General features: G+C 47.5%; 3 protein-coding genes across 3 annotated transcripts in view; 1 reads left to right on the plus strand and 2 right to left on the minus strand.

Moving 5' to 3' along the window:
* IQCH (IQ motif containing H) overlaps positions 1–33,733 on the minus strand; it is a gene marked incomplete at both ends in the record, with an annotated part of 220,231 nt that extends 186,498 nt beyond the window's left edge. The window contains 4 exon segments of the mRNA XM_080640562.1: positions 4,818–4,935; positions 18,895–18,989; positions 21,096–21,218; positions 33,683–33,733. Coding sequence (XP_080496688.1) covers positions 4,818–4,935; positions 18,895–18,989; positions 21,096–21,218; positions 33,683–33,733 — 387 coding nt within the window.
* Positions 33,734–33,935: 202 nt separating this feature from the next.
* On the plus strand, positions 33,936–80,828 carry AAGAB (alpha and gamma adaptin binding protein). Its single transcript, XM_080644643.1, has 10 exons — positions 33,936–34,065; positions 51,930–52,120; positions 52,260–52,356; positions 52,884–52,973; positions 56,080–56,163; positions 72,097–72,179; positions 73,003–73,099; positions 77,769–77,873; positions 78,337–78,386; positions 79,042–80,828. Exons 1-10 carry the CDS (start codon positions 33,993–33,995, stop codon positions 79,117–79,119), a joined length of 948 nt encoding a protein of 315 aa, XP_080500769.1. The 5' UTR covers positions 33,936–33,992; the 3' UTR covers positions 79,120–80,828.
* A 5,656-nt stretch (positions 80,829–86,484) lies between these two features.
* SMAD3 (SMAD family member 3) lies at positions 86,485–201,430 on the minus strand. Its single transcript, XM_080668608.1, has 9 exons — positions 200,696–201,430; positions 112,523–112,716; positions 112,240–112,371; positions 110,853–110,927; positions 107,911–107,961; positions 98,650–98,862; positions 95,988–96,125; positions 93,241–93,385; positions 86,485–90,728 (listed from the first exon to the last, which is right to left on the minus strand). Exons 1-9 carry the CDS (start codon positions 200,899–200,901, stop codon positions 90,605–90,607), a joined length of 1,278 nt encoding a protein of 425 aa, XP_080524734.1. The 5' UTR covers positions 200,902–201,430; the 3' UTR covers positions 86,485–90,604.
* Between the last annotated feature and the right edge of the window lie 86,928 nt (positions 201,431–288,358).

The raw sequence follows: 288,358 nt of genomic DNA on the forward strand, positions 1-288,358 counted from the left end.
TGGCTGATGCCCAAAATAGTGCCTGGCACATATTAGGTATCTAATAGAGGTTAACCAGTATCCATCAACAAGAAATAAGAATAATTATCACTTACCTTGTGTGGGGCACTGTGATAAGCATTTACATATGTTAATTTATTTATCCTTACACAACCCGATGTGGGTAGATATGTACTATTATTACACTTATTTTATGGGCAAGACACTGAGGCACAGAGAGGTTAGGTGACTTGCCAAGGTATAAGACGTGAATCCATACTTTTAACCATTATGTTGTCATTTATTGCAATCCTATTCCGGGCTGGACACTGTTCAGGCACTGGGTATAGCAGTGAACAAAACACAGTCTCTCTGCTTTAGATTAATAGACTTAAGAAATAAAATAATCAAATGCAAGGAAAATCTTAGCAGATCTGGGTTTGCATAAAAAATCAGTAGAAGCCATTTGGGAGATAATTGAGGAAATCTGAATATGACCTAGGTATTTCTTATATATTTTAGATGTGATAATGGTATTGTGGGTAAGCAGGAATATGCTCATTTTTAAGATGCATGTTTAAGCATTAGGGGTGAAATGTCATTAGGTCTATATTTTACAACACTTCAATAAAAAATAGGTTAACAATTGTTAAATCTAGGTGAAGGAGAAATTGTCTATTAGGTGAAGAATGAAAATCTAGGTGAAGGAGAAATAGTGTATTAATACACTATTCTTGGTTTGCTGGAATATTTTCATAATAAAAAGATTTTTTTAAAGCCATAAAAAATGGGGGAGGGATATGGAGCTTACATTGTAATGAGAAGACAGAGCTCACAGTGGCCGGCTCATTGCACGCCTTCCTTTCTCCCCACTCCATTCTGTAAAATCCAACTCCCTGCTCATCAGCAAAATTATCCACCCTGATGCTGAGTGACATGAACTCACAGGGAAAATCTCTGAAGCAACCCTCACTGGCCCTGGCTTCTGCCTTCTTTGTGGATCATGTCAGAAATCCTCAAAACTTTAGTTTTGATCAGATTTTGAGAATCACTTTCTCAATTAGATCCCAATTCACAAAATTAAAGATTCTTCCCATCTAAGACACAGGTGTTGCACATGGCTGCATCATATTCAGTCACACATTTTTTGTGTGTTTCATTGATAAAGCACCCATTTTATGGAATTAATATAGAGAATAACTCAAGCAGTGAGATGGCTTTATTTCCCTGCTCCACAAACATACCAAGTATATCATGTTTCTAAGCTGGTCCTCTGATCTAAACCCTTTAGAAATGTCTATTTTCAAATTGCCTTCAGACTTAACTTGCCAGACACAACAAGGAAATCAAATACTTTCTTGGCCTATAAGCATTTTTCCTTCTCTCCCTCCTTCTTCCTTATCTTTTGTTTTTATTTCAAACCCTTTCCTTGACTGTTAGGAGTACATGTGCCCAAGGTGCCCATAGAGGGTTTAGGCTGGTGTTGATAGGGAGCTAAATTATACTGTAAAGAAAAGCCATCAGAATATGGCTTTTTCAAATGTAAAAGAAAATTAATAAACAATTCTTAATTATGATGCTTTATTACAATTGAGCAATTCCTAATTGTTTTTCCTTTTAGTGTTTTGGTGTAAAATGGAATTCCAAAAACAGCTATCAACTTTGGAGAACCGGAGCTTAAAGAAGCAACTGGGGTTTACCTGGTTTGAAAGTTTGGCTGTGGGCAATTAAAGGTAGTAATAGCCCAGTTGGATTTCACAACTGCTTAATACTTTAAGCTTTTGAGTTGGTGCAGTAGGCCTGCTGGAGCAGCTGGCAAAACAGCACTGTTTGTCATTGACTTTACAATGCAAAATTAGGGCTTCCTTCGTGTCAGCGGTTATGCATTTTTAAGCAGATGTCACGGATATTAGAAATAAAACAACACTAGGGATCCAGGCGCTCGAGGTAAAATCGGGATGGGAAACCAGTCCCTGCCCCTTTCTAAATGAAGCTCACCCATGCTCACAGCATTTCAAAGAACCCGGGGTTATACCCAGCACTTTAGATTCCTTATCTTTATAATCATTTGTCAGGATTCAGAACTCTTTCGGGAAAGTAAATTTCTGGCCATGGTATTTTTTTTTTTCCTGGAATAATCAAGCGATTATACATTCAACAACAGTCCTAATTTCAGATATTTTATTTTATTGTCTTTGTAAACCAGAGATCTCAAATCTTCCACTTGTGGGCCAACTATGGTCCTCCTGAGATTCTTGGCAAAAAAAATACCAATTTAACTGAAGCAGATACTTAATAGTAAAGAAGTTTAAGCTCCATTTATCACAGCATTCCCTTTTCTTTTCATCAAAGCCTTTATTATTACCTGGTATTTGCTTATCGATGAGCTGTCTCCCCTCCCCCAACTAGAGTAAGGTCTATGAAAGTAGGGATCTAATCCAAGCTGTTCATCCCCGTGTGGCTCTAACAGTCCTTGGCACAGTGTACATATACCACAGGGAGTGGCTGGACAAACCCAGTACAATGACAAAGGTGGGAGCAGGCTGCTTTGGGAGTGTAGCCTGGACTAATATGTTATGGGGATGAGTACACCCTTAGAACCTATTGGGGTGGTTTCATTTATTTATTCAACAAACATTTATTGAGAGTTCCCTAGAATTATAGAGCAATGAACAAACTAACATGGATCCTGCCCTCCTTATAAACTAATGGAAAGACAGACCTTTTAAAAATCCATACAACTTAATATCTAATTACAAATTGTGGTAAGTGTGATGAAAGAAAAATACAGGTTAATATAAACAATTATAAAAAGGATACCATGTGTTGACTGTACAACTCTGTGTATATTCTAAAAACGACCGAATCAAACACTTTTTAAAAGGGTGAATTTTATGGTATATAAATTATCTATCTATATATATAAAAGCTTAAGTGACCGGCCGGTAGGTCTGATGCACAATGACCACCAGGGGGCAGGTGCTCAATGCACAGGCATGGAAATATGGAACAGACTGATGAATCTCAGAGGGAAGGGGGGAGGGCAGGAAGAGATTAACCAAAGATTTTACATGCATACTAGAGGCCTGGTGCATGGATTCGTGCACCGGTGGGGTCCCTTGGCCTGGCCTGTGGGGATCAGGCTGAAACCAGCTCTCTGACATGCCCTGAGGGATCCCGGATTGCAAGAGGGTGCAATTTCTTTAACATTCTGTACCTTGGTTTCTTCATCAATAAAATGAAGGTAATAATAACAACACCTCCTCCTAGGATCATTCTGAAGGTTAAACAAGTTAGTATTCCCAAAGCACTGACAACAGTACCTGGTACTGAAGAGAAGAGAGCTATTATTACCTTGGTGAGTTAGGGAGGAAACAAGAGAAAATTTAAAAGACCACCCAAGGAGGCAAAGTCAGACACCTCTTGAGCTTTATTCTTGCCACCTGGAAACTTTCTTTCTAGGACTCTGTTTAAAAATTTGAAGGCATTCTGTTCTGATTTATTTTGCTTTCTGAAGAAAGCACTTGTCAGAGAAACTGACCATGCCATGAATATATCTGAAAAAACAATGACATGTTTTTTTCATTTAGACACAAATCAAATTTCCTAACTTTACTCTTAACTTTTTTTCTAACCGCTTTTTGAGATACTAGAGCAGGGGTCCTCAAACTACGGCCCGCCGAGGACATTTATCCGGCCCGCCAGGTGCCGCTGCCTGTCCTGCTTAGCAGCCGACTCGTCCCGGGCCCGCAGTGCGCATAGGAATTTGTTCATAGTTTTTTTTTGTTGTTTTTTTTTTAAAAATATATTTTATTGATTTTTTTACAGAGAGGAAGGAAGAGGGATAGATAGTCAGAAACATCGATGAGAGAGAAACATCGATCAGCTGCCTCCTGCACACCTCCTACTGGGGATGTGCCCGCAACCAAGTTACATGCCCTTGACCGGAATCGAACCTGGGACCTTTCAGTCCGCAGGCCGACGCTCTATCCACTGAGCCAAACCGGTTTTGGCCATAGTTTGTTTTTTCTTAAACTATAGTCCGGCCCTCCAATGGTCTGAGGGACAGTGAACTGGTCCCCTGTTTAAAAAGTTTGAGGACCCCTGTACTAGAGGCCTGGTGCACAAAATTCATGAATGGGAGGGGTCCCCTCAGCTCAGACTGCATCCTCTCCAATCTGGGACCCCTCGGACATCCCTCTCATAATCCTAGACCACTGGCTCCTAATCGCTCACCTACCTGCCTGCCTGGTCTCCCCTAACTGCCCTTCCCCCCACCACCCCCCCACCAGCCTGATTGCCCTTCACTGCCTCTGCATGCCAGTCTGGTCACCCCTTACTGCCCCCCACTGCCGGGCAGGTTGCCCCCTCCCTGATGGCCTGGTCGCCCCTAACTGCCCCCTCCTGTCAGCCTGGTTGCCCCCAACTGCCTCCCCTCCCCCACTGGCCTGCTGGCCTGGTCGCCCCCAACTGCCCCCCCTGCCAGCCTTGTTACCCCACGCAGACTGCTTGTTCAGTCATTTGGTCATCCCTCACTAACCCCCCTGCCGGCCTAGTTGTAGGCAGCCATCTTGTGAGGGCGTGAGGGTTAATTTGCATATTACCCCTTTAGTATATAGTATAAATCATATACTTTAAATTCTCCTTTTTAAAGAGTACAACTTGATGGTGTTTAGTACATTCAGAGTCGTGCAACTGTCACCACTATCTAACTCCAGAACATTTTTATCATCCTCAAAGAAACTTGGTACTCATTAGAGTCACTCCCCCAGCCTCCTCCTCCCAGCCTCTAGCAAACCACTAATTTACTCTGTTTCTATAGATTTCTCTATTCCTACCTTTGTTCTTGGAGAGACATGTGGAAATACACTGTACTGTCTTTGGGGTGGCCAAAGTTTACCCTCGGATTCCAAAGGGAAAATAAATAATTTCTGATCAATTACAGTTGGAAGCAACCTACGGAAAAATAATAATTTCAAATCAAATTTGCTATCTTAAAAGCTTCATAAATTATAGTTTAAAAACAATGCATCATAGTTTTGAAAACAGAATATCAATTATATTTTACGGGAAATATTCTATTGGTAATTATAATAAATTAGACCAATTTTTAGCATTTTTATAGGTATAAAACTGCAGTTGTTTATTAAGCATATGAACTTCCAAGTCTGATAAAGACCATTATAGCATTAATAGAAATCTCTATGTCTGGCTGAGTTTAATGGTGCACAAGTGACATAATTACTGAACTATAATACATTTCTTGGTAAAGAAAAACACAATATGCTGTACTTTGTTTAATAAAGTCAAATCACAGGGTAGCCAATGTTAAATATATCCAAAATGCTGGTCCCCCAAAGCAGTTCATACTTACATTCTTTAAACCTCTACCATTTTATGTAATTACAAAGACTTAAGAATCAAAGACAGTTACAGATCCTCCTTATTAAGCAGTGGGCAGTTCCATGAAAGACCAATGTAAAACAAAATAAAGTTGTAAGAATGAGTATAGGTATGTCTTAACATTTTTAATTTAAAAGCAGTTCTTTAAAATGGTCAACATAATTAAGATCAATAAATCTCAATCTCTTGATTCTACTGTGATATCCACTTGTGCCAGATTATCATTAGAAAGTAATTTATGAGCTTCTGGTTTCACCCCAACATGTAGAGAGCTTGGATGTTATCACTCCCAACGTTACAAGAAGAAGAAAAGGTGAACAAATCGAAAAACAGCTCCTCTTGGATCCATGAGAGAATTTAGATCGTGGGGAGAACTGCTGCTGCCCCGCACACTAGAGAGAGGTGGAGAAAGACCAAGAGTGGAAGCCTGCTGCCGAAGCTCGTGCTGGCAAGAGCACTTAAACTCCAGTTGACAGGTCACTGGAAGCTCTATGAATTAGCTTGAAAGTTAAAAACTCCAAGGGGCCAAGTCTTAGAGAGGGCCCTACTTTCATGAGTTTTACCTCCAGGAGCCCCACCGTGGTCTCATGGTAAACAACAGAGAAAAATCCCCTCCTGCTACCAGCAGAGAGAAGGGAAAATAAACCATTTCAAAACACTCCCAGAGAATTCTATTCTTCGTTCTGTTCTCTGTAATAAAGGCAAGCTCTTGAGGAAAACTATTTTACTAAAGCCTTATCTGACCTGAAGAAGGGCAGTTAGCTAACTTCAACCTCCTCTGGTCTTCCTGTCTCAAATAAGGGGTAAAATGCTGAAAAAAACTTGTGAAGGTAACAATCCAGGGACACAGACCTACTAACAGACTGAGACCTAATCACAGGATTATCAAATGTTTCCCTCCAACACACACTGTATCTATAGAGGACTATGCAAGGCGCAGACTCTATTTAGAAAGGAGTTACTAGGGAAACCCAAAGACAACAGGGAAGACAAAATGGACAGAGGGGACATGGAAGCCTCCTACAGTTACAGCAGACAGTAAACACAGCATAACTGACCAGATGAAGGCCTATTTACCTCTATTCCTATTACCTAATACATCAACAAAAAATGACAAGGCATGCTTAAAGGCAAGACAAAATGTTTGGCTTTTGCTGGTGCGGCTCAATTGGCTGGAGTGTCATCTCATACACTAGAAGGCGGTGGGTTTGATTCCTGGTCAGGACACATGTCTGGGTTGCAGGTTCATTCCCCCATTGGGGTGCATGTGGAAGTGATTTCTCTCTCTCTCTCTCTCTCTCTCTCTCTCTCTCTCTCTCTCTCTCTCTCTCTCTCTTCCCCCCCTCCCTCCCTCTCTCTCCTCTCCCTCTCGTTCCCTCTCTCCTTTTCTCCCTTTCCTCCCTCTCTCTGGAATCAATTTTTTTAAAAAGTCTGAAGAGACAAAACAAGTATCAGGCCCTAGCCAGTTTTGCTCAGTGGATAGAGCGTCGGCCTGTGAACTGAAAGGTCCCAGGTTCTATTCCGGTCAAGGGCACATGCCTGGGTTGTGGGCTCGATCCCAGTGGGGGACTTGCAGGAGGCAGCCGATCCATGATTCTCTCTCATCATGGATGTTTCTATCTCTCTCTACCTCTTCCTTCCTCTCTGAAATCAATAAAAATATACATTAAAAAAAACAAGCATCAGATTCAAATATAACATAGATTTTGGAATTTAAAAAAACTAAGATTAATATACTAAGAGCTCTAATAGGAAAAGTGGACAACTTGCAAGAACAGATGGGTAATGTAAGCAGAGAGATAAAAAATCTAAGAAAGAACCAAAAGGAAATGCTAGAAATAAAAAGCACTCTGAGAAATAAATATTGCCTTTGATAGGATTATCAATAAACTGGATACAACCAAAGAATGAATCAGTGAGCTTGAAGAAATGTCAATATAAATTCCAAAACTGACATGCAAGGAGAAAAAGGACTGAACAAACAGAACAGAATATCCAGGAACTGTGAGAAAATTAAATCTAACTTACCTATAGAAGAACAAGGATGAGAATTATATTGAACTTCTATTAATAAACCATGCCAGCAAGGAGAGACTGGAAGTACGGGAAGAAAAAACCCACTAACATGGAATTCTGTCTCTAGTGAAATTATCCTTCAAAAATGAAGGGGAAATAATGATGTTCTCAGATGAACAAAAACTGAAACCTGTCTTGCAAGAAATGTTAAAAGAAATTCTTCAGAGAAAAGGAAAATGATACAGGTCACTTATGGGATATATGAAGCAAAAAGAGAACCCAGGGACCTCACCACCATGTTCTTCCTTGAGTCCCAAGGTTCCTAACTGGTGTACCTCCGCTCCATCCTTCAAAGTCTTCTTAACTTTGTTATACATATAACTAGAGGCCCAATGCACAAAGATTTGTGCAAGAATGGGGCTTCCTTCCCCTGCTGCAGCACCGCCTTCCCTCTGGCCTGGAGCTGCCTTTCTGCCTTTGCTCCAGCCCGGAGCCGCCTTTCCACCTTCCCACACTACCCAGAGGCCCGGAGCTGCTGGGGCAGTGCTGAATGCCTGCGTCCCGCCCCACCCCCGGCCACTTGGCACCTGCATATGCAAATTAACCCGCCATCTTTGTTGGGTTAATTTGCATACTCCTGATTGGCTGGTGGGTGTCGCGAAGGTGCGGTCAATTTGCATCTTCCTCTTTTATTAGTGTAGATGTCCAGGGTTTTTAGCTGTATTTAGAAGAAGGAATACACCATCTTCCTAGAAAAAACTTGTTTTATATATATCTTACCTAATAATAGACAAACATGTAAATTGACTGTACCTCCGCTATGCCCACAGCCAATCAGAGTGAGTATGCAAATTAACCCAACAAAGATGGAAGGTTAATCTGCAGGCGTGGAGCGGCCGGAGGGGCGGGATGCCTGCTATGGGGGGGCGGTGACGGAGGGGGCTACAGGAGTGGTGCTCCGGACAAAAGTGAGGACTTGCCAGCTCCCGGGCGGCTGGGAGTGAAGCCAGGGGAAGGAAGGCCTATTCTTGCACGAATATCGTGCAATGGGCCTCTAGTATCTTATATAAAAGGCCCATGGCTGTCACGCTGTAACACCATCACGACCAAACGAGGAGCGGCTCTCACAGCGGGTAGGGCGGGGCACGAGCTAGGAGCAGCAATGGGTGGGGTGGCCAGCTGAGGCAAGTGGAAGTGAGCTACTCATGTGTGATTTCATGTGCGCTGGGCCTCTAGTATACACACACACACACATATGTATATATATATATATACATATATATATATGACAGTATTACATATGTCTCCCATTTCCCTCCTTTACGCCCCTCTGGCCAGACCCTTCCCACTCTTAGTATATTTCCTATGAAGCCTTTTCCTTCCATGGATTATGTATTTATAAGTGAATTTGCATTGAGATATAACGTTATATCCTGCTTTCCCTTCCCTCAACATATACTGTGAGAGTTTTTCCAGATCATTAAAACTTATTGGACAATATTCATTTTAGTAGATATATAATACACATATAAACATATTATAGATTTAATAATTATTTTACTGTTAACATTTAAGGTATTTTCAAATTTATTGGTATTAGATATAGCACTGTAATAAATTTATAGTTTCCTATATCACTCCTTATTTATTAGGATAAATTCCTAAAGGTATAACTACTAAATTAAAAATAATAATTTTAAAAATCTCACATATTTTGAAAAAAATTTGCCTTTAAGAACTTTATGCCTCCACCAATAATAGAAAAGTATGGCCATCCTGCTCCCCCCTCATGAGCACTAAGTATTAGGGTAGTTTAAGTGATCTGTTTTGCTAAGTTGTAAAGAAAAAGTAATAGTAAGATATTAATTTGCATTTTCCTGGTTTAATATTTTTCACATATATACTGGCTGTTTGCATTTCTCTGTTGATGTCCTTTTGTCTATGTCAAGTATTTTTTGTTTTCAAGAGCTCTTTGTATTTAAAACTATTATTAGTTTTTGTATCATATCTGCTGCAAATGTTTTTCCAGTTGTTGTTTTTAATTTAATGATGCTTTTTAACATTTTATTTTTTGTTTTAAAAAAAATCAAACCCACTGAAAAACTGAAAAAAACAGTGAGCCACCAAATTGTCTTCACCTAGATTACCACGTACTAATACTTGTTACCCATTCTTCATCTCTCTCTATGACTAGAATGTAGTCATATTCACTCTGAGCAGGATTTGTGGACTGCTTTGTAATAACCCAGAAGAGATAGGCTCCAAGGTGTGTGAATAATTGAGCAAAAATGTATCTTCTAACCTACTCCCACCATTTAACAGAAACCTCTTCTTCTCCTCTCATAGTTTCTCACTATTATTTATCTGCTTTGTTCTTGTCCCCCCTCCATCCCCCTCCCCTCAAACACTAGCACAACAGAATGTAAAATGAAGATGTCTGTGCAGTTCTGATAGTGTTGGTACAGATGGTAGTCACCCTCCTGGTGTCAATAAGCAAAGCGTGGTCGTTAAGAACAGTGTGAGCAGACATCACAAGCCATAAAATCTGTGAAAGCTGGTAATGATAAGAGGAAGAACCACACTTTAACACAGAAGAATCATTGACAGAGTGCAGATAACAGTGTAACCTATTTGGAAAACAACGTGAAAGCATTTTGAGCTCTTTGGAGAAAATATGCCACTTTTGATAATGTTCTTATCTTTGTTTTCTGAATGACTGCTAGGAAAATCTTGCATTTGCTGGCATCCATTATTATCACTTTGTGTACCTACTGGTTTTTGTTTCTACTAGACAAAACCACCAGATTTTCCCTGGAGCAAGACTTTCTAAAAAGGAAAACCGTCTTTTGTGAAAATTAGGTTTCCTGTTGTTCAGGCAGTTCTGGTGTAGGAGAAGATAGTAATTGTAGAGATTTGACAGAACTTGAATCTGAGACTCATCATTGACCACCTGTGTGACCTGGGGCTCGTGGGAGCCTCAGTTTTCACATCTTTGAAAGGAGAGGGTAAATATCTACATCATAGGCTTTTAAAGAGTCCTTTGCAAAACTGTCAAATGTCATAAAAATATTGATGGTGATGAAATTCAGGATGATGATGATAATGAGGATGATAATTATTTTATGTCTGTTGTAAGTCGTTGTTAAAAATATACCCAGGGATAGTAGTCATTTGGAATGAACTCTCCAGATTCCCTGGGCTTCCATAGACAGAATGAAGCCCCAAGTATCTGAACAATGTTGATTCTCATTTACTCATAGAACTGTGTGTTCTGCTATCAAAGGAGCAACAGAGATCTACCATCTTTATTATATGCCATTCCTCTCAGGAGCAGCTGCTGCCCTGAACTTTGGCCTCTGATACTCCCAGTTTGAGCAGATATTGACGGTCCTACCAGCCTGACTGCCAAGTCCCACTCCTGGCTCAATCCCAATGCAAGAGGCTTACTCCAACCCTTCATAGCATCAGGCTAGCAGAATTTCCAGGACCAGGCTCTTCATCAGACAGAGGCAAGCCATCTCTGTGGCCAAAAGAATATTGATTCTAGGGAGTCATGCTTGTCCCAGGGATTCCATGCACACATTGTCTACATTAGGAATAAGGAGTGTGTTTGTTGAAATGCAGACTCCAGGGCCCCATCTGGGAGCCAGTGAAAAAGGATTGCAAACCACAGTTTAAGAACCACATGAGTGTGGTTTACTCATGCAGTACATTCATGGGTCATATTATTTCATTTTAACTAAACTAAGCCTAAAAAAAGACCAATGTTTTTAAAAGATTCTTACAAAAAAACACTGTATTTTTTAGTCATAACGATAACAAGCATCAGTGAAAAACAAGAAGATGGCAAAACTGACACTTTCATTCCTAACATGAGCTTTTCCACAGCTACATTTGAAAGTAAAGATGATAATCCCATTGAACGTATGAAAAGTCAGTCCCCCCAAACCTTAAAAATAGTTTTTGAAAGAGTAACTGAAATATGGACTTACATCTAACCAGCATCAATGCTGAATCTTACCGAAGTGTAGAGCAAATTTTGGGATATTAGCTACAGTCAGGATAAAGTCATCATGACTACCAAGATTAAACAACCAGGCCTTTATAATTAGTAAACTTTTTTTAGCAAGAGAAAGAAATATTGTTCTAATAATAAAGCAAAACAACTATTTTATCTTTATCGTTAAAATTTTGATGTAGATATATTTTATAATGTATTCACTCTATATGATAAGTATGCCATATATAAATAAATAAACATACACATATTATGTGCGCATGCCCAAGTTCTCTGACTGATGGCCACATGGGATAAAAGGCCAGATCTGGCATCTGTCACAGCTTAAAACTTGCATGAAGCTAAGTCTCTCCTCTGATCTCATGATCAATGTTGAGACTAAGCAACCTGTTCCTTAGTAAGTCATGCCACTGGTAATTAAAATATACCTTTTCACTTGGGTATTTTAAGGGCTTTGTCATGGAACCTCAGGAGAAACATGTAGTGAATTGGCCAGTCTTACACCTCCCAGGTTTGGGAACTTGAAGGAATTCGGAGTCCTGTAACCTACTTTGCATAGTATCCCAGCAGACTCTAAGCCAAATCTATTCATAACAGTCTCTTGGAGCACCCCTGCAAGGACAGGCCCAGGTGTAACTATCTACCTGGGAGCATGTCAGCTTCCCAGGTCTCCTGTTTTCCATTTCCATCTACTACTGCTGCTTCTCTTCCTCCCTGAGCCACTCCCTGTGCCTCACACTTGGACTCCCAGGACCTGCTTCAAGCCTGTTTACTTTGAAGACCTACTTTGAACTTCACTCCAGTTTGTGACCTTGGCTCATCTCATATCATATTTTCAAATTCATACCACATCAGCACCACACACCCATAGCTATGACTGAGATGCTCCTGCCACCTCTTCCAGACTTGTGGGGCTCATACAAACTTGCCAGGCTTCCCATCTTCATGATAGGAGGGCCACTGATACATTATTGTATTAAATAGGAAAGATAAGATCTGCCCTGCTGGCATGGCTCAGTGGTTGAACCTTGACCTATGAACCAGGAGGTCATGGTTCGATTCCCAGGCAAGGTACATGCCCGACTGATGGGCTCAATCCCCACTGTGGGCGTGCAGAGGGCAGCCGATTCAGTGATTCTCTCTCATCATTGATGTTTCTATCTCCTCCTCTCCCTTCCTCTCTGAGAGCAATAAAAATATATTTTAAAAAAGGAAAGATAGGATCCATTGGACCACTTCTGGGAGACAGCACCATGCCCCAATTAATGTCTTCCTTAACTCCTTCAGAGACCTTCTAATAAAGGCAAAGGACACTCACTGACTAGGGAAAAGAACTGTACAAGAAAATGTCTCACCAGAATCTGTTTGCTGCAGTTGCTCCCTAGTTCATTCTTTTGAGCCGTCATAACCTGCAAATCTATAGCCCAGGCTCTCTGTTCTTTGCCAACATGAGAGCACAAAGGGAAAGCTCAGGGAAGGAGAATTTTCATTAGAGTTGGGGAAGACTCTCCTTCTATTTTTTCCCTCAGCTCCTCCATTTGGAGGCTTTCTACTTGCTGTTTGCATGCCTCATCCTTTGGCCACATACTTCTACAGATCCCCTGGCTGTTTCTAAACCAGCCTTCCACTTTGCCTGTTGGGTATTCTTGATTTTTTGAACTAAGCATCTATATAAATTTGTAAAGTAACCTCCAATATTTGCTTATCCGAGAATCCCTTTTATTATTTTCTGTACAGTTTCCTTGTTTTAAAAGATTATGTATGTTGAGAAACCGAGATGGCGGCATAGGTAAACACCTGAAATTGCTGCCTCACACAACCACTTCAAAACTACAACTAAAAGACAAAACGGACACCATCCAGAACCACAGGAAGGCTGGCTGAGTGGAAATTCTACAACTAGAAGGAAAGAGAAAAGCGCACTGAAACTCAGAGGAGGTGCAGAAGTGAAGTGCAGAGGTACGGAGGTGCGCATGCGGAGAGGGCTGGCAGCGGAGGACGTGGTTGTCTTTTTCAATCAGGAGGGAGACATAAGCTCCCGACTCCTCTGAACTCCAGTTCCAGGTGAGACTCTGGGGACCCAGACTCATATGGGGTCGGGCGGGGGACTGGACTGTCTGGCTTTGGGCGGAACTCGAAGGCAGCTTTCTCTCAGAGGTGCGTGCAGCGATTACCGAGGGACACTAAGACCCAGGGGCCTCTTAGGGCAGGGCTGACAGTCAGCCATTGCTGTTTGCTCCACCCTGAAACCTCACCCCGCCCAAGCTGTGCACAGAGGCTTTTGCATATGAATGGCCTGGCCCTTTGCAACCTAAAATTACCTAACAAACTGAGCTGGGTCAGAGAGCCCCAGAGCCACCAAAAGAAGGCCCAAGGCCCCACAGCAGCTTGCATTGCTTCATAGCTGGGCCTCATCTGGGCACCTCCAAACCCCAAACAAAGAAGAAGAATCTGCAGATCTCTCCGTAGCTCCTGCTGAGTGGCCTCAGGCAAAGGCTAAATTTGCACCTCCTTGGATCTCCCAGTGGTCAGAGTGGGACCATCCAGATTACAACTCCTCAGATCCATAAGGGACACACTCAAGGGGAAGACTCAGTGAACACAAAAACCCCACTGAAGCAAGTCTTGCCCCATAAGGGTGTCTCCAGCACAGAAGTTCTCCCATCGTAGACACAACTGATCCTCACAGCCAATTGGCCTGGAGGTCAATTCCTCCCAGTGATACCAACAACAATCAAGGCTTAACTACAGCAAGACTGTGCACACAGCCCACAAAGGGGTGCATCTGGAGTGTCCACCTCAGGTAACTGGGGAGGCTGAGCCACTGGGCCCTATAGGACACCTAAAACACAAAGCCACTCTATCAACACAGGGAAGCAGCCAAAATGCAGAGACAAAGAAACAGGTCACAAACAAATGACAGAAATGGAGGAAAGCAAACTACTGGATATAGAGTTCAAAACCATGGTTATAAGGTTACTCAAGAATCTTCTAGAAACCGCCGATAAATTTGGTGAGACCCTCGAGGATATAAAAAAGGACCAACTAGAAATTAAGCATACACTGACTGAAATAAAGAATAACATACAGAGATCCAACAGCAGACTAGAGGATCCCAAGAATCAAGGCAAAGATTTGAAATATGAAGAAGCAAAAAACACCCAACTGGAAAAGCAAAAAGAAAAAAGAATCCAAAAATATGAAGATAGTGTAAGGAGCCTCTGGGACAACTTCAAGCGTACCAACATCCAAATTATGAGGGTGCCAGAAGAAGAGAGAGAGCAAGATATTGAAAACCTATTTGAAGAAATAATGACAGAAAACTTCCCCTACCTGGTGAAAGAAATAGACTTACAAGTCCAGGAAGCGCAGAGAACCCCGAACAAAAGGAATCCAAAGAGGACCACACCAAGACACATCATAATTAAAATGCCAAGAGCAAAAGACAAAGAGAGAATATTAAAAGCAGCAAGAGAAAAACAATTACCTACAAGGGAGTACCCATATGATTGTCAGCTGATTTCTCAACAGAAATTATGCAGGCCAGAAGGGAGTGGCAAGAAATATTCAAAGTGATGAATAGCAAGAACCTACAACCAAGCCAAAACCGGTTTGGCTCAGTGGATAGAGCGTCGGCCTGCGGACTGAAGGGTCCCAGGTTCGATTCCGGTCAAGGGCACGTACCTTGGTTGCGGGCACATCCCCAGTAGGAGGTGTGCAGGAGGCAGCTGATCGATGTTTCTCTCTCATCGATGTTTCTAACTCTCTATCCCTCTCTCTTCCTCTCTGTAAAAAATCAATAAAATATATTTAAAAAAAAAAAAGAACCTACAACCAAGATTACTCTACCCAGCAAAGCTATCATTCAGAATTGAAGGGCAGATAAAGAGCTTCACAGATAAGAAAAAGCTAAAGGAGTTCATCACCGCCAAACCAGTATTATATGAAATGCTGAAAGGTATTCTTTAAGAAGAGGAAGAAGAAGAAAAAGGTAAAGATAAAAATTATGAACAACAAAAACATATCTATCAACAAGTGAATATAAAAATCTGATGAACAGAATAAACTGGTGAATATAATAGAATCAGGGGCATAGAAAGGGAGTGGACTGACAATTCTCAGGGGGAAAGGGGTGTGGGGGTTGCGGGAAGAGACTGGACTAAAATCGTACACCTATGGTTGAGGACGGTGCGGGGGGAGTAAGGGCAGAGGGTGGGGTGGGAACCAGGTGGAGGGGAGCTATGGGGGGCAAAAAGAAGAACAGTTGTAATAATCTGAACAATAAAGATTTATTATTTTTTTAAAAAGATTATGTATGTTAACCTACTTGCAGGTCATATTTTTATTCTCAAATTTAAAAAATCAAAGATATAAATGACTAAAAATTACACAGACTAGGGAAAGGTTGCCTCTACCCAGGGATGACGAATGCCTGTGGCACTATCTTTACATGGGGGGAAGGCTGTCAGGTGCAGTGTAACCCAGGGTTCTTCTGAGTGCTGGGACTTGACTATGTCTATAGATATCCAAAATTCTTTGTGCACCTTTTCTGAAACTTGACCTCACTATCTGATATTATTCACTTACTTCATATAGGAGGTCCTAGAATAATGTCATTTTGTTCTACATTATTTCATTATCTATATATATAATAGAGGAATATGCAAATTATCCGGATGCCATCACATCACCACTGTTCACAGGGTGGGTGGGGCTGCAGGGCCATGGGACGGGACTCAGGTCTAGCTCCATTTCGTCCCACCCAGGCAGATTCCCCTGAAGACCCACAGCCAAATCCCGACGCTGACCTGGGGTTTACTAAACTTTACTGGAGCTGCTTCCCACACCCCCACCCCCTGCCCCAGGACTCCCATCGTAGACACAACTGATCCTCACAGCCAATTGGCCTGGAGGTCAATTCCTCCCAGTGATACCAACAACAATCAAGGCTTAACTACAGCAAGACTGTGCACACAGCCCACAAAGGGGTGCATCTGGAGTGTCCACCTCAGGTAACTGGGGAGGCTGAGCCACTGGGCCCTATAGGACACCTAAAACACAAAGCCACTCTATCAGGAGGCACCCTGGCAGCCTCCTGACAGGAGGGCAGCCAGGGAGAGCCAAGTGGGGCGGGGGCTGCAGGGAGCCACAGAGGGGTGGGGTGGCCGGAGCCAAGTTTCCAGGGGTCTGAGAGCACCTGACAGGAGCCCAGACTGCAAAGAGGAAAGAGGAAGCGGCCACGGGAAGCTCTTCCAATCTCCCTGCACGAACACCCTACCCCAGCCCCCGCATCCCCAGCGAGCACAGTGGCAGTGGTGGAGCCTCTCCCGCCTCTGTGGCAATGCTAAGAATGTCTGACTGATGGCTTAGGCCCACTAAGCCATCAGTCGAACATCCCCCCAGGGCTCCTGTACTGCGAGAGGGCACAGGCCAGACTGAGGGATGCCCCCCCACAAGTGCACAAATTTTGTGCACCGGGCCTCTAGTAATGTTGATAAGAAGAAAAAAAATTGATTCCCAGCCAGGGCCACTGTCTGTGTGGAATTTGCACATTCTCCCATGTCTGTATAGGTTTTCTCCAGGGCCTCAGTTTCCTCCAACATTCTAAACATGTGCACATTAGGTGAACTGGCATTTCTAAAATGCCCCAGTCTGAGTGAGTGTGAGTGTGAATGGCCCTGTGATGGAAGGATATCCTGTCCAGGGTGGGTCCTCCCTGGATCCCTGAGTTGCCCAGATAGACTCTGGCCACCTGCACCCTTGAACTGAAATGAACAAATGCAACAATAATTACTTTACTTGTTTTTATTAATCATCCTTAAATGTGTGTATAGCTCACATTTATTTCTGTGTTCAGTATTAGAAGTATTTGGGTCTTTATTTAGAAGTTTGGTGATTTTTTGTGTGACCAGAAATATGCTGTAGGAACTTAACTCTTCTTTATATCAATGGTAATATTGGTTTCATTGCACATGTTTTACTTAAAGTCACAGTTTCTAAGAGCCTATAGACCTTAACTGAGGATTTATTGTGTATATTTACCATGCAAATACGGGCCACAGAGCTTTTAAGCTGAGTGCAAAACCTTAATTTACAAAGAAATTGAGGAGGCAGATGTATAAGGAGGTCCAAGATGAGGCAAGGTCATTTCTCTTTAACTCAATTCTAATTTTAATAAAGCAACTCTTAGTATGTATTTACATAATGAATATTTCAAGCAAGCTTTATTTTTATTTTTTACCCCAGACACCAAAATCATCTTTACAATAAAGCACATACGCTAAAAACTGTAAAGAAAGAGCCATGCAATCCAAATAGCGTAAAAACTGATTTGCATTAAAACATTTCCTTTAGCCCTAGCCCATGTGGCTCAGGGGTAGAGCATCGGCCTGCACACTGAAGGGTCTCGGGTTTAATTCCCAGTCAAGGATGCTACCTGAGTTGCAGGTTTGTAGACAGCGCCTGGGAAGGCACATGGGCATTTCTTTAATTATTGTCAGCTGAACTCAGGGTGATAGGCAGAGCCACGCCCTGGGAACATGCTTCCCCAAAAACGGCTGGACATGTTATCAGCTTGGCCTTCATATCAGCCCAGGTGTTGGCCTAGCAGACTTTGATATGTAAATCCAGGCATGCACCAGGAATGCTAGGGCCTACTCAAGAATGCAAATAAGCTCCTCTGATCCTAAGTTTTGGTGTTACTTCCTGGTATTTGGGGGTATAAAATAAATGTGCTGCGTAGGCTCGTGGTCCCTGCCTCTCCATCAGAGGTGGCAGCGGTTCCACCCAGCTCCCAGCTTTTTAAATCTATCTCTGCGTCTTATTTCTTTCTTTCATTCTTTCTTTTATTTCTCAATCCCTGGCCGCCTCCACTCAGAACTGGTTCGTTCATCTCTCTTTCTGTGCTGGACGCAGAAAAGGGAGATCCCTGCCATATCTGGCCCCAGCTGCATCTGGCGGCCACCCCCCCCCCCCCCACCAGTGCAGGTTCGTTCTCCAGCCTGGCAACCAATCGATGTGTCTCTCTCACATTGATGTTTCTCTCTCTCTCTCTCCCGCCCTCCTTTCCACTCTCTAAAAATAGATGGGAAAACATATCCTTGGGAGAGGAGTAACAAAAAACAAATTTTCCTTCAGGAATTAAATTTTGGGCACATTTTACTGAAAACATAAAAAAGAATTAATTACACCAAAATATGACCCTAAAATCACTGATATGGTGTCAAGCATGAGAACTCAATAAAAGTAACCCAGAATAAACTGCATGAAATTCCAAATTGTGCCATTAACTTTTTTCATATAATAAACATACAATATTTGCAAAACATGATCTTTTCCATTAACTTTTTGTGCAAAACTTATACTGAAATTAGGATACCAAAAAAGCCAATAAAATTTTGTCTTTACAGTCTTTTCACCTGAGTGAGAAAAGTTATTTTTTGTACTTATTTGGATCCATAAATGTCTATTTTACTTACCACTGGGAAGTGTGGGGAGAAAATAACTTATTCTCACTAATGGAAGTCGTTATCACTTGATGGTTTACAACATTTAAATACTTCTCAATGTGAATCTGTTACAGAAAAGTTAAAGTTTAGGCCATTATAGTGGACTTAAGACACTCAGTTAATTTACTTCATTTCATTAGGTTAACACACTGAATTGAGTAATTAAGCCAAAAGACACAACATGCTGTGTATTTATTACATGCCTAAGGTATAATTAGGCACCTCAAGGCCAAATTACTTTATCCCAAAAAGCATAATAAACAACTGAGACTCAAAGCTTGAGTGACCTGTAGCACTCTTCACAAATGAAACTATGCACTATAGTCAGTAAATTGCTTAGCCAGGTAAATTTTCTAGGCAATACAGATATGGAGTAATGTCTTTTTCTTCCAGGATGTCAAGCAAGCACCGAGGAAAGAATTTGGCCTTCAGGTAACATTATTGAAAATGGCCAACCCAAAGACTCCAGCTGGGTCCAGCCCTCTCACCATCAGGGAAATAGGACAATGGTGCGCTAGTCTGCTGGGGCTACAAAATCAAGCACACATCTCACAGCCTCAGGTACTGAGAGATGAAGCTCAGAATATGGTAGCATGAAAGTCTGAGACGAGAGCAAGGGTACTGACAGAGATCTAGAAGATGGAGATGGTACTACATCCTTGCTGTGCTTTATTTTGTTTTTAGTTTTAAAGAAATTGAAATATAACCTTATATTAGTTTCAGGTGTATAACATAATAATTCGATATTTGTATATATTGTGAAATGGCCCCCACAATAAGTCTACTTGCAAATATTTTTCTTTTAAGATCTTTTAAGATGTAATCTCTTAGTAAGTTTCAAATATACAGTACAGTATTTTTAACTATAGTCATCTTGTTGTACATTACATCCCCAGAACTTACTTTTTTATAACTGGAATTTGTACTTTTGACCACCTTTACCCTTTTCACCCACCCCCACTTCTGGCCCAGCAATCTGTTTTCTGTATCAGGTGTTTTTTTGGGGGTGGAGTAGAGTGTTAGAGTCCACATATAAGTAAGATTATACAGATTATGGTAGTTTTTCTGGGGGGGTCCGGCTTATTTCACTTAGCATAATGTCCTTGATGTCTATCCAAGTTGTCTCAAATGGAAAGATTTCTTTTTTATGACTGAATAATATTCCATTGTATATTCCACTTTAGGTGGGAAGTTTTCTAATTCCATTGTATGTGTATATATTTCTCTTTATCCATTCATCCATCAATGAACACTTAGGTTGGTACCATGTCTTGGCTATTGTAAATAATACTGCAGTGAATGTGGGGATGTAGTTTTCAAGTTAGTGTTTTTGTTTCCCTTGGATATACATCCTTGTTTTGTAATTGCATATTATTCTTGTCTGAAGATTGGATTCTCCCCTGCCCTAAGATCTGTCTATAACAGTGATTTTCAACCTGTGTGTGGCAATAACTTTTAAAACATGCACTATCTGACTATTTAGTCAGGGGCACTAACCTCTTTTCCCTGAGCTTGTCAAATTGAAAAATGACAACAGTCAACACAACAATAGTCATTCTGTGTGAATGAATAAAAATGATACCTTTTTGTGTCAGATCGGCAAAAAAATATATTTTTGGTGTGCTGCAGAAATTTAGTAATTAGTTTATGTGTGGGCCATGAGATGAAAAAGATTGAAGATCACTCATCTGTAATAATGAAGTCCTGATATACTTTATTTCTGTTTCAAAATTGGTATATTTCTTTGGTTTTTACCGATTAGGTTACTATATTTTTAAAAATGACTATTCTCAAAATACTTAAGCTATTAGGGGAAAGTCAACTCTTATTTCTCTAGAATCAAAAATCTGATAGAAACTCTCTATGATGTCTTGGCATGAATCCCTTTTGGTCATACATATTGTTGGACTGATAGTGGTTATTTTAAAAATTCTTTTTATCAAACCACATTTTAGAAGTTATCATGGCATAATCTGACATTATCAATATCTTAAATTCTTTGTGGGATGTGACAGGATGTGAATCAGTTAATCATCATTACCATTTAAAAAGAGGATTAGAACAAGCTGAGGATCGCCCTAAATCCCCCTCTGTTACAAGAACCACAATTCTTTTCTTGAGGCATCTTTGTTTCCTCTGGTATTTTATTTAATATCTAAAGTTCTACTTACTCTTAACCCCATTTCAGTCCTTTTGATTGCTGTTTTAAGATTCTGAATGTCTAGAGTCTCTTCTCCTTCTTCAGGTGGGAAGTTTTCTAATTTCTCCTTTAATTGCTGAAGGTCATCATGGACCTGTAGGTGTAAAAATATGAAATAGTAAAAGAATACATACATAGTCCATCTAAAACATTTATTTCAAAGGTTTGCAATTTGCTGGAGTTGCTAGAGACAGTAGGGTTGATTTGACAGTGTTCATTAGAAAGGATTGTCTTATGGTTTTAAGACAGTTTTTGTTAGAATGTTCCATTATTGTTTAGATTTTGAAAAACTAAGTTTTTATACAATTGTCTGTTTTTCCTTTCCCCATTAGAAACAAATCCAAACTAGATCTGCAACACAAATGGTTTCTGCTTTCTCAGATGGTAAAGCAGTCAAATCAGGGACCATAAGAAGTTTATGCCAAACTCCGATTTCTACGAATTGGGTAAAAGGTTAAGAAAACAGAACATTTTGTGGCTCAGTTGGTTGAGCATCATCTTGTGCACTGAAAGGTTGCTGGTTGGATTCCCAGTCAGGGAACATACCTGGGATGTGGGTTTGATCCCCAGTTCTAGTGAGAGCTGTGTCTTTCAAAAGAGAATTGCAAATATGTTGACAGGGCCTGTTGGCTTTCCTGTCTAGCTGGGTCTTCCCACTAACTGTTCTGAAGAACCAGTTCTGTAGAACAGGTGCGTGGCCTTGACTTTGTTCTATGTAGTCAGAATTGAAACTGAACCATGAGGCAAAAGCTACATCTGTTATTACTTTAACATTTTCCTTCAATTTTTATTTTCCTTTGAAATGATGAATCTCTCTCCAGTGTTAAGCACCCTCGGAATAAAATGGGCATTATGAAATTAGCACAAGATTCTCTGAATTCATATTAGAAATCAAACTTCAACAGATAAATACAGATGGCACCTATTATTATATGGGCTGCTGCCACAAGAAAAACATTTTGCTATGCAAATTTATGAACCCAACACCTGTTTCACCAATAGTCCCACCAATAATAATCTGCAGACTGGGTTGCTAAAGGCATTTTGAAACAGTTACCTTTCTCTGTTAATCTAACTGGACTTACTCATTGATCCAGCCTATGTTATCGATTACTCTAGAATATTCCCACTGAGCCAAATATTCAAAAGATCAGAATTTGCGTCTTTTCACTGATGGGCATCACATCTGGTCATTTTGTACTCTGCACAATTGTCATGTAAAGCCTTCAGGGCTCACAGATTGGATTATAAACATACCTACTGCTTGCTTGTAGGCTCTGAGGATACAGATGTACTTCTTTCACTTGTTTTGTCCAAATTACTGCTGCAAGGTGATTTACCACCTATTACCTAAGACATTTGGAAAGTACCAAGAAGTGGTTCAAAGGCAAACACCACTTCCAGACCCCTCTGAGTGCCTGAATTTCCTTCTTGTAGCTCTAATATGTGTGCCTTCATGTGCCATTCTGTAATTATGCCTGGCGAGTGCTGGAGAGAGTGAAAACTGCCCTGGATTACTAACAGGAAACCAAAGGTCTGATTTCTTCATCTGCTTTGTGTGGACAATTACTCTCCTCATAGAGTTATCAGATATGTATAGGTCTGGTACATAGTAAGAATCAGTAAAAGGCAGATGAACATAATTCCTTGTTCTCTCACTGGTCACACGATGTCCTTGTACATCACCCACATATTCTCTAGTTTCTTCACCAAGAAGGAAAAAAAAAAAAAAAAAAAAAAAGAATGCTTCTACTTTACAGAATTGTTGAGTGAAAATGAAGCAATGTGTGTGACAATGAGTGAATATGGGCTTTGGAACCAGACAGACGTAAACTAGAATCTACTTCCTCCTTTACTAAACTGAGCTTGGCAAATTCACCTAGCTTTTTAGAGCCTTAGTGTTCTCATCTATAAAATGGAGGTAAATAGCTACCTCTCGGAATAGTGTAAGAATAAAATGAGTTAAAGCGTGTCGAGTGCTTTGTATAGGGCCAGCCGCATAGGAGAGCACTGGACAAATGCTCCTTCTCCTCTCCTGTGAAACCTATGAAACTCCTTGCACACAACTGGCACCTAGTAAATGTTCACTGATTTGAATTGCTCTCCTAATCTTTCTCAAGAGCTTTCATTTTACCTTTCTTGCAAGATAGTTTCTTCTCCCCTCTTAATAACCACACATCTCTATAATTGCTTTAGAGACAAGTACTGCAGAAAATCTTTCACCACACTTGGGTAGGAAAAGAGATTAAGTTCTACTAGTAAATCTCTGTTCTTTCTTCAAATAGACCCAATCTACCCTATTGAAATTTTACATATCACCCATCATCTCTGTGATCATCAGACCCATTGCTTTCCATACATTTTTATTTATTTATTTATTTTAATATATTTTTTATTGTTGATAGTATTATAGATAGCTCCCATCTTTCCATACATTTTGAAATCTACTTGGAGGAAATTATTATTTTGACAATTTGGGGATAGGGCTGCTTAATAAGAAGGGCTTGAAATATTTAATGCAGTAAAGATTTGCTCTAGATTTAAAAAGCCATTGCAGCCAGACTCCACATTGTCAAAAGTAATCTCATAATTACCATTTTATTCATCTCTGCTAAAGATAGAGTTAGGTGGAGTCATTCTCATCACATTTATCTTGTATGCTTCTGACAAACCAGACAGCAGAATTGGTAAGAAAGACAGAGATAACATCAAGGTTAATTAGCTCCAATGTTTCCAGGGTTGGTGTTAACACACAGCTGTCGCATTTTGGAAATACAATTTCCAGCCTGGCCGGTGTGGCTCAGTGGTTGAGCATCAACCTATTAACCTGAAGATCATGGTTCAATTCCCACTCAGGGCACATGCCTGGGTTGTGGGCTCGATCCCCAATAAGAGGCAGCCCATCAATGATTCTCTCTCATCACTGATGTTTCTATTTCTCTCTCCCTCTCTGAAATCAATAAAAATGTAAAAAAAAAAAAAAGAAAGAAAGAAAGAAAAAAAGAAAGAAATACGATTTCCAAAACTAACTAAAAAGATAATTTAGATAGCAAGACTAGGTAATCCTTGTTGCACAAACATATGTTTAATATTTGGGCCAAGAAAGCATTTATAAAGGTATTTAAAAGGTACCACATTATTGTTAATAAAGCATACAAAGAGAGCTTCTAAGAGTTACTAATGAAAGAAAGCATCTAGGAAACATCCAGGAGTTACCACCACACTTTCACAAGATGGTTTCACAAACGTGCCATCACCTGCTTAAGATTTATTGCTTGGGCAAGCTGTTTATCTCATTGTACATTAGTTTCTTCTACTGTATATTGGGATAAAAATAACACCTTCCTAACAGAATTATTGTTAGGACTTCAGAAAATCTAAAGCTCTCGTCACAGTGTCTGTCTCTCAATAAATGTTGGCTACTATTTTAATTGTAATGATGATTGTTATTGCTATGATAAAAACCTCACTATTCTAATTAGTTGAGGAAAGATTCAGCTAAAATTGTAAATTGCCTGCATTTAGACTTAAAAGTGAAAAAATTTAGTTAAAATAAGCATTTTGAAGTGAAAGAATTTAGTTAACAAAATGCTTTCTAGTAGAACTCTATGTGGAAATAATAATCATATTTTCTGAACCAAAAAGGGAAACATGGACTTCAATATATGATCTGACAGTGGGACGGAATATTCATGATCAGGACTGTGCTGGAAAATCTAAACAACTAAGCACATGCTCACATAATAAGTCACGTGGAGTTTATAATTAGGGCACTGATTAATTGTATGTAAAGATCTTCTCTTAAGTATTTTAGATATTTTATCAAAATATTACCTTTCCTATAAATTTGTACCAATTATTATGTCTTCTAAATAATAATCAATGTTAGTCCAGCTCCATTCACCTTTGAACAGAACATAAATTATTGGAGACTGAATTAATGAGTAGATTTTTTCCAGTCATCCATGATTGATGGACCAATCCTGTATTAGGTAAAATGGGATACCCCAAAAATCGGTTGTAACAGGGAAATAAGGCATACCTTGTTTGCCAAATTGCAATGCCCTTAAAGTTCTCGTTAAGAATGAAGTAGTCCCAGTTAAAAAGACAGGCTAAAATTAACTTTTCTTCTTTTTCCAGCAATTTAAAGAACAAGCTAATCTTAAAAAGACACAGAAATGTACACAAAATTAATATTAAATGATAAGAGACCTAATCAGATAACTGCCATCTATTGAGTGTTATACTTTATGTTATCCTATATTTTAATCCTTCAAGACTTCTAAGAGGGAATTCATATTATTATCTTCATTGTATATTTAATGGAATGTGATGTTTAAGTGGTTAAGTAACCTGTGCAAGGTAACACAGCTGGTTAACTGGTGGAACTATTCAAATCTAGGCAGTCTGAATCCAGACTAAATAATCTTCCTATATAATAAAAGCCTAATATGCAAATCAACCAAACGGCAGAATGACCAGTCGCTGTATCACACATTGACCACCTGTGGGCAGATGCTCAACACAGGAGCTGCCCCCTGGTGGTCAGTGAGCTCCCACAGGGGGAGCACCACTCAGCCTGAAGCCGGGCTCACAGCTGGTGAGTGCAGCAGTGAGGGTGGGAGCCTCTCCCGCCTCTGCTGCAGGCAGGTGGTAAAGAGCGAGGGGTCCCAGACTGTGAGAGCCCCAGAATGCGAGAGGGATGTCTGACTGCTGGCTTAGGCCCAATCCCTGAGGGGTCCTAGACTGCAAGAGGGCACAGGCCAGGCTGAGGAACCCCCTCCCTCAGTGCATGAATGTTGTGCACCAGGCCTCTAGTCTATAATAATAAAAGGGTAATATGCTAATTAGACCGGACGTCATTCCTGATGTCCTTCTGGACAAAGCTGGGGCTGGAGTGAAGCCCGGGTCCCGGGTGCCAGAGGGAAGCCGGTGCTGGCAGCTGGGAGAAGGAAGGCCATGAATTTCATGCATCAGGCCTCTAGTATACTAGTATAATAAAAGCCTAATATGCTAAGTGTCTGGTCGTCCAGTCATCTGTTCAACCAATCAAAGCATAATATGCTAATGACATGCTAAGGCTGCTCAACTGCTCACTGTGACATGCACTGGCCACCAGGGGACAGACGCTCCAACTGGTAGGTTAGCTTGCTGCTGGGGTCTGGCCAATCAGGACTGAGTGAAACAGGCTGAACATGCCCTGGAGCCCTCCCCAGTTGTCCAACCTCCACGTTCCTCCCCAGCCCCGATTGTGCACTGGTGGGGTCCCTCAGCCTGGCCTGCACTTCTTGCAACCCGGGACCCCTTGGGGGGATGTCAGAAAGCTGGTTTCGACCTGATCCTGCAGGCCAGGTCGAGGGACCCCACTGGTGCATGAATTCGTGCACTGGGCCTCTAGTAGTCAATGTTACTCCAGCTCCATTCACAGAGCCTTCACGCCTAACCATTAACCAGTGCATGTAGAATATCTACCAATATGCAAATGTCTGTTTTAAATATATAAAGCTAGAGGTTGGTGAAAATTCAGTAATAAGGGCAGGGTTTAAATATCTAGAGGAGCAAAAAGGGCCAAGGGAAGACTCTATTTTTATGCCAGGGTTGGATTGAAAAGGCTTGAGAAGATTGCTTGCATTTTCCATGTATAAGGGTCAACCCACAGTATTCATCTTTGGTCTGTTTCCTTTCTATAATGTGAAATAATCATAATAATTATCTGGTAGTCTTGTTGGACAGGTTAAATGAGTTAAAATTTATATAGCACTTAGCATCATGCATAATATGCCTGGTAAATACTATGTTGGCTTTGATTATTGTGATTTTTCTTGAAAATAGTATTAGAGTTTATGTTTGCAATATGATCTAAATAGTAGCTCTCAACCTTGAACATGTATCAGAGTTGTCTGAAAGGCTTGTAAAACACAGATCATGCCCTGGCTGGTGTGGTTAGTGGTTAGAGCACCAGCCCGAGCACCAATGGATCACTGGTTTGATCCCCAGTCAAGGGCAGTACCTGGGTTGCAGGCTCCTTCCCAGCCCCTGTTTGGAGTGCATGTGGGAGGCAACTAATCAACGTGTCTCTCACATCAATGTTTCTCTCTCACACTTTCTGTCCCCCTCCTTCCTTCCATTCCACTCTCTCTCTCAAAAAAAAAAAAAAATCAATGGAAAAAATATCCTTGGGTGAGGATTAACAAAAAGCAAACAAACAAAACAGATCGCTAGGGGAGAAACCAAGATGGCGGCATAGGTAAGCACCTAAACTGCTGACTCGCACAACAATTTCAAAACTACAACTAAAAGACAGAACGGACACCATTCAGAACCACAGGAAAGCTGGCTGAGTGAAAATTCTACAACTAGAAGGAAAGAGAAAAGCTCACAGAGAATTGGAGGTACGGCAAAGGGTCTTTGTGCGCGCAGAGAGGAAGGGCGGCTGAGAGCCTGACTTTCTCTGGTGGAAGGAGGAAGGAAGCCCCGACCGCACTGAACCCCAGTTCTGACTGCACTGAACCCCAGTTCCAGGCGAGCCCCTGGGGACCCACGCTCTTGTGGGGGGAATCTGGACTCTCGGGCGGAGACTCGGGAGCCGGGGAAGGCAGAGGTCTGAAGGCGCGCGCGTGCGCGCAAGGGCAAGGCTGATGGGAAGCCAAGACTGTCTGCTCTGCCCTGAGACTCCACCCCTTCCAAGCTGAGCACAGAGGCTATTGCAATTTGGCAAGTCTAATCCTATAAGGCTGTCTCCAGCACCGAACTTCTCCCAGCATAGACGCAGCTGATCCTTACAGCCAACTGGCCCGGAGGTCAATTCCTCCCAGTGATACCAACAACAATCAAGACTTAACTACAACAAGGCTGTACACACGGTCCATAAAGGGGTGCACCAAGAGTGTCCACCTCAGGTTAACTGGGGAGGCAGACCCACTGGGCCATATAGGAAACCTAGCACACAAATCTACCCTACCAACTCAGGGAAGCAGTGAAAATGCGGTGTCAAAGAAACAGATCACAAACAAAAGAAATGGAGGAAAACAAACGACTGGATATAGAATTAAAAACCACGGTTATAAGGCTTTTCAAGAATATCCTAGAAAAGGCCGATAAATATAACGAGACCCTCGAAGATATGAAAAAGGACCAACTAGAAATTAAACATACACTGACTGAAATAAAAAATATTATACAGAGACCCAAAAACAGACTAGAGGAACACAAGAATCAAGTCAAAGAATTGAAATACAAAGAAGCAAAAAACACTCAACCAAAAAAGCAAAAAGCAAAAAAAAAATCCAAAAAGTTGAAGATAGCGTAAGAAGACTCTGGGACAACTTCAAGCGTACCAACATCAGAATTATGGGGGTGCCAGAAAAAGAGAGAGAGCAAGATACTGAAAACCTATTTGAAGAAATAATGACTGGAAACTTCCCCCACCTGGTGAAAGAAATACACTTACAAGTCCAAGAAGCGCACAGAACCCCAAACAAAAGGAATTCAAAGAGGACCACACCAAGACACATCATAATTAAAATGCCAAGAGCAAAAGACAAAGAGAGAGTATTAAAAGCAGCAAGAGAAAAACAGTTACCTACAAGGGAGCACCCATACGACTGTCAGCTGATTTCTCAACAGAAACTATGCAGGCCAGATGGGAGTGGCAAGAAATTTTCAATGTGATGAATAGCAAGAACCTACAACCAAGATTACTCTACCCAGCAAAGCTATCATTCAGAATTGAAGGGCAGATAAAGAGCTTCACAGATAAGAAAAAGCTAAAGGAGTTCATCACCACCAAACCAGTATTATATGAAATGCTGAAAGGTATTCTTAAAGAAGAGGAAGAAGAAAAAAGTAAAGATAAAAATTATGAACAACAAATACATATCTATCAACAAGTGAACCTAAAAATCAAGTGAATTAAAAACCTGAGGAACAGAATAATCTGGTGAATATAATAGAATCAGGGGCATAGAAAGGGAGTGGACTGATAATTCTCAGGGGGAAAGGGGTATGGGGGTTCATGAAGAGACTGGACAAAAATCATACACCTATGGATGAGGACAGTGGGGGGGAGGTAAGGGCAGAAGGTGGGGTGGGAACCGGGTGGAGCGGAGCTATGGGGGGAAAAAGGAGAAACAATTGTAATAATCTGAATAAAGATTTATTAAAATAAAATAAAATAAATAAATTCCTTTAAAAAAAAAACAAAAAAAAAACAGATCGCTAGGCTCCACCCCCAGTGCTTCTGATTTAGTAGATCTGGAAAGGGTTCTGAAAATATGCATTTCTCACAAGTTCCCAGCTGGTGCTGATAATGCTGGTCCTGGGACCACACTTTAAGAACCACTGGTCCAAAGAGTTGCTTAATGTACCTGATTGAGACACAGACCAAACATACCACATCAGGGTGAAGCAAGTGGAGATCTGAAGTTGTTATGCCCAGATTTCGTAATGTTATGCCCAGATTTCGTGATCCCCAAAGACCACCAGGGAGCCGAGTCCGATGCAAAAGCAAAGAGCCTTTAATTGAGCTAGCTCGAGCTCAGTCACACACACACACACACACACACACACACACACACACACACACACACACACCCAGGCGCAGCGGCGAGGTGGAGAGAGAGAGCCCCAGACCCCAAACGTGCTGCTTTATAGGGGGCCTGGGAGAGGTAGGAGGGGTGAGGTAGTGTGCCCTCCACTGATTGGTTGGGGTCAGGTTGCACATGGGGGCAGGGCGCGGCTTACTTTCCTCTTGCATTTCTATTGGCTAATTCAAAAGTGTGGCTTGGGCTCTTGGAGAGGTTCTAGGGCGGGAACCTGACTCCACGAGGTGGAGGACATGGAACAAAGGGAACATGGAGTCGGTCTCTCCCCGCCCTTTCAAAGTAATTCTGCTTTTCTGGCATATATGCCATATATATAATAGGTATATATGTATATATCATATAATACATAATATATACCTATATTACATACAGAAGTGGGCAAAAGTAAGTTAATACAAGAATTAATAAATAATACAAGAATAAACTGTTTTGTGTACTCACAACTATAAACCTACTTTTGCCCACCACAGTATGTGTGTGTGTGTGTGTATGATTTGATTGACTAATGTAGAGAGCCGTCATGGATACTTTTTTAATTCTTATCAGCTGAGCCCAAGGCCACTGGCAGAATCCTGTTATCAGTACTGATTTCTTATCCATGTACTTGGAATGAGGAACAAAAAGGACCTTGACCCACCCAAAATAAGGAGCTTACTCAGATCCTGATGAATAGGATTTGGGCACACCCGAAACTCCTTTTGATCACAAAATCTCTTTTGGAAACCAATAAATATGCTGTGTTGTCTGAGGTGTGTGTGACTGTCTCTCTATCAGAGGACAGGAAGCCACCCGGCACCCAGCTTGAATCTATTTCTGTCTCTTGTCTCTTTCTTTCTCTAATTTCTTAATCCCCAGCTCCTCCCCTCAGGAACCTGTCTTTCTCCCTTTCCGTGCGGGACGCGGAAAAGGAAGAAACACCGCACCACAACTAATTGTAAAGGAACTGGATTTTACAATAAAAAGAAATTATGTAGCTTTGGGGAAATGGAGTCAATTTATTTAGAGCTGTATCTAATCTAAGCTATGTATTGTATAGGAGGGAAGTGAAGTGACTAGCCCAAAGTTGCCCACCTGGAAGAATGTCATGCCTATATCAGACCTTAGGATTCTGCCTCCCAACCAAGTGTTCTTTCCAGCACTGTTTATTGGCAGTCTGTCTGAAGGAAAGAAACCACAGGCCCAGGCAGAAATGACATCCATGTTGCATTTCTGAGAGTGGTACTGTATGCTCACAAATACTCAGGACTCAGTGGGAAAACAGGAAAGGTTTTCCACATTTTCCTAATTATACGTATGCTATACATTACCGGGGAGAATTTTACATTGTATGTATCTAGAGATCAGCCTCAATAATCAGGTTAAAATGTAGGCTCTGTTTCTCTACACAGCCTCTACATAGTGTGTCCCGAATAACCCCTTTACGCAGATGGAGGTGCTGATCAGCATGGATATGACTGTTCTTAACTTTTGTTCCATTTTACAATTTGATGACAACGGACATAGAAACTATAATGTTGTATCCTGGACTGACCAAACAGCTACCTCTGGATCTCACTCAGAAATGAAAAGACTTCTGGCTTTTCAGTCAGTACCTTATCCCACACTCTTCCAAACCACAACCGGGGCGGCCCCTGGGAAGTAGAATTATCTTAAGGGAAAGTGTGAAATTAGGCATTAGAATTCTCCCTGGATTCTGGTCTCTTTTTTTAGAGTTGTCTCAGGTCTGGAGAAGTAGGGGAAAGTATAGAGAAACTTAATGGCTCCTGTAGTCAAAGGAAGTGTACAGTTGGGAAGAACTGGCTTTTTCTAAGTAAGAGTCTCCAGTAGTGTTCTGATTGTTCGGAGTCTGTAAAAATGGGCTCTGAATTTGAAAGGGGGTATGTGTAGTGAATAATTAACCTCACCTAAAGAGAAGTCTGGCCTTTGCCCTTAGACAATGGGAGGTGGTCTGTAGGCCCATAATGTTTCCTGCTTGATAGGAGTGTCTTTGATTTGGAGGCTTTGGCCACCTGACAGTCTAACAATGGGTTTATGATGGGGCTTTGAACCACACTGTATCAGTTCCAAACATCAGGGACTGAAGACTAAAAGCATTAGTCTGATCTCTGGGAAAGGATGGAGATGAAAGGTCTGTCATGTAGGACAGTGTGAGACTGATCCCCAATAAAAACTCTAGGTACCAAAGTCTCCGGTAAGCTTTCCTAGGTGACAATACTCTGCACACTGTCATACACTGTGGCTGGGAAGAGGTAATGCTGTCCGTGATTCCATAGAGAGAGGATGACTGGACACTCTACTGGGACCCCTCTTGGACTCTGCCCTATGCATCTCTTCCCTTGCTGATTTTTAGTTGTATCTTTACCCTATAATAGCACTGTAATTGCAAACATAGCACCTGTGAATTATTTTAGCAAATTAGCCAATGTGAGGGTGGTCAGGCCTCCCAAGTTATAGACAGCTGGTCTGAAGTGAGGGTAGTTCTGGGGACTCCTAAAATTGAGGCTGATGTAGAAGTGAGGGCAGTCTTGTAGAGACTATTCCCACAGACTTTGCAGTTTAGCTAAAATCATTCTAGGGCAGTGGTCAGCAAACTCATTAGGCAACAGAGCCAAATATCAATAGAACAGCGATTGAAATTTCTTTTGAGAGCCAAATTTTTTAAACTTAAACTTCTTCTAACGCCACTTCTTCAAAATAGACTCGCCTAGGCTGTGGTATTTTGTGGAAGAGCCACACTCAAGGAAGAGCCGCATGTGGCTCGCGAGCCGCGGTTTGCCGACCACTGTTCTAGGGTGATGAATAAAAGGATAATAAAAGGTGAGGTAAGAAGATTTGGGTATGATTCATAATGGAGACGTCTATGAAACTGTTAAGTTTAGGGGTTTGTATTTTGGAAAGGTGAGTTTACAGAGGTCTTTCCTAGATAGGAGCTAAGAGATAAAAATCCTGGCAGGAAGAAAAATTAGACCCATTGTAGATCTGAATGAGAGTCCTAATAGTGACTTCAGGAAAGTTACTAAAGTTAGTCAAATGGAACTAAATATAAGCGTTAAAAGTGATGATATATGTGGAAAATATTTTAAAACTATAATGTGTAAATGTTCTTTTACCTGTTCAGAAAAATCTGAGGTATCACAAACTGAGTTATATTGGAGAAGTTAAGACTTCCTTGATATTTACCCTTTCAGAAATAATTACTCCCCTGAGTTTTTAAGCTTGTCACATTTTATATTAAAAACTTTAACTTGATTTGCTGTTATTTTAAATATATTTTTCTATGTGTGCATCCCCAAGCAAGGGACTTTTATTTTATTAAGATATAATTGACATATAACATTATATTAATTTCAGGTTTACACCATAAAGATTTGATAATTGTATATATTGTAAAATGATCACAATTGGTCACATTCATCAGCAGACAGTTGTAATTTTTTTCTTGTGATGAGAACTTTTAAGATTTACACTCTTAGCAACTTTCAAATATTACAATACACTATTATTTACTATAGTTACCAGGTTATATACATTACGTCCCCAGGACTTACTTATTTGCAAGGGACTTTTAGGTCCCCCAAATTTGGGTGCTTAAGAAAAGCAGTTTGCATATTTCGACTTCTCCCCCAAATTTCTTATTACTCTTTAAATGTGTTTGATTTGTATCGTCCCCAATCCCCTACATCATGGATTCAAATTTCTCAGAACAATACATTTTAAAATATTTCACGGAAGTAAAGGTTCTGGGAGAAGTGCGCGGTCTTGGAATTTTTACCAGAGACACCCAGAGGTGAACTAGGCTTATGAGCGAGGTCTGGGTTGGCAAATTTGGGAGCTCTCCGGAGGCAATCTGGGGGCAGCGCTCCCAGTGGGTGTGTGCGAGTGGATCTGCGCTGCCGGGCTCGCTGGGCAGTGTGTTAGCTGGGCCGGGCCGGGCCAGGAGGGGCCCAGTTCCCACCTGGGTTAAGATGGTTCCGATGGGGTCCTGGTTTTCAGTCTCCTGAGCCATTGCTAGGGCCGGGGCAGAATCGGGGGGCTGGAGAACCCGGAAACATTGGTGGAGGGATCTCGTTCCCTTGGCAACAGCACGCTTGGCCCGGCCTGTCCCACGCTGGGAGCGGAAGAGGGGGAGAGGAGGAGTCAGGGCAGCCGGGCCAGTCCGAGAACGCGTCCTCCCAGTCGCGTCCCCCCCCCCCCACGCGCCGGCGGCCGTGGTGCAGCCCAAGGCGGAAGCGGCTCCTGGACACACCGGGTTCCCGAGTGCAGCTATGGCTGCGGGTGTTCCCTGTGCGCTTGTCACAAGCTGCTCCTCCACCTTCTCTGGAGACCGGCTGGTCCAACGTGAGTAGCGAGGCTCCTGGGCCGACCTCGAAGCTCTCCAAGTCCCGGCGGGCAGCCAGCACGCGGCCTCCCTTCGGCCTTTGTCCCCGCCGCGGTCTGGGGCTCCTCCACTCTGCGCCGGCCCGAGGCCCCTTAGACTCTTTCCGTGTGCCCAGTCCCCCTAGGTGTCTGCCCCTCCCTCGTCACTCACTCTTAGGCCTGCCCGGCCCGCTATTGCGTTTCTTCCAGCTTTTCCGGCCAAGTGGGACAAATCCCTGCCCAGCCCACGGGGTGTGGGGATCCTTTCGAGTTACGCGAGTGAAGGGCAGGAATTGTGAGTTTTGTTGCTCTCCCTGCTCCTACGGTAGAGGTAGTTTCCCCTTGGCTACACCTTGAATATAAGATTTGTTAGACTTGCGCTCCCCTCCAACCCCTGTTCTGTAGTTACTGCCTTGCTTTCCTCCTGAGGCTCAGGCTGTTCGCCGACCTTAGTTTTGGGGTATTGCTGGGCCTTATACCTTTGCCTCTGGACCTTCACAGTGGCTGGCAAGCTACGTAACTCTTTAAAGGGACCGTAGGCGAGGAGGCCAGTGTAGTAGAGAGAGCATAGGACGGGGGCACAGGCTCAACTCTTCCACTAAAGGACTCTGGGAAGTTGATTGTAACTCAAAACTCCTGTTTTCAATGAGTGGCCTCGAGTCGGAGCAGTGTTCTCAGCTGTGCACAATTAACCTCTTCCCTTCAGTTTCTTATCTGTAAAATAGTGATAATTTTCGCCAGATTGTTGTGCTTAACCCAACATAGTAAGCATTGATAAATGGCAGGTGTTATCAAAGCAGGTTCTTTCTCCAACCCTCAGTTTCCTGGTCTTTAAAACCGGGCACCTGAACCTATCTCACAGGATTGAGGGACAGGTGATGTGATATGTTGAGCATTTTGTAAACTAAAGCATCTACAACTATAATTTTTTTTTTCTGAACTTGTCAAATGACAGAATTAGGCAGCATGTCCCTCTCGCACAAATATTCTATAACTTATCATTTATGACCACTTAAAGAGTTCCTTGAGAAGGTAAAGTTTAAGTATAGCATTTACTAAATAACTGCTCTAATTATTCCATTTTCTTACCTCTAAGCAGTGCTCCTTCCTATTTATTTCCTTTCTTTTAAAAAAATAGTTTTATAGAAGTAGTGCATACTTCTTAAGTAAGATTTAGCATTTGGAGAAAAATATCACCCATGGTCTCATCACCTAAACACAAATACTGTTCTATGCATTTCATTCCAGACGTTTCCACATTGCATAGATTTTTTTAAAAATTGTAATTACATTTCATTTATAATTTTTAACCTAATATTTTCATTTATTTATTTTTTATTTAATGCATATATTTATTTCTTTATTTTATTTATTTTTTATTTTCAATATAATTTTAAAATATATTTTTATATTTCATATATAAAATTTTAAAATAGTTTATATGTGTTTAAATATATAAAATAACATTTATATAAATATATAAAGTTATGGATTTATAATATATACTTGATATATATGATTTAATAAGTAGATATACTTACATAAAATATATTTTGTATATTTTATAACATTTTATATATAATTTTTATTCACATATTTTACATTTAACATTACATCATAAATTAGTTTTCATTATATATTATATCTAGTGAACATATCAAAATTTGCTTAAGATTCTTGGTGTATTTAATGTTCCAAAAGAATTACAGTTGACCCTTGAGCAACATGGGTTTGAACTGTGTGGATCTACTTATATGCAGATTTTTTTCAATAAATACTGTAAATTTATTTTCTCTTTCTTATGAATTTCTTAGTTTTATTTTATTGTAAGAATACAATATATAATACATATAACATAAAAATATGTGTTAATTGACTGTTTGTTATTGGTAAGGCTTCTGGTCAACAGTAAGCTTTTAGTAGTTAAGTTTTGGGGGAGTCAAAAGTTATATGTGTATTTTTGTCGGTGTGATGGGTGGGGGTCAGTGCCCCTAAGTCCCCCACCCCTGTGTAGTTCAGGGTTCAACTATAAGCATTTGAGTTTCCTTTACTGATACATAAAATTCCTTTAAAACCAACCTCAGAAATATTTGTTAAGTATTCTGATGACTACAGTATTCCCTTCATGTGCTTTAAGGATCAGAATTGGGAAATGTGTTCACTTCTTTGAAAGAGCTGATACCTATAGTTGGTGAATAGTATCACTGTACCTTTAAGTATAATGGCATCATTGGGGGAAATTATATAAAATAACTAGAAGCCCAATGCATGAAGATTTGTGCAAGAATAGGCCTTCCTTCCCCTGGCTGCCGGCACACGGAGCGCTCGCTCTGGCAGTCTGTGCAGCAGTGGCAGCAGTGGCAAGCCCTTCGCGCTCCAGCGCGCTTCCTCCTCACTCTCCTTCTCCAGAGAGTTCCTCTGTGCAGCGCTGGTGCTCCCAGGGAGGCGCGGAGGGGAAGAGGTGGGGGGAGCAGCGAGGCAGGTGGGGAAGACTGGAGAGGTTGGGTGCCCTAGTGTGTTTCACTTTCCCATGGGATGCAACTGGACTCCTTTCTTATCCACTTCCTCCTCCGCCCTCTGCCTCCTGCCCTCCCATCCTCCCTCCATGCCCATCGCCCCTCCCCTCTTGATTTGGCGAGATAGGGAGGAGGGAGATCTGGTAATTTGGGTTACTGTGTAGGTGGCCTCTTTCAGCTATTCAAAACAAAGCTGAGACGCCTGCCACTGCTGCCACGGCCGCTACCATCGCCCCTTGGCTGGCCCGGGGCTCCTGGGGAGCACTAACTGTGCACCGAGCAAGCTCCCACATGTGTCCGCGCCCACGGGACTGCTCCAATGCTAGGGTTTTGTTTACCAGAGCAGCGAGGCAGGGGTGGGGTAGAGGGAGATGCCAGACAACAGGAGCTATGACCTCAGGCACCAGAGGGTTGCCTCTGAGGCCGGGTGCTGGGCCACAGGGAGGCTGCAAGGATGGTTGACAGGTGTGGAGCGTGGCACGGAGGCCCTGAGGAGGGACACTGCCCAGAGGCCTGGAGCAGTTGGGGGGTGGGGCTTGAGGGACTTGTGCAAGCTATATGAGGTGTGAGACCAGGTGTCTGTAGTCCAAGGCCAGACATCTTTCCATCTCACACATATGAACATTTACTTGTATCCTAGAAAAGTGTATTCTAACATTAATCACAGAGCTAGTCTCTGTGCCAGTTACTTAGCTAAAATGACGACTAAGGTACTACTCCTGTCCTCAAGAGGGATGTAGTGAAAGTGTGTGCTCCACCTGTGAAAATATTAAAATATATACCTAAGTTTTGACATCTTACTCTACTTTCATAGAAGGAACTTTTAGAAAAGTCCTTGGAGACTTGTTTGGTTTAAAATATGTAATGCCAATTCAACAACCATAAGCCTCATTTGAACATTTGGAGCAAAATTATTTTTTCAGTGAAGTGTGGGAATTTTGAGATCGTGTAAACATATCAGGCATTTATATGTATGTCAGTACTCTTCCCAAACACGTTTTCACATTGTTTAATTTGTCTCTAGTATCCCTGTGAAGTCATGCAGTCAGGCTCTCTCCATTTTATAAATGAAGAAACCAAGGCTTGGAAATACTAGGTGACTTGCCAAAAGTGCTCAAGTAGTGAGTGCTGGAGCATAAGTTCACATTCATGGTTTGTGTGCATGGAATGTGTGAATGAAATGAGTTGGAATTTCTTAGTGATCAGCACTATTTAAATTTAAGGTAGTGGCATTGTTGTAAGAAATGGCAGAGAAGATTAACCCTAAAAGAAGGTATTGAAATAATTGCACAAGCAAAGCCAGCCATCATTTATGACATCGCTTCTTTGGGAAACCTTCATTCTTCTTCAAGACTGGAAGTTTGTTTCTAGATCTATCAGACTCCTATCTTACAAAAGGATCTTAAAGTAATTTAGTCAGGAGAACATTCTGATTTCAAAGATAAGGGGCTATTGTGTAGCTTAGCCAGCAATTTCTAACAAGAGAATAGGAATAAGAGTTTGGGTCTTCTAATTTGTATTTTTTGTAGCTGCTTAAGGTATTCTGATTGGAACCTTTTGTTTTATTCTGGGAATAATTAATTTTTGCTTAGGCAAAGTTGCTTACTTCGTTGTAGGAGGACACTACCTTTGATTGGATTGGATTTCCAACTCTTTATTTTCTTCAAAGGAAGAAAGATAGGGCCAGCAAGATCTACCATAAGGACCTAGAGTTGTCATCACAGTGATTATGTAGGTGATCAGATTAAAGCAGTGATTTCAGCTGGTAAAGGGGGTGGGTGAACTTTGATTTGTTTTTAACCATGACATATTTAAAATTTTTCAATTAACATTAAAAGAAGGCTTCAGATTTTTATCTTTATTATAGGAAGAATGTTAGATCACCAACATAAGGAGGAGGAAAAGATTAAGTACAAGTTCCTTATCTCCACCCAACAGGACTTAGAAAACACACGATTGTATTATCCTCCAGTGTATGTGTGCAAGCACGTGTTTGTGTGTGTATGAAATTAAAGCTCAAAGTTGTGATTTTCTAAGGTTTTCAGTTCATAAAAGTTGGGAAGCCAAGATTCAATTCCAATTATTTTATATATGCAAAATATGATGACCTTCTTGGCAACCAGAACTGCATATATTCAAAGTGGAGATAGGGATAGGAGAAATTACTGTAGAAAATTTTACTACTAGAATGAGAATTTTTATTGCTCATAATAAGTTTTTACTTTTTCTTGTATGGTAGTTGGAGCCTTAGTAGATGAACTATGATAAATTTAATAATTAATGAAAATGCCTCTATTGGTACCCAATTTGTTTTCCTTACTTGTGGAGCAGGGAATTTGACATTTGTTTGAAGTTTTAGACTAATACTTTAGATTGTTGATGAATGAAATGATTCTAAGGTGTTTATCTTCCTCTTTCCAGTAAATGGGGATGGAGAGTAGGGGGAGAAACACTAGTGGAAAAGTATTACGTATCAGCCCATGTTGCACCAAAATCATTTATGGGTATATCTAGACTCAGACCTTTATTTCAGGGCCATCTAACTGTTTGCTTTTACATAGAAAAAGGTGAAAACATCTATAAAGTATGCAGTGGTCATTTGCTTTAAACAACTTCCTGCCTTTTGATTGTGTAATTCCTCAACAAATAATGACACTCAATAAATAATGAAATCTCATATAAAAACAATTTTTAAAAGGTTAAAGTATGAAAATGGTCTTAAATATGCCTGTCAAGAGTAATAACCTGGACACGATATTATATTCATGTTGGAGCCAGTGCACACAGATACCACAAACACATCTCCAATAATTACTTATCCAGGAAGCAAGATTGACGTAGGTGAAGACAGAGAGGATAGTTGTGAAACTCTTAAAGAGCCTTTATGATGTTTTAGGTTCAGTAACAAATAACCTGTTTAGAGTTTAATTTTCCAGACAGACATGAAGGCTGGTTCTACTCAGAGGTGGGGAAAAGTATCGTGCTTGGATCAAAATCAGTATGCTTAGAGCAGGAAAGTGTGTGATCATTTGGTAATAAACAGTACTGTTGTGCTAACATGAAAAAATTGCCATTCTCTTTCAATTCTGCTGGAATTGTTCAGGATTTTTTGTGGGGGAAAAGTGTGTGAATTGAGCACTGAGTACTACCGTCTTCCTAGCTATCCAACTTTAACTTTTCATTCCACAAATATTTACATGTCTTTTCCTGTGCCATCATTGTTTGAAATATCTCAAACATGTGCCTCAGTCACCTACTTCCTCAACTAAATAAGAGGATTATATTCCAGCTTCCATGATTTTGTTTAGCAGCTTTATTGAGATGTAATTTAAACACCATAAAATCCACCTATTTTACGTGTAGAACATTTCTGTCATCCTAGAAGGAAATCTTGTGCCCATTTGTAGTCATTTCCCATTCCCACCCCGGTAACCACTAATGTGTTTTCCCTCTTTACAGATTTGCCTTTTCTAAATATTTTATAGAAAAGAAATCTATATAAAAAGCTAATGTGTCCTTCCCACCTTCAGACCAGCTGCTATGACACGCACTTACCACCAGTGGGCAGATGCTCAATGCAGGAGCTGTTGTGATGTGGACAGAAAAATGGCACTGCGGACCTGGCACCCACAAAACAACACTTGGCTTCCCCTAAGTGGGACACAGGCCCCACCACCACCCTGGAGCAACAGCCCACCAAATTGCAGCAGACGCTGCCAAGACCCCATGGTGCAAAATGTGGCCCGGAAATGGTCGCTGTGGGGGTCGGGTAATGACATCACATAGCAACGCCCGGCTTCCTCTCCCTAGCAGTGACTAGCCCCCTTGCAGTTTCTTCAACCCAGAAACATTTTACACTTTAACCAAATGTCTGTGAAGCGGTTTCCTGTGCCTCATCTCATTTGATCCTCACAGGAGTCCTGGAGTAGGTAGATAGGAGACTCGGTGGAATCCTATTTTCTTTTCATTAGCCAGAAAATGGAGATTTAGAAAGCTTAGGAACTTGACCCAACTGAAAAGAAGAAATGGTGGACCTTGAAAATGACTTCAGGTTTTCTCACTGTGCAGAATATAGTCAAACACTGCTGCAGTTAAATATTTTACCCTTTGTTCTCCCTGCGTGATCTACAATAATAATCTGCTTTGTGTTGATATTTACTGCTGTGTTGCTGACAATTACCTGAAAGAGAAGTTGGGGTGCTTCACTGGGCTGGGAAAAGTTTAGCTAAATCAGAAAGCAGGTCTAATTAAGCAAGTTTATTCTATATACTAGTATTTACAAGGCTAAGTTGACTCATGCATGCGCGATACATATAAAGCTCTCGCTGGTTCTGACATTGTCAATCGTGAATTTGGTTGACACTTCTATTATAGAGAAAGGGCAAATAGCGATATTAAAATATTTTTTCGAATTAATTTCCTTTCAGTGTGCACAAATTCGTGCACTGGGCCACTAGTTCTATTAATATGTGGCCTCTATGTCTGGCTTCTTAATGTTTTGGAGATTTATCCATGCTGTAGCACGTGCTTTATAGTCCAGTGTATGGATATACCACATTTTATTTATCAGTTCATCAGTTGATAGACATTTGGGTCATTTTCACTTCTTGGCTATTATGAATAACGTTAGGGGAATTCTAAGAACCTATTGTACTATTTTAAGAAACTGCTGCCCAGCCAGTGTGGCTCAGTGGTTGAGTGTTGACCTTTGAACCAGGAAGTCACGGTTCGATTCCCGGTCAGGGCACATGCCCAGATTGCGGGCTCTATCCCCAGTTTGGGCATGTAGGAGGCATCCAATCAGTGATTCTCTCTCATCATTGATACTTCTATCTCTCTCTCCCTCTCCCTTCCTCTCTGAAATCAATAAAAAATATATTAAAACAAACAAAAAAAGAAACTGCCACACTATTTTTCAGAGTGGCTGCAACATTTTACATTCCATCAGCAGTGTATAAGGGTTCCAAGTTCTCCACATTTTTGACAACACTTGTTATTGTCTCTGTTTTTTATTTTAGCCATTCTAGTGGGTGTGAGGTAGTATCTTATTGTGGTTCTTCATGGTCCCAGAAGAGTGTATACCATGAATGTAATGTTTCTTACTAATGTAATGTTTCTTGCATTTCCCTAATAACTAATGACATTGAGAATCTTTTTGTGTACATATAATTATTCATATGTCCTCTTTGATGAAATGTCTGTTCAAATCTTTTGCCCATTTTTAATTTTTTTTGTCTTATTGAGTTGTAAGTACATCATATATAGTATTGTAGGTACAAGTCTCATATATAATTTGCAAATATTTTCTACCATTCTGTGGTTTGTCTTTTGGTTTTCTTGATGGTATCTTTTGAAATGCAAGTTTAATTTATCAATGTTTTCTTTTTCCAAGTTCCTTTGATTATGTGTTGCCCAATCATGGTTTTACCCTTCCTGAAGGATGTTTTGGAAACTGGGATATTGGATATGTTAGCTTTGTAATGTTTTCCAAGCTTATCCTATATAATAAAAGGCTAATATGCAAATCATCCGAATCGCGGAACGATTGGTTACTATGACGTGCATTGACCAATGCAGGAGCTGTCCCCTGGTGGTCAGTGTGCTCCCACAGGGGGAGTGCCGCTCAGCCAGAAGCCGGACTCATGGCTGGTGAGTGCAGTGGTGGTGGCGGGAGCCTGTAAGCCGGCAGGCGCACATCCCCTGAGGGTTCCTGGACTGCGACAGGGCACCGGCCGTGCTGAGGGACCCTCCCCCGCAAGTGCATGAATGTCATGCACCAGGCCTCTAGTTTTCAGTATTAGAATACACAGGCTAAAGAGTAAATGTTCTTCATAAAACTTACTCTCTTTGGGAAATTTATCTTTGACATGTTTACTTTTCTTCACAGTAAATTAGTATCTGCTGCAGATACTATTGTCTTCCAGAGCAGACATTGACATTTTTTGTGAGGTTTTATTACTCGATGCTGATTTGTTTATGAAAAGTTACCATTTGAATATAAAAATTATTTTTATATCATAATTTTCTGTTTAGGCTTTTGTAGTCTTTCTTCCAGAAAACCACCATCATAAATTTTTTCAAAGCATATAATATTAATTGCCAGATAATATTTTTATTTAAATTTTTTATTGTTTAAAGTATCCCATGAGTCTCCTTTTTCCCCCCTTAACCTCTCCCTGGCCACCCCCACCCTTTAGCACAAGCCCTCAATTGCCAGATAATTTTTGTTATTAAGATAATTAAAGAAGACATTTGAGATAGATTTAATCAGAAATAGATTTTATCAGGTACAAATGAAAGACATTTATATATGTGGTGGGAGGTTATGATGCCTGGCTGTAAAGGTTAGTTTCATTTCTTTGAGGAAGGATAAAATGAACTTTGCATTCCAGAACTTTTATTTTGTTTCATGAATATAGCTAAGTTAGTTCCTTTGTTTTAGATCAGGGTTTCTCAATCTTATCTCTGTTGACATTTTGGACTGGGTAATTCATCCTGTGCATTGTAGGATGTACTTGACCTCTGCTCACTAGATACCAGTAGCATCTCTCCATTGTGATAACCCAAAATGTCTCCAGATGTTGAAATATGTCCCCTGGGAAGCAAAATTACCTCCCCATAATGAACCACTGCTTTAGATGTACTAGTATATCTACAACTAGATTTTGAATAAATAAATAATAGTAATAAAATTCAAAGAAGCCTCTCCCCTTCAAATAAACATAGGAATTGTCCATCACTAATGCCACCGGTGTCTGCATGCAGCCCATGAAATTTAGAGGCTGATCGTTCCTCCTTAACCCTCATAAAGCTCTCCTCTATATTCTCTCTCTCCTTCTTGCCAGCTTGATGCTTTTGTGTGCATGTTTGTCTCTGACTGCATTGTGAGGTCTTCTAAGGGCAAGCAGAGACCATGTATCTTCTCCCCCTCTGCTTGGAAGTTGTGGTGTCCAATTCCAGATGGCCTTTGGGAGAAAGTAAACTTGAGCAAATGTAGGAGGACTAAGTTGGATTTCCTCTGCTTCAACTTTTAAAATGTTTCCACTAGGATATAACAAGCCCCAGAGCAATGCGGATATGAGAATTTAGGTGTGACCAGAGAGAAGTAGTGTGTGAGGGAAAGGTAATGAAGTGTTGTAAGCAAACCAGAATTGCTGTACTCTAGTAAAGCAGTGGTACGGTGCTTTAACTCAATCCAGTTTTTCTTCCCTCAGCAACTTAATACTGCTCCAGTGATTGGTCTGTCATATGGACTGAAACAAATATTGCACAGTTGACTCTTGAACAATGTGGAGTTAGGGGTACTGACCCCCTCCCCCGCCAACAGTTGAAAATCCACCTGTAACTTTTGACTCCCCCAAAACTTACCTACTCTATTTGCACCAGGAGGCTGCAGGATGATTACTCAGAGAATCACAGATATGAATTTCCCAACATTTGTTTGTGTAAAGTCCCAACATTAAGGTTGCACTTTCAACCTTTAAATGCCACACAGGCTCCATTATAGCAGTTATCATCTACTCCTAGTACTTGGGGAATAATCTGTTAGCTAATAACTGCTACTAACTATTTGCCCGAGCGGCACCCACCTTGTATGACATCTTCATGAAATTGTGACTATGGAATTATAGTAATTGTAAGTGATTACAACTTATGAAACCATTCTGATTTTTATTTTATTTTATTTATTTTTTAATCCTCATCTGATGAAGATTTTAGAGAAAGAGGAAGGGGGAGAGAGAAAGAGAGAGAGAGACAGACAGACAGACATCCATGTGAGAAACATCAATTGGTTGCCTCCCATTAGCTCCCTGACCCGTGATCAAACCTCAACCTAGGTATGTACCCTGACTGGGAATCGAATCTGCAACCCTTTTGGTATATGGGACAATGCTCCAACCAACTGAGCCATCTGGCCAGGGTTAGAACCATTATGATTTTTAAAAGTCTCTTTGCCCATCCTTGCCAATTAATGAAAACTTTGGCTTCTCTGCCGTCTCTCTCCCCTCCCCCCCATCACATTTTGCTCAATTCTTTGCTTTCATAATGACTACTTTCCCCTTCAACTGACGTCAGATTCTGCTGCCTCCTATAATTTTCCTAAATGCTTTCTCTTCTCAGTTTATGTCTCAACAATGGAAAAGAAAAATATGAGAAGGCATATTTTGGGAAGTGAGGGGCCAGTGTGGTTATTAAAGGAGGCGGTTATTTCCTAATTGTAATATTTCTCACTAACTCTCCACAATGCGTCTGTAACATACCCTCTTGTCAGTCGTGCTGTCACATTGCAAAAAACTGAGCTGGGGAGGAGGAAATGAACATTTACTGAGGACATACTGTATGCCTGTTGTTTTCTTATGTGTTGTTTCCCTTCCTCTTCAAGAAGACATTTGAGAAGTGTTTTTTGTTCCGATTTGCAGGTGAGGAAATGAGACACCTATGAAGTTTAATTTGTCTTTCTCACAGAGGGCCAGTATTCAAATAATGCTCTGTTTCACCCCAGGTCTGTGCTCTGTTTTATGGCCTGGTCTTTTCCGGTCTGGTTAGTACTGTCATGACAAAGGGAAGGCTATGTTGGGTCCCTGAAGAGTGTATACCATGAAAGACACTCATATCTGGGATTGAGGTTATGTTATGAGACCTGTCTGTAAAAGCAGTTTCAGTTCTGTGGGAAAGAATAAAATCAACTGCATTCTCAGAAGAGCGCTGATTTCTGGAAGGATTATCTTGATTTGAGGTGGCAGCTATCACTTCCGTTAGGGCATAGAAAATAAGATTTAACTACTGGACAACTTCTCTTCACAAAGAATGCCATGGCTAATTAAGTGTACATTAATTCTACTGGTATTAAAAGTGACCTTAATTCTACTACTATATACAGAGTGGGGCAAAAGTAGGTGTACAGTTGTGAGTATGCAAAACAGTTTATTCTTGTATTATTATTTATTAATTATTGTAATGTCCATATGAACAACTGTAAACCTACTTTTGTCCCATCCTATATATTTGTGTGTGTGAGAGAGAGGGAAAGCGGATATTTATGGTGATATGGGAATTTACCTTGGAACTTCAGTTGGCTTCCTAATTAATATTAAAGAAAGTATCACCTTTTATTGAGTCTGAACCATAGAAAACTAGCTGCTTCCTTTCCTACCAAATGTACACTTTCTGTGAGGGAAGGAACATTAGAATAGACAGTGCAAAGCAGGGCGGGACAAAGAGGGAGTTGTTGGATTACTGAACTAAAATGCTTCCTTGGCACACAGCTTCCTTCAACTCTCTGAATCTTTCTTTTCATGTGGAACTCTAGGGCAGTGGTCGGCAAACTGCAGCTCGCGAGCCACATGCGGCTCTTTGGCCCCTTGAGTGTGGCTTTTCCACAAAATACCACGGCCTGGGCGAGTCTATTTTGAAGAAGTGGCGTTAGAAGAAGTTTTCAAGTTTAAAAAATTTGGCTCTCAAAAGAAATTTCAATCGTTGTACTGTTGATATTTGGCTCTGTTGACTAATGAGTTTGCCAACCACTGCTCTAGGGGAAATAAGTTCACCAGGGAAGTGAGAAAGCAAATAGGAGTGGCTCGAGAATTGGTGGCTATGTTGAACAGTTTCTCAAACAGGGAAAGAAATTTATACTTGCACTTAAAACTGGGGAAAACGTTTATACTTACTACTGGATCTGGTTCGACATTTAACTTCTCATCTGAAAACGCTGCAAATTAACTATTTAAACCTGTGAAACTAAATTTGTAGTAACAGACCCAGCAGTTAGTCACCTAGTGTTTGTCTCTTAAAAAATGATGTATTACAGCTCCACCAGGTGGCTGCCAACAGTGAGAATGAGACAGGCTGACATCCATCAGGAGGAGCGAGAAGCTGATCTAATTTTATTTGTGCATCATTTGTCTACATCAAATTCAGTTTAGAAGGGCAAAGAAGGGAGACCATTGCAGGTTTTTCTAGGAAGTCTGTCTGGCATCAACCCCCACCCCCACACGCACACACACACAACAAGATCACTGTGACTCACTTTTGACATACAAGTACCCAAAACCCATAGACAGATTCTGATGGGTAATTGGCTGCAGGCTCATGTATTCTGGTGCCCTCGTTCTGACTATTATTTTTGGTTTTCATAAAAGGGCGATAGGTTAATTTTGGCTTCTGACCATTAGATACTTGAGTGTGATGTGGCTCAGATGCTAGCTGTCATGTCATTGTGGTAGGAAAGGATGCTGATGACCTGAATTCCATTTTAGGCTCTGCTCCCATTAGGCAGGTGACTTTTTTGGTTCTCAGTTTTCTCATCTGTGGAATAAGTGAATTGTAATGGCTGATCTCCAGAAACTCTTAGCCATGTGCACAAGCGTTTTAGTGATTTTTGTTTTAATTTGGAAAAGAATAAACTTGTTAAGTATTTAAAATCAAATACAAAAGATGAGGGAGAAAAGCTATATTTAGTATAGGCATTTGCATTTTTTAAATTAAACTCTACATTATGATATTGATGATGAGAACCAGAGTGAAACAATCTTCACTATTCTCTCTTTAGTACAAATGTGGCACAGATGTGATAATAAAGTCCATATGTAGCCTGGCTTGAAAGTATCTGATTAGACATAAAATGTTAAAAATAAGTAAATTGAGCTATCAAGTTGTTTTAGGCAGCACAAAGAATTTTTAAAAAGTCCAGCTACTAAAACAGTGAAAGATGAAATTCATTTTTCCAATTTATTGGTTCTGTTCTCATTTAGGTTTAGTGAAAAGAGAAAGAAGTAGTTTCTTTCTGTGTGTTAAGTAAATATCTTAATCATTTGAAAATGAAAGGTAGTATAAAATTGATATTTTAAGAACATTCTCTGGTTTGTTCTCCTGTATTTATTAATAAAATGAATTATCCTTAATGGATTCAGGTATTCTAAATTGCAGCTGGTAAGTGTGACATTTTAAGTGATTTTATTTTTTCATGTTAGTTGAAGACATTGTCTTGAAAAAAAGCATAACCCAAATTTTATTCCAGTTTTTAACAATACAACCAACTTAGGAGATACCAAGCACTGATTGTGTTGATGGAAGAAATACTAGTCCTGTGCTCCTTGTACTTTCCACTTTAACAAGTGAATTCATTATTTTACTCTTTCTGCTTCCCCCTTAAAAAATAGTTTATTTGTTATTTTAAAAAATTACCCATGAATGAAGACTGATCCATTTGGTGGATCCTCCTACCCTTTCAAAACAATCAGTTTATACGTTTTTTTTGCTACTCTTCTTGGGTTAGTTTGCCTTCTTCCATATGTGCTTTTATTGGCATATTGCTATGCCACCTGCTTGGAGTTTGGAGTATATTAGCTTTGAATGCAACATAGACTTTGGTCTTGGTTTGTTGTTGTTGTTGTTGTTGTCTTGTGAGACATTTAGATGAAAATAGAATCTTTGATTTTAATAACTTATGTATTCTTTCTGTTTATTTCTATGAGGGACATTGCAGCTGGTTGCTATGGAATTGCTTGATAATTCATAAAGATTATGAATTTAGATAGAAATTGAAGAGACAGAGTAAAATGAGATTTTCAAATATTGGCCCAGACCTGTTAATTTAAGAGTAATAATTATGGTTTTGGTGAAAAATTTTAGAAAGTTAGTTTCAAAGTGTGCCTTATGTCAAAGGGAAAGTCTTAATTTCAGTTCCTGCTAATAACCACATGATGAAAGGTTACCAATAGAAAAGAAATGCACATACACAGATACACATATATTCTTTATAATTATTACACATGATTCCTAACAGTCTTTTGGACTAAATAATTTCCCTGTATATTTTTGATGAGAAAAAACGAAGATAATGTTCTAATACATAACCTTAGTTCTGGAATTTTAAATTTAATTTTTAGTTTCAATGTCCATCTAATAGTGAGTTTAAAAAATTCTTTACATGTTCATTAATATTATGCATTGAAAAAGTTTGTGGTCATTTTGTTGTACATTCTTATAATAACTAGATTAGTGGCATGTAATTTTACTTCTCTAAGTTCATTTTCCACATTTGTATATAAAATGGAGGTTGTAGGTATGGGCATAAGAGATGGGAGGGTAGGTTAGGACAATTTCTAATATCTCTTCCATTTCTAAATATTTTATGACATTATGGAAGCAAAATGTGTTGATGGTTCCATGACCACATCTATTTTTGGCTTTTACTGTAAGAATTTCATTAGTTATACGTACCATATTGCACAGGCATTTCTGAAATATTTAATTATATTCTAATTAATTTAATTTGCTTACCTATTAAACATTTAAAATTTGTCAGAAGTGTCTTTGTCAAATAAGAATTTGATTTGACTTTCAAAGAATCTGAACAAGGCTGAATATAAATGGATTGGAGTAATTTATCAGTACCCATTCTTTTATTTTATTAGTTGAATTAATTTGTAAGTATTTGGCCCAGGGAATATGTATAACTCTTCATTTTATTAATGGTTTAGCCTTAATGCTATCTTCCTTTTAGCTTGCAGTAAGTATGAAGTACAGGCAGTCCTTGGGTTACGTCGGAGATCCGTTCCTACGGCACAACGTAACAGGATTTTCGCTGTATGGTGGAACCCACCTACATGAGCACCTACGTCACTCACATGGAACACATACACAGCAGTAATGAAGTGAAACAGTAAAAAAATTTTAAAAGAAAGATAACTACACGTATGTAATACCTTAATCAATAAAGAAATTTAAAAAAAAATAAAAAAAGAAAGATAACTATTCTTGACCTTTACTTGTGGTAAATAAATAATAAAAAACATAAAGCACATATGTACATAGGTCGATATGACGGAACTTTTTTTTTTTATAAATACTGTAAATGGGAGATGGCGACGTAACCACGAAACGACGTAAGTCGAGTCCGACGTAACCTGAGGACTGCCTGTAGTTACAAACTTTTTAGGATTCTTCCATCTATATATATAAAAGGCTAATATGCTAAGTGTCTGTCTGACTTGTCACTATATCATGCACTGACCACCAGAGGCAGATGCTCAACGCAGGAGCTGCTGTGACATGCACTGGCCATTTACAGAGAAACAGCACCGCAGACCTGACACTCACAAAGCAACATTTGGCTTCCCCCAACTGGGACACAGGCCCCGCCACCACCTCGGAGTGACAGCCCACCAAATCACAAGCAGATGCTGCCAAGGCCCCAGGGTGCAAAATGTGGCCCACAGCCCATCCCATCCCAGAAACCGTGGCTGTGGGTGCCGAGTAATGATGTCATGTAGCAACACCCGGCTTCTGTTCCTTAGCAACTAGCCTCCTTGCAGTTTCTTCAGCCCAGGAACACGACTTGCTTTATACCCTGGTGGAAATATATTTACACTTTAACCAAATGTCTGTGAAGTGTTTTCCTGTGCCTCATCTCATTTGATCCTCACAGAAGTCCTGGTGTAGGTAGATAGGAGACTTGGTGGAATCCTATTTTCTTTTCATTAGCTGGAAAACTGAGATTTAGAAAGCTTAGAAACTTGATCCGACTGAAAAGAAGTAAGACATGACCTTGCAAGTGACTTTAGGTTTTCTCCTTAAAGTTCATAAGCAATAAAATAAATACAGCTATCATTCTCTTCTACTTGTTCTTTTCTGGATGTTTGATGAGGTGACTATTTTGTTCTCTACCTAATCTATTTGCAATAGTGTTTGTGTTCTTAAAGAAAAAAAGCCAATGAGTTAAATTATGTTACCATTACTTTTATAATCAAACTAGTGGGCTGGTGCACGAATACGTGCACATTGAAAGGAAATTAATTAGAAGAAATAGTTTAATATCGCTATTCACCCTTTCTCTGTAATAGAAGTGTCAACCAAATTCATGGTTGACAATGACAGATCGAAACACACGCATGCTATTGGCACCAGCTTGAGCTTTATTACACATGCGCGAGTCAACTTAGCCTTTTATAGATATAGAAAACCTTGCTTAATTAGACCTGCTTTCTGATTTAGCTAAACTTTTCCCAGCCCAGTGAAGCACCCCAACTTCTCTTTCAGGTAATTGTCAGCAACACAGCAGTAAATATCAACACAAAGCAGATTATTATTGTAGATCATGCAGGGAGAACAAAGGGTGAAATATTTAACTGCAGCAGTGTTTGACTATATTCTGCACAGTGAGAAAACCTGAAGTCATTTTCAAGGTCCACCATTTCTTACTTCTTTTCAGTTGGGTCAAGTTTCTAAATCTCCATTTTCTGGCTAATGAAAAGAAAATAGGATTCCATCGAGTCTCCTATCTACCTACTCCAGGACTTCTGTGAGGATCAAATGAGATGAGGCACAGGAAAACGCTTCACAGACATTTGGTTAAAGTGTAAATGTTTCCACCTGGGTATAAAGCAAGTTGTGTTCCTGGGCTGGAGAAACTTCAAGGAGGCTAGTTGCTAAGGAACAGAAGCCGGGCGTTGCTACATGACATCGTTACCCGGCACCCACAGTGACCGTTCTGGGCTGGCCATCGTTTGTTTGCAGCATTGGCTGTGATTTGGTGGGCTCTTGCTCCGAGGTGGTGGGGCCTGTGTCCTACTTGGGGGAAGCCGAGTGTTGCTTTGTGGGTGTCAGGTCCATGCTGCTATTTCTCTGTAAATGGCAAGTGTGTGTCATGGCAGCTCCTGCATTGAGCGTCTGCCCCCTGGTGTTCAGTGTGCATCATAGCGACCAGTTGGGCAGTGGGAAGGACGCTTAGCGTATTAGCCTTTTATATATAGACTAGAGGCCCGGTGCACAAAATTTGTGCACAGGGAGGGGGGCGTCCCTCAGCCCGGCCTGCACCCTCTCCATTCCGGGACCTTCAGGGGATAACTGACTGCCGGTTTAAACCCACAGGGATTGGGCCTAAACTGGCAGTCGGACATGCCTCTCGCCCTCCGGGACCCGGGCGGCTTTGCCCAGGCCGCAGCTGCAGCAACAGGCGCCCAGAACTGGGGGCGGGGGTGGCTTCACCTGAGCCATAGGTGCCCGGGACTGGGACCAGGGGCGGGGCAGCTTCGCCTGGGCCGCAGGCGCCTGGGACCGGGACCAGGGGTGGGGCAGCTTCGCCAGGGCATGGCTTTGTCAGGAAGGATGTCCAGAAGGTCGTCCAGAAGATGTCCAGTCTAATTAGCATATTACCCTTTTATTAGTATAGATGACCAGAGGAGAAAATACCCTAATAAGTGTGAGGCCCTTTGAAATCTTTGTGTGAAGCGAAGCAGCCATGTTATTCTGGTATCCTATTGAGTAATGTACATTACCTATGTACATTAGTTTTGCACTTTCCATGGTGATGTTGTGTCATTTATTTAGACATCCTTGGAACAGAAGATCTTCTTGTGGAAGCCACTGCGAATGATGCTGTGAGATTTTATCCTTGGACCATTGATAATAAGTACTATTCAGCCGACATCAATCTATGTGTAGTGCCGAACAAGTTTCTTGTCACTGCAGAGATTGCAGAGTCTGTCCAAGCATTTGTGGTTTACTTTGACAGCACACAAGTAAGATTTTCTTTTCCATGGAATTTTGAATAAAAATTTATCTTGTGCTTTCTTCCCCCCACCCCGCCCCGCTCCTGCTTTTTTTGTGAGTTCTCTTAATGTCTGTGTTTCTGCTTTTGTTTGTTTTTCCTCCCTCTAGAAATCTGGTCTTGATAGTGTCTCCTCATGGCTTCCCCTGGCAGAAGCATGGTTACCTGAGGTGATGATCTTGGTCTGTGACAGAGTGTCTGAGAATGGTAAGCACTTCGATGGGATGGATGGTAGTTTGTACATACATTTGCCATTTCTTGGTAAACAGAGTCTATTTGTTTCCTTAACTTAGAATAGTGTATCTCATGTGACTTTATTACTTTACAAAAATATTTTTAGCTATTTCTCTTTGGAATCTTGGAATATTTACTTTTTTTCTTATTTTTCTAAATGGTGGACACTTTTGAGAAATAATTTTCTTTATAATACTTGTCGTTTCTACAGAATAATATTGACATTAATGGAAACACATTTAAATTTATGAATACTATTGTAGCAATATTCATATTTTATTTTAATTTTAAATTTTTAAGATTTATTTATTTTAGAGAGAGAGAAACATTAATTTTGTTGTTCCACTTATTTATGTATTTATTGGTTGATTCTTGTATGTGCCCTGACCCGGGATCAAACCTGCAACCTTGGTGTATCAGGATGACACTCAATCAACCAGGCTCATATTTTACTTTTATTTATAAATATTTTTTAATAATTTAAAAAATTATTTTTGTAGGTGTAAACCGACAAAAAGCTCAAGAATGGTGTATAAAACATGGCTTTGAACTGGTAGAACTTAGTCCAGAAGAGTTGCCTGAGGAGGATGGTAAGTGTTTATGTTGTGAGAAAACATGACATGTGGGTTGAGATTATTAATAAATATGAGATTATTTAATTCTTGAAAGAATCACAGTGAAATTCAAAAAAACCTTCTTTTTCCCCAGTTGCTTGAAAAGATTTGTGCAAAATCCATCTAAGTGGTCTTATCATTAATCAAATCATTCATTTATCAATTTTAGGACTTCTGAAATGTGTTTGTTTTTCTTATGCATAAAGGTAGAAGATTTCTTCCTTAAATCTTAGTCATTTCCCTAATCTCTTATCCTTTCTCCACATCCAAAAAAGGAGAGTTTGATCTATATTCATAAATAGGTAAAGTTGCCTATTTTGCGTTCCTACTACTCTGAGGCTGAATCCCCAAGAACCATAGGGGGTATGCCAGTCCTATTTGTATGTCTTTTGCACATTTGAAATAAAAAATAGACTCAGAATGCCCTCTAGGGTAGCTTTCTATTTAACTGCTTTCTATTATAGTCTGGACCAGGGGTGGGCAAACTTTTTGACTCGAGGGCCACAATGGGTTCTTAAACTGGACCGGAGGGCCGGAACAAAAGCATGGATGGAGTATTTGTGTGAATTAATATAAATTCAAAGTAAAGGAGCAGAGGGGAGAGCAAGAGAACCCTCCGCTCTTTCGGCTCCGCGGGCCGGATAGAACAGCCGAACGGGCCTGATCCGGCCCGCGGGCCGTAGTTTGCCCACGGCTGGTCTGGACCTTCTTCTGTTTCTTCCTCCACTTCATTTCCCCTCCCCCATTTCTCTTCTCATCTTTGCTCCTTCCAAGTATACCTTTGCTAGCTACTATGGGATCTACCAAGATAAGATGGCTTTTGAGCCATCAAAACCGTGTAATCTGGTACAAGAGATAAGACATGTATGTAAGTAATTAAATTACTAAGTGGGACATCGTAAGTTTGATTTAAAAATATTGGTACTGTGGTATTTCAGAGACAGAAGAGATTATTTTAAAGAATGAATTGGCACCATGAACTCTCACATGTCAACTGGTCCATGGGGGAGATATGGAAAATATACTGGAATTGTATTTAGAGGACTGGTGGGGAAGTGGCATTGAGAAATGCCAGTTGTTCCAAAAGACATTCTAGGCAGGGGCATCCAGTACGAATTAAATTATGTAGATAGGGTATAAGTAACCCTTACATGAAACATACTTTTTAAAGGAGTTAAAAATGTTCTTCTATATTATGGCTTGTTTAGAATTTTTTTTCAAAATCTTACCTTTGGGAATAAAACATTGCTAGGGAAGAAGAGCACAAAAATGAAATAAAAAGGCGGATTTTTCTCCCTGTACATTTTTACGAATATTGAAAATTAACAAGTCCAATTTCTCCTTCCAGGTTTTTCTAGGTCCCCTAAAACTTGTGCCCTATTTTGTGTATGTGAACATGTGTGTAGTCACTTACTTTTGGTACTAGAATTTTCTCCTCTTCTTATTGTCCTTGAGACTCAATATTTGAGTTATTTGTTTACATTTGTTTTCATTTCGGAATCTCTGCTCCTTTATACCACTACACTTCTTGCTTCTTGTCAGAACAATGTTCTTATATTAATTCTGTTTAATCTTAAAATAGATTTTTGACATGTCATCTTTAGGTAATGTAACTAAAACCTTCCTATAAGCTTTAAATGCAAACAGTTTTCAAGCCATATGCCCTCACCCTTTATTTGCATGTATTAATTTGAACATCAATATGAGAGTTTATCCTTGTTTGTATTAAATTTCATCTTATTGGCTCTTCAGGCCTTATTTTTGATTCCTGGTTATTTCATCTAAAGTATTAGTTATTCTTTCAAGAATTGAATCATTCATTCATAATTAAGATAAACGTGTTTTATTTCTTCATTTAAACATCGATGGTGATAAACTCATTTTTGTAGAGTATTTTTGGTTTACTCCTCACCCTATTTCTTTTAGATTGCTAGATTGGTATTCTTTAAATGATTCATCAATCCAGCATTTACTAAGTGCCTGCTGTCATTCAGGCACTGTGTTAGGCAGTGGGAATAATGAATTCAATCAGACATGATTCCTGTCTTTAGTGAGTATCCAGGCTGGAGGAGAAAGTTACACTAGCAAATCACCAGTTCCACTACATCTTTCCTCTAGGAAAGGTGTGCATGGAGTGTGTCATCCCCACTTTTCTGAGAATAGTGTAAGTGATATTTGCCCTTGATCAAATAGCTAATAAGTTGCAGAGCCTGGGTTCAGATTCAGATCTTCTGACTTCTAATTCTGTGCTCTTCCACTGGAGACAGATTCTATGTGGGCTGTGCTCTATACACCCATAGGAGACATTCTTCTTTCAGCCATATGCAGTCTTATAATACTTATTATCTGACGCATCTCCATTTCCTTTATACACATTCATATCTACAATGTAACTAAGAATACCACTTACTATTGGTACGCTGACTTGGATGAGTGCCTTGTTTAGAGTAGTATCAATTAAATTCCAGAAGCAGGTTAATACCAATACTAAATTAACTAACTTGTTGGATATTTTTAATGACACTTTTCCTGTCTCTTACACTCTGGTTATAATAACTTAACTTCTTTCTCTTAAACTATCTCTGATAAAGAATTTGTTCTCTAGATATCTGTTTTAAACAATAATTATTTTATGATATTTAGGAGAAGAAAGGGATTTTTTAGCATAATAAGAGGACCATTCCTGCCTTCAGCAAAATTATTCTTTATAAATTACCAAGATTGGTAGTACTCTCGTACTCTCCCAGGATTGTGTAATTAATGGAAACTAACATTTTCAGGAGAATATAAGTAGGTGCCATTAGTGAGGTAGTGGGGATGATGTTATAATATAAGCCTCTTATACTGTGTGTTTTCTCATTGTTTTAGTTTCTAGAATATTCTTAACGGGAGCTCAGCTCGGTATTTGCTTAAACTTTTTCTCACATAGGTTGCAATGTGAAGAAGTAACAACTAATAAGCAAAATAATTAAGCCACGGTTGTTTAAAAATGTGGCTTATGGTATATATAAATACACATATATGTATGTATGTATGTATAAGTACATGTATAAATATATATGCTCTTTACCTCACTGATTAGATGACTTCCCAGAATCTACAGGAGTAAAGCGAATTGTTCAAGCCTTGAATGCCAATGTCTGGTCCAACGTAGTGATGAAGAATGGTAAGTAACTTAGGACTAAATGTCCTGAGGAGTTTTCCTCCTATTTCTTGTAAGTTTAAAATTATTTGGATATATGTGGAACCACAAGGATTACATGAAACCTGTAGATTTGTTCAGTTTTGTCCCCAGTTGAAGGAAGGGCCCAAAGTAATACTTCTAAGAATTTTAAATATATGTTTAATAGTTAATTCAATAAAAATTTAGGACTTGTCTGTAATATGCTTAGAGTTGTCTTTGATTTGAGAAGTACCCCCAACATTGTAAAACATGAACCCTCTCCTTAGGGAGCTCACAGTCTACCTGTGCAAAATGTTAGCTAATCATGCAAGGCAATTGTAGATGAGTGCGGAATGACTGATACAAGCATAAGTGGCCTTGGCTCTGGGCTTCAATATATAGGGAGAGCTTCAAGGAGAAAGCCATTCTTGGAGTAGGCTTTATAGGGTGGTCAAGATTTGGGTTGGTGAAGAGGGAAGGTGACAAGCAGGGGAGGAAGCATTACATCAGTAACAGTGGTTGTATATTCTAGTGTCACTCGGGGAATCTCACCTAGCAGTGGGACTAGCTTAGAAGATAGAGGCCTGAATGCTAGACAGAAGAATCTGGGCTTTTCCCCATAGGAATTGGTGAGCCACTAGTGATTTTTTAGCAAGAGAGTGATGCAAAGAAGTTGTCATCTTTGAAAGGTTATCATGGTTGAGTGCGGGTGGGTTTGGCAGTTGAAGCAAAGGTAGAGTCCGAAGTCTGAAGTCAGAGAGACTAGGCAGCTGTTACAGCAGCTCGTGAGGGAGGTGTTGGGGCCTGGGCTAATGTGGTGGCTGTAGTCATGGGGTGGAAAGCTGGATCTGGAATGCAGTCTGAAGCAGGTAGGCTAGTGGGTACACATGAGCTTCTTATTGTCTGGGTTGATTTTCTGGGGCTGCAGTAACAAAGTACCACACATAGGAAGGCTTAGAACAATAGGTATTCATTGTCTCATAGGCCAGAATTCTAAAATCAAAGTGTCAGAGGTTCATGCTCCCTCTGATGGTGTTAGAGAAGGACCTGCTCCAGGTTTCTCTTCTAGATTCTGGTAGCTCTGTGGCTTGAGCAGCATAACTCCAATCTTCACACGGCATATTTCCTATGTGCCGCTCTGTGTCCAAATCTCTTCTTTTTATGAGGACAATAGATATATTGATTTAAGGGCCTACCAACTCCAGTAAGACCTCATCTTAGCTAAATACATCTGCAATGACCCTATTTCCAAATAAGGTCACATTCTAAAGGATTGGGGTTAGAACTTAAACATATGAATTTGGTGGGGGATACAGTTCAGCCCATAACATAGTCCTTTAGGAACTGCTGCCTGAATAGTGTTTTTTTCTCTTATGGCCTTTGGCTCCTCAATAAGAATGCTGTGCTAGGTGAAATAGTGCAGATGGGAATGAGAAAAATGATATTTATAGTGAGATTACCCCATCTTCCCTGAGATAAAGGGTCTAGTGGCAGATCAGTTTTACAGAAATAAAATATTTCATCTCAATTTTTGGTCAACACTCGAGTGTTAAGTGAGATTGGGGCTCTTGAGCTTGCTGAGCTCTTGTCTGACCCATGTCATCACTGGAGAAGCTCCTCTGGCCTAGTAAGAGTTCCCTCCTCCCTCTTACCCCTTTCCCTCCTGCTTTATTCTTTCTAGGGGGATCTAGAATTGCAAAGATACAAGGTTATTTTATTGTGATAGCATTCAAAATAAGGTCCTGATCTAGAAAAAAATAAAGAGATTTTACCCTCTGTTGTTATCTCCCTGTTACCAAAACAAACTCAAATTGAGGCTTGGTCCTATTCATTCAGCAAATCCTTGTTGAGCATTTATCATAGGGAGGCATTGCTGTACACTATATCTTCACTATAAAAACATTTTTAAGGTATGGTACATAAACTGGATCAATTTGGAATAAAATTATATTCAATGGTGCTTATTATATTTATGAGAAATATTTTCAGAAAAGCTTATTTGGCCCAACTGTCATGGCTCAGTGCTTTAGCAACAACCTATGTACCAGGAGGTCATGGTTTGATTCCTGGCCAGGGCACATGCCCAGGTTGTAGGCTCAGTCCCCAGTGTGGGGCATGCAGGAGGCAGCCAATCAATGATTCTCTCTCATCATTGATGTTTCTATCTCTTTTTCCCTCTCCCTTCCTCTCTGAAATCAATAAAAATACATTAAAAAAAAAAAAAAGCTTATTTGCCCTGGCCTGGTAGCTTATTTGGTTAGAGCCTTGTCCTGATACACCAAGGTTGCAGGTTTGATCCTGGTCAGGGCACATACAAGAATCAAACAATGAATGCGTGAGTAAGTAGAACTACAAATCCATGTTTCTTCCTCCCTCCCTCTCTCCCTTTCTCCCTTCTCTCTCTCTGCAATTAAATCTATAATAATAAAAGCGTAATATGCTAATTAGACCAGACATCCTTCCAGATGACCTTCTGGATGAAGCCAGGGTTGCGAGGGAAGCCCGGTTCCAGGTGCCTGCCAGTGGCTGGAGGGAAGCTGGGTCCCGGGTGCCTGCCAGCTACCAGAGGGAAGCCCGGGTCCCGGGTGCCAGAGGGAAGCCGGTGCTGGCAGCTGGGGGAAGGAAGGCCTACTCTTGCATGAATTTTGTGCATTAGGCCTCTAGTTAATAATAATAAAATGAAAAGAAAAGCTCATTTGGCTTCAATCATGTTTTGATACATCTTCCCGCTTCCCAAGTTCATACATTAAGGAAGTATTGCCTTGTAATTTATATTTGTGGCTGTAAATTTAGAAGCTGGACTAAACACACTTTAATACTTTGGAATTATGGTCAAAGGTATTTTCTGGGGGGAAAAAGGCATTCTCTCTTGTTTAGACACTAAACAGTATTCTTAAGAGACCTGTAAAGCAACAAGGCACACTGTGGATTTTTCATGGTTCTTTCCCCTGAAGTATCTTTGCTTTCTTCTTTTCTCAACTGCATTGGTACATTGGTTTGTCATTAACTAAAAACCAAAATATTGCCGTAACCTTAATTCCACGTTTAAGAGGATCCCAGGCTATGTGGTATGAAGGAAACTTAACTATCTTCTCTCTAGGAGGAGCCCTAGATATGGAAGTACAGTGACATTTTGGATACGGCCTAGATCCTAGAAAGCATGAAGGACATCCTTGTGTAAACCCCACATCATAGAGACAAAGCCCTGTATGAATATATGGTGGATCATTTTATTCTTCCACGGCAACCTACTCCCTGTGCTCTTGGCAGACCCTTGCTTGCTTGATGGTCTGTCTGAGGGCCTGGTGAACTGTACCTTCCTCTCAGCAGGCTTTTCTTTCTTTTTTTAAAAAATACTCCCCTGAGGATATTTTTTCCATTGATTTTTAGAGTGAAAAGAAGGGAGGGAGGGAGGAAGGGAGGAAGGAAGGGAGAAAGAGAAACATCAATGTGAGAGAGACACATCAATTGGTTGCCTCCTGCATGCACCCTGACTGGGGCAGGGATCAAACCTGCAACCCATGTACTTGACCTTGACCTGGAATGGAATCTGTGACCCTTAGGTGCACTGGCCAACACTAACCACTGAACAACACTGGCCAGGACTCAGCAGGCTTTTCTTGAATGTGTCTGCCAGCAGGTGCTCAGACTGGTTCATTTGTTTTGAGGGTCTCCATCTTCTCTACTTCTTTTTCTCTTTCATTTCCCCTCCTTTTCTTTCTCTCCTTTTCTTTTTCTCGTACTTTAAAAAATTGTGGTTAAATATACATAACATAAAATTTACAATTTTAACCATATTTAAGTGTACAGCTCAGAGGCATTAAGTACATTAACATTTCTGTAAACCCAAAATTTTTTTAAATAAAAAAGCTGGTTGACAGAGTAAAGAAAGATATTAAAGATATACTTTTTTCTTTTAAATGAAAAGTTCAACCAATTATTCAATGAAGGAATACATTTTTACACAAGATTTTTTAGAATAATAAGAGAGGTAGCATACTTAATTCATTCTAAGGGTAGCTTAACAAGACTCATACTCATAAAGATAGTACCAGTAAAGAAAATTAAGAGGCCATCTCCCCCTGGCCAGTGTGGCTCAATTGGTTGGAGCATTGTCCCATCCACTGAAGGTCGTGGGTTTGATTCTCAGTCAGGGCACATACCTAGATTGTGGGTTTGATCCTGAGTAGGAGAAGGTAACCAATCAATGTTTCTCACATCAATGTCTCTCTCCTTTCCTCTCTCTAAGCATGTCCTCAGGTAAAGATTAAAAAACAAAACAAAAAACAGTATACAGTTTCCTCAGAATATTAAAAATGGAACTGCTGTTTGACCCAACAATTGCACTTCTGGGAATATATTCTAAGAATCGCAAAACACCAATCAGAAAGAATATATGCACCCCATATGTTCATAACTGCATTATTTACAACTAGAGGCCCAGTGCATGAAATTCGTGCATGGGTAGGGTCCCTAGTGGCTGCTGGCTGCTGGCCAGGGCCTCCCTTCCCCCAGCTGCCTGCTGCCACCACCAGCTGGGGGAAGGGGCCACAGGCGGTTGGCCGGCTGGCCCCGCCCCCTGGTCAAACTTAAGGTCAAACTCCCAGTCAAGGGGACAATTTGCATATTAGGCTTTTATTATATAGGATAGCTGAGATCTGGAAACAGCCCACATGCCCATCAGTAGGTGAATGGGTAAAAAAGCTGTGGTATATCAACACAGTGGAATGCTATGCAGCTGTAAAAAAGGACCTCTTACCCTTTGCCACAGCATGGATGGACCTGCAGAATATTATGCTAAGCTAAATAAGCCACTCAGAGAAAGACAAATATCACATGAGCTCACTTATATGTGGAATCTAAAGAACAAAATAAACTGACAAATCAAATAGGTCCAGAAACATGGATGCATGGAACAGACTGACAGATCTCAGAGGGAAGGGGGGATAGGAAGAGATTAACCAAAGAACATATCTATTATAATAAAAGCATAATATGCTAATTAGTCCAGACGTCCTTCTGGACATCCTTCTGGATGAACTTCCAGATGAAGCCAGGGCTGCGAGGGAAACCCAGGTCCCGGGTGCTGGAGGGAAACTGGTGCCGACAACCGGGGAAGGAAGGCCTACTCTCGCACTAAATCGTGCATCGAACCTCTGGTATATATATAAAAGCCTAATATGCTAAGTGTCCAACCGATCAGTCGACCATCTGGCCAACCGCTCGACCAGTCGCTATGATGTGCACTGATCACCAGGGGGCAGACGCTCCAACCGGTAGGTTAGCTTGCTACTGGGGTCTGGTCAATCGGGACTGGGTGAGATGAGACGGACACGCCCTAGAGTCCTCCCACAGTCCCTCACTGGCCGGCCAACCTCCTGTGGTCCCCCCCACAGCCGGCTGGCCCCCATTGGCCCCGATCAGGACTGGGCAAGATGGCCCCAATCACTGGCCAGGCCGAGGGACCCCACCCGTGCATGAATTTGTGCCCTGGGCCTCTAGTACGGACAGACAATAGTGTGGTGAGGGCTTGGGGTGGGGCAGGGTCTGGGTGGAGGGGGGTGAAGGAGGGGGAAATAGGGGACATCTGTAATACTTTCAACAATTAAAAAAAAGTTGAGCCCAGCCAGTGTTGCTCAGTGCTTGTCAACTGATTCAATTCTGGGTCAGGGCACATGCCTGGGTTGCGGGCTCAATCTCCAGTAGGGGGCGTGCAGAAGGCAGCTAATGGATGATTCTCTTTCAAATTGATGTTTCTATCTCTCTCTCGCTCTCCCTTCCTTCCTGAAATCAATTAAAAATAATTTTTTTTAATCTTTAAAGAGTTGAAGGTTAGGAGGATATGTGAATATCTCATGAAGGAGGGAGGAAGGAAGTACCACTAATGGTGATAGTAATGGTGGAAGGGAAGGTGGTGGTAGAAGGAAGTGAGGTGGTAATCATATTAATAGTAGCTGCTTACATACATACATACATACATACATAATCTTAATCACAATATCCATATGAGTTGGGTTTAAAGAGGTCAAGTAATTTTCCTAAGGTCATGTAACTCATCAGTTCTCAAACTTGTTTTCACACTGGAATCACCTGGGGAACTTTTAAAAAGTACTGATGCCTAAACCTCACTCCCAGAGATGCTGAATTAATTGGTATGGGGTGAGGCCTGGACATAGGGATGTAAATTATAATTGCGAGACAGCATGAAAGGGCCCGCTTGAAATTTGGTATTATAAATTTAAGGTGAAGCCAGGCAGCAACCTGGGTGTGTGTATGTGTCTGTGTCTTCCCCAGCTATATTCAGCTATGTGGGTGGAATTGTGCTTTTACCAAGCAAGGGTATCACAGCAAGAGAGAGGCAAGGGATTCCAGGGGTGGGCAAACTTTTTGACTCGAGGGCCACAATGGGTTCTTAAACTGGATCGGAGGGCCAGAACAAAAGCATGGACGGAGTGTTTGTGTGAACTAATATAAATTCAAAGTAAAGGAGCGGAGGGGAGAGCAAGAGAACCCTCCGCTCTTTCAGCTCCGCGGGCCAGATAGAACAGCCGAATGGGCAGGATCCAGCCCACGGGCCGTAGTTTGCCCACGGCTGGATTAGACAGTGAATGTCAGAGAGTAATTATAATGACTGACCATGGAATTTAAGCTGGGTAAGAAAGGGAGAGAGAAAATCAGTGGGGAGAGGTTCAGTGAAAAGGTGTTAGTTTCAAGGTCTAGTGGAGTTGAAGGACAGTTGGGTGGAGATACTATAGGGAGGGAGTCAGCTGGAAAGGTGGGTGGTGGTCAGAGTGTAGAATGCATGAAATTGAGATTATGAAGGGGTTGTAGTTATTGGTAATAATAAGGTCTTATGACCATGGGAATACATGGCTGAAGTGGACAAGGAGATGGGAAAAATAGAGATTGTCTAGTGTAGGTTAGGTTAAGTTTAGAAAAACCAAAGCTCAGAAGGGATTTAGTTGGAATCTGTAGTTAGGGTATGAATAGGGTAAATATGGACTTGATTTCTCAAATCCTAGACTGCTATTACTTAGGCACAGTTCCTAAAACTTAAAAATAAAATGAAGGCATTATTGAACATAGCAGGAGGTAATTTATGGAGTACATTACACTAAAAGATGACCAGGCAGAAAATTGATAATGGCTCACAAAGGGGCTACAGTAGTTCTCATGAATGACACTTACATTTAATTCAAGTTAGGAAGATATGTGGCCCAAACTTTAAAGACTTATCTTGGAGAGCAATCTTGTTTTCCTTCCCACTATTTTTCTGTGCAATGTTTTTTCTATTAAGTCTTGTACTGGCTATTCTTTGAATTACATGTTGTTGAATTTTATAGAATTTAATAAGGGGCATTGTTTTGTTTGGTATGCTAGTGTATGTGAACTAGCTAGGTGCAGGCCTTTAGAATGTAGAATCTCCATGCATGCATCTGGTATGACATCTTCCTTTTACAGATGGGAAAATGAGGCCTCAGGAAGGAGAGGTGACTTGCCTGTATTCTCACAGTGAGTCAGTAGCTAAGGTGGGACCCAAGGGCAGGTCTCCTGACCAGGAGTGCTGTGTGTTTTTCCATTACAGTGTGCTGATTTACATTATTGGCTGGTTAGAGGAATGAGCACAGTGGTTAAATAATTTACCCTGGCTGCATGGGAAATTATTGGCAGAGCTAGATGAGTTCATCCCTATAGAACCCCGTTAGTGTAGGTGTTCTGGAATGAGTAAGATTTTTAAAAATATATATTTTATTGATTTTGTACAGAGAGGAAGGGAGAGGGAAAGAGAGTTAGAAACATCGATGAGAGAGAAACATTGATCAGCTGCCTCCTGCACACCTCCCACCGGGGATGTGCCCACAACCAAGGTACATGCCCTTGACTGGAATCGAACCTGGGACCTTTCAGTCTGCAGGCCGACGCTCTATCCACTGAGCCAAACCGGTTAGGGCATGAGTAAGATTTTAATGAAACAGACTATAAGTAATGATCAGAAGTATGGGTGAGAACCTGAGACTTGCAATTGGTGTCTGAAGTGGGGTGGGGGAGAGGGCAGCTTTGTGGGACCTTGCCCTTAACCTAGGGGGCCTGCACTAACTCTGGGCAGTTAGTGACAGAATTGAGTTAAATTGTAGGACACCCAGTTGGTGTCCTCTGAGAACTGGAGAATTGCTTGGTGTGGAAAACCCACACATCTAGTGTCAGAAGTGTTGGTTATGAATAGAGCTGGAAACGGAAGTTTTTTCTTTAGGGATCTGATGAAAATGGTTGAGAAACACTGGAACTGGTTGTATATACTTAGCTCTATCTTAGAGGAAATCCCCAGGTATCATTGTATTGATTGTAAAGGTCAAACTTCTAGGGAAGTCAGAGTTTCCGTTATATGCATTAAAGACATAACAAAATGGTCCAGGAAATGAAGTGGTTAGGAGTGTTTACAATTGGGCTATGCATTCTAATGCCTCCATCCATATCAGTTTGCTCACTGTATAACCTCTCCTATGCTACCTGATACCTGGGCTACTCTCCTGAGAGAGTAGATGGCTAATGCCTATAATATAAATTGTTTTTTAAAAAGAGAGTAAGAAAATTATTAAATAAAAATTTAAATTTAGTGTTACAGAAAATAAAATACCAAATTAGTGAGAGGAAGGATGGTTCATGAAGAGGGTTCTAGTGGGTCTCTCTCTGCTAGGTGATCTTGGGAAGATGGCACCCTGTCTCTGGACCCCAGTTTCCCTAGGATAGGGTAGAGTTATACCAATGCTATATTCTATGGAACTGAGTTCCTGAGTCAGAGTGTGTTGCTCCTCTTTATCCCAACACCTAATATTGGAGAACTGAAAAAATTACTTGAGTAATCTCTGACAGCTGTCTAACTGAGTATTATCGTCAAAACTAAGATAAATAAGACATATAGTGATTTCTCTCTGTGTGTAGAAGGCAAAATTTGGTGGTGGTGGGGGTTGTAAGAGAAAAAGAAGAGGGAATTGTGAAAAATTAGAGAAGCTGGAAGGGAATAAATGTGTGAGTCAAATGGTGAGACTTTGTTTTAGGAAATAATGCCCCAAATTGTCCATAGCAAATGATGGGAAATCTCTTCAGATTAGTCACTGTGGTAGCACTTACAGGCCTCCTTCTGCAGCCACCTTGTAAAACATTTTTGGTAATCTTGCTTTGGAATTATTTTTAGAGCTGGCTATGAACTACACATAAGATAAATCATCTTTTTCTTCACCATAAAGTCTTGTTTCATTGCTCTCATAATTCCCCACCCTTGGCTCTAGATGATATTTTGACTTGATTCTAAACATTTCTTTGAGAATTTTCAAGAGTGTGCTTCAGACTCCGGAGATTGGATTTCACAATGGGAGCATTATTAGAATTAGTGTAAAGCTTTCCTTTATGAGCCTTTGAAAGGACAGTGCTCATTTTGATGTTTAGGTCACTTTATTTAGAATTTGTAGCCTGGGCCTAGCCGGTTTGGCTCAGTGGATAGAGTGTCGGCCTGCAGACTAAAGGGTCCCAGTTTGATTCGGGTTAAGGGCATATGCCCGGGTTACGGGCTTGATTCCCATTGGTGGGTGTGCAGGAGGCAGCCAATCAATGATTCTCTCTCATCATTGATGTTTCTATCTCTTCCCTCTACCGTCCTCTCGGAAATAAATAAAAATATTATAAAAGAACAACACTAGGAGGACACACACACCAAGTATTAATTGGCATCTTTAGTGATTTAAATTTTCTTTATACTTTTTCTATTTCCAAATTTTCTACAATGAAAAAAAATCATTTATAATCAGGAAAAAGAGAAAATACTGTGTAATTACTTTCTGGTTCAGTTCATTATGTGCTCAAGGATTGGCAGAAATAGTTGCTGACTTGTTGAGCAAGCGTCCCCAATGTCATAGGAAGAGCCCAGATCCACGTCTCCAAAATCCAGAACCAAATGCAGTGTTTCAGCCTATTTCTCTAAATAAGTGCTGTTTTTAATAACATATTTCAAAGTTTTATCCTTTTCAAGCAGTAGTTTAGTAAAAGAATAAATCAGTTCTAATTCTTCTTTATTTCAAAAACATTTAAATTTATCAAGCAGAAGTGAAATGTGATATAAAAGTATAGGCTTATTTCCCTGATACCAGTGAAATCATTTCTGATGAAGCACTGCTTAAAGTAAGTTTTTATGTAAATAGTATGGTGTGGTTTAAAAATACCATTCAAAAATAGGTACAGCTTTTCTGTGTAAGTTGAAATATCTTAGCTGTGCTTATGGTAAGTTTGATCATGTTTATCACATGGGTGGAAATGAAAATATTTTGTGGGGAATAAAAGGGGATGTGAAAAACTTTAAAATATGGGGAAAACGAACTTCTTAAGATGATGCCAAATAATTGTGGCTTTAAGGAAATAAAAACTGAAATATGAATACAGAAAATACATAACAGGTCATCTAAGGCATTTTGGGGCTGTGTTTATGGAAATTCTTAATATTGTGATCAGTATATATAAGTTTAAAGTAAAAACTTCTATGTTTAGCTAATGCTTGCACCTCTGTCATTGAGGCTGTCAGCAGATATTTCAGCATCTCTGCTGTATACTTAACACTATGCTGGGAGCTGTATTGTCTGTGTGTACAAGGCATTTATAATATAGTTAAGGATGGCAGATTGACTTCAGACAAGTACCTATGCTAGCATTTCTCTCAAGGCCTAATTGAATAGTAAGGATATAAAAGGCAAATGGCACTGAGGTAGAAGTGATTGTGAGCCAAAATCATCTGGAGAAGTTTTCCAGAGTAGGGGGAAGATATTTATAATGTTAACAGGAGGTAAGATGGAATCTCTTAAATGTTTTTATTCTCTTTTTTCATTGAAAATATTTTCCAGGAATGACTTAAAACCTGAGAATTTTAGCCAAAAATTTCCTGTCCTCCATTAGTAGATCTGTATCAGTGGTTCTTAATTGGAGGTAATTTTGTGCTTTCCCCACCCCCAACTCTGGGACATTTGGCAATGCTAGAGGTATTTAGTGGGTATAGGCAGAGATTCACAGGACTCTCCCTGCCACCCACACACACACACACACACACACAACAAAGCCTCAAATGTCAATAGTGCTGGATTGAGAAACCCTTTCTACGTACATTTGAGGGACAGTGAAAGGATAGTGAGTCTTAACCAGAACGGAAACTCCCCACACTCCGGATATTTTGAATTTAATTGCGTCTATAGATGCTTATGGTGTACAAAGGGTTAACCACCTGTCTGCCACTAGTTTTATGTGACTAATGCCTCCAGGAGTTATGGGACTGGGCTGGAATTAATGAGAAGCATGAAAGTGGTATATGATTAATTATTCAGTCCTGAGCTTAATTTAGTTGAAATCAGTCTAAACCAGGGATATAATGAAGTATTATGGACAAAAGAGAACTACGGGACATGTGAATAAAAAGACATATTTTTGTATTTGACCCAGGTTTGTGTCATATCCAATATTTGTATCTTAAGCATTGACTGTCTCAACATTTATTCTTTACATGTTATCTCTGGGCTTAATGGAAAGAGGAATTTATAATTAGAGAGTTCTGGATTTCATGTTCAGGTTCTAGCTGTGTGTTTTTGGACAAGTTATTTAATCTGAGTTACAGTTTACTCTGTAAAAAAAGAATAAAATAAATCCTCTGTAAAGAAGATAACAAAATAAAGGAGATAAAAGTTGATTTCTATTTGTGTATAGAGGGCATATTTTGTTAATTGTGAGGATTAAAGGAGTATTGCATCTTTAGTACTGAGAATGTTAGCTTACACATTCAGAGTAGGGCAAAAGTAGGTTTACAGTTGTGAGTACATGAAACAGTTTATTCTTGTATAATTATTATTATTTTCCATATGAACAATTGTAAACCTACCTTTGGCCCACTCTGTAGTTAGCACTCAGTAAATGTTAGCTATTATGATTATTAACCCTTATAATAGTTCTGCAAGGTAAGAAATGTTATACCCTCTGCATAAATCTAGAAACTGAGGTACAAGGGCATAACTTGTACAAGACCACGCAGTAAATAGAACTAGGATTCAAATCCATGCCTTTATCTCCAAATTTATGTGCTTATCATATTACCTTGATAAATCAGTGGAGAAGAGCAAAAAAAATTAGAAGGAAAAATACTTCTTTAAAGAATGACTCTGCCCATTCCCCATATTAAAATTTCCCTTTTTGCCTAGGTTTTTAATTCTCTACATGTCTCATGGAATGCATGTCAAAATTTCTATGTGAGATGGATTTTGTTTCTAAAATAACCATGTGCCTTTAGATTTGTAAAGAGATGTGCACGTAATTTCACATATTACAATTTTTTCGAAACTTTCATTAAAAATAAATAATAAAAGCTCCTCCCAAGGTTTAGAATTTCCCATTTCAAATCTTTATTCTAGAGGCTGTGGTTTTGTTTCTGACACTTCCTGGAAGAACTCTATGCTCATGACCAGCACCACTGGATGTTTTTCTTCATAATACTGTCATTTTTATCTATCGTTCCACTGGTGCCAATTTACTAGTCTACTGAAACTGAATGGGATGGTTTCATAACCAGAGTTTAATATACTCACTATGCCTTTCAGAATAATTGACTTAACAACTTCCCCTTTCCGCCGCTCTGAGGTTCCAGAAGAATCATTTGAGTAGGTGAATTAATTTATTCCTTCCTACTCTAGTATTTTGTGGTATCAATAAAACCATAGATACTAAAGCCAGTTTCAACAACTACCTAAAAGAATAAATCCTTCTTAATAGGATGACATTTCCATGCCCTGAATCCGGTGGAGAAAAATCTGGCAAACAAGGGAATATTTGTGTAATCCTTTTCTATAAGAACTAGTAGCCCTGCGCACAAATCCACACGCCAGTAGCTCACCAGTAGCTCGCTGCCCCGCCCTCCTGTAGCTCCCTTTGCGCCCCCTGCCACCCTCCCTCATAGCTTGCTGCCCTGCCCCCTCCTGTAGCTCTCCGCTGCCCCACCCTCCTTCTGATCCATGATCCGGTCGTTATGCAGTCCGTCTTTATGCTTTGCATATTACGTCTTTATTATATAGGATAGTCTTTACAAAGGGTGCACATGGGCAGAATTTTGCTAAACGTTGAACTAACTAAGCAAAACTGAGTTTCTTTAAAATTGTAAATGTGTAAAGTAAAAGCCAAGATTTTTGAGCAATCGGCTTTGGATAAACAAACATGAATTGTTTTAATAATTGTGAAAATTTATGCTTAAAACTTTTTTAAAATATAAGCAGTAAGAACATAGTGAACTCTCTTGTTAGTTAACTAAATCCTCCATTGTTTATAAAAAAATACTGAGCAACATCCTTCCAGCTTATTTTAATTAGCCCAGAACCTGATTATAAACTCAGTCATCTGTGAACCTTAGAAGGATTCTGAAATTTAAGGTTCTTGTTTTTCTCTTAAGTAATTTTTAAAAAATATCTAAGCCCAGCCAACTCAAAGTTACTGTCAAGAGACGATAAAGAATGCCTCTTTACTTTATAAAATCACAAACTTCTAGAGCAAAATGGACTTTATCAATCATGTATAGCAACCCTCTTATTTCACAGGACAGAAATTTAAGGCACAGAAAGATTGATTGCTTTGTCCAAGATCGCACTGGTAGGCAGAGCCAGGAATGAAATCCAGGCTTTCTGACCTATCCCACTTCTCTTCCCACTATTCTGACTTTTTCATAATTTTGAAAAATTGGGACGTTCATTTTTTTATTGTGTAAATACATTTAGCACATAATCATTAAATTAACCACAAATCTCTTTGACTAGTAAACACATGAACATGAAATGAAAAGTTTACGGTATTCAGTGACGAGTCTAGCTCCCTCGCACTCCTGCCTATCCCAGATCCCCTCCTTCAAAGCAGCCATTTGAAAGAAAGGCATTTTAAATAGACTGCTTTGGTCTAATAACATACCCATGCTGACATTATTCTTCTTGGATTGCAGTCTGACCTGCCAAGGTTAGATATTGCCCAACAGTGGAAAAACATAAGCAGTGGAATTGGAATATGGAGAGATTTGTGAATTAGATTTGAAAATTACCCAAATCCAAGTTATTTTCAGTAACAGAAGTATTCTCTTACAGCAGTACTCCATTACTCAGATAATGCCTTTTGTACAAAGAGCCTAAAGTACTTTATAAGAGCCCTTGTGTATCCTCATGACATGTGAAATCCCAGGCTGAGTATTGCATAATTGCATACAACTGCTGTAAAGTCTATAGCACATTGGCCAAAATGAAAGAATGATGTTGCTGTTTGAATAAACCTCCCTAGTTAGTGGAACCGTCAGTGTGGGACACCACATGGAACTGTACTCAGCCTCTTCAGCCTACCTCGATGAAACCTCAGTGCCTGGCCCTGGATGGGGCACACCCAGGCATTTGGCCTGGAGAGTTCCTCACAGAATGAGCAAGCTGGATGAGGACGTGAAAGGGGCTCCAGGGTGCACCTGCACCTGTAGCCCTGCTGCCACAGGTGAGGTTGTGGAGCAGGAAAAGCATCAGGGCAGCAGCAGGCTTTCAGAATTGAAGCCTTCAAAGCCTCTTAGCAGGATCTTGATTCAGATCAGCTAGCCTCCCTACTGCATGGGTTGATAGCCATATGCAGTAGGGAGGCAAGGCAACTCCCCATGTGGTGAGAGGTCAGGTTGGAACAAGCTGCAATCTAGACCCAGGAGGCCACACATTGGCTTTGTCCCTGTTTAAAAGGCAAATCTCCCCCAAGGGAAAGGAAGGAGGGCTGAGATAGATGCACGTGGCTCTCTTCTATACCTATGTGTGACTGAGCCTCTGACAACAGTTTCACCTGGCAGGGGCGAGGACGCAGGAAGTTTGTAGGTGGTTGAAAGAGAGAGGAGAATGGGTGTAGAGCTAGGGAGAGGAAAGGCAAGGTCGGAGGAAGTTGTCTTTTTTTGAGAGAGTTCTTTGGCTTCTCTACTGTTAGACTCTTGAGCTGTGGGTTTCATGTTTTACTCTGCGGCAGTGTTTTGTTTTGTTTTCAGTGTCCCTGATGCTAACACTCTCCTGGAGTACTTGGTAAAAGTTCAGATTTCTTGTCTTCTGTTTCAGAAATTCTGCCTCCATTGGAAGTAGGGAGAATACTGCCTACTGAATACTGGGGTAGTTTTAATAAGTGCCAGGTGGGTTTGGGGGAACACTATCCAATCAGGGCTCGGGCCTTTACTTTTATCAGTTCTAGATGTTCTGCTCTAGATTTGTCCTCCATTGTAAATACAAATATTGAGAGTATCGGGGGCCTTAACTGCAAGTAGCTCATTTATATCAAAATTAGAGCTGTATTTCAAAAAAGGCATGCATGTTCCTCTTCACTTTAAAATACTGGGATATTACTAATTCATAGTGACTATTAAAACATCAGTGCTGTTGCCGAAACCGGTTTGGCTCAGTGGATAGAGCGTCAATCTGCGGACTGAAGGGTCCCGGGTTCAATTCCGGTCAAGGGCATGTACCTGGGTTGCGGGCACATCCCCAGTAGGGGATGTGCAGGAGGCAGCTGATCGATGTTTCTCTCTCATCGATGTTTCTAACTCTCTATCCCTCTCCCTTCCTCTCTGTAAAAAATCAATAAAATATATTTTAAAAAAAAACCACAAAAAACAAACAAACAAAAAACATCAGTGCTGTTAATCTTGACAAACAGAGGATTTGTTATAATGGTTCTGTCATTATATTTGACCTGGACTAATACTCTGATTTTTGAAAATTATTCAGTATTTAGAGAGTATGGTAATTGGTAATAACTATGTTTTACAGTTAGAACTTTTATAATGAGGAAATAGCCATTGTTTTGTCATCACAGTCATTTTAACAACTTAAAATGTAAGTTAAAATTTTCAGTGGTTGTATTTTTTCTTTTCAGATAGGAACCAAGGCTTTGGCCTTCTCAGCTCATTGGCTGGAGCAAACCATAACATTGGATCAGCAGATCCATGTCACTCAGAGGTAAAGATTTTGCCTTTATCTTTTCTCCTCTTTTACTTTAATTCCTCCTTGTCATTATGAATTTTTCCTTTTTCAATTAAGAAGTGGCAGAGAATACTAAAAATATATAAAAGGAGAATCTAAAGAATTCTCTTGTGCCTGGTACCTGTGAGAAAGGCTGGTTCAGCATCAAAGCAGTGAGCCGTTCAAGATGTTTGCAATCTGGGTTGTTTCATGTGTTCTTGTTAGCATGCTTTTTAAAAAGTGCTAGGATTTCCTTGAGGCATAAAGTTGCCTCTTTAAACATAAAATAAAATTGATGTTTCTTTTTCAGTACTTCCCATGTATAAGGCCCTGTACAAATCTGAGGCAAAGTCCTTGTCCCCAGAGAGCTTAATAGGCTGATTTCAACCCTCTGTCCTCAAGGACTTTGGTCCAAGTTTACCTTGGTCGTGATGCTGGAACCAAAGGCACATTAGGGCCACATTGTGCTTCCAGACATCTTTTTCATCAGTCTCTGAGCTGTTTATGATATGCTCATGTTCATTTTCACATTTCGAATAAAGCATGGATCTTAAACAAAACAAACTATGTTTTAATAGTAGCAAAATCATGACACTTTCTAATTTTTTTTTTAAGGAAAATACTCCTAAGTTAGTGAATTTTTAGCCATTTATTTTTTAAAAAATGTGAGGTTGAACCTTCTTCACCTCTCCTTGTCTCTAGCTCCTAATATGGCTTCTCTAAAGACAGCCAATGGGTGGAAGTGTGAGCCTTTTGGATTTAGTTCTCAAGTAGCCTACTATTAAAGTATTGCTTGTGTGTTGTGTGTTTTCCTTAACAGCAGCCCCGTTTGCCAGCAGCAGATAGGACTGAATCCCTCCTGGATCGTCGGAGTGGTGCAGCTAATACAGCAGATGCTCAGGTCGATAGCATTGTGGGTAAGTTCCTCCTTTGGCTGCTAAGAGACAGTTCTGTGGAATTTGGAATAGCCAATGTATCAGGGAATAAATCATCTGGGGAATACTGACTTTATATATGGGCAAGGGAAGAAAGTTGATAGTGTAACCCCAAATGAATGTGAGCCTTGAGATGGCTATTAGAAAAAGGAGGAAGAATAAACACATTGCAAATCTATATCGTTTTTCTCTCTGATTCTCTTAGCAGGATCTTGATTCAGATCATCTAGCTAAAACAGACAGGACCAGATGGTGAAAAAGCTTTATATCTCCTTATTACACAGTTTTTTTCATAGTATTTAACAGTAGTTAGAGTTGACGGTATCAAGAATAATATAACTTTATAAGCCCTTACACTTCCTTTTAAAGTTCTTTTATACCCACTTTCCCACCTGGTAATTAAGTTTGGGAGAGAAGTTATTTTATGGAGATGATGGTGAGGCCCAGAGCAGTTCAATAATTCGTCTAACAGTATCTAATAAGAAGGTCCTGGAACTGAAACCAGAATCTAGTCTGCGGTCCAAAAGCCAGAAAGCCAAGGAGCTTAGTTGAAATAACTATAAATATTCTTTTGTTAGGGAACTACTATATCTCTACTTTCTCTTTATGCCACAGTAATAGTTGTTTGCAGGCCCGATCCACTAATGGATGTTAAAATTAATAGATGAAAATTTTAGAAGAAACATGACATTTGCATAGTCTAAAAGCATTTCTGCTAAGGTATTTATTTATTGCAGAGGGGAAATAGTAACTTTATATTAGAAAAACTTACAGATACTACTTCAAGTGATGAAGATGACCTCACCAGTAATAAGATATACTGACATCATCTCCCCCTGATCTATACCAGACAGGCCCTCACTTTTGTGCTATTTATGCCAAGGTTGCATAAACTCAATCTAATAATAAGAAGACATTAGACAAACCCAAATTGAGGAACATTATGCAAAATAACTGACCAGGGCTCTTTAAAAGTCATAAAAGATGAGGAAAGACTCAGGAACTGTCAGAAATTGGAGAAGTCTAAGGAGATTTGACAGCTCAATTCCGTGTAGGATCCTGGAACAGAGAAAAAAGGCTTTTAGTGGAAAAGCTGATGAAGTTTGAATGAAGTCTGTGGTTTAGTTAATAGCACTACACCATTATTAACTTCTTGACATTTATAATTATAACGTGGTTATATAAGATGTTAACATTGAGGGAAGGTGGGAAGGGCATATACTATTTTTGCAACTTAAAAAAATCCTCACCCAAGCCCTAGCCGGTTTGGTTCAGTGGGTAGAGTGTCAACTTGCGGATCGAAGGGTCCTGGGTTCAATTCTGATAAAGGGCACGTACCTCAGTTGCAGGCTCCTATCGTGCAGGAGGCAACCAATCGATGTGTTTCTCTCACATTGATATTTCTCTCTGTCTTTCTCGTTCTTATCCACTCTCTCTAAAATTCAATGGGAAAATATCCTTAGGTGAAGATTTAAAAAAATAAGAAAAAAAGAATCCTTACCCAAGGATACATGTTTACTAATTATTAGAGGAAGGGGGAGAGGGAAAATGAAGGGAAGGAACAAGGGAGAGAGAGAGAGAAATACTGATGTGAGAGAGAAGCATTGATTGGTTGCCTCCTCTAAGCGCCCAGACTAGGGATTGAAGCTACAAATGTGTCCTGATTGGGAATAAAATCCGCAGCCTTTTTGGTGTACGGGACAATGCTCCAAGCAACTGAACAACCTGGCTGGGGCTTTGTTACGTTTTTGTAAAGCTAAAATTACTTCCAAAAAAATTTTTTAAAAATTTATCTTTATTGTTGAAAGTATTACAAATGTACACTTTCCCCTTCCCTTTGACCCCCCCCTTCACCCCACACTTGCCCTTTGCAAGGCCTACCACACTATTGTCTATGTCCATGGGTTATGTATATAAGCATCTAAGTTCTTTGATTAATTTCTTCCTTTGCCCCCCCCCCCCTTCTTCCCTCTGAGATTCATCAATCTGTTCCATGCTTCCATGTCTTGGATCTCTTTTGTTAGTCAGTATATATATATATATATATATATATATATATATATATATATATATTTTTTTTTTTTTTAAGGCAAAGCTAAACCAACAGACGTAAAACACTTCAACTCCATGTTTCCCTCCTTTCTTTACTAAATTTATTTCCATTCTTCACCTCCCATTTACTCCTCAGTGTGTTCCCATCTAACTTCTGCCTCCATATCCCAATAAATCAGCTCACCAACAAACTCCATGCCACTGAATCTAATAGATGTCTTCCATTTCTCCTCCTGGCCTCTTGGCAGCATTCAATATTAGGGAGCAATCCCTTTTGAAACAATATCTTTTCTTGACTCACCCAACACATCTTAGTTGGGTGATTTTTCCGTCTTTCTGGTTATTCCTTCTCTTTCTTTAGAAATTTACCCTTTTTTTTACCCAGGCTTTAAATATTGCCACTCCTCAGCGCTCCACTTAAACTCCTCTTCCAAATCTGTATCTAAGCGTGAAGTGATTCTATCCATGTCCACAGTTCAATTGTCATGTATACACAGACAAGTCACAATTTTTTATCTCTAGCCCTGTATGCCAATTGCCAGCATGACATGCCCACTGAACTAAAGCAAATTTATTAACCAAAATGCATTTTTAACACCAAATTATCTGTGTGACATTGTAGTAGATGCAAAGGATTATAAGTTATCATCCTTGTCTTCAAGGAGCTTACAGTCTAAAAATGCAGAGGCAGGCCTTGTAATGGTTAAGGTTGTGGGCTTGAGTCCTAAACAACTGGGTTCAAATCTTGGCTCTACCACTAGTAATGAAATGACCTGGAGTAAGTTAGTTAGCTTCCATAGGCATTAGTTTCCTCTTCTGTAAAATAGGGGTTAACAAATCTTTCCTTACAGTGCTGTGGCAAAGGGAAATGGAATGGTGTAAGTTAAAGCACTCGGTGGTGCAGATACAAAGCAAACTCTCTTACTATGGTAGTCTTTATTATAGCAATGTGGCGAGGTGTCAGAATACAAAGTAGCATGTGCCAGTGCCAAGACAGTTCCGTAAACACTGAGTGTGGGATGCATTCAAAGGAAGGAGACAGACCTGTGTGCTGGGATGGTCGGCCTGGAGTGGAGGATGAGTTAAAATTCTCATTAAACTTGGATAATGAGGCAACATACTGAGATGGAAATAGTAGAGGATTGGTACTAGGAGTACAGAAATTTAAATCAGCTTTACTTCTGAATTATTGTAATTTTAGATGAGTTCATTTTTAAACCCAGATTTTTTAATGTGTAAATTGTGGCCAGTGAAATCTGTCCTAGCCACCTTATATGGATGTCAGTAATAGTTGTGAAAATATATGTTATACAGTAAAAGATGGTATAAGTTTTAGGCATTTATTGCTGAATCGGTGTACTTTAGTGGATAGGGTGCGAGTTTGATGGGGGAAAGTCGAAGAAATAGGGGGGAAGGTCTTAAGGGTCTGTGGGGTTGGGGAGGTCGGGCCCGGAGTAGGTTTGGAGTATACTGGGGAAGGAAGAGGAAGATCGGATTGGAAAACGGCTCAGCACAGTACCTTTCTCATTGCGAACCGGGACGGTGCCAGCTGTGGACTGAATGGGCAGTTGTTTCATGAGTGCGCTTGGGACCGACATGTTCATGGCAGCGGCAGTACTCCCAAAACTTCACTGATTCCAAATAGTAAACAGCTATCAACGTCAAAGAACAGAAAAACCCTCTCTAACTAGAGGCCCTGGACGTTGCAACATGACTGAAGTGAACACCACTTGGGGAGCTAGAAAAACCGGAAGTATGCGACCAGAGGATTGTGGGATCGTGGAGGACGCCCTAGGCGCCTACGGCTAGAACGTGAGCCTGTTGTTGCACATGTACATAGTCAGCCCTGTAGTCCTCAGTCTCGCAGTATTTGGACGTGACTTCTGGCGGGAAATTATTTCGATTGAGGTTTGCTGTTCCCTTGTGGTGAGGAAGATCAGAATTAAAGGTTTCGTTTGTTACCTTGGTTTGAAGCAGAGGAAAATGGGATAGCGACGATAAGAAGCTTTGGAGATAGTAAAGGGCAGTTTGTCCAGACTGTTGAGAGCTCAGAATTAGAGTTTAATTGGGATAGAAATCCTGCGAATAGCACCTGATGCCTGAAATCTGAGCACTTTACTTTTAGGTTTTCCAGTTCAAGTTTTTGGAGACTGCCTATTAAAACATTCCTGGTTGGAAAGTGCAGAACACCACAGCCCCTCATCCAGGATGCCCCCCCCCCCACCCCACCCCAGGGAGTGGTTAGGGCCGATGAGGCAGGCAGGGGCGGTTAGAGGGGATGAGGCAGGCAGGCAGAGGCGGTTAGAGGTGATGAGGCAGGCAGGCAGAGGTGGTTGGGGCGATCAGGCAGGCAGGCAGAAGCATTAGGGGTGATCAGGTAGGCAGGTGAGCAGTTAGGAGCCTGTGGTCCCAGATTGTGAGAGGGATGTCTGACTGCCGGTTTAGGCCCAATCCTGAACCAGAAGTTTAACATCCCCTGAAAGCTCCCGGATTGCGAGAGGGTGCAGGCCGGGCTGAGGGTCTCCCCCCACACCGCCCCCCGTGCACGGGCCTCTAGAATATAAATAACGTGTGATAATGTGTTGAATCCTTATTTCAGATCCTATGTTAGATCTGGATATTCAAGAATTAGCCAGTCTTACTACGGGCGGAGGAGATTTGGAAAATTTTGAAAGACTGTTTTCAAAGTTAAAGGAAATGAAAGGTAAGCAGATGAATCCATTGTGCCTAACATGTTCCCATATTGATACTTCCTGGTTTTACATAGTAGGATTTTATTTGGTAACTGCTGATTCAATTCCATTCTCTGGTCTCAGCTATCTTGAGAAACATAGCTACTGAGAGACTGTGCCATCCTCTGGTGGTAAAAATCCCCTGGGGTAAATTTTCCTCTTCCTTTATTCTCTTTCCTCTTATTTTCCCTTCTTCTCTTGCCTCTGTTTCTTTCAGTGTGTCTCATTAATGTGGAATCAGTGACACCCTACCAATTTACTCACATTATTCCCATCTGGAGAATTTGGAAGACTTAAACTTCCTAACAGCTATAATGACTACACCATAAACATGTCTTTGAAACCCATCTCCCATCTCCCAGTGTTAGAACATCCGTACACTCCAGATTCTCTTGTGCTATTCGATGAGTTTCTTAAGATATATTTTCCCCCTAGACAAGGCTGCGACGCTTCCTCACGAGCAGAGAAAGTTGCATGCAGAAAAGGTGAGACAAACAGTCAGGTATTTATTACCTATAAAAGGTCCAGGCTGTTAGAATTATAGCACTTATTGATTAATTATACTTTTCTACTTCTAAAATGTCTTAGTGTGAATTTTTCATTGGATTTTAACTTATAACTAATTGAATGTTTACATAGTAGTAACTTAGTTGCTGCAGTCAAACCAAGATTTTTCAAATGTATGTTGAGTGACATGGAACTTGTATTGAGACTCAGAATGTTTGCCTTTCTAACTATTGGGCTGGAAAACACAGTTATTTTGTTTTAGTTTGTTATTACCATCGTCACACATGTTCCTAGCAGGAAACATACATGGCTTATGGTACTGTGTTGTATGAATGTGTCATAATTTATCCAGTGCACTTTTGGACAGGTCATGTGCAGTTTTTGCTTCTATAAAGAGTGAAGCTCTGCATATCCTTACACATCACCATTGTACACAATTCTGATTATATCCTGAGTGTAAATTTCTAGAAGTGGAAGTCCTGGGTCAGGATATTCAAGGGTTTAGATATATGTTGCCAGAGGGTTGGAGGGCAAGGTATAGAATTTTAGGTCTTAATCAGTTCAAAGTATGACATAAAATGAGCTGAAATTTAGCTGTTGGCTAAAATGTGTTGCATGTTTCTCTCGACACAGGTTGCCAAAGCCTTCTGGATGGCAATTGGGGGAGACAGAGATGAAATTGAAGGCCTTTCATCTGATGAAGAACACTAAATTATTCCTACTAGGGTTTGACCAACAAAGATGCTAACTCTCACGACCTGAGATACTTTCCTATCAATCCCATTATGTGTTGCTGAACTTTCCATCATCTTGTTGGCTGCCTGATTTTTTCATAGGATCCTCTTTAGTTTTTAGTAGAGGGTTAAGGAGAAAGTTTTTCTCCCTCGAGATATTGTAAAGGAGTGAGGAGTATAATGACAGTAAGGACTGATAATTTTTCAAATATGCTTTTTTGTTCTAGGAATGGGAGTGAATGAGAGGCTCAGAGGTTGTGTGTGATTTGCCCAAGTTAACACATTAAGCGCCCAGTCAGTCACCGGTGACTGACACTATACTTTCCGTCTGGAAGACGAAACAGGCTGGGCGCTTAACGTGTTAAAGAAGAAGCCACTCTTAGTCAACTTTTCCGTAGCATGCCCTGTGGTCACGCTTGATTCTGCAGATCAGGAGCTTGTGCCACCTTTCCCGGGTGTTCTCGATTTTCTGCTTCCAAGGAGCTTGCTGCTCTGAGCTTTGATACTTTTGCTGGGAAGAAAGGAAGCAGCTTCATATTCAATTTGTGCTGTAGTATAGGTGGGGCCAGTGGCAATGGCCCTCAGGTTAATATCTAGCTAAAAAGTTGCTCTGGGCATTTCAATTAAAGTATAGTGTCTGAGCTCAATCTAGAAAGTATTGAGGAGCCAGTGTAACATTTTATACTATAATAAATGAGGCAAAGGTTTCCTACTCTGGTAGGGATAAAACAGATCCCTTTACAAAGTTGGGGGGTAGGGGAGTGGGTGCGGTTTGCATGTGTGTAAGAGACAGAGGGGAACTTAAGTAATTCTCTATAATGGGCTGTTGAAACAATCTGTGATCACACACGGAAGTTTTGGCATTGCCTTTATCATGAATAAACTCTTCTTCCTTAGAGTTTTCTTGAGATGTCAGAGCTGTGTTGTCACATTTTACACCCTCCTCTCTGAAAGACAGAACACTGCCAAATAGTAATACTAAGGAGTGAGTGAGGTGGAAAAGGATGTGAAAACATTAGGCAGTGAGTCCCTGAGTACCTTGTGTTACTTCCTGGGCTGAGTGGGTCAGCCCCATGGGAACTGACCACCAAAGGGAAAGTTTCCAAAGGAAGAGTTGGAAATATAGCAAATAACCCAGCACTGTGGTGGCCACTGCATGGCTAAATGGCACAGGGCCCCAGAGCTGGGTGGTGCTGGCACCGGGGCTGAGCACTGCTTCTTGGTCTAGTGTGCTCACTAGCAGAAACAACTTTCAGACCCCTGTGCTCCATCTTCCAAGCACTGGGACTGAGGCAGAAGCAGAAAGAACGGAGGGCTCATGGTGCCAGGCCAGGGCAACCACAGGAGCGAAGGTGGCAGTGATTGGAGCATTCAGGAAGAGCCAACTTCGGTGGCTGTCTTGCTTGGTGACTTTTTATTTATTTATTTACTATTCTGAAGGATTATTCACCATTCCATCAGTGTTTCTTTGAGATGACTAGATCAGCCATTCATTAAGAATATAAGGAAAGTTAGCTCCTTGCTGCAAAATGAAAGGTGGAACATGTTTTTCTTAAAATATGAGAGGTTTTAGAAAATAACATTAGGATCATTGGTTAGAGAAATCAGACTAAAAAAAAAGCTGTGAACTTGATCTTGTGGCTTAAACAAAGCCAGATTATTAAAATGTGATTTGTTTATAAAGTCTGCTAATGTGTATTGTTATGATTTTGTTGTTTAGTAGAGGATGTATATGGGAGAAGCCTTTCTTCCTCCATTGGATTAGGCATAAATAGTGAATAATGTAAGAGTTTGTCAAACTCACTATTCTGGATCCAACATGCATATGTATACTGACAACTCACGTTTTTAAGACCTCAGCTATCAGCCCCTTCTAGGGGAAATGTGAGATAAAAGAATACAGTGGCATCTACTAAAAGCCCAGGTTAAGAAGCGTGATCATGAGCTAATCTACATATATAAAAGCCTAAGTGACCGGTTGCTATGATGCACACTGACCACCAGGGAGCAGACACTCAACGCAGGAGTTGCCCACTGGTGGTCAGTGTGCTCCCACAGCGGGAGCGCCGCTTAGCTGACCGACGGGCGCCAGACGCTGGGCTCACGGCTGGCAAGCGCAGCTGTGGCAGCGTGAGCCTCTCCTGCCTCCATGGCAGCGCTACCGAGGCGGCATGGCACCCGGCCCAGGCTCGGGCTCCTCCTCGGCTGCCTGCTGCTTTGCACACTACTACATCCCTCGGGGGATGTCGGACTGGTGGTTTTGGCCCGATCCCCGGATTGCGAGAGTGCGCAGTCCAGGCTGAAGGTCCCCACCATTGCACGAATCTGTGCAACGGGCCTCTAGTAGTGTAATAAAAATACTTTATCTAAAGTGACCTCCGTAGTTGCCATTCACAAGTTATTATGGACTGTCCATCTGGGATTTAAAATGAGAGAATTATCTAACCCCCTCCTCTTGGAATATTTCTCTATTTGTATAACACACTGTTTGGCACATAGTGGGCCCTTAATTTTGATTTGTAGTTGATAGTTTGATAAGTATTATCACAAAGTTTGAAGGTCCATGAGTGTTGGAAGGTAGGGAGAGACAGTAAGCTTTTTTTCCCCTGAGAAAATCGTGTGTTATGTAATAATTTTATAGTGATGAAGACATAGATATTTTTATAATTTTAAAATATGTTATCCTGCCAGAATATGAGAAGATTGACAGAAGCAGTTTGCTTGCTCTCTATTTATAGAACTTGACCACATCTAATTCAGAGAAGCTGGAGATTCAGAGAAGCTAGACTTAGATGGCTGAGTAATATGGGATGTGGTTCAAGGACCATAGAGCATGTCAGGCCATTATTGCAAACCACTTATAACACATGAGATGTGATAAATGGCTAACGTCAAGTTCTCATCGTGGAGAGGTGGGGATAAACATGTTTGCCATGGCTGATGTTGGATCCCCTCAACCTTGGGCCAGTCTCTCAACAATGGATATAGGGAGAGGACGTGGAGTGCCCCTTACCCTGCCTTGGCCTGCCATAGAAAGACAATCTTAGAAGAATTACTGTCTAAGGGTAAGATGAGAGCTCCATGAACTATTCTGAGCTTGTGTTTGCTGATGCAAAGCTAAATTTAGCAAACATGTGTCTAGTGTGGTCAGAGGTCCTGATTCATTAAATGCTCTGATTGATGGAGACAGACTTCCAGAGAATGTTGTAATGAGTTAGAGTTGTCCCTCACACACACCACACCACCACCCCCCACACACACACCCAAATTTAAAAATAGTGAAGACAATTTAGCTACCACATTCTGTCATTAAATATCAAATTTCATTAAAGGATTGTAGGTGGATAAAATGTCTAATATCTGGTCAAGTGTACCTACTTACTAGGATTGGCTTGAAAACAACACCCTATTAACTTTCCCATCATTTTTATGTCTCATAAAGTAGCATGCTGACTATGCAGGGTAAAGTTCTAATTTTGATTTAGATTCCACTTGGGGGTTAGTTTAGTGATCCATGTTTGTACTTTTGGCATATAAACTTCTGTAGAAAGGGTCTTAGAAGTTCTCTAAGTTTTATATTTTGGGCATGACCTATATGTCTGTTATTAACATCACAGGTCTTAACGCTTAATGTAGGTTTCTTATTCAGAGTGAAGTGTGTGTGTGTGTGTTGCAGTTCTTTAGTAGAGGAAGCATCTTGCTCTGTTCCGAGGTGTTTCTGATTTGCAGAATGAAGAATTAATAGAGGTAATAGCAATGTATGGGCCTTTTGTTGGAGCACCACTGAGCACATTCCAGCTCTTGATGACTTACAGTTCTACTTTGTTTCCCATTGGGAAAGTACTGATTCAAAACCAGGACTTAATGGTTATTACTGCATCTTTGGAATACAGGTTTGGCAAGAAAATAAGTGTTTTTCTCTAGACCCCTTTAATATCTGTGTGTATAGGTTGATAGACTCAAATACTCTCTCCCCGTAACTACAAATTTGGGCGGCACAAAAAGGTCACATACAGCAGTACATGACCAGCCTTCCCGATTCTCTCCTATGAAGGATGTGAACAGTCATTGCCTCTCCCCTTTCTCTTATCAACCAGGTGGCTTTAATGCTAAAACCACATGGGCTAAGTGAGGCCTGGGGTAGGAACGGTAAGAAAACAGCAGCATAATTTAAGAGAGAAAAGATTCTCTTTGTCTGAGCCCAAGGACTTGGTCTGCACCAATCCTGCTGCTCCAGTGAATTCTCAGGAAGTCATATATGGTGAAGTTAGAAGGCCTAAAACATGAGAAAAGGCAACTAACCTATTCCTGATGAAACAAGGATCCAGGGAACTTTCTTGGTGCCAGACTGGGCCAGTTGCAGCAGAGGCTGCAGACTCAGGGTGTATTTTCTCTGCTCTAGGAGCTCATCGTCCAACTCGGGTGGGAGGAGGGGACAAGCAAGATGAGGGCACAAAAGGTGGAATGCTGGGCAGAATGTGTAGAGCACCCTGACCAGCCCTAATTGCTTGTGGGAAGGAGAGCAGTGTTGGGAGGAGCATAAAACGCAGCCGGGAGCAGTGGTTCTCAAACTTGAGCCCACATCAGAATCTCTTGGAGGGCCCCACCCCAGTTTCTGATTCAGTAGGTCCAGGGTTGGGCCTTGGAAGGTGTTTCTACCATGATACTGATGTAACTGGTTAGTGACCACATTTTGAGACCCACTGACTTACAGGAACTGATGCTTGCATTGAGCTGAAAGGATACGAATTTGGGCAGATAGGTGGAAGCTACGGCATGAACAAAAGTGTGGAGATAACGCCAGGAGTTCTGTTGGGAAAACTCCAGTAGTCCAAATAGAGAAGTGGTGATGGGTAAGGATGGATTGATGTTGGAGAGAACCATGAAATCCTACTTTGTGGGGCCTGTGTTTCCTCTGGAGGTAATTGAGGAGTCAAGAAGTTTGGAGCAGAAGAGACATTAACTGTAATTACACTCCAGGGAAATCAGGCAGTAGTATTAGCCAATGCTAATTAATTAGCACTATTTGGAGAGAAGCGTTGAGAAGGATTCTGAGGCTGAGAATGGACCCAGCACTGTGACTAGTGGTTTCACCATGGATAGAGAATGGTGGTAATTTTGCCCCATATTTGCCATCCCTGGACTAGAGGGAGACAGATTAGGAGACTATTGGAATAGCTCTGATAAAAGGTAATCAGGAACTGTTTGGTAGGATTCCTTCGGCTATATATAACAACTTACTATAGAATAGCACATTGGAAATGTATGCAAAGGTATTGCTGAGGTAGAATCTTCTAGATATGGGCTCTGATTCATTTATTTAAAAAAATATGTAGTGGCCAAAAGAAGGTAGGGGGTTTAAGAATAAGATACAAACACTGCTCTCCGGGAACTCGCAGCCTAGAGGAGGAGAAAGCCATGGTGAAGACAGTTGAGAATGTGGTGATGGATGCACAGAGGGCTTCCTGGAGATGTCTGAAGGCAAAGCATTAGTGACAGCCAACAGAGCTAGTGGTACGTGTCAGAAAGGCCAGGGCTGGGGTGTAGCCTGGGGAAGAGGGGTTAACATTCCAAGCAGAGTATAAGGAACAACATGTTGCAGAGTGTAAGGCAGCCAGCTGTGAGAGCTACATGGGGCCCAATGATGAAGGTCAAGTGGTCCATGTTAAAGACCTTAGAATGTGTGTTGTGGCTGAGGGCAGGAGTGGGGGTGGGCATCTAAGGTCAGGTAGGTCACTGGGGGTGGTGTGATTGCTGCATGTACAGGAAAGCAGGCTGGAGACTAGGAGAGTAGTTATGAAGCTGGTGCAGTTGTCCGGGTGCTAGAGGACCTGTGTAGGGCAGTGAGAGTGGGAAACAGGACTGATTGGATGTGGGGAGTGAGGGAGGGTGGATGATTGTGACCTCTGTGGCTATAAGATGGGTGAATGGTGGAGCCAGAAATGGGGCTGAAGGCCAGAGGAGAGGAGGATGATTTAATAAGGGCAGTGGTGAATTTGCTTTTTAAATTAAGAGTTTGAGGTACTTGTGGCATCTCCATGTACCATTAGCCCACAGGCTGTTGGCTACAGATACGGAGCCTGGGATTGACGTCCAGGCTGTAAATACTGATTTGGAAGTCATTAGCACTTCCGTGGCCTGAAATCAGGTGAGTAGATGGAGATCACTTGGGGAGGAACACCAAGAACACATGCAGGGGCTTGGGAACACCAACTGGCGGAAGGAGTAAGTGCAGGTACAGGAAAAAGAGGAGGTCGTGCCAAGGGGAGCCAGGCCATTCAGGGAACAGGGCCTTTCCGAAAGGGAGGTTTGATTGACAGGCAGCAGAGGTGACAGAGAGCAAGGAAGAGATGTGCATCAGGCTGCTCAGGGGTTGGAGAAGGGGAGAGAGGGAGCTAGAGAGGGGCTGCTGATAAAAATGAAGAGTCAGAAAAGGAGGTAGCTCGCCACATATTTTTGTTAAATAGATGATTCAGTTTGTGGGTGTTATGCTTTAAATCACATTTGACAGGCAGCTGGAATTTAAAGTTGTAGCTCAAAGGACAGGTTGAATAGCGGTATGGATTTGAGCCATTTGCTGAGAAATACAGATTAGCTAAAACCTTGGGGAAGTCTTTTAGAGGGCAGGAGGGGAGAATTGGCCAAATAATCATCACAACGGGAGGAATCTGATGTAGTTCCTGTGAACTCTGCCTCCCTCCCGGTATGGAGGGGTCTGAACTCCGGTAAGGTCCTTAGAAGGAAGTCTGCTGTGTAAGCGGCCCAGCTAATGACTGTGCCAGCCCCATTCTGTCTTCCTCCTCCAAATTGTTTTAATCATCCTGTTTTTCAATCCACATCAGCTGGGGTCATTGTAAGATTCAGCCAATAAGAAAACGTTGAAGTGTGTCTTCTTGGGAGTTTAAAATAAATTTTCACAGGAGGCAAACAGAGTCATCTGAGCTGGAAACCTCACGAATCTAAAACTGTCTCCATGCCTAGGGGAAGAGAAGTCTGGTGGCATCTAATCATTTCAAAGGCCTTTTAAGTCCAGGAGAAAAAGACTGCAAAGTGACAATGGAGAGACAGCAGCAGTAGGATCTGTGCGTGCCAAGGCAGATGCAACAGGGGTGGGACTTTTAACCCAGGGGCTCCTGCTGTCACTGAAGGACTGGCTGGCACTACATGTGGCCCTTGGTGAGTGAGGGCCATGGTGTATTACATAAGGCTGTGGCGCATCCTTGGTCAAAGGACATTAGGGCTTAGAGACATTTCTCCCTAGTGCCCCACTGGATTCCCTTGTAAATCCTCTCCCCACCCGGACACGGCAGCAAGAAAGAGACTGAGCTCCAGGTGCAGGAGCTTTTCCAGGAAAAGTTTATTAGGAGGGCACTTAGAGGGGAAGAGAAGGACAGAGGGGACAAATCTTTTAACAATAGTACAATGCTTAACCAGGTGCTCTGCTCTTACGATACAAAAGTTAGAAAAAAAGCTAAAACACTATAAATACGTACATGCTTTTTACAAAGGTATTAAAAGGTCAGGCTGGCTGAGAAGTGAAGGTGATCGACATCATCCATGCTCTATTCCTGTTCCAAGAGTCCCGACCTGAACAGCCTCATTGCAGGAGGGTGAGGAAGGTGTCTCGGAGAAGGGGCTCCAGCCCTCCACGTAAAGTTCTCACCCCCGGGCAGGGAGAGGCTCGGAGCTGCCTGTTGTCACACGCCTTGACATGATTGGCGAGCCTGGGCTGGTGTGTCTGGATGCTGAGCCAAAAAAAGCCTCTGCGCCCTCACCCCACATCAGAACTGGCTGTGCCTCCAGCTCTTCCCAGCCACTGGCTTTGGGAAGAGAGACTTCTCCAATTTTCAAGAAAATTAAATAGTTGTCTTGAATAGTTATTATATAAATATAAAACACCAGGATGCGAGAGTGTACATTACTTGAGCATAAAATCAATTACAGAATCACTGAGAATTTCTCGATCCAGTTTACATGATAGGCAAGTTTGTTTCTGCAGCGTTGCCTTGATGTCCGGTCATTTCCACTGACAGACGCCCTTCCACCAGAGATGCCACATCTTCATTTTTAATCCATGTCCTCTATGTAAATTTTTCTACTTTTCCACCCTCTTGAGAAGTAGCTGATGCTCTTTAAAAGTGTGATATACATTTTGAAGGCAGTTATTTGAAGGGGACATTTATGCCACACAAAGAAAAATGGTACAACTTACAGTCGTGGACGTAGATTTTGGGAAAACGCCCAACTCTGCCACCTCAAGTCACACAGTAAGGCACAGGGTCCGGAACTAAACTCATGCCCTCTCTTGCTACTGGTAACCCCTGGTAAATAGTCCCATGAGCTGTTTGTGGATTCCTCTCCATCTTTTAAGGACTAGAGAGTGGCTTAATGGTGCTCTCCCCCTGCATAGACCTACAGAGAGCCTCAGAAAGGGCAACTAAGGATGAAATCAGATAGCTGCCTTCTCCCCAGACTGCTCATACATGCATGACATGCACACACTACTTAAAGAAAACCTGTTTCTGCGGTCTGAGTAAAAGCATTTAGCCTTGGAATACGTCCACACTCTAGGAAGTCAAGGGGAGATGGAGAAAGAAAAACTAAGCACAAGATGTAGCACTTATGTGCTACAGCTCATTCCAATACATTAACAAGGATTTTAAAAAAATAATCATGGTCAATAAAAAAACACAGCACAGACAACATAAGGACAATGGAAAAGTCTGCCAGCAGCCTTGCCCTCATGTGTGTTCTAAGAGTCAAAGTCCCTGCTCCTGACTCTAGGCTTGTCTCAAAATGTCAGGTCTACAGCCTGCCGGGAAGCTGGCCAACTGAGATGATGTTCCAGCACAGGCCTGTAACCGGAACCGCCGGGCGGCTCCCTACGTGTGCGTGTGCGCTGGAAGGATGGAAGTTACTAAATAAAGTTTGGAAGGGGGAGGAGAGGAAAGGGAATAGAAGTTGGCTCCTGGGGGAGGTGCTGAGGCCCCGCGCCCCAGGGCTGGCTACTCTGGGCTGCAAGGTGAAGGCAACCTGGTGGGAGCCTGGACAACTGCACTTAACTGCTACCTGACAGCTACTGTCACCCTCGAGAACTGCCCTTGTCTCCTCCTGCGCCTTTCAGCTGTCCTTTAAAAAAGTTTTTAAATGTATAAGTGTCTTTCCTACAACAGGACTTTAAAAATATAACTAGTTTTGTGACAAAGGACACTTATTACACATGCCCCAAAGCACCGGTGCAGCCTCTGTGACCGGAGCGGCCAGGTCCTAAGCTCTAGGTAAAACCAGATTGCGCTCAGTCGCTTACCTGCATTTTCCTTATGCTGCCTCCCACAGGAGTCTAGTCTACAAAGAAAAAGGACCAAGTAGCTTTTGGAAAAACAAAGCATTGAGGGTTCTAAGGCACCATTCAAATAATAGCCAAACATGACCGTTCAATCATCAAAAATTGGGCTGTACCTGAAGCTAAGTTGCCAAGTACCTACAGGACAGCCGGGTGCCATAGGAAGCCCTCACAGGATCATGTAGCAGGTGGAGAATGCAGGCCCTCAGGAACCGATGCCCATGGCTTTTAGGAGAGGCCACAGTGGAATAATGCACACAAGTCAGACCTGACCACGAGTATGGCTGCACAACCAGGTGGTTCAGACGGCCTCCTGCACCGGTAAGCAGCGGTCCACAGATCCTTCCACACCAGGCACAGACTTCACAGTGTGTGGCCCTCAGGTGGAATGAGGAGCTTTGCATTGTCTCTGGGTTCTGTCAATAGCCCTGTGAGAAAACTAGCACAGGGCTGGCAAGGTGCTGCTCCCTGTCTGTCTCTTCCTGTGTCCTCAGGAGGCGTGGTGAGCAGCTCCTACTTGGAAACCTCAAGGCTGAAGCTTCAGAGGCGTAGGATCCTGCAGGTGAGGCTCTGGCAAGCCTCCAACATCGCCACGTAGCAACAGAAATGTCATCACATTTGAGGTTGATAACCTGCCAAAGTATATACTTTTTTCCCTTCACCTGGAATTAAGATGGGACTTCCATAGGAAATCCCTTTATTTTTCCTGGTAGAAATTCATGCAAAAATATGGGATAAGTCATTTCATATAAAAACAGCAGCAAAGAATAAAGTACCAATTGCAAGTAGCAATGCTGTCTGCTGTATTCTGCAAAAGGGCTTTTTTTTTTTCCAGTTGAAATAATTCATAATAGTTTTCTCACTAATTGCCACTGGGAGTAGTACTTATTACACAATATAACTGCTAGAGTTGTCACTGATAATCCTCTACCCCAGGGGAAAGATGACAGACCTCTTTACACCAAGCCTGCAATATTCAAATGTGTAAAAAAATGTCAATAGCCCTTTCATTTGCCTATGTTGGCCTGAGATTTTCCCTCCTGGTGAATTTGCTTCTGTTAATTTCAGCTTCCAAAACTGCTGGCAGGTGTCTTGTCAACAAAACCTGCAAAAGCTTCACCTTGGGGGAGATGTCGCTGGGTCCCACTCTGGTTTCCAGTCAATGCGCCAGCCCAGGATTTAAGTATAAAACAAACATTTAAAGAGCACATGATAAAGTTCATTTAATTAACGCAATGGACTACTTAAACCAATAGCCGAATGCACGAGAATATGAAGTAAGCTCTTACGCCTGGGACCCACGCAGTGTAGTGCTGCCTTAGCCGGAACACCATCACTCCACAACACCTCTTGCTTTCTGTGAATACTTCACGTAATTCAAATCTCTCAGATTAATGTGATAAACTGTACATGCCATATGCACTGAGCCTCAGCAGATTCTTCTAACTGCTCAAAGTGATAAAGGACACATGTAAGAGTGTTTTGAAAGCGGTCTCTCACCAGCTTTTCTCACTGCCCCTGCGTGGTCTGAACACTGGCTCACACCAATCCGTTTGCTCTGAGGGGGAGGAGACCACAAGCTCCTCCCAACCCCAAGTCGGCCCAGTTCCCAGTGCAGGGTCCGCTGAGGGAGTGCTGGGGCTCGTGATGTTCAGCTCAAGAGGCATTTGTCAAAAGCGCCAGAGGGTTGGGCACGGGGTTTGCTCACACCCCTGCAGGCTTGTCCCTACCTAGAACACCCAAGGTGAACTCCACACTCCAGTCCTGAACAGAGGGCCTTTGCCTGTTGGACAGTGCCATCCCAGACTGCTGTCATTCAGAAGGAAGGGGGCTGGAGGAAGGGGGCAGGTGGTGACACTACCTGTTTGCTCAAGCCACCAAAGCAGAAGGCATTTCTTGCCCTTCAAAATTGGGCCAGAGGGCAAATGTTCAGAAACAGCTGTTTATAAAATCCATCTCTGGGTTTGCTTTTGTGTTTTGGAGAACAGGTTGGTGCCACTTTGGTTGAGGGAGGAAAATTTCTTCTTCCTTGACAACAGTGATTGAGTAGAGTTCCAATTTTCTCCACCTCCTATGTGGCCATTTTCCCCAAGCCCGCCCTCCCCTTCACCCACTGTCTCTAAGACACACTGGAACAGCGGATGCTTGGGGAGCCCATCTGGGTGAGGACCTTGTCAAGCCACTGCAAAGGCCCATTCAGGTGCAGCTCGATCCAGCAGGGGGTGCTGGTCACTGTCTGTCTCCTACAAGACATAGGGAAAAGGAAAGGGGTGGGAGATATTTAAAACGTCCAGAAGGACACACAAATAAGTACACTTTTTCCTGTTTTGGTGACAGTCTTCTCCCCAGAGTCATAAGTAGATCCTGCCCCGCTAGACCCCGAGCACCCTAGAGGAAGTGCCAATAACTTGCAGAATCTGCCACGCCAAACCCTTCCGACCAAGAAGAGCTCTGAGTGAATCAGGTTCTCCTGTGGGGAAGGAGATGGCCCTTAAAGAGTTAAGTGTGGAAGGCAAATTCCAGGGCACCCCAGAGGCCCACCAGTAGCTGTGAGGGGCCCCTGACAGCCTTCAGCCTGAACAAAGGTCTTCCCGGGTCCCTTCTGTCCTGAATGGGCGCCTCAGTTGCCCACGTCCAGCCCGGGCCCAGCCCCAGCAGGCCGCGATGACGTGTGTCTGTCTGATTGAGGGGTGTTTTTTACAAAGCGCCGACAGAGTCCGCATGCCGTCGGTTCCCAATGTGCTGATATAATTCCCATCTATGGCCTTATTTTGGAAAATCTTACCAGCAGAGCGAGCCATGAAACAATTACTGGAAAAAACCAGGGCACACCACACGTTTCTTTTCCCCAAAGCACTTTGTCTACATTCAGGCTGGTTGGTGACGCAGCCGGCAGGCGCGCTCCCAAAGGCCTCCGCTGAGCAAAGGCTATCTGCTGAGGCGGCGCCGGTGCCAGCTGGAGGTGAGAGGCCTGGGCCCGGGCCTGCTTTCGGCCACCTCACAGAGAGAAGGCATGAAATCTTACTCTCCTTGGCCCAGGAGGCAGAAGGAGGGCAAGGCTGTTCTGGGAAGGGGCCGCACCCACCAGTTAGGCTGTCCTGCGGTGCTGCCAGGTGACAGTGACGTGGTGGGCCGCCCGGGACTGGGTGTGCTGGCACTGCGTCCAGCGCGGTGACACAGTGCCCCCAGAGAATGGCTTCCGCCACCAAGGGGCCTCTTCCCAGCACTTGAAGCTGAGGGCGGTGGTGCCACGCCAGGTCAAGGGCCGCTGGCCTCAGGGCACCGCCCTCCTTGCCTCACCCCAGGGGAGGGCGAGAAAGGAGCTTGCACACTCACCCTGGGTGCCTGCCTGACCTGGGGGCCTGAGGGTGGCCCTCAGGACTGCAGTCTGATGTCAGAAGAGCAAATGGACCTCCTTCTGGTTCTTTTCCATTGGGCCCATCTTTAAACATTTCCCTTCCCCAGTAAAATATATGTATTACTTTTCTAACCTTTCAACTCTTGGTCCCCAAGTGATGTTAGCCAGGGCTAAAAGGTGAGCTAAAATGTCCCTTGGGCTAGGCCTCTGGGCCTGGGCTAATCTCAGGCCATCATAACTGTGTGGAGAGTGCTCCTGAGGTCTGATCCCTTTAATTGCTCAATTGGCCACTCCTGGATTTCAGGGAGACCCCCACAGACCAAGGCGCTGTGTTCCCTGGCACTGTGAGGCATACAGGGAACAGCAGCTAGAATACGGTAAATGGGAGAGGAAGATTTCATGGACCCAAATCCTCTAATGAGAATCTGACTTTCCATAAGTCATGTTCATCTGGATTTCATTATAAACGGTGGCCCAGAGCCAATACTGAAATGGGTTTGGCTTGGGTGCAGAATGACTGCAAAACAAAATGGATTCCAAACATCTGGAAAAATGAAGAAAGTGGGAGAATAACTTGCAAGGCGCTGGCTCCTGCTGATGTGTGGGTACCTCCGGGTCTGCCTCAGGAGCTGGGGGCGGGTGTGGGGGGGGGCGGCTGTGAGCAGGAGGAGTGGCCCACAGCCCTGCCTCTCAGGAGACTCCTGTCCAGGTGTGAAAGAGAAGGGCCTGGATTCTCTGAGCCCAAACCCGAGTGGTCTGAGAGCCTCAGCAGAGCAGACCAGGGCAGCCCTGACCAGTGTTAGGTTAAACCAGTATCTGAAATTCTGAGAGACACCGTTTCTCTTCTGAGCAAGTCAGCTTTGTTCTTCTGTGACTACCCAGATCTCCTCCTCCTCCTCCTCCTCCTGCTTCTTAGTTATTTAATGTTCCAGGTGCTCAGCGTCACCAAGTCAGAGATGGAGCCACAGAGGCTGGAAGGAACGAGGAGATGAAAAGGCGACTCCCTGGAGAGGGCCGTGCTAGACCCATCTGCCCAAAATGAACAAGGAAGCCAAGAGGGTGCCACCTAGGTTCAGCCTTTCCACGAACGATGTGGCTTTGGGCAAGTCACTTTCCGTCCCTGGGCCTCAGCTCCCTCCCCCACATAGCAGGGTGATGCAGTGTCCCGCCCAGGGTAGTGTGAGGTGGCACGGACCACATGTGTCTGAGGCCCTGGACCAGCACTGCTCAGCTCTTAATCAGCCTGCAGGTGGCGGCCTCTCTGATCGCTGCCTCTGTTCTTTGGGCGAGGGCTGGCCTGGCTCGACTCTGAGGGGGCCCTGCTCTGCTGTGCGGATGCCCCTGCTGTCCTTGGGCTCTGGGACACGCCCCCCTCCCCCCCCCCCCACAATGCTGACCTGTACTCTGCTCCCCAGCCTTTGACGAAGCTCATGCGAATGGTGCACATGCGTGTCAGCTGGTAGACGGCCTCGAAGCCCTGGTTGACAGACTGAGCCAGGAGGGCAGCAAACTCCTGGTTGTTAAAGATCTTCAGGTTGCATCCTGCCAACAGAACAAAAACGGTGCTCCTGAGGACGAAGGGCGGGAGTGTCCGGTGCTCCCCTCCTGGCTAAAACCACCGCTGGGTCACCCCGGAAGGTCCTAACTCGAACCTCCTCCACGCTCGGCACCCTGCCCTGAAGCCATGCCACCTCCATGGGGGTACCGCTGGCATAGGTGAGGGGGAGAATTAAACACTGCCTGCAAGCTCCAGCTCCCAGAGCTGTGGGGAACACTGGGGGAGGCAGTACAGGGGGCCACTAAGAACAAGGAAGAGGGTTTGGAGAGGTGGGCCTGCCCTGGGCCAAGGGAACAGAGAGACCCGAGCCAGAATGCCCACGGCTGTGTGGGGTTTGGCCGACCACCTGGGGAAAAATGACTCCTTGTCATTCGACAGAGGGAGTGCCGGCAGAGACAGGCCAGCTGAAAGCTATGCCTGCCATCCCATCACAAAACTCATCCCAGGGCCCCAAGGCGCCTCTCGCCAGCTCCTCTAAGTCCACCTCATGTTGGGGCCAGGAGGGAGGGAGCGATCTGGGCCCCATTTTGGCCTCTGGGCACCAGTCTGGGTTGGGGTGACATTCACAGCAAAGTGAAGGTGTGTGTCTAACTCTGCAGTCAGTAAAACTAGAGACAGGCACAAGTAAAGTTTATAGCAAATCTCTTGTTTGAAGTCCTGCCGCCAGGAATGTGTTCGCCAGAAAAAAAACAAAGACAAAATCACATGTTGGAGGTGCCCAAAAGGTGAGCTGAGGTGACACTGATTAATGGGCCAACAGGAGGCCCCTCATCTTGCTGTGTGACTCTGGGCTGGTCATTTTCTCTTCGTAAGTGGGTGTCTCCTTTATGAAATGAGGGGCTGGCCTCAGAGGACCCTGAGCAAGTGTTGACATTCTGTGAGCGAACAAACACCACCACAGCCAACTCAGCCCTCACCGAACAGATGCGGGGGAGGGCTGGGGAAGGGAGTGGGCCGAATGCCAAGAATGCAACCCCGCTTCCTCTTCTAGCTTTCTCCAAGGGGGAGTGTGGTGAGGTAGGGCCACAGTAGGCTCCAGGCGAGCTGAGCCAAACAGAGGAGCACAAGGCTCGGGAGTCATGCAGTCAGTCCTGGGTTCACCTGGCTCAGCCACTTACTAGCTGTGCATTTTGGGCAGGTGGCTTAACCTCTCTGAACTGGTCTCCTCAATATGCCTCCTCACCTGAAGAGCCAGAACAACTGGGGAAGACTGACAGCAGAGATAGAAATGGACTCTGTAGACACAACCACACAACGCTCTGGGAATGCAGAGCACTTATCGTTTCAGAGTATCTGGGTTCCGACGTTGGCCTTGCCCAGGACCCAGGGTTCCACTCTCATCTGCTCCTCAGTGGGCAGGAAAAGACAAGCCACACCTGCCTCACAGTCTTCGGCCTGACTGGGACCACACACCTGCATCACGGTCTTCGGCCTGACTGGGGCCACACCAGCTGGTCACAGTTCACGCTTTGTGGGCTGTGTGCCCCGTAGCTGCGCTGCACGCCCCGTGAAAAGTGGGCTTTGGCTGGGGCCGTCTGCCTCCGTGTTCTAAGGAGGCCTTAGCTGGGATCAGCCTCCTGCCTGGTCTTTCTCCCCAGGCCCAGCCCTGTCCAAGCCACCCTGTGGGGGACACAGCTTGACACCCCTTCCTGGAGTACAGGTGGGATTCATCAGCCCTGCGCAGAAAACCCTCAACAGGCCCTAGCTGGTTTGGCTTAATGGATAGAGCGTCGGCCTGGGTTTGATTCTGGTCAAGGGCACATGCTCTCGGATCAGACCAGACCAGGTTGCAGGCTCCATCCCCAGTAGGGGGCATGCAGGAGGCAGCCAATCAATGATTCTCATCATCGATGTTTCTATCTCCCCTCTCCCTTCCTCTCTGACACCAATAAAAATACATTTTTTAAAAAAAAAAAAAGAAAGAAAGAAAGAAAACTCTCAGCAGTTCCCCAGAATAAAAGCAAAACTTTTATGTCCTTCCATGGCTGGGTCCCCTCATGCTTTCTAAACATTTCTCCTGTCTTCTACATGGCCTCGCCTCCAGCCAGAGTGCTGCCCCTGCATGCCTGCCCTCCACCCCCTCAGCCTGGAACCCCTCACCGTCTCACCCCTCATCGCCCTGTACCTACGCCTCTCCTCCACGAGGGTGTCCTTGACCCACACCCACAGTTAAATGCTTGTCCTCCTGAATCCAAGAGCACCTTCTGTGTGCTGCTCTTGCACACTCAGCTGGTGTGTAAGGTCTGTGGAGACGGCAGCAGGGCCCTGCACCCCTCCGTCCCCTGTAGCACCACCTGCTGTGCCTGTTGTGGAAGGAAGGAGACTGCCTGAGCATCCACACACACAGGGCACTGAGCAGGTACCCACGGATCCAAGGCAGGTCCGTCCGATGCTGTGGCTGCTCCCTGGAGGGCCAGGGAGAGCAGAAGGTGAGGCTCAGAGAAAACCCAGATGGAGCACCTGCAGGTTAGCAATGCCAACCATGAGGAGGAGAAAACATCAGGAAAACAGCAACCTCCGCAGCAACCCAGGCATGTGCCATGGGGGAGAGGAACTCAGAGGAAGGGCGTGTGGAGGTGTGATTACCTGGTGGGATCTTGCAGACGGTGGCGGGGTGCCAGCCATAGCGCTGGTTACAGTTGGGGGACTGCACAAAGATAGCGCTGTCGCTGAGGCACTCTGCGAAGACCTCCCCTCCGATGTAGTACAGCCGCACGCCTCGCCCTAGAGAGACTCGGGTCAGACCAGACCAGGGTGCCTGGCTCCGCTCGGTGGCCCAGGGCCGGCTGGGCTTGCACAGGGCCAGAGCCCCCTAGGCTCCAAGTGACTGGTTCTTCCCAGCTTCACCAGGCACATGGGACCCAGAGCTCAAACCTAACCCACATGAGGGGGCATGATGGGTGAGGCTGTGTTCCTAAAGCCAGAGGTGGCAGATGACGAGAGGGGCCTGGGGTAAGCCTCATTCAGCCTCTGCCACAGACCAGCCACAGCCTCAGTGACTTACTCCAACCTCTGAGCCTAAGTTCAGATGGGGACAGTCATGACACCCCCCTCACAGGGGTGCTGTGAGCCACAGTAAGTGCCTGCAAAGCGTCATCTGATTTCTGCTACTAGTGCCCTCCCCTCCAAGATTCAGAAATCTGTTCAGTAAACCTACAGAGCTCCCTCCTGAGGCAGCAGACGCCAGGAGCTCTTCACAGCAGGGGTGACTTATTGCCACACTATACCGTTCTCCCCTCAATGCAGTTTTCAAGAACATTCGTAGGTTTATATCATTTACCTCTCCTTCATCTCTTAAATCCACTCCAGATGGACAGAAATTATTTTTAAATTGGCTCTGCAATTCAAGCAGTTACGTAAACACTGACAATGAGTTCCCCATGCAGCCGGAGGGGTGGGGGGTGGGCAGGGGGGGTGCTCCCTTCTCCTGCAGGGAAGGACTCCATTCAGCTCCTAGGGAGGAGGCCCCGAGGCCCCCAGACTACAGGCACAACGTCAAGTGGGATGGAAACCAGACGATGAACTGAGGGGCCATTGGAGGTCCTCCTGTCTCCTCACCCCATTACTGTCCCATCCCCCATCACCACCATTCCTTCTTGGCTCAACATTATAGGACAGACCTGGGGTTCTCAAGGAAGAACCTCTGTGCATGCCCAACAAGAGTGGGAGGCAGTCCTGGTCGGGTAGCTGTCTCGTACACAAAAAGTTGTTAGTTCAATCCCTGGTTGGGACACATACAGGAAGCAACTGATCAATGTTTCTCTCTCCTCTCCCCTCCTCTCTCTCTCTCTCTCTCTCTCTCTCTCTCTCTCTCTCTCTCTCTCTGTCTCTGTCTCTCAAAAATCCATAAAAATATATCCTTGGGCCCAGCCAGTGTGCTCAGTGGTTGAGCGTTGACCTACGAACCAGAAGATCACGGTTCGATTCCCGGTCAGGGCATGCCTGGGTTGCAGGCTCAATCCCCAATGGGGGGGCCTACAGGAGGCAGCTGATCAATGATTCTCTCTCATCATTGATGTTTTTATCTCTCTTTCCCTCTCCTTTCCTCTCGGAAAGGATATATACATGTATCCTTGTGTGAGGATTAAAAAAAAAAAAAGTGAGAGGCAGAAGTGGAGGTGGGGAGCCCGAGACCAAGAGAACAAAAATATTTTGTTATGGCAATTTTTAAAATATTTTTAAAATATAGAAAAATATAAAGAGAAATCAGCCACTCCCAAGATCAGTATCTTTTTTTAAGTAAAGTAGCGGGAGGCCATCTGGGAAGGACGTGGGCTCAGGGGCAGGGGCTGTCGGTCACTGACTGGGTCACACTTGCTGTCTGGCCCCTGCAGGGCTCTGCCCCTTCCAGCAGCAGATTATTCCCTGAAAATGAGCACACGGGTCTACCCATGGCTTCCAAACTTTTCTTCTCTCAACTACAAAATCCTCCCTTCACCTGTTAATGCCCAAGATCTCATACACACAAGCAGCGGTGCTCTGGTCCTCATGGGCCTGACCCTGCTGCCCTGCCCAGTTTCCGGCTTTGCCCTGGAGCCCCTCGACCAACCCTGGGGGCTGCGGATGCTGCCAGAGAATACCCCCCTGCACCCACTACAGTGCCAAGCATGTCCAACTCGCGGCTGGCGGGCCGCATGCCTTCATTTCTACGGCCCTTCTAAGCGACTCTGGGTCACAGAATTATGAGTATCCTTAGTGTGACATTTTTATGAGCAAACCAAGTGATAAATATCAAGGCTTCATCGTCCCTAACCTAAGTCATCTTTTCCTGTGTTTTGGGTGTTGGAAGGCAGAACGCCAGCAGCAGTGGTGTCCCAGCAGTGGGCAGTTCATACCATAAGTTGCTAAAATAATCATAATCATGTATGAAATTAACAAAAGATCACACCTCCAAGACAGACGACCCACCTATCCACCCATCAGTCGTTTAAGTGCATAGTTATTAAGAGAACCGAAAATGGTGCCTTTTGTACAGATTCCCCTTTCTTGTCCCCTTAAGTGAAGTGTTTTCCTCTGTGGCTTTCAAATGTTCAGAGACGATCCGTCTGTGTCTGTGTCTGTGAGTGAGAATGACCAAGCAACCTGAACTCTACCTTTCTGGCCCCTAAACGAGACAATACAAAATGTGAGGGAGCGGGTGGGGCAGAGTCCTCCCCCATTCCCTAGTAGGAGGCCCAGCACAGAGGCTGCATTGGGGCCAGGGGTGGGAGAGGGGGGAACTGGAGCAGCCCCTTGCCCTTGCTCTTACCAATGTGCCTCCGTGTGAGCTCCACGGCGGCGTTCCTGTTGACGTTGGAGAGCAGCCCGAGGCAGAAGCGCTCCGAGTTGGAGGGGTCGGTGAAGCCGTCCACCGTCATGGAGGGCTGCGAGGCGTGGAATGTCTCCCCGACACGCTGGTTCAGCTCGTAGTAGGAGATGGAGCACCAGAAGGCTGGCTCGCAGTAGGTGACGGGCTGCAGGTCTGGGAGACAGGCCGGGCTACAGGTCAGTGGGGCCCCCAGGCCCCTGCTTCCTCACAGGGGTCCCCCGGATGCTCCAGGAGACTGTTTCTCTACCTCTCAGAGGGCATTACCATCCCTGCCCTCATGCCTTTTATTGTCTAAAACTTGCAGGATCCAATAGGCCACAATACTCAGGTGCTGGGAGAGGTGTCCCACCAGCCCATTTAGTTTTAGTTCACAGGGCCCTGTCCTGCCTGGCCTGGCCTTGAGGTGAAGCAGTCTTCAAGGAGGTGCTGGGCCCGCTCACTGCACCGACACGGTCACCTCTTGGCCTTTCTTCCAAGGCCCTTAAGTAACCCATGCTGACCTCTGCCCCCCAAAGGGCTTTCTGCCTTTGGCTCTGCCTGCTCTCGGGCAAACCCTAGCCCCGTGGTAGGCAAACTTATTAGTCAACAGAGCCGCAGTTTGCTGACCACTGCCCTAGCCTGTCAAGCAGCGGCATCCCAGCCTCGAAACTGAGCAGCCTGGGGGTCCTGCGCTGTGCACAGTGTCGGAGAGCACAGGGCACCTGGCGCTGTCTGCAGAGTGGGCCGGCCCATGTCTCTCACTCCGGAAACTACCTCTGGACGCTCTAGATGCCACCTCCTGGAGTGGCTCAGACACAAACGCGCCTGGAAGAAATTCTGTGTTTGTCCTAGTTGGTCGTCTCTAGTCCCCATTAAGGGCTCCCTCCTCAGAGCAAAACGTCTTGTGGGGTGTTGGTTCTCTCTCAGAAGATGCGGGAAACCCTGAAATAGAGGTTCCCCTCATGTGATCCCACATGACCCCTAGCCTTCCTGTCACCTCCAGCCATTCCAGGTTCCCCAGCCGCCCCTGTCCTCCTCCTGCCCACCCCGGCATCACCTCTCACCTCCCCGCACTGGCCGGCACTCATCACTCCTCACTCACATTATGTCCCCAGTCCCGCCTCTTCCAGCTGCCTCTCTGCACTGCCTGCTGCGCTGGCTGGGAGGCCGAGCTCCCCACATCCTGCTCTCTGCCTGCGTGGCTGGAGGATCAGGGAGCCCCTACTCATTCTCCTCCATCTCAGACCCCCAGCCTGATCACTCACTCTGGCTCTGACATATATTTGGAGCCTGGCGACCTGGGTGTGTCCTGTGGGAGCTGGTGAGAGGCCAGGAAGGGCCTGCCAGGCCAAGTCTCAGCACAGGCCTGAGACCCCTGCTCACCACCTGCCAGGCAACTTCCTGGGGTGAGAACCCACAGGCCCCTCTGCTCACCAGACCTTTGAAAGTGTGTAAAGCCCGAGAGAGAAAAACCAGAAGCTGTTCTGAGAGGGCCCACATCTCCTGGGGTCTGTGCCCACAATCCCTCCTAAGGGCAGACAGTGTCCATGCATGGGAGGTACGGACCAGTAATGGACATCTGTGCTTGCACGCAACACACACCCAGAACGTGTCAGCCAGAGAGTTAGGACGCCTAGATCCGTTACTCAACTGTGGCACTGTTGGCAGTTTGGGCCAGATACTTCTTTGTTTAGGGGCGAGGGAGATTCTGTGCGTTACAGGATGGTTAGCAGCACCCCTGGTCTCTATCCACGAGACGTCAGTAGCACCCGTCCATCTCACCCTCCCAAGCTGTGGGAACAAGAAACCCCCCCAGACATTGCAAGATGTCTTCCAGGGGACAAAAGCCACTGGTTAAAAACGATTGCCCTCGCTGTTAATCAGGTCATGGAGCGCCAGCCTTAAACCCAGGTGGACTAGAGTTCACTCTCTACTCCAGCACGGACTAGCTGTGTGGCTGAGCAAACCAGTCCCACTCCGAGTTCCAGCTTCCAGATCCCTGCCCCAGCCACCTGAGAGGAGAATCCTTCCCACCACCAGGCGCTGTTTGTGGAGGGGCGGAGACAACTCCTAAGAAGCACAGAGCATGCATCAAACACTTGAGAAATGGTGTGTACAATTATAATAACTTTGATTATTTGAACTTGAGAACATCCTGTTCCTGTCCTGACCTCCATCACAAGAGGACGCTTTGCCCCTTTCCTCTCTTCCCAGGGGGCAGGGAGGGAAGGGAAGGAGGCAGGAGATCTAAGCTCCTCAGTGGACGGGGAGTGATGAGGCAGGAGTGACCGTGGCCTGTGGCTTGTGCGCCCGAAGTGGAGCTGAGCCACATCCGGCTCAGGCTTTGCTGGATGCTTCCACATTCCAATGAGATAAGCTATATTCTAAACAATGTGGTCACTAAATGTGAGCTGTGTTGCTTTGGAAACCTTAAAAAATAAATAAACCCAAGTGCAATTCAAAGTGGTCGGGCAACATGTCAGGACCAGAGGTATTGGGGAAGGGCCACCGGCCACCACTGCCTACAGGCAGGCTCTGCTCACCTTGCTGTGTGCCCTGGAGGATGGGGAATGTGGCTTCCCTCTCTGGCCTCAGTTTCCCAGTCTAAGAGTATCTGCAGTGAACTAGAGGACAGCCAAAGCAGACCATCTAGGTCACTGTGCTTCTGGCGTGAGTTGGCCTGAAGGTGCTGTGACTGGTCTGGGCTGGCCCTGGTTGCCCAGCAAAGCGCAGAACAGAGAGAGTCCTCTCTCCAAGTTATAAATCCCTATCCAGCACCCCAGGGCTTAGACAGGCAGAAGACAGACAGTGAGGTACCCAGGGACACTGACATAGCCCACCTACCAAAAGCCGCCGGGCCACCTGTCAGAGGACGTGGAGCTGGAACCTCGCTCTGGAGAAGTGTGGATTCAAGATGTCTCAGAACCAGAGAGGGGCTTAGGGACCTGGCCCAAGAGGTCCTCCCAAGCAGGTCGGAGCCCTTATCCAAATGTCCTGCAACTTGCAGACACACACTGGACAGCGTTATGGAAAACGCTGGACGCAGGAGCCTGACACATAATTAAGGAGATGCGAGTTTGAAGGAGCAGCGCCGTCAGGCCAAGACGGTCTGGAAGCTGCCATTTCAGAGAGGGCTGTGTGGACGCGTTGACCTGCGTTCTGAACCAGAGCAGCAGCCCCAGCCACACATTTATTATTCTCTGCAAACAATTAAAAGCCAGCCATGCCTTCCACCTATCTTCCTCCCACCACCCCTCAGCTGCTTCCTCAAGGCACTTCTGCAAGAGGAGCAGCAGACCCCAAAGTAAGATCACCACCGCCGAGTTCTGCCTTGAATGGCACTTCATTTTTAAACCTCACATACGCCCTCATTTCTTTCCCACCTAAAGACTTAGCTACATCATGGTTAAGTACAAAAGAAACAAAAAGTCAAGACCCTGGAAAAGAGAAGGCTATAAATGGGAAAACCATAAAATCATAGCTACTGAAAGAACCCTCACCTTGGCTCTGAGCTTCCTAGCAGACAAGGCAAAAAGGGAGAATAAGCTACAATTCTCTGGTTGGTGGACAGAATTCTTACTAGTTCTGCAGGGGAAACAAAGCTTGTCTTAGCACAAAATCTTAAAAGAAGTCTATCAAGGGGGTAACCCCTCCCCTACTTCAATCAAGCCAGCCAGCCCTGGTTTTCGAGAGTTTCCCAACAAATGCAGAAACGATTTTACATAAGGTTGCTTCTTCAAAGGAACCTGAAGACATGCCATCCAAAGGTTACTCTGGGAGGATGACTCTATAATCTGGTGAGATGCCTTGCCCCAATGGAGCATGGCTCTGCATCTCTAGGCCAAGGGCTTGGCACACCTGGGATGGTAGATGATGGAGTGTGCCCAAGGCCTTCCCTGCTCGCGGCCAAACTGCTGAGTCTGTGCTAATCTCTGTTCCTGGAGCAGAGGTGTCAGAGACGCAGGAACCTCCAGCTCCAGCCGTGCTCGGCCCCCTGCCCCTACCAGTGTGATGTCGGCCAGACTTCTCGAGTGGCATGGGGCACTTAATTCATGACTGGCCCCCTGCCAGTCTTACACATTGGCTGGCTCCAGTTTTGAGCCCTATTCCAAACTGGCATAGACTCTCTGTTTTGTTTAAGGAAAAGAAAACAGAATAAAACCCAGAAGGCAACACTTGGATTAAGGGAACCCTATTAAAAACATGTGCAAGAAATCCAAATCCGGTAAAGGAAGGGGGAGGCCAGAGGGGAAATTAACTTTCTACTATAAATCGAAAGCAGGGAGCAGGCAAGGCCAGGAGCACGACGCTGCAGGCTAAAGGGCGAACCTGAATGGCTGGCTTCCTCTGGGCGCTCCTCAGGGTGAAGCAGCTCTACCTCAGGCCGGGAGGCTCCACACGCAATCCCCACCTGCCTTCACGCTGCTGTCTCTCCTGCTGTTCCCTCTACCTGGGCTCCCCATCCCCAACTGTTAGGGCCCCACTCTCGTGGCTGTGGAGCAATGCCTGACCCCTCCCTGCAGGATGGGCCCCTTGTGTCCCGCACCTAAGCCACCTGTGCACCTAAGCGTTATTCCTGCAGACCTGGGCCATCTGCGTCCCGCATCTGGGGCACCCATTCCAACCCATCTCACTAAAGATGAGGGCCACACACCAGAGTGTGCACAGAAGGAACCCCACGCACTCCGCTTAGCACCAGTTCACCGAGACCAAGAACCATGGCAAAGTCCCCGAGCAGGACCCTCGGGAGTGTGAGGGCACAGCCGGCAGCTGACTTCCTGCCATGGGGATCCCCCGACTCCCCTGTGGGGAGGCCTTAGGAAAGGCCATGTGCAGCAGCAGGAAGGGACTGGAACTGGACCCATGTCCTCTGTCAGGGCCCCGGGGTCGTCCTGCTGCCCTGCCACCAGCCCTTCTCCTGGCAGGAGAGGAAGGCACCTCTGCCCGAGGCCTCTGAGGAACCGTCACCTCCTTAAACTCCGCTCAGCTGCTGCTCTGGGCACTCCCTGGTACCCCGTTTCTCAGTGGTCGGCAAACTGCGGCTCGTGAGCTACATGCGGCTCGCGAGCTGCGGTTTGCCGCTCTGTTGACTAATGCGTTTGCCAACCACTGACCTAGACTCTTGATTCCAATAATTACAGGCTGTTGTTGTTCCTTGTGATTTAAGCCCCTATCCCAGTGGTCAGCAAACTCATTAGTCAACAGAGCCACAGTTTGCCGACCACTGCCCTAGGTCAAGGCCCATCCCGAAATGTCTCACTTAAAAGCAGAAAACAACTTACTCACCAGCAGGATCCAGATCCTTATCATTTTCCTTTCTCCCCACCTCCCTCCTCCCTCCTCCTTCCTCCTTCCTCTCCAACTGCCCCAATCCTTCTGCCTTAGGTGCTTAGGAAATTCCAGGTGACTCAGGCAGCACGGTGTGTAATAACAGGAACATCATCTGCTCACAGGGTGGGGGGGCCCACCCCGAAAACAAAGCCCTGGGGTCTCCCGCAGCCTCTGGCAGGAGGCTGAGCTGGCTCTCAGTCACACACTGGAGCTCCCGTGAGTCACCTGAAGTGACTTTACGGTGGTGGGAGGCCCAACCTTTCGCCTGGAGTGGGGAGGAAATGAAGAAGGAACCAGGTAGCCTATGTCTTACTTCTTTTTGTGTAATAATTTCTTTACAGGAAATAATCAGATGTCCTGAGATGTCCCCAACTTTCTCTAGGAAAAACTTGCTGTGTGCCTGTCATCACCTTACCGTTTGGGACATACCGCCTGGTATACGGGCCAGGAAGAGGAACCTAGAGGCTGCTACTGTGGGCTCCCTCCCCGCCTTCACCCTTTATTTGCCCCTCAGCCCATTTCTGACCAACTTCAGCCACCACCCCTCCCATACCTGCTCTCCAAAGGATGCCTTTGAACTCCTGATGTCAAACTCAGGGTCTCTTCTTACATCTCATTTTGTATCTCTGTAGGACCTCCCTGGCATCTCCCATTCCTCTGGCTGCTGTGGCCCCATCCTGCACCTGACCCTCAGCTTCTTTCTCAACCCTGTCCCTCCCGCAAGGCGCTCCCCTCTCTTTCCTTTTCTTCTCTTTCCTTCTTGAGCTGGGTCTCCCTCTCCACTGAATTCAGCCACTCTTACAACTTCAGCCGACCTTCATCAGTGTTTCCAAAGTGCGACCTCTGGGTGGTAAATGGGATTATAAGACAGAAGTAATGGAACAGTGGTCGGGTCCCAGGGAGCGATGCTGATCAAAAAGGCCTCTTTCCTGCAGGACTTCTCAGAGGCTTTACTACGCCAGTGCCTTGGGGGCCCCGTGAGAGGGGAGTGCAGGCTTTCCAAACTCACCTGATGACAAGATCCTGTCTCCTGACCCCGCTTTGGGAAAGGCTGTTCACCAGCTTGTCCTCGGAGCTCAGCCGGCCCTTGCATGCCTTTCCGTCCATCTGCAATGTCCTTCCCTCCTTCCCTCCTCATGGTATCCTACTTGTGTGTCCTTCAGCGTCCAGCTCACACGTGTCACCACAGCTCTGAGGTCTTCCCATCCCACCCGGCACCTTTTTCCTTGGCATATATTGTTCCTCCCTCCTCTGTGCTTGCTCCCTTGGCATCTGGGACAATGCATCCCAGGTGGACACGGACACCTCCAGCCACTCTGCCAGGCTTTGAATCCTAAGTGTCATCCCCAGCTCTGGACCACCAGTGTCAGTACATACTGGAAACCCAGCCAGTGCTGACGACATGAGTTCAAACATAGGAGACACTGGCAAGCCTATCCCCACTGGAATACCACCGCTGCCTCCTGCGACCTCGCAGGGTACTTCATCTGCACCTACTTCTTGTTTTATACTTATGCACAGTCCTTCCTTCTTTATCTCAACAAGGCCATGAGCACACTGATGGCAGGGTCTGTTGAGTCCTCCTCAAATCCCCCCACCCTGGACTGGCACACAGCCACTGGCACACAGCCACTGGGGAATGAATGAGTAAGGAAGAGATAGGTACAAGTGGGCAGGTTCCCACCCAGGGACCACATGGGACACAGTCTTCAACGTGACATCTGTCCCTGACTAAGTTAATAAATGCCCTTCTTGAGCCTTGTTCTTCTGAGTAAGGTGGTGGGACGAGGGAAACTGGTCTAAATGCCCCAGCAAGGCAGTGCCCTGCTGCAGAGGGGAGCACATGCTCCGGATCCCGAGGCCTGAGTTCAAAGCCAGCTTCCCCACTTACTAGCTGTGTGACCTGGGGCAAGTTAGTTAAGCAGCCTGCCCCTTGCTTTCCTAGCCTGTGAAATGAAAAACTACCAAACCACTACCTTAGACAGTTGTTACGAAGGTTGGCCTGAAACAATGAGCGACACAGGAAAAGTAAGTTCTCAAGAAATGTTTGCCATTGTCACCACCTTCATTTCCTCCCTTCCAGCTATGAGGCCAGAAGTCCACGAGATTTTATGGGTGGAATGAAGCCGTTAGTTTTTAAGTGGATGAAGGTGGGGATGCAAGGGCTTGAGAGAAAGCCAAGCCTGTCGGCATTGTGTCACAGCATGAGTCCTAACCCTGACTCGTCAACTGACTCGTCCCCCAATTCAGACCTTCCCAGCAGAGTGGCACCCACTCTTTGCTTTCCCAGCTCGAGGCCTGTTCCTACCTTTGGAAGAAATGACCTAAGAATTCTCAACCCTCAGACAAGGGGCCTGAGGAATGGGGAGGGAGGAATGTGTCAACAGGGCACTCTGCCTTGGGTCCACGTTTGAGAACCATCCTGTCATCCTAGTCCACACAAGGCAGATAGGAATTCACAGCAAGGGACAACTGTCCATCTGAATCCTGAGTCAGGCAGCGGGGTTTCCGAGGTGAGCCTACTGCAAAGTTGAGGAGAGAAAGTGCTGCCGGGGTCACGGTGTGGGGTAACTTCAAAGGCCAAAGCCCAGAGTCCAATTCACAATCATGACCTTTAATTTCTCAAGTGTGAGCATGGCCTCTAGCCTCCAGAGTTTGTTTCTAATAATTCAATCAGTCCTCTCCCATTGAATGTGACCTTCCCTCTCCAAAGCCCAACACTCACAGTGATATTATTTTACCAAGATGTTAAGACAGATCTCTCAAAGTCACATTTCACACTGCCCACTGGTCAGCCCACAGTACAGGGTTTTCAAGCCTCTCTCACTGTTCCAAAGGATGACTTTCTTCACCTGATGCTATCAGTCAAGGCCTGGAAATAAAAGACAGGCCAACCCCCTCTGATTCACCAAGCTTGGGTGTTAACTCTTTCTTTTCCTGAGCCCCACATTAAGCCCCAGCAATAAAGGCCAAAAACAAAATCAAACTCCCATTTTCCTAAGGCTGCCAGGCCAGCACATAAAGCATCCCCTTCCATAAAAGTGGAATGGATATTTCATTTGCTTTGAGCCCTTCAGCAGGCCCCACACTGGAGCGGAGGTCTGCTCTGGGGTAGAAAAGGAAATCTCAGAAAAATGGACCCAGAAGTCCACGGGCTGAGGGAAAGGGTGAAAATGATGGTCCCGCTGCTCCAGACATCAGGAGCTGATGCAAAATGATTATCGAGGCAGCAACATAGGGAAATGTGTTTACCAAAAGCACAAAAAGGAGGAAAAACATTAAAAAATGTGTATGCACTATGATCACAGTGGCAAGGCACACATATCTGTGCTTGACCCACAAACATCAGAAGGACTGTGATAAAGCAAAAAAAAAAAAAAAAAAAAAAAAATGGTTTGAGGTGGAGAGATTGTGGGCAATTTTGCTTGTTTTCCAAGTTCCTTGTATGTGTCCGGTTTAAATAAAACCGATATCACTGTAAGATGAAATGCTCAGATAGACTCCAAATAAGTGCATCTGAAACCTCTAGGAGAGTTGGGGGCTGGAGTCGGCTGCCCATCCAACCACGCACATACGCTTGGCTAAGCACAGACCCTCAGCTCCTGGGCACAAGGCTTGGGGAATTTTCACTCACTCACGTCTCAGCATTATGGGGGGAAACACAACCCAGCACAGAGTTGCCTTTCCTGACACCACTGTTCTCAGGTTTCCCGTTCTGTGGGTGACCCCAGAATCCCTGTAACCAGAAACCCGATGGCTGAGCTGGCCCATGTCGGGGGGGGGGGGGGGTGCTGGGGCGGAGCCTCACCTTCAGGACCCCCTCCTCACACTGGCCACCTGCCAGGGCTGCAGCTAGAGGGGAGACAGACACACAGACGAGCAGACACTTACCCAAGTTACTGTGTGCTGGGGACATCGGGTTCGGGGATAGGTTTGGAGAACCTGCGAGGTGAGACACAGGCGTGAGATTTCATAAAAGACTCTTGGCTGGAGAACCCAATTCCTGACATCAAGGTGGGGCAGCTCAACACAGCAGAAAGAAACCCTGGGCTGACCCTCCAAGGCCCAGGAGAAGGCCCATCGCCACATCCTGGCCCATCCTGGCCCTCCACGGGCCCAGGTGACGTCATCTGTGGGACATGGATGAGCGGATGACCTCGAGGTCTCTGCCATGACTGACAGGGTGATGCTCTTCCCCAGGACCCACAGCACAGGGGTGCCGAGTTCCCAACTAGGGAACGGACCCTACACCACACCCTCCTGCCCTGTGAACTGTGCCCCCAAGAAAATAAGAGGGGTGGTGAAGGCCCCCTCCCCAGCTCCTCAAAGCCCCAGGCAGCGAAGGCCAGCTGTCCCACACAGGTGGGGCCCGTGGCCACCCAGACATCACCAGTCACTGCTCTCAGTGGCTCAGGCACCTGGAAATACCATTCCAACCATTTCCCTGGGTTTCAGAAAACTCACCAAGCTGCCTCAGAAATCCCGCAGCTCAGCGACCAGGCTGACATGTTATATAAGACACAATACTGTACGTGGCAAAAGTCCAAACCTACACAATTCTTCCTACTCTGTGACCCTCTCTCCACCCCTCAGCCCCAGGAAAGAAACAACCACATGGCATCGACCTTCCAAAAAACCAAGTGAGTGCCGGACCTTTCCACAGGACACGGTGGCACGTCCCCCCTCTGTCCCTGCACCACCAGGCGATGGAGAGTTGTTCGTTTATTAACAGCCTTGTGGGGCTGGCTCCTCCTTGAAATCTACCAGTCCTCATACATATGCTCCCTTGAGCTGTTCATGGGGGTTTGTTCCTGCTCTCGCATGGGTTTCTTTTTCTCCCCCAGCACTCAATCCACTGGATGTGGGGAGTCCCGGAAGAAGCAGAGCGTCCGAATCAGGGGCCCGGCCATGCCGCCAGGCATTAGCTGTGGGACTTCGCTAAAGAGGTTTAACCTCTCTGATCCCTGACTTATCCCCTCAGGCATAAGTTGGAAATAACACCATCTATTGTGTGATTTGTAGAAATGAAGGGAGATCGTGCATGTAAAACTGCCTTCACCATGATGGGTACCTAGCAGGCACCCAATAAAGGCCGGCTTCCTATTTTGTGGTGGCTCATGAAGACCCAGGAAGGCTGTGGAACCTTCTCACTGATCTGAGCAGACTTGTGTGTTAGGGAAGACCCAGGACTGGACAAGGGGATCCTTGGGCTCCAGCCACCACATCTCAGTGTCCATGAGCACTGGACAGGTTTCCAAATGGAAAACTTTGAGTGAAGAAGGGAGAATAAATAGGAGACCCCAACCGCTCACCCACAGGCTGGCCGGGGTCCACAAAGCCCTGTGTCCACTTTCGATAAATCACTATGTTGACAACAGGGCCCTGCAAGTACATTTATGGGGGGAGGAGAAGAAGGGAGAGGGGACAAAGAAAGTGAGGTGGCAAGGCGGTTGAGGAGGGGGCGAAGTGGCAGCTGCTCAGCCCATACACAGACCCTCTCCTTTGGTCTGTTTTCTTTTATAACAGGAATCATTCCACAAACATGAGAGCAGCAAGGAGGGAAGAGGGAAGAGAGAGTGAGGAGAGATGTAGCATCTGGAGAGATGCTGTTTAGCTGGCCTGCTTCCCATGCCAGCATTTAATGGCTACAAGCTTGCCACGGCCACTTGGCATCGAGTACAGGAAGGTCTTCAATGCATTCCAGCTGGGTTCACACTGTCAGCCACTCACCCAGGGGGAAGTTTTAGGGGGGTGCTAAACCCCAAAGTGACATGATGCTCAGGCTGGGTATCAAGCAACTACGTTTACAGTGAACATGCGAGTTGCTTTCATCCATCTTTCAGGAATTGCATACCCTCTTTTGGGCTGTGCGCAAGGCAGGTGGCTATGTTTTGTCTAGCGGCTCTGTGGGCACAAGGCATGCCCGCCATCATCGGAACGGAACATCTGCTTGGCTCCCTCCCCCTCACCCAACCGCACATTCCATGTGGCAGCTGGGGTTCCACTCAAGAAACCACTGTTTTGGAGCCCATTTGGTCCCATAATAAATGACATGGGAACATCTGGAGATGTGGCTGGAGACAACTGGGGTGGGTCCCTCACAGTAGGAACACATAGATCACATGTGGTCACCACACAGAAATAGATGCTTTGGGGGCCTGCCTCCACCAGCCAGCGGCAAAGACCTGCCCTCCACTCAGGCTCTGGAACTATTCCTGGTGATGGAGCCCACCCTCCACCCCACGGCCAGCAGCATCGCACTGAGGCACAGACCCTGCTGAGTGGCTCCCCACCAGCTCCCGGCCACACTTGCAGCCTTGAGTGACGTGCCCTCCTGCCTCTCCACATTCTGGAGGAGTAGGCTGTGGTCACACTGAGTGTTCACTGTCCCAAAATGCACCAGGCTGTCCCGCTTGGGCCCCCATGACTCTGCCTGGAACACCCTTTGCCTGACAGAACGACTTGGCTGAGACCTACAGAGCTCCAAGACTGAGCTCAAGAAAAGCCTACACTGCAAGGTACTGCTCCACCCCAGCACTTGCCCTCAAAGCTGGATTCGGGGCCCTCTCTGCGCCCCGGATTCCTTGTGGCGACTTCCATCAGGGAGGGTAGAGCTGCACAGTAACTGCCCCTGTCTTATCAGTCTCCCACCAGCTCTGAGCAGCCCAGGCTCCTCCTCTATCCGCAGCCCCTGGCTGAGTGGTTGTTCTACACATCCTGGATAGAGGCCTGGAGGGAGGGTTGAAGAGAGAAAGAGGGCAGGAGGGAGGAAGGAAGGGGAAGGAGGAGGGCAGGCACTCAGGATTCAGAGCACACGCCGGCAGGACTCTGACCTGCATCCATGCTGTGGTTCATCTGGTGGTCACTGGTTTCTCCATCTTCACTCAGGTAGCCAGGGGGTGGCGTTTCTGAGAATCAGAAGGAAGGGGGTTATTAACTGGCCTCCACAGCTTGGAGAGAATTTTTTTGCAAACGCTCGCACATTCGCACCCTGTGCTGGTAGCCGTGCTGGAGGGATCATGGGCCTCAAAGCAAGGACACAGCTCCTGGTCCTGCTGTCCTCTGCCTCCCACCTCAGGCTCCCCACCTGATCATTACCTCATTCCCACCTCTGTTCACACCATCCCACTCCAAAGTCTGAAATGTCTGTTTCTAGAACCTCTGCCAGGCTGACTTTACACCCTCCTTCGAGTTCAGGTTGATGACCACCCTCAAGGGAGGCGGTTGACTTGCCCATCTCTGTCCTCCAAAGGGCAACCCCTCAAACCAAACCGCACTCTGGCTCCGCCGCCTGCTCCTGGGCAGGTGCCTGGTTATACGTTGTCTCTTCAGGGGACCTCGTAGCTTCCCAAGTGGGTTGCGAGTTCAGTGGCAGCAGAGACCATGATCTGCTTCTCTGAATGACCCCCGACCCTGACTGAGCTTTCTAAGGTTGGCTGAATGCACACAGTGGGGGGCCTGCCCCTGGAGAGCAACGTCCCCGGTGCAGGGTCTGACAAGGCTGGGTCTGTAAAGTGCGTCTCTCCTGACTGCGGTGACCCACACGTACAGGCCTGCCATCAACCTAGGTCCAGGAAACTCACTTGGGGTGAAAGCTGGTCCCAGTAGGACACTCTGAAAGGAACACAGCATGGCCACTGCCCAGCAGCCACTGCCCTGCAGGGGGCCGGCTGCGGGCTGCTTCCCTGGACTCGGGAGTGCTGGTGGTTCAGTTGTTTGCCTGTAAGTGAGGGGCTTCTGAAAGCACCTGCACTCTCTGACAGTGGGGCCCACGTCTCCCTGTGGAGGGAAAACGCGAACTGGGCCTCCGCCCCCACCCAGGCTGTAACGCTCAGCGGGCTGACTCACAGGCCAGCTCTGCACTCGCCCACGCGGCTCCGAGCACCCAAGGCCTCCGCAGCCCCCGGCCGGCAGGGATCCTGCCTGAACTTCAGCTCCGGCCTCAAGGGCGGTGAGAGGAACACAGCATCGCTATTTCCGCTTCCAAAATAAATGACTGCACTGAGGCCGGGCGGAAGGGTCACACCGCCACTCCTCGAAGCCAAGAAAAGCATCGTTAGTAAGCGGGAGCCAAGGCCACGGGTCCTCTCCCAACAGGGATGTGGTTCTGAGTCAGGGGCCAGCGCTGTGTGCACAGAGGGGGTGACGGGGAGGCCAAGGGGGCCCAAGCGGAGCAGTGGGACCGATGTCCCCAGGCCGGCCCGCACTGCCAGTACCCACCTGGAATATTGCTCTGCGGCTCGATGCCTGCGGGGAAGTTAGTGTTTTCGGGGATGGAATGGCTGTAGTCGTCCAGCGGGGGGAACTCGGCCGGGATCTCTGTGTGGCGTGGCACCAACACCGGAGGTAGAACTGCCCAAGGGAGACAGAGCAGAGGTGAACCAAGGCCCTACACCCCCAAATACACTGCAGACCCTCCCTCAGGAAGAGGAAGGAGGAGAGGAAAGGGGGTAGGGGAAGCAGTGACATGAAGCAACTGCAGACCCCAGAGAGGGGGCCATACCTGGGGTCTCTACCCTCTGGTAGTGGTAGGGATTCACGCAGACCTCGTCCTTCTTCATGTTGAAGGCGAACTCACACAGCTCCATGGCCCGCAGCTCATGGTGGCTGTGCAGGTCGGGCCATCGCCACAGGCGGCAGTAGATGACATGGGGGAGCCCTTTCCGATGGGACACCTGCAGTCGGCCATCCAGGGACCTGCCCGGACGGGGAGGAGCAAAGAGAGACAGTGAAGTGGATGCGGCTTGCCTCCTCCGAAGTCCTGCCTGCTGTGGCCCGAGCGAGCCTGCTGGCAGGGACGCAGGAGCCCTCCCTGGCTCCCTTCTCCCAACGCTGAGGCCCCGAGGTCAGAGAATGCTAACTCAGTGCTGGAGGGGATCCTGGGAGGACAAAGAGGCCCACCAGCAAGGCTGTGCCCCCTGGGGCCGCAGAGTGGGCTTGGCTCTCCCAGGCCCTGGGGGAGGGCTCACCCCCCCCACCACCACCACATAAAAGGAAGGGCACTTGAGCCCTGGTCTGCACAGGTCCACGAGCCAGGGGAGGGGGGCAGGGGCCAGGGATGAACGAGAAAATGAGCTCTTTAGGTAAGTGCATGGGTGACAAAGCACACAGCACGGCTCTAATCGCTCTCAACACTCACCCAGTGCCTCCCTCACACATCAGAAAACAAGAAAAACAAACACAAAAACAGCTCCAAACATCTCTTTTTTAGGTGATATTTGCGATGAGTTGGGAGAGAAAGAGGGACACTAAAGGGACTTTGAAATGGCAAGAGCCTACACTGCAGACCTCCCAGGAGTCCCTTTCAGTGTGAGGGTTGGTTGCAGGGGGGCTCAGGTGTCACCCACAGGGCCGTGCCTGGGCCGAGCAGGAGCCGAGCCCCTGGCACCACACCACACTCAGTCCTGCGACTATCCCCGGTCCGGATGGGCCAGACACACGGCAAATGGCAGTGCCCTGTCTCTGTCAAACCATGTCCTCCGTGGTGACTTGGCCTCCGAGCAGCTGTGACCGCCACCTCTCAGGCCAGGACCAAGTGTGGTCCCAGGACCAGCAGGTCGGGTCCACGAAAGCTCGTGTAAAAGGTAGAGCCTACCCAGCCGACTAAATCAGAACCTTCCTTTTTATAAAATCCCAGCTCACTGCATGACAAGCACGCTGGGCAGTAGACGGGACTGGGCAGCTCAGGACTGGCAGGAGCACCGTCAGCCAAGAGCAGGTGGGCAGGCAGGCGGCTTCCGGAGGGGCAGGAGGCTTCAGATGATGTCTAGTCCCAGACACTGGCAAGGGGAGTCTAGTCACACACACACACACACACACACACACACACACACACACACAATATTAACACGTATTCTATGAACACTGACTATGTGTAGCACCGGGGACATAGTGGGGACAGCTTTTCTACAGCTGAGCGGGGCTGGCCGAGAGGCATTTGCGAGCTCTCCCTCCCTGTCCCCATGTGACAGAGGGCACACATTGCCTGACTAAATGGGACTTATGGTCGCTCTCTGAGGAGCAGGCAGGAATGGGGCAACCAGTGGACATGATGAAGGTAACTGAGGCCAAGGTCTGAGTGTGGGGTGGACTGTGATGTGGTCATCATGGGTGTTTGTAATTGAGGGATGGGAAAGGGGGTCAAGAAGGGGGTCAAAGAGGACAGAAGGCTTATCAGACCCGTAGGCAAAGAACTTCCGTTTCCTGATTCCTCATCCAATCCTTTCTATGTAATGTGGGCTGTTTCCTCTCAGGGCCTGAAGAGCTTGGCTGTCTATTGGAACAACTATGGCACAGAAAGCTCCAGGCAAAGAGGAGGGGAGGAGGAGAACGGAGGAGAAGGGGGGTTAAAGGGGAGGGGTACAGGGGAAAGGGGAGCGGACAGGAGAAGGTGGTGGAGGGGAGGAAGAAAGAAGAGACAGAGAGAGGAAGGATGGATGGGGGAGAAAGGGGAGGCAGAAGAAGGGGGGACGAGGGTAAGGAATGTCCTTCAGGTCAAATAAAACAAACTGAATGGATTATTTATCTCTGTTCTGCCCAAAACATTGAGTAGGAAAATAGCAGAAGAAAGTGGAACGCAGATGGCCAAATGGTAACAGACAGCAGAGTGGAGAGAGCTGAAACCAAGCACCTATCAGAGGAAGCAAACAAGAGTGATTCCATTTGCGCCTCAGAACCTGGGACTCGGGGGTTGAAGGCACCACACACTTCTCAGGATGAGGCTGAAAACAGGAGGATGGGTTGAAAGTTTATAGAAGAGGCAGTCAGATCCCATCCCCCATTTCCAAGCCCCCACAAACAGGGCCTCCCCAATCCTGCGAGAGGCCATCCATGCCATGTATGGGCAGTATTTTCCAGAAGTTATCCAGTCCATGCCCTTGCTTCTGGGCCATACAATCCCTAACTCATGGCATGGATGGCATCTCATGGCATGGATGGCATCATATCTTCTCTGCAGAAAATAAACTGAAGAGGAGGCTCTGGATGGGGCCACTGGGGCACAACTTGGGATGAAGGTCAGATGAGGGCTGGGATGAGGATTCCTGGAGGCTCCCTTGCTCATGTGGTACCTAGAACAGTGATGAATGGTCCATGTCCCCAGCCCCGCCGGTGAAGAAATTAAACAGCTCAGCCCATAAGAGACCTGCAATCTGATAAAATGACTCTATACCTGCCAGCTCCCCCTATACAGGGTAGCCCACCAGCCAACAGGCTGGAGCATTTCATGTGTTTTTATTGTCTCATTCTTAAATATGAATGCACAGCCAAAACCCAGCATTTTAAAGAAAGCCACTGACAGGAGACACAAAGGAAGAAATAAGGAGGGAGGGAAAAGGCAAGTCTGAGGCAAGAAAGAGGAAACTTCCAAAGTAAATAAAACAGAACAAATACTACTGTCAGGGAAATAAGATATTGCAATCTTAAAATAGGAACCTTTATAGACTATTAAAAAATAAAACCTCTTGGAAACAAAAAAAGAAGATAAATTAAAAATGCAAGAAAGAATCAAGTCAAGGACTTCTTGAATTCTTAAACTATTATTTACATTAATTATTTTGATAATATAATTAATTTTTTAAAAAACCAGGGAGCTACAGTAATCAAGGCAGTATGGTCATGACAAAAAACAAACAAACAAAACCCCCCAAAAAAGAGATGATGGAACCTAAGAAAGTCCAGAAATAGTCACATATATCTGGACAATTGATTTTGGACAAAGGTCCAAAGAGAAAGGGCGGTCTTTTCTATAAATGGCACCAGAAGAGCTGGGTATCCAAATACAAGAAAAATGAACTTCAATCTACACTGGCCCCCAATACAAATGCAACTTCTAGAAGGAAACAGGAGAAATGCTCTGTGACCTTGTGATAGGCAAGCATTGCTTAGATACCACACCAGAAACACATTCCATTTTTTAAAAGTTGATAAATTCGACTTTATCAAAATGTAAGCTTCTGGTCTTTGAAAGTTACTGTTCAGACACTAAAAAGACAAGACACACACTGGGAGAAAACATTTGCAAAGTACCTATCTGATCGAGGACCTATGTCTGAAATATATAAAGAACTCTATAAACTCAATATTAAGAAAACAACCAACCCAACCATAAAAACACACCAAGAGCAACGAAGTCATTTGACCAGGATCACACGGCAGTCCCCACAGGCCCGTGGGGGAGGCCAGCGCTCCTGGCTGCCAGGCTGGACCCGACGGACAGCAGGGAGACAGGCATGCTCTCCAGCTCAAGAGCACGTGACCACTGGGCTGGCGGGGCAGTGTTTTCCAGAAGTCATCCGGTCCATGCCCCTGCTTCTGGATGGCATCTCATTCATTCCCAATGCATCATCAACAACTCCTCTTGGTTTAGCCTGGGCTGCCCAGAGCCAATGCAGGTAGTCAGTCCTTCTTCTCCCTGTCCTGCTCAAAACACATGCAGATGCTTTCCAAAGTAATGCTAGTACCAGCAAATGGGGAGTTTCAGCTGCTGGATTTAATTTAGCTGATGTGTCCATTATACACCCTCACGAGCCACACAGGGCACCAGGCCTATTTTAAGTTAATCCAATAAATAGGTCTTCATTCTGAGCTGATGTTACTATAACATGCTCAGTTGCAGGAAAGGATCCATTTGTGACCCACTCTCCTGACCCAGCCTTTCTTGTAGCCCAAGACCAGCTGCTGGGCTCAGACAGTCCCAGGAACCTGGCCTTTGACTCCTCCCCATCTGTGACAGAGATCTCTTCTCACACCCCTGACTTCTGACGAGAGACACCCCGAAAGTCTTTCTCCAACAACTCCCTCCAGCTCCTTTGACAGAGGTTTTAATTCTTAAATATATTCTTCACCAGCTGAACCATTTCCTGTGGCAGGAAATTAGGTTTACTCCCATTGGCTCCAAGTGGGACCCATAAAGTATCCCAAAATGGTGGTAGGAGCCACAGCCAAGGATGTGGACATGCTGGAGTCCAAAGCCAACAGTGAGGAGAAGCCTGCCAGAGGCTCCCGGGGGGAGAGGGCAGGGCTGGGCCCACCTCCTGCCGCATGCCACTCGTGTCCTCTATTTCCAGTGACCATCTCCCCACAGCCATCTGGAGGCCAATGTGAATGCTGATGGATCTGGACATGGGGGTGAGGGAGAAGAGTGGAAGCAGAGAACATAAGCTCTAGAAACATACAAACATCTATTCAGCATGAACCGTGTGCCAGGCACACAGCTACCGTGTGAAAATACAAAACTGACAAAGCCCAGTATATCCTGCCCTCACCAAGCGCAGAGAACTTAAGGGGCTTGCCCACAGTCAAATAACTTGTGAAAAGAAGGGCCAGAATTGAAACCCAGACCAGTGCTGAGAAATGGAGAGTGAGGAGTGGGCTGAGCAATACTTTTTCTGCTACCCCATGCTGCATCCCTATCAGGGGATGGACCTCTTAGCAATCATCAAATAGCTCTGAACACCTATCATATCCCAGGCACTGTGCCGGTTACCTGAGTCAAAGAACTGAACAAAAAGTAAATTTGTGAACACTATCATATTTCCACTGAAACTGATTTTATTTACCACACATCCAATGCGAAACTCTCTAGCTTCTTTCAGAAACAGGCTTTCTCTTGTCCTGCCTATTTTGAGTAGTAGTAACAACAGTGGGCAGAAGTTACTGCCACACTAAGCCAGGCACTGTGCTGGCCACTTGATGTCTGCAGTAGGTGGAATTAGTCACTCTCTCTGTACCCTTGCCCTTTGCTGGATGGCTTTGCTGGTCCTCCTCCCATGGGTGGAGTGTACGTCCTTGTCCCTTGACTAGGCTATTGCTTTGGTCCATGAAACATTAGCAGGAGGGGTAAAGTACCATCGTGGTTTCTGCTTGCCCTCTTGCACCACCTCTGCCCTCACCATGGGAAGAGCTTTCCTGGGGCAGCTGCTGCCCCTCAGCCTGGGCCCAGGAACCAACACAGGTGGAAGAGACTGAGCCAATCCTGCAGCAAAGAGCCAAGCCCAGGTGAGCCACAGAAGCATGAGTCAGCATAAACAATCATTGTTTTGGGGTGGTTTGTTACCCAACTCTAGCTGACTGCTACACTGACTCCACCACCCGTCTTTCCGATAAACTTGCAAGTATTACTGATGGAGAAATAGAGTGTCTGAAAGGTCACCCAACTTTGCAAAGGTCCAGAGTTCATCTAAAACGAAGTCAGGCTTTGTGACTCACTCTTCCCTAAGTATAAATGGCTTTAATGCTATTTCCTGACCTTGACCAGAATACCATGGTATGACTTAACCATTTCAGGAGGACATCGTTTTTATTTCTAGAGAACAACATCCCTATAGGCTTTCAGAATCAATTTGCATCAAATATGAACTTATACCCAAATGCTCAACTAATGTTAATTTTTTGAAGTGGCCTGAGTAGCATATTGACAACTCAGTATGTTATCAATAACAAACCAAACTTCTGGCATCCATTTCAATGCAATTTATTCTTTGTCTTTACTTTCCTCCTAGTATCTGCTATATGTTAGGGGGTTAGTTTCCATCTTGGGTCAGGTTACCAATTACTACTACAAAGCCACACCCATACCCACACTTCACGGAGCATGCAGGCTGAGGCTGGCAGGTCCATCTGCTCTGAATGCCTATACTGCCACTCTTCCTGAGCTTTGTATTTTATGTGGGTTTTATTTTCGTTTTTTTCTTTTTCTCATTCTAAAATAAAAACAAGGTCTGAATGACTTCAAGTTTGAGTTAGGTATGCACTCATCAAGCCTTCTAAGAAGGCAGAAAAAATCCTGCTGGAGACTTTAACAGGCCCCTTGCACTCGTTCCACTTGGCCTCTGAGCAGTGGTCTGTCCTGAGATACCGCTCTCTCTCCTGCACCTTAAAACGCAAGTATCAGAAGGTGCTTCTCCTCCTCCACGCCATGGACAGCCCAGGACAACTAGTTGATAGAGCAACAAATAGAAAAGCCCTGAAAACTCTCCTGCTGGGAGAGTTTTTATTTGGGGGTTCACCCAGGATCACTTCCTTTGGGTAAACATAGCCCAAAACCAACGCTTCCTTTGTTCTGAGCAGAAGATCTGCTGGTGGCTATGTGCTGAGCCCCCGGCTGCAGGTGACACACTGCAGAGGCCTGCCGTTCAGGGAACAGTGTCCTGGTCAGCTGAAGCTCGGGCTAATTAAAAGTCCACCTTGAAAACCCACTTTGGAGAACGACAGACAGCAGGTACCTGTGGGCCCTTGAGAGCATCTTGCCGAATCCCTTCCTTCCGTGGTTGAGGAGACCGAGACTGAGGCATTAAGAACCTCCAGGTCACCCAGCAAATGCACTCAGAGCACGAAGGCAGCCTCCCAACTGCTATTTCCCTGCAGCCGGGCTTCCCCGCTGATGAGTCTGCGAAGTGCGAGTCAACTTTCCAGCCTGGTGAGTCAAGTACGACGAAACGTATTCTTTTCTTTGTTGTTCTGAATCTTAAAGTTGCCTGAAGGTCTCACGCTATGGCAAAAGCTGTTTTCAAAAAATGAGCTGAGCCATCAGTGCCTCTGGGTGGACAATGTACACTGTAATTCCTGTCCTATCATTGCAACTTTCTGAGGTTTGAAATTATATTAAAATAAAAAGAAACTAAGCTTTGAGCTAAACGCTGAATATACTATTCTCAGACACTTTCAACATTGTCTTTGGTGGTTGGTGTTTAAATACACTGAGTGGCCAGATTATTATGATCTCTGAACGCATAATAATCTGGCCACTCAGTGTATATCTTATATAATAAAAGGCTAATATGCAAATTGTCCCCTCGACCAGGAGTTTGACCAGCAGGCAGGCCAGCCTACCACCCATGTCCCCTCCCCCTGGCCAGGCTGGCCAGACCCCACCCATGCACCAATTCATGCACCGGGCCTCTAATATATATATACACTGAATGGCCAGATTATTATGCACTCAGAGATCATAATAATCTGGCCTCTCAGTGTAAAAAGCAACGTCTCCAACGTCAGTTTGTTCTGTTCATTTGGCACCACCGAGAAGGAAGCTGGCTAGGTGAGGCTTGTGGTGGGGTAGGTTCTGGATAATTGAGGTTTCACTGGAAGCTCTGCCACAGTGACCACATGCTCTAGCCCAGTGTCATAATGTCCTCAGCAAGTTCTGGAAGTACTCTAAGCACGTTTTTAATGTTCCAGTTTAGACTGGCCCCTGAGCAGCTGCAAACAGCATTTCACAACCCTGATACCAGTCATTGAACCATTTCCACCAAGAACACAATTCCCATCTGAACTCGCAGATGGATCATATCCGGTGTTTCAGGCTGCCAACTTGGGGGAACACCCAGTCAAATGCCAGGCTGAAGCCCCCGTGCTGTGCTTTAGAGCGGTGGCTAGTCTCTTCTCCACTCCTCCCCCGAGTCTCTGCCAGCCAGCCAGTTCAGGACCACAACAAGCGGGGCTCATGGGCCCGAGTGTAAGCCCCGAGGTGGCAGGAGCCTCAAGGGAAGAAGCCAAGGACCACCGGCCCTGCCCTCTGTGGGGGGCTGGACCCCACATGAAACACAGGAAGATCTAGACCTCTGGGCTTCCTTCTTCCCAAAGAGCTGGGGATGGGCACAGAGAGGGAGACTGATTTATGGAGAAAGCTCAGCTTAATTCTAATCACTGGACAGCACACGTACACTGAGAGCTTCCCAACATTGGGCTATGAGAAAGGCGAGCCCCTCTGTTTCTCAACCTCAGTGCTCCCAACGTTTGGGGCCAGATAACTCTTTGGGAGGGGGTGCTGTCCTGTGCACTGTAGGATGGTTAGCAGCATCCTGGCCTCTATCCACCAGATGCCAGTATTGGCCCCACCCCCAGTTATCATAACCAAGAACGTCTCCAGATATTGCCAAAAGTCCCCTAGGGGGCAAACTCACTCCCCTGGGTCCCTTGAGAACCATGGGTAAAGAGAAGTTTCTAGGAGGTGGGTGTAGGTCGGGGAAAACTGAAGCAATTTATAACTCAGAGTTAGGCGTTTACCGGTACTTCTCACAGGATACAGAAATGCTATGGGCTGGGTACCCCTACTCCCATTTTATAGGTGAAAGATTCATGTAACATTGGATGACTTGCCCAAAGATGCCAAGAACAGCAAGAAGTGCCTGGCCTTGAATCTGGGTGTTATACCCCAAACCTGGTTCCCTATGAATGCAAAACACTGGGTTCAGTGTGTTAGAATCATCCGAGATTCTCCTTGGGCTCTGGGGAGACAGCTGTCCTTGTCCCCTCTTTTCCCTGTTGCAAAGAAAAGTAGTGAAATCTTAAAGAAGAAGGAGGGAAAGGAGAAGGGGGAGGAGGAAAAGAAGGGGGGCGTGGATTTCATTTGCAATCTTTCTATTTAACAGCTTCGGTTTCACAAACATTTTTCTTTTCTCCAAACACCAATTTGACGGGCATGACTTTTTCTCAAGTGTCAGGATCATAGAGGTTTCAAATTGGAAACCAAAGATGCTACAGAGATCTGGGCTGGTCTCTGGTTGATGGAAGAAGGGGAAAGAACAATTATGAGGCTTCACAGAACTTTTGAGCCGCCGTTTCACTCTGCCAGTTGACATTCACTGGGAGTGGGATTAAGCCTGAAGATCATCTATTCATGTTGTTTTTTTTTAAAGAGATCGCTCCTGGCCCATTCAGGACACTCACAGCTCTTGGCAACCTTCTGTTGGGCTTAAGGCAGAAAGCACACTCACCCCCAGCTTTTACAACCCCCAACCACAAAGCTCACCTCATAAAATACAGTGTGTCTGAAATGCAATCATGGATCCAGGTGCATTTAGACACCTCTTCTCATTGCCCTGGTGCTGCCGGCCTCCTGTGGCCCTGCTGGGCAGCGAGGCTGCTCACCAGCCAACACTTAGAGGCTCTCTGTTTCCAAATTGCTTTTGGGAAATGGATTCATTTGTATTTTCAATCTTGGGGGGGGGGGACAAAATAAAATGCCAGACTGAACCCACAAGATTGAAGAGTCCTTCTCTCTGTGACACAGTGAAGCTCCATCTAACTTTGGAGGGGAAGCTAAGAAGAAAGAGCGTTTGGAGACGGTTAGATAATTATCTTGGTTTCGATCCGTTCCTCTACAGAAGAAGAAACAGGCTTAGAGGTGGTGAGGGGGGGTGGAAATACAGATCCCAACCTTCTGTTGATGAAGGCCTTGAAACTTAGATATATGTTTGCACTCCTGAAAAGTAAAAAGAACAGAGCAGCAAAAAGCCACCTCCCCTGACAGTGCTGTTCCTCTCATCTTATCTGCCAGCGAGCTTCTGTGTTAGCTCACATCACTACACAAACAATTCTTATTACGAGACTCTTAGTCATTCTGTTTTTCACTTTCTTCCACGAAGCAGCAACCATTAAGGCCTGAGGATCTTCTCTGGACCGTCTCTCTCCAGCCCCGGTTCCCAGCCTCCCACCTCCTGCCCCACCAGCTTTGCATGAATCCAGTCCCTGAATCACTTCCTGTGGGCAAGCTGCACGTTTAGAGTGGGGTTTTCTTTTTTCTTCTTTTGGAGAAGATTCTCACAGACATTTGGGGTTAAATGAGTGAAACCAGGAGATGATGACTGGCTGTCTTATCCTATCTAAACACATCAAAGTTTCCAAAGACTTACAGAAAAATAGCAGGCAGGCATTCGTGACTTGGGAGCTGGGGGGGGGGGGGGGGGGGGCAGGGAGGTGAAGAGGGCAAATAAGGAGGTTTTGTGTTAATTGCATAGTTTTTATTTCCTTCATGATGAGTCACTGGCCAGAAAGATAAAACAGTGTCACAGGCATTACAGAGCATGCAAAGGGGAAACTGGGCAACTCGGTGACATTCAAAAGGGAGAAGTGGTGCTTGCTCAAGCTCCACCTTTACAACAATTCCTAGCGAAATACCATACAATATGGGTTGGGAAAGGAACATTCTCAAATTTCAGTCTTCACCACATTTACAACTCTTTCCCTATTTTTAAAAGGGGCCCCAAAGCCCTTAGGCTCCTCCAACCTTTCAGTTCAGCCACTGTGGGGGAGCTGGAGGCAGGGAGGGGTGGGAAGTAGCTACGTTTTTAGAAGACATTAGTTTAAGGACCATGAATTTAAATAGCTACCTTTGTACCCCAAAAATGGGGCATTTGCCGGATACCAATCTCTAACATTCGACAAACACTGCCTTTCTGGACCAAGGCTTTATAAGCTTACATAAGCCCTTTCCATCTAACCGGTAACAAAGAACCGTGTCTGTATATTCTGGGCTCCCATATTCTGTGGACATTTAAGCAGCCAATTAGCATTCCTTTCGGTCTAAAAGGACAGACTTCCTATTGTGCCTAAACAAAAGGTTCTGGTTCATTGGGGGCAATTTCACCTAAGACAGCAAAGAACCCCTATGGGCAGGAAGATAGGAATTCCAAATAAACAAGCCGGGAGGATTCAGACAGGCCAGGGGAGCACCCACAATGTCAGGGTGGCAACAGCCAGCTGCTTAAGCTGGCCTCCTCCATTCAATGGCTATTGGTCAAAAGCTGCATCCCAAAGCGACTGCCATCAGAAACACAGAAAGGCTTCCAGGTGAGACCCCTCCCCTGGTCCTGGACACTCACAACCCAGCCCGCCGCGTCCCAGTCAGGATTCACACAGTACCTGCCCACCACCGCTTCATCAGATCCCCGCCCCCCACTTCCCAAACAGCAGGCATGTTTCAAGGTTCGGAAATTCAAAGTGCGTAACTCGCCCAAGTTAGCACAAGTTACTGCTGCAGCCACAGCATCGAACCTGGGCTTCGGCCTCCCCAGCGCAGACAGTCAGCCAGCAGCAGCACGCTGTGGCCATATGTGGGTCCACAGGCTCTCTTCAGCCCCGTGACAGATCAGTTATGCCTCTAGCTCAAAATTCATCCCATTTTGTGTCTCTTTCTGCAGAATGGTCTCTCTCTCTGTCCTCCCCTCCTCAAAGTCTTACAGTCCCTAACGACCTACACTCACCAAACGAATCGTCACTTAGCACTGAAGACCTGCTACCATTAAGTAGCCTCCCGTGTTTCTGGCTTCCCTTCCGACTGACGGGAGCTCCTTGAGGACGGAGCACAGGGCTTGCATATCACATTTGCTCACAAGTAGGTCATGAGTATGAAATTATTCCTGGGCACCAACAGTGAGATGAGGTAGCAAACAAACAAATAAAAACCTCAGGCTGCACCCCAGCCTTATAACCCAATCAAGGCATCAAGCCTTGTGGCTAAGGGACCCACAGACGCACCTCACCGCCAGAGACCCAAGACCAGAAATGTTTTTTAAGCAATCCGTTGGTCTGGAGAAGGTGCAATTAAAAACAGCAGGGGAATGGCAACCTCACGTGCCAGTCGTTACGCTAAAGCCGCCAGTGGGGAAAGACACTTGGAATGAGGAAGTCTGCCCACTTCACTTGCCATACCAGAAAGAGACAAAGTCATTTGCGACTTAGGCTGTAGGCAGACAGGAGATAGGAGGCATCGCCATAAATTTACTCTACAAGTATTTGTTGAATAGAGATGTTACCAGTGTTGGATTTACTAGAAGAGAAAGCATGCATACATCTGGGGGAGTGGACTGGAACATTAGTGGTAGCCGAGTAAGGGGGGGCGGGGTCTCGAGGTATGGGCCATCCCATGGATAAAATGATGGGCTCAGTCATCTCTAGTGTCTCCTTGCCTTGCAGCACTGACGTTCCACAGACCTGTGAAATACTCCCGTTTGCAGTGGAAAGCAGCTTAAAGATGGCTGTGTCTACACTTTCCATTCCTTTACTGCCTTTAGGCACGTAGGGCCTTGGAGAAAACAAACCTGAATCAACAGCAGCAGAGCAAATACATGAGCAAGAATGAGGACTACCCACAGAAAGTCCTTTTCCTCTGCTCTACGTGGGTGAGAGGGAAACTTCAGAACTCGGCCTCTTTCTGCAGGTGAGAAGCAAAACAAAAAGAGCCTCTCAAACCTAGCAGCCATATCAGCAAAACAGAGGCAGTCCCAGCTGTGATGTGATAAGAAGGAATTCACCTGGTATCAAACCGCTTCCTGACAGAGAAGATTGCTCTAAGCCAGAAAGGTGAGGGAGTCTGCCGACTGCTGACCTCAAGTGAGGGGTCACGGAGTGGAGGCAGTGGCTGCAGGTGTGCTCACCTCAGTGGCTGGCGGGCTTTGGAGTGAACACAGATGACCTCTTGTGGTACAAGGACCACAGGCCTTCAGAGACGGGGGTGGGGGCTCTAAAGATCAGCCATTTCACTGCACCTCCTTTTCCTCTCCACACATGTGGAAACTCGGGCCCAGAGGGGATAGCATCTACCCAAGAATCCTTCTGAGTGAACGGGGTGTTCTTTTTCCGACCCAGGAATCCGTGATCCCCAAAACCTCTGTGACCCAAAATGGAGAATTCAGCTCACAAAGCCAATACCACAGCACAGGGCAGGGGCTCCATCCCCGGCAGGAAGACCGGAGATTTCTGTGAAGGAGGACTATGCTCCTGCATGTCCCAACCTCCACACACCCAGCTGGGGCCCCAGCGCCATCTCGGCCTGTCTTTCAAGTAAGCCGGGGGCCGGGGCGGGGGGGGGGCCCTCTGCAAACAGTGCCGCTCCCTGCTCCCTCCTCCCTCCACCCCCCTCTCTCCTCGGCCAGAGTGCAGAACACGCCTCCACTGGGGCCTGGGGTATTGGAATGTGACAATGGAAGGAACATTAAACAAGGGCTGAAGATGAGAAGTGAGTTTCTGAGTTCTCAAACAGGATCCTTGGCAGGAGCAGAGCAGAGGAGGGGCCTTGGAGGCTGGGCCACCAGGAGCCTGGCAGGATGGAAGGAAGACTTCCTGGGTGTTCCTTCTTCCACCCAATGAGGAGCCCACCAACTGCCTGGCTGTGACCAGGCAGCCTCTCCACCTCAGGCAGATCAAGTTCGAGTTCCCGAGTCACCTGGTCATTTCTGCAGATCTCCAGGGTGTTGTCTGGTCCCTGTATTAGGCAGGAGGAGGGATGGAGAAGGAGTATCTCGTCTCCAAACACTGACCCAGCTGTGTCCCCTCCCCCCTTAAAAAGTCTGAACCTGAGCCTAGGCTGCGGCTGGCTTCCCCCTCAGAGGGAAGGAGCTCATTCTCCTTTCTGCCCATTCAGCATCAGTGACTTCAGTGATGTTCTACAGGACCACACAGGGACCATGGCTGCGCACGACTAGAAGATGAAGCTGAAGTGTCTGACAGCAACATCCTCCCTGCCCCGTTCCAACTCCACACCGATTCCCACTCAGCCTGGCTGGCCGGGTGTCATGACACAGCCCCCTTCAGCACCACATCGCCTCCAAGCCTCAGCTCCGCGGAGCAGCCACCTGCCCTGGTCCTGAGCAGCACCTTCACAGTCTGCTCTCTGCCAGGATTCTGTCCTGTTTTAGCCAACCAGTGTGTGGGGTGTGCAGGCACAGGCTCTGCTGCTCTAAGCATCTGTGAGGGGAGTGTGTGATCAGCCAGACTGTATTTACTGAGGGCCTACCACGTGCCAGGCACTTGGTGAGTACCTCAGTTTTCCTAACTTGGCAAAGGATCAAAAACTAATAGACCGAACCAGGAACCGTAAGATCCTGTGTGCAAGGAGAGCAGGGCCAAGGGCACCTCACAGTTTGTGCAGGTCTGTCCTCATTTCTGCTTTACAGGCTCCTTTCCTAACGCCATAGTGTTTCCCGCGCCTGCCTCACCTTCAGTAAAGAGTAACACTGACCAGCGGCTTCCTAGACGCAATGTCCGTGCTAAGCACTTTTTATTTATACACTTTAATTCTATTAAGACAGGGCCCATTTTCCAAAAGACGACCATGAAACTCAGAGGTTAAGATTCTTCCACAAAGTCACTCAGTGAGCAGGACAGCAGAGTGAAACGCTGAACTCCCAACACAAAAGCCCAGCGTTGTCGCTGTGTTATGCCCATCGATACCCTGCACACCCACTTGCCTTGAAGGGGGACATGGCGGAACAAGACGAGACTGGGAACCGAGGGCTGGATTCCAACTCCGCCTCCTCTCTTTGCTACCTGAGTGACTTTAGGCAAGGCGTCCCACCTCTAGGGGCCAGTTTCCTCCCTGGGAAAGACTGGGGGGACAGGGGAGAGGTTCATGTGAGAGCTGCATGTGGAAGTCCTTCATGCACTGGGAAGTGCTACTCAAATGTTAGGCATCACCTATCACCTTTCAGTCACAGGCCAGGAAGGACTGCCCAACAAGGCTGCTGATCACCCACCCTGGAATTTTTAATTTATTTCTGGAACACGTTGCCGACAAGATCAGGAGACTGTGAGATGCGAGAACATTCTAGAAACATCATCTGGGGACAATTTATGTTGTCTTTTTTTTTTAAAGGTACAAGCAGCTTTGAGCATAGGCTGGGAGAGTAACAATTTCCTTCTCAAGCCTACCAAATTTTGCCAAGTCTTCTTGAAACTCCCACCCTCACAGAGTCTGAAAATGAAGGTTGAAAGCATTTGCACGGGTTTCCCGCAGCGGCAGGTTGGACCAGATGTCCCTGAGGCCCCTTCTGTGATAATGTGACTAGTAACCAGAGGCTGGCTGCCTTTTCTCACACAGAGACTTCTTTCAAGAGAACTTCACCGAACAATGGGGAAGGGAGCACAATTCCAACTTCCCAGCAACACCATTCCATGCTAGTTCCTGTTGGCAACCAGCCAAATGCCGGGAACATAGCTCCCACGGTAAACTCCTGCCCCCCTGGGTGCGTGGCTTTGTGAGGGCGAGGGAATCCACAGGTTCCTTCCTGCCTGCACTCCATCCCCTCACGCAATGCTCTGAGCAGGAAGCGTAGGAAGCGTAGGAATCGCGGGACTGAGATCCCATCCCCACCCGGCCACAGAGGAGCGAGGGCAGGGAAGGCACATCTGCTGTGAGGATCTGTGGAGTCAGAAAACAGCGTCAGGCCCTGAGAAAACCGTGGCAGGCAAGACTTCAACGTATTTGCAAAGATGGCCAAGTTCCCTGTCTAAAAGCACCACAGCTCCATCGCATGTAGGATGTGATGCCACCAACTGCTGAGAAGCAAAAAACTACTGGCTGTGACATGAAGTCCTTTGGGCTCTGCAAGTACCACAGAGTGAGCGCTCAGTACTGACTGGTTTAACCAAATGAAAAGCAGGGCCACGTGAGCTCTACATGAGTATTTGCTCTTTCAAAGTACATTTAAAAAATACTCTTCTACAAGAAACTTCTAAAACAAACAAAAGAAAACACAAATGTAGAAGTTCCCCGTTGACATAATATTTTACATCACTTACTTCTGATATTCTTCACTAAACTTCTTTGCTTATTACACCATTAAAATCAAAACTCCTGTTTATTTCCATATAATGAAATATTACCCAGCCATAAAAAGGAATTCATGATTGCAACATGCAAAAACATGGAAGAATCTGAAACTAATTTCGTGATATGAAAGAACCAGACACGCCCCTCCCCGCCTCAGTTTAATTAATAGAAAATTTGAGGAAATTCAAACTAATGTATAGTGACAGAAAGCAGGTCAGTGGTTGCCTGGGGGCTGGAGGGCAGCAGGCAAACAAAAGGATGAATGATAAAGGGCCAGGAAGAAAGTTTTGAGGGTGATGGACATGTGCATTATCTTGGTTGTGGTGTTAGTTTCATGGCATATACATATATCATACTCATGGTATATATGCATGTCATCAAATTATACACTTTCAATATGTGCCATTTATAGTATGTCAATTATACCTCAATACAAATATTTAAAAAAATACCTCCCTAAACTCTGATGGGAAAGTGATCAGAAGCCCGATTTTAAAATACAGCAAAGCAAGCCAAAGGCCCAGACATGTATTACTCCCACAGACTGTGCAAAGGTGCTCTCCTCTGCTCAGCACACGGTAAACGCTAAAAACAGGCAGCACTGAAACATGCATTGGTGCCTTATGTTCCAAAAGAAGTGTTACAAATACACACACGAAGATGTCATTGAAATGTCATTGGCTCATCTTCTGTTTAGTTATTCACGCGGAAATGTGTGCAGATCCATTACTTGATGACAGTACCACTCTGGGCTGACACTCCTCATCACAACGGCTCATCAATGAAAAGCCCTGAAGGGCAAAGCATCCCAAAGTGAGTCACCAAAGTCCATGTTGGCATTAGAGAACAAACTGTATACGGAGACCCCCACCCCTTCCTCAGTGGCGCCAGGACTGGGACACAGAGACCTGGCTGTCTTACCTGGAGGCCTGGTTTGGCCAGGAAGGATCCACTGAACAAAGGGACGTGCCAGCTAAACTGAGGAGGGTGTTCACACCCAGGAGTGAACTGCAGGGGGTGCCAGATGCTGGGCTCTCTCCTGCACACATGCCCGTGTCCCAGTGCTCTAGATCAACATGGTGGGCCCACCTGGTGAAACACGTGGCCCTTTCACGAGCATCACAGACTATTTCCCAAGTTCTTTTTCATCCCCACTAAATTCTGAGGCCATTACAGCTTCCTTGTTATTTAACACAGTGGTTTTCAAATATCTTCAGATGCCCGGCAGCCTCTATAGTCACTCAGCCTCCAGACCCTCCTATTCCAGCCTCTGATTCCAAAACAAGTGTCAATCTTTGTCCATCACGAAGCCTGAGATTTGGGGTGGGAGGGTTCATGGGGTGGGGGGGACATCATTTGGAAACCTCTTATCTAGGACACTGAGCAGGAAAAGCACTTAACACACTTAAGATTGACACCAGGGGGAAGCAAAGCTGGGGGGCAGCATGAACAAGGTGAAAAGTAGAGTGTCGCCCTTCCTGCAGGGAAATTCTTTCTAGCCCATTGGTGACTTGTCCTCCAAAGTTCTGCAGAAAGACCTAGTTTATTTCCAACGTAGCCCCAGGGTCCAGTGTTTAGTACAATTCTACAGAAACCATGGAGGTTCAGTAAAAGTTCACAGATGGTGATGAATTCCTACTTGTGGCCAAGTGCAGGGGAAGTGGAGGGGCGGGCGGGGGGGACCTAGCTATTCAACATTTGAACGCTGATAGTCCTGAACCAATTGATGGTGGTGGGAGGGCAGGGGAGACACATGGAAGAATGAAGACACAAAAGGAAATTACAAATCGAACAGTTTAACGTAGTGGAAAAGAGAGCGAGGGAAGCCAACTAGGGGTCCAGGACCCAGCTCCTCATTACCCAGCGGTGTGGCCTTGAGCAAGTTACTTAAGCTCTCTGTGCCTAAGTTGCCTCAAACCATCCTGTGGGTAGGTATTATCCCCAATTTAAAATTCATGGTGGAGACTGGAAAATGTGAGTGGCGTTTCACAGCATCAAGGCCAGACTCTCCAAGAGCTACTATCCGCCCCACCACCTCGGTCCTCCTCCAGTCTGTTATAGTCAGAGTTGCACTGGCTTTTCTGGGGCACCTGACTGCAGGTTCAGCTTCCAGAGGGTACAAATAGGCCAGTACCTATTGAGAACCCATCAGCATTAAGAGCCATGAACCAGGAAGGGTTTAAGGACTAGGATTCTAGTGGGTGTGCAGGAGGGGGCCTCACGGGATCAGACTTTCACGATAATGAAAGACCAGCTTAGAGGTCCTTTAACCTAGCCACGGGATGCAGAGTACTGTCAGCAAGTTCTGTCGTGTGCAGAGCTGAAAGCAGTCTGTTCCTCCGTGACTACTGGTCCTAGTCCAATCATCAGGGACCTCGCAGAACAAGCGTCCTGGCTGGGCTCCCTCCCCTCCAGCTTCCATGTTCCAGGTCTTTCCTCCGATGAGGACCATCTCCTGGGACATTCTGCTGAGTTAAGGTGACATCCAGTAAGCTTTCCAGGGCCTGAGAACTGGACCCCAGGTTCTCTGTCCCCAAACCCCCTCTCGAGATTCCTCCCATAGCATCCATCCTGGTTATAATCCCAGGGGAGAGGGCATGGATCCACAATGTCACCCAACATAAAGAGTCCATCAGCGGAAGACACAGCTCATCCCAACAATTTTTTTGTTATTATTGTTAATCCTCACCCAAGGATATTTTTTTCATTGATTTCTAGAGCGAGTGGAAGGGAGGGAAGAAGTGAAAGAGAGAGAGGGGGAGTGGAAGAAAGAGAGGGAGAAACATCGATGTGAGAGAGATACATCTATTGGTTGCCTCCTGCATGCGCCCAACCGAGGCTGGGGATGGAACCTGAAACCCAGGTACGGACTCTTGACTGGGAATTGAACCTGCAACCCTCAGGTGCACAGGCCAACACTAACCACTTAGCAACACTGGCCAGGGCTCATTCCACCAATTTAAACAGAAAACTGTGTAATAGAGAAAGGGCTTGGAACATAACAGGTGTTCAAAAAATATTTATTGTGCAAATGAATGTTCACTCAAAGCCAAGTCAAGCCCCTCTCCTCTGCCCCACCTCCTTGTGGTCAATCTGGGCAACTTCCGTAAGAAACTTCCCGTTGCCGGAATGCGGAGACACAGAAGACAGCCACCAATTAATTTGGTCTGGGCCGGAGATCGAAAACAGGCAGCAGCCCACAGATGTTGTGCTTGGCCAGCACAGTGTTTTTAAAATATTTAAATTAGGTGCCAACTTTTAAAAGCTGGGAGATTTCATATGTAAATCTAGATTTTTGGGTCCTCATGAAAAAAAAAAATCAGAAAGATTTGGCAACACTTGGCCCCTGGCTGATGCCGAGTTGCCCCTTTAGACTGAGAATGAAGCCTCGGTCCTGCGCTGTCCTCTTACACCCGGGCCCACTTCCCCCACTCCACTGCCCCTGTGAGCACCTGAGCTTGCTCCTTGAGCTTGTGCTTCCCATGGGGGAGCATCCCTTCTGTGACATAAAAGGCACGGAAGGCCTGGGGGCTGGCCTTTGTAGGGCAACCACACCCTGGATTGTTTAGGAGCATTCAATGCATACCTGTTGTCCTGGTGTCACTATTGATGGCATCTCCTTTCACTCTCAGATTCCTGGTTTGGGTAACAAATTGTATGGCTACCCTGAGCCTCTGCCAGCTCTAGACTTGCCCGGCTCACCCCAAGGAATCTGTACCCAAAACCTCAACCTGAATATTTCAAACATCCCGCAGAGCCTTGAGGGGGCCTTCCCAAGGCTGTGGCAATGGCCAACCCCAGGGGACCTGCAGCAATGGTGCCAGAGGGGCTGGGGGAGGGGGGTGGCCAGGACCCCACAGTGCCTGTGTAGTAGGCAGTCAAGAGAAAGGGGGGTGAGGGGGGGGGAAGAGAATGGTGGGAAAAAGAAAGGAAAACACAGAGAGAAAGGAGTCTAATTACCAACCCTACCTCCGGGTACCACTTCTCTTGTCTGAAGTCAAAAGAAGAACTAAGGCTACCCAGGCTCTTTACCCCAACTCTCAGAGGGGACCCGGGCAGGGTTTATGGTGAGACAAGTCATCAATCCGTACTTACCTCTTCCAGAATCTGTGGACAGACTTACCACATCTTTAACTAAGTGAAGTTGGGTCAGGGTTAAAAAATAATAATCTAGTTACCCACCATTTTGGGGCCGTTTAGCATAGCCCAGTGGTCGGCAAACTGCGGCTCGCGAGCCGCGGTTTGCCGCTCTGTTGACTAATGAGTTTGCCGACCACTGGCATAGCCTGATCAGTACCTCGCTTGAGAGGGGGTGCTTGGCGAAGGCCCAGCCGCAGGAAGGGAAGCAGGTAATGTGAGCTGCTTTTTATACCGGATGCTAACTGTTCTTGAGGATTCCCTAATGAATTCCAGCCTCGGCCAATGAGGAAGACTGACACTTAACCCTAAAGTCAGATTATTCCCTTCCCAATCTCTAAAGGGATAAGGGCTGGGAGGGAATGACTTCTCTGAGGGAGGAGGACAGCAGATCGGCCCCCGCCCCCTAATAAAAATATGGCCAGAGCAGACAGTGTGCGCAAGGGAAAGACGGCAGGAAGCCCTGTATTGCTGTCCTGACATTTTATAAGAAAACCTGACGTCACTGGCTATCACAGGGCATCGGAGGCTTGTATTTTTCCCCTGATGCGAGCGAAGAGAAGAAAACCTGCTTTTTAAAATCCTGAAGGTCTCCGTGCACTGAGAGCCCTAAGCCTTTTCTCTTCCAAAGTGAGTGCACCCCACAGCGTGGCTGGAGCCTCATCTGTTTTTCAGTTTCCTTTGGTAGCTGCCTCACAGGCCAAAGCCCATTTTCCTGGGCAGTGGAGAACGAATAGAAGGCACAATCTGTGCTTAAATAGGTTCCCAACACTTCAGTCTCTCAAAAGTAGTTTTGTCAACAGGCCCAGGGAAGGGCTTTTGCTTTGAAGCGGGCAGGGAATCACCACAGGGGCTTACACACTGATCAAATTCCACAGAAGGATAAAGAGAAAACACATCAAAACAGATTACATCTTACATCTTCCCTGATCAAGTCCACCGACAGCTTTGCTTAGAAGGGTTAATGGGATACATCGCATGTCTCCTAGGGAGGGGTGGAGCTGAAGGTTATTTGTAAATTCTCAGCTGGCCACTGGCCAGGGCTGCTTTTATTGATCAAGACAAACACAAATTATGATGGCCTGACATGACTTGTATATACAAATAGCCATCTGAAAACAGTCCCAGGCCTAACTGAAGGAGACAGCAAGGAATCAAAGGAAGGACAGACGGGAACCAAAAATGCCCAGACCCACGGAGGAGCATTCCAGCTGCCGGGAGGCTGAGCGGAGGCCTTTCCTCTGAGGGGAGGTGGATGTTTACTCACACAGATGCGTCTGGTTCCCCCGGGTGCAATCGTCCCAGGGAGCCGCTCAGTTCAGCCCTGATTGGTAAGAAGGAACAGCGTTGCCAGTAGGCTCAGCCCTGATGTCATGGGGGGAGCAGGGTCCCGGGGACCCCAAGTGAGCAGAGAGCCATGAGCCCTGCCTCTGCTTCACCCATGCAGGGAGTTTCCTCCAAGTGGCTTCCTGACACCCCACGCATCCACATATCTCCACCCAGAGAAGAATGGTGCCAGAAAACCTTTACTAGCTCTCTGGCCAGCAGCCTCTGGATGGATGGGACATCAGCCAACAGAGGAGAGGGGACTTGTGCCCAGTGTGGGGTTTCTGACCCCCAATGATCTGCCTTCTAGCCCACCAGCCTGGAGCTGCCCCTGCTGACGCTGGCCCAGGGTGCAAGCACTAAGTGTGAATGTGGGAGGTCACAGAGCAGACAGCATGGAATCTGATGATAGAGACAGCATAGCCCTTCCCAGGAGAAGTCTGACCTCTAACAGCTCCCCTGTTCTCCGTCACTAAGAGGAAAGTCCTGGCAACACCCAAAAACAAGCTTTTTCCAAACTCTTCAAGAAAGAAGACATTTTGATCTGTCATTTGATCCCCATGCGCATTCTGGCCAAATTACCAAGAAAAATTAGACTTGAGAGAAATTATCAACCCCAAACCAAACTGATCATGGATAAAATCACACACCTTAAACATTTATTAAAGATAAAAGGCAGATTGAAGAATCCTATCTTCTTAGCAACAAGGAAAAACTGCAAAACTGACCCGGGGGGTGTGGGGTGGGGGGGAGAGACAAAAAAAAAAAAAAACTCAGAGAAAAATGTTCAATGCAAAATAAAATTGAAAGCAGATAAAACTGCAGGCAATAAAAGTCATAACTAAAAATTGATGAGCCCTGGCTGGGTGGCTCAATTGGTTGGACCATCATCCGCTCTCCTCCCACCCCCCAGCACCAAAAAGCTGGGGGTTCATTTCCTGGTCAGGACACATACCCAGGTTGTGGGTTCAGTCCTCCGTCAGGGTGCATATGGGAGGCAATCAATCAATGTTTCTCTCTCACATTGGTGCCTCTCTCTCTCTCTCCTTTTTTTTCCTTCTCTCTCTCTCTCAAAATCAATAAAAACATATCCTTGGGTGAGGATTTTAAAAAATTGATGAAAAAAAAAAATCCAGTAACTCATATATGCACAAAAGAAAATGCCAAAGTGACAGAAGTTAAAGTCAGTACCAACAGCAATCAAACAAAGACAGAAGCAAGTTTTGCTGCAGAATGCGCCTAGAAAAGAACTCATGCTAATGAAAATCATTTCAGTTTAAAAGAACTCAGGAAGCGTTTAACTGTGGTACGCAGAAAACGGCCGAGGTCTACATGGACCTGCAGTCAGTTTAAAATGGTAAAACAAAAAATGTCCTAGACTTTTTCAGAAAAGGTGGTCAAAGGTCAAGCCCAGGAAACCCTCAAAAGCAGCCAGGTCTGCTCTGTTGGGCACTTGTCACCGAGCCCAGACCAGGGCCAGGCCCCTGGGAGGATGAGGCCCCAGCATGAAGAGCAGAGGGTGGAGAAAACGCCTTCTGATCGCAGCCTGAGCACCGACCTCACCCTGGGCAGGTGGCTGGCCTCGCACTTTGGGGACACACACCCTACTGTAAGTGAAAGGTGGACCACACAGTCTAGGGAGACCTGTGAGACCACAGTGCTGGCCCCACTTGCAGGACCCAGTGACCTCCAACTGTCTACCCCAGTGGTCGGCAAACTCATTAGTCAACAGAGTGGCAAACCACGGTTCGTAAGCCGCATGTGACTCGAGAGCCGCAGTTTGCTGACCACTGGTCTACCCTGATGGGGGTGGAGGCTGGGGGTAGAAGTGCAATGAGTGATTTTAATCTTTACTGTTCTGTATGTTCCAATTCTCTACAATAAGTGTATATTATAGTTGTGATCAAGGGTGGGGGTGGGGGAAGCATTAAAGAGAAAACCACAACACCTGCTGTAAGAATAACTGACTCTGGAATGTATGTACTCATGTGGAAGGTCCAGATGACCGGGAGCTCGAGATGGCACAAGCTCGAATTTATTTGCAACCATGCTTGGAGCAGGGGCGGGGGCAGGTTTATGTCAAAGGCAATGGATTTATAATTTGGGAATTTCAATTTGTTCCCGGTGGGTGTGCGCTTTCTGAAGTCACTCCCCTGGCCTTGGGGATTCAGGCCTCCTCTCCCAGATGCTGAGGATGTGCTTTGGTGGTTCGAGCACATTCCAGTGGGGCTTTTTGGCTTTGCAAACAACACGCTGCACCATCCTGGCTGAGAGGCACGCACACCAGTTTCAAGAGAGTCAATACCTGTGAGAAGGGGGAAGAGTGGGGGGGAGGGGCTCACAGGAGACCTTCAACGGTTTTTGTTTTGTTTTTTTTTTAAGTAAAGAAATAAGATATTATAGATATCAAAAGTGAATGTGGAAAAAATATTCTCATTAGTTGAATTTGTGGAAGGTCCATAGACAAGTTATAATTTACCTGTAACCTGAATGTTTCAAATTGTTATAATACAATAAAAACGCACGCACAAAACCCCACCAGCAGCAGCAGACCGAGGAAGGGAACTGCTTTTGGTGTTTCAGAGGGCGTCTGCATCAGCACAGAGCCAGCTGAGAAAATCAGAGTTCAAAGTCCTTTGGTATGTAAACACTTAGGAAATTCTTGGCCTGGGAGTATATACATCAACATATTAATCTGTCTCCGTCTCCTAAAATTTTTGTTATCATAGGAGGAAAAAGTCTTAAAAAAAAAAATGAGGGGAAGGGAAAAGGAGGGGCCTCCGTGGTCCCAGACGCTTTACAAGGAGTTTGGGGTACCAGCTCATCTGATCTTAACCATGAAGAAGGGTGCTGTGACCCTTTCCTCATGCAGAGGAGGAAACTGAGTTCCTCAGGGGCAAGCCACTGGCCAAGGTCATGCAGCCAGCAAGGAGGGCTGGGAGAGAGGTAGGCAGGCCCCGCGGGCTACCTCCCGGACTCCTGGAACAGGGAGGGGGTCCCAGAGGGAGAGGGACTCACAGAGGCTGATCTTTCTTCCCCTGGGTCAGGTCATCCTCACATGGCCAGAGCCCCGAATGCTGACCCAGGAAACAGACAAGAAACTTCCCAAAACACAGCCCTCCCTGCCAGCTTGTCTCCTGGTGCTCCCAAACCAGGCCAGGTCTGTCCCCAGCTTCCACACCACTCTCCTAGGACAGGGCCACCGGGACACGTCTCCCCCAACAGGACACTGGGAGGGTCTGGAGGGCAGGTGGCTTGGGGTCCAATCCTATTCCTAAGCCTCACAGGCTCATTGAACTTACGCCTTTAACCACTCCCCCCCCACCCATTTCCTCATCTACAAAATAAAGGTATCACTGCTCCATCTCACCGGGTCACTGTGAGTATTTGATGCGATAACACACCTTCTACAGCTCTCAGAGGGGGGCCTGGCACAGTCACTCACAAGTATTTATCAGCATAGAATGGTCCTTAACAACTGCAAGTGAACACAGCTTTTCTCAACACCTGGACCTCGATCCTTTGAGAGCAGGAGACGGGCCTTTGGCAGTGTCACAGTCCCCACAGCTCCTGGAGTCGGACGGGGAGGGGAGGAAGCCAAGGGGCTGGGGTGGGTTAAGTGTCCACCCCGGAGAGTGAGCTGCTCGACTTGGAGGAAAGGTCACCCTGAGCCCTCGACGACATCCTGTCAGTACAGAAAACACGCAGGCAAGGGCTGGGAACTCTCAGCAGTGCTTCGCTTAGTGCTGCTCTGCCAGCTGGGGGTCTCTGTGTAACACACGCCCGGGGGAGCCGGCATCACAGGGCTGCACCTCCACTGGGTCAGAGAGAACAGCATTTCAAAGGCCTCCGATGGCTCCATGGCATCTAAAAGCCCCAGTTCATCTGAGCTTAGGGAGTCACAGGGAGAGCTCCTGCTGCAAACATCTCTACCCTGACACACATTCACTGCTAATTTGCCACAGGCCGATTTCACTCAGAGCAGCAGATTCTACATGTGCAGTGCGGGGGCTTGGGACGGGGTGAGCTTTGGGAATAACCAGGCTCCTTAAAGGGAGGGAGGAACCACGGCTTTCTCCCTTTAACCAGCATGACACACGGTGTGCACCAGCACACCTGAACCCCGAGAGCGTGGAGGAGGCCGGCTCGGACCCAATGTTCCCGTTCCTCTGCTCTCACAAGGAGCAGCTCCTTAAACAGCACAGCTCCAGTGCAAACATGAAAGGCTCAAGCAGACAAGCACCCAGGAGGCAGGGTCACGGCGGCCTGGACGCTGGTGCATGGGCTCCGGCCCCAGCTCTGGCCTTCCTGGCTGTGTGACTTCCGGCAAGTCGCTTACCCTCCCTGAATCTCTCCGTTTCCTCATTCGAAAAAATGAGAAGATTAGGACAGATCATTCTGAAGGTCCCTGACAGTTTTTAAATTGTTGGAAAAGTGCTTTCTTTTGGGGGATATTTGAGTCTGTCTAACTCTCCCAAAGCCACAGGCTTGAGTGAAAAACAAAGCAACTCTTGGGTGCCCAGCCCCCCACCCATCTGCTTCTGCTGGAGTTTTGTGTGTTGCTCCCTGAAAAGTCCTCTCAACCCTTTTCTAATTTGTAGTTAATTACAAGGAACTGCACTTACATTCATTTTGGGGTTCGCAAATGGAAAATACTAATGACTTTGTAAATTAATTTCAGATTTGGCTCCATAATTTCTGGCAATAAGATCAGACTTTGTTTTCCTTCTCATTGTTTTTAGAGGCAAATGAAAACACAGCCCACCACCCCAAAAATGCATTAAAAATTCCAATTAAGTTTTTCTGGGGAAAAAACACGATATAATATTGGCATCTGGGGCAAGCTTATGCTACAGTGTGGAAGATTACAGCTATAAGCCTGGAAGTGCTCAAATGGGCCGAGGGGGACACGGCTTTCCTCTGGCAAGAAGACAGAGAAGAGGTCCGGGAGGGCTTTTCCCATTTCCACCAGCAGCTTAGCAATGCCATCGAGTCCACCCTCCCATAGATCTGACTGTCATGGCGACCCGGAGGGCAGGGGGCACAGAACCCCTCCCCATCAGGCCACGGCTCCCCTACTTTGGCTGGGCTACTACGTCCTATCTTGAGTGTGACACCAGATCAGCCATAGACAACTTGGACAGGCACGTAAAGGGGAGTGACCAGGAGGGGAAGGTGGTGCAACACCTGGATCGGAGGAGGAACAGGTGCGGAAGCTGTGGATGCTTTGCCTGGAGGACAGAAATCTGAGAGGACAGGGCAGTGTGTCCCTAAGGACAGCCGACCGAATGGTGGGCTGTTCTACAGGGTGGAGCAGAAGTTACAGGGAGGCTGAGGAGTTTATTAGAAAGAAGAGAAAATTACAATGGGCTGCCTTAGAAGGACAGCCCATTGCAATTTGGAAGTGGGAGGTGTCAGCAGCTCATTGATGATTTTTTAAAAGACAGCCTGTCTTATATAAAAATCATGCTTCCTGGCTATTCAGTGCTGTTAAGTATGACACCTCATTTCACTCATGCAAGTTTTGCAAGGAAAAACCCAAGCTTATTTGTGAGTTCATCGTCCTCAATATGGCCACCGGGGCTCAGAGAGGTGGTGCTATGCCCCAAGTCACGCAGCTAATGAACGCAGGTGCAGGGACCTGCGCCCGGGCCTCCTACCCTGGGTTCTTTCCTCCACACTTCCTCCTACTACAGAGCCTTGGAGCCCCTATCTCTTGGAACAGAGGGCTGGGAGTCTGCCTTCTCGATCCCTGGTGAGAAGCATAGGGTGTCTATTCTGGTCTAACTCCATCATGCCTATGGAGAGGCACGCAGATTCCCAGGGACGCCAACCTCCACACAGTGCAAATGTTCCTTGATTTCCCATCTCTGGAAAGGGCACACGGTGAGGTTCTGCCTTTCAAAGCCCCTGGCAGGGGCGGTGAGGACAGTCATTCATCCAGCAGGTGTTTAATTCTTACCATCACTTCTTGTGAGGCCGGCTGAGGTTCCTAACATGGGAACTTGCTCTTCAGACAGGGAGCTAAGACGCCTCTGAAGGACACAAAGTCTATATGGCTGATCTCTCTAGGACTTAGTTTCTTTCCCCCTCTATAAAGTGGACGGTTTGCTAGTTATTCTCCAAGATGCCTTCCTGTTCTGAAGCCCCATGTGTCTGAAGTGGAGGATCTCTCCCATGGCCATCAGGTTGCAGTGGGTTCCCTGCAAGTCGGCCTAGGCCAGTGGTCGGCAAACTCATTAGTCAACAGAGCCAAATATCCACAGTACAACGATTGAAATTTCTTTAGAGAGCCAAAAACCGACTTCTGCGCATGGGCCGCGAAGTTTCAATCGCACTGTACGTGCGCGCCCGCACGTGGTATTTTGTGGAAGAGCCACCCTCAAGGGTCAAAGAGCCGCATGTGGCTCACGAGCCGCAGTTTGCCGACCACTGGCCTAGGCTGTCGGTGCCACGGAGGATGACAGCTCCAGGATGCTCCCACTAGGAAGGCCCACATCCTGAGCTTGCCCTGCCTAAGGATGGGAGAGGGGGAGGGAGGGAGGGGAGAGGTGCCTGACGGGCTCACACACACTCCATCTCGCGCACATGGTCTGCAGTGTGCTTAGCCAGGCGGCTCCTACAGGAGCAGCGGCTCCTGGGCAGGCTGATTTCTAACGAGGGTGGACAGGCAGCCCCTGGCCCCACTTTACAGGTGGCAAAACTGAACAGCGAACACAGCCTCACAAGCAGGTACCGGGGCAAGCTGGGCTTCATTTCGGGACCAGTACTGGACCCTGGTCAGGGAGGGCACTGAGGGGTAGCGGCTAAATCAGGACTCCGGAGAGATAGGCTGGGGTTGAAATCCCAGCTCCACCCAAGTCATGTGACCCTGGAAAGTCACATGTCTCTGTGCCTCGGTTTCCCCCCTTTACAACAGGACCGGGAGGAATCCCCGGAGTAGCCGGTGACCAGCACCCCATGCAGTGCCTGGCATGCAACAGACATCAGCCACCATTCAACATCCGGTAGCATTGTGATTGCGCTTAAATATAAACTAAAGCAATCGCACTACAAACAAAACAAAAAAGATCGAAGAATGTAGCTCAATGCCTGGCAAATAGATGGAGCTCAATGACTGGCTGCTGGCTAGACAGACAAATGAGTCAAAACCCATTAGTTCTGAGGTCCTGGGTCTTCCATTCAGTAGCCATCTAATCTCTTGCAAGAGATCTCCACTCTCTGAGGAGGGTATTAGAAAGGAGAGGAAATTACAATGGGCTGCCTCAGGGTGACAAGGGGAGATGGGGATAATGTGCGTACTGCAGAGGGCTGCTGCGAGGTCTAACCATGCTGATGAGCAGACTCCTCAGAGGTATAAGGCAACGGCATGCAGGACAAGATAACACCCATCATGTTTGCCCAAAGCACGTATTCAATAAATATTTAGTGAGTGAGTGACTGCATGAATGCACGCATGCATTCAAGAACTTGCTCAATCCCGGCCTCCCCACATTCTTGGGATTTCCCCAAGCAGAAAGTCTCCGCTGCCTGGAGCTACACAAAACGAGCGGCCTTTCTAGGTGGCAGGGAGAGACTGCCGCCAATCCCTGGCTCCCACCCCCACCACATTCCTGTAGTAGCTATCTCCAGCCCCGCCCCCCAATGGCTTAGAGTTTGACTTTAAGAAAAAAGCTGGGATTAGAAGGAATCCTGCTTTTAAACACACATCACCTCAATCAAGGCAGGCCCAGGCCTTCTGAACTGATGTCCTAAGCCCTTGCTTAGTAGGCCTGCCATGGTGCCCCTCCTCTGCCCTGGAGCTTTCCCTGAGTACTTGGCCTAAGCACTATGCTGTGTTCAAATTCTCTGTCTCTGTATAGGGAAAACAGGACAGGTGAGTGGAAGGCTCTGGAGTCAGCAGGCCCTAGTCTGAATTCCAACTCCATCTCTTGACTGTGTGGCTTTGGGCAAGTTGCTTGGCTCCTCTGAGCCTCTGCTAACTCATTTGTAAAATGCACATGATACCCATCTACCACACAAGGCTGTTGTGAGAATTCAGTGGAACCACAAAGGGAGAGTGTCTAGCACAGCACCTGGGACACAGCAGACGCTCAGCAAAGGCCAGACGTCCCTGCTCCTAGTGGAGAGAAGACCGAACTCGAGCCCACTCTGCTCCTCAGTGGCTGTATAACCCAAACAAGTCACACTCCCTGGGCGCGCAATGATCGCCCTTCAACATGCAGACAACCTTAGCTGACCTAACCAATCGATCCTAGAGCTGTGATGTCCCATGTGGCAGCCACATGTGGCTACTGAGCACTCGAGATATGGCCAGTCCAAGTGCAAGTGAAGAGAACACGCTGATTTCAAAGACTCACGTGAAAAAACAGAATGTAAATGATTTCATTAACAACTTCTATACTGAATACACGCTGAAATCGTGTTTTTGGATAGAGTGTGTTAAATATGTTATTAAAAGTTAATTTCACCTTTTTCATTTTACATTTTAACATGGCTAGTGGAATTCAAATTATATATGTAGCTTGCATTCCTCTCTCCCAGACAGCACTGTCTAGGACACTAAATAATCAAGAATTATTACTGTGGATGTTGTTCCCTCCCCATGTAGAAGGCAATTCCTTCTGGAGAGAAGATGCCTGTTAGCTCTTACTGCCCCTTTCCCTCTTCCCACCCCCAAAGCACTTAGCACACGGTGCTAAAGGTGTATACCAGAGTACCCTCAGGGATCTTATGTATAAAATCTTAAGGTTTTAGATGTGATCAAGTAGTCTCTATGCACCGGGATCCAGGTAAGTGAGTGAAAACATATTCCAGCTCATTTAGTCCTTAACCCAGGGGGTAAATTTCACTCCCTGCATTTTACAGATAAGGAAGCTGAGGCTCAGAAAGTTGAGCTACTAGCCCAAGGCTACTAGATGGTCAGGGATAGCAGCTGGGATCCAAACCCAAGCTGTTCTGACTCGACTCCTCTCCGTTGTCCATGAGACAGAGAATGCAGCCCACACTCCTTGTTCACATGAAGCCTCTACATCACACATCCTAGGAGAGCTCAGCCCCAGCGAGGCTCTGCTTCCCACCCCCACCCCCAAGCCACCCAAGGATTTCCCAGCAAGTCAGAAAGGACACACCACAGAGGGAGTCCATGCACAGCCCTCTCCACGCCTGGCCATGGATCAGTTAGCTCAGAATTACTCACATTTTAAAAGGAGTGAGTGATAGGGAAGGTGAATTTATTTTCTTGCTTATGAACTTCCTGCCCGAGGTGCAGGCAGGAACCTGGAATAAAGAACCGGTGAATAGCAAAGGGCCTGATAAGATGTTTGTTTCAGAGGAACTCATTAGTTAGCCTGAGTATTCCCACGTTTTAGAAGCTCAGCTTCTGATCCCATTAAAAACTGCCTCCCTGCCCACACCGTCCTCTACACTCCAGCTCAGGCACAGACTCTGCAGGGCCCGGTGGGGAGGGCCCTGCGCCGGACACAAAGGGGGCTGATCAGAGTGTGTGTTGTTGGATGGGTGGGTGAGTAGGTGGATGTACAAAGGAATGAACCCTTAAAGGAACAGAAGATATAGCCTTGCGTCTTAAGGAGCTCACCAGGTATGGTATACAAAGAACCTGAAAATTGAGAGGACAATGAAAGAGCTGCATACAACTACTTTTCAGATGAGTGCTGTCTGTGAAGGGGAGGAAGGAGACAGAGGAGGACTGAAGGAGCCTCCCTTTTGTCTAATCCTCTGGAGTTCTCAGGTAGAAGAAGGCTGCCTGCAGGGTGGGCCAGTCAATCTCGGAAGGCTTCAAGGAGGAGGACACGCTCACAGGAGGAGCAGGATTCAGACAAGACCAGATGACATTCTGATGGTTGGTTGTGTCAAGCCAGTCACTTAACCTCTCAACCTCTCGGTTTCCTTTTTTAAAAGGAGGAGGGACAGCAGGCAGAGAGGGAGGAGACAGAGAAAAACAAAACGCCTGGTAGACGGTTCATATTCGACCTCAGACAGGGTAAATATTTACTCGTCCATTCATGGCCTGGCTCTGGTGAGTGCCCTCCGTTTGGGCCACCTGGGTTTACGCTGGTGTCTGGTTTTGATTTAAGGCCCGAGGTGGCCAGTGTTTAGCCCATGGCACAGAGTCCAGCCCTACACCTGTCTGTCTGGGAACTAAATGGGTCCCATTTGATGGCAGTGGAAAAACTGACCACCGGGATGACCCTGCTGCTCACGCCAGGACACCAGGGAGTTGCAGGATGAGCTGCCCTCTCCTGAGTGTCCACCTGCGGGAACATCTGAAATGTGTGTGCCTGTGTGGGGAGCGTTGACCTTAGCCCCACCAGGAAGCTACAGGGAGGTATTCTGGCGCCCCCATTCCACGGATGAGGAAACCGAGGCTCAGCAAGGCCACACAATTTACACAGTTACACAAAGGGAAACTTGAACCTGACCTGCCATACCCTCCCACACTAACAATATAGCTGAGAAAAACACTCTCACCCAACAAATATTTATTGAGGGCCTACTAGGTGTCAGGAACTGTCCAAGGCACTGGGGGCCCAGGACAGGGATGGTCCCTGTCCTCGGGGAGTTGGCATTTCAAGCGAGGAGACTGGCCTTAAACACACAATACAAAATGAAGATAACTTCAGGGGTCGGTACAGGTTTAATGCCTGAGGAGGGCGGTTTAAGCAGGGTTAGACACTGGGCCACGTTAGCGAAGGTCCACAGGGGCCACCAGGAAGCGTGTTTAAAATGCATATTCCCAGACCACACTGCAGGGTTCCATTAGAAGTCTAGGGAGAATCCAGGAAGTCCACAGCTGGTATTGGGCTAGGACAGTGGTCGGCAAACTCATTAGTCAACAGAGCCAAATGTCAACAGTACAACGATTGAAATTTCTTTTGAGAGCCAAATTTTTTAAACTTAAACTTCTTCTAACGCCACTTCTTCAAAATAGACTCGCCCAGGCCGTGGTATTTTGTGGAAGAGCCGCATGTGGCTCGCGAGCCGCCATTTGCCGACCACGGGGCTAGGAGACTGGGGGCAGGAGGCCCTGGACCCCGGCAGCCGAGGGTCCAGGCACAGAGCTCTGGCCTTGCCCCGCCACCTGTGAAATGACAATGGACACGAATCTCAACTCACACCTCAATCTCCTCATCCACAAAATGGGCATGATGGCACCTGCCTGGCCTACCTCCCAGGGTGGCAATGAGGCGTGAAGAAAGCTAACGAAGGTCAACTGTAAAGGGCGGACCAATTGGGAGTTATGTATATTCTCTAACCACACTGGTGCTACGAGTGGACATAGCAAAAGAAAAGAAAACCAAGCAACACGCTAGAGCTGCCTGTCCAATGAACAGCTGCTCAGTGACAAATCCCCCCACACAGAACCCACCCTGCCAAATAAGATAACTCTTGCTCAAGCGTGGTTGCTCAACAGGGGCCCGCGTGTGGGTTTCCATGCAGTCTTCCATCCTGTGGGAACCCAGTGTGTGGGGTTCCTGGTTAGGCGAGCGGCTGCAGTAAATTACCCCACGGCGGCCACTCCAGCCCACATGTTGCTCTTATGGTCAGCACACTTCATCCCAGCAGTGACCTAACCCCAGCGCCAGTCAAGTCAGCAGCAGCCTCTCCTGTTATCCTCCTCACAGGCACCAGCTCACATTTCAGGCCGTTTGCTCCCCTGGGCATGACTCAGAGAGTCAGTTGTCTTTAAAAAATGCTTTTCATATTTCAAATCAAAAATAAATACCACACACTCTGGATGGAAGCCACCACAGATGTCTCTGTTGAGCTATTAAAGTGAAAAGATTTGACGCAGTAAAAAAAAAAAAAAAAAAAAAGTGGTTAATTCCTATCATCCTGTCCCGACTGCCTTAATTGATGGTGAGCTAGAAGGGGCCAGGACGGGGGCTGGTTTCTGGCGTGAGCAGTATCAGGGTGCATGCATTCATGGGGACCTGAGAAGGTGTAAAGCGAATGCCGGCAGGGTGATCCCACAAGAAGACACATGGATCTAGGTTGAGATGGGTATCAGCACCTCAGAGAGGCTCTCTGTACACGGCCTGGAGCAGGTCTGGATCCCTAAAGGAAGGCGGGTGGTCAGCACAGAAGCTGCAAGGCTGAGAAACTGCAAGGCTGACAGCGCCCACGCCAGCACTGTCCGGCAGGGAGGGGCTGCCCAGCACACAGGGATGTACCGGCCATCAGGGCCCAGGCCACTCAATGCATTTGCTTCCCATGACTCCCTTCACCCCTTCTCCTGACCCACCCACGCCCTCTGACCATTTGGCTTCCTGGGTGGGGTTCCTACAAGAAGAGAACGCCCTGGTTATAACCTCACCGTGGTTGTACTTTTCAACAAATAAACTAGTGGCTTGATTTGTGCTTTAGCTACTTGTGAGCTCATGGGAGCCAGCAGTTCCGACTTCAGAACTGACAAAATGAGGTTTCTGGATGGGGAAGGCCAGGCCCAGCTCCCAGGGAAATCCACCAAGGTCAGGGCCACCTCCTGGCCACCAGCCTTCCCCTGGCTGCCCCATGACACATCGTTCCTTCGACCCCTCCAGATGCATCCTCATCTGGGCACGGGCTGTGAGGATGTGCAAGGTGCTCCAAGGCCACACCTAGAGGAATACTGTGAAAAGCTGAACTTCAAAACTGCAATTTCACCCTCAGTCGTGTTTCATTTCTATTCAAACGCAGTCACAGGCAAGGCCCTGATCAGCTGTGACATGTGGTAGTGAGGCATTCTGACTTACGAATATTCTCATTAACCAAAAATAACCAGAACCCTTTTGCCAATTCCCTGTGAAACTATTCTAGAAAGTATCTGTCCACTCACCTTCTTCAACGCGTCCATTTTCTCTGAAGGCAATAGATTCTCCTTCTAAAGACAGAGGGTCTCTCTAGCCCTCCAGGCCTCATTATGAAGTAAATTCTCACTGCAGACCAACAGGCTGGGGAAAGCTGCAAAGATGGACGGCTGCCACCAGCAATGTCTCTTTCAAGGGAACTAAAGCCTTCAAGTAAAATGACAACAATCTATTTTCCAGTAAATTTTTCTCCAGTCTTATTCTACAGGATATCCAAAAAGTTAGAACACAGGGCCTGCTATTTGCCCTCTGTTTTCAGACTTTCGGGACACTCTGGGACGTGTACTAGTATAGTATACCTTTTTATTTTAGCCGTTGGATCCATCACTTTGAACTGAGAGGTTCTCCACCTAAAAAGAAGCCTCCGGGTTGCAGAAAGCAACACACAGAGTACTAGCCAGGAGCCCCTGGAGTGCCTTGGGGGCTCCTGGCTAGTAAGAGCATACGATTTGGAAATGTGACCGAAAGACTGTTTCAAACTGAGGGAGTCCCCTTTTCCGCTTCGGGGCATCCTGAACCTCCGAGTGCCTTATGTGCTGGACACAAAACGAGAGTCCTAGGAGGAGGTGAGGATACCATCATAATATTAATAGCTACCATCTGATGAGCATTCACAGTATATTCCAGGGCTTGTCAAATCCCGTACACATGTTACAGTTTAACCTTTAAGACAAATCCAGTGGGATATTTCATCCCTATTTTACAAAGGAAGACACTGAGGCTCAGAAAGGTTAAGTCCTTGCTGAGGTCCTCTATCTTCCACATGGTGGGGCCAGGATTCGAACCCTAAAGCCCTGCTCTTCTCCGCCCCTCTGTGCTGTGTCTCGGACCACAGGGAATGTCACTGCAGTGTTTTTCTCTCCGGGGAAAACATCTACCCTTGTCCACGGAGCAATTGCTTTCTTAAGGTGATCAGATAAATCCTGGCTTGAAAGCAAACATTTCAGAGCCAGCTCAGCTCCTAGCTAGTCACATGGCCTCCGAGTACCCCACTCTCTAGGCTTCAGTGTATTTGGCTATGAAACCAGTGTATGTTTTTTTTTCCTGAGGCCTGCTTTGGCTCTAACAAAGCCCCCGTCCCTCCCCCCCCCTCCCGGCACCACCACCCCCAACAAAAAAAAGCCAGCGATCACTACCCATAATCCTCAAATAGCAAGCAGGCCAAAGGATTACCGTGAGGAAAGCAGTCCTAGCTTGCTCACTCCCAAAGGCTGGTGAAGCAACCACCAGAAACCAGACACCCACAGCAGGGTGGGGGCGGGCAGGGCAGAGAGCGACCCTCACAGCAGGCGGGTGGTGAGGAGATATCCCATCGCACAGCCTTCTGTGCAGCGATAAGAACGAAGAGAGATGACATCTGTGACCTCCTGGCGCAGTAAGTTCTAGAGGGAACACGCACGGTGACGTGGAGGCCCTGTCCGTGGAGAAAAAGCCTCACTTTGAGAAATGGAGGCCCTAGAAGCTGCCAGAGAGGGAGATACACAGACATTGCAGAAAGACCTAACGAAATCAGATATTGTGGAATCATTCCAAGCGCGCACACTGAGGTGCTGAAACTCTGCTGTGTTGCTTTCTTCACAGATGCTCTTGTCGGCAGCTACAGAGAGGCGTTTCTGGCCAGGCTGGGTTTTTATAATCCTAAACGCCCGGCACAAACTGCCCATGGGCAAGCTCTCCCCCTCCTTTCCCCCCGCCCCCCCCAAACCTTCCCTCTGAGGCAGCTTCCCTGGGGCCTCTAGGGAGCTGCCCACAGCACCGGCACCACAGAGACAGGCAGCCCTGTGGGGACGCACCCGCCGTCGTGGGCGAGAGCCACCCATGGGCCCGGGGTTCCCAGGGTGGGCGGCTGGCAGCGGCCGGGTCGGGAGTGCCCACCGGTGCTCACTGGCAGCCCGCCTGTGTCAGAGCCCGGCAGGAAACAAGAAGACAGCACGGGCCGCGTGGAAATCCCCACCGGGCCCCACGCCAGAGGGTGACTCAGGGGGGCTGGCTCCCGCCTCGGCCGGGACCCAGGGGCCCGGCTGCAGGAAGCGGGGCAGCCTCTCTGCACAGACGGAGACACAAAAGTCCTTCAACATTAGTAATGATGCTACAGATACAATCTGTAAACATGTGAGACAGAGTCCCAGCATCTCAGGTGGGGGTCAAGGTCCTTTTACAACAAGGAAACGCACTTTCTCTACAGGGGGTTCCCAAGTGCCAGTCCTGAAGCCGCGACTAATCTAAGAAATCACGTAACCTTTCCGGGCCCACTCCTGGCCTGCAGGATAAAGGGGCCCGGCCAGGGTGAGCTTCCCATCCTGTCCAGACCGCCTTCCCGGGGAACCCCAGCCCACAGCACCTCAGGCCTCCTCCCAGCCCTCCTACCTGCCCTTCCTATGCCCCTCGGTGGCAGGTCCTAGTCAGCCCTGTGATGTGAATCATCCTAAATATGGACATTTTGCTACACTCCCCCCTCACCCCAATACTGATGTCACCTTCAAAGTGAATTTGACACATAGAGGGGTCTCCAAAACCACTCAAGTATTAATCCACAGCTAGCACAGAGTACCTAAAGACTTACACCTGACGCCTGGCCCACTCCGAGTCACAGCTCAGAGGCTCCTGCCACCTCCGTTCCTCACTGTCACTTTCAGGAGCTCAGGGCAGAGTCTGCCCCTCTGATCTTTTCCTTGCCCCCAAAAGATGCACTCATCCCCCTCCCCCACTGTGAGCTAGAGCCCCCAAGGCACTCCAGGGGCTCCTGGCTAGTACTCAGCAAAAAGAAACAACCAAGTTAAAACAATACATAAACATTCCCAGTGAGATGCAAGAGACTTATTAAGTCCTAAGTCTTCACCCTTTGAAGTTACTAGAAAAATCTGACCTGCATTATCTCACTTGAATAACACCAACTTGCCTTGACTTTTCGCCTTCAGAAGCTCCCTTAGGATATCCTATCTTTGGACTAGAAACTTCTTACAAAAGAATTCATGAACCCCGTCCCCCCTGAGTGTGTATTGGTCTGAATTGGATGGATGTCTTTAGCAAGTCCGAGATACAACTTGGCCAGTGTTCCACGTATCTACTTAGTAAAGAGACTGCCGAAGATATACTCAAGGGCCCACCCTTCATCCCCTGCCACAGCCCAAGGGTCCCCCCTTACCCAGGTCCCGCTCTCGTCCCCGCCCCGAGGCTGCCCTCCCACACAGATGAGCCACCAGCAGGAATCCCCATGTTCTGTTTTCCTCTCCTCCCACTGCGGGCTCACTACATGGGCTCTGGGCCCCTGCACTCCCCTGTGACTGCCCTTATGACGACTTACAAAATCGAAAACGTGGGCTCTTAACCCTTCTCATTCCGGATGCTCTGTGACATCCAGCACTGCTGGTCACTTCCTCTTGCTGCAGGGTCTTGTCACTCTCAGCCTCAGTGTCACCGTGCACGTGCACGATCTTGCTTGTCCTCTCTCTCCATTCCCTAAAGGCAGCTGTGCCTCAGGTGCTGGCCTGGGCCTGCTCGTCCCACCCTCCCCAGCTCCCAACCTGGCCTTGTCTGTAGGACGATGACTCACAAATGTGCATCTCAGCGCAGACCTCTCCCTGAGTTCTACACTCATCCACCCAACGCCTGGCTTACGTCACACGTAACACTGAGGACCTGCTCTGTGCAGGGCCTGTGCTGGGCACAACAGGGGATGAGTGCCCCTGGGCTCCAGGGGGACACAGGAGGAAATGATAGGGACGTGCAGAAAGGACAGACCTCACTGGCTGGGCTCCCCAGGAAGGCCCACTGAGAAGTTAGCATGTCTTAAAAGGCAGCGCAGGAAACCAGCACTCCCATCCCATGGGGAAGTGAGTACTCAGTACCACATCACGTAGGGAGAGCACACAGCCGTACTTGGCCATTTACTGGTAAAGCTAGTGTTTTGCATCCCACATTGGATGAAAACCTTCTTGAGAAAGACATTTTCTAAGCAGAGCTCTTGGGGAGGGGAGGTGACAAATTGGCCCTAGTCCCACCCCCCCTCAATGACAGGGTATTACCTTTGGGGCAAATACCAAAGACCACCAGAAACCAAGCAAAACAAGAATTGCCATTTACTCGCAGAAAATACATTAGATTTGCCGTACTCTGGGGTAAAGGATGCTTTAAAGAGAAAAGCTCAATCCATGTTCTCATTTACCCTCGCCTTCTCTCCGTCCCCTCTCAGCTGGACGGCAGCCCCACACTGGGTCCCCCACTGCAGTTCCCACACTGGATGACACGTGACGCCCTCATCCACCCACTGCGAGTTAGAGGCTACCCAACACCGTGCTGGCACGTGGTCAGCACCCCACCCGCATGCTGAAAGAATGAATTTCAGGTTCTTCCTAAAGACTTCTGACGGTACATGGCTTGTGTGCTGTGCTGAGTATTGTTCGCTCTCCGTTCTACCACTAAAACATCACCCTGTGATGGTGTTTCCAGGCATGTCCAAGTCAACAGGAGCTCTCTCAAAAAAAAGTTTTGAAAACTGTGCTCAGCAAACCCAATCTCTCACCTGAGCTTGGAGGGCTCCCAGCAGGTGGGGAAACCTTGCACCCACCGGTCTCCTGCCCTCGCCACCTGCTCCAACTCCACCTGGGGGCTTCCTAACCATCCAAATGGGACAGCCACTCTGTGCAGAGAAAGCAGCCCGGGGCTGGGATTCTGGGGGCCTGAGCCTGAGGATTGGCCCCACCACGTCTGCTTTGGGACACGGGGCTCCTTCCCTGTAAAGTGAAGGGCTGGGACTGAGGTGGTCTGAGGTCCCCGCTGGTTCTGTCAGAGTTTCTTACCATCCTGGTCTGACGGAACAAAAAATGTGCCACCCAGTTCCTCGTGGGCAGGACCCAGGTCACCACTTGAGTGAAGCCAGCGTTGTGGGAAAGCCAAGGGCTTGGTTTGTGTCCTAATCAGCATGCTCAGCCTGGGAGGCCTCCTCGGAGTTTATGCCTTCAGAGTGGATGGCCCTACCCGGAGAGTGCGCTAAGCAGGCAGCTGTGGCTCACACTCAAGGAGCCTTTTCCCCACAGAGTGTCTGGGTGCCAAGGAGATGGCGGACCCAGAGAGCTGGGTGGGGCAGCCCAGAACGGACAGCTTCCTGGAGGAAGTGAGCGTGGGGATTTCCGAGCAGTTTACAGCTTCTTTCAAGATAAACATTGCATGTATCCGCTGTCTCACCTCCTGACCTTTGTTGTCCAAATCGGACATGCCATCGACTCCATCACAACCTTTTCCTATGACCATGAAGCAGAGCTGGCAGGTTGTTCCCCATGACTGAGAAGCTATCTGTCCAGGTCACTAAACACACGCCCACTGCCTCCAGCCTAGTGGACACCCGTCACCCAGGGTCTTCCTCATTCCTGCTGCTCAGGTCTCCTGACTCCGCATGAGCCTCCACCGAGAGCCTCCTCCCCTCTGCCACCCAGCTGCCATGTGCTCTGAGGAGCGCTCCCAGCACAAGCCACCTCTTCTTCTCTGATTTCCCGTGGCGTCTACTTTCAAAACAAATTGCAGGACCGCCAGGAATAATAACCATAATCATTGTGGCAGTTCCCCTTCACCATGTGCTCCTCTAGCCAGGCACTTGCTTGGCACATCACAGCCATGATAGCAGCAATGCCCCGCCCCCCAGAAGATGGTACAATGGTTATCCCCACTGTGCCAGGACCCATCTGAGATTCAAAGGTCTGGTCCCTTACCTGAGGCCACAGGGTCGTCAACAGAGAAGATTCCCAAGTACGAATCTGCATCCTAGGGCCACATGTCTGGTGGTCCTTCCCACCCACTTTGGGCCAGGCCTTGAGGATGTGGAGATGCGCACAGCAGGGCATGCCTTCCAGGCCCTCCCATCAACCATCAGGCCCTGACTTATTGGGCGCGGCCCCAGCACCTGGTGATGCACTCGGGACCTGTTCCAAGAAGCCTGCTGAATTACACTGAATGGGACATGCTAGAGAGCAGTCTTCCAGGTGGACCTCTCTCTGTTGTTAAATGTTCCTCTCCCCTCAGGGCTTCTGCACTTGCTTTTCCCTCTGCCCAGGGTGCGCGTCACCCACCTCTTCTCCTGGTGACTCCTACTCACCCTTTGAACTTCAGCTCCAATGTCACTTCCTCTGGAAAGCCTTCCCTGACCACCACTCCTTCCCCAAATGGAAATCAGGTCTCTCTCTGCCTACAGGCCCCAGGCTCCCTCCCCGTCCTTTTCATTCATCGTCTCCATGGTCTGCAATGTGACATATGTGATTGCTGGGTCCCCCAGATTGTAGAGACTTATTTCAAGGTAGGCACTGTCTTTGTTCATCATTGAATTCAGAGCCTGGCAGAGTGGAAGTTGCCCATAAGATGTGCTGGATGAATGGAGAACTGAATTCAAGCCATTAAGCCTTACTTCAGCTGCACCATCACTCCAGTAGGGAAGCCAACCATCCCTTTACTGATCATCACATCCCTTTACTGATAAGAAAACTGTGGCTCAGAGGACATATGTCTCTTACCTGAGATCAGAGGCATGGTCAAGGCTCTGGCAACTAGCACAGTTCTGGTCACACAGATGTGGACACCCAAGTGGATGGAAAGAGCAGGAATGATCTGAGAGGTGGAGCCAAAAGACTTGTTTTGTGGGGGTTGCTGAGCTTCACACTCCCATTACAGACTCCGAGGGGGAGACAACGTTCTGTGTGCATTTGATTCTATTCTACTTGCTCTGTTCTGAGAACTGGAGAGATACAAAGAAATCCACAGGTGTGGGTGAGACCACTTCCGTGGGAGAAAATAAGACTTTCCTATTGTCTCATCACACAGGTGACGAAGGGCGGAGGTGCTCCCAGAGCCACTCACAGCAGCTAGACTTCCAGGAATTCTAAGTGGTGTGACTTGACACACATTTGCTCAAGGGCTGGAGCAGAGACCTGGCTTCTAAGCCTACCTCTGACCCTGACTACCTGGTGACCCTTGGCAATTCATCGTCCCTAAGGGCACAGTGGGGTTAACAGCATCCACACTACCTTCTTCCCAGGGCTGTGGCCAGGCTCAAACGAGATGGCAGGTGTGAAATGTTCTTTGTAAGCTATAGGCAATGATCAGACGTCTGTGTTATTATAGTCTTACAAGACTGCTGCTGGCACAGCGCTGAAGGTGCCGAAGGTGATCTTTGAGGGTTGCTTGTTGATAGCCTTCCCCGTGGAGGCAAATGTAACTTTAAAGGAAACCGTACTTACCTGTCCAAAGGTGGCTGAGGCAGAAGGAATGATGGTCTCTCACAGCCCTTCAGTTAAAGAGGGAGGGGGGTGTGGAGGAGGGTAGGCGCGCGGGAAGGCAGGAGGGGGCCGCGGAGTCATTGCAGGTAGAAAAGGAAGGAGAGGATGAAGTCAAAGTCAGGATTCCCTGGACTTGAGTCACATCTGTGCCTGTCACTAGCCATGTGACTTAGAGTTTATGCATTCTGCGACTCCATTTGTAAATTGTGAAATATTGATAACCTCTCTAGAGGTTGGTGTTCAAATTTTTCTTTTTTTAAGGATGCCACAGATAACTAGAAAAGCCCTTTATTGGGGAGGGGATGGAGAGGGCCACCCAACACGACATATGCAGTCAGTTAAAGGCAGCTTGTTCCTTCCCCTGTGAGGGAGCCTGGCTGGGTGGGCCTCCTTGCAGAGTGGCCATCCCTGTGCCAAGCACAACCATAGGTGGCAGTGGCCCCAGTTCCATGAGAGGCTGTCCACTTTGGGCCAGGACCTCCCTCACACATGCTGGGTTTTTCCATTCGGCAGGGAAGCTGGAATGCTTCACTCAGAGAGAGCGAACAGAAAGGCCCTCAGCACCTAGGACGGGCAAGGTGGGTGGGCTTTGAGGCCCCTGTGAAGCAATGTCTCCTCCCTTCTCTCTAAGTCACTGCCATCCCTCAGAGCAAAGGCACACGCACACACATGCTCAGCCCAACGCTGACCCCTGCTCAGCCAGCTCTCAAGGAAACAGACGAGAGAACTCACTTCTAAAATGCAGCCAGAAGGGCTACCATGCCACTTCTCTTTCTCCAAATCAGTCCCAACCAATCCCAAGCTGATCATAGAAACGTCACTGGAGGAGGTAATAAACATTCTAAATTTCAGAAAGAATTCAATCAAGATTTTTTTAAAGCACCTCCACGTTCTGTCATAGGCACTGGTGGGGTGGGGCAGTTTGTGAGGGAAATAGACACAGTTCCTGCCTTCAAAGGGCTATCAGTCTAAAACAGCGATTTTCAACCGGGGCTGAGTCAAAGGCACTGACCTCTTTTCCCTTAGATTAGCAAATAAAAAAATGACAATAGTCAATATAGCAATAGCTGTCTGATGTGAATGAATCAAAATTATACCCTTTTTTTTGTCAGATTGGTAAAATACATATTTTTTGGTGTGCACAGAATTTTAGTAAATTAGTTTACATGTGCATTGAGACAAAGAAGGGACAGGACCAACACAAGTGTAACGTGATGTGCTCAGGAAACTTTGGTTCCGGGGTCCACAGGAGAAGCCCTCTCAAGCTGCAGTTTGTTGTTGTTGTTGTTTAGTTTAATGGACATACGTTAAATTCTTGTCAGAGGTCACATTTTCATTTCAGCTTCGGCAGCTCAGAGCCAAATTTGCAGGCCACATCTAACACTCTCACAAAACGTTATGCTATGCAATACGGTGCACTAACATAACCTTTGATCCCATCTTAGTTTCCTATCATTGTCTCCTCTTCCCCTAATTTCCCTATCTCTATCCTTTTTCATTCACTGCATTCGAGAGCTACCTCAAGTTCTTTTTTGAAACAAGGTAAATTATTTTTAAAAATACATTTTAAAAATTAATACTAAAAACTTTAATACTCAAGACTGGCACGATCAATGGAATAGAACGGGAAGTCCAATAATAAAACCTTACTTTTATGGTCATTGATTTTTCAACAAGGGTGCCAAGATCATTCAGTGGGGCTTTTCAAATAGAGCTTGGGCAACTGGATATCCATATGCAAAAGTATTACATTGGACCCCTACCTCACACTGTATACAAAAATTAAATCAAAATGAATCAAAGACCTAAATATGAGAGCTAAAATTATAAAACTCTCAGAAAAAAAAACCAGGGAGTAAATCTTTGTGACCTGGAGTTAGACAATGGTTTCTTAGATATGACAACAAAATCAAGAAGTAAAAAACAAATTGACCTTCAAAATTCAAAACTTTTGTGCTTCAAAGGACACCATCATAAAACTGAGAAGACAAATCCACCAAATGAGAGGAAATATTTGCCAACCATTTATCTGATAAGGCACCGTATATCCAGAATACATAAGGGACTGTTACAACTAACAGTAGAAAGACAACCCAATTAAAAAACGGGCAAAGGAACGCTGGCCGGGTAGCTCAGTTGGTTAGTGTCATCCCAATACATCAACATTGCGGGTTCTTTCTCTGGTCAGGTACATACAAGGGGCAACCAATGAGTGTATGAATAAGTGGGACAACAAAATCAATATTTCTCTCTAAGATAAAAAAAATAATGTAATAAAATGTTTTAAATGAGCAAAGGATCTGAACAGATGCTCAATATCATTAGCCATTAGGAAAATGCAAATCAAAACCACAATGGGATACTACGTCACACCCAGTAGGATATCTAATATGAGAGACAGATAATAACAAGTGTTGGAGAAATTGGAATCCTCATGTGTTGCTGGCAAGATTGTAATATTGGTACATCCAGTTAGGAATAGGATTTGGCAGTTTCTCCAAAAGTTAAATATAAGTTATCAAGTGACCCAGTAATTCTACACTTAGATATCTCAAGAGAAAGGAAAATGTGACCACACGAAAACGTGTACACAAATGTTCTTAGAGGCATTATTCATAACAGCCAAAAAGTGGAAACAACCCAATTGTCCATAAACTGATGAATGCAATGGAGTATTATCAGGCCATAAAAATGAACTACTGATACATGCTACACCATGAACTTTGAAAGAAAGCATTATGTTAAGGGAAAGATACCAGTCACAATGCCCTAGCCAGTTTGTTCAATGGTTAGAACACCATTGAAATGAAGGGTCATGGGTTCGATTCCAGTTAAGGACATGTACTTTGGTTGCAGGCTCGATCCCCAGCCCTGGTTGGGGCGCATATGGTAGGCAACCAATCAATGTGTCTCTCTTACATTGATGTTTCTGTCTATCCTCTTCCTTCCACTCCCTCTAAAAAAGTCAATGGAAAAAACATCCTCAGGTGAGTATAAAAAAAAAAAGTCACAAAAGACCACATATTATATGACTCCATCTATGGGAAATGTCCAAAAGAAGCAAATCCATAGAGACAGTAAATAGATTAGGTTTCCAGGGCTGGAGGATGGGGAGTGGCTGCCAATGAATATGAGGTTTCTTTTTTGGGGTGGTGAATATGTTCTAAAATTAGATAGCAGTGAGGGTTGCAGAACTCTCTAAAAGCCAATGACTTGTATACCTTAAAAGCAGGCGTCCTCAAACTACAGCCCGCGGGCCACATGTGGCCCGCCAAGGACATTTATCCGGCCCGCCGGGTGCCGCCGCCTGTCCTGCTTAGCAGCCAACTCGTCCCAGGCCCGCAGTGCGCATAGGAATTTGTTCATAGTTTTTTTTTTTTAAACTATAGTCTGGCCCTCCAACGGTCTGAGGAACAGTGAACTGGCCCCCTGTTTAAAAAGTTTGAGGACCCCTGCTTAAAAGAGTGAATTTTATGGTATATGAATTATAAGGCAATAAAAATTTTTTAAAAGGTTAATTCAAGTCTGGAGTTGTATTAACAGAAATGTACTGATGTTGGTTTCTCTTTTTTTTTTTTTTTTTTAATCCTCACCGAGGATGTGTTTATTGATTTTAGAGAGAGGGGAAGAGAAGCATTGATGTGAGAGAGAAACATCTATTGGTTGCCTCCTGTACATGCCCAACCAGGGAATCAAACCCGAAACCTAGATATGTGCCCTGACTGGAACTGAACCCCCAACCTTTTGGTGTACAGGACGACGCTCCCACCAACTGAGCCACACTGGCCAGGGCCTGGTGTCGTTTTCTTAATTTTGACAAATATACCATGTAATGTGAGATGGTAACACGAGGAAAATCTGGGTAAGGGGTACACAGGAACTCTGTGTTATCTTCATTAATTTTTCTGTAAACCTATGATTATTAAAAAAACTAGAGGCCTGGTGCATGAATTTGTACACAGTGGGGTCCTGCTGGTCCACCCCAATGGGGACCCATCGGGGGTGGGTAGGGCCGGCAGGGGGAGGAGCCACAGGAGGGCTCCAGGGCGTGTCTGGCCTGTCTCTCTCAGTCCTGATGGGCTGGACCCCAGCAGCAAGCTAACCTACCAGTCGGAGTGTCTGCCCCCTGGTGGTCAGTGCACATCATAGCGAGTGGTTGAACAGCCTTAGCATATCATTAGCATATTACACTTTGATTGGTTGAATGGATGACCAGATGACTGGACACTTAGCATATTAGGCTTTTATTATATAGGATAAAAGGTTCATTTCAGGAACAAGTTGACCATATAGAGGAACTATTATGTAACAGTGTGCCTCCCCTCTGAACTGCAGCTGTTCAAAGGCAGAGACAGCCCACCCAGTCTAGGCTCAATGAACTAGGCAGAAGGGCTGAACTAGTAATGACAACCATGGTCCTTTTCCCTCTAGCTGTCTCCTCAAGCCTCACAGCTGAGTGAACTGTCACCAGGGAGAACAGCTCAGCCCAAGGTGCTGTCAGCATTCTGTCATCACACTCCCATTTATGTTTCTATACACATACTTCTGCTTCATCAAACCCATCATCCTCTAAATCCCAATCTTCTGATGCACCCTTCTGTGGGCTGGGTCATGAGAAACCTTGCTGGGCATTTCCTGGCCTTCCCTGCCCCCACAGAGGTGGTGACTCTGGTGATGTTCCATGGATCCTTGCATATACATTGATGTCTCCGCATGTTTATGAGTCTTATCTCCCTAAATGAGTATAAAAGTCCAAGGGCAGACACAGCATGTTATTCATTCCTACCCCCGGGTCTTAGAGATCTATGCCCAAGCAAGGAGTGAGTCTATTCAATCATTCACTAACTGATGACTCAGAAGAGTTCAGAAAGCTTGGGGTAAAACCACCCCTTAAGGAAATCTGGTTTCAGGCAGAGAAGCTCTGGAAAGCTGGAATTCTTTTTGGCCCATTCATGGGCATCACTCAGGGGTTGGGGTTTTGTTTTTTGAGAAGCCTTGTGTTGGTTTCCCACTCTGAGTAGCCTGGGAGTGATGGCTTCTTGCTATCCAGAGACACGGGTGGGTGGGAACTGGGCCTCGGAGGGGGCAGGCTGTGCACGCTCCACCAGGCTGATGGCAGCCCTGCTTCCTGTGAGGCCGCGGCCGCTGACATCACCAAGAGGCAGTGTGAGCAGGCAGCACGCGGGGTCATGTGAAGTTCAGTGCTGAGGCTTTCTCAGCCCATTGGGTTTTACTCATCCCCTGGCCATTAAGAGTGTCTCTCCCCCTCGCCTTTTCTTTCTTTGTGTGCGTGTGTGTTTTAATTATTCAATGGCTCTTGGCTTGCTTTCCTAACCCCACATGGACATTTCTCTCTGCTACTGACAAACTAGGCATTCCATCCACTGGAAAGCAGTCAGAGAGGCCAGGGAGGATTCCAGCTCTGTGCACGAACCCTTCGGGACACGGCCCGTGTCCAATCGCCAAAGAGGAGGATGTGAGAACTCCAGGCAGTATGTGCGAGCAAAAGGCTCTCAGAAGCCATGTCGTCCACTCCCACCCCCGGCCCACGTGTCCCAGAGGGTTACAGCGACTTGCACAAAGTCACCCAGGTTCAATCAAAGCAAAATGACTCCACTTTTCAAAACAGCTACCACAAAGCCTCTTCCAATCTAGGTAACCATTCTGCACAAAAAGCATTCCCACACACAAAGACTTTACACTGGAAAGGGTGTCCTACAAATTAACAAGCCATTGGAATTTCCTAATCACCAAGCACTACCAAAACCCAAATGCACATTCTTCCCATGCATTCGTTCAACAAGTATTTATTACTGGTAAGTGACCACGCTCTGTCAGGCACTGTGCTAGGCTCAGATGACTGTGGGGTGGGGGTGGTGGGGAGGAGGCCTTGTCATGAACGTGAATAAGAACTGGTCCTTCTACCTTCAATGAGAACTCAATTGGGAGAGAAAGACCAACCCATGGAAAATAAATCTATTTCAAACAAGCCTTGATTTATGTAACATTCATAATAAGTAATATCTTCTTTGATCTTCATAATTTTATCTTAACCTCCAGCTCAGTGAAATATCTACATTGCCTTCTTTACAAATTTTTCCTTCTTTATAAATAAAAATGAAGCACAACTGCCTGTTTCAATATATTAAGTCATAAACCAGAAGGCCAAGAGCTCAGTGGAGAACCAGTGCAGCCCAGAGAACAGAGCTCACACAAGGCAAGCCCGCCTGTGGTCCAGGTGAGTGACATGCACCGAGTGACCTGGTCCAGCACCCTGCCTGCCTCGCCTCTGACCCCTGCCCTCACTGCCTGGGACTGAAAATGACGTGTGTATTCAGCAGCTGTGGGGGCACAGGAGGAGGACTTGGCGGGCGGGGGGGGGGGGGGGTGGGCAGGGGGCGTCCAAAGGCTGCTTCCCGGAGGAGATCAAGATGAAATATTTTGTAGGAAGCTGGTTGAATAGGCTGGGACATTCCAGGCATAAGGCAAAGCAGGAGTCAAGAAATGGCCTGTGGCAGCATAACGCAGGCGCACGGAACTCAGAGTCTTCAGGATGGGGGGGACTCTACCTTTTTGGGCAGAGTGACATTTTGAATTCCGACTTCACAGACCCCTCGAGGATGGTAGTTGTACTTGAAGTCATTCACTTCACAGACAATGCCAGTGTCCAGGGAACCCCTGCCTGTCCGCAGTGACTACGCAACCTCCCCGGCTGCAGAGCTCCTTGCCAGAGCCACCGGGGGTGAGGCTGAGCTGAAGGAGATGGGAGACACTGCACAGACCCGAGGACGAGCGAGTTAACCCAGACTGCGACAGATCTGAGCAGGGAGGTGCCGGGGCAAAACTGTCCTTTAGTAAGATTACCCTGGGCATGTGGGGTGGGAGGGGAGGTTACAGGGGAAGTGCCCAGGGGAACAGCCTGGGCGAGTCTATTTTGAAGAAGTTTAAAAAATTTGGCTCTCAGAAGAAATTTCAATCGTTGTACTGTTGATATTTGGCTCTGTTGACTAATGAGTTTGCCGACCACTGGCCTAAACTAAGCCCAAACCACCCACTCACTTTAAACAGCAGTTGCCCCAACTCTGCACCCAACACCAACACAAATCAAAAGAGAGGGTTTTCTTAGAACAAAACCGAATGGCTCCTTTCTTCCTGCTTTCCCAGGCCACATCCACACGAGAGGGGGGCGGGGGGAGAGGGGGGAGACGGTGGTGGGGTGGGGGTGGAGGTGGAGGGAAGGAGGCCTTGTCATGCAATAACTACAGCCAGACAGGCAGTGATTGGGTTGCACAAACCAACATGACCTTGGCAGGCTCAGAGGCCAGGGGGGCCGGGGAGGCGTCTCTCTTCTCAGTGCATATTTCTAGCCCTTTTGCTGTTTGTTCATGGGCCTCAACCTGCACATGACCACAAAATGCATCTGATGAGGGGGGGATGGGGTGCTAAGACTCTCCCCGCCTCTGGTACCTTGGAAAGCAAGGAGTTGATCAATCTCATCCCAGGCAGAAGGACAAGTGCATAAGTAATTTGCCTGGTGTGGTAGGTGGGGGAGATCTGGATTTAGGGGCTCTGAAAGGCTACTCCCATCTACCCAGATAAAGCAGCCTCTCTCCTGGCTTCGGATACTACCATGGTCACTGTGCCTGAAATTCCCACCCTTTGTCATTCCTCTGGCATCCAAGGTCCAAAGACTGACTACACCAAAAGCTTTGGTTAAAGCATGAGTCATTAAAATCTACTTCTCAATTCATGTAGTAAAACATTTACTGAGGGCCTGCCCATGCCAGGTACTGTGCTGGGTCCTGGGTGGGAGAGGAGATGACGAAGGCCTGGGGGCACGAAGTGGCAAAAGTAGACGAAAGCCAGATTGCACAGACAGGGCCTTGTAAACCTGGCTAAGGAGACTAGACTCTAGTTGGACTCACTGGAAAATTACTGAAGTTTTAAACCCGAGGAGGAGGAACGATATGTTTTAATACCATCATTTGCATCCCCTGGGGTAATAAACACTCTGTCATTAACACTATTAACACCTTAGTGTGAATTAGGTAATCAGATGAAGTGTCACCTTGCAAAAGACTAAGATGTGGGGCTGATAAGTTCTGAAGCCAAAGGAGTGAAGCCAGGTGCTCAGTGGCCACTCGGTGGGGACTAGAGAGTAATGGGCAGAGCCCGAGGGACAAGGGTGCCAGGCGATGGCAGCACAAGCATGCGTGTCCTACACACATGATTCACACCTGCAGATGCTTCCTGGGCGCCTCAGTCCTGGGCCCTGGGCAGAGTGGAGAACAAGAGATGGTGAGGGGAAGACGGCCAACAAACAACCACACAGGTTTATAACTACAAGCTGGGGTGAGGAAAAGAATGGGGTGCTATGAGAGAGTGTGTTGGGTATAATTAGAATGGAGGGAGGAATCTGGGAGGGCTCTCTTAGGAGATGGTGGTTAAGCTGAGATCACATTAGCCAGCTAAAAACTATGGCAAGAGCATCCCAGGCAGCAAGAACAGCATGTGCAAAAGCCCTGAGGAAGGTGATGTAAGAACGCCAGAGTGGGGATGGGGGCCCAGTCGGGAGAGGAGGTTGAAGAGGCAGGCGAGGGCCAGATCCCACGGCCTCCGAGGGCTGTGGACCCTTACCCTCAAGGCAGCAGGAAGCCCCTACATGGTTTTCAGCAGACGTGCCGGATGATAGGAGGAGCTTTTTGAGAGATCACCCTGTACTGCTGGTGGAGAAATGGGCTTGATAGAGAGGTGGGTGCAGGCAAAGAGACCAGTTGGGAGGAAGGCTACACCAGAGAGACTCTGATGCAGATGAGGAAGCCACGAGAGGATGGCGGAGCAGATGGATGTAGATACTCTGCAGGTCGTCAACTGGGTGATGGGAAAGCGGGGAGAGAAGGTGACAAGGCTGACTTCCTGAGGTCTGGCTCAGGCAGCCGGGGTGGTCCTTTCACTGAGAAAGTGAACACTGGAAGAGGCTGAACCGATGGAGAAAAGGGTGAGGAGGAGGAGGGCGGGTCAAGGCTTAGATTTGGGACCTACTTGATGGAGGCCCAGAGAGGTGTCTGGCAGAGATGTCAACAAAGGGTCTTCACAGGCAGAGGTGGGTCACTGGTGGTTGAAAATCCCGTGGGCTCTCCAGCCAGGGCACCAGGGCAGGAGCATTTCTTGGCACCTGGGCCCAAGGAGGCCCACTCCTGCTTCCCTCTTGTGCCCTGTCAGGGAGGAAGGCTTTCCCTTTTCGGGAAGTGTCAAAAATGCAGCACCGGAAACTCCTCCGGCTGCCAGGGTGACTAGTATTTATCACTGGTATATACAGTAGCATTCTTCAAAGCCTGAAACGCTGCCCACAGTTACAGCCGCAAGCCTGTCAAGCAGCCCTGCCCAGGCCCCGCCAGGCCTCCGCATTCCACAGGCCTGAACAATACCACTTGCTTTCCATAGGTGCCCTGCTTCCCCTGCACTCCAGGGGCTGGACTGGCTGCCTACAGGTCAGGGTTCAGAGTCCCTGCGGTGGCCATGGAGGTGCACCATGACCTCCACCAACCTGCCGTGCCAGCCTGGGTTCCCAGTGCAGGAGTGAGGCCAGGCCTCCGTCCCCGTAGACAGCAGAGGATGGACACAGGGGGCAGGGACTTCGGAGAGCACCCCAGCCAGCCTTTCTGTTTTGGGAGAGCAAACTGAGGACTAGCAAAATCAAGTAGCTTGCCCAAGGTCAAACAGCGGGGCTGAGATGAAAACTCCAGACCAGGGCTCACTCTTTGGGGTCTCAGCCATAGGATCAAAGGGGGCCGGGCCCAGGTCAGTGAGAAGGAACTGTGGGCAGCTTCACACTCAGACCCCTGGGAGAAAGCAGGAAGGAGATCAGAAAAGCAGCCACTGGGATCCCCTGCAAGATCAAACTCTTAAAGAAGTTGGTGTGTGGGACGCCACGCTGTCTGTACTCCCTGAACAGCTCTCAAATGCGAAGCAGGTAGCAATACTAAGGGTGGGGAGAACTGGACCTCAGGAGGCTGACGAACGGTTCCCGGGGACATGGGGGGCTTCTCAGGGAAGGCTTCCAGTAAGACCCCAGCTCTTGACAGAAATCGTTTCATACGTGCAATGTAGTTTATGAATTTATCTAGGCCCAAAGGTTTCCATGAAGTGATGCCCACAGAGGAAGTACTTTGTGTGAGGAAGCACAGAATACAGCGATCAGTGTTATAAACTTCGCCATTTGGCAAGGTTATCTGCCTAAATCACTGACCAGAACAGAGGAGACAAGTGGGAAATCTACTGGACAAAGGGCACTGCCCACAATGACTCTGAATTTTTACCACTTAGAGTGTGCCGAACACAGTCCAGTCGCTGCTGGGAACTGAGGGAAAGAGGTCTTCCCTCTGTTCCATCATACATGTTCCAGAGTTCAGGAATACTGAAGGGTGACCACAAAATGCAGAAGGCGGGGACACAGGGGGCCGCGTCCAAGGGCAATCCTCTCCCCACGAAGCCCCGTCTTCTTCTATAACCAGACACATGGTTAGTATTTCTTAACCCACCAAATCTGTTACCACATGACTGTATGTGCACAGTGGCACTCTTCAGGGATAAGAACTGGGAAGTCATTCGTTCCGTCATTAGACATACATTGTGCTAGACACGGGGGTTTCAAAAGTTGGGGAAAAACACACCCAGGCCCTGTCCCGCCTGCCCTGGAAAAGCTTTCCATCATCTGCGTCATCTCCATTGGGGGAGGAAGGTAGAAATCCTGAAATCTGATCTTATCTACCTTCCTGCCTTTGAACACCACCACCACCACCAAGCCAGTGGAGGCAGGCACTTTCAAAAGTAGGGGCCTGTTATATACACTTTCTCAGCCACTGGCCCCTTTCTTTCCTCCAGGTTCCTCCCCGCTTCCCTTCTGTACCATCACCCCAACCACCCTTAAATGTCAACAACTCCGGAAAGGGCAAAATAACTGCCACCTTCAATAGTGCAAACGGTCAAAGGGAGTGTTGATGAACATCTAGCAATAAGCAAGGCGCAAAGAAAGAGCTTCTGGGTGACCACTCTAGGCGGCATCGAAGCTGCAGTGGCCCACCCAGAAGCACCAACGGCCAGGGGAAACCTTCCAAATTGTTTCGGCCAAGTTGCAGCCACACAGCAGCGGAGGGACCGTGCCCACCGCCCCCTCCCACACACACCTCATGACCACAGTGTCAGAGCTGGAAAGGGAAAGCGAGCTGAGGAAACTGAGGCCCAGGGAGGCTGAGTAGGACTCAGGGGTCCTGGATGACACCTGCATACACCAGCTCGCCGCCACCCCGAGGCCCCTGGCCGGACCCAGCAGGAATGTCGGGTCACAGTCGCGGGCAGCCTCGCCACGAGACCATTTACTAACTCATGCTTGCATCGTGCTGTGCAGCTTTCCAAAACTCCCTCCCGTCCCTCACTCCCCCCCGAGTATTATGGTAGCCTTGGCTATGGGCAGGGTGGTCTCACTTGGTGTGACAGAACCTGAGTCCCAAGGGAGCTGGGTGACGTGTCTGAAACCACGTGGAACAGGGAGAACTGTCTCGGTCTTGGAAGAGCCTGGCTATTGCTTTCATCAGGGCGCTGAGAGGTGGGGAGGAGTCACAAAGCAATCCTAAGACACACTCTCAGGCAGGGGAGGTTGGTGATCACATTTGGGTGGATGAATGACACACAGACAAGTTACCTACCATGGAGAAGGGCCAACTTACTACACTAGGTGCCAGACCCAGGAAATGATTCGGGAGGCCATTCAGAGAAAGGGGAGGCGGCCGCAGTGAGCTGGGACAGGCCAGGAAAACGCAACCAAGGAGGTGAGACTCACTCTGGGTTTAAAGGCAGAAAAGTGTCCCAGGAAACGCGAGGGTGAGCCAAGGTGAGGCCGTGGGTGTGGACACACAGGTTGGGGAGGAGCTATGACGAGCCTCGTCTGGCAGGAGCAGAGCCCACACAGAAGGTAAGCCCACAAAGTGGCTGGCTCTGGGGCTTTAAAGACCAAGCAAAGGGGCCAGTGTACCTGCCCAGAGAAATGCGGAATGTCAGGTTCTTCCCAGCCCATCCCAGGCCACGGCCTGCCCCAGGCCACTGCCTGCCCCAGGCCACCAGGACTACCAAGAAGTTCAGGATTTCACCTGTTCACAGAACCCCCTGGGGCCTTGCTCCCACACATGGCCACGTCCATCCACCACACACTTCCGCTGGGCTGGCCCTGTGCTATCCCCTTGGGCAGACACAGCATTCCTGCAGGTGAGGCAAGATCTGAACACTCACACATCAATCCCTATTCAACATTATGTGGGCGTAAGGCATATTTTCACAAAGGCCACATTTCACACATTTTAAGTGGTTTTCACACATTTCTGAGCAAGTGCACAATTGCTCTATGGGGATGAGCATAACAAGTTTAAAAAAGGAAAAAACAGTGGGTAAATCAGACTCACCTCATTCTCCCAGCTTTTTTCTCATTCTACACATACACACACACACACACACACACACACACACACACACACACACACACTCTTGCAGCATCTCCCCCAGGACTCTGATTTGAATAGCACAGTGGGCCTGTAGGCCTAGAGGACTCATGGGGTCAGCTGACTCACTCTGAATGTGCTCTACTTCTAGGCCACTGGTAAAAAAAAAAAAAAAAAAAAAAAAAAAAAAAAAAAAAACAACTACACAATTATGCTGTGAACCCCTGGAGGGCAGGGACTGGGTTTCGCTCGCCCTGCCTTAGGCAGAGCAGGTGCCTCATAACCCGCTGACTTGATGGCAGAAATAAATATCCATACATTCTGAATCCTGTTCCCCATGATTTACAACACCCCTGAAAATAAAGGGGAAGTCAGCCCTAGCCGGTTTGGCTCAGTGCACAGAGCATCAGCCTATAGACCAAAGGGTCCTGGGTTTGATTCCAATCAAGAGCATGTACCTTGGTTGCAGGCTCCTCCCCAGCCCAGGCCCTGGTCAGGGCACGTGCAGGAGGCAACCAGTCGATGTGTTTCTCTCACTTCTATGTTTCTCTCCGTCTTTCCCTTTTTCTTCCACTCTCTCTAAAAGATCAATGGAAAAATATCCTCGGGTGAGGATTAACAACAAATATAAAAATAAAATAAAGGCGAATTCAGCTCCACAACTCCCAGCACAAACCAGTTTGCATTAGTTCTTCATTATTCCTTTCAGTCCCTGCCCCCTTTGGTTTCATAAATCACCCAAGTAAGAGCCCGGACAGCTAACGAAGTACTTGAATGCCCATCCCCTCACTCAGGGGCTCACATCCACTCCACGGCATAGGAGAGGCTGGGATGCTATTCACATTCCAAGATGAGGAAGTGCAGCCTAGAGACTTTGGGCCGCTTGGCTAATAATGCCTTGTCCATGGATCTTACCAAGAGTATAATAATTACCTTCCAAGACTCTGGAACTTGATTTGTCTGCTCCTAAGGAGTAAACACACATACAATTCAATGACACCTCAACCTCTCCAGATGTCATCATTGCCATCATCATCACTATCACTATGTTATCACCAGTCATGACAATAGGCTAGAGTTTGACTTGAGAGAGGAGGCGGGCATATTAGCACAGAACGGGGGCCGGGGCAGGGGAGGGGAGGGAGGAAACCAGGGGGCTTGCTAAAACTAAAACCCTTTCTGACATCCAAGCACTTAAACAGCTCACTGCCTCCCGTACATAAATATTACTAACCACTACAGTTTCATTTACCCTGTGCGGGGGGGCAGGCAGGTTTGAAAGTAGAGTGAGTGCAAATTAGGTACTGGAAAGGCTCTTATTTCCTGTAGTGTCAGGTGTTCACAGTCAAAGAGAAAAGAAAAGGAGAAGCAGTGTCACATGGTGAACCTCCCATCAAACAAAATGTATGTGTTTACACAGAATTGGTCCCTTTTGCTAAATGCCAACACTGAGCTGCACGACTGGAACTGTGCACGGGACACAGCCTGGGGTTTGGGCTATTCCTCCTGAGCAGCCCCACGGCCTCTGACAGTTGAGGTAATCTAAGGGCTGGTCCACCAGCACGGAACAGTTCCCCACATACCCAAGGCAGGCACACAACCCCAGGTGCAACAGAGCTAAGCCTCTGCAGCCCAGCATTGACCCAGAGACATAAAAGAACTAAAAACAAAACAAAACACTTTCCCACTCTGAGTTTTCTGATGGAAAGTGAGAAAGCTAGAATCCAAGTCCAAGCTTTGGTACCTGGCTCTGGCCCTTGGGCAAGTCACTGGCCTCTCTGGGTCTCTGGTCCCCCAGAAAGGTGGAGCCTGAAGAGAACAGCACTGAGCTTCCTTTAGCTTCAGTGCACACAGAACTGCCCCCTTCCCTTTCTCTCCCACTCAACACAAGCATGTCAGAAGCCCAGGTGGGGAGAGGGACACCAGGAAAGGAATACACTTAAATAAATAAATAAATAAATAAATAAATAAATAAATAAATAAATAAGAGTGTGTACACACACACACAGTGATAAAGTACACATAACAATTTGTCATTTTAGCCACTTTAATGTGTACGATTAAATAGCATTTAGTTCATGCACAATATTGTGCAACCATCATGTTTATTTAGTTCCAGAACATTTCTTATCACCCCTGAAGGAAAACTTGTACCCATTAATTAAGCAGACACTCCCCATTCCTCCCATCTCGACCCCCTTGCAACACCCATCTGCTCTCTGTCTTTCTGGATTTGCCTATTCCAGATAGTCCATGGTATCATACATTATGTGGCCCTTTGAGGTTGGCTCCTTTTGCTCAGCATGTTTTTAAGGCTCATCCATGTTGTAGCATGTACTGCATGTCTTGGCTGAAAAATCTTGCATTATATAGAGGAATATGCCTTTGAATTAATTGGTAAGTAAGTCATTCACAAACTTCAGCACTATTAACTGTTAGTTATAATTAAATGAGGTAATCTATGTAAGGTCCCGAGCCCATCATGAGTCAATCAGCAATAGCTTCATCATCATCATCATCATCACTAACAAAAATTTCTCATAGCACACCTCACTTGCCAATCACCACTGGCCTGGGTGCCTCTGGGGTCCCACCTTCTCCGTACATGTGTGCTAGCTCCCCAGCACGCGCAGGCCCCTCTGAGCCCCAAGAAGTGAACCATCCTTATGCAGTAACAGTCCTAAGCTAGCGAAACAGTGGAACACCCCCGTCTTAAGCAATCTTGCCACCTGGAATTTACCAAAATAGGAAATTGTTGGGGACATAGTGTAATTCTTCATTTTTCAAAATGACTCACAACAGGATTCCTTTAAATGGTTTTCCTGGTACACTTAAAACATAATTCAATTTGCACAATCAGTGTTTCAGCAATCCACCTTTCTCCATAAAACAGTATGTGGCTATCAGAGTTGGTCTGACCCTGGAGGCCAGCGATGGTTACAAGGCAGTGAGAGTTGACGCTTGCTGTCCTCTCCTGTAATTAGCAGACTCCACCTGGACACAGAAGTCCTTTGCCCACTTTCTGGCCCTGAACAGCCACTCTTTTGAGTGTCAGTTTACTCTTAGGGAATACAAAAGTTGCACCCACTTTCCCTAAGGCTGGTGTGAGAATCAAAACTGCCGCAGAGATATCGTGACACACAGAGCTGCCTCCCGGGACATAGGCTCTGTCCACAATTTGGGGCAAAAGTCCAAATTTGTGACTCATTTTACAAAACATAGCTTGTCCTATTCTTTTTTTAAAAAAAATACATTTTATTGATTTTTTACAGAGAGAAAGGGAGAGAGAGTTAGAAACATCAATGAGAGAGAAACATTGACCAGCTGCCTCCTGCACGCCCCCTAGCTGGGTATGTGCCCACAACCAAGGTACATGCCCTTGACCTGAATCGAACCTGGGACCCTTCAGTCCACTCTATCCACTGAGCCAAACCGGTTAGGGCAGTTTGTCCTGTTCTTCATGGGTAGCTTGAACTTCTATGCTGGAAGGATGCACAAACCAAGATCACCCTCCCACCCCCACTTAGGCCCTCTCAATGTCCCTCCCCAGTCTCCTGGCTAAGGAGCAGTAGGTCCTCGGAACAACCCTGGGGATGCGTGGGACCCCGGCCGCCCACTTCCACCTGCCTTCCGGGGGCTGTGGAGGCCTCCACAACCAGAGCAATCCTCCCCAAGTGCTCTGTGGCCAGTTCTCTCCAACTCCCAAGCTTGTTTTCTTTAATTAGCTCACTGTGGCAGGAGAAAAACGCAGCCCCACCCTCAAAATGAGCGGATCTGGGCCTCAAATGTACTCTGTGGTTTGCCTCTGTGCTGCCAAGCTATTAGCCAGGGAGTAACAAGCTACCGGGGCTCAGGAGGCAGGGCTGGTGAGAAACCCCTGCTGCACTAAGCTCGGCCTTTCTCTTCCCAACATCTGACGTTTCGCAACCACAAGGCTGGGCTGCACCCCTTCCTGAGTCCCTGAAACCTACCATTGTGGTTCCCCTTGGGGGACGACTCCAAATTCTGCTGGTTTTCTTTCTCGCTTTCCCTCTCCCTCCTTCTCGCTTTCCTTTTTAACCTGCTCAGGGGGCAGTGTATGCTAAATCCAAGTCCCATCCTCGAACTTCACAGATGAAGAACGAGGCCCAAGCAAAGTTACTGCTTCTTAGTCTCTCACGACAACAGTAAGCACGATTGAAATAAATCCTAAGATTTACCAGAGACGTCTCCCTTGAATTTAAGTTCATGGAAGAGTTCTACAAATGTCACCTCAGCAGGGCCTCATCCTGGAAGGCAGGTGAGCCATCATCACTCCATGTTACAGATAAAGCAAGTGAGGCTGGTGGGGAAGGGGCTGCCCAAGGTCCCATGACTGAGGGTGACAGAGGTGAGGGTACAAACCCCGATCTTGACACGCCAAGCACTACAGGTTTTCTCTCATCCCAGCAACATTTAAAATACAGTCCGAAGAGCTACTTACAAGTCTGAGGCTAAGGTTCCCTGGCATTCATATTTGTAGAATCTCTAAAAAGTCCGACCTCGAAGGCTGGGGTCTCAGTGTAATGCTACCACAATCCCAGCACCTCGACGGTGGTTTCTTTCTCCTTCACCATCATGACTATTCCAACCACTTATTCAATACCACGTACCAGACACAATGTTAACCCCTTCCCCTGTGCTCATTTAACACCCTCTGGAGTGGTCACCATTATCCCCATTTTACAGATAGGGAAACCAAGGATCCATCACTAACAAAACCCAAAGTCTAAGAACTAATTCAGAGGGAGAGAAGAGATTTGACCCAAGATCAGCATCCAATTAGCTCACACTCTTAACAGCTATATTACAACCGAGAGACTGGGAATCACTATTTAAGGAAACTGGTCCAAGAAAGAAATGACTTTACCAAGGAGACCAAGTCAGAGCTGGGATTCAAATCGGGGCATCTCTCAGCCCACTGCTGGCTCACACCTCTACACTGGGCTGCTCAAAAACCCACAAGAGTGGACCTGGCTGGTTTGACTCAGCGGTTAGAGTATCGGCCCGAGGACCAAAGTGTCTCGGGATCGATTCCCAGTCAAGGGCACATACATCAGTTGTAGGTTCAATCCCCCAAGGGTGGTTCGGGTGGGAGCCGGAGGCAACCAATCGATGTGTCTCTCTCACATTGACATTTCTTTCTTTCTCTCTCTTTCTTTCTTTCTTTCTTTCTTTCTTTCTTTCTTTCTTTCTTTCTCTCTCTCTCTCTCTCTCTCTCTCTCTCTCTCTCTCTCTCTCTCCCCCCCCCTCCTTCACCCCCCCTCCATCCCCTCCCTTCCACTCTCTCTAAAGATCAATGAAAAAAATATCCTCACTCCTGGGGTGAAGATTTAAAATTTTTTTTTAATTTTTTCTTAATCTACAAGAGTGAATGCATTGTCAGCCCCAAAACACTTCCAACAAGGATATGTTTGTCGCCTCTGAAATTCCGCAACTGTGATCTATCAACAGACCTACCCTCCCCTGGAACTGCCTGGAATCTTCAGAACAAATATCAGTGCTCACTTGTCCATATGTTATTTCTTGCTTCTGCAACCCAGAAGAGAGTGTGAGAAGAAAAGGCATCCAGCAAGGGCCCGCAAGGCCAGCCTAAGACCTCCAGCCCCAGGGGGGCCACCAGAGCTGGCTACATAATGTGGGGGCCCGGTGCAAAATGAAAATGTGGAGCCCTTTTGCAAAGGGGAGGGAAAAGGTACCAGTAATGGTATTAAAATGTCAGACTTTTTCCCTTTCTTCCACAGTCGCTTGACTTTATGCTGTTTTTATTTACTATTTAATTCAGTTCTAAGAAAAATAAAAAATTTAGGTCAGCATAAATTTTACCATTCATGTTTATATTGTGCAATTCCAGTTTTAAATGCAAACATAAGAGCATTTAACTAGAATGTGAAATCACCAAAATCACACTTTCTTCCCCGGCTCCCCCCCAAATCACACATTGGTATGTCGTAGCTTGACACACATATACATCATGTGTGTGACTTACCAGAATGGCAACACAATATAAATCTAACTCAACTGTTTTCACTTTACCTCTTGATCCATGCACAATCTATTAACACTCTCAACCTTCCACCCACCAATGAGTAACAGAGGGCTGGAAGGAAAAGGCTCTGGCTGTGTTAGCTTTCCTTTCCATGCATGTTGTCATTTTCAGTGTCAGTGGTTTGCTGATACGGGGAAGTCTCATTAGTAAGAAAGCGTATGACAGGGTTCCTTGGTCAGTGAAGCTTCTTAGAATGACACCGCCTTCTTTGTGCATCCAAAACAAGTTCTGGTTCAAATGGAAAGTGGCAGCAGGACTGTCAGAGCAGAAAGGAACAATCTATCTCTTCTACACATGTGCATGCTCCCTTGTTCCATCAGGCTCCATTTACAAAACACTAGCTCAAAGAGAACTAAAAAATTTCAAGATGCTGACCACAGACATCAAACCAAACACAGGGCTCTCCTGAGCATGGGGCTGTGTGTGACTGAACTCTCGAAGCTGGCCTCGAAGCCAGCCACACCCATGTCAAGAACAGGCTCAAGACACACTCCACGGCTGTCCTCTCCTTTGCTGGCTGGCTGCTCTAAAGCCAAATTAGCTCAAGTCCTCACACTCAGAGGCCTTGGGTCTGCCGAGATATGTTGGCTAAAGGCTCCAACACTGAAACATAAAAAAGATCTGCATTAAAAGGCTCATTGGCATTTTTTAACCTTTCTGAGGTTGCCATACTGTGTGAAGTTCCGTTGTCAAACACAGTAAAAGCAGGTTAGGTGAGCAACCAGCCATCTTTTGATCTGGTTAACACCGAGGGAAGGGAAGAAAGAACCAAGCATTTACAGGCTCTTAGCAAGGTGACAAAGATAGCTAAGCTTTGCACATGCATTAACTCAATCTTACAACAACCCTAACAGACATCTCTCACCACCTCCGCTTTAATGCTGGAGAAACTGGGGCTCAGAGAAGTGGTGTGACTTAATGATGTCTCTGAACTTATTACCACCCCACGAGGTCCCTTGTAATATTGTGATTCATAATAAGAAATACATATTCGGTCTCCGTCAACAGTCCCTGGTACATAGCTCCTAAAATCCTTATAATGTCCTACATAAGAATCATAGGAACATTTATTTCTGCTATTATATTTAGTTTTGTTCCCACTTCCTGAGCTATCTCCAAAGCAATAAAGGTGAACCAGGTATCTTCATTATTCCTAACAAGCCCCTTTCAACCACACCTGCGTGTATGTTAATGAGAGTTTTGTTAAATCCCTAAAGAGAGGGGGATTGGTTGCCAGGGAAACCAACCATTGATTAGAAGGTTGCAACTTTCAGCCTCCCACCTTCAAGAAGGTGAGAGGAGCTGGACATTGAACCAATCACCAGTGGGCGAGGATTTAATCCATTGTGCCTGAGTAATGAAGCCTCCATAAATAAAAACAAAAGGACAGGGTTCAAAGAGCTTCCGGGTCAATGGAACACGTGGAGCCGTGGGGAGAGCTGTGTTCAGAGAGCATAGATGTTCTAAGCACCTTCCCACATACCTTGCCCTATGCACCTCTTCTATCTGGCTGTCTGGAGACTCCCTACTATACATCTACCCAATAAAAGAGTAACATGCTAATTGACCATACCTTCACGATGCCCACCAGCCAATCAGAAGTATGCAAATTAACCCAACAAAGGTGGTGAGTTAATTTGCATACACAGGCGCCAAGCGGCTGGGGGCGGGATGCAGGCATTCCGCACCACCCCAGCTGCTCCGGGACTCTGGGCAGTGTGGGAAGGCGGAAAGGCGGCTCCGGCCAGAGCGAAGGCACTGCCGGCAGCCAGGGGAAGGAAGGCCCATTCTTGCATGAATCTTCATGCATCAGGCCTCTAGTCTTTTTATAATAAACCAGTAAAATGTTTTCCCAAGTTCTGTGAGCCGATATAGCAACTTAATTGAATTCTAGGAAGCGGTGGTGGGAGGTCCAAAGCACAGGTGACATCCTGGACTTGCGAATGGCATCTAAAGTGGAGTGAGGGCGGTCTGGTGGGACTGAGCCCTTAACCTGTGAGATCTGACACTATCTCCAGGTAGACAGTATCAGACGAGTTGAGCTGTAGGACAACCAGCTGGTGCCCAGGGAATCTGAGAATTGCTCGGTGTGGGGAAATCCCAAACACACACACTTGGTGACCAGAAGTGTCAGAAGTAAAGTATTCTGTGAGTATTAAGAATAGAAGACACACAGAGAGTCTTTTTAAACACTCCTCACGCAGTCCTATGGTGTGTGAGGCTGGATAGTAGGGATCTGGGTTAAAACTCAAGTGCATTAAAGTCCAGAACAGGAGAGAAAAAAGAGAGCCACTTTGACTCCGAAAGTTCGGGTACATCAATGCAGCTGCAATCTGCCAGGGTTTACACAAAGAACAAACCCAAAGGCTCTTTAACACACCTAACGAAGTGGACGTGGCCACACCTCACCTAGGTTAGTGCAGTGCCCTGGGTATCCCTGAATGCCTCTAATGCAGATCTCAGGTAATGAGAGTCTCCGATCATCCCTGGCTGCATTAGAAGTAACGTGTATTTATTGGGTAAAAAGCGCAGATCCTGCCTCCAGCACAGTTATTAAAGTCACTGGGAGCTGCCCCAGCAGGCCCGGAGTGCCGTGTTATCATGCCCCGCCCTGCCCTGCCACAGCCTTCTCCTTAGGGTAGCAATTTTGAGGAGAGCTTGAACAATAAGGTTTTGTGCTGAGTCTACCTTAGAAGGTGGCCAAGTAAACACCTTCAGCCCTGCCCTGTAGGAGCCACCAGGTAGGATGATGATGCTCACTGACCCCCAAATGCAGGGGGGTAACTGGTGCTCTTGTCCCAAAGGCTTCACCTCCTATCCTGATGTCACTTCTAGTTGCAACCCAAACAGCAGAGTAACACATGCTGGCTGCAGGAGGATGTCTTCTGACTTTGCTGGACTCGGCACACTGCAGACCATCTCATGCAGACCTATGTCCCCCCCCCCACCACCCCCTGCAGCATCCCCTACAGGATAGGTGGAAAGGGTTTGGAAAACTGCAAAGTGCTGGCCATGCCTGGGTCTGGGAAGCACCTGGGTGACATGCAAGGAGCCCTAGACCAAAAACAATATGATCTGGGCTCCAATCCCTTGCCTATGTAGGCGCAGGTAAACCACTGACTTCTATGAGCCTTCGTGGCCTCAGCCATCAAATGGGGAAGGCAGTGAAGTTTGCAGTGGCCGGCGGCTGGTCCTCCCATTGGTCTCAGAGGTTTCTCTCAGGTGCTGCCAGAGGCAGGAAGACGGGAATGACTGGAGCCCTTGTTTTTCAGGTAACCAGCCTCCCAACCAGCTCCGAATGGCTCCTCTATTCCACCCACAAGACTTGTGAACCCAATATATTGCCAAAGTCAGCAGCAGCAGCCTTTACCCGGTTCCTCTTTCCCTTCTTAGCAGCAGTGCCTCTGTGGATGGCTCTGAGGCACAGGGTGCCTCCGTCTGTCCCTGCAGGACCGGTTTGCTCACATCCTTCCTCTTAAGCTATCTGAACCCTGGTTACTTCTTGTAAGACTCCCTGCTAGATAGGGCTGCTGGGAGGATTAAAGAGAAAGATGCGTGGAAGCCCCCTGGCCTGGTGCCCTCCTATAGGTCACTGTCGGGATGACGATGCACATTGGGAGTAGAATGAGAGGCTAACAGAGGAGGCAAGGCTGACAATGATCGCTGGCGAAGGTGTGGACCCTAAAGGCTATATATTCATGGTGCTCACTCACTAAGACATTCAAGACAGATTTCATGTTCATCAATCCCCCTGATCTGCACCACGGTCAGCAAGAGAGGCAAGAAGGTAGAGGTTTACAGGTAAGGAAAGAGCGGCTCAGAAAGGTTCGGTGATAAGCCCAGGGGTACACAGCCTGCACAGGAAGCCAGGGGTCCTGACCTGAAGGCTCTTTCCACACTACCAAGAAGCCGGACAAGAAAGAGTAACAGGATAGCAGCAATCACAGGGTCAGGTTAGAACACTAACAAACACAGAGTGGGGAAGAAGCTTGACGACGGATATCAACTCTCAGTCCAAGATTCCTACGGACTCAAGGCTCACTCGTCAGCCTGCTAAGCACTGTCCATGGACGTTCAGACTACGTATCTCAGGTACTGGCACCCGGGCCAGTTCTGCCTGACCCAGAAGCTACTGTTATTGCCACACTTCCTTCCCCAGCGCCCCAGGAGAAGGCCGATACACAGAAAACATCATGCCTTTTATTTCCTTTCATCCTCACACCACTACCACGGTTTGATATTATTTTTAGCTGTTTAACAAAGGAAAGAACTGCCCAGGCAGGGTAAAGGCAGGGTGAGGCCTGATCCGAGAGGTGTTCAGCGCTGCAGTCTTGTGCCTTTTCCACTACACCACAGGGCTCTGGCTAAAGACCCCTCCCACCAGCACCCTCAGCATCCTGTCCCCACCTTCAGCAAGGTGCAGCACCACCTGCAACAGGGGTCCTCACACTTTAATGCTCATCGTCATCCCCCAGAGGGCTTTTAGAGCGCAGACTGCCAGGCTCCACCCAGGGTTTCTGATTCAGGAGGTCCGAGTGGGGCCTGGACTCCGCATTCCTCACAGGTCCCCTGTGATGCTGATGCTGCTGGCCGGGCCCACACTGTGAGCACTGCTGTTTACATCACTTTAAGGACTCGCTCAACAGGTGGGAAATGGTTAACTATGGCACATCCACTGGAGATAACATGTACAATTATGAAGACCCTGTGGAAATGAGGACATGTTTACAATAATATCAAATTAGAACAGCAGGCTCATATCAAATTAGTCCAGGTCCTGCTTGTCCTCCAGTCCATTTCTGGGCCTCCTAGGCCCTGCTCTGTATTCCCAGGGCTGACACCTGACTTTCCAGGCCCCATGTCAGGGGACACCTGGCAGGGTTTGGACAACAGCAGGAACCCATGGGAGAGGGGAGGGCAGGAGGAGGGAGAAGCCAGGGCATTTCTCTCCTCTCCCCCTTTCTGTCTTGGGTGGGCATCTTAGAAGCAGCTGCATCTACTCTAGATAGGCCCACCAGTGACCTGAGCCTGGGCTCTGGGAACCCCCCCTCTTTCCTCTGGCCCTCCACCCTAAAGGTGGCAGTGGCTTCCTGCTACTAAGTCTGGGCCACCTCACCTTCCCATGTTTGGCTTCTCAGCTCCTTTATGCCTGTACCAAGGCTCTGTATTAAGTTCCTTTTGTGGTAACTACTTGATGGAGTTCCTGCTTTCCTGGTTAGACTGACGGATGCACTCTGATTACAGCCACATAAAAACACTTTTGCACATGGACAGTTCTAGAAGGCAGTATGGAAAAATTAAAAGAGGTAAAAATATGAAGGTGATTTTAAATATGTTTATTGATTTTAGAGAGAGAGGAAGGGAGAGGGGTAGAGAGATAGAAACACTGATGAGAGAGAAACATCAACATCAATCAGCTGCCTCCTGCACGCCCCCTACTTGGGATCAAGCCTGCAACTTGGGCATGTGCCCTCACCCGGGAATCGAACCAGTGACCTCTTAGTGCATGGGTCAATGCTCAATCACTGAGCCATACCAACTGGGGTGAAGGTTGTTTTTAAAAATGGTAGAAGAGTGTCAGTTATTTATTATTAATTAATATATAAAACTGGTACCAAGTATATGATTTAAAAGAAAACAAGGTGAATCTTTATGAGGAAACGGTTGGGGAGCCATGAATCCATGACAACACATCCAAGGAAACCAACCCCTCTACTTTCATTTCTAGTAACACCTTATTTTGGAGAAACCATGGCCACAGCCACAATGATACCAGCAGTTCCCCCTGAAAGTCCTGGTGGTTACCTGAGGGTGAGTGACTCACTGCTGAAGAGGTCACATAATGTGTCACTGGAGCACCCCAGACCCCTGCAGCCCTTGCCCCATGTCAACTCAGCCTCTGGCTGGAACCCATCGAGGAAATCCCCTTGGAGGAGACTGGAGCCCCCACACCACTAGGGGAGCATGAATAAGAGGCGAGAATGTCAGAAAACTGAGAGGACTCTACTCAGCCACACCCACCAAGCCATCATAGCAGCAATATGGGTGCTTGGTGGAGAAGGGGCTGGCTAATTTCTCCACCTATTTTAGGACTTTTCTCTCCCAAGAGGCACAATTAAAATAAAAAGAAACAGACTCTGTGAAACCAGATGGTAACAATACAAGAAATGACGCTGGATTCCTGGGCTGGAACTCGCACAGTCTCTTGCGCTGAACTGAACACTGGCAGATCATCAAATGCTCAAGTGGGGAGGGAGGGTCTTGGCCTCGGACCAAGCACAGTGTGGTGGTCTGTTTATAGTATTTCAGCCTGACAGCACTGCATGGACTAGACCAAGAGGCTCGCCGCTGTGATGGGGACTTTCAGCCCCAAGCCAAAGATGATTTAAAGCCCCAGGGAAACGGGGGTGGAGAATGCAGTCAAGAGAAGCACTGAGGGTTTTGAGAAAAATGTATGTCTACTTTCCAAACCTTTGAGTGGAACATCTCAGCATTTGAACCATGTTTACCACCAAACATACTTGGAAAACTAGGATTCAACTTACAATGGTTCACATCACACAAGCCACAAAGCGAGTTTACTGCCCTGCCCCATTCTGCCAGCCATTCTCCCCTCCCCAAGAAGCTGACAGCAGAGGCGTCACACTTTCATCCTTGGATGCTAGCTGACTTCCCCCCTAAGACAACCGACTACTCCACTGAGGGGCCAGAGTGTGAACAAGCAAGAAAAACTATCCCAGATGTATGCAAAACACAGCAAACAAACCAGCCCACAAGAGCTCAATAGACCTGGCCTTGACTCTGGCTTTGCCACCAATTCACTATGAGCTCAGGCAGGTCACCATACTCCTCAGGGCCTCAGTTTCCCCAGCTGTTAATGGGGTTGGACTAGATGACCTGTCTAGTCACTTCTGACCAGAAGAGTAACTCTTGTATGACCCACACTGTGGCAGGGACCCCAAGCTTCTGAAGGACATGTTGACTACACCCAAGTTGAAGGCCAAGTATGGAAGGGCACATGCCACAGCTACTAGGTAGCAGAGCCAGAACTTCTGACAAATTTCAGACCCCAGACTGCACCAGGAGAGGCTCCGGATTGGAAGCACCACATTCCTGAACACGCCCTTCAGAGTCCACCTCTCAGTGGCATGAACTAGGAGGGCCCCACCCTGAGCAGGGTGAACCCTGACTCTGGCCACTTCCATGCAGCCTGTCACCACTCCCTTGGAGTGGCCCTTCACTTGACCTGGGTGTGCCCCCTCCTTGCACACTGGTCCAGGCTTCCACACAGGCAGGATATGCACAGGCAGGCCCTCTGGGAGGAGGTCACGCTCAGGAACCAGGACCCTGTGTGGCTTCAGAAGCAAGAAGAGCAAAACCCAAAGCCCCCAACTGCTGGTTACACCACCGACTGCTCCACAGGACCCGCTCCCACATGCCCGCATCCTGCAGTGCCACCCCTCCAGCCCCCCCCCCCTCCCCACTGGGTGCCTGGGGCCAAGGCTCACCGCACTTCCAGGGCTTCACTTGCTCATCTTCCTCCAGGGATTGTCATGGAGATAAAATGAAATCACAAGTAAGAAAGTGCTCTGGAAACTGTAAAGTACTGTACATGGGAAAGGTCACTGTGGTGATGTTTCCCTTCCAGGGGACAGCAGTTGAAAAAGAGCCCGTTATCTTCTGAGGAATATACTGACAATGCTCATGGGCACACACGCACCATGTGGGTTTACTTTTGAGGCAGCAGTGTAGTTAGTAAAAGACCTCTCCGGCTGAAGAACTGGAGGAATGGCCTCGTCCCTGCTCCTCCACTAATCTGCAACGTGTCCCCGGTCACATACAGAAAAGGGGTTAAGACCACTTGCCCTGCCTCCAGCCCGGGTTGCTGTGAAGGCAGAACAATGGGAAATTGCCTTGCAAACATCAAGTGTGCTACACATCAGCCCACCATGAGGCTGGAGATGGAATGTCACAGACAGAAGGAAACTTGGCTAATGTTCCTGCTATTCTAAGTCACCAAGGGGCTCCAAAAGAAGAAAAAGAGGGGGGAAAAGAAACAGCAAGGTGGTGATGGTTGTCTGGCAGGGAGAGCCGAGGGGCTGGGGAGTGAGATCAGGTCTTGGGGTGCCTCTCATTCCTCTGGTGTCTCCTAGCTGGCTTCTTCAGAACTAAAAAAGCAGCCCCCACCCCATCCCCCCTTCTCAAAGCCGACTTTGTAAGAGAAAGCTGCTGGGCTCACACTCAGGACTGTTTGTTCAATGTCAAATGCTTTATTTGGGGTCTCCTAGGAACTCTGTGGGTGAGGGTACTGAGGGCCCCCAGGGGAAGGGTCCTCCCTTCCCGGGGTTCCATGGGCTCTCCTTGTCTGAAGAAAAGTGGCCCTGACCAGCCCTGTCCATGCACGTGCTCCTCACGCTGATGGCCCCAGGTGTGAAGCGCTGCAGGCAGCTGGGTCCCCTCTCAGCCCAGCACAGCTGCGCCCTCCTTCCGTTCAGGGGCATCTGGAATAGCCTCCCCAGGAGCACTGAACTGAAAGCGGTGTGAAAAAAGGCAAAGACCGCCGTTTCCTTCGCCGCTGCCCCACGACACAGACGGACAGTTTTGCTGCTTCTGTGGGATTTTCTCCCCCAGCTTTTCCTGCTCGCCTCCCTCTTCCAGGTGTTTTCACACTCACCTGGCCTGGCCCTTTCTCTCCACCACCGTGTTGCTCCGGTGGCCTCCCCAGCCCCTGCTGACGAGGAAAGCTAAGAAAGAAAAACGGTGTGACCCATCAAGTCTCTCCGGAGAGGCCATTTCCACTTGGTAACGGCTAAACATAGCGTGTGCCCAGCCTCCCAACCACGGTCCCCGAGAATGAGTGCCAGGCCGGGCCTCGGGCACTTGATTTCCAGAGCAGAGGCTTCAGCCTTGGCAAATAGGGAACAGAAAACAAACCCCAGACCAGAATCACACACGGATGATGCTCCTGCAGTCAAGGTGATAATGGGGATAAACTAACACCACCGCTTGTCCCCTCCCCCTTCACCCCCAGGTTTCTATTTTTACTCTTCTAGATGAGGTTGAGTGATCCCATCTGAGCTGTCAATCAGCTGGGCCGGAGTAACTCTAAGAACTCTTGATCTAAACCATGGCTTCCAAAGGGCCTGGCTTGCTCCGCCTGTTTCGGTCAGGGCTGGCATCACAGCAAAACAATTTCAAAGCACAGAGACCATAAACACAAAATTAAAAGGTAAAGTTAAAAGGGAGGAGATGTTTACTGGAAACTTAAGTTTGGCTGCCCAGAAAATATAGGTCTTTTTTTAAACACACACACACACACACACACACACACACACACACACACAACACACAATGCCTCTGCCGCCCACCTTAAGAAATATGTACTTTGCTCTATAAATGGCTTCTTATCTGCCCCTGATTATGCTCGGCTCGTGACCATGATGCCTGGAATAATTACCCCCAGAGAAATAACAGCCTTGGCCGCAGCCAGGGCCGAAGAGAGCCAGTCTGCATTTACCGACGATCACCCATCTTGCTCAGAGGACAAACGTGCGTTTCCTGATGCACAGATACTCCTTCCCATGCACACCTGAAACGCAGCTACCGCGCAGCGGGTGCCAGGGAGCTCCTGGGCTCAAGAACAATCACATTACATGGTATTTCCCAGTCCAGACAGAAAGGCTTTTCAACTGAAACTAGGCAGGAAATTAAGGTGGGCAGATGGTAACCATCAAAGCAGGGGTCTGGCAAAGACCACTCCTCCCTCACAGGAAAAAGAAAAAAAGCTAGAGGGAAATTCACTCCTGGATGCAGAGAGTTTAGATGGGGGCAAGAACATCAAGTTATTCCTGCTAGCAAGGGGGTGCTCACTGAGGCTGGTCCCCCAAAACAATCTACATCATGTTAGAAGCGGGAAAAGACACCCTATTCCACTGTGAACTGGTGTGTCTCCCTTTCACTAGCTCAGGCCTACATTCCTCGATGCATTTGTCCCATCCCACCCCCCACCGCCCTTCCTTCTGAACCCCTAGGTACTCACCACCGGCCACAGCACAGAGATCTTCATTACTACCGCCCCATACTTGTGTGTGCAACCCCCGGGAGACCCACAGCTCCTGGAGGGCAGGGGCCCTATTTCCCATTTCTCTGAGTGCCTCGCTCAGCTTCACAAATACTTGTTAACTGACAGGTTCCTCACCTGTCTGAAAAACAGCAACCTACCCTGGCGTGTCTGTCCCTGCATCTCAAGTCTGCATCTCATTTTAAAGGCTCCTCAAGCCCCACCCCAAACCTGGGAAACACTTCCAGGTTGATAGGAATTGACAAGTTTTCTTCCCACTTATAGCTCATGTCACACTGTGGCATTCCTACCACCATCACACCATGCCTTCTCCTCCACCTGAGATTTTTGAATTCTGCCGCCCTTCCCCTAAATGTTTAACCCAGACAGCTGTGCCCCATCAGATTTCTTAGGCTGTGGAATGGATTCCTTGCAGGGAACCACCAAATATGGGGCACAAACAGTGTGTTGAGATGCTAGAGTATATGTCCTCTCACAGCCCCTAGATTCCACCGGGCATTGCCAAGGATCTGACACGGAGGGGTGCCAGCGTTGGCCAAGGCCTCTGACTTAGTTTCATGAAAAAAAACAAACACGTGTGATGGCCTGCTTAATCCATTCCCACTCTACCCCTGCCTTCACTCCACCCCCCGACTCAGTACTGAGTTTCCTGAGCAGAAATAACCAACTACAGATGGTTCCACTACTTCAGAGATGTGGCTAAACCACTGCCCCAGAGATAAGAGAGAACTGGGGCTCCAAACCTCAGGGCAACGATTCCCCAACGGCAGCTATGATGACCAAGTCAGCTTGCTTCTAGAATCTAGAACCAGAACTTTTATTTTTCCTTTCGGTGTGTATGCACTTTTTGTCTTCCTTTTTAAAAAAAAAAACAAAAAAAAACAACTAACCACTATCACTTTTCCCCTGAGAACAGTTGCTCCGAACACTGAACCACAGCTTTATATAGGATTTGGGGCGGTGACTCTCAATCCTGGCTACACCAGAATCACCTGGGGAACTTTAAAAATACAGATTTCCCAGGACCCACCCACAGAAATTCTGAATTAACTGGTCTGAGGTATGGTCTGGGCATCAGAATTTTTATAAGCAGCCGGGGTGAAGAACCTTCTATGGTGAGCCCAACCATCCGATGTGAATCATTAGGAAACAGGATTCAAGCTGCCACCACTAACCTGAACCTCAAACTTCTTTCCATCCTGCCTTCAACTGCGGGTCCCAATCGCTAGCCCCCAGAGTGACAGTACAGTGATCCTGAAACTACCTGAATGAGTAACAGAGTCAGTCATTTCTTTGAATGCAAGCTCAAGAATCAGAATGTTTAAGGTGGAAGAAACTTTAAAATCCTGCTAAGCCAATGCCTTTCGTTTGTAGAAAAGGAAACCAGGGGCCTCGGGGGGCAAAGGGACTCACCCAAGGTCATGAAGCTGGTTCATGGGGAGCCAGGCCCAGAACCCAGGCTCCCACCTTTCATTCTCCCTCCTGCACACCAGAGAGGAGCCCCCAGGGGGAGAGGCTCCCGACAAAAGCAGCAGCCATCCTCCAGCTGCTCCATCTCTGGAGACACCATCTCCTTACTGGCCTTAAACCAGCTGCAGGCGGATTTGATTCTTCCCTTTCACAGTCCCTGAGCTGGTTGAACGGTAATCCCCAAAGAAGATACCTGCTGGCTGGCTGAGGCTCATGGGAGAAGCTGTGAAAGGGCAGTTTTGAAAGGGCAGCCTGTTGAGCCGCAGGCTTGAGAGACCAGGAGCCAGCAGTGGATTTGGTTGCTTGTGGATAAGAGAGAGTTGATTGTTGGTTTCAGAATCTCTAACCAACCTGTGAACATGGTTCCCTTCCTTCCTGTATTTTTATGGCACCAGGCTGGAACGCAGCTGGTGCCTCTTGGAGCACGGAGCACGGCTGCCAGTGCCTCAGGCTGCATGAGAATTCCTCTTTGCCTGCAGCCCGGTTTCCCCACACCTGGGAACAGGGAACAGATGATCATCAGGTGAGCCTCATTTCAACACAGGCTCTGGGCAGGCAGGAGTATGTCTGACCAAATCAGCAGCCCATGTCCAGCTCCTGGACCACAGAGCCTGATGCCCCTCACCACCAGCCGCAACTAGAGGTGCTTAGTAAATATCTGATGATTTAAACCATGACAGCACTGAAAAAGGTCATTAAGAAATGGGCCACCTCTGAAAGTAGGGCATCAGATAAAAAGTTAGATCTGTCCTCCAGGAAAGTACGTGCATCAAGACAAAAACAAAAGGCAAGAAGCCCAGGAAGAGAGGGCAGGGGAGAGCCGTGAAACGTTCGAGCTCATGTGGGCCTTTGAGTCTCCCTTCGGGATTGTCCTTGTGTAGATGCGAAGACTGATACCTGGAGACATCAAGATGATTCCCCCAAAGTCAGAAGGCCAACCTCCAGCAGAGTGGCCACAGGGCCTGGCCTCACGGAGAAATAGGACGCCCAGGTCTCAGTTCCTTCGTGTGCACGTCTGTTTGTTCACTCGCTGATTCTACACTTGACTGAACCTGGGAGTTCTGAGGACGATGCAGATGAAGACCAGTGGAGGGGGAGGACCGGAAGAAACGGTACAAGTTCAGTTCCAGGTATTGGTGGGATGCACTGGTGTTGATGCCCAGAGAGCAGCTGGAACCGAGGTTCTCCAGCTGTGAAGGACTATAGGCCTGGAAGTCATCCCCACAATGACACCCAGGGAGAGAAGGCATAGTTTGAACTGCAATTTTGACTCAGCCCAGCTAGGTAGAAAGAGGTCCAGCAACGTTGTTCAGTTTTCTCATCCCTGAACTTCAGGCCGATAGGCAAAAAGCAAAAATAAAAAACACAGTCGCCAAAGATGACATTCAGAAAGATTCTTGGATCAAAGTCCCTTGGTGAGTACTGTTATTTCACCTCCTCCTGCCGGTAACCACTTCCCACATGAGCCCCAGGAAGGCAACCGTGCAGCCCACAAAAGAGATAGAAATATGACCACACTTCCCTCTTATAAACATCTGAGACCACTGGCCCACAGCCGTGGTTAAACAAAGGGTGGGGGGCACCCTGGAATGGCTGCGGGGCCTGCATGTCCCCACACGCTGACTCGCCCTCTGTGAGTGGTGAACTTGGGCCATTAACTTCAGAACTGAAGCTGATCACACAGAACCGGCCTCACACTGGGACAACTTAGTTCGGTTTCACGCCCAGGCTCACCCGGCCACCACTCCTGGAAACTCAAGAGTTTTCAAGGAAAGTAGCTGCCTTGTTTCTAGGCCATGTTCGCCTCTCTGGGGGGACCACACGAAGAGGGCAGGAGGACGCCTTGGTCACATGTTTACCGAACGGTGCAAACCCGCTCCCCTCCCCCCAGCCTCACCTCCTGAGTCAGCAGTGGCGATAGGTTCTCTTTTTTCAACAATAAAAGCAAAAAATGCAACTCTTTCAATCAAGCAAAGAAAACAGGCAAACCTCAAACAAAAATCTTTAATTAGCTTTGAGATGTTCCCTGGGGTCCTGAGTTATCCCAGCTCCTAGAGCAATAGGAAAATAAACACGAGACCTTGGGACAGGCTCTGTTTGCTCTGAACTGGAATGAAAAAGCAGCTGCAGACCTGAAGTCAGCTAGTAGCTGGCTGTGACAGGAACACCCCAAGATATTTCATGTCTGCAGAAAATTCCAGCAGAAAATGACAACAAACTATATAAATCAGCCAGCACTTTGGTTTTTAATGACCAACCATGTATAGGATTTTTATTTCCTCATCTATAAGCTTTCAGAGAAAGTTTCCAGTAGATCCAAAGCCAGGGAGATGCAGAAAGACATGAGACATGCAAATGAAGTGCGCATGGCATTGAAGCTAGAATACCACAGGCACCTTCAGAAAACCTCCCCTGGGGGCAGGAGGCTCTTGGCTCTGTACTGTGCCCCCACTCCATACTCAGAGGCAAGTCTTTACTTCATTTTGTTAACAGGAAAACAGGACTGGTGGAGGGTAAAGGCAGACGGCTGAACTGCCTGAAAGGACCTGGCGTAGGTCATAAATGGGTCATCTTCAGGCATACCCATTTGTGTCCTAGAGCCCCAATTTCCCCCTCTCCCAGAATCAGAGGTGGCAGACTGCTCCAATCCACCTTGTTAGATGCTCCAAATTGTTTCTCCATCTCAACGATAAGCTCCATGAGGGCAAGAACTGGTCTCTAGCTGGTTTACCACCAGAAATTAGCAGGACATCAGATAAGTGTTCAGAAGTCTACTCATAGAAGAAGGAATCAATACATATTAATTAAAATTCCCTAAGTGTCTGGCACTGTATTAAGTACTAAGTACATAATGAGTCAAAGAAATAACCCGCATCCTTGGCTTCAAGAGGCTTATTCCAATCCATTATTTCCGCCTTTAGCTGCATATGACATAAAAGTGACCAATGAGATACAAAGAGTTTCTGGGAACAGTTTTCTTCCTGAGTGAAAAGCACCCCCCATCCTCCCCCCACCCCATACCCAGGGCCTTTTCTGCGCCTGCATGCAACTCAGTAAAAAGGGTATAGGCAGGAGCAGCTGCCGCCATCCTTGGACCATAAGGGGCCACGTTTGAAGAAAAAAAGAGATCAGGCTGAAGATGGCGGAGCAGAAAGATAGGAGGCACCCACGTCCTTGCTGATGCCTGAAACCTTTCTGTCCTCAGACTTCTTCGGGGAGATAATAAGCCCCACACTGTTGAAGCTGTTCGTTGGATTTCAAGTTCCTTGCAGCCAAAAGCATCCAAAGACAGTGAGTCTGGCCCCTGATACAGAATACCAGCTGCATCAGAGCGGGAAGGGGCCACTGGCTTACTGCAGTACCCAGGCATGAGCCTAGGCCTCCGGTGCAGAGGAGAGGGTGGCAGTGGTGGAAAGAACAGGAACTCTGGATACAAAAGCAGATTCCAGCCTCATCCACAAGATGGCTTGGTCATCTCCATGAAGCCCTGGGCCCAGTTCCCATGCTGACTATCTGATGAACTAGAACATAAATAAGTAATACTCCCTGCCCATACTCACCCACACACATGCCTCCTTGGGGCGCGGGGCGGGGGTGGGGGGGGGGGAGAGGTGGGAATAGGGTGGTGGGGAGAATGCATTTTGTTCTATTTATAGAACACGGCACAGCCCCAAAGGATGCCGACCAGAGCACCACAGGATCAGCTGAAGTTCTCCAAGCAAGTGCCAAGTTCGGTTTAAATTTACATTTCGCTTTTCTCAGCCTGTAACCGGTCCACTCTGTCACACCAGCTGCTCTCCCTGCAGCTCATCAGACAGGACCTAACCCACCGTAACAGTTTGGTTGGAGAGCGTAGAGGACTCAAGTCCCTCTCCAGCTTCCAACAAATCATTTGGGGCAAGAGAAGAAGGGTGAGGCTGAGATAATGGCAGGACAAGCCTGAGAACATCAAGCAGGAGTGCAACAGGGAGTCTTTCCACATCCCCAACAGAGTTCTGCTGGCAGGGGGTTATTTGGGGCCACATGCTCCATGGAGGCCCTGGCACATTCCATGCATTTACCACAAAGAGAGAGAAAAGACAGCTTGCTGTTATTTTTAATTCCTTCCTCAACGCCTTCCAAAATTCTTCAGCAGAGGATTATCCACTAACTCCCACCAGCTCCCAGCCAGTGGTATCTCTGAGGCCTCAACTAAACTGGAGCAGGGGAGCAGGAGAGGTCAGCTCACAGAAGTCTCTGCTCCTGGCCATAAGATATCATTAAGTTACACTGGGCCCAGTGCCACCTCCTGGGTTTGGAAGGGCCATGCCTGATGAGGATGCAGACATTCTAGAGGCAGTCGAAGGACCTACCATGCCCTCACCGGCAGCCCCAACACCCCCAGACACACGCCACCTCCACCACCCACCTCTGTTCACTCCCCTTCAGGGTAGCCACCAGCACAGCCAAATGCTCCCTCACTGGTTAAGTAAGTGCTAGTGCTAACTTGACTATGTTAGATTATCTCTAAGGTCTCATCCAGCTTTAAAATACTATGCTGCCAACTTGCTGAATAACCTTAGGCAATTAATTTCACTGAGAATAGCAGTACATAATCCTGACAGGCCCTTATACTTTATCAGTGGCATATAAACTGGCTGGTCTAACCCTGCCAGTTACCTTGGTCAGGTATCAGGATCCTGGCACAGAAGTGGGGTGACTTAGGGTGACTGTTTACCCACGTTTGTCTGGGCAGCTAGGTGGATGCCAATTTTCTGGCCATAATTAATAACAGCAGTGCCCATTTCACTCTTCCAACTGTCCTGGTTTGTTCAATAAATTACACAGTCACCCTAGATTCTAGAAAGAGCTTCAGAGGCAAACCCAGCTCCATCTCTTATCATGAGACCTCAAGAGGATGAGAATGGGAGCCCTTTCTTTGGAAACGTGGGGGCAGACAACCAGGGTTGATGTCTCAAAGCCTTCAATAGGGTGGCGCCTCTTCCCAGAGCACTGTGATGGCTGAAGAAGTTGATCACTGGCCCGCCATGGTGTCCGGCATAGAGTCGGCACTTGGTCCATGTCACACGTACCAGGATCACCAGGTGAGAGGGCTCAGGTGTTCTGCTACAGGTCACCACAACTGACCCAAATCCTGGCTTGGACCAAGCAGAGAGCATCAGCTCACCTAAGCTTCTGGTACCAACCCCAGAGCATCCACGCCCCGACTTCCTTCTCCTGTTGAATTTTGTGCATCACTGACTTTTTCTCTGTAAAAATCTGGGTGTGCACTTGGAAGCCTTAACTCCATCTCTGTCAGTTTTCAGCAATACTCTAGAGTCGTGCTTCATGAAGAAATAGTAGGTGACACTACAGAATGTTTCACAGTCTGCAAAGTGCTTTTAATGCATAGCTTATCGGAGTGAAAACTTCAATAATCCCCCCGAGGGAGGTATTATTTTTTCCACTTTATGGGTGAGGAAAGAGAGGCTCAATGGAGCTGGGTGACTGGTCTATAGTTGCCAAAGCAGTAAGTATGGGAACGGGGAGGGAGCGGGGGGGCTTTGAACTTGGGCCTCCTGATGTAAACCCAAAGTTCTCTACCGCAGAGTGATGCCCCTTTCGCAGCAGGTCTCTATCAATATTTTAAAAAATGGCCCGTGAACTAGAATTAGGACACAAAACTTTATCTTCTGAAAACCTATAAACTTAAATTAACAACAGCAGAAAACGCTGACTCAAACCAGCTAAGGTTAATTGTACCCAATCTCTAAATGATCAATAACTTTTCTGTTCACTCCCAGTGATAAAATGAACGAATGCCACCAACTTAAACTATTTTTCTCTCTTATGAAGGGATATCATGAGTTTTTAATATACTTATAGCATTCGATGAGCCTGCAGGAGAGAATTTAGATCTTTTTGCTGATGGCAGTGTGGTCTGGAAGTGGGAAGCCTGGATGTTCATCAGAAAAGAAATTAAAAACAGTGGCCAGAGACATTCCACAGAGACGCACTGTGCCAGGCAGAGGGGAGACCCAGAGAGAGGCCGAGACCTGCCCAAGAGGCTGAGGTCCGAAGGAGAAACCTTTGCCTGGGGAGCCCCGGCATCTGCATGGAACCCAGCAACACTCAGCTTAATTTCCCAAGGAATCCATGTCAAGAGGCTGGCGTGACTCACTAGCTAATTACCTGAGCACTGGGGCTCCCAGAGACCTCCTGGCTGTACAACTCGTCTTGTCTCCTGACAGCAAACAAAACACTATTTTCACCCTGGTCCAGACATAGCCTAAAGCTGTCCACATGGTGGTGTAAGGGATTATGACTCTGACCTGGATAACTCAGGCAGAAAAACCCACTGTTACTGGCCATGAGTGGGGGAGAAAACGAAACACGAACGGAATAGTGGCTTCGGCCATGCCACTCCCTGCTTTAAAATCTCCTGGTGCTAACAGAGAGGCCGAGTCCAAACGCCAAGCCTGGCCAATCAAAGCCCTTGGCAACATCCTTCTCCAACTTCTCTCTGGCCTCTCCCTCTCCCACGTTCTGGCCACCCTGAGCTGCCTTGCCTGCCCCAGACACCAGGCCCTGCGTGCTCTGTCTGGCCAGCGCTCCCTGCAGCCTTCACCCCACTCCCACACTCCTAGCCATCCTTCAAGGTCCTGCTTGAACATACCCCCTAGGGCAGTGGTCGGCAAACTCATTAGTCAACAGAGCGGCAAACCGCGGCTCATGAGCCGCATGTGGCTCACGAGCTGCAGTTTGCCGACCACCGCCCTAGGGGAATCCTTCTGACTCGCCCAGAAAGAGAGCCGCTCTTTCTCTGGGCTTCCAAACAACACTGTGTTCAACCCTTCGGAGAGTTTTCTCCATGAGCCCAATGTAACTGTGGTCATTGTGTCCCTTTCTGCCTTTGCACAGGGGAGACTCGGGCCTTCGTCTCTGCATCCACACCTCCTGAAACCCAGCACAGAGTCAGTGCCCAATGCTTGCATCCAACAAGCAAACAAATGATGTTGTCCAGCTCTCTGCTGCACTTCAGACGGGCCGCTGCAACACGTACCACCTTCTCCCTCATCTGCATTCACGCTGATCTGGTTTCAAGGAGAGGGAAAGCGATCTCTAAGGAAGTCCCCCTATCCTGTCTGTACACTGCTGCCACACCGAGAGAGCCATGTGGAAAGGGGACCGCCTCTCTCCACCACGGTGAGTTCTTGCACCAGAGTACATGTGAAGGCTCCCATCATATATCACACTTACATCATAGAAAGCAGGGTACCACGCTGTTCAATAGAATGTGTTCTGTTCTCCTATCTTGAAAGATAGCGGGGCCAGGTTTGGAATTTAGAATTCTCTGACTCTTGGTGGAACAACAGAACGTGGACATTCAGGGACAACTGACCCTGAGTGCCAGCCCACCCCCAGGGCCATCCCACACTTAAAAGGGCTTCCTGCACACCCACACAGACACCACAAACCCACGTTCCATCTGATTCCTCCGCGCCTCGTAGCTCTGGTCAGCCCACGGTGCACACACTGTCCGCGGTCAGTGCCATCTTCCCGCTGCCAGATGGGCCTGGGGAAGAGGCCACACAGGACTTAGAAGCAGGCACAAGACCGCTGGGGCAGGGAACTAAGGGCCAGGACCAAAGTGTGGTCTGAGAGGAGGAAGCGAGGCTCCAGAAGGGCCACCCCTGGGCCTTACAGCTCTGCCCATGAAAAGCAGCGCATCCCAAGGAGGACCACAGCACGGCCCTCTCAGCCTGGGTCCCCGCTGGCAGGCGCTAAGGGCAGACAAGGGACCATCGTCCACGTCTAGGTTATATCAGAGCCGAGTTTCTGGCGCTGCCCATTGTCACTTGCCAGCCAAGCCAACCGGTAAGGTGGTACTTCAGGGAAAGCCGGAGCTGCCTCCCAACCACAAAAAACAAAAAACACCAGCAACAATAAACATCAGACGCTCCGCACACTGACGGGCAGGCTATCGGTGACCAGGGCGTGAGTCACAGCATTTCTTCTTCAGGATCTTACCCATCCCCCACCCAGGAGCACTGATTCATCCAAGTTTGTTTTTAATACTATTATTTTTAGGCAGCCAAACAATTTTAAAACTGGCGATAGAGAAGGGGAGAGGGAAGGGCAGAACCACCTAAGAATATGAATTGTTTCTCTCTCAGTCGTCTGCCAAGCCCCTAACCAACAAGTGGCATGGTTGTGCACGCCTGGTGTGCATGGGTTGATGACAGATTCTGTTACTGCATAACCAAGGTTCTCCAAATGGTGAGCTCTGAGAGCAAGGGGTTGGGGGAGCAGGGGGAGAACCGGTCCCCTATTGGAATTGATTGACACCATCAGTCCAATTTCCCCCTTGAGAGGGAAAATGAGTGATTACTGAGCACCTACTAAGTGCTTGATCTATCTTCTCACGTTTGGGTTGATTTATATGAAGTAAGTGTTCCCATCCCCATTTTACAGAGGAAGAAACTAGGGCTCAATAAATGGAAGCAAGTGAACCCCGGGTGCTAGCCCACGGGCAGACTCAACCCCAGGTCTGTCAGATCCCAGGGCCCTCTGCTCTTTCTTCATTACTGAGCTCTTCCTGTCCACCCAGCCCCCTTCTCTGCTCCCCAGGTGTTATTTTAAGAATCTGTTTGGGTACAGATGAATGGCAACGCACAAAACGTAAAGGGTAGCAGAACAAACTAACTTCCTGTGCCCTCCCCGGCACAGAGAGAAGTAAGGCTCCCCTTGAGCCTGAATACAGTGAGGGGAAGGGAAGGTTTACAATGGGGGAGACAGGAAGCAAAGAGAAAAACCCAATTTCCATCCTCAGTCCTGCTTTCAGCCACTTGTAACTACTCAAAAAGTCCTTTCTGGATCCATTACTCCACATTTGGGCTTAGCCCAGAGGTGATTTTTTAAGGAAAAAATGCCTTTTGGCATTTTTGAGCTGTGACAGCATAAAAACAGACCTTTAAAAAACACACACCCAAAAAGCATTACTATTTTCAAAAGCCCCGTTGAAGAGAGAAAACTGGTGACACCTCAGAGCCACAACTTGGCCTGGCAGTTTGTGATGCAACACTCAGCAGCAAAGGTGACCAGGTCGGGGACGCTGTAGGTTTCAAAGGCAAGCCCTGTCACCATGTTTCTTAAACAGCACTCTAGTTCCCCACCCCCCGCAAAGCAAAGCAGCGGGAGAAAAACTCGCCAGATGTACGCAGGGTGGGGGTAGGGGGGGTGGGGGGGGGGGAGCCACGTGATGCAGAAAAGGGACTATTTCCGGAGAAACGCACTTTTCATTTCCTAGCTGGGGTTTAAACTTGTCACCTCCACGCGGCCTCACAAAAGGCACATGCTTAGGCAATCAAGTGTAGCCGTTCCTTATATAGATGCCTGAAAATAAATAAAGGAAGCTTTCTGGGTACACTCTGACATATGAGCAAACATTTTCCACAGGTATCCTCTATAATGCCTACCTCTTCCATTTAACCATTTTTAGGCATTTGTGGTCATTAGTTTAAGTAAACTTCCTGCTCTGAGAATAGCCAAAAATAGCAACAAAGAAGAAAAATTGCTCACTGCATCTAAAGACACACAGCCTCCACATCTTTATCCTAGGGTTCGGCTATTTTTATATTCCTTTGTAGTTAAATTTCATTGATTCTGACTCACAAGGTAAGGGAGAGGCGTGGAGGAGAGTGGGGCGGGGGGGGAGGGGGAAATGACCAAAATTAAAGACTGAATTACAGTTTTATGACTTTTATTTATGCAAATGGATTGGCATCTGCGTTATAGTTTTATTACTTTGCATTTATATAAATGGATTGGCACCAGACTGATGGGGTCTTAGGACATAAACCGTTAAGGAAGATTTGTGATTCACTGATCAACTGGATTTGTGCCAGTGCAAGCTTCTCAAATGCTTGCTTGGAAACCGTGTTAGGGTTAGAAAGGCCCTCGGACAGAACGGATCCAGCCTCTTTTCCAGCTGAGAACATCTGGGGCCCAGAGAGAGTAGGTGACTTGCCCGGGCCACACAGCTCATCAGAAAGAGAACTAAGTCTAGAACCTGCCCAGGTGTGCTGACTACTGCCTCCCAAATGCGCCCAAAAGCCTTGTTTATAACTAGTAGTTCTTTGACAGCATCTATGGAGAGGAAAGGCCTGCTAAATAAACTTTAACCTGGCCCAGGATTAGCCAACTCTCTTCATTAACAGGCCGCTCCTGTGTTTTCCTTTTAAAATGAGTGTCTCTGTCAAAACGTCCTGCAGCAGCGCGTACTGGGGCAGCTGCTATTTACTCAGAGGCCCCAGATAATCAACAGCAGTTAGTGAGACTTGTACTATAGATTTGTTATTTCTAAAACTGTTCATTAAGTCCAAACAAAGGGTAATGTTACACACACACACACACATACACACACACATATACTCTTACCCTCATCAGGAGGCAATAAACTGCAGCACTTGGGGGATTTGGCTCTCTGACATCAAGAAAACAGTACTTGCACATTAACTACAGGGAACACACACCCCGTTGTTTCCACTACACAGACCCCGCGTTGGCTGCCAGTGGACTAGAAGCTACAGGAGGGCAGGGACGTGGCTGCCTTCCTCGCTGTTTTGTCTCTTCTTCCGAGCACTGGCTTTGGGTGCCCTGGAGGAAAGCATAAAAATGAAGTGGACAGGCTCTCCTGGAATCTTTATTCTAAAACTTGGAAGAGAGTAAAATTAGAAACCAAACTTGGGCAGTGTGGGGTTAACAATGGCTGCTTCCAGCTGTTTACAGCAACCATTGTGCTTGGAGATTGAAGGCTTCTGGCCAGATCGGGAATCTGCTCGTGGTCACAGATGGTTCCCGGCCCTTGTTGGGGAGGAGCTAGTCCCATCCAAGGGTGCACCAACCATGGTGTCTGCAGAAGCTGCTCACCCTCCCAGCCCCCTGCGTGCCCAGCAGGCTGCCTCTATGAGCACGTCTCTCCCCAGACAACCAAAATTACCAGGTGTGGATTTGGGGGAGGGGGAGGTTGATTTTTAAAAATAGGTCAACACTTCAAAGGAGATAAGGACAAATGTTAATCAGGACTATTCATGAGCCTGGTTCATGGAGAAAGCTGGATTCCACCTTAGGGAACATAACTCCAGGAAGCTGGGGGAGAGGTAGACAAAGAAGGTGGGAGAATAAGGAATAATGTCTGATTTAAATTTTTTTAAATTAATTTTAGAGAGGAAAGCAGAGGCAGAGAGGGATAGAAACATCAATGATGAGAGAGAATCAGTGATCGGCTGCCTCCTTCGGGCCCCCTACTGGAGATCAAGCCCAAAACCCAGGTATGTGCCCTGACCGGGAATTGAACCATGACCTCCTAGTTCATAGTTCAACGCTCAACCACTGAGCCACACAGGCTGGGCTGATTACAATTTTCAAAGTAAGCCCTGCTTGGTTCTATCTATTTCATAAAGGAGCACATGCAGAGTAATGGCTGTACTGTGTATCAAATGGCATTAAAATCTCCTAAAAATTAACAAGTGAAAATTGATGGTTGCTCAGTCCATTAAATCATGTTAATTTTACTTCCATTATAATAATACAGCAATTACAAGTTTACGTTATTAAAACCAATATTTATTTTTCAAAAAACTCATTCTAATTGGATTCCTGAATGTGATAAACTTGAGCCAAATTCTCTCAATTTCATCTACTTTTTGCATTCCTTATCAGAACTGACTACTGTATTCACTGACTTTTTTCTATTAGTAGAATCATCATTTAAAATTTTACATTCTTGCAAAGACTCTTCCAAGTATGTTAGTAAAAGTTCTTATGTCCGTACAGAAACTCGGGCTTAAATAATTTGTTTTTAGCAAGTGTTAAGCAGAGAAATGAAAGACCAGGTCTCACCAAAACTCTGAAATGCTAAGCACCCACAATCATCTCCATGTTGTCCAGTTTTTATTGACACTCTCTGTTATATTCTGAGCTAATATATCTAAAATCGCTGTTCCCACCTCGGAAACCTGAATTTCAGGTTTGCAATACTAAGTTACTTTTTACTTCAAAGAGAGAACGCTTAACAGTGGAGTAAAAGACTGTTCAGGGGTCACTAGCCCTTTGGTGCAAGCCGTATGGTAACATATTCATAGCAGAGTTCACTTTAGCAAAAAACAGAAGGCAAAGACGTCATTCGCTGCCTCCTTCTTGCAGGCAACTATGGCCACGCAACGTGCTCGTAATCATAGCGCAGTCCAGAAACTTCCTTCAGCGAATAACTTCCGTGCTCTTTTGGTGTTCACCGCACACTGACCCCTGCCTCCTCTCCCCACCTCCTCGCAGAATGAATGGCCCCCATGTCTCTGCACCTTGTACAACCCTTGGATGCAGCTCTTGCCCTGGATCTTTGGGCAAGTCTGTCTCCCGCTCTAGACAGGGAGCTTCTTGAGAACAGGTGCCCGACCTTGCTCATCATAGTAGATATTTAATAAATGTTTAAATAACTTAGTAATGAATGAATGACACACACAAGAGGCTAAGCATAGATAGCACTTATGTCTGTCAAACTCTCTGGCTTATAAAACACTTCACAAGCCTTATCTCATCCTGATTTTACAGGTGCAGACATGAAGGCTCTGAGACATCCAGTGGACTCTTAAGTCCACCCAGGTATTAAAATGGCAAGACCCAGGGCCTGAATTCTGGGCTTTCTTTCCAGAGAAAAGAGATGGCTGTCATTATTTTGTTTTCTAACAGAGTGACTGCTACAGTATTTAAAAGACTCAGCATAGGTTCCCCCCACCCCACCCCCCCAAAAAAAGAATTTCCACTCCACACCTATTTCTTTTTATGGCTGGGACTAAGTACGAAATAGCAGTTAGGTACTCCACTAATGCCCTATTACTGTTTCCCTTACTGAAGTGTAAGCTCCTCACAGTCAGGGCCATCTCAAATGTATCTCTGCATCCTCCCCCATTGCCTGGAATACTGACTCAGACATGAGAGGGCCAATAGATAACAATGAATCAACAAACTCCATCTCTCGCATTTAATTAGGAACTGTGAGCAAGGGGCTGTCTGCATCGGCCCAAACATTCACCTCCTGGATGCAACAGATGGTCCAGGGCTCCAAATGTCCAGGGAGCGCCAAATTGATCCTGGGTTCAACCAGGGCTCTGAGCCAGCACCATAGTCAGTGACTCGTCCTGTGAGCCACTTCCCTTCCCAGCCCTTGTGTGTAACTCTCCTAATCAAGGTTAACAAGCAGCCACGGCAATAGGCCTGTCCCCAGAAGTCTGAGAGAGGAGTTTTAACGACGAGGATCTTTCCCTAGGGTGACAGTAGCCTGGTCAAGTCCTGGTAGGTGACCGGAGGAGGCTGTGTGAAAAGAGAAGCACAAAGAAGCAGGAGTCGGTGTGTATCAGGAAGTTCCCCCATGTTCTTCTGGACTTGGTGCTTTGATACAAGAAAGCCCAAATTCCCTTCCAAACAAACCAAGCCATAAGCTTGGTCCAGCTCCCAAAACCCGTGGCAAAGCATGGATCCTCTGGGTGGAGGCACACGTTACTGGAATGCATCAGAACATGCATTCTAAGTGTGCCTGGCTCCTTCCTGATTGCTGACATAACGTGCACACACCTCCTCTATCCCTCAGCGGCAAAGGGTATGACTCCATTCTTACAAACTGGCCAGGTAGGTACCTGAAGCTTTCCTCGGGTACTCAAGCAGGTGAGGAGTGAGATGCTGTTATACAATGTCTATGTTCTGCCCATCCTGCCAGACCTCAGCGTATCCTGATAGCCCATGTCGGTGTACCTTAATCAAGCTCTCACCACTTCCTTGGCGCTGGTCTCTTACATTCTTGATATCAATAAGCCTGTATCACTCCAGTTCCTCTGATCACTGAGGCAGGTTAGAGCTGGTGTAACGAAGAAGCAAGCCTGTGGTCTGGAAGGCCCTAACATACAGCTATAATTGCCAAATGTTACTGTTGCCGCCATAGTTACATATTAGCCAAAACACGCTTGTCAAAATCTCCTTGGACTGAGGGCTTCTTAAACCCCAAGGTGCAGCTCTCACAGAGCACTTGTAAGCGCCCCGTGCCCCACCTCTCCCACACAGGAGGAGAACTTATAAAAGGCAGTGTGGAGAAAGCAGACAACTTGACAAGCAACACAGCAATCTATGGGGCTTAGCAGACACATCGATATCACTAGCGTGAGGCCAGCTAACCACCTCCCCAAGACGTGGCCTTTAGTTGTCTGCCCACGACCAAAACAGCAGCAGCTATTGCCAAGGGAGACAAGGTGACCCAGAGGCGTGGGATGGAAATCCATCTTGTCTGGATCCACCCAAGCAACTCGGTTTCCCTGAGAAAAGATGAAGAAGAAGAAAAAAAAAAGTCTGCTTTACTAGTAGGTCCTTGCCAGGCAGGTAGAAGATGTCCCAGTCCTAGGAAAGTGGTGACAGACCAGGGAGCAACTTAACTTAAACTCTCAGAAACATTCAAAGCTTCACATACCTCAGGCCGCAGAGAACTCTGGAAGAGGAAAGAGGGGGCCAGAGCTATGTTCCCCCAGAGGGCAAACTTCTACTAAGGCAGGGGAGAGCAAGGCCTCTCCTCCAAGCTGTCACCAGCCCACAGACGGAACATTAGCAACCTTCCTAACAAAGATCCACACTGCCCTCCATGCCCACCCCCCTGCAGTGAGCAGTATTTGAGCATTCAACAACAACAACAAAAAAATGTATTCAGAATCTTCAAAGTAAACAGCAGCTGGAGGAAAAAAAAAGAGCAGAGTGGGTCAGAGTCCCATGCCTACTCTAACCAGCCTTCCCACCTCTCCCCTTGGACGTTTTCTCAACGTTAAACATGAGATAAATCTTAAGCCCAACTGCCTTATCTGGTCTCCACGAGTTACTTTCTTTTCTTCATTTCATAAAACATGTGAAAGTGCTCCGCGAACTGTAAAACACTTTGCACAGCTGCTCGTTTTATAACTGATAATCATTTTTGTTTTCTGTTTCAAGGCATAAAGTCCTTGTCCTCAATGCACCTGGGCAGCTAAGAAGGCAAGTTTCCAAAAATCCCCTCCCCTGGCGGGAGCAGTGGGACACGCATTCATCCTCCCACCCGCCCCACCCCCACCAAAGGAATAAAGAAGAATTAAGAACCAGAGTTGGGACCAGAACCCAGGGCTCGCTGACCATCACATCACACCACCTCCTCTGAAGTCAGTTCTGGCTCCAGATCACACACCCAGAGCGCACTTCCCAGACAGCACACCGCCTTCCCTCCCCCTTTATTGACTGGATCCACCCAGTTAAAAAAAGTTATTATTTTTTAAGTCAGTGCTCCCACCATATGTGGCATTTATTTCCAGAGGAGGCCTGCCCTGGGTTGCCGGGACAGATGTTGCTTTGTGCCTGCCTCACACGGCTGGCAGCTCTCCTACAGCTGCTCCAAGCAGGTGGCCAAGGATGGAGTCCACTCCTAGCCCAAGACCAAGGATGACCATCTCTGTAGGGCTCAAGCCCTGGGGACCCTCTACTTATTCCTCTGCAGCCGCCGGGCACCCCAAGAACACCTGCATGCACACTCCCTTCGTACAGAGTCAGGCTTTAGAGGGGCTGAGAGGGAGAGACAGGGGGCCGAGGTGCTCCCCCTTCCACCCCAATTCCAGTGAGGCACAGCTCAGCTAAGACGAGGTCCTGTGGAGGAGAGAAGTCACTGACCCCTTCTATCCGCCATCTGTGAGCTCCCCTGACCTCGCAGCGCAGCGTGCATTATAAAGAAGGGCCAGGCAGATGGCAGAGCGCTTGGGGAAGGAGGGCTCTGCAGGAATGCAAGGGCCGCTGCGAGGCCCCCTCTGCGTGTGTTTTGTTATCTGGTGGCTCTGAGCACCCCCTGCTCAGCATCAACCTGAAATCTCAGGCTGAAAGGAGAGTAAGAAACGATGGGGGGCGGAGGGAGGTGGCGATGGGGGAACTCTACTCTGGGCCACTTCTCTCATTGGCAAGTCGGAGCACTGCACTGCACCCGAGTGAGTGTGTGCGGAGGGGGGCGGGAGCTGGCATAACCGAGTCTAAAAATACTCCATAAAAATGCTAATCCCGAAGGCAAAACGAGAACGAAGAAGGAATCTGTCAATCACAGGGCCCCAGCTGTACGGACTGCATTCCTGTTGAGGAGGAAAGACGTGGGGGGACAGCGCTGAAGAAAAGAAAGCGAGAAACACCACCGCCACCTCCACGGGCGCGGGCCGCGGGGGCGGGGGGCGGCGGCGGAGGAGGGGCTCCGGCCGCGGAGCTGAACAAAGCGGGCCTCAACTTGGAGCCCGCAGCTCCCCGGAGTGGGGGCGGCCCATTCGAGCAGCACCCCCTTTCCGGGAGGTGAAAAGTGAACGTGAGGTCTGAAAGTGAGAGTGCCGCGTGGAAGGCCCAGGCTTGAATCTTTGCAAATCCAGAGAGGTTTTGTTTGGGGTCCCCTTTCTGCCCGCGCTCCCACCTCCTTACATACATACATACACACACACACACACGCACACGCACACGCACACGCACACGCACACGCACACTATCCCTCCCGGTCCAATCCCCCCGCCCCCCACGGCCGCCCCCCCGCGCCAGGGGGCCGGGCCGGCGCGTCCCGGGTCGCTCGGGCCCCCACCTGGGGATGGTGATGCACTTGGTGTTGACGTTCTGCGTGGTGATGGCCTTCTCCAGCTCGTCCAGCTGCCCCGTCTTCTTGAGCTTCTTGACCAAACTCTTGACCGCCTTCTCGCACCACTTCTCCTCCTGCCCGTTCTGCTCGCCCTTCTTCCAGCCCAGCAGGCGCTTCACGATCGGGGGGGTGAAGGGCAGGATGGACGACATGGCTGGGGAGGGCGCGCGGGCACTGAGGGGCGCCCCCGGCGGGGCTGAGCGCGGCTGGACGCCGGGGGCGCAGCGGGGAGCTGGCCGGGGCCGCCCAAACTTCTTCGCCTCAACTCTCGGCGAACTTGCCCGTGCTCCAGGCCGGGCCGCGGCGCTGCAGCCTGCGGGGCTCCCACGGCAGAGCGAAGGGCGGCCCGGGAGGCGGGCGGGCGGGCGACAGCGGCGCCGGGTCCGGCAGGCCCCGAGCGCGGGGCGGAGGCGGCGGCCGCGAGCCTCGGAGTGGCAGAAGAAAGTTTGGGTTTCCGCACGGGCTGGCTGTTAGGGTGCCGCCTCCAGGAAGGAAAGTCCAACCCCCAGCCAAACTTTGCTCGCCTCGGTCGCTTTGAGGCGCAGATTCCCCGGCCTTGGCAGCCTCGTCTCCCCGCTGCCCTACTCTTTCACCGCTCGCTCGCTCGCTCCCTGGGCCGCTGGGCCGTGCGCCGCGTTCCCGCTCCCGCTCCCGCTCCCGCCCGTTCCCAGTCTGTGTTTCATGCAAATCCGTGTGCAGCGCCCTTTCCAAGCGCTGTCGCCGCCCCCTTGCCGCCGGGGCTCCCCGCCTCCTCCCCCGCGCCCCGCCACCTCCTCCCCCGGGCGCCCTGCCCGCCCCCAGCCTCCCGGAGGGCGCTGGGCCTCCCCCGCCCGGCGCGGAGCACGCCCACGTGGGCGACCCGGACAGCGGCTGCCGGGGCTGGAGCGCGCAGGATCCCGCGCGGCCCCGACCTGACTCCCGCGAGCGCCGGGAGGAAGTCGTGGGAAAGGAGAGGCGGGAGGAAGCTCAATTGGAGTTGCGAGCCGGACAGGGTTAGATTTGCAGCAAATGAGCACTGTCCAGCTAGAGGCCGGTGGTGCACCCCTGGGAGGGCCCGGGTCCGAGAGGGAGCGCACCGAAGGCTGAGGCCCAGGGTGGCGGGACGCGCACTTGGACGCGTGAGCGCGCTGATCCCGTTCAGGGGCCTCGGCGGGCACCGGCGGCCCGGGAGCTGTTTTTATTCTCTCTCATCGCTGAGATCACACCGGCTGAAAGCCCGAGACTGTATGCGAAGGAGGGAGCTGGGAGCGGGGAGAAGTGGGCTCTCAAAAGTGGGCATTTGGGAACCTCAGTGACTCCCTGGATAGTAGCTGCAGCCTGGGGTCCTTTGGGCCTTGTGAATGAGTGCCCGGTAGAAAATCGGCTTCGAAGACATCTGTTGAGTTCTTGAAGGAATGAATGGGGGCGCTTTAGAATTTATCTTTGGGAGGAAATTACATTGCAGGGTGTTTGGAATCTTATGATACAGACAGATCCGAAATTCGACGCCCAATAACTAGGAGAGCTTTGTTTCCAAAGCTGTGAACTCGCAAACAGTGGGGCAAAGGGAAGTACTAGGGTAATTTGTGTATTGAAAAGTTAGCCTTGGGAAGCAAGGAAACATTGGGGTGTGGGGAACTCTGGGGCTTTTCTCTCCTCTAGCAGAATTCAGGGTCATCTACCCACAAAGCCTTCAACTGCTCTCAGGAGTTAGTTACCCCATGCCCCAGGGCCTTTCTCCTGCTGCCCCGCCCCTACCAGGCCTGTTGCCCGGTGTCTAAGGCCTTTGTTTGTTTTTAACAGCGGGAAACCCCCGTGGTGAGAAAGAAGTTATCTGCAAACCTTCAGGCAAGGGAGTTACAAAGCGCTGCGAGGTTGGCTGAATCCACAAAGTCAGCCCAGAAACTGCAGGGGTCCCTGCCTTGTCAGAGTGAATGGCCTCCCGCAGGCCGGTCAGCTGCTGCGACAGAGCTCTGGCTCTTCCCCCTCCCCTCCTTCTAAGTCCCTGCCTGCATGGACCTTAAAAGAGAAGCCCTGAACCCCAACCGGGGCTTACGGACCTGGTTCCCATTCCTGGCTGGTCCTCTGGCTAATCTGCAGCCAATGTAGCCTTAGTTTTCACTCCCTTCTTCCCAGCCCTCAACACAAAAGCAAAGGAAGGAAAACAATCAACAGATGGATGGCTTTCTTCACTGCAGGCCGCCCAAGTGCTGTCCTCTGATGTAATCTTCACCGTGGCCCTGGAGGTAGAGGTCCCTATGCCTCCCAGTAACAGAGATGACGATAACTCACTCAGGATTCCAAGCAGCAGAGCTGGGATCAGAACCCAGCGCTTTGTGAGGGGCCTCCGTCCCCATTCTTGCCACTGCACCCAGCGTATAGTTGTGGAAGGTAAAGATGACATCATTGATAGATCTCTTTGCAAAACAAAAGTTCTTTACACAGGCGTGCTATTGTGACACTCCAAGAAATGTTTGCTCACCTGTGAAATGGTTGTGGGAATCTAATGTGAAAAGGTTTGCAAACAGTCAAATGTTGTGAAGCAAGAGAACCATGCCTTGGGGCCCATGGGAAGGCAGTGAAGAGTGGTTCGGATGAGGGAGCGCAGTTCAGGTAGACGCACACCCGTTTCTGGGACCACTGACATGAAAAATGAAGGTCCCTAAACTCCAGGAGTTCACAGCCTAGAGAAGTTCAAAGGGGTGGGAGGTGTGTGCCTGGGAGAAAGGGGCCCTTGCAGTCATCATCTCCCAGTAACACATTCATTTTAACCTGAATCAAATCAGGCAGGTCCAGGTGTTGAGAGGTGGTCAGAGTGAAAGGACCTCAAGCACCATCAATGACTGGCATGACTTTCAATCCTGGCTCTCTCCCTCCCTTCACCCTACTAAGCGTCTGTTCCTCAGCTGTAAGAAAGGGCTAAAAGGTTCTTACTGTGCAGCGTGGTGGATCTAGAAAGAGCATTAAAATTATTCTCCAATGCAAGCCCCTCATTTTGCAGGCAGAAGCTATGTCTGGTCAAGGGATGCGATTTGCACTGTGCAGGGAAGGAGCCTAAGAGAGACCTGGGGGTTAAATGTAGCAGAAGGGCCTGGCATATACCTAACGCTCTGAAGTCATGACATCGGAAGGGCCTCTCCTTTAGCACTCTCATTTTTCTGAGAGGAGGAAATAACTAGTCAGCAGCCAGTTAGTGTGACTAGCCATGCTTTCCTGAACTTCCTTCGAATGCTGGCCTCCGTGTGAAAGGGACAGCTGTGCATGCAGAAAAACAGTGCTGGACCCATGTGTGAGTCCAACGAGTGCATTTCTGGGCTAGTTCTTTCTCCTCTGGCCTCAGTTTCTCCACTGGAAGACTTGAGGGAATAAGCTCAGTTTCACAAAGCAGTGAGGAGGGCTGAGGAGTGGATTCCTCCGGGTGCCAGGAGGACCCTGCATTGCTCCCTTGACTTGGCGGTGAACGGGTGGGCGGCTCCAGAGGGGTAGGAACTCTGTTCTGGTGCTTGGTCTCTTGGGGCCCAGCCAGGCCAGCTTTTGCAGAGGTTGTCCTTGGAAGAAAAACGTTAGCCCTGTTAATTTTTCATCATGGTAAGTGCAAAGTTCAAGAGAGGTGGGCTGGGACCAGAGGCAGCGACTCTGTTTCCCTGGGGTTAGTCCTACCAGGAAGGAACCATGTAAGTGGACTTGCCAAAGGGTTCACATGTGTTTGGAGTGACTCCCAGGTGGAACACTGGAAGAGAGGAAACACCTGATTTCAATTCCAGTTATTTTTCCTTTAGCTAAAGGTGTTTCATCAACAGGTGGTAAATCTAAAAAGGGCATTAAAATTGTTCTGTCTTCATATGACACAGACATAAAGTGACATCTGGTAAAGGCAGGTAACTTGCAGTATGGAGATCCGATTTACCCTCTGGAAGTAAGGAGCCTGAGATATATCTGGGGATTAAACAACAAAATAACAGAAAATAGCCCTGGTGTGCTCAGTGGTTAGAGCGTTGGCCTGCACACGGAAGGGTCTCAGGTTTGCATCCCGGTCAAGGACATGTGCCTGAGTTGCAGGTTTGATCCCTGGCCCTGGATGGGGTTGTGTGCAAGAGGCAACCTGTCTCTCTCCCTTCCTCCCTCCCTTCCACTCTCTCTAAAAAAAAAAAAAAAATCAATGGAAAAAAATATCCTTGGGTGAGGATTGACAAAAAAAATAAATAAATAAATAAATAAATAAATAACAAGTATTGGTGAGAGCGCGGAGAAATTAGAACCCCTGTGCATTGCTTGCTGGTGGGAATGTAAAATGATGCAGCCACTGTGGAAAATGGTATGGTGGTTCATCAGAAAATTAAACATTGAATTACCAGCAATTCTGCTTCTGGATATATACCCAAGAGAAGCAAAAGCAAGGGCTCAAACAAAGGTTTGTACATCTATGTCCATAGCAGCATTATTCATGATAGCCAAAAGGTGGAAGCACCCCAAGTGTCTACTGATGGATGAATGTATCACAAAATATTGTATCTACAGACAATGGGCTATTATTCAGCCTGAAAAAGAAGGAAGTCCTGTCACACACTACACCATGGATGAATCTTGAAGACATTGTGCTAAGTGAAATACACCAGTTACAAAACAACAGCAACAACAAAACAAATACTGTGTATGCCGTTCATAGGAGGCACCTAAAATAGTCAATCATAGAGACAGGAAGTAGAATGATGGCTGCCAGGGGCTAGGGGAGGGAGGAATGGGGAGTTGGTATTTAGTGGGTACAGAGTTTCTGATGGGAAGATGAATACGTTCTGAAGATGGATGGTGGTGATAATTGTACAATAACCTGAATCTACTTGATGCCACAAAACTGTACATTTAAAAATGGTTAAAATGGTAAGCTTTATATTATATTTTACCACAATTAAAATATGTAGAAAAACCATATTGAATGCAATAGAGTAGGTGTTTGAGAGTGGGAAAATGGGCATGGGGATGAGGGGAAGGGGGAAATAGTGAGTGAGTTCCTGGCTCTGTGATGATGAAGTCTGCATGCTGAGGGGTATGATTAACTTCGCCCCCAGCTCCAGAGATGCAATAGTCCAAAGTGCTCAACACATGGTAGTCAGTGCACTCCTTGTTCTCTAGTTTGCTCAAAAGACAGAGCCCTTGGTTTCCAGCACCTTCCAACCAGGCACCATGCTATCCCACATTTGGAGAACCCAGTCAAACTTATTTGTAATGCTTGCCTCAGGGCAACCCCTAGGAGCATGTGGGCTCGGAGCGATGCCCCCACCTAACTAGCTTAGGGAACTGAGGGCCCAGGGACTCATGCCATTTGTGGGTCTGCTCCGTGCAGGCTCTGGGCCGGGGCTTCAGGGTTGTGGTCTTGTTTGAAGTTCTCAGACACCCCACGATGGTGGTTGTTGCTGCTTCACAACAACATGCTACATCATGGATGAATCCTGAAGACACTGTGCTAAGTGCAATAAGCCAGTTAGAAAACAACAATGACAAAACAGATACCGTATATGCCTCCATTTATAGGAGGTACCTAGAATACAGGCCAGAGAGGCAGGGAGTTCAGTGGCTGCTGTCCAAACTGGATTTTTGGCTCCTGCCTGCCAGCCCAGCCTGGGCCTTTCTGTCCCCAGAGCCCTAGCAGGGTTCCCGGTGTCGATGACAGTCCCTGGGAGCAGTGGGCTATGACAGAGGAGCTGGTGTGGGCGCTGTCCAAGGAAGGTACTGAGAAGGAAAGGGTCTGACTTGGGGAGATTTGGGCCAGGGGACTGACTTGGGGGGAGGGACTCCGCGGCTCTGTGCAGACCGAGGCGCAGGTCCAGGGGGAGGGCAGGCTGGGCAGGCAGCTGGAGCCCAGAGGGGGATCTCAGAGCTACTTAGGGAGCTCCTGCAGAAGTTCCTTCCCAGAGCTCAGAAATTGCAGGTCTGGGAGTTGGAGGTCAGGAGAGGATCCTGGTTAGTGCCTGGTTATGGCTGTGTGTGTGTATCTTTGGTTTTACCGTCTGTGTATATCCTGGTGTGTTGGCCACCCGCTCCGTATGCAGAGGTGTTGTTGAAATGCAGGTGTGCTGAGTTAGATGTCTCCATCTGCCTGCACCTCTGAGAGATGTCTTGCTCAGGACACACCTGTTCGTTTAAGCGAAATGGGTCCATGTTATGTGAGTTTGCTCCCTGGGTTCCAAGCTTTTTTTTTTTTTTTTTAATATATTTTATTGATTTTTTTTACAGAGAGGAAGAGGGAGGGATGGAAGTTAGAAACATTGATGAGAGAGAAAAATCAGCTGCCTTCTGTAGACCTCCTACTGGGGATGTGCCAGCAACCAAGGTACATGCCCTTGACCGGAATCAAACCTGGGACCTTTCAGTCCGCAGGCTGACACTCTATCCACTGAGCCAAACCAGTCAGGGCTGATCCAGGCTTTTGTCTTTGTATCTTATATGTATATTAGAGGCCCGGTGCACGAATTCATGCACCAGTAGGGTCCCTTGGACTGGCCTGTGGGATCAGGCCAAAACCAACTCTCCAACATCCCCTGAGGGGTCCCAAATTATGAGAGGGTGCAGACCAGGCCGAGGGACCTCACTGGTGCATGATTGGGGCCAGGGAGGGATGCGGGAGGTTGGCCAGCCAGGGTGGGACTGTGGGAGGGCTCCAGGGCATGTCCGGCCTATCTCGCTCAGTCCTGATTGGCCCAATCCCAGCAGCAAGCTAACCTATCAGTCAGAGCATCTGCCCCCTGGTGGTCAGTGCACATCATAGTGAGTGGTTGAACAGCCTTAGCATATCATAAGCATATTATGCTTTGATTTGTTGAATGGCCAACTAGACAACCGGACACTTAGCATATTAGGCTTTTATTACATAGGATATCTGCATAGAGGGCACCGTTTTCCCTTTCCTGTTGTCTGGGATAATAAGAGTCACAAACGCAGCCTTGGCTCAGGCCCAGGATCTACCTAAACGATTGTACTGGAGTTGGAAAACTGCTGGTTCGTTATAATTGCACTTGTGTTTAAAAGCGCACATGCGTATGGACAGCCACACAAGAGTGATGTGCCAAAATGAAAATCTAGTTCTATGGCAGGGAGATTAGCTGCCTTGAAATCATTTTTAATATATTGGCAGGCTTATTTTTATATTTAAAATGAATAAAGTATACTATATCAAAGTGACATCTCAATTTAAAAAGTATTTTAAAGAGAGAAAGCAAACCATGTGAGGTGGAAGCAAAGTGGTGTCTCTCTAGGGTGAGGAATGTGGATTCTGGGTGGAGGGGCCCAGGCAGTGGGGTTTGGACTGGCTGGCAGGCTCTGAGAGAGCTGCTGAGGCCCCGGGGCCTGTCAGTGCGGCTGTGCAGTCAGGCACCGGGCGTGTGAAAGGAGAAGTGGGAATCCTCCCCCTCTCAGACTGACACGCACACGTGTAGAACACTCTGCGCTTTATATACAACCCAGCCTCTGGTAACAGCCTGCTGTTGACTCTGACGTTGAAGGAATGAAATAAAAGTTAGAGAAACAAGGGAAAGCTGTCCCTCTCCCAGGCATTTCGACCCAACCAGCTTAAAAAGACATGAGTTTGGTGGTGGTGGTTTTTGTTACAAAAGTAACATGTTTTCATTGTAGAAACATTAAACATTTTTAACAATCTATAATAATAAAAGCGTAATATGCTAATTAGACCGGACAGTCAAACGACCTTCCGGACGAAGCTGAGGCTGCGAGGGCCGAAGCAGTGGCCGAGGAAAGCTGCTGCGGCTGCGAGGGCCCAGCTCCTTGCACAAATTTCGAGCATCGGGCCTCTGGTAACATCAATAAAAAAGGCTATCTGCAATGAAAATGGTTATGGACGACCTTTGAAAACATAACACTAAGCGAAAGCAAGTCACGAAAGACCACCTGTTACATGACCCCATTTCTAGGAAATGCCAAGAATAAGCTAATCATAGAGACAAAATGTAGATTTCTGGTTTCCAAGGGCTGGGGGAGAGGCAGGCATGAGAGGGTTTGTTTCTGGGATAATGAAAAGGCTCTAAAATGGACTGTGGTGATGTTTCCACCACTCCAACTACACTGAACACCACTGAATTTTTCATTCTTAAATGGGTGCATTGTATGATATGTGCATTTTATCTCAATAAAGATGTTTTGTAAAATAATAATGACTCACACATGTTGAGGTCTCAGGAGTGCTAGGCCCTGTTCTCAGCACTTTACCTGGATTAGATGAACTCAGTTTTGGCAACTGCCTTTGATGGGTGTTATGATCCTCCCTCCTCCGGAAAAGGACACTGAGACAGGGAGGTGACACTAGTGAGTGGCCTTGCTCAGGTGTCCTTGCTAGACAGTCCTTGCTCTGAACCACGATGAAGATGAACAACAACCAGTAACCAGAAATAATCATACTGCAGCCAACTGCCTCTTCATTAACTATATTGAGAACATCTTTCTATGCCAATAAATATACATTTATTACCTTATTTTGAACAACTGCAGAGCATTCTGTCACATGGATCTATTAGATTTTACTCAACCAGTTGCCCATGATTAGACATGTCAGTGGCTCCCACTCTTATTTGGTATCATAAGTGCTGTGTTTTTAAAAAATATATATATCTTTATTGATTTCATAGAGGAAGAGAGAGAGAGAGACACCAATGATGAGAGAGAATTATTGATTGGCCGCCTCCTGCACACCCCACACAGGGGAATGAGCCCACAACCCCGGCATGTGCCTTGACCAGGAATTGAACCGTGACCTCCTGCTTCATAGATCAACACTCTACCACTGAGCCACGTCAGCCGGGCCATAAATGCTGTTTTTAAACATTTTTGTACATAAGCATTTGTGTGCATCTCTGGGTTTTTTCTTAGAATAAGTCCCTAGAAGAATTGCTATTTTTGATGCCATCACCAAATGGTCCCCTGAAAAGCTATCGTAGCAGCTTATCCTCACCACACCAGCTGCATAAAGTGAGACAGCACCTGGGACAGAATCTTTTCTTATTGTCTCACTTAGTCATCCACAGTGCCATTCAAGGGGGTCAGAGTGCTTCAAGCAAAGGGTTTCTGCTTACCTCTGGGCCTGGAGCAGAGCTAGCTGCCTGCCCTAAGGTGAGGAATCACAGGGTGTTACTGTCATAGGCATTAGAGGTAACTCATGCATTTCAGACCTTGCCCTCAACCCTCCTCAAGATGTTAGGATTCCCCAGAGCCAGGTACTTGCCTCTTTTTGTTCACATCCTCTCCCTGGGTGATCTTATTCACCCTTGAGCCTCAACTAATTTTTATAAAGTGTCTCCCACATCTAAGTGTCCAGCCAAACTCCTCTCCAGAGCTCCAGTCTATCCCCAACACACGTGCCCAAGTGCATCAGAGGTGCTTACTAAATGTGTGCTGATGAATGAATTAATCATTAGGAAACTGAGACCCAGATAGATCAAGTGATGTGCCTGAGGTCTCATACTGAAACGTGGCATCCTGACTACATGATGGCTCTCGGCCCAGTGCTCGCTCAGCCACTGGGCTAGGGGGTTGTGAGAAAGCCTTGTCTGCAGTGTCCACACCGAAGGATTTGCGTGAGGATTGGTCTGAGGGCCAGCTGCTAAAATCCATGCAACCTGGACCACAATCGTGCTGTTTCTCATGTGGATTCCACATCAGCTGCGCTATCTTGACTGTCCTCAAATACTTACTAGGAGAAGACAGGGACCAAAAGAACCTTAGGGGCCTGGTGCTGGATGACCCCCAGGTCTCCATCCGCGCTGGCCTCCCTCACAGATGAGGAGGATGACTGTGACTTCCATGCAAAGCACTTGATGCCTGGTTAAGTGGCGGGAGAACAGAGTGCCAGGGGTCTGGAGGATCTGGGTTCCATCGATGGACCTGCTCCCGACTTGCGTGTAATTTGCACTTGCAGTCTCTGTTTCTTCGTCTGTAAAACTAAGGGCTTTGATGGTTTGGGGACTGTAAATACATGACTCAAGCATCCTCCCGTGCATTAACCGGGGCAGACACTGCAGGGGGTGACTGAGTCCTTGCTGCCTTGGGATCCTTCTTTAAACTCCGCCATGGAGCTGTCACTCTTCGGGCTGAAGCCTGTTTGCCTTTGCGCCTCTTCTAGCTCTGACCTCCTAATTCCATCCTGGAGACGCATTCCTCGGTCTTCGGGAATCCCCTAACTCGATGCCAATGACTGTGGGAGAGTAACACCTCGAGTTCTTGTCAGCTTTAATCAACAGCTCAACTCGGGGCCTGATCCTGCCAAGGCCACCCAGGAGGCTGGGAGAGCAGCTAGGAGGGGCGGTGGTAGGAGGAAGGGAAGTGCAAGTGCCCACTGGAGCATCAGGACACACGACTTCACTTTCATTTGTGAGCCCGGTGGGCCCACTGCCAGAGCACCCATTGTGGGCACACTTGAGTGGGGCCCTTTGTAGAAGAAAGGCCACAAGAGAAGGGCCTGGCCTCCCGCCCTTGGGGAGCACGCAGCTCAACCCAGGAGTCAGAAATGAGAGTTCTGTCCCCACTGACTTGAATAAACAGAGCAGGAGCTTACCTGTCTGGTCAATGGATGTGTCACCAGGGCCCAGGACAGCACCTGGCACGGAGCAGTCAATACATATTTGAATGAATGAATGAATGAATGAATGAATGAAAAATTAACATATATGCACTAACAAAGGAACACTATTCTTGCTGAAGCTTAGCTGGGTAGCATGGACTCAGACTTTCATAGTTTTCTCCCTCCTCCCCTCAGATTTTTCCAAGTGAGGCCAGGTTACCTTAACCTAATGTCTGAAACACACACAATTATACACTCCCCCTCAAATTCAAGCCCCACTTTCAGTGGTTTTGTGGTGTGTGACACCTTCATTAAATGCATTTTTGCCATCATTGGTATTTTTTAAGCACACCCAGGCTGGTTTTAGCAGGAACGTGGTGCCCATGCAATGCATCTGCGTGGGGCTGCCTTAGGAAACGAAAATCCCTTTGTAGAATTGTATCTTCTGTGAAGTTGGGGTCCCAGGCCCAGCATTCCATTTGGGTCAGGGCGAGGAACGGATCTTTTTGTGGGAAACTTGTTCAGAAGGGTCAGTCAAGATCAGGGGTCAGTCTGCACCTGGCCAGATATGGAAACTCCAAACATGAATATTAATTATGAGAGAAAAACATGTTTTCATTTTGCTTTTCCTTCAAACTGGAACTAAGGAAAGTTGCTGAGCTTACACACATTCTTCCCCCTCGCCCATGTGTGGGGATGTGTGTGCATGCATGTGCATGTGTGCATGTGGGCTGGCCACACCCCAACACAGAGCTGTTTGAACGTAGTCCTCCCCTGGGAGGTGGGCACACCACATTCAACTCAGAAGACGTGGGCAGCACACTCTCTGTGCAAGGCCCCCTGGCAGACTGGGTGACTCCGGAGGCAGAGCAAGTAGGCACTTAGCCCCCCCCCCCACCCCGCCCCCGCCCCACTCCTTGCCCACAGAGAAAAGTTCAGCTTCCTCCCATTCATCCAGGATTTTGCAATTCGAATCTCTAGAAGGAAGCTATTTTGAGTTTAGCTCGCATGAATGGGTGGCACTTTTTCAGGTTTAGGACTGTTTTTGTTTGAATTTCCTCTGAGGGGCCAGATCCCTCAGGGCATCTCGGGGTCTTCCGCCAGCTCGGTCCCATAGCAGTCCCGGTGGGAGGTGGGAGCAAGGCGATGAATCAGACAGTCTCCAGGGCGTGGCCCACACAGAGAAATAACCACAGCTTTCCAAGCTCGAGCCCATCGGTCTGACGCTGGTAACGAGGAGCAAGGGATCCCTGTGACCACACAGGCCCACACCACAGTACCAGAGGCCTGGACTGAAGCCACAGGTAGTGCCGGGTTCTTGGGACAAACACAGTCACATCCGGGGACTCCAGGTGGCATCCTAGGAACATTCTGTGTAACCAGAATCTGCTGACCTGGGAGTCAAGGGTTATGGTCCTTCCCTCAGCTCTGCCAGGAGTCCCGCTGAGATCTGATGTCTGAGAGTCCTTTGCCAATGCAGCCCCGCGTTGGGTGGTTTACGATCCACTCCTGTTGCTACCTAAAGGGCAACATAGAGCCTCCTTGAGAGCCAGGCCCTCACCTGTTAAATGATGTAATAAACACAGCCCAGAGAGATGTGAAGGCTTTTGAAAAGCATGGCAGTGGGCAAGATAAACTGCTTTTAGCATCATCTGCCTTTCCCACCACCCACCTAACTCCCTGCCTCCTCACAGTAATAATAGCGACGGTGCCCCGGTGCCCCGTGCCAGGCACTGGGCTAAGTGATGGGCATCCTCATTTACATAACAGCTCCTGAGAGCCCTCCCCTGGTCCAGGGCTGAAGGAATTGAGTTTAGTGTGGGGAATGGGCACCAGGAGCCCCTTGTACAAAAGGTCTGAGGATAGAGCAGAGCTCCCCTCCTCTGGGGTGTCTGCCTCTTCCTCCAAAGAGCCCATGGGAAGAGACAGAGGCCAGGAGAGAGCCTGCCCTGGGAGCTCCCGCCTCTCCCCAGCAGGGCGGGCTCTGCCTGTCCCCCAGCAGGTCTCCGCGGGTCGCCCGGGGCAGCAGTGTTCCCAGGCTTGAGATGGAGGGTGGGGCCTAGAAAAGCAGGTTTCAGATTTTGCTGATGTGGGTCTAAAACTCCACTTTCCCATTCATTGTACCAGGTTAAGACAGTTCCAGTGTGAACTAATTTCCCATCTCTGGGCTATGCTATGGCAAATAACTTACTCATGAGTAATGCGGCCATGTTTGTGCAGTTTATTTAGATAAGAAAAACAACCCCAGGCCTCATGGGAGGGGCTGCTCAGCAGGGCAGGGCCAACCCCATTTCCTGGGTCTGCCTGAGAGGGCCAGGCCCTCAGACTGCTGAAAAGCCCACCTGCCCCCAGACCTCTCTGGGCCCTGCTGCTAGGAGTAAAGGTGAGGGAAGGGGCAGAGGAGTGTGTGTGTGGGGGGGAGGGAAGCTGGGAGTTGGATACCGAGTGTGGCTCTGTCCCCCGGAGCACTGTGGCTTTGAGTGAGACACCTCCACCCTCTGAGCACCCGTTTCCTCTCTGAAAAGTGGTGGATTTAGGGATAAAAATAATAGCATCCACCGCACAGAAGGGCTGTGGAGAATGAAGGAGACCATGTCGGGGAGAGCACCATGTAAACTGCAGAGGGCAGTGCACAGGTCAGTTACTCATTAACATCTGTATGAAGGCCGTGTTCTCAGGCCCCGCACACCGTGGAATGGGCTCACTGCCAGAACTCGAAGCCCCGGGTCCAGGTCCTACCAGTCACGTGACCTGGAGTCTCTTCACCTCCTGCGCCCCGGTATTCTCCCCCACGGAGTGGGAACAGTCAGTCCTCCACGGTGTGATCTTCAAGGCTCTGGCTTGAAGGAAAGCAAGCTATGAGAGTGGTTTGCAAATTGCAATGCGTACAAATGTAAGATGACTATGGTGCCAAGTTACTTAAAATGTTTCTCATCAACCAACCCATCAACACATGCTTAGGGAGCCAGACACAGACGGACGGAGGAGCAGAAAACAAGAGCCGAGCTGGAGAGAAAGGAGGGCTGCACGGGAAGAGTTAACGAACAGCGCACAGCAGCTGGCTGGGGCTGAGGTGAGACACTCAGCGCTCCCATTAGACACAGTCCTGTTTTACCTACAACACTTTGTGAACAATGCCTTACCTCCATGCCTTGTTTTCAAACATTTTATTCTTAAAGCAGAGCCTATTTTTTAAACAAAGAGTTAAACAGAATGCCAGGTTAACAGCATAAAAGCAAATCTGCTCCGACGACAATGGGTGAGCTGGTGTGGCTCAGTGGTTGAGCATTGACCCAGGAAGCAAGAGGTCACAGGTGGATTCCTGTCAGGGCACAGGCCCGGGTTGCAGGCTGGATCCCCAGTGGGGGGGATGCAGTAGGCAGCTGATCAATGATGTTTCTCCATCATCAATGTTTCTGTCTCTCTATCCCTTCCTCTCTCTCTAAAAATCAATAGAACATCCTATCTAATAAAACAGTAATATGCAAATTGACTGTACCTCCGCTACACCCACCAGCCACGCCCACCAGCCAATCAGGAGCGAGTATGCAAATTAACCCAACCAAGATGGCTGTGGCTAAGGAGCGAGCAGGAGGCTTAGGTTTCCCCGGGAATGGAGGAAGCCAACCTCCCACAGCCTTGGCCTCCACTCAAGGCTACAAAGTTTCAATTATAGAAGATAAATAAACCCCAGATACCAGGGCCTCCACTTGGGTTGCTGGGGGGCATGGCCGGCCTGCAAACCACCACAGGCCCCCCAGGCCTCCCACACCCCAAGGGAACCCCCACCCTGATCCAGGACACCCTTCAGGGTAAACCAGCCGGCCCCCACCTGTGCACCAGGCCTCTATCCTATCTAATAAAAGAGTAATATGCAAATTGATGGTCACTCCAACACACAAGATAGCTGCCCCCATGCGGACACAAGATGGCCACCACAATATGGCCAGCAGGGGAGGGCAGTTGGGAGGGACCAGGCCTGCAAGGGAGGGCAGTTGGGGGCAATCAAGCCTGCAGGAGACGGCAGTTAGGGGTGACCAGGTTGGCAGAGAAAGGAAGTTGGGGGTGACCAGGCCTTCAGGGAAGGGCAGTTGGGGGGAGACCCAGTGTAGGGAGCGGTTATAGGGTTAAGCCTCGGACTGACCTGCTGGCAAAGTCGCAAACAAGTCCCAGCTTGGAGGGCACAGTCCTCTAAGCACAAAGCTTGATCTTGTGACTGCTCCCTAGATCTTTCCTGGGTAGCTAATGGGCTGTGGGAGGGGCAGCAAGTGCTGCCAAAACAAGTGAAACTTGCAAGAACATTGTAGATTACCTTGTTTGTCCCTGACTATAAATAAAGCATCAGCTTTGCAGTCTGGATCTGTTCTGTGGTCTCAGTCACTCACAGAAGATCCACCTAGACCCAGCTTATTCTCTTGTTCTGTCTTATTCTTCATCCTTCACCACCCTCCCTCAGGCTCGCCGAACCCTTGGCTGTGCTGGCGCAGCACAACCCAGGCCTGCAGGGGAGAGCAGTTGGGGGATACCAGGCCTGCAGGGGAGGGCAGTTAGGGGTGACCAGGCTGGCAGGGGAGCAGTTAGGCATTAATCAGGCTGGCAGGGGATTGGTTAGGGGGTGATCAGGCTGGCAGGCAGAAGCAGTTAGGGGCAATCAGGAAGGCAGGCAGGTGAGCAGTTAGGAGCCAGCAGTCCTGGATTGTGAGAGAGATGTCTGACTTCCCGTTTAGGCCCGATCCTACTGTAGGATCGGGCCTAAACGGGAAGTTGGACATCCCTCAAGGGGTCCCAGATTGGAGAGGGTGCAGGCTGGGCTGAGGGACACACACCCCCGTGCATGAATTTCGTGCACTGGGACTCTAGTATCCTATATAATAAAAGCCTAATATGCAAATCGATCGAATGGCGGAATGACCAGTCACTATGATGCACACTGCCCACCAGGAGGCAGACGCTCAACACAGGAGCTGCCCCTTGGTGATCAGTGCACTCCCACAGGGGGAGCGCCACTCAGCCAGAAGCCAGGCTCACGGCTGGCGAGCACAGCAGTGGTGGCAGGAGCCTCTCCCACCTCTGCAGCAGTACTAAGGATGTCCAATTGCCGGCTTAGGCCCATGGGGAGCAGGCCTAAGCTGGCAGTCAGACATCCCCTGAGGGCTCCTGGACTGCGAGAGGGCACAGGCAGGGCTGAGGGACACCCCTGAGTGCATGAATTTCATGCATCAGGCCTCTAGTTTTAAAATAAAATGAAATAAAATAGGTGAGGGCCCAGAGCCAGAACTACCCAGCACCCCTACCCCAGTCACCCACCCAACTCTCTCCCCAGTCCTGCTCCTCAGCAGCCTGGAGGCACCTCCTCGGAGCGCTGAGTCTCTCCAGCTCCAAAGGGAGGTGGGCGCGCACAGTCAGTCTTGCACCGGGAGGCCCCTGTGCATGTGTTCACAGAAGCAGTTTGTGATGATGAACACTGGAAACAACCTAAATGTCCATCAAAAGAGAAAGGGCAAGCAGGTGGTGAGCTATGGATGTGGTGTAATTAACTTCGGTCCCATGAAAGTGAATGGACCAGAGCTGCACATATCAACAAAGATTAATATCAGAAATGTACTATTGAGCACAAAAAGCAAGTTGCAGAATGTTTTTATAGATCTGTGTTATTAATATATCATATATTATTTGTATTAAATCTAAAGATATACAAAACAATATTGTGTATGCTTCATGATACATATGCATGTCGTTAGAGGATAAAGATGTGTGTGGGAAATGATAAAACTTCTAGGGGAGAACATAGAATACCTTCATGACTTGGGGGCAGGAAATGATTTTTTAAGCAGGGTACAAAAAGACTAACCATAAAAATTTGATAACATTTAAAAACTGATAAATTGGACTTCATTAGGATTAAGAACTATTTGTGAAAAAGACAAAGAAGAGATATTTAAAAGTAACAGAGAGTCAGAAAAGTTATTTGCGATATAAATACCTAAGGACCTTATGCAAAACATAACAAGCTCCTGCAAATCAATAAGAAAAAGATGCTTTTATTTTTAAAAATTGAACTTGAATAGACACTTTATAAAAGAGGATATCCAAAGTCTACTAAGCATGTAAAAAGGTGTTTAACATCATTAAATATCAGGAAAATGCAAATTAAAATATAACGCCACACCATTATACATCCCTTAGGATGGCTAAAATTTTAAAGACTGACAACACCAAGAATTAGCAAGGACGGGGGTCAATCAGAGTTCCCGTACATTGCTAGTGGGAATGGAAATTGGTGCAACCGTTTTACAAAACTGGTTGACAGCATCAATTACAGAATGTATGTAAATGTCCCCCAGAAATTCTATTCCTGGTTATATACCCAACAGAGATGCCTGATTAAGTCCATCAAAAGACATGTACAAGAATGTTTATATATTCATAATATCCTCAAACTGGAAATAACCCCAAATGTCCATCATCAATAGATAAATTAGATAAAGTAGATAAATTATGGCATATTGGAATAGTTCTCATTTTTTTCAAATGAAGTGCTACACACAACAACGTTATAAGTTAATTGTATAGAGGAAATAAACCAGATACAAAAGAGGATATACTGTACATCATTCATGTGGAGGCCCAAAGCCATGTGATGGAGGTCAGACTAGTGGTCCTGTGGGGCGTTACTAACTGTGAGAGGTGCGAAGGAACCTTCTGGAGTTCTAGGAATGTCCCATATCTTGATCCAAGTGGTAGTTACACAGGCATATTCATTTGTAAAATTCATTAGGCTGTAGGCTTAAGATTTGTGCACGTAATACCAGTGACACCTTGATCAAAAACTTACAAAAGAAAAAGATGTGGATGGAAATGAAAATTACCAAGTTTGGGATAAGTGCTCCATTCAGAAGTGTTCCTTATGCCGGGAGGGAGAGATCACCTTGAACAGCTTCATGGAGATGGTGGGCTTTTCATTGGACCTTAACGAACAGAGCTGGGGTGGGGGTTTTTCCAGGAGCACAGACTGGACCGGGAGGAAGCACAGAGGTGCTTGGGACAGAGCGAAAGAGGTTGTGGCCAGAGCAGGGGCGTCAGCTCAGGCCGGGCAGTGGGGAGAGGAACAGCCCGGCATGGTGGACACAGGTGGCTGTGAGTTCAAATCCTAAGTTCACTACCGTCAAGCTCTGCGACCCTGGGGGTGGTCCCTTCACCTCGCTGAGTCTTAGTTCCTCCTTTTGTCAATGGGAGTTTCTGTGAAATCATGTGGCTAAGCTGCCTCGTGTAGTGGCTGAAACAATGCACCCCCGTAACAGGAGTGCCCATCATGAGCCTTGCACTAGACACTCTCCTAAGAAGACACTACAATGGGGTGCTAGCTGACTCATCTCAGCGGACACCCCAAACACCTGAAATAATACAGTGGGTGCCAAGGATCCCCACGTGGTAAAGGGCCTGGGCCCTGTGCGTGTGACAAGCCAAGAGATGGCGGAACATTCTGCCAGCACCTGCAGGATGACAGCGTGGAACTGAAAGAGGACACTGGTGAGAAGGTCTTAGAGAAGAGCTGCGGGGTGTCCTGTGCTCCCTGACACGCAGGGAAGGGAGGAAGCGCATCAAGAGGGCCCTTGGGGAGCTGGATCGGTATGGAACCGCCGGTGTGGACACAGGAACTGACGTCTGACTGTGCCTGGGTCATGAAAGGTGAGGGACTAGGTGGACAGGCTGGAGCAAGGGGAGGGGTGCTGTTCAGAGGGTGGGGAGCACCCCACTGTTTTTCTGTTAAAGGCAGCCTGATTGGGGTCTCCTCAACTGGCTCCCACTGCAGGTGACACCTGGCAGAGGGAGGGACTCTCACAGAGCAGCAGTCAGCTGACAGCCCAGGCGAGGCGGGAGTGAGGAGCGGAGGGGCGAGAGGCATGGTCCACAAAAGACAGCGGACTCCAGGGCACCACCACCCCAGGCAAGGATGACCTATCGTGCCCCTCACCTCTCTTCCACCTCTGCGCCTGCTCTGCAGAAGCCAAAACAGCAAGGGAGGGGAGAGGAGAAAGGGGAGTGAAGAAAGGCGAGTAGCAGCCATGAACCCCAGAGCAGGCCCATGTGACGGGGCTTAATTCGATCAAAGCCTGGAGTTTTGATATGAAACTAGATTAGATTTTCTATTTAGTGAAGTGAGACTGTCTTGAAGATGGAAAAGACCCAGGAGGGCTACAGGCCTGCCTGTGATTTTATTTAGGGATGGGAAGAAAGCGCCGTCTAAAGAAGACAGGAAAAAAAGTGAAGCTGACTTCTGTTTGCATGCTGGATCCAGCTGGACCCATAAAATGGTGACATCTGTGTGAGAGTGCCTGCACATACCAGATCACCCACTATTTCCCCCGGACCCTGGGAGGAGCTGCTTCCGGGTCATCCTGGCCCTGCTCCAAGCCCAAGAAGTGCCTCCCACTCCCAGGAAGGCCTTGCTTGAGGCGGAGCTGACAGGGGTGGGAGAGGGGTGGAGGGGGGTGCGGGGCGGGTGATGGCCCTGCACATCGTTGCCTCAGCCTCTGGAATGTACACTCGCCTCACTGTCGTCCGCTGAGCATTCCTGCCTGAGACTCCAGCCTAACCATGAAACAACTGCTCCTGATTGGCAGGGGCTGGCAGGGGCTGGCAGGCCTCCCCAGCTTCCGAATTGCTGTCAGAGGCTGTGACCTCACTTCCTCAGCCCGCTCCCAGGTGGGCCTCCTCGTCCTGGATGCGGGATGCTGAGCAGGACTTGGTTAGGTCACTGTGGAGTCACACACCTGGGCCCTTGTTCAAAGTGTAATGCCGAGGAAATACCCAGCCCCATGCCGGGAGTTTGGGGGAAGTGGATGTCCGATTAGCTCAGCTTTCTGGATAAGTAAGGAGGAGAGGAGCTGCCATTTATCGAGTGCTTATGTATACCAGGCCCCGTGCTAGGGGCTTTACCTGGGCTGTCTTGGATTCCTGGGGCGGGGACTGCGTGAGATGGATGTTATTATTCCCATTTTCCAGATGAGATGGAGGGATGCCCCAGAAGTTAGAAAACTAGCAAATGGTGGGGCTGCATTTTCCACGTGTTCTTTCCTCAGCATCCCACTCCTCTGGCTATGGTGCCCTTCTCTCATTACTATGCTCCACAGCACATGTACATTCAGGGGCTGCGAATATTTTTCCTGGTATGTACCGTGTTTCCCTGAAAATAAAACATCCTCCGAAAATAAGACCTACTTACAGGTTTCCTTCTGAGTGAAATATAAGGCATCCCTTGAAAATAAGGCCCCCAGGTTCTGTCTCAGAATGAAAATTAATTTACCGTAAACTGGTCGCTAGGGCCGCCCCGACTGGCATCTAGCAACCAGTGACGTTACGTGGAGTCCTGACGTCACTGCTGTGTGGAAGCGGAGCGGAGGTCGGAGTGAGCGGTGAGCGCGGGGCGGGAGAGAGGAGGAGACTTTCGCAGATGCGTGTAGAAGAACAGGAGGATTAGAGCGGACGGGACACGGCGAAGGTGGTGAGTGCTGGTCTGTCTCTGGTGACACTACCTGATGCTCGCGGCCGCCTTCATGACTGAAGGTTCTCAGTCAGTGGCAGACCCTGATCCAGCCCAGATCCAGGCCCCAGCAAGCCCAGTGACAGTCCTCAGGCAGGCCCCAGGGGGTAAATGTCTGATAGAGGGGTAGGGGGGATGTCTGGTGAGGGTGTTCAGTGGCACAGGGGTGGGGGGAGGGGGATCACTTAAAATGACACAGGAGGATCAGAGCGGGCAATCAAAATGACACAGGAGGATCAGAGGGGACAATCAAAATGACACAGGAGGATCAAAAGAGGTTACTAAAATGGTAATCCCCCCTCTGATTCTCCTGTGCCATTTTGATTCCCCCCTCTGATCCCCGCTGTGTCATTTTGAGTGATCCCCCTCCCCCCACCTTGATACCCCAATTCCTTTTTTTTTTTACCCCTAGAAATGAGCGCAAAAAGAAAAAGCTACTCCGTGGAGTACAAGAAAGGAATCATGGAAGACTCTTGGGGCAAAAATCTTACTGCTTTCTGCAAAGAGAAGATGTTGAGTATCCGATTGATCCAAAAATGGCGAGCTGAGTATGGTAACCTCATTGAACAAGTGGACAAGGGAAATGCTAAAAAGCGCAAGTGTGGATCAGGTCGGCAACCATTATTTTCCGAGCTGGAAGACCTGATCTGTGAATGGGTTGTTGACAGGAGAGCAAAGGCTTTGGTTGTGAATAGGGCTCAGATTCAAGAATTTGCCCTTGCAATGGCACCACAGTTTGACATAGCCCCCAAAGACTTCAAAGCATCACAACACTGGCTGGATAATTTCCTTCAGCGAAGTGAACTGTCTTTAAGAAGATCTACAACATTGTTTAGGTTGGAAGATACTCAAGTTATTAAGCGAGCACTTGCATTCAAGTCCTTTATTGATGATGCTGACTTCTCTAAATACAATCTTTCCAACATGATTGCTATGAATGAAACTGCAGTGTTTATGGGCCAATCATCTCAAACAACAATTGAACAGCAGGGTGCCTCCTTAGCGTACATTCCCTCCACTGCTTACAAAAGTGCACGTGTTTCCTGTATTTTGGCAATTCATCTGGATGGCACTAAAATCCCACTTTTAATCATTTCTAAGGGCAAGAAGGAAAAGATTGAACGTGTTTTGGGCGTTTTTATTCTTGAAACTGAAAAAGCCTGGGCCACACAAGCAGTTATAAAAAAGTGGGTCGATTTAATGCTGCCGCTTGTTATGCGAGGGAGCCAAAGAGGTCTGTTAGTCTGGGATGCAGCCAGCACTCACTGCGCTAAAGACATGAAGACATTTCTTCACAAAAGAAAAATAGATCAGATAATGATTCCCGCAGGAATGACGGCCTATCTCCAGACTCTTGATATTACAATAAACAAGCCATTCAAAGACAATTTGCGCATGGAAATTAATGACTACATTGAAAATAGAATGGAGAGAAATCAGCATGGAAACTTTGTGAAACCTAAACTGCAAGAAGTTGTGACTTGGGTGAAGAATTCATGGGAGAAAATCACTGACAGTTGCATTGCAAATGCACTGCGAGCAGGCTACCTTGACAAGAAGTACTCATTTAAAGACAGTGCTATTGCTAAACATGAGAGATTTGGTCCACTGATTCTGAAAGAAATGGAGTCACAAGAAATTCACCAGGAAATTCAGGAATTGGATTGTTATGATGATGTTCCAGAAGATGATGACATGATTGTCATTGAATAAATGAGTAAATTCTTGATACTGTAGGATTCACAGTTTGTCTGGTTTGTGTTGACAACTACCGTACTACCGTACCGTATACAGGTAATAAATTTCCTTTATTTTCATTTAACAATAAATGTGTACCGTATTCTTCTTCATGGAAAAATAAGACATCCCCTGAAAATAAGACCTAGCGTGTCTTTGGGGGCAAAAATTAATATAAGATACTGTCTTATTTTCGGGGAAACACGGTAGTACCGAATGGAGTATTGCAGTGTGAAGAGCTGAGGGCAGGGTCGACCTGCCTGAGCTCCACTGTTCATGAGCTATGTGCCCACAGAGGAGTTATTTAACTTCTCTGAACCACAGTTCACAATCTGTAAGGACTGATACCACAAATGGCATCTCTCCATTGCATTGTGAAGGTTACAGGTGATCATGCACAGAAGCCCTTAGTCCCAACTCGGCGTATTGTATGTGCTCAGTAATCATTTCTTGGAATGACTCTTATCACAGCCTAGTGAGGGATGGGATAGACTAGGGTGACCTCATGTTGACAGACGATTAGGACTCTGAGGTTCAAAGGTTAGATGATATCCAAGATCTCACATGATCACCGAAATGGCCCTATCCACAGCCTGAATCTAGGCAGGATGCTAGCCCCCCTCAAGGGTCACCTCTCACTTCTGGAGACCTCCCATGGGTTTCCGGGCATTTGTCAACACACTCTTCCCTCACAGCCTGAGCACAGGGGAGGCACTGAGCCACGTGCAGAGACAGGGAAGGGTGTGTAGGTAGCCGGTGCTGCAGGTTCCCAGGGCATGTGCTTCTATTAGTCTGCTCTGGGGAGCAGTTTGCAGGGATGGGGAGACTTCCGTGGCTGCTTGGAATAGACAAAAAAAGTACAGAAGGCCCTGTAGGAAAAAAATTCTCCCCGACTCCTCTGCTCCAAGCCCTGCCAGGCTCCTTCTGCCCTCCGGATAAAGTCCTTAAGATAGTTACACATCATGTTACATTCTTTCTAGCTCCTTCCCAATTTGATCTCTTGGAGCATTATATTGAACATCTCTGTCCCTTTCTCCCTGGTCACCCCCTAAGCACACTCACACTTGCCCAGTGCAAGCTCGGTTCTCCCAGGTTCGGCCGGGGCCCTCCCTCTCATCCTCGAGTCTGCACATCTGGGCATCTGGGCCGTTGCCGGCCTGGACTCTGGGAACAATAGCGAATCTACAAGCCAGCGCAGGAACCCAGCTCACTCTGAGTAAAAATAACCTGTCAAATCAATTACAGTGGCAGCACCAATGAGGGTGATCACAGGGGAACAAGTATTCAGTGTTTAACTCAATCATCTTTCTGTTCCAACGGCACTCCGCAGGCCTGCATGACTAAGGCAAATGACTATTATGTAACTGGTATTTTTATCCTTTGCCCCTCTTGTCAGAAAGAGAAGCTGTTAAATTTCCTTTTTCTTCAAAGTGGAACAAAAGACAAAGGGGGGAAAAAGATTGTCTCTGAACTTGCACCAATAATAAGAAAGTCTAGAGCCCTCTGTTGTGAACAAATACATGTAAAACTACTTGTTAGTTGCATGACCTGAGGCAAGGCAATTTTCTTCTGTGGTTTCCCATCTGCGGAGGAAGAGATTTGAACTTGGAGATCTCCAAGGGCCATCCTTACAAATTTTAGCATTTTATACCTAGGACAGCTTTGACCCTTAAATCCTACACAGCCACAATAGGGATCCTATTTATCTTTGAGTTACCCCATGGCTCCTAGTATAGTGTCTGTATGCTGAGTTGCTCTATCAGTACTTGCTGAACCAAATTAATTGGTTCACTCTTCCTGTCAACATTTCGTTTATCTAGGACACTTGCTAGGCACTGGAAGGTAAATAGCAAAGTGGTATAAAGAATAATGTCCTTGTCCTGGTACGTGTGGCTCCGTTGGTTGGGCATCGTCTGAAAGATCGCCGGTTCGATTTCCGGTCAGGGTACATGCTCAGGCAGCAGGTTTGATCTCTGGTTGGGGTGTGTGCGGGAGGCAACTGATCAATGTTCCTCCTCACGTTGATGTTTCTCTCTCTCCATCTCCCTTCCTCTCTCTCTCTAAAGTCAATAAAAACATATTTAAATAAATAATGATGCCCTCCCTTGAGAAGGCTATTTCTAACCCTAGGATGGCCAGGAAGCACTTCCCGGAGGAGGTGAGATTTGGCTTGGGCTTTGAACTCAGTTAGATGAAAGATACTCTAAAGTAGGGGTGGGGAACATCCGGCCCAGGGCCATATAAGGCCCTCGAAATCATTTGGTCCGGCCCTGCCAAGGCCTTAGGGGTCAGTTAATGAATGTTTGACCAAATACAGCAGGCTAATTTTTAAGTTGGTAATTTTGCATGGCCCGAGAATGATGTTATATATATCCGAATGGCCCTCGGCAGAAAAAAGGTTCTCCATTCCTGCTCTAGAAGGGTCTGTGGGAGAGGCCTATGCAGGGGAGGGAGAAAGCCCGACAGCAGTGAGGGTTGTGTTAGAAAGCACAGAATAGGTGTCTTGGAACCAGACTGTGAGAAGCTTTGGAAGCTGGGTGGGGAGGGTGGTGTCAACATCCTGGGTGCAGTGGGAGAGGAAGGTGGGACGGAGTCTATGAGAACACCACCTTCTCCTCTGGCCGGTGGGTAAACTTGTCATTGTGAGTAGAGATGGACACTGGTATCAGCCTCTAGGGACAGTCTAGAGGTCTAGCATCACGGAGAAGGAGCCGGAGGGGCGGGGGGGTTGTTGACATGCAAATATTATGCCTTTTATATAAGGAACTTGAGCACCACATATTTGGTATCCCTGGGTCCTGGAACCAATCCCCCAAGGTTACCAAGGGATGACTGTACTCACATTCGAATCCTTGACTCAAGGTCAGCTTTTGGGGAAACCCAAACCAAGACAATTAATGAAACCCATTCTATCGTGAGAGAAACTGAGGCCCAGAGAGGAGGAGGTGGTTTGCCCAGGGTCACCAAACAGCTGGTTGAGTCAGGGCCTGAGCCTGGGCCTACAGCCCCAGCCCAGTGTCCCACCCACTAGACCAGCCGTGGCTTAGATTAGTGCTCCCTCCCCTCTGCTCCCCCACGAGGCCCCCAAAGTCAGGAGTCAGCACTGGAAACTATTCTTCTTCCACTCCTATTTGAACAGAAAGCAAGAGGCCTCAGGAAGGGGGGAGAGGCGAGAGTCTGAGGCTCCCAGATGTGGCCCCCATTATTCTGGAAAGTACGCTTTTGTCTCTGCGGTAACCAGGGCAGCCGCCCCATTTATCTGATTTCAGCAAAGTGGCCACATCCTTCGGTTCCAACTGCTTGGGCCTAAATGGCATATTTGCAAAAGGGAGTCATAAGCCCTTAAAAAAGGAGAGAGAGGAGGAAGATGGTGTTTTGTGTATGTTTTTTTCTCCAGGAAAGGGACATGAAGCTTGGGGTTTTCCCATGTCAACCTTAAAGAAGTGTGGTATCTTGTAAAGATAGCAACCAGAAAATGGAGTGTAGATGGATAGAGTGGTATCCTCTGAAAAGCAAGCAAATACATCTTAAAATGGTGAAGCTGTTTATTGTCAGTGAAAGGAATCCAAGGGGAATATCACTGAGGAACAAAGACGGGTTCTGTCTCTTTAAATAACTCAAGGCAGTTTGACATCTTAGTCAACAGAAGGAACAAAGATATTGTGTGTTCAGGGAAAGGAAACTATTTTTCTCTTGAAAAGAAAGCAGATGTTATCACCTAGCTCTGGAGAAGTCTGAGGAACCTAAGCACAATTTGACACTTTTCCAGGTTCAATAAACACTGCTTTGATGTGCTAACAACCCCTAATGAAGCTGGTCACTTAAATGAGCTAACCTTTAGGCTTCTAATAGATTGTTATGACAGTTTGCCTTTCTGCATATGGAACATGAAACTGCAGACCCCTTGAGCAAATCATTTTGTTCCTGCCTTGCCAGGGAGTATTTGTGGAGGGCTAATTGCAAATTCCTTCCTTCCTTCCTTCCTTCCTTCCTTCCTTCCTTCCTTCCTTCCTTCCTTCCTTCCTTCCTTCCTTCCTTCCTTCCTTCAGAAAATTCATTTTTACTATATGGTTGAAAAAAGAAGATATATGCAGGTGATGGGTTAAATTAGTCATACTTGTAATGTAAGGTCAAGAAAGTGCCCCAGCCCTAGCCAGTCTGGCTAGGTGAATAGAGCATCAGCCTGGGGACCGAAGGGTCCCGGGTTCGATTCCAGTCAAGGGCACATTCCTCAGTTCAGGCTGCTCCCCGGCCCGGGCCTGGTCAGGGCTCATGCAGGAAGCAACCAATCGATGGGTTTCTCTCACATCGGTATTTCTCTCTGTCTTTCCCTCTCTCTTCCACTCTCTCTAAAAACAAACAAACAAACAAAAATAAGGAAAGGAAGAAAGTGCCCCAGAGTGTTGCAGGCAGGACAAGGAAGTATCACTATGGCCGGGGGAAGGAAAGGGAAGATTTCACTGAGCTTAACTCTCTTTTCCTTTGGTTCTCATATGTTTTGGGGAGAATTTGAATAAATCGGTGGGAAGGTAGCCAAGGTTAAAGCGAAGGTAGCCAGGCTGGAGTAGATGGTATATGAAGTGGCGTTGCTGGAGAGGAAGATGGAAAGATAATTTGGGTCTCAAATTCAGAGGACTAAAGTGTTATACAAAGAAGTCTAAGCTTTCCCCTGCAGGCAATAGGGAGCCATTGAATGTTCAAGATCATATAGGGAGGAAGACTGAACTCAAGGTGGCTACTACAAAAGGCAGTCATTAATATCCCTGAGATGGTGCTGATATGAGGAGTCTGTGATGAAGTCCATTCACACATATGGCTAATTTTGGGGTCAGGGATGGGGAGAGAGGAAGGAAGGGAGTGAGCTATTAAAGATTTTAAGTTACAAAGTGGAAGAGGAATTTCTCAATTGGATCAGACAACAAGGACACACTCTCCTTGCTGGGAACCAAGACCCAGCTGCTACCCAGGTCTGGCGCACACCATGGGATGACAGCAGCACCTGTCTGAACTGCTAGTGCTGCTGGGTTTTCCGTGATAAACCTTCACACACCTAACATTCATATGGCTCAGGTGCAAAACTGTTGCTTTAGGCTGGACCGCGGCCTGTTACTTGCTTAATTAATTTGGTTGTTTTTTTCCCAGCAGTCCTCCAAAACCTATCTGAGGAAATAAAACTTCACAAGCTCTCTTGCATGTCTGAATTATTTGGGTTTTTCCCCTTCCATTCCTCTGAGACCAGGCTTTGGGAATGTATGTTGCAGTCAGTACTTTATTAAGCAGAAAGCTCAGGGAGTAGGGGATGCGGGGTAATACAATTTTCTGGGTAATGGAGAGATCTGTTGGTAAAACTCAATTTGTTTCGGTCTTCCTCGTGGCTGCTAGTTATTAAAAAAATGTCAGTCGGCTTTCTCTGCCCTCCAATTGTGATTGAATAGATCCTTGCTGAAGAGGGTTCTTGTGGGTCACAGAGGAGGAGTGTGGTCATCAATAACCACAGGCCGGGGATAGAGAGGGAGATGGAAAAGGAGAAGGACAGGGGTCATCACCCCCGACCATGTGGCCGAAAGACACAGCAGGAACTGAAGACCAGCTGCGGCCACATCCCTCACTCCCCTCACCAGCCTCCTCCCCCAACATGCCCCGGAGGAGGAAGCAGGTCAGAATCCAGGCACAATCCTTTTTTTTTTTTCCTTTTAACTAATCTTCACTTGACTTTCAGGAGGAATAGACAGATGTTGAGGGAAATGAAAATCTTAAGGGGATTTGTTTTAAATGGCAGCTTCCAGGGGGAGGTCCTAAGGGTTTGGACACCCTGGGTCAAATAGGGTGTTAGCTCGTTGGCTTGGTGCCCTGGCTCTGCTAGTCGTTACCTGCGTGGCCCTGGGCAAGGAGCTACCTGCGTGGCCCTGGGCAAGGAGCTTCTCGTCCTGTCCCTGTCCGGGCCTCATTATCTGCCTGCGCAAAGGGAGGGGCCTGGCTGTGGTCTGCAGGGTCCCTTCCATGTGGCTGCGGAGTTGGGATAATAATGCCTTTCCTGCTCCCCTCAAGGAGGTGTGAGGAGATGGAAGTAAAGCTGGTTGGAAGACTGGGGAAGCTGCAAAGCCTCGTAATTGGGAGAGGAGAGTCTGCAGGAGAGGCTGCCCTCCTCGCCCAGGCTTCTCGATGCAAACCAGGTGTCAGTGAGGGAAGAGGGCCAGGGAGACCCCTGGCCTGGGGGGTGGGGACAGGAAGTCTGGGGCCTCTAAGAGTCTCTCTTCAACAGACTCCCCATTCCGCCCTCAGCCTCTGTACCCAGCAGGACCACCCCCCTGCCCCTTTGTCCTGCTCTGTCCTGTGGTGCTGTGAGCACCTCTGCTGCTCCTATGAGTCTTCTGTCAGGGTCCTTGGGACATGGCTGGCAGGAAGCAGGCAGATATCTTTCTCCTGCCCCTGCCCAAATGAGCAACTGAGCTACCTCCAGAGAGAGTTAGGTGATGGGCCCAAGTTCCCTGGCAAGTCAGAGCCTAACTAGACCCGGGTCCATCGTATTGTGGGCACCGCCTGGCTCTCATTCCTGCTGGGCCCACTCTCCCACCAGCTGTGTGGCCTTGGGCAAGCATGTCACTGCTCTGTTCCTCACTTGCAGACCCATCTGGAGGCCTCTGCATGCTTCTCCGGAGGCTTCAGGTGAGTTGAGGCCCTCTTCACCTGCAGCAGTGAGCTCAGTAGTACCCCTCGACCTGGGCAAGCCTGGCCCTGGAGGCACTCACCAAGGCCAGATGCAGCCGAGGCTGGGGCGTGCACTGGGTTTCAGGCAGCTTTGCGGAAAGCTCCGAAAACCTGGCCCCTCCCACCCGCCCGCCACCTGGACCCTGTCTGCAGAACCAGGGCCTCGCTGGATCCAGCCTGACTCCCACACAGCTTCTCCTCACGCCCCCCCAGCTTTGACCTTGAGGCTCATCTGTTCTCATGAGGGGGTTGGGACAGACTCACAACTCGGGGACACCATCCCTCCTCGAAGGTGCAGGAAGGACGCTTTCAGGAAGCAGAACTCGGAATGAGCTTCACTTTGGCCAAGAGAGTTGTGTTTCGGTCCCTCGAGCTCGAGGTTTAACTGAGCCTTAAGACACATTTGGCATCTGTGTGTAATCTCTGCTCTGTGTCCCCAGCTGCAGGACAATGGGGGCCGTTTATAACTTTGCACATAGAATGAGAACATCTGGTTCAAATAACACACACACACACACACACACACACACACACACACACACACACACACACACACCGACAGGAATACATTACAATGGAGACAATCGCTCAGTGCACTCTCCTGCCTCTCAATTCAGGAACCACGGGAAACAATAAATCGGTCACAATCCTGTCCTGGCGGAACACAGAGGTTACCTCATCTACACTGCTCGCCTTAAAGGTAGGAACTCTGAGATGGCAACTAACTATCTGAGGTCACACAGCAAATGAGAGACAGCGGTGGGACCGGAATCTGAGGCCCAGCTTCTGAGCTAAAGCCTTTCCCCTCTCTGCCTGCACGTCGCACTCTGCAGAGGGAAGAAAGCAGGCCTCTCCCTCTCCTGCCAAGAGGTCAGGGACGCAGGGTCCCCATCCAGTAGGTGGCCTTGGGTCACCTGCAGCAAGGCCACCTGATGCTGCAGGGGGAGACCCAGAATCATGGCATCTGCCGGCAGAGCTCCTTGACCAGCCAGCTCGGGGTCACACACCCCAGGGAGCACAGGGCCTGTCGGAGGGCAGCGCAGGTGGGCGCAGGTGCGGGTGTGCAGCGCAGTGGGATGCTGGGGAGCCCCATGTGGGGCAGCTGGTCCTGCAGCCTGCCCACCCCCCGGGGGCTCTCCCCTAAGTGGATGCTTCCTCCACGGAAAACAGCGGCAAGGCTCCAGCTGTCTTTTCTCCGTCTATTTTGACCTCCCCCTTTGATTTCTCTGGTTCTCCCTCTTTCCAGGGCCCCTCCATTAGGGTTCTGCTGCCTTGGGTCCCCGAGTGGACTTTCCCTGGGGAGGAGACAGGGCGAAGGTGTGGAGACCCTGTCCCACCTTGCCTTTCTTCTCCATGGGGGAATGAGTGGGTTCTGAGGCCTGAGGGATGAGAAACATCCTTTCCTGTCCTCCCGGAAGGCTGTCCTCCACCCTCTGTGACCTCAGGACGCTCACCGCGCAGCCAGCAGGGCAAGGCTGATGTGCATATGGGCTGTGAGTGCTTGGAGGAATCAAGGATGATGCCTGTGTTTGTTTTTGTTTGTTTGTTTGTTTGTTACCTAACAGCCAGGAGGATGGTGTTGCCGTGAACTGAGATGGGGAAAATGTGGGCACAGGCTGGGGCAGTGAAGGTCAGGAGTTCCATTTGGGATAAATTTTATTTGTGGTCCCTATTGGACATCCAAGTGGGAGTTCTCAGAAGGCCGTTGGATGTATGAACTTTGGGTTGGATTTGAGGGGGAAATTTGGGAGCCCTCAGAATAAATGATACAAAAAGTCCTGGGACTGAATGAGATGGCCTAGGGAGGGAGTGCTGTACTATACCCACCTTCTCTGAAGTGGGGTAACCAGAGAACCTTCCTCATGGGTTGAAATGGGATGATGAATGTTGGGTGCTTAGTGTGATGGGTTTTAGGTGCCTGGCACCTGCTATGTGGCTATTACGGATGGTACAGGGAGGCTCAGGGAGGGAGGGGCAATAGCAGACACCTTGGGAAGGGGCAATTGAAAATAGATTATTAACAGTAGAACCTAACCCCACCCCTTTTAGGGTGCGGTCACCCTATCTGCAGAGGTCAGATTTTCAGGTGCTCTCTGGACCCTGACCCTTTAGTCCAGGCTGTCTTATGTGTGAGTGCTCCACGCAGCCAGCTAGAGGGATGTCTGGCCATTCCAGCCCTATCAAGACAGACCGGGCATCGGCCTTACCTCGCTCCAGTTATAGTCTGGTTCCTGGCCTCCGACTGCTGGGGCTTTCTGTCTCCCTGCCTGGCACGCTCCCATTGGACCTGGCCACCGACCTGATGTCTTCCATGCCTGCACCATCCCATTCTATCCCCCAACAATCCTATGTGGCAGGTTCTCCTGACACCCTCTTCAGAAGGATGGGTGAGGTGACACTACTCACTCCCTAGGTCATCTCATCCAGTCCCATGACCTCAAACACCAGTGATTCCAAGGGCTCCCAAACTTTTCTCTTCAACCAGATCTCTCTCCGGAACGTCACACTCTCCCATCGCAAACTGCCTTTGGGTTCTGCAGAGCTCGCTAGAGGAATCAGAGGGCCAGAACGAGATCTGGGATCCTCGCTGTCTCCCTTTGGAGGGGTCATTCATTTTCTTAGATGGAATGTGAGTTGGAAAGGATCCCAGGGGCCATCTGGTCAATCTCTTCAGTTGTTACAGATGAGAAAGCTGAGTCCCCAAAGAGGAAGTGACCTGCATAAGGTCACACTCAGGATTAAGCAACGCTCCATGTGCTGTCCACGATGTCACATCTGCCTTTCTGAAAGTAGGGAGAGCAGTGACAATTCAGAGTCTGACCTCATCGCCCTCCTGTTTGAAGTTCTTCAGTGGTTCCCTATTGCTTCATCACCGTGAAGTCAAACTGCCTTAGGACGACAGGTAAGTCCCTGCTACCTCCACCCGCTGCATCTCCCACCACTCCCAGGATCCACCACCAAATTGCCAGCGTGTGCCCTCACACCCCACACCCTAGACCTCTACACAGACTATCCTCTCTGCCTAAATGCCTCTCCATTTTCTTTACTTGGTCAACTCTTACTCATCCTTTACTTCAGTAGATGCTCCATCCTTCAAGAAGTCTTCTCTACAGCCCCCCAGTCCAGACAGGTACCCTCTCAGAGGCCACATAGCGCCTGACACGAGGGGGCACTGCGTTCCCTGCTTTTTAGCTTCTCTACATCGCAGGTTTGGTAACCTGTATGGCTCAAATAAAGTACAAGGGACTGACGGGTCAATCACAAGAGGCGGTGTGTTAGGTTTAAAGCAGGAAAGACCAGGCTGCGAGTCCCCTCCCCCAGCCCCCAGAGAGGACCTTGGAGCAGCAGGTTGGGAATCAGCAGCCTGGGCTCAAACCCCAGCTCGGGCAGCTCTCAGCTGTGTGACCCATGATGCTCTTCCTGTAAATAAGTTAATAATCATGCCCATTCCTGGGGTTGTTGTGAGGATTAGCTGAGGCCAGTCCTGGGACAGAGTAAGGCTCAACAAATGGTAGAAGTAGCTTCTGTCATGCACAATCAACCTTCTTCCCTTTGGGAAAGAAATCGCAGTGCGGGCTGTAGAGAGAGCACCGTGGGAACCGGGAGTGCTGACCAGCCAGCGGGAAGGCCAGGCTTTGTTTGAAAAGGGTCCGAGTCATTTCCTCGGAAGGGCATTACTTTCCAGCACAGAATCCTAATGAAACCAGCAAACCTTTGACAAGCATGGCCTGGCGAACCGGCCTTAGGAAGAGGTGACGCTGATGTCCCAGCAAGGCCTCGATTGTGCCTTCCCGCCCAGGCTCTGGATTGGCCTCTTTTGTCCCCTCTATTTCCATCTTTCAGTCTCTCCATGGGACACCTTTCCCATGTCCCAGCCTTTACTCCCTGGAATGAACATCTGACCCTGGTTGAGTCACACAGGCTGGCAGAGGGGCACTCACCGCGGTGGGAGCTGTGGCTTTCAGGAGAGCTGCCTTGGGACTGTGGGAGGAAGGCCCCGTGAGAGTCCCCTGTGGGATCTCCCTCCACTCCCCCGATCCTAGGGTCCTACACGGGACCGCCTGGCCAAATGCTGGCAGAGAGCTCTGGCTCCAGACCCTCAGGTCCTCCTGGCTCTAATTTGGCATCTTCTGAATGGAGCTCATCTTTAACACTGGCCATGCCTGGCTGAGCCTTGGCCTTCAGCCTTCTCTCCTGGGCAGCAGACCCCATTTAGGCCTTCTTAGTCTTTTTTTTTTTTAAACATATTTTTATTGATTTTTTACAGAGAGGAAGGGAGAGGGATAGAGTTAGAAACATCGATGAGAGAGAAACATAGATCAGCTGCCTCCTGCACACCCCCTACTGGGGACATGCCCGCAACCAAGGTACGTGCCCTTGACCGGAATCGAACCTGGGACCTTTCAGTCCGCAGGCTGACGCTCTATCCATTGAGCCAAACCGGTTTCATCAGGCCTTCTTAGTCTTAATGGGGAGCTGTTTACAGGGACCCCCAGCCTCACCGCTGGCACAAGGTAGTACAGGCCCTCCACCGCCAGTGTTCAGGGCTCAGCACAACCTCGCCTCTTCTGTGAAGCCTTTTCTACTCTTGAGTCCTCACGCAATTTCTTTCTTTCTTCCTTTCTTTCTTTTTCTTTCTTTCTTTCTTTCTTTCTTTCTTTCTTTCTTTCTTTCTTCCTTCCTTTCTTTCTATCTTCCTTCCTTCTCTCTCTCTCTCTCTCTCTCTCTCTCTCTCTCTCTTTCTCTTTCTTTTTTAGATTTCTTATTGATTTTTAGAGAGAGAGGAAAGAAGAAGGAAAGAGAGAAACATGGATCGGCTGAAAGAAAGAAACATGGATCGGCTGCCTCCTGCTCGCCCCCTACCAGGGATCACGCCTGAAACCTGGACATGTGCCCTGACCAGGAATCGAACTAACAGCCTTATGGGATGATGCCCAACCAACTGAGCCACACCTGTCAGGGCTAAACGCCTTTCTTTGAACTCGTAAAGCCTTGCCCATTTCTGTCCTAAATACAATTTGCTCTCACTCATCATTTTAGACCTTAATTATAAACTTTAAATATCCATCATTTTTGCATAGTGTGGTAAAAAAGAAGGCATTCTTTATAGCCGCTAAATCCTGGCTCTGCTGAGGGACTTAGGCAAATGAGTTCACCTTTCTGGGCCTCAGTTTCTGCAACTATAAAATGGGATAATAAAGCAGGAAAGACCAGGCTGCAAGTCCCCTCCTAGTGCCTAGGTTATAGCCTGCCATGTAATAAGTGATCAGTAAATAGTACTGTTATTATTTAGGGAGACAGAGACTCAGAAGGTGCACTTAAATGTGCTTTAAATGTGCGCCACCCCTTTCTAATTTTGAGATCTTGGCCAAACTCCTCTGACCTTCATAAGTTTTGGTTTCTTGATCTGTGAAACAGAATGAATAATGTCTATTTTGAAAGATGAGGAAACCAAGGCACAGATAGGTTAAGTGATTCTCCCCAAATTACACAGCTAGCAGGCTTCAAACACAGGATATGAAGACTCTAGCGCCTGCTCATGGACCACTATGGCAGAATGACACAGTGACACAGAAGCCCCTTAACAAGGAAGCAGAGAGAAGGGAGCCATCACTTCTGCTGGGGAGTGGGGAGTGACGGGGAGAGCTGTAAATGAAGGTGAAGTTACTCCAGTCCTGGGGAGACAGTGTGCATGGCTAAGCTGAGAATAGTGTGAGAAAGTCATCCCACATGGCTGCACAACAATGTGAATGTACTTAATGCCACAGAACTGTGCACTTAAAAATGGTTGAAATGGTCATCAAGTAATTTAAAATTTGTAAATTAAAAGTGAAAATGTAGCTTACAGTTTTCTTTAAGATGACAAATTACTATAGTGATGTACATTTTTGTGTGAACATTCAGGAAATGCAGACCACCGAGAGAAAAGTGAATAAAATAATTTGTTATTCCACCATGCAGATGTAAATGATGTTATTTTAATGCATCACTCTCTGGGGTGGTTTTCATAGATATATTTCGATTGTTATTGACTAAATATAGCAGCTTATTGTATTTCTAGACATGTCGTTTTGTACTTTCTTTGTCCACTCACTAAATTATAACACTTCCATGTCATAAAGGAAAAGAAGAGAAAGTCATCTCAGGTAGGAGGACTGGCGTGATCACAGGCATGGAAAGATGACGGTCCAAAGCAAGCGTGGAAAAAGTGATGCGTCTAGGCTAACCAGAGCACAAATTACAAAGAGGAGGCTTGTGGGAATAAAACCTGGATTGGTTGTTTGGATCTGGAGACTAGAGGGCCTTAAAGGAAAAAAAGTAATTATGCCAAAAAAAATATGAGCTAACGGAAGGTACTACTACCCTTTATCACAAACCTCGGATGAGGCTCCTGGTAGCCAAGGTGAAAAGAGAACCACAAAGAGAAAAAGAGCTTTCTCTGTTACAAAAGAACAAAGAGCACACGCTCTGGAGCCTGGCTCCCAGGATTTGAGTCCTGGAGCTGCCACTCACTCGCTAGCAAAGTTGCTTTGACAAATTAGTTCACCAGTGTGTGATTCCGTTTCTCTCCTCATAAAACAGCACAGGCAGGGGCGCCTGCCTCATGCGGATATTGTGAGGATTAAATGAGCTACTACTTAGGACAGAGCCTAACGCACTGCAAACTCCCAATAAAAGTTAGGAATCGTTTTCATCAATAATTTCTCCTGGCTGAATTCTAAGGTCAATGTCTCTTGAGGTTTCCTTATGCAAAGAGCTGTGAGCAACATCAGGGATAGTATTCTCAATGAAAATGTGACCGTCAGCATCGCTGCAGTCTCAGTGAGCCTGTGTCTGTCGTCTGGAAATAAGCCAAGAGCAAGCAAAGGACTCTAAGAGAGGGCCAGTGCTCACATCCAGGCCCATGGCTTCCGGACCGCCTGCCGTGCGCCAGGAGAGCACTTGGAAAACGCTGAGAAAGGGAAGATTTTCACTCCCTTCCTCTCTCTCCCTGTGCAGGTCATCCTCTCAGCCTGGCTTCCTGCCCAAGCCGTTTCCTGTTTCCTGGACATTTATCTTGTGCACATTCACGCTTTTTTCTCATATCATCCCCCTGCCTGGAATACTTCTTCCTTCCAGAATCCTCCTGGCATAACCTTAAAAACTCACTTCCGTTCTCTGGCATTCCCTGACGCTTCAAGCTCTCCTCTGCTCCAGGAGGGCTCTGCACCTCCCTCTGCTCTGTGATGTGCGATGGTGATGATGGTGCTAGGAGAGGTGATGAAGATGGTGGTAGATGACCATTATTGGCCTCAAGGCACTCTGCTAAGTGCTTTGCAATCATTATTTCAGTTCATTTTTACAACAACCCTGTAAGGAAGTTGCTATTTGCACCCATTTTAAAGAAAAGGAAACTAAGGCATGGAGTGGTGAAATCCCTTGCTGGAGCCACACAGCTAGAAGCAAAAGAGCTGGACACACAGTAGGCCTGCAGTAAATATTTGCTGAAGAGAAGTTAACTGAATCAGGGTGTGGGTGGTCCAAGAAAAATGTGCCACGACTCAGGCATCTCAAGTGCAATGCATAGTTTCCAACCCAAGCATGGAGAAGCCCGCTATTTTTGGATGGCCTTGCACAAATTTTGTGTGGGCTTCCTTTTTGCTACTAAATGTCACTGCATTAGTTTCCTAGTTTCATTCCCTGCCTGGGCTGGGGAGGATTATGCAACCAGAGCCTGGAATGAGTCATCGGTGGCTCAGCGGCCAAACTGTCCACAATTGCCGTGATATGGTACAGTCCTTTTCTTTTCCAGGCTAGTTGTGGGTGGTTTTGTTTAACGTTTACAGTTTTCTTTCTTTCCTTCTAATTTTGCTTCTCCCTGTCTTTTTCTTTTTCTCGGAGGGGATGGACTATGGGTACTGAAGGACCTCGAAACTCCAGCCATTCTGTGCCTGCAAGCGCACATTCATCTACCCTACGTGAAATCCATGCAGGAAGAAACCCCTTCTGGTGATGATATTATGAGCAGCTGACCCGCAAAGAAAGGTGGACGATAACTTCAGGGCAGATGGGGGTTTCTCTCCACCGGGCCAGCTGCTGCCACCACTCCCTCCCCCGCAAGCCTGCTGGGAAACAAGCAGAACTGGGCATCAGCACCCCAAACTATGGCCGTGCCCTTCTCACTCCTTACATGGGCCTGTTTCCGGGATTTGCTGCGCCGCTGTTTACTTACAGCAGGACCCAGTGGCCTTGAGCCAGGGCGGCTGTGGGGCCAGCCCCCAGCCCTCACAGGCTGAGCAAGGCTGAGCCGGCTGCAGGGGCCAGCAGCTGTGGGCGACGCAGGAAGGCAAAGCCCAGGGCTCAAGGCAACTAACAGGCGTGCCACCTCCTTCGTGCGAGGCACAGCCCAATAGAAAGAATGGCCCGATGTCCGGCTATAAAAGTGCTTCCTTACACGGGCTGATGGCTCCCTGAACCAGGCAAGGTGGACCTGTAGGTGAAGCCAGCAGCCCCACAGGTGACGGTGGGAACAGGAGCTGAAACTCAACTCAACACTCAAGTGTTGGCTCGTCAGGCACTGAGGACCTGGGTCAAGAGGACTCCTTGGGAGCGTCTTCAGCTCCCAGCACACTTGCCATATGTGCAGCACCTGATCATTTCCGGAGCACTGTCCATGCATGGTCTCAAATGGTGCTACAAGTAGGTGCCCAGCAATCTGGATTCAAGAAGAGCCAGCCCTGCCTTCCCCGCTCCCAGTTCTCACAGGCAGGTGCAGAGGTCAGCATATTTGGAAACCACGCATGAGCCTGGAAATAGCTCTGGCTTAGAAGGGAGAGAAGTCGGGTTTAGAGTGCTGGCAGCTCAGGCTGTGTACAGGTGGGCAACTCTCTTAACCTCTCTGAACCTCAGTTTCCTCACCTTTAAGATGAGGGCAATAATACAGTTGAGGACAGTGCCATTCTCCTGCTTCACACTCTCCAGTGGCTTCCCATTTCACTGGGAGGAAAACCCAAAGGCCCAGGACTCCCTGCATGACCACCCGGCCCCCCACTGCTCCTCTGCCCTGACCTCCCTCCCCTGTCCCGGCCCAGCCTCGTTTTCTCATTGACCTCAGGGCCTTGGCACTGGCTTGGCTTTGCCTGGAGTACTCTTTCCCCAGGCATCTGTGCAGTAACCCCTCACCTCTCAGGTCTTTGCTCTAACATTAGCATCTCAGTGAGGCCTTCCCCAAACCCCCTAAAATGGCATCACCTCTTCCCCACACACTCAGCCTCCACATCCACTAAAATATTAACTCCATGGACACAAGACCTTTTTATGGGTGTTCTCTGCTGCAACCCATGCTCAGAATAATGTCTGGGGGCACACAGTAGATGCTTAATAAGTATTTTCTGAATGAATGAAGTATTAAATGAACCAAGAGGTCTCTAGTACTGTTATCTTAGAGTCAGATGAGCCAGCCCCAGTTCTAGCATCCTGACCCCACCAGGGCCGAGGTCTTAGGGTCTTTGAAGCCGTGATCTCACGGGAAAAGCTGCAGCCTCTTCTCTCACACGGCCACTCGGAAGCCCAGTTTGATGAAACAGAGCCTCCGTGCATCATGTAGCGGATGACTGCATCTTGGACATCATGCTAATGGCTTGCTCGTGAGAAAATGGGCACTTTTCCTGTCATCAGAATCAAATGGGGTGAGAGAAGCTTTTTCAAATGCCCAATTTCCTAAAGAGAGGAGCAATCCGTCTGCAAGGAACAGGCCTGGTCCTTTATGAGGAGCAGAGGTGGCAAGCCCAGCCCCCCTCCAGTCTGTCTGTCAAAGGGAGGAGCAGATGAGCAGATTTGGAGCAGGATCGCATCTTGCTTCTTAAACTTGACGGCCAACAGCTCAGAGCTGCCGCTGGGAGAATGCCGGCTGACTCCTCCAACCTCAAGTCCCAGGAGTGAGTTTCTCGTGGATCCTTTTGAAAGCTGACGGTTCCCTAAGTGATAGCGCATTCTAATCTCTTCCCTTTGAAGACAGAGCTTCCTTAAAAGGAAAGGCTAGCTCAGTGGTCGGCAAACTCATTAGTCAACAGAGCCAAATATCAACAGTACAACGATTGAAATTTCTTTTGAGAGCCAAATTTTTTAAACTTAAACTATATAGATAGGTACATTGTTATTAACTTAATTAGAGTACGTGGTATTTTGTGGAAGAGCGACACTCAAGGGACCAAAGAGCCGTATGTGGCTCGCGAGCCGCGGTTTGCCCACCACTGGGCTAGCTAATTCTCTCATGCAAGCGTAGGGTTTCCTTCCACCGGAATTCTAGATTTTTAAATGTTTTTCTTTTCTCTCCCTGCCTCCCCTACCAACCCTTCATTCTGAATAATTAAAGCACATTGGGAGAGGGGAGATGATTATATGTTGGTTATCAATACACTTTCCCACAATGCTTTTACATACATACACACACACATAAAAACACACGTATGTGTATATACAGGAAGCTGGACATATGTATAATTCATATATTTTAAAATGCTTCTCTCATCTCTCTTTTCATCCTCACAACCTTCCGCCACTGCTGCCTTTGTTGGTGGGCGTTTTGGAGATTCCAGATATAGGTCGGTCAGGTCTACCTGAAAACTAAAAACAGCTAGGTACTTCTCCCCAGGGTTTGCTGGTGCCTTTGCTGCATAGAAACCAGCCGAGGCCCCTCGGGCGGCAGCTTCAATACTGGGGTGAGCTGAGGCCAGCCAGAGAGTGGGCAGAGAGCCCAGACCTGGGTGTCCAGCAAAAGCTGAGTCTGAGCGGCCTGGGACTCAGCCAGAATGGGGGAAGCCCTGGCAGCTTTGGGATCCACGTCTGGAGAGGCTGATAAGGAAGCAAGGCCAGGTGGGGGAGCCACTGAATCCAGGTGGGAGGCCCGGGCACCTCACCCCTGGTGGTCTTAGAGGCACAGCCCAGCAGCCCGAGAATCAGCAACAGGACACAGGGAGGCACCGGGCGTCTGTCAGAGGCCAAGCCCCAGTGGTGACATGGGATGTCCTTGTTCCGCCACATGTGATGACAAGATGCAGATGCTACTGCAGATCTGAATGGAGTGGCACTGGTGCTGCTGTGAAGAGGCACAGTTAAGGCCCATATCACCCCACAAATAACAACAGTAATAACACTTTCTTGAGTGCTTTATTGGGGAACAAGCATGGTGCCAAGTGCTTTATTTATTATTATTGTGGGTTGTTTTTAAAAATATGTTTTTATTGATTTGAGAGAGAGGAAGGGAGAAGGAGAGAGAAACATCAATAGGCTGTCTCCTGCACGCCCCCTACTGGGGATTGAGCCCACAACCCAGGGATGTGCCCTGACTGACCGAAAATTGAACCAGCAAGCTCTTGATGCAGGGAACACTCATTGCTCAACCAACTTAGCCACACCGGCCAGGGCCCAAGTGCTTTGTTTTGTTAGGTCATTTATTCTGTACAGCCCTACGGATACATAGAAATACAAATGCTCATTTTCAAGCTGCAGAAACGAAGGCAGGTGGCATGGTTGAGTTGCTCCAGGCAGAGCTGGGCTATGAAGTCTAACTTTATATGAGGTTCCTCGACCTTGGCACGATGGGCATGTTGGGTCAGGTATCTCTTTGTTGTAGGGCTGTCCTGTGCACCGTAGGAAGGTGTGCAGTATCCCTGGCCTCTACCCACTACATATCAATGGGACCCTCAGTCCCACCCAAGATGAGACAACCAAAAGTGTCTTCAGACTTTGACAATGATCTCCTTCCTTGTTGAGAAGCACTGTGCTCCAGCCGGGACCAGCCACTGCGGAGCCCTGCCTAGCAGCTGGGCTGGGCAGCACCAGGTATGGTACTTGCGACACATCCAGGAGGGGACTCGAGGTGGCTGCTCGTGCCGGGTCTCCCAAAGGGATCCCACCAGAGTCCCCATTTATCAGATCATCTAGAATCAACTGGACCGGGAAAACAAACTCCTCCTAGAGAGCTTGCAAACCAGTTCTGGCTCACGTATCACAGGGCAGGGGCGGAGGCGGATTGTCCGGCTGGCTGACCACACAGGATGTTCCCTGGGGCAGGTGACCAAAGTCTAGAGCAGCGAGACACTGTGGATGAGGGGCTCGGTTTCCTTGCTGTGTTCTGGTCCCGAGCCCTGGGCTGTTTACTAGTTTTTCTCTGTGAAATCTGTTCCAGGCCATGCCGTTTTCCTGCCTTGGAAGGCAGGTAGGGGAGGGAAATAGGTGAGTCTGGTGGTCAGTTGGGCCCGAGATGGAGAAGGACTGATTGCCCTACTTCCAGGATGCTCTTCCTCCCACATGCTACCCTGTGAGGAACCTGTGCTCTCTGTAGGCCTCTCCTCCCTGCAAAGGAATCTACTCCCCACCCTCCATCTTACTGTTTGCAAACAGACTGACAGGTAACCTGTGGCTTTCTCAGAGTCACACAGATAATTAGCGATAGAACAAGGACAATACTTCTCAGAATGTTGAAGAATGGGGTCTGCGGGACCTGAGCCTAACCTCCCTTAAGGATCAAGTCACAGTTATTTATCGAGGTCCTACTGTGCACCCACTGTGCCAGGTCCTGTGAGGATGCCAAGAGGTGCAAATCGCAAACCCTAACCTCATGGAAATGACAGTGTAGCTAAGAGATGAGACAGATGCTAAGCAATTAATCTGCAAGTAAAATGAGAGGAGGAAGGGCTGGGAGATGCCACAGGGAGCCCCTAGTTGGTTTCGGCACTTTGGGACACAGGTGGAAATACGGGATCCAGGAGGAAGTGATGACTCCCTTTGAACCATGATGATTTGAAAGGCCTGTGGGGCCGGCCGGTGTGGTCCAGTGGTTGGACATCAACCTATGAACCAAGAGGTCACGGTTCGATTCCCAGTAAGGACACATGCCCAGTTGAGGGCTCGATCCCTAGTGGGGGGCATGCAGGAAGCCGCTGATTGGTGAGTCTCTCTCATCACTGATGTTTCTATCTCTTTCTCCCTCTCCCTTCCTCTCTGAAATCAATAAAAATATATATTTTTTTAAAAGAAAGGCCTATGGGATGTTCAGGGTAAGCCAGGTAGCCAGGCCAGAAGCTCCTGCGGAACCCTGGGCCCGGGGTGGAGACTGGAGGCCATTGTTGTACAGAGAGGGTTGAGCTGCGGGAGCAGGTGCCATGACACAGGAGGGTGTGCAGAAGGAGCTGCCGGAGAAGGAGAAGCTGCAGGGGTGACTGAAGGGGTGAATGGAGAGCAAGGAAGAAAGCCACGGTGGGCAGCGACTCCAAAGCCAGAGAGTCCTGCCAGGAGGGCCGGTGAGATGAGGATGGAAGAAGACTGACTCCCATTAGCAACAAGGAGGTGCCCAGGACCTTATAGAGAACAAGCTGAGGTGGGTGCTGGGGGCAGCAGCTAGAATACAGACCCCACCTTCAAGAAGCATGGCTGTGAAGAAGAGGAGAGGGGCTGGAGCTGGAGAGAAATGCAGACTCTCACTTTCAAATTCCTGCCGTTTGATCATCAGAGGAACTGGAAGATGAGGAAGCCCCAAGCTATTTCCCCGCAAAGCTGCAGAGACCGCCTCTCCAGTGGTTAATTCCACTTCCTCCGCTGCCCGCCCACCATGTGTGCGCCTCTCTGCCAGCCACACGGGTTCTGATTTGGTGCAGACCTGTCACCCTGTGTGGCCGTGGCACGCATCGTGAAGAAGCGGCCCACACCAGGTGATGAAGGAAAGACCCCTGGGTTCTCAGTGTCCTCAAGGGAGTTGGACAACCAAGAGCGATGGGCTCTGAACTGAAATATATTTGCCAACACCGAGTCCAGAGTACCTCAGATCTTTCCAATGACGATCCCCTATGACAGTGGTTGGCAAACCGCGGCTCGCGAGCCACATGCGGCTCTTTGGCCCCTTGAGTGTGGCTCTTCCACAAAATACCACGGCCTGGGTGAGTCTATTTTGAAGAAGTGGTGTTAGAAGAAGTTTAAGTTTAAAAAATTTGGCTCTCAAAAGAAATGTCAATCGTTGTACTGTTGATATTTGGCTCTGTTGACTAATGAGTTTGCCGACCACTGGGCTATGACACATGGGAAAGAGCTGACGCCCCAGGATCAGGGCAACATGGAGTATGGAGCAGCCATTACAAGCCCAGTGTTTCTATAAAGTCTCAGGTTTTAGCTTCAAAATTCCTGCACTTTCACCTTCTACTCTGTGATGTCCTTGTGTGTTTGGGAGCTTTGAAATTGCATTCTAAATTGCTTACCTTCATGTGAAACTGCCACTCAAGGAAGGTGTGTTGGTTTGTCCCTTGGCACTCCAGGTAGAGTGACGGAGTCTGACTCTGACTTCACCACCTCACATCTGCATGCACACTTGTGTTCATACACACGCACACACATTTTACAAATGAGGAGATTGAGGCTTGGAACTGGGATATTTTTGCTGACACCTAATCCAAAACATCAGAGGGAGGTCATGCCCAAGATCACACAGCAAGTGCAAAAACTGACATCTAGGTCCACAGACTCCCTATCCAGTGCTCCTTCGACCCACCTCTACTGCCAAGAGAATCCAGGATAGCATAGCCTCACTGGGGGTCTCAGATTTCACCTTCGATTTTGTCAGGTGAAATTAGACAATGGGGAGCAGATTTATAGTGGAAAATAAGTAATTTAATTATTTGGGATCCACAACTAGATTCTGATGCTTTTAAGACTCGACACTATTGTCAGAATTAACAACCACACTCCAGGAAAGTTTTGAGAATCTTCAAGAAGGACTTTCTCTTCCAAATTATCTCTTCTATTCTGGTGTTAAGAGACTTGGAGCCCAGCTGGCGTGGTTGAGTGTCAACCTATGAACCAGGAGGTCATGGTTCAATTCCGGTCAGGGCACATGCCTGGGTTGTGGGCTCGATCCCCAGTAGGGGCATGCAGGAGGCAGCCGATCAATATTTCTCTCATCATTGATGTTTCTATCTCTTTCTCTCCCTCTCCCTTCCTCTCTGAAATCAATAAAAACATACATTTTTTAAAAGACTTGGAATACACCTTCCAGTTAAGCATTGCCCTCTCCTCATAGATTATTGTTAGGGACTGAATTTGGGCCCTCATACAATATGAATGCTCTCCTGATACGAGAAGAAGATTAGAACACAGAGATACGCACGGAGGGAAGATGATGTGAGGAGACACAGGGAAAGCTGGCCACCTAGAAGCTTCGGAGGACTGCCTGGAACAGATCCTTTCCTCACAGCCCCCAGTGGGAACCAACTCTGCAGACACCTTGATCTCAGGCTTCTAGCCTGCAGAGCTGTGAGATGATGCATGTCTGCTGGTTAAGCCACCAGGAAACGAATACAGTCATCCCTGCAGAGGCTTATAGTTCTGGAAGAAGAGCAATTGAATTCCTACAGCAGAAAAGCGTGATCCCTTAGCAAAGGCGCTTCTGTTTTTGTGCTGGACCCTTTGCTGGGTGCCTGCCTCATACCCGCCAGTAATTTCCTCCTCACTGGAGAAATAATAACAACACAAATAGTTGCTCACATTCAACCAGCATTTCCTGTGTACTGGGCAGTTTTTAATACTTTACATTCACTAACCCTTACCAGGAATTCTGAGGCACTATTATTCCACTTTATAGATAAGGAAATTGAGTCCTAGCAAGGCCAAGTGCATAGTCCCAGGCACTCCACTAACAGTAAATAGCTGGACCAAAATTAGAAAGCACTTTCCACCCACCTTTCAATCCACTTTCAGGGTGTGTGAGTTTTCCCGGGCCTTTCCGCCTGAATGCATGGGCTGGGAGCTGACCCCTGGGCTAGTGCGGGAAGAAGAGGAAGGAGGGGACCGCCCTCTGGTGCCCGGAACCCTGCAGCTTCTGACCTCCTGGCAGCCCTCCCTCGGCCCCCCTGCAAGTCCACCGGGCTTGGCCCCAGTCGGGGCTGACAGCTGACGTAAGCCTGCTGGAAATTCCTCTGCCTAGCGATCAAGGCTTGCAGAACAAAAGCTCCCACCGCAGGAAAAAACGTCCTGCCTGGCTCTCGCTCCAGCGAGAGGGCTCAGATTTCAACCACACAGCCGGTGAAATCATCAGTCCCCGGCCTGTGGCAGAGGGGCTCTGCGGGCAGAAGCAGCTGGGTGGAAGGCCTGGTGTGTGAGTTCTTCCCTCCAGGCAGGGGCCTGCCAGCAGCTTGGAGATTCCCTTGCTGGTGGTGGAGAAGGGCTGAGGCTGCCCCTTGTCCGAGCCCTTTCTCACCTCTGACCTCAGCCAGTCTTCTTATCACGATTGTGTCCATATCCGTTTGTCAGTGGTGCAACTGAGGTCCAGAGAGGGGACGTCAGTGGCTCGGTGATATTCAGTAAATTGGACTTGAGGTGGGAGGATCTGAACGCTGTCCTTGAGCTCTCCCTCAAATTCTCAAGAGAAGTTGAGCTCCTGGTCCTTCGGATACTAAGCAAAGGGGGAAAGAAAGGTCCTCCAACAAAGACCTGGGTGGAAAGGAGCCAAATTGCAAAGACACCATCTCCCTTTTGCCAGCCAGCCTGCCCCCAGTGGAGCTCTGAGGGCTGAGTGGGAGGACATTCACTTATTCACTCACTCAGCGCATGAGGCACCCACCAAGTGTGTGGGTCGGGTGTGAGCTGGGGTGCTGGCCAGCCTGGGCGCCATGTGCGCCCAGCTAACTTACGTAAGTCAACTCAGCAACGTGGGTCCCACGATCAAGGCAACGGGAGGAAGTAAGGAAGAAAATGGACAGCAAGCAGCTGGGACAGGAAAGCAATTGAACAATAGTGTTCCCTCATAGTCAAGCACCAGCCACAAACATGGCCAGGTGGCACACGCTCCATCCACATCCCAGGCTCCAGTCCCGCCACTTCCCATGGAATTGTGTTTAATCTTCACAAGCACGCTAAAAGGCTGTGGAGTGGACACCAGGATCCACAAGCCCCCCCCCCTCTGCTTTCTTTGGGACCTGGACCCTCCCCCATTCATGTGAGCCAGTGTCTGAGGCCTTATTTGTCCTAAGTGGCCCTGCCCTCGGGTCATATGTGATTGAATTAGGAGTGGGCATATGACCCAAGCTGGGTCAATCAGATTGTCCTTGGGAATTTGGAATTGGGATGTCATATTAACGGAGGCTCACGGGAATCAGTTCTAGAAGGAGAAAGAGAGAGAGAGCAGGAGAGAAGGCTAAGAGGGGAGGGGGAGAGAGAGAATGAATAATCCCGCAAGTATGCTGAGGGCAGTAGAGGGGTTGCGGGTGTTCCAGTCTGGCTGCATTCCACGCTGGGTTCCCCAGACTTGCCTGCATCTTTGGGATACGTTCTGGTTTTGCCTATGCTGGCTTGAGTCCATTTCTGTCACTTTCATTCAAGGAGTCTTAAGTAGACAGTTTCATGACAGCAAGGACCAAATCTTGTTCACCAGAGTGTCCCTGGGACTTGGCATATAAAAAATTCTCTAAATATTTGTTGGTTTTTTTAATGATTAGTAGAGGTTCAGAGATGTTAATTGATATGGATTCATCCCACACTAACAGCTGAGATTTGAACAGAGTCTTCTAGGGTCAGATCATGTGCTTTTCCTACTATACCTTTTACACACTGCTGTTATTATATTAAAATCGAAGGCAGTCTGAGCTGGAGTGGATCTAAAAGATGAGGAAGTCTGACCTCTTTTTTTTTTTATAGATGGGAAACGGGGCCCTGGAGGGGAAGTGGCAGAAATATCTTGATGCCCATGCAACCTCCTAACCCCGTTAGTCATTGTGTGTGTGTGTGTGTGTGTGTGTGTGTGGTGTGGTGGTGTGTGTGTGTGTGTGTATATGTGTGTGTGTGGTATGGTGTGTGTGGTGTGTGTGTGTGTGTGTGGCGTGTGTGTGTATGTGTGGTGTGTGTGTGGTGTGTGTGTGGGGGGGTGGTGTGTGTGTGTGTATGTGTGTGTGTGTGGTGGTGTGTGTGTGTGGTGTGGTGTGTGTGTGGTGTGTGTGGTGTGTGTGTGTGTGTGTGGTGTGTGTGTGTGTGTGGTGTGTGTGTGTGTGTGTGGTGTGTGTGTGTGTGTGTGGTGTGTGTGTGTGTGGTGTGGTGTGTGTGTGTATGTGTGTGTGCGTGTGTGTGTATGGTGTGGCGTGTGTGTGTGGTGTGTCTGTGTGTGTGTGGTGTGTGTGTGTGTGTGTGTGTGTGTGTGTGTGGTGTGTGGTGTGTGGTGAGAGAGAGAGAGAGCACGCTGGTCGTTGGATGCTATAGTACTTTTAAACCTGTTGGAGAACAGTAGCTGTCGGGAGCCCCCAGAGCCCTTGCTCTCCCTAAGCCCCTCTCTTGAAGACCCTGGGCCTCCCATTACCCACAAAGATGGTGCTTAGCTCAGCAGGAGTCTCGAGGCCCATGGTCAGTACTGGTACTGTTCTGCCTGTGACGTGCTTTGAATATCAGCCCTGCGCCTATCTCATGTGATCTGAGTCTGGTCACTTTGTCTCCCCATTAAAGAAAGCCTCCGAGTGAAGCTGAAATGCCACTGGTCAGTGATGGTTCATGTATCCATTCATCCATTCATTCGCCAGTGTTTACTGAGTGCCCCTTCTGGGCCAGGCTTCCACTCCCCAGGAGCGCTTGCTCAGTATTTCAAATGTAGGTGGCATCCTCAGCTTCGGGACTTGGTGCCCCTAAAGATCTTAATCTGGTGGTGCTGGCAGGCAGCTGAGAGCAAATTCCACAACCATGGATATGGGCAGGGCTACAGTTCTCAGAGGAGAAATGAGGAATCGAAGGTGCATTGGGAGTTCTAATACCAGGGCCCCTCCTTGGTACTCTATGGTGCAGAGGCTCTTTATACCTCAAAGCAGACTAAGCAGCAGGTTTTCTTATTCCATTTTACAGAATGGAGGGACCTGAGATTCCATATTGCTAAGCAATTTTCACAAGGTGACATCACTAATCATTAATGGAACTTGGATTTGCACCTTCATGTGGCATTTGGTCAACCTATGTTGAACGAACGATCTTTCTGGCTCCGAAGTCCATGTCCTTTATACTACAACTGAGAGAAAACGATGTGAATGTCACCCCTCACCCAAATAATAGTTAACACTTACCTAGGACTGACTGTGTGCTGAGCACTGCTCCAAGCACTTTATATATCTTGACTCGTTTAAATTTCCTTTGATAGATGCGAAAACCACGGCACAGAGAGACTATCACTTCCTGAGTGGCCCATGGTGGCCCAGTGTTCAGTCCAGCAGGCTGCTTTGAGAGACCCTGTCTTGAAGCTCTCTGTACAGCCTCCTGGTCCTGGCACAGGGTTCTGCCGCTTGATGGTGACCTTTGAACAAGCATGTGCTGATACCTCAGAACAGGTTTGTTTGCATTTCTCTCATTTCTGGTGGAGTTATGTACCTTTTTGTGTTTTGATTTACCATCTGTACTTCCTGTGTAAACTGTTCATCTCTCTTGCTGCCTCCAGAGTGGGATCTGGGCACTGATTTTAGCTTTTTGTGAAAAAGCAAAAATTAATATATTTTAGATGTATTGGTGGCTTATGTTTTCCAGGCTGTTATTTTCCTCTTGTGATTGTCCTATTCAACAAATGGTTCATGTTCTTTACTTTGAAAATCTAATCTTTGTTGTCTCTGGTGATGGATTCTTTTCCAATGTGATAAATGTGGAATAGTACTTTCTTGTCTTTTCTTATGTTTTTTTCAGACATGCATAAAAGTCTCATCTGCAATTTATTGCAGAAAATAATGTAAGTGCAACTCTTCTCTGTATTACTTATGGTTTACTCCAAGACATTTATGATGTAGTAATTACTTTCCTCATTGTGAGATTATTTCCAGTTTTACTTTATATTGAATTAATTTGAGTTCGTGTAGTCTCTTCTACAGATCTTTTTTTCCCCCATTGCTACCATATGGTTTGGATAATTGTCACTTTGTAATATGTTATGAAATCTGGTCGGTTAAATTTACCATCACACCCTTTTAAAAGAAGCTTAGTCTTTTTAACCATTTAATTCATTTTTCAAGCTCTTAGAGGCCCAGTGCATGAATTTTCAGCCTGGCCTGCCCCCTCTTACAGTCCGGTAGCCCTCAGGGGTGGGAGGTGATCCGGTGATCAGGGGAAGGCGACGCCCCCATTACACCTCTGCTGCTGCCACTGCTGGCAGTGCAAGCCTCAGCTGGCCCTGGTTACCTGAGCCTCGGGCGGCCCTGGGCAGCTGAGCAGCCGCCATCTGAGGCTTGCCTGCACCTCGGGTCAGCCCTGGGCAGCTGGGGGGCTGAGGGGACTGGGGGACTCGGGAGGCAGGCGCGTGGAGTGGCCAGGCAATGCGCCTGCTGCCCCGGCAGGGCTGAGGGGACTGGGCGCCACCATCTAGTGGCTGTGGGCACTGCCATCTTTGAGGGCGTGGCAGTCAATTAGTATATTCCCTCCTTATTGGCTGTGGGTGCTGCCATCTTTTGTGAGGGCATGATGGTCAATTAGCATATTCCCTCTTTACTATATAGGATTCCTTGGGAACCTTAATAGGTAGTCCATTCAATCTATACAGAAACTCAAAAAAAATTGTTGCCTTTGCTATTTCTAATCTCCTAGCCTGAAGGGAGTGGGCCCTCTATTTATTTTCACTTTCCTTTATTTCTCCCAGGAGGGTTCTATAACTTTCTTTGAAGAAATATTATGTCTTTAAGTAAAGTATTGTCAAAGTCTTAAATGGTTGGTGTTTAAATGAAGGTAACAAACTTTCCCGTGTATTTTCTATCTATGTAGCAAGGGTATGTGTATTAGAATGGGAGCTCTTGGCTCATGGGGAGATCCCAATGACTTGAAAACCGGGCATTCACCTTGGAGGGTGTCAGGTGCCTGGATAGCTGCAGGCAGTGGGAGGAAGCACCCTGGGGGGGATGAGGCTTGGGGTGGGTAGACCCTTGGGACCTGCAAGAGGGAGGCACCCAGAGGGGTGAGACCACAAGAATGGACATGGCCTGCCACAGAAGGTCCACATGGAGAGTGGTGGTGGGTGGGGAGGAGGGCTGCTTGGTTCAAGCCTTACATTTAGAGTCTTGACATCAGCTCCAAATGAGATTATTTACACAGTCAGTGGGTCCTTTTGCGAAACCATTGGCTAAGGGTATGACAGCCTCAGAATCCCTGGTATGCTCCTACCCCAAATCCTCTCCAGTATCTGAAAGCCTGCTTTGGGAGGGGGCAGGAGTCTGCCACTTCTGTTGAATGCCCACTGTACATACCAAACCTATGCTGGGAGCTCTATTCTTGCTATCCTGTTTAATCCTCACTACAGGAGGATGAGTGTCTGATGAGGTAAATATCATTGCACCCATTGTGAGAAGAGGAAACTAAGACTACAAAAGATTAAAGATGAAACCCAAAGAACTAGTAAGTTTTAGATCTTGCAAGTGAACTCTGTGTTGCCTTCAAAGCCCATATTCTGCCCATTCTCCACTATGCTTTTTCATAGTGCAGGATCTCAATGAGTGGCTTTGTCACTTGGGAAGGAGTGAGACATGAATGAACGCCAAGACTTGGCCAGGTCATCCACCCACTTTCTCATTCATTCTTATTTGTCCAACAAGCATTTGTCAGGTGTCAGTTATGCATTCCACTTCTCCCAGGATGAAATCATCCACTCCAAGGCTTCAACCACCAACATGCTGAAGATTCGCACATCAACCCTTCTGGCCAAGAAGACAGGGTTCTTTTTTTCTTTTTAAAAAAATTTTTTTTTATTGATTTCAGAGAGGAAGGGAGAGGGAGAGATAGAAACATCAATGATGAGAGAGAATCATTAATCTGCTGCCTCCTGCAGGCCCCACAGTGAGGATCAAGCTCACAACCTGGGCATGTGCCCTGACTGGGAATGGAAGCTGTGACCTCCTGGTTCATAGGTCGATGTCAACCACTGAGCCAAGCCAGCCAGGTGGCAGGATTCTTTCCTAAGAAAATTTGGGTTTCTTTCCTTAACTTCCCACTTGAACAACCAACTTCCTGTTGGTAAATTGAGCAGGATGTCTCATGTCTCAACATGTCAGAATGGAACAGGCCATTTCTCCTTCATCTCCCAAACCTGTTCTGTGTTTTTATCACTGAGTGATGCCCACATCTAGCCTCCCTCTTGTCCATTCCTTCCAATTTTTCACCAAGGCTTACTGATTTTCTTTTGAAACATAGTGAATCTGTGTCTTCCTCTCTGCCTCAGTAATCACCCCCTGGGGCTGAATCCTGCCCATTCCCTGAGTCTGCTCCTTGGCTGCTTTCCTCAGAGCCTGACTTTACTCTGGCATCCCTTGTGTATCTCAGGTGGGCCTTCCTGAGCCATGACTCTTGACACCTTCCTAGGCTGAAAAATGCAAATCCATTTTTTTGTTGTTGTTAATCCTCACCCAGGAATATTTTTCCATTGATGTTTAGAGAGCATGGAAGGGAGGGGAAGAGACAGAGAGAGAGAAACATTGATGACACATCAATTGGCTGCCTCCTGCACATGCCCTGACGGGGACCAGGGATCAAGCCTACAACCAAGTCATGTACCCTTGGCTGGAATTGAACCTGAGTCCCTTCAGGTCTCAGGCCAAGGCTCTATCTATTGAGCCAAACCGGCTAGGGCTATGCAAATTCATTTTTGGTGCAAAACCTCCAAACTGGACTTTTAGGTCCCTACTAAGGAAAGCTGGCCCCACTATGACCAGTGGTGGACACCTGGCCCAAAGACAAATAGCTGATCGACTGGTCAGCAACACGTGACAGGGTTTGGTGTAAAAGAGCATGTTAGGTCAAGCAGAGTCTCCTGAGAGAATGTGGGCACAGAAATACTGAGAATGAGGGAGTTAGCAATGGAACTTGAGACTGAAAAGTCATGACCCAGAGTTGGGGCTGGAGAAGCCACTTGTTGGGGTCTTGTGCAATGCAGAGTATGCAGAAGAGGAAGCTGGCAAGTACAGAGAGGAGGATGGAGCTAACAGAGCCCAGGAGCCATGGAAAGGAAGCTGTGCATCATCAATAGGATTCTTTAAATGGAAGGCATTTATCTTTAAGGAAAAACTCTCCACTTGGTCCTTATTTTCTTGTTTTGCTATAGACCAGTAAAGATCACAGTGGGATTTGGGGGTTCCCCAGCCTGGCTCACATCAAACAAACCCTCTTTGAGACTGGGGGCTTGAGAGAGGCGGCAGAAGTCCTGCAGGATTAGAGACACAGCCTCAGATCTTCCCTCTGGGAAAGTGAGACAATAGCAACGGCCGGCTTTTTTCCACTGAAGGGTCACCACAGGGAGCGAGGCACGGATGCTCCACTTCAGTATTTAGACTTCGGAGCTGTGGGAGTCAGTGATGTTTGTTATTCTGGCGGCTGGTGTTTGGAGAAGCACATTGTCTCTGCCATGATGCCCGGTGCTCACCAGTTGTCCCATTGTCTGGAGGCCCCGCCAGCATGAGATCACAGGGCTGGTCCAGCACCCACTCTCTCCCATAAGGCCCCAGCAGGCTTGGGGCCCATCTGATTTCCTGAGGGAAGTTGGTTCCCTGCATGGGTGCCAGGGCCAGAACACTGAATCTGTGGGCACAGCCATGTCAATGAGTAAAGAAGAGGTTCACGTGCGTGGGCTCTGGGCTCTGTACTCAGACCTCCTGGATTTGTAAACTGACTCCACCACTTACCAGCTGTGTGTCCTTGGGTAAGTCACCTAAGCTCTCTGTGCCTCAGTCTCCTCATTTGTAAAATAAGGATAATAATTGTATATGCTTCATAGAGTTTTATGATTAGAGGAATGGATTAGGTTGACCTATATAAAACTGTCACTTTTATTAGCAAAAAAATAGTTTATCCCAATACAATTGTGACTAGCACATAGTAAGTACTTAATAGATGCTAACTAAAAGTGTACAAAATTATATTAACTATTATTATTATTATTATTATTATTATTATTATTATTATTATTATTTCAGCCCTTTTCTGATAGTGAGTACAGCTGTTTTTGACCAGGCTCTGCCCAGACTGGTGGAAAGGGCATGGGGTGCCGATGTCCACTCCTGTGCTACCGGCACCAGGAGACTTCGGGGTCCCTAAGGCTAGGTCTAGATCTGCCACTATCAGCTGTGATGCTTCCCCTCCAAGCTTCTTACTCTGACAAAATTCATGATTTGGACAAACTCGTGAAAACCTCTTCTAGCTTTGATGATCTGATTCTAAGTGTTCTCAGACCATAGCAATTGCTCCTTTTTACTTCTGGGTTACCTCAATAGCTTGTGACAACAAACTAAGGCTATAGTTCCTCTTGTTGCCCAAATTATAGCTTAGGCCACATCCAGCTTTACTGTAAGAAATATAGGATTTTTCACTTTACCTTCCCAAGTAATATTGATAACAACTGCCATCTATTTATCACAGTCTGTCTATCGGGCATTGCTCTAAGTGCTTAAAGTGTTAAACCCTTTAACCCTCACAACTCTGTAAAGTATGTCCTATGATCCCCATATTACCATTGAAGAAACCGAGGGAAAAGCATCCTGCCCAAGGCCCCATAGCCAATATGCGGCAGCATTGGGATTTAAACCAGCGTCCATGTTCTTGGCTACAAACTCTACTCTCTTGGTAGTCCCTGGAAATTCTTACCTGTACCACACAACAAAGAAAAGCCTAGGACCAGATGGCTTCACTGGTGAATTGCACCAAACATTGAAAAAAGAATTCATGCCAATCCTCAAACTCTTCTAAAAAATAAAAAATGAGAGAATACTTCAAAACTCATTTTGTGAGGTCAGCATTACCCTCATACCAAAATCAGATAAAGGCACTGCAAGGAAAAAAATTTCAGGCCAATATTCCTGATTAACATAGTTGTAAAAATCCTTAACAAAGTATTAGCAAACTGAATTTAACAACATAATAAAAAGATCATACACCCATAATCAAGTGGGATTATCCCTGGGATGCAAGGAAGTTCAACATATGCTAACTAATAAATGTGAAACTGCATCAACAGAATAAAATATAAAAATTAGCCCTACCTGGTTTGGCTCAGTGGATAGAGCGTTGCCCTGCGGACTGAAGTGTCCCAGGTTCAATTCTGGTCAAGGGCACCTGCCTGGATTGTAGGCTTGATCCCTAGTAGGGGGCTTGCAAGAGGCAGCCAGCCAATTTTTCTCTCTCATCATTGATGTTTCTCTCTCTCCCTTCCTTTCCTCTCTGAAATCAATAAAAATACATTTTTAAAAAATTATATGATTAGCTCTATGGTTACAGAAAAAGCATGTGACAAAATTCAACATTCTTTCATGATAAAAACTGTCAACAAATCAGGTATAGAAGGAATGTACTTCCAAATAATAAAGGCCATATATGACAAGCCCACAGCTAACACCATACTCAATGGTGAAACACTGAAAGCTTTTCCTCTAAGATCAGGAACAAGATTAGGATGCCCACTCTCACCACTTCTATTCAACATAATATTATCAAACATCCTATCCAGAATAGTTAGGCAAGAAAGAGAAATAAAAGGCATCCAAATTGGAAAGCAAGAGGTAAAATATTCTATGCATATGACATGATCTTATATGTAGAAAACTCCGTAGACTCCACCAAAAACTATTAGAACTAAAAACAAATTCAGTAAAGTTGCAGGTACAAAATTAACATATAAAAATCAGTTGTGTTTCTATACACTAACAACAAACAACTCAAAAAAAGAAATTAAGAACACAATCCCATTTATAATAATGTCAAAAAATAAAATGTGTAGAAATAAGTTTAACCTTGAAGGTGAAAGATCTGTACACTAAAGACTATAGAACATTGATGGAAGAAATTGAAGAAGATAAAAATAAATGGAAACTATCCCATGTTTATAGATTGGAAAATTTAATATTGTTAAATTTTCCATCCAAAGCACTCTACAGATTCAATGTAATCCCTATAAAAATTCCAATGGGGGAAAAAAAATTCCAATGGTATTTTTCACAGAAATAATTTTAAAAAAATCCTAAAATTCATATGGATCCACAAATGACTATGAATAGCCAAAGCAATGTTGAGCAAAGAAACTAAAGCTGATTTCAAAATAGACCACTACTTGATTTCAAAATATAATACCAAGCTATAGTAATCAAGAGTATGGTACTGGCATAAAAACAGATGTAATGACCGATGAAACAGAATAGAAAACCAAGAAATAAATCCATGCTTTATGGCCAATTGATCTTTGACAAATGTGCCAAGACACACAATAGGGAAAAGACAGTCTCTTCAGTAAATAGTGTTGGGAAACTAGTTATTCCTGTGCAGAAGAATCAAATTGGAGCCTTATCTTGCTCCATATGCAAAACCAACTCAAAATGGATCAAAGACTTAAATGTAAGGCCTGGAACTGTAAAACTACTAGAAGAAAACATAGGAAAAAAGCTTCTTGATACTGGTATGGGCAATGACTTTTTTTAAATATTACCCAAAATCACAGGCAACAAAAACAAAAATAGACAAATGGGATTGCATCAAACTAAAGAATTTTGGTACAGCCAAGGAAACAATAAAAAAAGAGACAACTAACGGAATGGGAGAAAATATTAACCAAAGTGTACATGGTAGTTGCAGTTTTATAGGATACAAACCATACATCTGATAATGGGTTAATATACAAAATATATAAGGAACTTAAACAACTCAATAGCAAGAAAATAAATAACCAGGTTAACAAATGGGCAAAGGACCTGAATATATGTTTCTCAAAAGAAGACATACAAATGTCCTACAATCTTATAAGAAAAGATACTCAATATCACTAATCAATGAGGGAAATGCAAACCAAAACCAAAATGAGGCATCACCTCACACCTATTGGGAAGGCTATCAAATAAATAAATAAATAAATAAATAAATAAATAAATAAATAATAACAAATGTTGTCAAGGATCTGGAGAAAAGGGAATCCTTGTACACTGTTAGTGGAATTGTAAATGGTACAGCCATTATGGAAAACAGTCTGGCTGTTCCTCAAAAAATTAAAAATAGAGCTGCCATATGATGCAGCACTCTTAGTTCTGGGTAAATATTAAAAAAATAAAATCAGTATGTGGAAAAGATGTCTGCACTCCCATGTTCAATGTAGCATTATTCACAATAGCCAACATATGGAATCAACCCAAGTGTCTGTTGATGGATGAATAGATAAAGGAGTTATGATATAACACAATGCAAAATTATTCAAGGAAAGAAGGAAATCTTGTCATTTTCAACAACATGGATGAACCTGAAGGACATTATGCTAAGTGAAACGAGTTAGGCACAGAAAAGACAAGTACTGCATAATTTCACTTACATATGGAATCTAAAAAAGCCTAACTCATAGAAGCAGAGAGCCGAATGGTGATTATCAAGGATAAGGAGGTGGGGGAAATGAGGAGATATTGGTCAAAGGGCACACAGTTGCAGTTATGTAGGATGAGTCAGTAGAGGTCTAATGAAGAGCATGATGCCTCTAGCTAATATACCGTAGTGCAGTGGTTGGCAAACCGCAGCTCACGAGCCACATGCGGCTCTTTGGCCCCTTGAGTGTGGCTCTTCCACAAAATACCACTGCCTGGGCGAGTCTATTTTGGAGAAGTGGCGTTAGAAGAAGTTTAAGTTTAAAAAATTTGGCTCTCAAAAGAAATTTCAATCGTTGTACTGTTGATATTTGGCTCTGTTGACTAATGAGTTTGCCAACCACTGCGCATAGTGAATACTGGAAATTTGCTTGAAGAGTAGATTTCAGGTCTCTCACCACACACCAGAAAATGGGAACTATGTGAGATGATATGTTAACTAGCTTGACTACTAATCACTCCACTATGTACATCAAATCATTATGTTGCACACCTTAAATATACAGAATTGTTTTTTAAAATAATTTTTAAATTTAAAAAAACTGCTCATAGTGAAGTAGAAAAAAAGTTGAACACACACCTACCGTATAGTCTAGCCAGGTATTTGCCCAAGGGAAACAAAAGCTTATGTGCACACAAAGACATGTACATGAATGTTCATAAAATATTATAAACATAGGGTATAATTATCATGGAAACTATTTCCTAAGTGGTTAAGAAGGTCATTCTAAAATAACAGTATTTACTAGGTATTTGTGAACTCACTGTGCAGTGAATCAAATGTAACTGGCTGTGCTTTAATGGACCCTTAGCTTTAGCTTAACATGACTGTGTTATTCAATCTAAGATTGTTAGATGAAACTCACAGATTACACTAAAGTATTATTTTAGTAAAATCAATAAAACTGCTCTAAGAGAAATAAAAATGAAATGGAAAATTCAATCATGATCCACTTTTTTTGACAAATCAACTCACTTATTTTTCCTTGTTCCCATCTGGTACTTGTCTGCATGCATAAAACATTTTTACATAGCTGTAAAATTCCAATTTTGTATTCAGCTTTGAAAAACAATTGTAATGTGGTAAATGGTTTTCCATATTGCTACTTAGTTTTCACAATTTTTTTTTTTTTTTTTTTTACTTTTGAGAGAAAGGAAGGGAAAGCGAGAGAAAGAGCGAGAGAGAGAGAAACATCAATGTGAGAGAAACATTGATTGAGGATCCAACCTGAAAACCGGTATGTGCCCTGACCAGGAATCAACCCACAACCTTTCAGTGGACAGGACAATGCTCCAAAGAACTGTGCTACACTGGCCAGAACCTCACAATTGTTTTTTTAATTACCATGTTCTTTACTTTGTGGATCTACCACTCTAACATTTACTCTATTGCTAAACATCTATAGATTTTAGAAATTTTTTTAGTTTAAAATATGTTTTCATTAATATGTTCATGTATAAACCATTTTCTTTATTTTGGAATACTTCCTTGGAGTGGAATTATAGGTCAAAATATATGAGCATGTCTATAGCTCTCAAAATATATTGTTAAATGGATTTCCATCTATTCGTTCACCACATATTTATTGAGCCCTTTCTTCCTGCCAGACACTGATTAAGTGTTGGGGTTACAATGGTGAGGAAGAATATACAGTCTACTTTCATAGGCCCTACCGTCTAGTCAGGGAGACAGACTCAATCAGGTCATCACACAAATGGATAAAATTGCAACCATGCTAAGATTGCTAAGGAATGAGAGACATGGAACTATAAAAGTGTGTCATGGTGGAACTTTGCCTGGTGGTTAATGGAAGGCTTTCCTAAGGAAAAAGTGAATGAGCTGGGGACCACAGAATAACCAAGAGCTAATTAGACCAAGGAGGAGGAAAGAACAACATTCTAGACAGAGGGAGTAGCATGTACAAATGCCTTTGGCAGAGTAAAGAAGACTACAGTACTGAAGCTAAAGAGCTGGGAAAGCCTGGGGCAAAACCAGGCAGGGCCTGTGGGCCGTGAAAAGGGCATGTCTTTCATTAGAGAGCAGTGAGACCCTCCTGAACTAGATGTGTGCTTTGAACACTCACTCTGACTGCAGTCAATAGGAGCAGGGAGTTTGAAGGCATGAGGAAGAATGGTGGGCAGCTGCTGCAGTGGTCAAAGTGAAAGATAATAGCTGCTTAGATGACAAGAGGAGGGACAGACACAGAGATGTGAACACATATAGGAAATAGTAAAGAGGTAAAATTGACAAGACGGATTTAATTTAAGAAGTGTGGGGGAAGAGAAAGGAGAAGGGCATATAAAGGAATAGGATGAATGGTGGTGCCATTCACAGATACAGGGGACAGTGGAAGAAGACCAGGATTGCAGGGGGACCGGGGAGGGGAGGCGTGTTTTTCATAAGGAGTTCAGGAGTCTGAGATAGGCAAGAGGAGCTGTCAGTGGGGCAGTGAAACTATGGGTCTGAAATTCAGAGCAGAGTTTGGGTCAGAGCCATGAACTGATGAGTCATGACAACTAAAGCCACAGGCATAGGTGGGCTTGCCTGAGGGGAAAGGTGAAGAGTGGACATAGTCTAGACCAGGTGAGTGAGGAACTCCCACTTGCAGGTGGAAAAAGACAGCTGGTCGAGGAGCTAAGAGAAATACAGAGGACAACACTGTCACAGAAGCCCAGGGCAGTGTTCTGGGAAGGGGAGAGTGGTCACCAGTGTAGAAGGCTGCAGGAGGTCCCAGCACATGGATTTAGATCAATGGTGGATTTGGCAAGACCTGTAATGATGGGGAAATAAACAGGGTGAAGAAATGAATGAGAAATGAGGACACGAGGATGGTGTGTCTGTACAGCCCTTTCCAGAGCGTGGCTGAAATGGGAAATGGAAGGGCAGCTGGAGAAGATAAGCTGAGGGCTTAAGGGAGGAGTTTTTGTTTTCTTTTTCTTTTTCCAGAAAGGAGGACTTGTATGTTAAATGCTAATGAGAAAGCTTGGGTCAAGAGCACGTGGGTGAAAGTCAAGAGAAAAGTGACAGTAGATAACAAGCTCTCTGAGCGGGTGGGCGGGGGGGTGAGTCTGAAACACCAGTGAAGGACTGGCTTTAGAGGGGAGAAACCAAGATGGCGGCATAGGTAAGCACCTAAACTGCTGCCTTGCACAACAATTTCAAAACTACAACTAAAAGACAGAACAGACACCATCCAGAACCATAGGAAAGCTGGCTGAGTGAAAATTCTACAACTAGAAGGAAAGAGAAAAGCTCACAGAGAATTGGAGGTACGGCAAAGGGTCTTTGTGCGCACAGAGGGAAGGGCGGCTGAGAGCCTGGCTGACTTTCTCTGGTGGAAGGGGGAAGGAAGCCCCCGACCGCACTGAACCCCAGTTCTGACTGCACTGAACCCCAGTCCCGGGCGAAACCCCGTGGACCCAGGCTCATACAGGGGGAGTCTGGACTGTCAGGTAGAGAGAAAGGCACCCGGAGACTCGGAGACCCGGGGGAGACCCAGGGGAGCCCCGGCGGGCAGGGGACTGGAGGCGCGCACGCCAGTGTGCACAAAGGCTGCGGAGGTTGGCACAGGCTTTCCCTAGTGGAAGGGAGTCAGAAGCTCCTGACTGCACTGAGCCCCTGTTCTGACTGCACTGAACCCCAGTTCCAGGTGAGCCCCTGGGGACCCACGCTCTTGTGGGGGGAATCTGGACTCTTGGGCGGAGACTCGGGAGCCTGGGAAGGCAGAGGTCTGAAGGCGCACGTGCGCGCAAGGGCAAGGCTGACGGGAAGCCAAGACTGTCTGCTCCGCCCTGAGACTCCACCCCATCCAAGCTGAGCACAGAGGCTATTGCAATTTGGCAAGTCTAATCCTATAAGGCTGTCTCCAGCACCGAACTTCTCCCAGCATAGACACAGCTGATCCTTACAGCCAACGGGCCTGGAGGTCAATTCCTCCCAGTGATACCAACAACAATCAAGACTTAACTACAACAAGGCTGTACACACAGTCCACAAAGGGGTGCACCAAGAGTGTCCACCTCAGGTTAACTGGGGAGGCTGACCCACTGGGCCATATAGGAAACCTAGCACACAAATCTACCCTACCAACTCAGGGAAGCAGTGAAAATGCGGCGTCAAAGAAACAGATCACAAACGAAAGAAATGGAGGAAAACAAACGACTGGATATAGAATTCAAAACCACAGTTATAAGGCTTTTCAAGAATATCCTAGAAAAGGCTGATAAATATAACGAGACCCTCGAAGATATGAAAAAGGACCAACTAGAAATTAAATATACACTGACAGAAATAAAAAATATTATACAGAGACCCAACAACAGACTAGAGGAACACAAGAAACAAGTCAAAGAATTGAAATACAAAGAAGCAAAAAACACTCAACCGAAAAAGCAAAAAGAAAAAAAAATTCAAAAAGTTGAAGATAGTGTAAGAAGACTCTGGGACAAGTTCAAGCGTACCAACATCAGAATTATGGGGGTGCCAGAAGAAGAGAGAGAGCAAGATACTGAAAACCTATTTGAAGACATAATGACTGAAAACTTCCCCCACCTGGTGAAAGAAATAGACTTACAAGTCCAGGAAGTGCACAGAACCCCAAACAAAAGGAATCCAAAGAGGACCACACCAAGACACATCATAATTAAAATGCCAAGAGCAAAAGACAAAGAGAGAATATTAAAAGCAGCAAGAGAAAAACAGTTAATTACCTACAAGGGAGCACCCATACGATTGTCAGCTGATTTCTCAACAGAAACTATGCAGGCCAGACGGGAGTGGCAAGAAATTTTCAAAGTGATGAATAGCAAGAACCTACAACCAAGATTACTCTACCCAGCAAAGCTATCATTCAGAATTGAAGGGCAGATAAAGAGCTTCACAGATAAGAAAAAGCTAAAGGAGTTCATCACCACCAAACCAGGATTACATGAAATGCTGAAGGGTATTCTTTAAGAAGAGGAGGAAGAAGAAAAAAGTAAAGAAAAAAATTATGAACAACAAATACATATCTATCAACAAGTGAACCTAAAAATCAAGTGAATTAAAAACCTGAGGAACAGAATAATCTGGTGAATATAATAGAATCAGGGGCATAGAAAGGGAGTGGACTGATAATTCTCAGGGGGAAAGGGGTATGGGGGAGTTCAGGAAGAGACTGGACAAAAATCATACACCTATGGATGAGGACAGTGGCGGGGGGGAGGTAAGAGCAGAAGGTGGGGTGGGAACCGGGTGAAGGGGAGCTGTGGGGGGAAAAAGGAGAAACAATTGTAATAATCTGAATAAAGATTTATTTAAAAAAAAAAAAAAGAAACTAGCAAAGTAATATAATATATACTCACGGATCCAGAGGAGTGAAACACACAGACAAACCAGAATGACCAGTGATGCTTTCTCATTTGGTGTTTTTGCTGGGCTTTGAAACAGAGATGGGATTCGGCTAGAGCAAAAAAAGTAGAAAAGCCATTCTGTTGGCAGAGGCTATGTGTAGTGTGCGTATGTTTGTGTGTGGAAAGTGTCTGTGTAGTTTATTTCTGAAACACTAAGGAGATAGAAGGTGCTTGAGGCTCATATCAGTTAGTAATGACAGCTATTAGTTGGATAAGGGAGGATATGATTAGACGGTGGAGATTGTTAGCTGAAGATATTATACTTTCTCTTCTGAGTATGAAAATACATTAAAGATTTTTGCAAACCGAAAAAAAAAAAAAGGACTGGCTTTAGGTGGAAGGAGTACCTCCTCTCCTGTAACAGAGCTCTACAACTTCACCTGAGGACTCAGAGGAGCTTAGAATTTGGTTTCATGCTCTGCTGTTGCTATCTTGAAATTCTTAATAATTTTTGAACAAGAGACCCCACACTTTCAGTTTGCACTGAGCCCTGCAGATCCTGGAGCTGGTCCTGCCCCACAGACCTCTCCAAAGTTGGCTATAGTCATCTAAACCTTTGTGTTATGGCTGCTAATTTAATAGGTGGAAATGTGCACCTCAGTTGTTTTACTTTGCATTTCTTTGAGTCCTGGCCAGGTTGACTGTGTTTCTTCACATCTGTTTACTAACCATATTTCCTTTTGTGTGGACTGCTGTGTTCTTTGCCCATTTATGATGTTTTCAAATGCCAAAACCAGTTTCCTCTGTGGGAATGAATCACGGATTTGTTGAAACACATGGAGAGAGTGTTTTCTGCAGAACAGTATTTGAGGAGGGTGTTGGAGGAGAGAAGGCCCAGGCAGGGGTACCTTGGGTAGCAAAGGTCCTTCGTCTTGAGAGTCCCACTGGTACATGTGCACGGCAGCCTTTCAACCAGCACCTTCGCTTCTAGGCGTCTCTGTAACCCTCACTCTCAATGCAGGGGCTCCCCGCTCGGTGCTTTGCCCAGAGCCCTTCCTCCCTTGACTTCCCCATAACCAGACTCACAGCATTCTAATCATGTTGATATATTCAAATATTCACATATATCACATTTTATTGTAATTATTGGTTTCACATCTGCTTCCCCGTCTGGGCCATGAGCTCTCACTCTTTCTCTTCATCCTCGTTGCCTCACATACTGTCTGCACATACAAGGGGCTTGACTTCAGTTGATAAGCAAATTAAATCACCTTTGAGTGATTTGTATATGAAGCTCTCTGGACCGCCTGCTTCTCCTCCTGCACAATTCTTTGACCTTTGTCCACATCTGGGCAGTGTGTTCCATCTGGGACACCAACTTTAAGGATGAAGGTCTCCGAGAGCAAGGCCCCCAGGGAGCAAGGGATCTGGGACATTGTCATCAGATATTAGAAAGCTGTTGGTTCCTCATCGTGGTGGAGGGGCAAGTGGGTGGGACAAAGACTGATGTGTGCTCAATTCCAACTCAGCCACTAACTAGCTGTGTAGTTAGAAGTGGTGTGACTCCCAAGTTTCTGTATCTATCAAAAGCGACCAACTTATTTCAAAGGGTGTTAGGGGATGAAATGAAATGAACAATGCAAATTGCATAGCCCGGGTCCTGGTGTGTAGCAGGCACCTCTTCATCTGGAGCTGCTTTGGAAAACTGCCCTAGAGATACTTCTAGTTAGCAATGGAACCAATGAGTGGAAGATACAAGAAAAAAAAAAAAAGACTTCAGATATAACTTTGCAACAGACAGGGCTGGCCAGAGATAGTATGAGCTCTGTGCAAGAAAGTGAGCTCCCTGTCAGGGAGGATATGAACACAATAATGATTTCAGGATCGTATTGCAAGTGGACTAAGTAATCTTTAGGGTCTCATCCAACTATGAGAAGCTTGGATTCTGTGACTGACAATGGAAAGCCCACTGTAGGAGACAACTATTGAATGCACCCCAAACATCCAATCTTGCTCTTCTTTTTCAAAAGGCCTCTGGTCTCCTCAAGCCAATCAGTTCATCTTACCCCCAGCCACAGAAACTGGTTTGGAAATAGGCATTTTAAGCTAAGAAGATACAAGAGAGTGTTTGCTTGAGGTTCGGGGAAAAAACTGTCATCCTGTCTCATCTATTAGAGCTATCAAACGGGGGGAGTGGAGGTATAGAGAGAGAGAGAGAGAGAGAAACATCAGTTTGTTGTTCTACTCATTCATGCATTCATTGGTTGATTCTTGCATGTGCCCTGACCAAGGATCGACCCACAACCTTGATGTATGGGGAAGATGCTCCAACTGAGCTTCCCAACCAAGGCCCAATGAATTATTTTTGTTGTTAACAACATTTGAGGATAGTTTTCAGTTCCTCAGAACCTTTTTTTACCCTGACAGATGTATCAAAAGCTGAAAGCTTTGATCTTATTGGGATACAGATCTTGTTAGGAGAAGGCTCACTCTGCACTCTTTTCTTAGTCTGACTGCCCTACTCCGGAACTTCTGCATGGCTCCATCCTTTCTTGTGATGGTTAATTGTATGTGTCAACTTGTCTGGGCCATGTGGTGCCCAGATAATTTGGTTAAACATTATTCTGGGTGAGAGGGTGTTTCCAGATGAGATTAGCGTTTGAATCAGTAGAATAAGTAAAGCAGGTTGCCCTTCCCAAAGTGGGTGGCCCTTATCTAATCCCCAGGAGGCCTGAACAAAACAGCAAGGTCAGGTGGGGGAGAATTTGCTCCGCTGTCTGTCTTTAAGCTGGGTATCGGTCATTTCATGCCTCTGTCTTAGATTCAGAACGGAGCTTTCACCATTGGCTTTCCTGGCTCTCAGGCTTTTGGACTTATACTGGGGTGGGGAACGTCCGGCCTGCGGGCTCTATAAGGCCTGCATATTTATTTGGCCTGGCCCTGCCAGGCATTAGGGGTGAGTTAATGAAATGTTTGACCAAATACAGCATGCTAATTTATAAGTTGATAATTTTGTATGGCCCGCGAATAATGCTATAAATATCCAAATGGCCCTCAGCAGAAAAAGGTTCCCCACCCCTGATAGGCCATCCTGGGTCTCCACCTTGCTGACTGCACAATGTGAGATTTTCAGCTTCCAAAACCTCATGAGCAGTATCTATATGGATAGATATAGATATAGATATATAGATATAGATATACATATAGCTATGTAGATCCTATTACTTCTGTTTATCTGGAGAATCCAGACTAATAAACTTCTCTACTCAGACAAGCATCCCTGTAGGCACTCCCTCGCTAACTCTGTCTTTATTTTTAGAATGAGACCTTTACGAGAAGGGAGAAGTGCCGTTTTGTCTTCGGCTTCCTCTCCCCGCACCCGGAGCGGTCTGAGCCCAGGCCAGCTCCCTCCGAGAAGTCATTACCGGCCGGTGGGAGCTCGGCCTCAGCCCTGCACACAGACTGCCCAGTGTCTGCTTGGCTCTGGGGCAGTGAGGAGCTGCCTTGGGACCGACAGAAAATTGACCAGCTTGTTTTTCTTTGGGACCAGAAGAAACCAGCTCCTTTTAATTCTCAATGGCCAGGCTTGGAAATCGAGTTTGCCAGAAGAGAGGGAGGGAGGAGAGAAGCAGCCCTTTTGGGGGAGGCTCTGGCCAGGGCATTAAAGAAGCGGCACTTTGCTGGAAATTGTGCTCCCTGGCCAAGACCAGGTGGAAAGATCAATTGGGGCTTTATGAATTAGTCCCTTCATTTTTCTGGGTCTGCTTTTCCTCATCTGTAAAAACAGGTTGGGCCAGGAGGCTGCATAGCAGACAGCAGTCAGGGCCCAGGAAAATGACGTGGGGTCCCAGTTACTGGGCCTTGGACCTGAGGCAGAGGCTGGAGGGCAGGAGGTGGGGACCAGGAGTGAAGCAGGCCCAATTGGGAGACCAGTGGCTCCAACCTTCAAGTCAGCTCCACTCAGAGATCAGGCTGGGCACGGCTGCACATCCCTCACCAGCCCTGTGACATCTCCCTTCATTTCCCACCTGACTTTGCCTCCCTCTTAACCCTTAACTCCACTTCCACCCCCATAGAGCTCACATCTGGTATTTAGGCACCTCAGTCACAACATCTGGATCCTCACGGCTGCTGACTTCGATCTGCTCTTTGGCTTCTCCCGCTTTGGTCCTCAGGTAGGACACCTCCGCTCTGGAGTACTAGTTAGGTATTAGCATGAAAAATAGACCCAAACATATAATAATCATGAAGGGAGTTTGTCTTATGCCTCATCCACCAGTTCTGGGAGGTTCTAGATTGGGGTTCAGGTGTACTAAATGCAGGGGCATCCTTCTCCATGTAGCCAGAGACTTTGGCTGGTAACAGTCATGCCATCTTTAAACCAGCTTCCAAAACCATGCTGGGGGCTGTCCCCATCCGTTGACCAAGAGAGAGTGTGAAGGGTTTTATTGGCCAGGCCTGGAAGGAGCACACATCTATCGCTTTGTATTGATTAGAACCACGTTGCATGGTCTTGCCCAACCACAGGCATGGAGTCCAGCTCTGAGCCCAGGAAGAGCGGGAATGGGCTGCTGAACAGCTAGAACCTCTCAGCATGTCCGCTTCAGCCCAGTGGCATCTGGCAGCCTGGGCTCATGGCCCACTCTGGCTCAGACACGAGGCTCTGTTTAGGGTTCCTGAAAGTCCTCTGACTGGGAATGGGAGTGGTTTGGGATTTGGGGAAATGCCATTTCTATCTCAGATGGCTGAAGTGGAAGGATGGGGAGCACTGAGTCAGGCAGGATGTGGTACCTTGGCCATCACCACCATCACCAGTCACCACCATTAAGCACATGCCCTCCAGGCCTAAGGAATCCACTTTTCCACTGTGGAGGGAGGACAGTGGTGAGGATGAGCTTGCTGGTAAGCTCACCAGAACCTCAGGAGGTGCTTCTCAGTCCCATGGCTCTGAGATTTCCCAGGATACATGTGTGTGTAGATGATAATCACAACAATGCAGAGGTGTTATTAACCCCATTTTACAGAAGAGAAAACCGAGGCTCAGGGAAACCGTGATTTTCCTAGGTGCGAAGGGTAAGCCAGGGTTTGGAAACAGGTCCTCTGACTTCACTTTCCACACTTCTCTCCCTATACCGTCCTCTTTCCCTCCTTCTCTCTCTTATGTCCTTCAATCTTTTCTAATGACAGCTCCTCGCGAAGCCTCGTGCTCCTGTCTCAGAAGCCTCATTGTCCTTCATCTGTGTCTCCGTTAAGTCTGCCGTGTGGTAGGAGCTTATTCCCCATAAGCGTCTTGAAGGCAGAAACAATGTCAAATTCACCCCTGAACCTCTCCCTCCTGAAAGCAGCCTACAGATAAATATCTATTTGGTGAATGAATAGTGTAGTCAGAGAATTCTTGAATTTGGTTAAATGGAAAATCTAAGCCAACCATGAAAGAAAGATCAAAGGACACTTTATAGTAAACGACACACTGGCTCCTGTATTTTTTCTTCACACCCTGTTCCCTGCTCTCATCTCCTGGTTTTCCCAGGCGGGCTTCCATGGGGCTTGGCTCATTCTCTGGCTAGAGAATTTCCTAACATCTTGTTTATTATTAGTAGTAGTAGCGGTACTACTATTACTATGAATAGCTGCAATTTATAGAGCCTCTAAATGGTGCCGTCCTTGAGTGCAGGGCCTGTGTCCTGTAGGCCCCAGCCCGTGCTAGACTTTCCATATGTATGTCTTTCTTTTAAAAAAAATTTTTTTATTGATTTTTTTTTAAGAGAGAGGAAGGGAGAGAGAGAAACATCGATGTGAGAGAGAATCATCCATCGGTTGCCTCTTACACGCACCCTGACCAGGGATGGAACCCACCATCTGGGTATGTGCCCTGACCAGGAATTGAATCAGTGACATTTCAGTGTATGGGACAACACTGAGCCACACCATCCAGGGCTTACTCAATATGTGTTTCTTGGATAAATGAGGACATTTGTTTAGTGCTAGGCATTGGGAAAATCTCTCTGAACACATTACCTTTAGTTTTCAAAACAATCTAGCAAGGAATTTACTATAATCATTACTTTACAGATGAGAAAACTGAGGCTCAGTGAGGTTAAGTAATTTGCCTAACGTCACACAGATAGAGTGCCGTGATCCCAGGTGTCAGTCAAGGACCATCGACCCCAGGGTGAACCCTCTTGCTATTCAATCACACCGCCTCCTGGTGTCCTTTGCCTTTTGCATCCCGGTCTCTCTCTCTCTTTCCTCTTCCTACTCACTCGCTCAGGAAATATTCTGAGCATCCACTACATGGGTGGTACCATACAATTGGTTTAGCATCAATTATATGGGATGAACAAAGTCTGTACTAATGGAGCTCATAATCCAGTGGTCAAGCCAGGTGTTAAGCAAGCAAATGCCCAATTAGATACCCACTTTAAAGCATGGTGAGTGCCAGGAGAGGAAAAAGGAGCATGCCAGGCGGACTTTCTTGGCTTAATTGGTCAGAGAAAGCCTCTCTGAAGCTTGGACTTGGTGGATAAAAAAAAAAAATAACAAAGAGCCAGCTTAATGAGGAGGGGGTGTTCCAGGCAGTGGGAACAGTATTGGGGTAGGCCCTGAGGCAGGAAGGTGGTGGTGGGCACAGAGAGAAGGCCAGTGTGACAAGCCTGGCACAGAGGACTGTGGGTGAAGATGGGCTGTAAGCAACGGACAGTGGCAGGGCCGTTGGGTGGGGAGCCTGGATTTTACTCTGGGCTGCAATGGCGGACCAGGCAGAGCTCGTGCCGTGAATGGACTGGACAGAGACCAGCGTGGGAAGAGGAAGGAGGCTTCTGCAGAAAGCCAGGCAAAGAGATCAAGTGGCTTGAACCAGGGAGAGGCAGTGAAGGAGGAGAGGAAGGGACAGGTGGCGGTGGAACCAACAAGGCACAGGTGGGCCTTGGCGGAGGCCTTGGGACTTCCCTGCACGGCCGGGGTTGGGCTGGATCTAGTCCACACAAACAGGAAGGCGCTGAACGAGGTTTTCCAAGAACGTCTGGAACCGAGGCTCCAGGTTATCCCATCAGGTCAAGGCAGCTGACTGTGAGAGATGCCCTGAGGGCACTCTGAGTGCGGTCCTGCCTGCGAGGGTATGACTATCACAGTGTGCGGACACACGGCACTGCGAGGGCCGAGGCCGCCAGGTCCCCTCAGAGGGACAGTCTGCCCCGCAGCGCTGCCAGGGGCTCAGGATGAGCCGGTCCAGGATGAAGCATGGGAAGGGGGTATTTTCTCCTGGTCCAGGGGAAGGGGCAAAGTGACCACGTGTCCAGAAGCACGCTGCGCCTACGGTGGGTGGGTCGGTGTTGGGGGACTGACGCTCAGGCTGGGCAGCACTGGCTAAGCAGGGTTAAGATGGTGCTCGGTGAGACCCAAGGAATTGGGAAGGCTTTCATGATTCATTTTGCAACTTGAGAAAGGTTTAGGGGTATTCTCCCCTCTAATTTCTTTCCCAGGAACTCCCGAGGGGATCCCCCAAATGCCAATTACACTTGGGGGGATTTGTTAGGAGCGTCTTCATTTTATTTCTGGGGTTAGCTAAAGACACTGGACTTGCCCAGCTGCTGGGGGAGACCGGCTTTCTGTGGCTTGGTAGTCCTTGGGTTCCAGTTCGGAAAATAATGGGAGTTTTTCCATTATGTCTGCCCTCAACCTCCTTCTCTTCTCCTGACCTCCATGCTGCTCCCTGGCTCTAGCTACACCCACAATCCCAGCTCTGGGTGGGATACGTTCTCCCCGCCAGGAGTGGGGCTGGGACACCACCACTCCACGAGGGGTCCTTCATGGCCCAGAAGGCAGGTCCCGCTGGCCCAGGCTCTCTCCTGAGGAAGCCAGGCCCTTTGAGCAAACCTGCGAGGGGCCACCTCTTTCCCCTCCTTTTAAAAATAAGCATTCCCTGCGGCTCACGCTGGCACTCACCCTGGCGAGGTGAATCCTTTCCAGAAGCCTATGTCAGAGCATCCTTTGTAGCCCTCAGGGAAGAGAGAAGGTGGAAAAAAGGCTTCTATTTGTCCGGATGTTTGACATCCAGAGAAGGAATATTATTGTTTCTCCAGTCAAATCCTGGGGCCGCACTGAAAAATATTTTCAATCTGCCAGACTGCAGCCCAGCGTCTTTGTGAACCTCCGCCAACATACGCAGGCCCAGGGGGTTGGGTCAGGGCCTGCTTCTCCCAGGCAGCGCATTCCTGTCGGGTGCCCTGAAAATGGCAGATCTGGTCTTGGCCACGGAGGCAGCTGCTATGAATTCTCCCATCCTATCGGTGGGTAGGGTTAGGGAGTACTCCCCCTGCTGTTACAAGCCTGGCAACCTGGGGGCTGCCAGGGCAGGGGTGGAGCCGTGCCAAGGAAGGGCTGTGACCTGGAGGCCACAGCGATGATGTGGCTGGCAGCTCCTTCCAGCCACTATCCTCCCCGATGGAGGAGAAGCCTGCCTCGCTGCCCAGATGCGCACAGAGCTCACCTTGTCTCTCTTCTGCCTCTACATTAAAACATTGGTTTTGGAGTGGTTTCACTTTTCACATTACAAATGTCATACATAGTCATGAAAACAAATTTGGGAAACATTGACAAGCAAAAGGATAAAATGAAAATCAACGAATTTCTTATCTTCCAGAGAGCATCATAACTATGTCCATTATATTTTATGTCAGTTGAACATTAGCTTTATGTATGACATACATCCTTTACAAAGCACAAAAATGATATCATACAGTATATATACTATTTTATAACTCATTTTTTTCACCTGTGTATCATGAATCTCTCTCCCTTTCATTAAATACAACTTTAATAGCTACATAGTATTTTATTCAACTGATGCATCACCATCCTATCTAATAAAAGAGAAACATGCAAATTGACCATACCTCTGCTACGTCCACAAGCCATGCCCACCAGCCAATCAGGAGCGAGTATGCAAATTAACCAACCAAGGTGGCTATGGCCATGGAGTGAGCAGGAGGCTTGGGTTTCCCCAGCAATGGAGGAAGCCAAGCTTTCCATCCGCTCTGGCCAGCCCTGGCCTCCGCTCAAGGCTACAAAGTTTCAATTATAGAAGATAAATAAATCCCAGATATCAGGGCCTCTGCTTGGGTCACCAGGGGGCATGGCCAGGCTGCAAACCACCACAGGCCCTTTGCCTAGGCCACCCCACACCCCAAGGGAACCCCCACCCTGATCCGGGACACCCTTCAGTGCAAACCAGCTGGCCCCCACCCGTATACCAGGCCTCTATCCTATCTAATAAAAGAGTAATATGCAAATTGACCATCACTCCAACACACAAGATGGCTGCCCCTATGTGGTCAAAGATGGCTGCCCCAATGTGGACACAAGATGGCCACCACAAGATGGCCAGCAGGGGAGGGCAGTTGGGAGGGACCAGGCCTGCAAGGGAGGGCAGTTGTGGGTGATCAGACCAGCAGGGGAGGTCAGTTGGGAGGGACCAGCCTACAAAGGAGGGCAGTTGGGGGCGATCAAGCCTGCAGGGGAGGGCAGTTAGGGGTGACCCAGGCCTGCAGGGGAGAGAAGTTGGGGGGGACCAGGCCTGCAGGGGAGGGCAGTTAGGGGTGACCAGGCCTGCAGGGGAGGGCAGTTAGGGGCAATCAGTCTGGCAGGGGAGCAGTTAGGCATCAATCAGGCTGGCAGGGGTGTGGTTAGGGGGTGATCAGGCTGGCAGGCAGAAGTGGTTAGGGGCAATCAGGAAGGCAGGCAGGTGAGCAGTTGGGAGCCAGCAGTCCTGGATTGTGAGAGGGATGTCCGACTGCCCGTTTAGGCCCAATCCTACCAGGATCGGGCCTAAACGGGCAGTTGGACATCACTCAAGGGGTCCCAGATTGGAGAGGGTGCAAGCTGGGCTGAGGGACATCCCCCCTTCCCCCCGTGCATGAATTTCATGCACCGGGCCTCTAGTTTTTACATAATTCTCAATGGGTATTGAGGTAGTTTTCAATATTTTTACTACTCTAAACAACATTATGAACATCCATGAGGCTCAGTCCTTGGGAGCACCTATAATTATTCATTGAGAGTGATGATAATAGCTACTATATTTTAGTGTGCATGCTACTTTATCTGCAAAAGACATCTAGCTTACCCAGTGTACCCAACTGTATGTGTCAGAAGCAGAATTCATACCCAGTTTTATCTGGCTCCAAATCCACATCTCCAAATGGCCATTCCCCTAGTAGGTTGATGTTTTCAAATGATGGGGAACCTTCTAAGACTGGCTACTTCCCTGAGCCTAAGCCCATGGTTGCACTTCATTAGCTGTGAAATGAGTTCCCTGGTCAGAAGCAATGCTGTGTGAAACACCATGACAGTAAATAAGATATTCTGTGAGCCCATGGATGGTGATGTGGGTAGAAGCATTGTGGGCAGGGAAGACACGCCCATATCCAGAATACCCACCTTCTTCAGCGGGGAAAACAAGTGCTTCCAAAATGAAAGTGGTCCGATGAAATGCACCTACTACCAGGTGTCTGGCTGGTCTCCTCAGAAATGGTGTTATATTGGGAACTCTGTGTGGGTAGGTAGGCTGAGTATTAAGCAGTGACTACGGCCAAATTGAGCTTGGTGAATGGAAGTCCATGTTGCTGGGCATATGCAAAACCTCTACCAATGTTATCATGCTGCTTTGGACACTCACAAAACGGATCATCTTGTCAACCCGATTATTAAGCTCATGCTGTGCTGAGACCGCTCTTAGAGGAGCGCTCACTTAGGGCACAAATATCCTCACCACTGAGCCCATGTGGAGAGGTTTATTGAAACACCTCTTTTTCACACCTCTTCGTCATCAAATTTCCAAGTGGGTTCCTTCCAAGTCCCTGACCAAACCTCTAGCCGTGTCCATGAATGAACATGGATCCAAACCTCTAGCCATATTTCCTTCCAGGCAAAACAAACACCCAGGCTTTCAGAGTTCTGCCTGCTGGGAGGCTTTCCCTTCACCCTGTCCTGCAGGGCATCCCTGGGTGTGCTTGAGTACATGCCTTGCCCATGGATCTCTCTCCATAGGCCCTCACAGTGGGATTCCTAATGAACTCCCCACTGGCAATTACAACACTGCAGAACTCTTGTAGACGTGCCTGAATCCTTCAGATCTGCACTGAGAACAGCCACTCACTGACCCAGACATTGGGCTGCTTTCTCAGCTCCATCTTGGTGGTCCCGAGGCAGACACCATGTCTACTGACCCCCTTTACCTTTTTCCATCATGGGATGCTCTGTAAGAGTGGCAGGGACAATGTACCTCCTTGTCCTGGTAGTTAGTGTCCAAATCCAACACCCAGAGCACTCAGCACAGAGCCTGGGTTTCTCTTCCCGGGCCCTTCCCTGGGGCGCAGAGTCTGTATGGGATTCCAGCCACCCCAAGACTCCACTAACCTCCCCTCAGGGCGCAGGGCTGTTTTGGTTAGTATGGCTTAAGAAGTTGTCCAAATATTTCAAGTTGTCTCACTTCTAAGCACAAACCCCACCACCCTACCCCCACCTTAACAATTCTGAAACTGAGCCATGTTTTACAATGCAATGTTTGCATTTACTGTAGGTCCTCCTTCTCCCAAATAAAACCAAGCAAAAACCAAGCTATTATGTCATTTGTTCTTGACATTGAGGTATTAGGAAAAATGTTAGCCAAAGCCATGGGAATGGGTGAAGTTACCTAAGGAGATGATGGGGGGTGGAGGGGAGGAAGAGAACTAAGAAATTTAAATATTATTATATGACTTAATGAGTTTTGAATGCTTACTGCATGGTAGTAAGGCACTGTTCTAAGGGTTTAATTTATTAACTACTCTAATTCTTATTATAATCGTATGAATTAGGCAGTGCTATCAGCAGCAGGATCCCATTTTACAGATGAGGAAACTGAGGAGTGTTGTTTAGAGTATACAGCTAGTCAGTGGTTGAGGTGGAACCCCCAACTCAGACAGTTCTGGCTCTAGAGTCCTCTCTTAGATTCCATGCTTTGCCCATCTCAGGAGTAGGCACTTAATCAGACATTTGCCAGGTTAAATTTAAAAAGCGCCATTCTAGGCACCCAGGATTTACCCATCAGAGTTCTTAGTTGCAAGCAACAGAGACAGATTTCCCTACAAAGGAAAGGCATCAATCAGCAGCAGTAGTTAGGCCCATGAGAAGAAATGTTGACCACATGTCACTCCCTGATCAATCTCAGCTCCATGAAAAGAGGAACATCTGGACATTTATGTGTCCTGATGTGGCCACCATCTCTGATGTATTCTTGACAAAATAATGAACTGGAATCTAATGAAGCCTCTGATGTAACTGCCAGTTTCCAAGGAAAGGGAGGCCAGAGAACACGTTAAACAAAACTATGAGACACCATCAGCCAAGATCAGAAGGTAGAAAAGACTCCACGAGAAATAACTCTACTCCTTCAGGAAAAAAGAGGCCCAAAACCAAAAAAGGAAGGAAGCTTTTTATAGTTGGAAAGACATTTAAGAGCATGTTAGCCAAATACAATGGGTGGATATTGCTTGGATCTTGATTTGAATAAACCAACGATAGAAATACTTTTTATCAGACAATTAGGGGAAACTGAACATGACCTGCATATTAAATGACATGAAAGAATCATTGTTGGTTGTATTGGTGGCATCGTGGTAATGCAGCTCTCGGTGTGGTTTTTAAGTCTGTATCCGTTAGAGATATATACTGAAGTGCTTACAGGTAAAATAATTGAATGTCTGGAACTTGATTTAGAACAAACTACACAGACCCTCCACCTAAAGGAGGAAGAGCACAACTTCCCACTCTAAGTGTGGGCTGTGCATGTGACTTCCTTCCGAAGAGAATAGTACAGAAAGGGGAGGGGGTGAGGTACTCTCCAGTGGGGGTACCTAACAAACACTATTCAGCCAGGTATCACAGCAACACAGCAACAACAAACAATGCTGATGGTATATCCCCTTAATTCGGTGTGATGGAAATGCACTTCACTTCTGTGGTCTTCCTCCTTACAACCCATACACCTGGCCTAGTCATGAGAAAAACAGTAGCCAAGTTCCCAGAGGGACATCCTACAATACACCCGACCAGCACTTCTCAAAATTGTCAAGGTCATCAAATTCAAGGAAAGTCTGTGAAAGAAAAACTGTTTCTCTCTTCACAACACTTCTGACACCAAATATGTGGGTTTTCCATGCCAAGAAATTCTCTGGACACCAACTAGGTGTTCTACAATTTAACTCCACTCCACTGCTAACCACCTGGAGTTCATGCAGCCCCCCAGGTTAAGGGCTCAGTTCCACAAAACTGCCCCCATTTCAGATGCCAATTGCAAGTGGTAGGTCTCCAGGTTACCCACACTTCTGTTGGATGTGGCTACAAATCGGAGTTTCCCACCGTCCTCTCCTCAGGTTTGATAATTTGCTATAACCGCTTACAGAACTCAGGGAAATGCATGTACTGGTGGTATTATAAAAGAAGTTGTAAGGGGTACAGAGGAACAGCCAAATGAAGAGGTGCATAGGAAAAGGTCCAGACGTCCCAGGCAAAGTAGCCCTGTCCCTTGCACATGGATGTGCTTACCACCTGGAAGCTCTTAGGGTGTCCATACCTGCAGGGTACGAATCTTTATGGCAGCTTCATCATGTGGGATGGGAGATTATTTAGTCCATTTCCAGCCCCTCTCCACTCCCTAGAGGATGGGAGTGGGATAGGACGGAAAGTCCCTACTGTCCAATCCTGCCTTCCTCTTTCTGGCAACCAGCCCCCATCTGGAAGCTATCTTGGTGGGGAGGGGACCCACCAGTCATCTCATTAACATACTCAGGACACTCTTATCACTCAAGACATTCCAAGGTCCTTAAAGCTTTTGAGTCAGGAACCAGGACTAAGACTAAATTTATAATAAAGATGCTCCTCTCACCCCATCACTCAGGAAACTACTGGGGTTTTAGGAGCTCATACCAGGAACAATATCAAATATGTGTTTCTGATTACATCACACTATTACAGTACTTTACTTCTGTGATCTTCCTCTCCCAAACCCATAACCCCAATCTAATCACGAGAAAAGCAGTAGGCAAATGCCCATCGTGGGACATCCTACAATATACCTGACTGTCATAACAAACGAGGGGAGTCTGTGAGCCTAAGCAAACAGGACAACTAGACATAATGTACTCTTCTGGATGGAACCCTGGGACAGGAACAGAGCATCAGGGAAAAACGAAGGCAGTCTGAATAAAGCATGGACTTTAGTTAATAATAAGGTACTGATACTTCGTTTGTTACTAGTAATAAATGTACCATACTGATGTAAGATGTTAATAATAAGGAAGCAGGGTGTGCGAGGGGTATATGAGAACTCTCGTTACTACCTACTCGAATTTTCTATAAACCTAAAATGGTTCTGACACCAAGTCTTAAAATCTTTTTGAGAAAAATATTTATGGGGTTCTATAAGGGGGAAGATGAACAAAAAAGGCAGAACGTTGATGAGTTCTGAAGCCTGGTGATGGACACATGGGGGTTCTTTGTGCTATTTTCTCTACTGTGGCATAGGTTCCTTTGGTAAGGACACTGAGGGCCTCCCATGTCCTCCAGGTGGCTGGAGCATCCTCGCCGAGGTACACAGCAGGAAATGTCACCCACATGAAGCTCCAGAACTGGTCAGGAGGCCACCTCTCAGCCAATGCTGGACACGGGGGAGGCTGAGATGGGGGCTACTGGCCTTTCCAGATTCTGAAGTGGGAGGTGGAGTTGGCCCTCAACTGATTCACTCTGGGGGGACTTCCCCAAACACAGGGAAGGGGTCTGCTGCTGGGCCACCACGTTCCCTTCTCAGCCTGTGATAGCCCAGGTGCTTCTATGTTTGGTCCATTGTCATATCCTCTGAGCCTAACACCAAGCTTGGCTCCTGGGAGGCACCCCAAAATGAATGGATGGATGGATGAGGAGATCTGGTCATGGAAATGATCTTTCCTTTTAGTGAGGTGACCAAATCCTGGAGTTGTGAAGCTAGTGTCCTGGCCCTGACTCTATGTCCCACCGACGCTGTGCCTTGTGGGGAATCACTCCCTCCTCTGAGCCTCTCTTCTTTCTCTCTGCAGTGAGGGAGGTAGATTAAATCATCTTGTAGCTCATCTGTTCCTCAGCCTAAGTCAAGGTCACTGCCTGGACAAAGAATCCAGTTCATCGGGTCCTGTGGTGACTCACAGCTGACCTGGTGACTCCCCGTGCAGATCCCGCCCTCTCTGCTGCAGACTGGGGGCAGCTGCCTCCACAGACTGATGATGGACCTTCAGAAGGGTTGTGAGGGCCCTGAGGACTCTCTTCAATTCAGTTTCCCATCTGGGGGTGACCAATCCCCAAGGACCTTCCCTGGGGTTCTCTCATGTCTGTGGAGGCCTCACTCACACGTGTCCTGGCTCAAGGACATCTCCTAGAGAGAAGGCCTGGGAGGAAGGGCCAGGTGATGGGCGCTGTTTGCTCAGGACCTAGGCCTAGGGTGTGTCCGAGGCGGGCCCTGGGACTGGCTCTGTGGGTGCACAGGAAAGCCAGGGTGGGCGACACAGGCTGTCTGTGCACAGGGAGGGAGCCTCTGAGAGAGGAGAGGATCCTGGAACATAAATCAAATGAGGTGTAAAATTGTCCCGAGCCACGCTCGGTAAAGCTGCCGCAACTGTCGTTAATAGCAGCCCCAGAGCCAGGGACACACGGGCCGGCACCTGGCGGCGGATAGGGTGGCAATTAGTCCAGGAGTGATGATGGGGGGCTCACAGCAGATATGGGGGGCAGCCACTGTTTACTCACCCTGGCCCTCATTGTCCCTCCAGCAGAACCCGAGGAAGGAGGCTAGGTCGGCACCTAAGGCCGCTTGTCCGGACCAGCACCTCCTCCTGAATTCTGAGAATCACACTATGGACACCTCAGTGTCAGAAGGGCACCTGAGGTTGCCCTCCACTTACAGCCCAATCTACAGAGGGGTCCAACTCAAAGAAGGGTGGTCAGCAAACCAAGAAACGCCCAGGGCCCAAGGTGCCCAGCCTGGCCAAGGTCAGCAGCTGCTAACCCCCCTGCGGTCAGGCCTCTCAGCAAGCAGCACAGGAGGCAGCCTGCTTGGGTGATTAGGGACTATCAGTGTCCTCAGCCCTAGATGTCCAAGGTGCACGGGGGCTTGGAGAGAAGTCAGGCCGGTGCTCCATGTGTGGGTAGGGCAGTGGAGGAGCCTTTAAAGACAGACATCACTTACAGAGGCAGGGAGTCTCTGGATTGGGGGGTGGGGTTGGGGGTGGGGGATAGAGCAGCTTCTTGTCCTGCTTGTGTGGCCTGGAGCCAACCCCTCCCACTCAGGACCTGCAGGAAAAATGAGGGTCTAGCTCTGTGCATTGTCAAGGCTCTTCCTGGAACTGCTAACCGTGTGGATTTCCACTTTGGACTTACATCCGGAGCCCTGTGGCTTCTAGATCTGCTTCTATAGGAACCCCCTCCCTCCAGATGACCTGGCCCCTCCACCCCCAGCTCCCTGCCCACAGCAGGTCGGCCTGGACTCTGTGGTTTATATCTGGTCCAGGACATCGACCATCTACTTCCTGCACTCACCATCTCCCCTTCGCCATCACACTTGTCATCTACAAAGCACCCCCGGCCCTGCTCTTCCAGGAGTGGAGGGTGGCAGTGAATCACCACCATCCCCCCCCCCCCCCGCACCCGCCCAGCGCTTCCTCCTGGGCCTGGGGAGGTGCAGCGGGGACTCCTGAGGAGGCAGAGCTGGGGGAGGAGGGGAGGCAAGGAGGAAGCAGGGAATGGGATTGTATGGGGGGTGCGGGGGGAGCGGGGTGGGGGCCTGTAGGGGCTCCACATTTCAGGGCCTCTCCTCCACGAAATTTCATGCTCCAGCGAGAACTCACAATCAAAGCTGTGCTTCCATATGCAATAATTTACCCAGAACAAGTGATGAAAGCTTCCCTCCCATTAATCACTGGGCGAGAGGCTAATTGATTTACAGGCGTGTGGTCTGTGCAGCCTCCGGAGGGTTCTGTGCGGTGTGATTGTGGATATGACATCATAGGCTCTCCAGCTGGGCATTCACGACCTCCCCGGGCAGGGCCAGGCTGGGCTTTCCGTGTCCACCTGCCTGCTCCCCATCCCTAGACCTCACCCCAACTTCTAACATGTTTTTGAAGCTGCTCTTGTAGAACCAGGGCCAGGGCTTATGGCCACGCCAGACAGGTTCTGACTGCTTCAAACGAGTCACCACAGGCTGAAACCTCTTCTCACCAGTCCAAGTCAGTTCCAGCTCATTTCCGTTCTGACCGGGAAGAAAACTGGTTCTAACATGATCCGAGGTGGCCACGCCAACGTAGACCTTTTGAAATCGTGCATCTTAAATGGATGGAGCCAGTGCTGCCCAGACCGAAGCGACGCTGACTGGTGTCGGTGCATCCAGGCCGGTTCTAGCCCCGCCTGTGGCTTCTACGCTGACGCCGTCACACTGAACCTGACCTCTCCCGGGCCTCCTCTGGAAGATGTGGCCCAGCTGACTGTTCTTGAAGAAAGAGGGCTGGTTGTGTCTTCGGGTCTAAGTCTCTAAGAGGACCTTGGGTGGGAGACTGCTATTTTACTAATAACTCCCATTTACAGTGTGCCCAGTGCCTGTGCACACGGTTCATGTGGCCCCACTAGGAGCCTCCGAGCCAGGGGGCCGCTTCCCGAGCCGGCTGGATCTTTAATGGGGCTGAGAGGTGGGCTCGGAATCCCAGCCTTCCACCTGACAGCTTTGTGGCTTTGGTTTCCCTTCTCTGAGCCTCCGTTTCCTTCTCTAGAAAACGGGGATAATAATCATGTGTCCGTCATGGGGGGCCTGGCTTTCGGTGCCACTTGAACCCTGACCTCTCCTGGAGGGTCCACAGCAGGTCAGAGAACTGGTCACCACGGTGCTCCCCTCTCACCTGCCAGTGAGACCCAGGGCTGCCCCTGGCTGGGTTTCCAGTGCGGCTCTGGGAACGCGTCACTTCTCAATGGCTCTCTGACAGCTGTCAGGGGCTTGCTCTTCAGTGAGCGCTTCCTCCCCTGGGAGGAAACGGAGGAGCTCTCCAGCACAGCTGGTGGAGTGGGAAGAAGGCTCTGTGTGGGCTGAGAGCCCTGGGCTGAAGATTGGGGTCCTGGGGTGACCCGACCCTCCTTCAGGCCTGTACCTCCCCAGGGACCTGGGGAGCTGAGTCTTCGGGACTTCACACTGGGAAGGACCCAGCTCCCGAGGTTGGGCCTGAGATCCATCCCCTCTCTCTGTCCCCACCAGCCCCCTCTGTTCCTCTCTCAGAAACGAATTATACACGCCCCACTAAAGTCCAGGGGTCCTCAAATTTTTTAAACAGGGGGCCAGTTCACTGTCCCTCAGACCGTTGGAGGGCCGGACTATAGTTTAAAAAAAAAAACTATGAACAAATTCCTATGCGCACTGCGGGCCCGGGACGAGTCGGCTGCTAAGCAGGACAGGCAGCGGCACCCGGCGGGCCGGATAAATGTCCTCGGCGGGCCGCATGTGGCCCGCGGGCCGTAGTTTGAGGACGCCTGCAACACTCCAAAACGAACAGTTCATTGACAGTACTGCTGCTGAGGGCCGCTGTGTTCCGAGCACTCCCCTGTGCTGTCTTTACTGTCACAGACCCCGGAAAGAGGTGCCCTTGTCGGCCACAGAGGGGGGACCAGCTAGAGAAGGAAGGAGGGAGGCTGTCTAACCCACCCCGACCCTACCCTCCACTGCCCTTTTCTCACCTTACTCCCCAACCCCGGCCCCATCCTGCGGCTGCAGGGGCCTGGGGCGTGGCAAGATAGTAAAATGTGGTAGCTTGTCATCTATCTTAACAGTTTTGCTTACGACGGTGGTGGGACAGGGCTCAAACCACCCAAATCCTTGGTTGTGAAGGGAGCTCCCAGGCCCCTCCGAGCAGCCACCGAGCCCACTGCCCCCCCCTCCACTTGCACCCCTTCTGCCCAGGGCTCCCACCTCCCCAGGGGTCCCACCTGTTCAGGGGTCCGGCCGGAGCAGTTCCAGTGGCTGGGCTGCATCTATCGCGCACCGCAGCTTTAGCCACCCCCACCCCGGCACCCCCCAGGACCAGGACTGGAGGATCTATGAAGTGTCCTTTCCACGCACACACCCCGAGTGATGGAGGAAACCTCTCATTTAATCCTCACAACAACCCCATGAGGTAAACGCTTTATTAGCTCCGTTGTTTTTTTTTTATTAAAAAATTGTCATTGCGGCAAAATACACATGAAGTAAATAGCACGGTTTTAACCGTTTTCCGCATGCAGTTCAGAAGTGTCACGTGCACCCACACTGCTGTGCGCGCATCTCTGGGACTCTGCACCTCTCAACGCTGCAGCTCTGCGCAGCTCACCAAGCAATTCCCCCTCCTCCTCCCGGCCCCTGGGGCCACCTCCTGCTTCCTGTCCAGGAATGTGGCTCCTCCAGGTTCAGAACTCGTCTTCCTGTGGTTACCAGCTCCATTTTATTTATTTTTTGTTTGTTTGTTTGTTTTTAAAAAATATATTTTATTGATATTTTACAGAGAGGAAGGGAGAGGGATAGAGAGCTAGAAACATCGATGAGAGAGAAACATCGATCAGCTGCCTCCTGCACACCTCCCACTGGGGATGTGCCTGCAACCAAGGTACATGCCCTTGACCGGAATCGAACCCGGGACCCTTCAGTCCACAGGCCGACGCTCTATCCACTGAGCCAAACCGGTTTCGGCACCAGCTCCATTTTAGAGCAAAGAAATAGAGGCTCAGCGCCACGATGCCGCTTACCTGCCATCACCACCGAGTACGTGACATGACCAGGTGTGAGCCCGGCTTCTCCACAGAGGCCTGCACGGCCCTCCTGGCTCACCAGGCGTCTCCCTGAGCCAGCCCCACTCCCAGTGGAAGGGCCCGAGGCCCGGGTCCCAGGTGTGAGTGGTTGTGGGGAAGCCGCACACCTGGCTCTCAAGTCTAGCGATAATTCAGGAGGGTCTGGTCTTGATCACCACTCCCTTGGACTCGGCATGGAGGTGATTCGGCCAGTTGGGCTGGAGGGTGCACAGATCTTTCTCAGCTGCTCCCTGAGGCCCAACTTGCTTTTCCAGACCCTTTTCTTCCTCAGGAGGGTGTGTGTGTGTGTGTGTGTGTGTGTGTGTGTGTGTGTGGCGGGGGGGCGGGGGGAAGGGTGTTAGCCTCTCAGAAAAGACATTGTGCAACCTGTTCTTGGAGTCTCCACTTAGTGACCGACACTCATTGTTCATCCTGAGCGACGCATACACACCTGTCAGGATGTCTAGACCAGTGGTCGGCAAACTCATTAGTCAACAGAGCCAAATATCAACAGTACAACGACTGAAATTTCTTTTGAGAGCCAAATTTTTTAAACTTAAACTTCTTCTAACGCCACTTCTTCAAAATAGACTCGCCCAGGCCGTGGTATTTTGTGGAAGAGCCACACTCAAGGGGCCAAAGAGCTGCATGTGGCTCGCGGGCCGCAGTTTGCCGACCACTGGCTAGGCCCAGGGGAGGCAGGGAGGCTCCAAAACAGATCGTCACCTCAAAGACCTCCCTGAAGTAGGAAGAGTCGTGTCACCTGAACACAAGTGACTGCAGAGATGGGGCTAGATCAGTGGTCGGCAAACTGTGGCTCGCGAGCCACATGTGGTTTGCCGCTCTGTTGACTAATGAGTTTGCCGACCACTGGGCTAGATGAATGTTCCTGGAGAGGCACAACCAAAGGGCTAAAGGGAGTCTGCAGGCTGAGGTTTTTTCCCAGGTGGGCAGTCAGGGAGGCCTTCTTGGAGGAGGTAGCATGGAGCTGGGAGAATCTAGCAGAGGTCAGATGGAGAGAGTCGAAGTCCAGACCACAGGCACAGAGGGCTGTGAGTGTCCATCAGTCTGGTCACCACAATCAGGGCAGGCACAGGTCCTCAGTGTCCAGGAAGTGCTCAGCAGGTGAGCAGGGATAATGCACGCTCCTGGAGAGGAGGAAGAGAAGGAGAGCCACCCTAACTGGTTTGGCTCAGTGGATAGAGCGTCGGCCTATGGACTGAAGGGTCCCAGGTTCGATTCTGGTCAAGGCACATCCCAAGTAGGGGGTGTGCAGGAGGCAGCTGATCGATGTTTCTCTCTCATCGATGTTTCTAACTCTCTATCCCTCTCCCTTCCTCTCTGTGAAAAAAAAAAAAATCAATAAAATATATTGTTTTTAAAAAAAGAAGGGGAGCCTTGGCCCCTGATTGGCCTCCATCCTTCTCTCCTCCCTCCCACACCCAGCAGGGCACAGAGTTTACAAAGGCGGCCCCTTCGGAACGGAAGCCCCCCCTGACACCTGCACCCCTCCTGAAGGAGAGAGAACTGAGGGTGCCGAGTGCCCGGTGGCCCCCTCAGCACCTCGATTACACAAAGTGCTGAAGTCGCAGAAAACCTCAGGTATTATTTGTGGATTCCAAAGAAATAACCTGGAGGATTGGCTGTGGAAGACACGGGTTTATTAGGCCTTACGTGTGCACCGGCAACCTGGTGAAGTTTGCCACCACACCAGCTGCCACTGGTGAGGTTGTCCTGCTACGTCCCATCCGGCCTGCGGGCAGGCTGTACTGGGGGTGGCTGGCTGGCGCTATTGTTTTGCCACCCCCCTGACTTTCCCAGCACAAGGAAAACAGAAAAACAGGCACACAGCGGGAGGGGGACGGGCCCCTGCACAAGCTGTGTGAGATCAAAACACGAGCTGTGTGCGGTCCAGGCTCACATCTAGAAGCAGTTTCTCTGGCTTCTCTTAGACCAAGTTGCTGGCCAGGCTCCCAAGGTCTCGCCGTCTGCTCACAGATGGCCTTCGCTCTATTTCCCACAGGTGGAGGCGAGTTGGACATGGGAAGGGGCCCATGTTCCCATTTTTCATCAACCTTGCACATAGTAGGTCTCAGAAAGTACCTTCATCATAACTTCTGTTTGGAAGGAAGGGGGACAGGCCAGGTGGGGCTCCTGCTTGTAGAGTGCTGGCTGTGAGTCACCTGGGATTTCCTAAGTGAGTAAGTCAGGTGGAGGGAGGGGCGGGGAGAAAAGAAAGATGACGCACTAACATGTGTAGGAGGCAGAGAGCCCCCTGCTGTGGGGATCTGTGGAGTCTTGCAGGAGCTGGTGGCATTTGCTAAGGTGGCCTCTGAGGACAGAAAAGATTCTGAGAAGTTGGGATGGTGAGCGGTGGTGAGGGCAGGCGCCCAGGCGGAGGAAGCTGCATGGGCAAAGGCCCAGGGGTGGGACAGTGTGGGTCACACACAGGGCCGAACAAATGTCCACGTTGGCTGGAACCCGAGGGGAGTGGCGAGGAGCCCGGGCCGGAGTGTGGAGGTGGGCAGGTGTCCCGGGTCATAGGCCCTGTGCTGCCGCGCTCTCTCGGGAGGTCATGGGAACCCCTTGGAAGTTCTTGAGCAGAAACCTGAGGAAGAGGTGCTGGCAAGTCTCCACCAGGAGCTGAAGCCTGGAGAGGGGACGGCCAGGGGTCCCCGCAGAGGTAACAAGGGACGGAAGGCCAATGGTGCTGACGGGAGCAGGGAAGGATGGCACAGGACTTGCCAGCAGACCCTTCCACCAAAAGGCTAGTCCCTCTTCCTGTTTTCCAGATGGGAACACTGACTGGCATGGCCCAGGTCCCCCAGCTGGCCAGGGCCTGACCTCCACCCACGGCAGCAGGGGTGGCAGCCCTCATGGATGGAGCGGCTGCCAGGAGAGCCGTGTGGAGGAGGATTGCACACGAAGGAAAGGGTGGTCTGACTGTCTGGCGATGTCCGCCATGGGAGACGGAGCGGAGCAGAGCGGCTCGGGCCGCCTGTGCGCTCGCTGCCCTCTGAGGCCCGGTTGGTGGCTCTGCACGCCCTACCCCACCCCCACCCGCATGCAGCAGCTGCAGGGATCAGCAGGGTCACGTGAATGAAATGTTTTGAAGACTATCAGGACTGTGTGAGTAGGAGGGGTTGTTCCCATGGTGATGCGGGCCTCTCTTAGTCACCCTGGTCCCGGTGCCAGAAAAAACACACAGCCCCCAATATCCTCGACAGCTTTCACCCACCCAATGTCCCGGCTTGTCGACTCGCTGGCTGACTAAAGCAGGCTCAGTCACAGGTGCTGCAGGGGGGCTGAGCGAGGGGGCATATGGAGGGCTGACATATTTAATAACCACAGACAAGGGCCCGTGAGTCACTGCTCCTGGGCACCCGGAATGGAGGGCCAGGTGCTTTCAGGGCCAGCGAGGGCCTGACCCCGATGGAAACTGCAGCCAAGTTCACGGTCTGTGCCACATCTTGTCAGATTTCAGCTCATGGAGGCTTTTCTCTGCCTGAATCCTCCTGTCTGCGCTTCTGTGTGATGTCACCATGCCTGCTCCTCTGCTCCCAGGACAGTGGACCCCGAGGGCCGGGGAAGTCCTCTCTGGGGTGGGGTGAGGGGGCTTCTTCCCACGGAAGTTTTGTAGAGAGGTGACTTGGTGAAGCAGAGACTAGAATCAGTGCCTCAGTTTCCTCATCTCTAAAATGGGGATCAGATCATCGCCCGCCGGACTCCCTGGGAAAGGTAGGATTTAACTCTGCAATAAACTTTGCTCGGAAATGACGGCCAAGGTCGGGGAGGCCTTTCACACCCACGTTCCTGTGGGAGCCTCACAGGGTTCCCATGGGGTGGGCAGGCCAGGTGTTTGCATCAGCCCCACCTCACAGGCGAGGACCCTGAGGCCCGAGGCACGTGGCCAGTCAGTGGGGCGTCCAAGTTCTCAGGCTCTGCTCACAGTGAGGCCGGACGGCTGGACATCAGGATGCCCTTGAAAAGGCATCGCAGACACAACCCCACCACATACATGGGGGACAATCAAACAGAGCCCCTGGACCCCCCGGGCTGAGGGGGAGGGACGCCCCCTGGGAGCTCAGGTCATGTGCCGGGAGACTGGCCATCCCCGAAGGGGCCGCCACACCCCCAGCCTCTGCAGCCGCCCTCCTGCTGTGGGGCCCTTCCCAGCCTCCGTGCCCAGCTCGGTACCCCCCCCCCTCCCCAGCGTCCTCACACACCTGCTTTGCCCACACTCAGCCCATGTCTGTGCTCTTACCTTGCTGGTCCCCCTGCCAGGAGCGTCCTCCCTCCACCCACCTGCTGACTCTGTGAGGACCTTCCCTCCTCCCAGAGGGACTACCCTGGTGGATGTAGGCTGGAAGCATCTCAGGGTTTCCTCCTCCTGCCCCAGAACACCACCCCTCCCCCTCCCGCTCCACACTCGTCCCTGTTGTTGATTTGTCACTTACACACCTGGTCCCCGTGATGCCCAGATGCCCAGCACCTGCTACAGTGCTGGGCACGTAGAAGCCAGTGAGGGAGGCTCGGCCACCTGAGCTGAGTAAGGAAATCACCCATCTCCAGCCTCAGTCTCTCCCCGCCCCGCCGACCCCCTCCCCCGGCTCGCCCCCCGTGGAGGGGTGCTGATGGCAGCTGTAGGCCACTCCACACCCAGCATCACAGTGGCCACGTGGAGACTTGGGCTTTTCACACTGACAAGTAGTGAGTCTGAATTCGAGGCAATTTTCCCCCATGCACCCCACTTAGCTATCACCTCTGGATTCCTGCCAAATCCCAAGCCAGCACCAGCAACCCCACAGGCTGCCACTCTTTACCGGTGCTGGCTTTGCTCCCCACACCTAGACTATAGCTGCTGGGACAGGAGCTCCTGCAGGAAGCCTTCTCAAGGCCCAGTGCCTGTCAGCTGCACAGCCCACTGGGCTTCCCGGCTCAGGCATTTAACTTGGGCCTGGAATCCCCCAAAAGTATATGCAAAAATGTGTGGGGATGGGCATGATGCTCATGGGTGACTTCCAGAAAGGAGGCCCACCGCTCTTGCTGGGTCCCGAGGGCCCAGCGCCCCCAAAGTATCAGAACTACCCCGTCTCCTGTCACCTGCCTCATTGCACAGATGGCCCCTGTGTCTGTGGCCCCAGCCGGACGGTCGCTCCCTGTCTTGGCATCATGAGCACTGGCTCCAGGTCTGCCACACCGCACAGCCCAGCACTGCGTTAGGAGCTGGATAAATGTGCATTTATTTACCCTCAGGGTGGCCATGGTGACCCCTCCGTGACCTTGACTCCCTGTCTGAATGTGGAACACACTGCCTGAGTCACACACACTCTCCCGGGTCTCCTTCAGCCGCAAAGAGGACACATTTCCTGGGAACCCGCTGAGCGCCAGGTGGGGCCCTGCAAACACTCACCTGTTGTGCTGAGTCCTCACAGCTCCGTGAGGTAAGGAGCCAGGCAAGGGAGGCTACCCGCAGGAACAGAGCCCGCCTGCCCAGGGCCTGCCCCGGTTCCTCTCATTTGCGACCTTGCAGGGTGGCTGGGCCTCTGTCCGCGACCTTCTTGTTCTCTCTGAGACTTAGACAGACAGGGCCACCCCGCAAAGCACGGCTGACCCGCAGCAGAGGGAAGAGGCTGCCGTATCAGTGATTACGTGATCGAGCTCAGACATCACACACCTCCCTTGCGCTCATAGGTTACCAGCCTGCACTCATCACGCAGGCCCGCCAATCACCCCATCTCACGTGTGGGGGCATGACAGCTCGAAGCCTACCAAGTGTGTGCAAGGGCGGCCGGCTGGGTGCTGATGCACCATGGCCCCTCCAGAGCTGAGCCCCGTCTTTGGCGTCACCCTGCCCTGGAGAGGGGCTGCCTGTGGCCCAGGAGCAGCCTGGAGCTGCTTGAAGAACCTCCAGGGGCAGGCCCTTGGGTAGAAGTCCTGGTGGGGCCACTCTAAGGTGAGGAGTGCTGAGTAATGATGGGTGGCAGGGTGGCCCAGCCCCCGCCTGGCCAGGTCCTGTGCAGAAAGGACATATCTGTCCCTCAGAGGTGTACTGAGCTGCTCCAGGTGCCCCGCTTGAGTCTCCCAGTCCCGCTGTGGAGCAGGGATGGGCACAGTTATAGGGGCTGGACCAGCGGAATGAGTCAAGATGGCAGGCGCCGGCATCCACTGCTGCTGCCCCTTAGTCCTCGCCACAAAAACTGGAAAGGGTGACTTTTTGTGGGAAAAAAAAAAAAAGTACAAAAATTGAGCCTGGAAAGAGAAAATTCCAATAGCAACAAGTACACCGAGTGCCGGGATCTTGGCTTCTCACTACCTCTCTCCCCTTGGGGAACCAGGCTCTTTGGAGGATGGCAGATTCCAGAGAAAGTACAAGACGAGCCTGGAACACCCTGTGTGCCAGAAAGCAAGGAAGGCTCACAGGATGATGGGAGGTGTCAGAAGGACACAGGCGCTCCTCTAAAGGGGTTCCCACCAGGCACATTTGGGACAATTGGACCTCCAAAGATATGATGTTGGTAATAGATTATAACCCACTGAGTGGAACA

This window comes from Plecotus auritus, assembly GCF_963455305.1.
Source record: "Plecotus auritus genome assembly, chromosome: 1".
NCBI lineage: Eukaryota > Metazoa > Chordata > Mammalia > Chiroptera > Vespertilionidae > Plecotus > Plecotus auritus.

Bases quoted from the DNA above. Each gene is read 5' to 3' on its own strand.
- AAGAB (XM_080644643.1), top strand. From the start codon at position 33,993: ATGGCTGCGGGTGTTCCCTGTGCGCTTGTCACAAGCTGCTCCTCCACC. The intron at 52,357-52,883 runs GTAAGCACTTCG...TTATTTTTGTAG, and splicing joins TGACAGAGTGTCTGAGAATG to GTGTAAACCGACAAAAAGCT. The intron at 78,387-79,041 runs GTGAGACAAACA...CTCTCGACACAG, and splicing joins GAAAGTTGCATGCAGAAAAG to GTTGCCAAAGCCTTCTGGAT.
- SMAD3 (XM_080668608.1), bottom strand. From the start codon at position 200,901: ATGTCGTCCATCCTGCCCTTCACCCCCCCGATCGTGAAGCGCCTGCTG. The intron at 110,928-112,239 runs GTGGGTACTGGC...TCTGATTCTCAG, and splicing joins GCCGCAGAGCAATATTCCAG to AAACGCCACCCCCTGGCTAC. The intron at 93,386-95,987 runs GTAATCACACCT...TTCTGTTGGCAG, and splicing joins CGTCTGCAAGATCCCACCAG to GATGCAACCTGAAGATCTTT.